Source organism: Pezoporus wallicus, unplaced genomic scaffold (assembly GCF_028554395.1).
Source record: "Pezoporus wallicus isolate ANWC-B61680 ecotype Strahan unplaced genomic scaffold, APGP_CSIRO_Pwel_v1 contig_3876, whole genome shotgun sequence".
Classification (NCBI taxonomy): Eukaryota; Metazoa; Chordata; class Aves; order Psittaciformes; family Psittacidae; genus Pezoporus; species Pezoporus wallicus.
The window spans coordinates 1,523,286-1,811,643 of record NW_026636085.1 but is presented as its reverse complement, the minus strand read 5'-3'; the positions used below and the strand labels follow the sequence as shown (position 1 = coordinate 1,811,643).

The 288,358-nt window shown below is 42.5% G+C and overlaps 2 protein-coding genes across 2 annotated transcripts; one reads left to right on the top strand and one right to left on the bottom strand.

Annotated features, from left to right (window-relative positions):
• Positions 1–60,184: 60,184 nt before the first annotated feature.
• On the bottom strand, positions 60,185–65,872 carry FZD4 (frizzled class receptor 4). Its single transcript, XM_057399029.1, has 2 exons — positions 65,559–65,872; positions 60,185–64,694 (listed from the first exon to the last, which is right to left on the bottom strand). The coding sequence occupies exons 1-2, from the start codon at positions 65,793–65,795 to the stop codon at positions 63,366–63,368; spliced, it is 1,566 nt and encodes a 521-aa protein (XP_057255012.1). The 5' UTR covers positions 65,796–65,872; the 3' UTR covers positions 60,185–63,365.
• Positions 65,873–84,337: 18,465 nt separating this feature from the next.
• Positions 84,338–248,067, top strand: TMEM135 (transmembrane protein 135). The gene is made up of 15 exons (XM_057399031.1): positions 84,338–84,518; positions 96,404–96,531; positions 102,706–102,798; positions 122,353–122,386; positions 156,282–156,347; positions 189,727–189,773; positions 230,944–230,985; positions 232,709–232,855; positions 234,879–234,948; positions 239,664–239,831; positions 241,736–241,799; positions 242,444–242,520; positions 244,117–244,215; positions 245,746–245,813; positions 247,400–248,067. Exons 1-15 carry the CDS (start codon positions 84,378–84,380, stop codon positions 247,530–247,532), a joined length of 1,377 nt encoding a protein of 458 aa, XP_057255014.1. The 5' UTR covers positions 84,338–84,377; the 3' UTR covers positions 247,533–248,067.
• Positions 248,068–288,358: the final 40,291 nt, after the last annotated feature.

The window sequence follows — 288,358 nt, the reverse complement described above, 5'->3', positions numbered from 1 at the left end:
GCATCCCTCTGGAGGTTGTCTGGAGAAGAGATATGCTCTTGAACGTGAGCTGTCTTGATTGACTTGCAGTGAGGAGACCTGTGCCTGGCTGCCTTGCTCATAGAAAAGTGGCACACTTCCCAAGGCTGGGAAGGGTGGTGAAGCAGAGGATAGAAAGCACTTTGGGATGCCTGCAAGCGCTGACTTTAGCTATTCGTGGAGTCCTCATGTGTGGGCTAAGCAGATGATATTCATGTGTGCGCTCAGGGGCTGCTCTATGAGGGAGGACAAGCTGGAATGTGAGGGTGATCCCAGAATGGGCTGTGCAGCCACAGGTGGGCCAAGAGCAGTGATCATCCAGTGTCCATCGGACAAGGCAAGACCCTGGATGGGGCCCATCCAGGCAGCCTGGCCATGAGCAGGAGGAGATGGGCCAGAGGCAGGGCTGGAGACAAGGCTACTTACAGCATGGGTGCAGGGGAGGGTAGGTTGGTCAGGTCTGTTTATTAAGGCCTATAATTGGGTCCTGACACTGCTTAGCAGAAGCTCACTCATTAACAAGGCACTATCACAGTAGGTATCCCTGGCCCTCAGGACAGCTGTGCAACAGGCAACAGGGGCTACCATGTAGATCTCCCCCTGTCCTTCACACCTCCGCTTCTATGACTTCCAGCCCTGTCATCTTGGCCTGCAATCTCAAAAGCCCTCAGCCAGCGTCCTCGAAAGTACTTTGGATTCTTTCCACTGGCTCCAGTTTTGATTGAGCCAGCCAGTTACTGGGACAGGCTCTTCCTGGTGCCCCGGCACTGCTGCGTTTTCCACCCATGAGAAAGGCAGTCGTCAGCAGAGAGGTTCAGGTCGGGTAACAGCCAGGGCAGTTTGCTTGCAAATGGCTGTAGGGAGCTCAATCATTAGAAATTAAAACCACACCATAGAGAGATGAAAACAATTCTCGCTGCGAGTGCAATAGGGTGTGTTAGCCAGAAAAAACTGCTCTGCTTTCGATTAATTCTTGCTCTTTAATTAATCCATTCAAGCTCCTTTCCTTGGAGCTTTTCTGGGATAACAAAAGGACAAATCTAGACGATCAAATATGTTTTTACAGGGCCAAAACTGCATCTGATTGTGTTTTGTTTTCCCTGGCTTAAGGGAGAGCTATAGCAGCCATGCCCTGAGCCATCACACCCTGGGCTCTGTGCCCTGAGGGAAACGTCATGCCCATGGGAATAGCCGATGTTATCCTCTACAGGCTTCCCAAGGGAAGCAGGCTGACCTGTGACTGGACTGGAGCTTCACCCTGTAAGGGAGAGGGCTTGGGTTTCTGCAGCAGCAACTCCCTTTTGCTGCTGGGGCTCACTTTGTGCAGCTCCTTGGCTGAGGAAAGTCCCCTCTCTGTCCTTGAGCTCGATAAGTAGAAGGGACTCCTTTTTCTTTAACAGGAAAAAGCCACTTGGCTCTATTTGTCATTCTTCGTTACCCTTATCTCAGTCCCTCTTTATCCTCCTTTCTCCTGTGTTGCCTGGTCACTGTAGCTCTTAATACTTCCTCTCTTGATAAAAATGTCTTGTTCAAAGTGTATTTTTATCATTAGTTTCAACTGCCTTACTTGGCAATGTGACCCTTTGTGATTGGTGTGGGGGCTGTTTTCTCATTCTTAGTCTGAGGGGCAGGGTTATAAACGTGTCCCATGCGTTCAGTGAGGCCACCCCTTCCCAGGAATCATCTGCAGGCTTTAATCTGTGCCTTTGCAGGTCATCCCTATAGGATCATGCGGTGTGACTGCGCTAAGCAAGGGTGTCTCTTGTCATGGCAGGGGGCTGGAATTCGATGGGCTTTAAGGTCCGTTCCAACCCAAACCATTCTGTGATGCTATGGTATCACCCAGTGGTCTACTGTTGAGCTCTGGCTCTTAAGGAAGCTAAATCCCAGGAGTGGCAGAGCAAAACACTGAGCCCTGACTGACAGTTCCCCCCCAGTCCCTTCATTTCCTTTCATAGTTCAACAATGATGTGGCCATGCTCTGTTGAACGGTCATTCTATAAACTCTCTAATGTCCTTACAGTGACAGCGACACCGAGTGCTCTGGGTGCTGCTGGTGATCAGGACATCACTGCTTAAGCACAGTTGCAGCCTCTACTGGGCTGCAGGCAAGCGCCTGCGTTCCCTGCCCTTTTGGACGTGTAACTCTGAGGACTCGGGGCTGATTTTCCCTCTCTTCCTGTCCTTTGTTATATAGATTAGATATTGCAGGGAGCTTTATGAACATCAGAAACCCTTGATTTCCAGTGTCACCCTGCAGAGATTTAATGGTCCATGTAACAAGGGCCAGTGATCAGGCTTGTGTTACAATTTCCTATGGAAAAAAGGTTGTGAAAATGGATAAATATAATAATAAAAAAGAAATATAATAATTAAAAATAAATAATAAATTAAAAAAAAAAACAAAGAAAGAGAAACAAAACCTGAAGAGTTCTTAAAAATATTTGGATGCTTAGGCTGGTTCTAAGATGTGCCAGGGGAGACTGAAAGGACTGGTAGGACAGTGTGTTTGGTTTCTAAGACTGACTTTCATGGAAACAGCATGATAGAAAGAGATTTTGGTCAGGAATCTCAATACCTTTCACACCAGCATAATGCAAAGTAGACAGCTCAGGCTGTCAGTGCCAGTGCTGACTCCAATATCCCATGGTTGGAGTTCAAACTTCACCCTCAGGTTTCAAGCCTGTTACCTGTAGACACAAGGCACGGTAAAGTAATTCTTGCAGCTTGAGGGTGGGTTGTGTTGTGTGGACAGAGTTAGAAACTCTCCTGGTATTTTGCTTTGAGCTGGGGTGTTCACTCCTCCCTCCTAGGGAAGAGTGTGTTGGGCACAAAGGAGTAACCTCTGTGTGGAGCGGGTGTACCTGAGACACGACTGGTTCATAGCCTGAGACAACTTGACTACAGTTACGCAGATGGTCCACACTTTAACATCTGATTTGGGATTCAGTTACACAATAAACCACATAAATGTGTACATGAGGTCTGTCTATGCTTCCTTTATACTCAATAGAGATCCAGCTAATACAGACCATGGAGCCTTCAGCATTATTGCTGTACCTGAAGGAGTCACTTGATGATCAAGGCATATCATAGAATCATAGACTCATCGAATCATAGGATTATCAAATCATCGAATCATAGAATCATAGAATAGTTAGGGTTGGAAAGGACCTTAAGATCACCCAGTGACTTTACTGGAGGCACCATCCATATTTACTATAATGAGAGCATGGTGGACACCTGCAAGTAGTTGCTTGAATCCCACCCCAGTTTCCTTTGCAGTGCCTGTTAACTTTGGAAATGTAGGAGTCAACACTTCAAGCAATGCCATTATCTTTGATCAAAGCCCCCCAGAGCAGAATTTTCTCTTAGGCACCTGAGTCTGTAAACCTTGACCACTGTTGTGATTCTCAGATTTCACCCTCTAGACTGGTTCTGGATATGGAACAGAAACCTAACACCAAGATATTTGTCCAAGCTTTGCTGGCTTGTTCATGAATTCCACCATGTGTGACTCATGCTCGTTGGCATGGATAAGTACCTAGATTTAAAATATGGGTTTGTGCTTCTTTTGATTTCCAAACAGAGCCTAATGGAAAAATATTATTTCTCCCTGCCCTAGTGCATTAAACAATGCACTGACTTGATCTCAATAAAAGGCTGTTTAATTCCCTATATTAAAAAAACAAAACAAATAACAATGTTTTTACCAAGCATTAGATCTGAGAAATCTGAGCAATATTCTCATTAGTGCAACCTTTTCTGGTTAGCCCTGTCAGGGGAATACTTCTCTGTTGCCCTGGTGTCCTAAAGCTAGGCTTGTGCTACCTGAGACAGTGTTTGGGACGCATCTCAGTGGAGATTAGCAGGAGCTATAAAACTTCTGACCTTTCAAACACTAAGGCAAGGTCTGAAATCTCTGCTTGCAAGTATTCACAACTTCAGATCTCAGGCAGTGTCTTTAACCTTGTCTTTAATTAGACACCCCGGTAATATCACAGCAGAAATAACCCAGTGTGTCAGCACCAACGTAGCCTTCAGCAGGAGACGCAGATGCTATTTGGCAGCCCAGCTTCCTCCAGCACTTGCATTCCTTCTGCGTGCACTCACCTTCCCCACTGGTATCTCACACATTACCCCAGGCTCCGGTGGTGGAGTAAGGAAAACCAGAAAGAAATTAATGAAGAAAAACACAAACTTGGTGGGTTGCAGCGGGCACATTCAGAAAGAGAAGGTGATGAATGCTTTGTCTGCACAATACATTTTACAAACCCAGGTGAGACAACGCTGGGTTGCTCACCCTCCTGATGAGGATGTTTCCTTGTTGCTCTTCACTACTGTGCCCTGCTGTCACCCCAGCTAGTGCCTCTGAGTGACCTTAGGAAAGTCACCTAAACACATTCTTTCTGTCAACAGGATATAATCCTTCCCCTTGCTTTTTGCTCTCTCCCCTTGGTTCCAGCAGCCAGGCAGAGGAACGCAACCTCAGCACCCTGCCAATGTGGTCATGCACCCTTTGGGTCAAAGCTGGCTTATATCTCACCTGCTCTCAGTCCTGGCAAGTGAGTTCACATCTGCCCAAGCTCTCCCAGGCAGATTTATTCAGCATGACCCAATCTGAGCACTGGAAGTCATTAGTGTGGTGCACTGTGCAGGTTCATTTATTCCCCTTCGCTGAAGGCAAATGGGGTGTGAAAAGAAGGCTTATTATCCAGCTGCACTGGTGGGACATTCAGCTATGAAATACTTCAATTTCTTCAACATTAATCTCCTTGCTATTATGGGGATTGCTTGGTACTACAAGGACTTTGCACAATGCTGATCTCAGGGGGATTCTTATCTGAATTGCTCTATATAGGTGCTATTGTAAGAGTGACAATTGGAAAGAATAATAACTTAAATACCCTTCTTTTCCATGTTTAATGGCATTTCCCTCATTCCCTAGTGTTTGGGGAAATTCAGGTTTTTTCCTAGTAGCTGGTTTTAGCTTGTATTTAGGAAGTTCACCTTTCTATAAGTGACATTGTCCCTGAGGAAGGACTAGTTAGATCTGCGTAAATGAGTGTTTTGAGGGAAAATGAAATGCCTTCCTCAGTTGCCTTCAGATGGTGAACATTCATCAAAAGGCAAACACTTTAATCCAGAGGTGACCTTGCAGCTGAGACCGAAACAAATGGTCTCAGTGATGGACCCTGAGTCACATTTGACAGGGATCGGGGCAGGAAGGGTTTACCTAATTTCCTAAAGGACTGAATTTGTCTGATCTTTAATACCCAGAGTCCAGTGAGGAGAATAAAAAACACTTCTTTGTTTCTTCTGAGCTTTATCTTAGCTGTTCATTATTCCTGAGATACCACCACTATCTCAAGAAACCAAAATGGGCTTCAACACCGGTACCAGAAGCTACCTGGGGGCCAGTGGAGACATCTGTGTGCATGGAAACCCAAAGCAAGCTGAGCTGGGCTGGCATACACAGTCAGGTTGAAACGGAATCACAGCAAGTCAAACAGGATATCATGAAGGCCTGGGCTGCTGAGGTGTCATCCAGGAGCAAATGAGGGAATTTCTCAGCTTGCCAGAGGTGAAACAAGGTGCTTTTAGAGAGTGTTTCCCTGTGAGTGTGGAGAAGGACTCCAAGTTCCTTCAAGCATAGGAATATCGGGGAGGTGTGTGCTATGGGGTGATGTGAGGTCAGTGTCAAAGTGAGCCTTTTAAAGCATTTCACTTTTCTGACCAGCATCACTTTAGTCTTGCTTGGGTTCATCTGAGCCACTGCTGTCTGCAAGGTAATGTGCAATGATGCTGAGAGGTGCATCACTTGTTGGCTAAGGCTCTGGACTTAAGTCTCAGACACTGGTGTCACACTGACAGGAAGGAGAGGTACAACCAGTGTGAATTTAGACCAGTTCAGACCTCAGAGCAGCTTCCAGTATCTGAAGGGGGACTACAAGGATGCTGGGGAGGGCCTCTTCATCAGGAACTGTAGTGATAGGACAAGAAGTGATGGGTTCAAACTTAAACAGGGGAAGTTCAGGTTGGTTATAAGGAAGAAGTTCTTTACTGCGAGGGTGCTAAGGCACTGGAATGGGTTGACCAAAGAAGTGGTTAAATGCTCCATCCCTGGTAGGTTTCAAGGCCAGGTTGCACAGATACTAATAGAACCTGAGCCAACCACAGAGTCAGGGCTGAGCCAGAAGTTAATCCTGCGTATCTGGGGAAATTACATGTAGCTGCTATTCCGCTGAACCCAAGGCATCAGCCAAAGCTGGGGAAGCCTTAATGGGAGCAGAATGAAGGTTAGGATCCAGGTTGGATTTTGTTTGTCTGAAAGCACACATACTTGGGGGGGTCTCGTGTGTGGTGGCTATTAATTGCCTATGGAAACATGTAAACATGTCTGGCCCTTGCTTATGCAGCAGAGTGAGTTCCTGTGTATACACAGGGCCTTACCAGCTGACTTGATTGACTAAAATAAACTTGCACTGCTGCTTCTCCCAGTGAGCTCTGCAGGGACAGCACGTTCACAGCGTTAAAGTGGGCTTCTGGTTTACGGATTATAAACACAGTTGTTTATGAATGTTCAAACACAGATTATTGGTGATGGAAAAGTGAGAGAAAGCCAAGCCTGACCTTCAGATCCAGGTTCAGTTTGTAGACTGCAGAAGGAATGTTTGAGGTGAAATCCCGAATCCACTAAGTTATGCTATTGGGTTCAGTGGAGCCACCCTTGGTTTTCTCTCTTGCTTTAAAGACAAACAAGGCACAGATGGTTCTGGCTTCTATTCCTCCCAGTAGCTGTGCACGGTGCAGCTGACTCTTCAGATGGAAATCTGTGACTTATTCAGATTTGAAACAGTTAAAATTCATCAGGAATAAAACCAAGATTCCCATGGTCTCAGCTGGTGAAATGTACGAAGACCGGACTATAACAGGTATGTGGAGAGGGCAGGCAGGAAACCCCTTCTCTTGGGTTTGGGTTTGTTTGTTTGCTTGTTTCTTTCCTTATTTTATAAGGAGCATGTATGTGAATGACCTTCTTCATATCCAGAGGGGCTGTCTGATGCCAATAGCTCCTTCTGTAAAATGGCCCAAGAGGGGTGGTTATTTTCTTCAGCGTGTTGGCATTGATTATCTTTTCTGAAACTTGGCGTTATGATTCCATCTGGAACTAATAAAATTTCCCTTTATTTACAGCGTTTTGGGGCTGTATTTTGACTTTGATTGTGTTAGAAATGACTCTTTGCAAGGACTCATCTCCATGTGACTCCTGGCCCTGCTTCCATCACAGCGTCATGGCTGTCCTGGGATGCTTCTACACAAGCTGCTTTGACTTATCCCCAGTCTGTATGGCTTTAATTCAGCCCAGTTTCACACTGTTTCGCTGCACACATTCAATGTGCCTTGTGTCATGTGTGGCTTCATCAGGAATTTTTCCCTTGTGCCAACACAAAAGGGGACAAAGGAGTGGGAAGGGATAAAGGAGTGTTTACCAAGAGCTGAATGCTTCCTGGCCTCATCCTGGCTTTCCTCACATGCTTTGCTTTTGTTCATATTGATCCTCCAGAAGCATGTTGCTTTTTTGGAAGCTGATTTGCCTGTATACAGCAAAACAGACTCTGGCAGAGGCACTGCGGAGCTGGGAGATATCTCCTTTTGGGGATGTTTCACATTCTTGCACCACATGTAATTTACTGAATGAGGGTCAGGGTATGTAGAGTAAAAGGAACTCCTATAAAAACATGCATTTATTGTCAGAGCCCCACAGAGTTAAATGAAGAATGCTCTAGGCTGGGTTTAATGGCATTTTTCCCAAGTCCTGTTAATAATGACATTGGCCCAATCTTGGTATTTCACTTTGTGCTTTTTTTGTGTTACAGAGGGGATGAAAACTTGCCACGTGAGTGAGTGCACACACTGGGACAAGGAGGGAAGGGCTATAAAGGCAGCAGGGCTGAAGCAATGGTCACTGTGAGGCAGCACAGTCCCTGCTTTCACCACCACAACTTGAGCATCCCTTTAACTGCAATATTGTCTGCAGAGTGGCAGGAAAATAAAGAGGTGTCTTGGATCCCTGTTGTCTCTTTGTGTCCCAGCCTACTGGTGAGCACAGCATGGCTGGCATCAAGGACTTCAATCAACCTTCACGACTGCTAACAGGAAAGCTGGTGTCTTATGTGGGGTGGATGGAGAGGCAGTGCAAATATTTAGATTTCTAATAATACCAGTAGTGCTTCAAAAGACTCGCCTTTCCCCTAGACTACAAGTGACAGAAGACTAAAGGTGACTGGCAAGCAGCATTGAGAGCACACTTGGCATTTTCTTCTTCATTCCTAATGTTTGACTTTCTATCAAGAAAATACTTTAAAAGTGAATACATTGGCTTTACAGAGGGCATTCCTGATGTGATCAAGACAAGCTTTGTAAACCTGTCCTGCTCGTCTCTTGTCACAGAACCGAGGTTACCTGCTGTCATCCCAGATGTTTTCCCCAACCCAAAAGCAAAGGATGAACTCACCAGCAGCTCCTCATTGCAATGGAGCAGTGGTGTGTGGTACTGGATAGCTGGGGCCCAGCTAAGCTGGCTCCAGAACTGGGAGTGCAGAGGGCAGAGGACATTGCACACAAGCTCATCAGCCTTCCTTATGGGTTATCAGTTCAGAAATTGCCTTGATGTGCATGCCGTGCTTTGCCAAAGTAGTGTTCTGTGCTGCTCTGCACACTGTGGGTGTTAAATCATGGCCTTTCCACTGTAATTCATTCTACAAAAGCCTACAGCCTTGGGTAGGACTAAGACAACCTCCACAGTGAGGGAATCACCATTGAAAATGGCCTGTCAGTAGACACCCCTCAGCTATGCTTGACAGAAATGAGAAGAGGAAAAGTTTAAAAGAACATTAGCTTTAATATGAGCAGATTGGTAGCACCCCATTTAAAAGGCTGAGTATATTTACATTTACATCATACAGGCTTCAACCAACACAAACAGCCCAGAAAATCAGGTCTGATAAAGCAAATGCACGTTGAAAGCAGCAGTCCTATGCAGTGAAGAGTCATCTCCTGCGGTAGCCGAAGTGATCTTCCAGGATAACCTAGGCAGGGCATTTCACACTAATCTAATCTGCAGGCAAGGGCTATCAGACACCGACAACCCCCTTTGCCAAGTTCAGACTGACTAATGCTTCCCTGACCTTGGCTTCTGCTCCCGTACAGATCTGCGCCGCACAGGAGAGTTGGCAGCGTGACAGCAGCGCAGGCACTTCATCGTCAAGGCATTTTATTGAGCATTCCTGGGAAAAGTGGGGTATCCACATGCCTGGTTTGCAGAGGGAGGAGAGGTGACAAAGGGCTGTGCCCTGGGCTGGGGGCTGGCTGCTTTTGGGGATGGAATCCAGGCTTAGGAATGTCCTAAGGCGAAACCCTCTCTGCATCTCTCTCTGTTGCCCTGACAGTTCTTGCGGTCACAGAAACAACAGCCTGCTCCTATCCTAATGCTGCAGTGCCTCTTCTTTCTTTCTCATTAGAAAATAATCTCATCAAGGCAGGAATCACCTTCATTTAACGTCTCCTCACAGCCTCTGCTAGCCTTGAGCCAGGAGCTGTGTCAAAGCACATAGCTGGGATTAACTCCTTGTGCTCCCTTATTCGAATATAAAGCAGAATTTGGATGGAGCTCTGCAGCAGGGTGGAGTGCTTTTGCTTCAGGTTCTTGTAGGAAGTGTTCAAGACTTAAAGTCATTCAGAAGATGCACTACAAAGCTCTAAAATGGTGTTTTCAATCTGGGATATTTCCACAATAGCTTGCTGGTGCTGTGATCCTTTTCCTGCTTTCTCCGGCAGAGGGAAATGGGAATTGAACGGCTTTTTTTTTCTAAAGGGATAGCACACCCCGTTCCCCTCTGCTGTAAATAGTGTTATCGTGAATCAAAGCGATCCCAGAGGTAGACTTCATGTTGAAGCAGAGATTTATCCTGTATTTTGGATGGAGGGGTGTCATCACATTCCTGTTTTTCTCTCTGGGATGCAGCAGGAGCAGTGGTTTCTGCAGCCACTTGCAGTGTGTCAGAGGCAGCCTCATCAAAACCCTCTTCCTGAGTGGAAGCAATTGGGTTTGCTTCCAAGGTTTCCTCCCTGGGCCTCCCAGAAACGGAGCTGCCCCTGGCTTAGCTTTCTTTATAACAAGTGGAGCAGTGAGGGAAAAAGAAAAGCCGAGGTGTAAGCAGAGTCCTTCCTTTCACTGTTGTGATCCTGCGAAGCGCTGAGTATGGTGACCCCAACCTAATAAAACCCTTGCTTGATGCAATGCGCAGAGCAATTCCTTAGAGTTCGCTGGGTATTCACCTAAGCTTATGCAGATTTGGGTCAGTACATTGCTGAACTCAGCCCAGCAGCTGCAGGGACCTGCTTGCCGGCCCTGGGGAGCACACAGGCAGCCCTTCTCAGCCTGTTCATAACCAGTCCTGTATCAGCCTGGCTTTGATGCGTTCATGGAACTCCCTCTGGTGGATACCGTGATTTGTTTGCTGCAGAGGAAGAGTCACGCTTGGCAAAGAATTTGGGGTTAAAAAAACAGGATTAAGCAGTTAGATTTCCCCACAAAACACCGAGCCTTTTCAGGTCTGATCCCCATGTCTTTCTGCTAACTTCCCCACGTCTTCTTCCAGCCTTTTGGATGTTCAGCACTGCCCTCACAGGCTGTATGAATATAGAATCATAGAATAGTTAGGGTTGGAAAGGACCTTAAAATCATCTAGTTCTAATTCCCCTGCCATGGGCAGGGACACCTCACACTAAACCATGTCACCCAGGGCTCTGTCCAACCTGGCCTTGAACACTGCCAGGGATGGAGCATTCACAGCTTCCCTGGGCAGCCCACTCCAGTGCCTCACCACCCTAACATCATTTTTGCAGCTTGGGTAAATAATTTTGAACTCTAGTTCTACCCTCAGATTATATATTAGAAGTTAATCAGGCCCATGTTTTTTTGGCTGAATGGGCATCTGACCTGGGAGAATAGTGGCTCCTGGTCTGCTCCCGTTTATGCCTTCTGAAGGTTAATGGCAAATACAGAAGCAAACCCCAGAGAAAGGGAGCAGTGCTCATGACTCCTGTAACCAGGGAAGTACCCTCACCATTAACCTGTTTCTGCTACTTCTTTGGTTAACAAGTATTACATTACTTGTTCCCAGTGGAGGAAAAGATGGGATCTGCAGCCAGAGCTGTATCCTGGTGGCTGTGGGTATGGTGGGAATTGCTGGTGTATCTTTCCCCACGCTGCATTGATGCTGGGCAGGTATGCAGAGGTCCTTACAGGTGTTAGACCTGCTCTGAGGTGCTCATATAGAAGATCTTTGGGAGAGCAAGAAATCCAGGTCTCTCAGGTCCAGCCTATGCAGAGGGACATCCTTGTTCTCAGGTCCAGCCTATGCAGAGGGACATCCTTGTTCTAAGGCAGATCTCTGGCAGAAGTCTTGACTGCGTGTCGAAGCAAACCTGAGCAGAGCAATTCCTTTCTCTAAAAGCAGATACCTAGAATGAAGCAACAAACCCAACCAAGTCAAGAAGAATGAGTTATGCATTTGATGACTTTATTTAGGGCTATTAGTCAGATATGGTCAAGATATGAGGACAGGTTTTAATGAAAACAAAACACAAATACAAAATACAATGCGCAAAATATTGTGTTATCAATACAACTATCAAAATATCAACAACTACCAGCATACGTTAATGCTACCAGCAGTACTCATGGGCTTTCTTTGGACTGTTGAGACTTGCTAGATGGTTTTCACAAAGAGCTATCCGATATGATATGAAAGCCATGGAAACTTGCACAGATAAAACCCCAGAGGTCATTTTACACAAAGAGAGAAGGATTGAGATCCATTTTGTTTTCTTCACCACTATGCACAGCTGTAAAGTAGATTTGTCAAGGTCAGTCCTTCATCTGAGGGAAATCAGCTCTTCAGTTCACTTATTAGTGACACAGGTACACAAAGCTACTGCAATACATGAGATTTAAGGGGCAAAACACAGTATGGCTTGGAAAGCAAACTCATCAGTCTCAAGCACAAATACTGATGATCAATTGCAGGTAAAATCTGAATCAGAATAATGGATTTTATATGCACAGTGGCAGCCAGTTCTGAATGCAGAGCTGCACTGCTTTTGTTGGCCCTTTCCCAGAATAACTGTGGTCCTGGGCCTTGTACTTCATCTTTGCTGTTGCATTAGGAGCACTGGATGCCCAAGGGACACAGATGAGATCCAAAACCCACCTGGCATACAGTGCTGGCAAGCCAGCTCTTCAAGAAAACATGAAATGGCTCAACCCACACGGGCAGATTTGTAAAAATAAGAGTTTCTCTTCCAGTTTTTCCTCATGGGCATTTCAAATATCCCACTTTCCATCTATTTACTGTAAAAACAGAGGCCAGAACTGTTTGGGTTTTGTTTTCAAGGGGAAGAGGAGAGGCTGACATAGAAGCAATGTCTCCTGGAGAGGTACATTTGAAAGAGGGCAAATACAGCTGTAGTTTGCCTCAGTGAATGTGTTGGTGATAACACACATTTCAAAGACTTGATGCGGGTAGGTCTCGAACAGGCCATGTCTGGATGTTTGCCTGTATTTATCTGTACTTCAGGAGCTGCACAGGAAACCCTACAATCAGATCTTCTAAAAAGCTTTTCAATTCTTCCTTGCCCAGCTTAATCCAAAATGATCCAATAGGAGCCTTTTCACTTGCATGGCCAGAATCATATTAGCTGAGAGGTTTATTGAACAGTCAGTGTAGTTGTGGTATAGCCATGTAACCGTGGCAAAAACGAAATGTTCCAACAGCAAAAGAAAAAGCAACACATGGACCTTAAAGATCAGTTCATAATAGAAATGTACTTGTGATAGAGTCGAAGATCAGGTTAAGATCAGAATTACAGATGATCACTAACTAGATCACGTAGTTTGACCTCTGATATAATGCAGTCTAAGTGTGTCATTCAGATTTTGGTATATAGTGAGAAATGGCTTGTCCAATGGAACTCCAAAAGTGTGTCCAGTTTGTTTTCATTGTTTCAAAAGATGACCAATTCAGACATTTCCCAAGGTATCCAGTCCTGGGCTCTTTTTCTCTCTTTCCAAGAGGGAACACTTGGTAGCAATGGCAGGAGTCTGGAACCCAAAATCCATTTCAAATGTGAAAGCAAAGAAGCGCCAAGAAAAATGCAGTAGACCCGGATGTTATCAGAGGGGATGAAAGGCATTGTCAGGAGAGCCAAGCAGTACCAGGAAGTGTGATCTGTACTAGCATTTCTTCAGAAAACATCAGAAGATTCATTTTACCTAGGAAAAATCAAAGATACAGAGAGAACAATATGCCAAATCCCTGGCGTTATGTAGGGGTCTGTTGGTTGTTGTTACTCACTGAGTGCCATGTCTCCTCTATTTCATGGTATTTTTCCTTAGTTACAGGTAGTTTTTATCACAGCTCAGTAAATACCTGATGAGATGAGGTTAGACTTGCTCTGCAGGCCTGCGAGGATCGTTTCTTCTGGCTGGTACTACTTGGGTAGCTTTGCAGCATCCGGAGCAGATGTATTTTAGGAAACACAAGTAAACACTCCCTGATATGATGATGGTGATGATGATAATGACTGTAGCACTAAGAGCTCGTGACACCATATTCTCCAGGATGGAACTGTGTGCTGCTGTGGAGAAGGGAGGCAGCTCTGTGATTGCACCTAGTGATTATAGAGGAGTCACAGATTGGAAACCCAAACAGTTCCTGACTTATCGACATTCCTGTTCCATTCACCCCTACTTTATAGACAAATCTCACATTGGCGGGGTTTGATAAATTATTAATCACTCAAAGATCTTAAAGGTCTTTTCCAACCTAATTGATTCTATGATTCTATGATTCTATGAAGAGAGCTCATGCTTAACGCAGCATGTTTACTCCTCTGCGCATGCAGTAATACATCCCATTTTACACAGAGAGTCATATTCTCTCAGCAGAAGTAGGATGATTTTTCAGGACGTGACAGCTCAGAATCCAGCTTTTAAAGATCAGAAACAAGACATAAACGCTCTTTTTCCTGGTCTTTTTTAACCCTGAGCTTGTTTCCTTCTTTGGCACAGATGAATTTATAGATAGGTAGATAGATAGATGGATAGATTAGATAAATAGATGGATAGATGGATGGATAGATAGATACAGATACACACACACATATATTGCATTTTCCATGTCTATGTCTCTGCTGACTGTGTTAGCAAAAAAAATACTAAACTGTTATATCTTCCATGTGGAATTTCATCCAAGTTCAAAGGACATCACACTGTGTTTTCTGAAGGAGTTATCCTTATGTACATTTCCCAGGGGAATCAATCAAAGTGAGGAAACAGGAGCTTTAAATAGGATTTTCCTTTGAAAGCTGCACTAAAATCACTGTTTTAATCAGGGCCTTCATTTAATAGGGGCCAGATTTTTCCATTCTCCCTCCAGTGAGAAGAGCAGTAATTCTAAGTTCGAGCTGTGCTGTGGCCTTATTGGAGTTTCCCATCTCAGACTTCTTTCTCCAGTGCTCAGGCTACTTTAAATGGGAGGTCTTGAAGTGCAGCCACTACTCCTGCTGTGCTGATATCCCACTGATTTCAAGATCATACTAATTAAAAGCTCACCTCTGTTATGATGCCAGACAAAACACTCCGCAGCAGAGCCAGGCTGTGAGAATGCCAGTCTTGAGTCTTGCTACATTTGGTATGGTTGTAATGAGCTGAAATTATGATCATTTCACTGTTACTTTGTCCTTTTCACCTATTTTGTGTTTCCTTGCCCTTTTATCTTGCCTTATGTATGGGCTGTAAGCTCTATGATACAAGGATTCATTAAATGGGTGGCCAGTGCCCCTGGATGAGGAGGATGGGTCTGTGAATGGGACTACTTGTTCCTGCAATACAAACAAACAAGAGCACCTCATGTTCAACTAACTGGGAAAAGAAAGTCGGTGCAAAAGGTAAAGCTCTGCCAAAGAATTCAGATGGTGACATAAGGGTGAGTGGCATCTGTGAATGCCACCAAGAGGTCTTTGTTTCCCTTTGTTCTGTTTTCAGCTGCTCTGAGCATGAGTTCATTTCTCACCTAACCCATCTCTTTGCTTCTGCATCTTGGAGACTGTAGGAACGTATGCATGGCAACGCCTCCGAAAGAGGGAATGCAGCTGCCCTGGGATCATGTCCCTCGGAGCTGCTGCTGGCACACAAGTCCTCCCTTTCAGTGAATAGATGATATGCTAATAGCATGCTAACCCTCCCTGCACAGATGTGAGCAGGGGCCGGGTCCCTCTGCAAAGGGAGAACACAGAGGGCTCTTCAGGCTTGTTCATTCTCTGCTGTATTGACTTTTCCCATTATGTTACACCGCCTCCAATTGTAACATCAGAGAGGTGGCTGGCTCAGACACTCACAGTGCTGGCCCTGCTGTTCTTTGTCAGCAAACTGACCCACCAAGGAAGGGAAAAGGCAAGTCACACAGTCAGGGATGGGGAGCGAGACTGCAGGAGAGGGAAAGCAGTTGACATCTCTGCACCTCAGGCTTCACTTCACATCAGGCTCCAGCTGCGTGTCCTCACACCCAAAGACCCTCATAGCTCTGCTCTGTCTGGCCAGCTTTTGTCCTCTTCAAGTTGCTTCAATAAAACCACCTTTAGCCTGCATTTGTATAGGTTTAGCATGATCTTATTTGTAGTTTTCACCTCACTCAGCCATAAACTTACAATCTTTCTCTCTTTGGAATTCCTCTTCAAGACCTAATTCTCTCCTCTTTTGTAAGAAGTCAGCCAGCACATCCCGAATGGAGTGGAAAGCAGTTCTGCTTTGCTTACAGAGTTTAAAGTTGAAGATTCCACAAATGTCCTGATTTACCCATCTTTTCCTATAGCTGAATAAAACCAACAAGCACTCACACCTTTGAAAAGCCATGCTGTTCCTGTGAGTTGTGTGTGTCTCGACTGTCTCCTTCTCATGTACTCAAATTATGCTGTTTGCCTTCTCCTGCTGTAAAAGCTTTCAGGACAAAACTGCGTTAATGTATTTGATGTGCTACCCAAGCATAGATAAAACCTTTGGTCATGCAAAGACACGTGTATGAAGGATTGCTGGATTGCTCATGGGATTTTTGCCATTATATTCTTTTATGCAGACCTGGCCCTCCCCATGAGTGTGTGGAGTGATGTGGAAAGAAGCTGAGATCAGCATTTGAAGGCATTTTTACGAGACGTCTCTGTGAGTACTGTACAATGAGTGGGATCAAAATGTCATTCCCAAGTCTGAGTGCAGTGGGGTCTAGCTCAGGTTAAGGCTAAGTGCTTGTCCTCTTAAAAGATGCCTTCTCTGTCAGGACAAAGTTTCTTGAATGACCTGAAAAACTTTGGCACTTGGCTCTTTGCAAAGCAGAAGGGGGTGTGATCACCCAAATAGGCATGTTGGTGGAGCAAAGCGGGGCAGTATGCAAACAGTCTGAGCACCTAAGGGTTTCTCTCTTCTCTAATGGCTTAAAGTACCAGTCAGACCTGATATTTAGTTCTTCAAACCTTCAACCGATTGAAATCCTGCCCCCTCTTGCCTTTGTGAGAGCTGGTGCTGGATCTTGGTGCTGGGACTTGGCTGAAATAACACAGAATTCATAACCCAGCACGAGGGAAGAGTTTCTAGGATGTTGTCTAGAAAACAAAGTAATGGTGAATCACTGCTTAAATTCTAAGTCACTGAATCTAGTAGCATATGGTTTTCCTGGGATATAGGAAATACTGGTGTTCCCCATGAAATAACATTCAGTAATCACAAAAGACAGAGCACATGGTCCAAATCTCATCAGCCCAGCTACTTTTCTTCCCTGTGGGGACCAAACAGTGGGAAGAGGAGGCGGAGTCCACAAAAAACTGTTCAAATTCATCCTGTAGCATCAAATACAGTATCTACCCTACACCATGCCAGCTACTCGTTATTATTAGATGCAGGCATTGTTAAGATGAGAAGGGGTGAGACAAGGAGAAATGGGGCTAGAGACTGAGGCAGCACAAGTCTGGAGAACCCACCAGGCTCATTTTGGGAGTGTACATCTGTCTTTCAGATGAGTATAATTTCACACGTTGACACACCTCAGGAAGAATGGCTATTCGTATATAATTGGATTGGCTGGACATACATACCAAGATACTACTGCACTTGTATAGGTTCTGGTCTACATGTGCAGCCCAGGGTTATATTTCTACCTTTTCTCTGTTTGAGGACAAATATACCACGCAAGTTGAAGGTTTTTGTCTGGAAACCTTTCCATGCACAAAAACTACGCACCAAGACCTATTTCACTTAGAGGCAGAAGCAAAGATGATCGATCTATCAGCTATTGTTCAAATTAAAGACAATGGAACACATTTGTTCAAAAAATCAAGTACTCAGCCCAAAAAAGGTCTGGCTTTCAGCTGCATGTTAAGGTCAGGTTTGTTGCTGCTCCCTTTCTCTCTGCTTTCAGTCTTTTGGAACTGAAGCTCTGCAGAGCAGACCGAAGATACAAATGGTGTTCATGTCAAGGGTTTTCCTTGTGATGATATTGCTATGGTGCTGGCACAGACTGGAGCTCTGGAGTGGGATGAGTACCAAGTAATGTACAGGTAACACAGGTGACCCAGCTGCATACTGTGCTAGATGCAGTGGTCATTCTTTGAGGACTGGGGAATGCCTTTAGACCTGGACCACCACCTTCCTGAGTCTTACCATAAACAGTGTTCGTTTCTCTTCCTAATCAAAGAGATGGGTTTTGCAGCCCTCTGCTTCTCCTCAGTCGGGGAGAGAGAGAAGAAAGGAAGCCCTGGGAGTTGGTAAATCCTTGCAATATCTTGCTGTAGTGCAAGACTGAAGAAGCAGATTTGCATGTTCAAAGGAAAGGGATGTGTGTCAAGTGGAATCTGACAGCCACATTTCACTAGAAACCATATAAATTTTCATTACTAGGATTTTTAAGAACACACAAAGTCCTTTCAAAATTCCTCTGGTGCTAAGCAGAAACACACAGGTTACAGCATGTTGTTTACTCAGATGTGACAATGTGAAGACCAGGAATTATCTCCCTTTGAAAGGACCAAAGGTATATGGTCCTAGAGGGTCCATACTGAGATTGTATGGCATCTTGCAAACAATGCTGTGTGCCTCCTAGCCCTTTTCCCACTCAAGAAGGCCTACAGTTCTCCCGTGTCCTTGCACAAGGTGGATTTGATGCTTAGCTATTTCTGGCCAGTAATCAGACCCTGTAGCTCCTGTCACAGAGCTGTGTGTCAAGAGCATCTCACTAGATCAGGCAATTACCAGTGAAGTCTCCAGCTGTTCTCTAAGGTCTCTGTCTGCAATTTTCCCTGTCCAACTCTGCAATTCACCCTGCAGATTGGCAGAGAAAAACAGCCATCATCTGTTCATCAACTACTGCACAGCAGCATGCAACCACTTCTTGGCCTGTGGAGATGACTGTCCTCAGCCATCGGTGGTTTCACAGTGCCTGTGATGGGTAAGAATGTACAAGAGGAGCAAAATACAGTAACTTCAGGTAGGAGATTGCCCAGAACTTCTTCATCCCATCTGGCCAGCAGAAGGCATCTATCCACCTGTCTCCGTTGGGTACAAGGTGTTCTGAGAACATAGAGACAGGAAAATAAAGGTTTCTGTCCCAGATGTGAATCAGATGGATCTGGGAGAATGACCAGAGCAGGATGGAAATCAGGAGATATCATCAAGTGAGGGTGAAAACAAAGAAGGGGAAGAAAAGTCTGGAGATATTTGAGGAAGAACTGTTTGTGGAACAGAGGTGTAAGCTTAGGCCCCATGTACCATCAGGGGGTGGCACTAAATATAAGTAAATACAAAGGGATTTAGCTGTACTGTGATACAATCAGTGAATTGTATCCGAGCACATTACTGCAGAAGTAGGACATGGGTTCATTACTCTGATTAGCACTGAAATGCAAGTACAGACCCCTCACCTTGACCTGTCTACAAATCTTTTGCCTTTTACTCAAGACAGTAAAATCTAAAGCTTTCATGAACATTAAACATCTTATCCCCATTGCTTATTTCTCTTAGTGCTTGTATTGTGCTAAAAGATCTAAGAAGCATTTTTGTGCTGGAGCCCAATACCATGTTGGTTTGCAGGCGATATTGTATAAGTCTGAAACTCCATAGCTGTTAAACAAATAACAGAAAAAATAGAACCCCCTCCATATATTTAGCCAGAGTGGAATTTAACCATAACTCTGAAAATGTTGCCACAGCTTTATACTCATGAAAAGCGTTATTGTATTGTAATGCCTGATAAGCAAACAGTGAAGACGCCAGGACAAACACTGGGTAGCAACAGCGATTTTCCTCCCCTTTCTCTGCAGCCATCTGTGACACAGGAACTCTTATTCCCATGGAGCCATTCAGAAACCCAGAAATGCAGCTTAATATGTGATTTTTCATGTCTGAACCAAGGAGAATGTGAGAATCTCAGGAATTTTCTGTGCTTTTGAATAAGCCTCTGTAGATTTCCTGCCACGAGTGATGGCCTTCAACAACTGAAGAAAGTAAGCCGACATGTCTTCAATGCAACACTAACTCTCATGAAATATCTCTCTAAACTCCATATTGTTAACTGGAGGAATAAATCTGCCTTCTTTCAGGCCAAAAAAAAAATATCTCTTTCCATAGGAAAACTGGATGAAAAAGAAATAGATTGTCCAAATGTGTTATTTACTTAGGATGTCAGTCTAATAATTCAAAAGAGACTATGGGTTTCTGTAAATGAAATGAGAGTTTGATGTACAAGGTCCCTGGAACAGAGCAGTTGTCTTTGAAGAGTGGGATTTGGCTGGGTTTTCCCTTTTGGCTTTGTCTTCAGGTTTAAGGCCAATTTTTACTTGAAATAGGATTACTTAAATTCAGACAGGCTGCAATTACAGAGTAATCATTCACAGACCTAAATACCAGGTAAATTTGCCAGCTTCAAAAGACCAAACAACTTCAGAAAAGCCTAAGCTCTGCAGGGTCATTCATGGGCCTGTGGATAAACAGAAACCTCCAGACATGGAAAGCCAGGATCAGTTTTCCTGCTTTCATAAACCCATACTTCAACTAACAGTAGTGAAGAGCAACAGAGGAATCTTCATTACTGCCTCCAGCATCAGCTTGCTTCATCCTGGAGTAAGAGAGCAATGGAAGAGCTGCATAGATGAGAAGAAATACTTGATCATCAGATCAGTTTTTGGTAGTCTACTCCTAGTGCAGTTTAAGCAGCAAATACCATTCTTTGAATCCAGTGCAGCCAACTGGATTCAAGCTTTATTAAACACAGGTAATTGCATGTTTGTGAAATCCATGATGTCAGTCCAGAATTTTATGAAGTATTAAAGTAAAAAGTGCATTTAAAGGTTTTTGGGTTTTATTTTTTTGCAGTTTGGGTTTGAGGTTGTTTTTTTTTGGGGGGGGGGCTGCTCTGACTGACAGCACTGGACTGATAGCATTCACCTTTTCTGTCCAGTATGTGGTCATATGAATTGTACATTGACCTGCGGGTCTAAAAGTAATGAACTTAATCATAGAATCATAGAATAGTTAGGGTTGGAAAGCACCTTAAAATCATCCAATTCCAAACCCCCTGCCATGGGCAGGGTCACCTCACACTAAACCATGTCACCCAGGGCTCTTTCCAACCTGCCCTTGAACATCAACAGGGACGGAGCATTCACAACCTCCCTGGGCAACCAATTCCAGTGCCTCACCACCCTAACAGGAAAGAACTTCCTCCTTATATCCAATCTGAACTTCCCCTGTTTAAGTTTGAACCCGTTCCCCCTTGTCCTATCACTACAGTCCTTAATGAAGAGTTGCTCCCCAGCATCCCTATAGGCCCCCTTCAGGTACTGGAAGGCTGCTATGAGGTCTCCACGCAGCCTTCTCTCCTCCAGGCTGAACAGCCCCAGCTTCCTCAGCCTGTCTTCATACGGGAGGTGCTCCAGTCCCTGATCATCCTCGTGGCCTCCTCTAGACTTGTTCCAACAGTTCCATGTCCTTTTTATGTTGAGGACACCAGAACTGCACACAATACTCCAGGTGAGGTCTCACAAGAGCAGAGTAGAGGGGCAGGATCACCTCCTTCAACCTGCTGGTCACGCTCCTTTTGATGCAGCCCAGGATACGGTTGGCTTTCTGGGCTGTGAGCGCACACTGAAGCCGGCTCATGTTCATTTTCTCATCAACCAACATCCCCAAGTCCTTCTCCGCAGGGCTGCTCTGAATCTCTTCTCTGCCCAACCTAATCATCTTTGCATTAAACATATTTGAAATTCCAATTTAATTTTGAAGTATGTCCACACAACAAAATGGCTATTTTTGATGCCATTGAAATAAAGTAGGCCATGAATTCTCTAGTAAGCATATTTGGGTTATAAGTAACCTTTGGATAAAAGCCTTTTTTTCACAGCTTTATTACAAGACTAGTAATGAATCAGCTTGCAGTGAGTGACTGAAGTGATTGAAGGACGTAACAAATGTCCCTGCTACTTAAAGAAGAGAGACACCAAAACCCTTTCAGGTCCTTCTTTTTGCTACTAAGGTTTTATTTTTGTTGTATTTGTAATAATTAATATGCCCTGGACAAAGCCAAAGCGAAAATCTCAGCTGTATTTCTTGGCCACTGTGGCAGTTTGTCCCTATTTCATCCTTTTCTGGAGTCACTGGGAGTCTGCCCGAAAGAGTTTGGGGAACTCTTTAATACTGAGATATATTTCTTAATCTTGGACTGCAGTCTTCTTAGGAACCACATTTACGGACCCTGTGCCAGTGCAGACATCACATCTGCTGCACCCTTCAGCCTGGATCAGGGGGATATTTTGCTGGCTTTTGCCCAGTTTCCCTGCAATTCAGATCTGAGCTGAAACTGTGCTGAAATGAGTGTCCAAGCTGTTTAGCAGGCCACCAACTTAACCTTCCTTTGTTAAATCTCTGTCTTATCTCAGATATTCTTGACTGCAATCGGGGTGCTCTTGAGTGTGAATTTAACACTGACTTACCTTCTCATACTCTGTAAGGACTTTCTTCTCTCTTCCTTTTGCCTATGTTAAGTTAGGATGCAAAGCTAAATCTTGTTTTAGGTGAGGTTTCAAACCTCCCCTAGTGCTTTGGATTTGGGTCAGGTTCGAAATGGCCAGAAGACTATGGTTAATTTATTTGTCCCACAGAGTATAATGTATAGTCCAGTGTTGCCAGATGAGTGCCACTGAGGATTACTGACTTCCCTCTTAACACTTCTTTAATGAGATCTCCACCATGGGGCTGGACTAACTTCCAAAAGGAATTTGTCTCTTTACATTTCCTCATGCTTTAGTTATCCAAGTTTTTAAAGAACACAAATAAGAAGACATATTCTGAAATGATAGCTTTTATCTTGAGGATGTCCCTTGTGATTACTGGTTTTTGGAAGTTCATTGTGCTTATTTTTGCTGATTAAGAAAACGGAATGGAAAGTATTTGATACAAAATTGTTGTAATGGAACTTCTAATGTTCCAAATACGCAATTCCCTTTGATTTATTGTCTCCATTATCATCCCTTCTTGTAGAAGAAGTAGCAATTCTCACTCCTCCAAGTCACTGGCAAAGAATTCACCCTGGATCATGAGGTAATGCAATAGCTGAAGGATTTAGAGTGGTCAGAACATTTACCAGCAGTCAAAATGCCAAGAGCAGCCTTTGTGCCAAGTGCACCAAGACACAGCTCTGCTTGTACTTGGGCAGCTATGGCAAAGTCCCAGGAGAAGCCCGGAAAAGAGGCTCTGGCTCTTGCTCCCTTCATTGCGCAGTTAACAAAATAGGAGGCTTAGCTGATGAGCAAAGCCTTTGGCTCTTAACACAGGTTATAGTCCTGAGCTTTGTACTATCAAAATCCACAGGTCACATTTCCTGGCTGCTTTGCTAAGCAGGTTATAGGGCTGTTATTCTGCATGCTTCTGTTGGCCATTCCCACACCTCATGGTCATTTCCACAGCTTTAGCTGTAAGTTGGTGTAAGGCAGTATGAACTGCCTCTGAAAAAGGCCTTGGAAATGTGAAGTGAGATGAGAAAAAGGTGCCAAAACCAGGAGGCGAGTATAAGGATGTAACAGGTTATCTTTAATAAAAGGTGTCATGATTTCATGGTTCTTTTAAGCATTTACCTGAATGCTACAAGTATGAGGCAGGTGATGTGGTAGCCTTGTCCTGCAGCATGCAGCATGGCCCCTGTACCAGCACATATTCTAACACAGCACTGCAGTCCCACCACGTGAGTGGCAAAACCTGTTTCTTGCTGACTGTGATCCCTATGGAAAGTCTTAAAACTTATTGAAGAAGAAGATGGAGCAGTGGCTTCCATCTCCTGTCATTACAGAGATGTCACCTGCTGGGCAAGATACTTGGGAAGCTGAGGGGGAAAGAAATGCTGTACTCTAGCTGTGGGAGTTTAATGGCTCTGAAAGAGGCACATGGAACAGCCCTGCTATAAGGCACCAAGTGTGCCAGCCACATGCAAAATGAGCTTGCAAAATTATTCCCAAGTCAAATGTAGCCCTTCTGCTTTTCCACCAGTCTCTCCTGCAGAATGACTTTTTCCCTGCATATTATCACCTTATCTGAAAAGGATACTCTATTGTCTGTGTCACTCAATACCAAAATAGAGGGGTTTAAGCACTGATAGACGTTTTCTGCTATTTTTCCATTTTACTTTCAAATGTAAAACCCCTGCAGAGCCTATTCACTCCATTCCAATGAAGACTCTGCTTCTATTTCACATTTAATACAGTTGTGAAGGAAAGAAATGCCATGCCTTGCCAAAGGAAAGGTAATGACCTCATGCTAAAAGACTCAGATGGAGTCTAGGAAGGGGCATAGGTTGATTTGCCCCCTTTAAACACAATATAGACCAACTCCATGTTTGTTTAGAACTGTATGGGTTTATATTACAGCTTTGTTGCAGCACTGTGAGCAGTCCAGGATAATACGCTGTTCAGTGGATGGCAGCTGAGCAACACAAAGACATTAATGAGCTATCAGAGATGTAGAGTAAAGCAGCAATTAATTAAACATTAATGACACAATAATGATTATGTTAAAAAGATATTAAAACTCTGGCCAAGTATAATGTAATCCAATGACAGTAGAAAGTAGCCATGTATGTATTGCATACATAGCATATAGAATCAAAGAATCATGGAATTGTTAGGGTAGGAAAGAACCTTAAGATCATCCAGTTCCAAATCCCCTGCCATGGGCAGGGACACCTCACACTAAACCATGTAGCTCAAGGCTCTGTCCAACCAGGCCTTGAGCACTGCCAGGGATGGAGCATACACAACTTCCCTAGGCAGCCCATTCCAGTGCCTCACCACCCTCATAGGAAAGAATTTCTTCCTTATATCCAATCTAAACTTCCTTTGTTTCAGTTTTAACCCGTTACCTCTTGTCCTATCACTACAGTCCCTAATGAAGAGTCCCTCTCCAGCATCCCTATAGCCCCCCTTCAGATACTGGAAGGCTGCTAGGAGGTCTCCACGCAGCCTTCTCTTCTCCAGGCTTAACAGCCCCAACTTCCTCAGCCTGTCTTCATACAGAGGTGCTCCAGTCCCCTGATCATCCTCGTGGCCCTTCTCTGGACTTGTTCCAACAGTTCCATGTCCTTTTTATGTTGAGGACACCAGAACTGCACACAATGCTCCAGGTGAGGTCTCACAAGAGCAGAGTAGAGGGGCAGGATCACCTCCTTGGACCTGCTGGTCACGCTCCTTTTGATGCAGCCCAGGATACGGTTGGCTTTCTGGGCTGTGAGCGCACACAGAAGCCGGCTCATGTTCATTTTTTCATGGACCAACACCCCCAAGTCCTTCTCTGCAGGGCTGCTCTGAATCTCTTCTCTGATGTGCCTGGGATTGCTCCGACCCAGGTGTAGGACCTTGCATCAGCCCACCTCACAAGCACGTCAAGGTCCCTCTGGATGGCATTCCTTCCCTCCAGCGTATCAACCAAACCACACAACTAGAGGGACCATGGGCCATGAGGTAAGACTATGAGTAATAGGATGAAGTTACGCAAAGGAAACTTTAGGATGAATTACAGGAAAAAATAATTAACTTCACTGAGGTAGTTTTGGCTCTTAGGTTCCCAAAGGAAGCAGGAAAATACCAATGTATTTGTCACCTAAAAACAATGCATTATATATTCTAGCCAGTCGACATTGAAGACCAGGCTCTTTACTGGCCTCTGTGGATTACACTAGACATCTAACAGCAGGTTTTCATCAATTCAGCTTTCCATGAGCCTGTTTGTTTAAAGGCTCAGACAGATCTGCATGCCTAAAGAAACATGGAGCTGCCTAGTGGCATTCTTAAGAGCACCTTATAAGAAACATTGCACATCCTACCTGCCTTCTTAACCTCCTAAATCTCTTTGGAGTGTAATCTCTGCTGCAAAGATGAAGAGTGTGTGTGAGTGTCATTAAACCAGACTTCCAACAAATAAAATCATCTTGGGGCAAACAAATCATGAGGGAAATCACAAACAAGACACTACATCTTGTGAATGCCTGATACCTGGCAATGTTCAAGGCCGGGCTGGGTGGAGAGTGACATGGTTTAGTGTGAGGTGTCCCTGCCAATGGCAGGGGGTTGGAACTTGATGTTCTTAAGGCCCTTTCCAACCCTAACTATTCTATGATTTTATATATGAATTTGGAATTTCTGGTAATGTTTGGTGCGATACATCATTACTATCCTATGCAATAGTAAACAAAGAATTTCAAGTGTTCTGTTCTATTCTAAGTTGAAAAGTCTGTTTTCCAGTTTTGCGTCTCAGGTCTATAAGATGAAGACGTGACCAGTTATTGCTTTGGAGGCATTTCTGGGGATCATCTTCTCAGTGAGTGATGGAACAGATAGCATTTTCCACTGAATAGAATGAAAAAGGCAGCTCTGTGTCATCAATCAGAAAGTTCTTTTTGCAGAATCAACAGAAAAAATACTTTGAATCTAAAATATTCAGAAAAAAAAACCCAGCTCCAGCAACTGCCAGCAGGTTAGAGGAGATTAGTCTTTCATTTGAGACTTCTTCTAAACCAGAAGATTGGACTTTCTTCCATAGGCTCTCTGCAGAAACCACCTCTAAATGACAGCACCTCCCATGAGGGCACTGAAGGAAATGAAGGAACTATTGAGACAGCCCTTCCTTTCCCACTCCAATACCAGGAGAAGTTGCAGGAACATTTCCCAGTCACTTTGCAGCCTTCTCAGTGATACACAGTGCAATCTTTTCTTCTTCCTATAACAACTTATTTCTGCCTCCTGCTTTCCCAGCAGCTGATTTCCAACACCAGGGAGATAGATACAATTTCTTCTTATTCCCATTTGTGGCAATATCTATTTCTGCTGCTATCCCGTCACTTTTGGCATGGCTTAGAGAGCTTTTTCTGCCAGGAGCTCAGATTGCAACAGGCTGATAGCATTTAAGTTTCTGAATGCCCAACTCCAAAATCGTTGCCTTGGAAGTATGTCCATGGAAGTCAATGTATGGCCATGCAAGCTATTGTCTCTCCGGTTGTTTAAGTCACTGCTCAAGTCAGTGGTCAAGTGCTTTCTGGGCTTGGCTCAGATGTGGTAGATCCCTAAACTTCGCCAGCTTCTATCTATTTTAAGTTCTGAGGTACGCAACCACTTCTGACAATAGAATTTGGAAGATGAAGTCACTCAAAGGCTTTGAAAGTTTTGCTTTGTCTCTCTGTATTTCATGGACAGCTTTGAAAGTCTCAAGCGCTTCTGAAGCTACTCTTAAATCATTTGCAAGTCACATGAATTTACAAGACTGCTAAGGTCTGCTAACAGATTTCAAAGGCATTGGATTTGATTTAGATACTTAGAATTATTTTTAGGTTATTTCTAACTATTTAATGGTGTTTGTTTTTTTTCCCCAGACTGGAGAAGGCTATTACCATGCTGATCCTATCAAACCTGCTTCAAGATGTACCTTGGCTTATTTTGACTGGGAGTCATTTAAGCTGTTAATAATTGATTTTAATTCCAAAAGGACTAAGAATAAACCTTACAAATTGAGACTCTCAAGAATAATTCCTCCTCCTATCAGACTTTATGTAGTTACACACTAGATTTCAATCTAGGATATGAGGTTTGTGGTATTTCTTTCTACTAACAATTAAAATAATGGAGTAACTCCTAAAGGAGTGCTAAACAGTGCTTATGTTCTGATCTCACTTCTAGTTAGGAAAACAAATTAAATACAAGGGTAGGTATGATATGCTTAGCTGGTATAAATCAACATAATTGCACTGAGTCCAGTGGAATTACATCATTTTACATCAGCTGAGGATGTGACCCAGGCTTGCAGGACGATTGGTCTTCCTCACATACTCCAAAGTGTATGCAAACAACATTTTTATGCACAACTCCTCCCTTCAGACCTCACTAGAAAGGTTGACAAATAGAGTCACTGGGCTGGACCCCTAACGCTTCCTTTCCCTTACATACATAAACCATCTGGTGCGATACATCATTCTTGTCACCCATATTTACTAAATGCTAAACAAAGATATGCTTTTTCCAATAAACTCTTTTTCTAACTATTTCTTTTCATATGTTTCTTCTAAACTAGTCTTCCTGGGTCCAATTCCAGACAGAAAACTGTATCTTGCCAAACAGGATTAAAGCCATGGCATGTCTAGTATAACCTCAGATGCACCCATATCAAAGAAGGATGAAAAAAGTAAAGCAAAGGGTCCTTTTGCTCCTACATGGGATCAGTGGAAGCAAATGTCTCAACAGCATTATTATCCCATGACCAAATGTTTTGGTGTTCATGTTATGATCATTCTCCACTGGAGTTTGTATGAGCCTGTGAGTCTATCTCATTGTCTTGGTTTTGACTGGGATGGAGCTTGTTTTCCTCCTAGTAGCTGGAACAGTGCTGAGGTTTGGATTTAGGAGTAGTATAATGTTGATAATTCAGGGATGTTTTAGCTATTGCTGAGCAGAGCTTACACAGAGTCAAGCCCTTTTCTGCTTCTCACAGCACCCCACCAGTGAGTGGGCTGGGGGAGCACAAGGAGTTGGGAGGGGACACAGCCAGGATAGCTGATCCCAGCTGACCAAAGGGATATTCCAAACCATATGGCATCATCTCAGTGTATAAACTGGGGACAATCTGGCTGGGAGCCACTGCTTGGGAACTGGCTGGGCATCAGCGAGTGGTGGTGAATAATTGCATTGTACATCACTTGGTTTGTGTATTCTAACTCTTTCATCATTATTATTGTTGGTTTTGTTATTATTATTATTATTAATTTCCCTTCCTTTTCTGCTTTTATCTCAACTCACCATTTTTTTCTGGGGCTTTTTCCAATTCTCCCCACTGTCCCACTGGGGGAGAAGTGGGGAGTGGGCTGTGTGATGTTAGCTGCCTGCCAGGTTAAACCATGACATATAGGGATGGAAGGGCTCATGGAAGGGTTTCTATGGCAGGAGAAGCACTGTAGAATCCACACCATGCAAAATGCTTGAAACAAAGCTCAAATTCATGGATGTAGGATAATCCAAACAGGAGATAAAAGGTCATGGGAAATCAGGCCCCATCACTTCTGCTGCTTGTGGACTACTTGTTTATATCTAGGTTCCGGATGAGGCAGGAAATACTGAAATACCTCAAAATTGGTTCTTCCTTTAGAGTTTTAATGTAGAAGTCAGAAAAGAAGTAGCAGGAATCCTCCATCCTGATTTCACAGATGCTTCAGAGGTATATCCAGCCTTAGATGAACAAGGCAATGAAACAGGGAGACATAGGACCACCACAGAGCACAGAGTAGAGGTTCTGTGGTGACTCTAGTCCCTTAACCTCGCCCACATAACCTGAGACCTGTCTGCATTACCATGCCTTCCGTTTAAGATCTAGATTACAGTCTAGAGGAACAAGTACAAGAGGAATTTGCCTCTTGTACATGATCTTCTTGCATGTCTTGCACACAGGTCAACAAGGGCACTGAAAGTCCTGCACACAGAGAGGAGCAACCCCAGGCACCCATATGTGCTGGGGTCTGACCAGTTGAAAAGAAGCTTGGCAAAAAAAGGCTTGGGGGCCCTACTGGACATCAAGCTGAACCTGAGCCAGCAATGGGCCCTTGCCACAAAGAAGGCTCCTGACACCTGGGCTGCACTAGGAGTGTTGCCAGAAGATCAAGGGAGGTGAATCTTCTCTATGCAGCACTGGTAAGGCCACACTTGGAGTACTGGATCCAGTTCTGAGCTCATCAGTACAAAAGAAAAGAGGTACTGGAGAGAGCTCAACTAAGGGCCGTGAAGATGATGAAGGCACTGGAGCATCTCTCCTATAAAGGCTGAGAGAGCTGGGACTGGTCAGTCTGGAGAAGGAAAGGCTCAGGGAATCTCATCAATGTATATAGATGCATGAAAGGAAGGTGCAAAGAAAGTGGAGCCAGGCTGTTATTGCTGTCCACTGCCAGGACCAGAGGCCATGGGCAAGAAACTTGTTGTGGTTTAAACCCTGAACTCTGAACCCAGGACAAAACTGAAACACAGGAGGTGTCATCTGCAACCAAACTGAAGAAGACTGTACATCTGCAGCTGCATCTGGGTGACTTTTTTACCTCAAAGCCACGAGGAACATAGATAACTCCACATAATTCCCTTCCAGTGATATGTGAAACTTTCAGTCACGTTTTCAAAGTTTATTAAGGTGTCACAGTTTTAGAAAATACTGAATTTACTTCTGAATCTACATTGCCCATCAAGATGAACACCAAACGTATCTCTGTGATGAAATCAAGATATCCTGCTGCAATTCTTTTTCATAGTAAATGGCAGCTTAGAAGGCTCTCTTGAAAAGCAAAGACAAACCAGGGATGGAGCTACCAGCTGAGCAGTGTGGCTGAGCAAGTGCCCAAGTGCTTGAGCCTGGCTCCTGGTCATCTTTCATTTGGCAGTGTTGATGTACCCTAACACTGCACAAACTGCTCATAAGACCTCAGACTTATCACTGAGGATGCTGAGGTACCAAGACTCTCACACGACAGCACTCCCTTCATGGGAACAGTGTTGTGGGTACAAATCACACAATAAAAGTTGTGACAACTGAGATGGGCTACACATGGCAATAGAAGATGGATACACTCTAGGCTCACATATGCAAGATAGAGCTTGGCTTATCACAACTGATTTGCAAGAGTCAGATCAACTAAGAATTGATTCAAGGTGCTATATAAAATACATTGGAACACCAAAATATGGTTAAAATAGGGTTAAAAATAAATGAAAGACCAGTTGCTCCAAGCCCCATCCAACCTGCCTTGGACACTACAGGGCAGCCACAGCTTCTCTGGGCACCTGTTCCGGTGCCTCACCAACCTCATAGGGAAATTTTTTTTCCCAATATCTAATCTAAATAGGCAGATACATATAATAGAGAGCTCCTCACCCTGGCAGCTGTGGTTCCTCTCCTCTCCCTCTCCCTCTCCCTCTCCTCCTCTCTTCCCGCCCCTTTCCCCTGATCCCGGCGGGATGCGGTTCCCCGAGCACTCACCCGCCTGTCCCGGTCCGGGCACCAGCACCAGCACCAGCAGCAGCAGCGGCACCACCAGCAGCCCCACCAGCAGCACTCGCAGCAGCGGCAGCGGCAGCAGTGGTGGCGGCACGGAACCGGCGGGCTCCGCTGTCATCGTCTTAACCCGGTCCGGTGCGGAGGGAGCCCGGTGGGGGCTGAGCCTTCCCCCCCCGCCCCGGGAAGGCGGGAGCAAAGAGTGTCTCCAGGCTCACGAATGGCCTCATCTGAATCCCTGCCACCTTGTACTGAAGAGACGGGGCTATGTGGGTTTTGGGGAGACTTTGTGTTTGCCTCACCTCGATGGGTGCTCCCTACCCGCCGGGACCCCAGCCCCAGCACCCCCACGCCGCGGGCGCTGGCCAGGGTGCTGAACCGCACTGCTCTTCGGGGCCCTAGCGACTCACCTGCCCTCCCCATGTGTTACCGGTTGCTCGCAGGCTGGAATGAGTTCAGCTTTCCTATCATGTCCATAGCCTGTTCTTCCCTCGTTGCTCCTGTGCTTTCTACTTCAAACTTTTCTGTCAGCCCAGAGCATGGCCTGTTCATAGAACAAGGGGGAATGGCCTCAGTCTGAAAGAGGGTAGATTTAGATTGGATAGAAGGAAGATGTTCTTCCCGGTGAGGGTGCTGAGGCACTGGCACAGGTTTCCCAGAAAAGCTGTGGCTGTCCCATCCCTGGCAGTGCTCAAGGCCAGGTTGGACAGGGCTTGGAGCAACCTGCTCTAGTGGAAGGTGTCCCTGCCTGTGGCAGGGGGTTGGTAGTAGATGGTCTTTAAGGCTCCTTTCAACCCAGACCAGTCTGAGATTCTGTATATTATTGAGACGTCTTCTCCATTGGTGAAGGCATAGCTCCAGTGGGGAGGCCATAATGGAATAGTGGGGTGAAGGGAAATCTGAGTGTAGATCCATGTCTTGAGGAAATAGAAAGTTTTCGAGTAGGCAGAATATCTATATTGAGAGAGTCCTGTCCCAGTCCCCTATTGTTCATTTCTGGACAAATAAGCACAGCCTTCAACTCATTTATAGCAGATTTATATCTATGCTTCAACTGAAGCAGCAAAAATCTTCCTATTGGTGTAAAGGACAGAAATGGTTTTACAGGAGTTCTGACAACTTAAAAAATCTCACATAAGTGTCAAATTGTCTTTGTCCTCTGAATAACAGGGTCATTTCAAACGTTTTAGTTTGCCAGGCTGGATGTTCTGTGCAAAACTGTAGACGATCCCAACTTCACCCCACAGTCTGCCACATGCATTGTATTTGAAGCTATTGATTGGTTTCTGCTGAGCACTCAATTGAATTTTCCAGGAGTCTAGAAATAAATTCCCAGGACACAGTTGGAATTCCTGGTGACTTTTTGGTGTTATTGTTGTTTGTTGTACAAATGCACTGGGGGTTTGACTGTGCAGCTTACTCAGCATTCTGGCTCTAGTTTGGGGAAGCATGTAAGTACATGTTTAACCTTAGACTTCAGAGCTTGGCTGGATCAGGACCGCAGAGGGTACTGAAAATCCATCCCAAAGGCATGTGTTCTATGTAGGTAATAAAAAAACCAAGACAGACTTTTCAGTGGTTCTCCTCACCTCCTTTTTCAACTGCACTGTTTAATAAATGAGTAAATAAATAAAACAAGCCATCTTCCTCCATACAGCAAAGGCATGAGAAGCTTTCTCTGTGTGGACTTCATGTAAGTGTGCAGTGTTACATGGAGTGCCTAATCATGGGGTACATAGGCATGAGATAGTCTGTTCCTTGGAATGAGACTCTTGGATTTTCACAGCAGGGTCTTATCCCAAGGGGTAGCACCATGTTATGTGAAGTTAGCAGCTATTTAGTTTTTTCTGATATACTTCAGCAATATATTTGTGTAAGTAAAACCTCTAAGGGATCTTTTCCACACAACTGAATAACTTAGTTCATAGCTTCACTAAAAGACAAGCTTGTAGTGGATTTCCTCCTCCATATACATGTGTGCGTATAAGTTACAACTGTGCTTCTAGCCTGGGCACATAAATACCTCATTTCTTTGTAATGCAGATATGCATTGCTGAGCTGCAAAGAGCAGGAGTATAAATGCTTCCTGAAGGCACACAGCTGCTCTTGCAGCACTTGAACCCAGCAACATTTCCCTGGGAGCCAGTATTCTCAGTGGAATAATGAAGAGACTCCTGTTCATCTTATAATTTACGGCTAAACACCGCTAGATGTCCTCTGCTGCCAATCCTGCTCTTGCACATGCAGCTAAAGGGTTGTTACCACATCCCTGCTTCACAGTTCTACCACTTTCACTGGAAAGCACATTGCTACTGCTAGGTTATTACTGCCTGGAGAAGAGAAGGCTCCAGGAAGACCTTATTGTGGTCTTTCAGTACTTAAAGGGGGCTTATGGGAGAAATGGGGACAGATATTTTAATAGGGCCTGTAATGATAGGACAAGGGGTAGTGGTTTAAAACTGAAAGAGGGGAGATTCACACTAGACATAAGGAAGACATTTTTTGCAATGAGGGTGGTGAAACAGTGGCACAGGTTGCACAGATAGGTGGTGAATGCCTCACCCCTGGTAGCATCCAAGGTCAGGCTCTGAGCAACCTGTTCTAGCTGGAGGTGTTCCTGCTCGTTGCAGAGGGGATTGAACAAGATGGCTTTTAAAAGTCCCTTCTAACCCAAACCATTCCACGATTCTATGATTATTTTTGCTTAGTTGACAAATACTAAATGACAAGTGTTAGAAAAGCTGTGACTACCTTTATGTCCTGAGCACTTGTATCGAGCAATTGGAGGTTTTCAATTTTCCTTTTGTTCTTCTACTTCACCTTCCTACTCACTTTGTTGTCATCACTTTTTTGGGGACATAAGAAATTAGCAGATGAAAGGTCTGAGATTTGGCTCTACACCAGCAAAGGATTGGCCAAGCTCCGATCACTGGAGAGCTCACTCCTCCTGAACATGGTCTTTCCGTACTGATTGTCATGTCTTGTCTTTATACTTCTAAAATTGTTTGGTTTCTTTTGCAAGCAATTCAGGGACAACTTGTGTCTTATACCACTTGCTGTGTCTTACATCAATTGCTGGGGGCATTGATCGAGGCTTTTACTGAAGAATGGAGTTTACGTTTCATGATTGTTTTAATTGCAGCTACTCTGGACCCAGAGCATTGTTAAAGCAGAATTGCTCTGTCATATCACTTGTAAACATGTTATTTAGGGTGGGAGAAGAAAAAGCTTTTGACAAATGGAAACATCTCTTGCTAAATCATTCAGGCATTGAATTACTTTTACATAAACTGATAGAACAAATTTCTTTCTTTAAATGAAGAGTCTATAATACAGCGTTGATTATGAATCACTCATGCTTTTAGTTTGTCAAGAATAGCCTAATTTTGCTTGATGAAGCAAATCATATCTTATTATATAAAATCATTTTCCCACCCACATGTTTATATTATCTTAGTGAAAGCATTTCAAAATGTGAGGTCTTATTGAGGTCTTGAATGCTCATTTATTCTTTACATTATACTTATTATTTATACTGTGCTTATGCCTAAATAATCTTAATGTATTGTGTTAGACATTGCAAAGTACCAAATTAAAAGGTACTGTTTCTGGCCTGAATAATTTGCCTCTTGGCCATGAACTTGGAAGCATTTAGGGAGTGATAGTCAACTTGTCCCAATTCAAGACAGTTTAAAATGTCTTCAATGAGCCAAAATAAAAGCAGCTTTGCCCCAGCATGACAAATTTACCACTTGACAATGGATGGGCCATTTCCTCCTGCTTTGTTGTAGCTCTTTAAGTGCCTCCTGAGCTACCACTACATGATACAGACTAGGTTTATGCCTTAAGCTTCAATGCTGTGTGTAAATATCCATGGATGAGAGACAGCGGGTAATTAAAGCAAACTGGGACACTTGAGTTAACCAAGCAACAGTTATAGGCTAAGAGATCAACCATGGCATTTTATTGTCATTTGCGTTTGCATAAGGTGTAAATGAGCTGCAATAATGCACAGCACTGGGGAATAAAGGCTGGAATTTCTTGATCCTCCTTTCCATTTAATACAAATGCTGGTAGATTCCCATGATACTGTGCTATTTTTCCTCTTATTCCAACATTGACCATAGGGCTCTGATATTGGCAATGACTTCTTTTTTTGCTGATGCCTCACTTTATATCTAACAGTGAAGTCTCACTTTAACTTTTTCAGATCAGCTTTTTCATCTTTGTTTTCAATAATTCATATTATTTCTCTAAAATCAGTGATGTTACATCCTCTCTTATTTATACCACTACAGTCTTCGTCGTCTTCAGTTAAAGGAGGAGTAGCAGGGTCTTCTCACTATGTGCATGTTCTTGCAGACACAGCATGCGTGTACAAACTGCAGTGGCCAGTTATGCATCTGGGTTTGGGACCTGGCTTCAGCCACACCATATTTAGTACTTTCCTCCATGAAGCTGCTTGATCTGGCAGTCCAGTGAAGCTCTCATTGACTAGAAAAGGTGAAACATAACCCCCATCCTTAAAAAAGGTAAAAAGGAAGACCCAGGGAATGACAGACCAGTCAGTCTCACCTCAATGCAAGGTAAGATTGTAGAGCAGAACCTCCTGGAAACTACGCTAGGGCACATTAAAAATAAGAAGGTGATTGCTGGCAGACAGCTTGGCTTCACTAAGGACAAACCATGCCTGACCAACTTGGCAGCCTTCTCTGATGGCTTTCCAACCCAAACCATTCCGTGATTCTACGATTCTGTTAATCTTTCAGACACAATCCAATTTGGAAGCTTCCATGTCCATCAGGAACTATTAAAATCAACAGTACCATCTGACTGATGCCTGCCCATGGCAGGGCGTTGGAACTAGATGATCTTAAGGTCCTTTCCAACCCTAACTATTCTATGATCCTATGATATTGCATAGCTCAAAGAGAGACAGAAAGAAGAGATGTGTACAGTGACATTGAGACTAGGTATATATGAGAAAAGTGCCCTGGAACAGTGTTCTCTGGTATGACCCTCTTGAGAAGTTTATGATAAGAGTGGTTGCCACATGGAGTGTAGGGGTAGAGGTTTCTTACTGGTCTTCATCATATAGACTAGGTCTTGTTTTGTAGATATCTGACTTTAAGAAATACCAATATAATGCTAAGAAATGACAAAGATAATTTCTTACTGATTTTGGCTGAACGTTTTAAGAGGAAAGGAAGCACTGATGGGTCCTTCAGGGACTTGTGTAGATTTGCAATCAGCTACATCACCAATATAATGTCTGATATAGAGCAGAACTTAGATTAAATGTCTCATAAGAAAGCAAAATGTGTCCTGGCAGCACCTCTTGTTTCAGGGTTCCTAAGAGACCAATTTCGGTCATGACCATTCACATTGGTATCATCGATCCTCATATAGCATGCCTTCTGCAGGAAGCTAAATGCAAGACTGCCCTCAGAAAAAAAGTGCAAAGCCTGGTGGTGATCCAAATTCTTATCATAAGAGCCATCAGTGGCAGTGTGAGCAGCCATCACTTGTCATTAAATAAGGGATCACAAATGAAGAAGGCTCACACAGCTTTATGTGCAAACACACTGCACAGAACTGCAGAGCTGGTATGGAGTTTTTAACCCTATCCTTCCCCTCTCAAAAGCTCAACCATACAACATTGTAATCAACTTGCCTCCTGATCTCTGGGTCAGTTGCTTCTTGGTTATCCAACTAACCAAGGCCAGCTCCTCAGTCTAGGTGTCCTTTCCTCAAAGAGCTCAATGTCTTCAGGTATGTTCAGGCACAATTCACCCTAACAAGTCACATCAGCTCATTTATCTCTTTCCCAGTGCTGATGGGGAAGAAGATTTCAGGTAAACACAGTTCATCTGGCACAACTTCTGGCTTCAGAATTTCTCTGTCCTTTATTACCTTATAATTAAAACCATAATGGTATAGAAAGCACTCATAGTCCTGAACAATCTCATATTGAATTCAGTTTTACTCTTTCCACAGATTTTAATGAAGGTCACATCAGGTCCTGACAACAGAAATATTCAACTTTCCAGGCTGTTTCCACCTCTCATGATACTGGGTTATTTTCATTTACCACTTCAAAACCTAATCTGCTCCAGCACATTTGAAACCTGAATGTTGCAAAGTACAAATGAAACCATGAATGTTGGGCTAGTAACTGCTCTGGGGGCACTAGTATGAGTGAGACACAAATTGCAATTATATGCTTTCACCATAAGCTTTTTTGACTTAAAAAACTGAATTAGGAAAAAAGTTTCTTTGTAGTTTGTCTAAGCTGCCACATACATTCCCTTTTCTCTAATCAGTGGTTGCATATTAGATAAAGCTTGTCACAGCGCCAACCCACTTAGAAAGGTCTTGGACAGGAAATACAGCCAGTGAGAGACAGAAGTTCATGAGAAAGAGTTTCCAACATTATTCCAGCTGACAGGAAACGACAGTTACCGCAAAGGAGTTCTTGACGTTTTCACTCCAAAACATGGGTCAATAGTCAGACACTGGGCTCGTGACTCAGGCATGAAAAATGTAAAACATCTGGCTCAAATCTATGCTATGAACATGCTATGGAGACATGAATGACCTTAACATAAAGGCTCACTTTTAAAGACAATGAGTTTGATTTGAAGAACAGCCATGTAGAGACGTTCTGCAGTGTTCTAGTCACTAGGACTGGAGCAGTGAAATGCCTTCCTTAGACCAATAGCAAATAGAGGAATAGTAGAATTATTATAATATTATTATTATTCATTATTCATAACCAGAAAAACAGTCTTTATTTTTACCATTCCATTCCATTAGGGATCATTTTCTTAATTTTATTGAAGTTTTGAGTAATGGCAGCAATAACTGCATAGAAGCTGAAGCCAGTAGGAGGTCTTCCCACTTGCATGGGAGGTGCTTAATTTACTCCCTATCATAGTAATAACAACCCAGTTCAAAACCACATTTCACATGGCAGATGCTTTTTATAAACTCTACTTCAAGTGATGAAATATTTATCTTTATTAGCAGATAGAAGAGTAAATGGAATGTCTGGAAGCAGAAGCAATATTAGGTGTGTTAGGGAATGGACCCAATTCTCTCCAGAGCTAGTCCATCATCTATGTAAGAATAAATTCATACATTCGTGAGCTGAGGATTTATCCCTCAACACAGTCACTCTTGAAACACCTTTTAAGTAGAAGATAGTCTGAAATGCAGAAATGATCACGCAGTCACAGACAAAATAGTGGCAACATCAGAACTAGACTTCAGAAGACAATCACAGAAGTCCATAGAGAGGGTTCCAGATCCTCCCCAGTAAAACCACATCCATCTTGTTGTTATTTGGCTGGCTGAGAACATAGCAAGACAAGCTCACATCTGCCCTTGTGTGTCTGCACAGACATAGCCATAAATTCCACCCTTATGCCTAATTCTCTCACTCACGTTGCTTCATCAGGAGTGATGCAGAAGCAAGTTACTGCTATGGCTCCTCACCATCACTCAGACACCAAGCAGAGGAATGCAATGGAGCGGTTTTGGTTTGCTCCCTATCCTCATGGTTGATTCACATCTACAGAATTGGGATTCTGAGGCATGTAGAGCTTGAAAAAGTGCCTGTAAAACCTGCCTGCTTATGGTCAGTTCATATCATTACTTCCTTCTGTGGCCATGCAGCTGTAGTGGGCACTGGGATCCAGTGGCTGTGTGATTTTTACTACTACTGTATTATTTTATACATAATAAAATATATTTTTAATAACAGATTCTCAATTACTGGAATAAATACTCATGAAATATCTCCATTTTAGGCCATTACCTTAGCCACCCTGTGAGCCTTTCTTTACGTGGCATGGCTTTCTTTTGAATTTCATGGTCTTTAGCATTTCTCTTCAAGCAAATTCATTTCTTTCCCCTCGTTCCAGGTTCCACTAAACCCCTTTTCACAGGAGGGCTTTTCAATGGCTTTCCCAGTCCTGGTGAATAGGACTTTCTTACATTAGTTGCCCTTCATTTCCTTACAAATCAGAGCAGAGCTGAAGTCTTGGGTGGGGGGAGAAGCACTCACGCAGCACCAGGCTCTGCGCTGGTTAGAGGACAGCACTTGATGCAAACATAATCATAAATAGGATGAAGTCAGGAAGTGGTTTGAAACGTGGATATTGCTCGAGATTAAAATATTCCCATGGGAACCAATGCATCAGCTGCTTCCAGCCTGACAGGGAAACATAATTTGGATGGGAACAGGTGGAATTCTTCCCATTGTGTGAGTCATTTTTTCTCTGGCTCTCCTTACAGACTTTGGTACAGATCCTAATGCAACACACACTGTTCTTTTGAGTTCTTTGTTTTGCTCAAAACCCAACCAAACAGGCAGCATGCGGGGTGACTAAGCTGGTGGACAGGAGAGTATTTTTCAAGGTTGTTGATTTTGGCTGGAAATGGATTATCTTGGGTTTGTCTCTCTGCTCCAATAAAGTACAGATGGATAACTTGGGCTGCAGATAACCTTTTTTTCTCCCAGAAAAAAAGAAAAGGATTACTCCATCGCTCTATCCATCACAGGTGCTGTTTCTACAGACTGGGAGAAGGACCAAGGAAATATAAAGTAGAAACAATATTATTCCCAAGTAGCCAAAATTTGATAAAACTTGAAAATTAGATTAGGATCTGAGTTCAGTGCACACCAGGAGTGTCTGCATGTGATTTCTCATTTCAGGTGAATTGCACATCCTGCAGAGGCAAGCGCATCCTGTGTGGAGAAGTGTATTGATAAAGTGAAGTGTATCACACTCCTTCATTGTCTCCAACACTGTTCCCCTAATACTGTTTCTGGAACTAGATGATCTTAAGGTCCTTTCCAACCCTAACTATTCTATGATTCTATGATTCCTACACTGGAGCTGGGAATAGTATAGATGTTATAGCACAGTACAGATGAGAGTTAACGAACCATACCCAACACAGCAAGCCAGCCTGATGGCTAGAGACAGCAGTCTCTCTTCTGCTGGCTTGTTTGAGTTTAGCCCTGTAAGAAGCTGGTTCCTTTATTGATTTTTCATATGTGGATTTTAATCCCAAGCAAGAGAAGCAAGGATCATCATCTACTCAAATGCTTCCAAGATACACAGAAGAAGGAGAGATGCACCATGAAGGTCCTCATAGAAGCGTATGGGTTCTATGCCTTGCTCCTGCTCCCTCCCTCCTGGTACCTGAAACATGATAGAGCAAAAGGCCTGAGTCTTCCCCTGTGATGAATATTCTCCAAGGCGTGAAGGGAAGTGGCACATGAAAGGTGGAAGCTCAGGGTGCTGATAGTATGAAGTTCCTTCATTCTGTTCTGGTGTGGAGGAGCAGGCACCACTGGAAACACGCACAGCTCTTACTGCATTCTCCAAGAGCCAAGCTTTTAAGGAGTCTCCCTTGAGTGATGTCTGTCACAGAAATGCTCTTCCCATGAGGAAGGAGTTCTCATGTGTCTTTTGTGTCATCTGCAGCACAGCGCCTTGGGGCTGCTGTTGCAGTCAAGGCTTCCAAAGGTGTTTGTTTTGCCTGGGAGCGTTTGTGAACCATGAGTTTTTTCACATAGAGAAGGAAAAGCATTTCCTGAACAGACTTAAATATACCCCATGGTTAGAGATGAACTTGACCAGCTCACCTCTAGTCTGCAAACATCAGAATGGAGAAAACAACCCATTTTGTCCTCATTTTACAGTGACACAGGTGCAGATTTGGAAAACCTTGCCTGAGATGATGCATCTATGCAGCATTTCATAGGCTGCTGGGGACTTTTGAAGGCTGCCACAGATTCACATACAGTACAGCCAGGGCAGGCTCCAGCTGTTATGCAGCAGTAGATATCTGTCAGTCGTTCATCCCATATGGGCAGCAGATGGGGAAAGTGATGGTGCATTGTGCTAACAGCTATTCTCATACCTGCCCATGAGGTGCAGCATGGATGCTTCAGTGACAGAATCTGAACCTAAATCTCACTCTAGCATATTCCCATACAAACATCATTCACATGGCTATGGAAAGCATGACTATGTGTACGGGTCAAGTGCTATATTTAAACTTGGGTGGAAGAGATAAGATGTTAATGTAACTGAGTTACTAAAACCATAGTTATAATGGAAGGAAGATACAAACCCTGTCAAAAGCTGTGATTTTTCATCTCTACTTCAGCCAATTGTCTAGGACCACTGCCTGAAATGCCTGGAAAGGAGGTTTCCATCCAGCCTCATCTGGTTGCCACAGAACAATTGAGACCTTTGGGTAATGAAAAGATTACCCACAAGTGTTGGGGTCTGGTACCATATCTCTGTCGTTCCTTGTCTTCTTTCTTAGCCAATTCTATCCTTCACTTCTGAATATCTCATAGGTCTTCTTTCTTGAGAAGCTCTCAAGAAATACACCCATGTCAAGCCTTGAGTTCTCATTCCCTTGGCAAGGCTGGTCCCTACCAGAGCATATTGAGCATATTGCCTTTCTCTCACAAACAGTAGATGTTCAGATACTAATCCTAACTCTCATGCTTACAGGAGGTAAGGTCAATCCACGTTACGTTACACTGTGAGGCAGACTCTTCAGATGTTTACTCCTTTGTGTAAATAGATTGTAGCCAAACATCATACGGTTTCAGCTTTGAAAAGGTGCTCTTAGACTTCAATTTCCAGGCAATTTTGTTTTTCATACATTCTGGGGATGATTTATTTGGACTGCATTTTAGTGTTTCTGCTTTTAAAATTGCAGGTGGATGTCAGTTATGACAATTTGTGCCTGGCATTCTGGTATTCTGGTGTGTTTGCTTTTATGGTAGGTGGATGGGAACTCACTGCATTTTACAGAGCTATTTGTTGTAAGATTGTAGGGTATAAATAAGATTGATGGAAATGGTATGCCAGCCCCTAGTGCTTAAATTGCCACATTGTACATCAATGTCATGGACTGAAACTTTATGCCTTATAATCCCTACTGAATCATGGTCATTGCAATCATAAGTAATCTCTCTCTGATGGATTGGGTTGGTTCTTCAGAGTCACCTTTGAAGCTTGCTTGTATTCTCAAAAGCAGCTTCAGTGTTACTTGTCTAATTCCAATGGTATTTCCATCCAAAGAGATAGATTGAAATCTCTTAGCTGACAAAACACTGGCAAGGATTAGCAGGTGTCTGCTATGGGCATGAAACAGGATTCTGGTTGGCTTGCAGTATGAGTGGGAGCTAAGGAAGCTTGTATTTTGCAGGATGTATCGCCAGCAAATGCATTCTATAGCAAATATTTCAACATTTCAACTCAGTAATAGAGTTCAGAGTCAGCGCCTCAGCTATATTCCCATCTTACAAATACTGATGACCTATAAAGTCCTGTGTTTTCCATCAGGGATGAAATTAACATCTTCTAGAGTTCGTAGTGAAAAACATGAGAGAGACCATCAGAATTACCAATAACCTGGGGACTGTGGCACTGTCCAAAGGCTGGAAGGAGAAACCTAAATTCAAGTTCTTGGTCTGACTTTGGCAGAGATGGAGCTGTCAAGATGCTCTTCATGTCCCGGATCAGTTATATGATCAGCCTGTGGTTTTGGGTCAAAATTTGCTCAGTTTTGGCCAGCAGCCCCATGCTGAAGTTGAGAACAAGTTTGTTGAACATTTGAGAGGCTTCCTGGATTTGATCCCAAACATGCAATAGAAGTTCCTACAAGAGGCTTTTCCCAGTCCTCAGATTAAAAGCCACTGTGTAACCATTGACTTGAGTTCTATCCCTGGGTGCTGTCTATAAAAACCCTTTGTTTTGCTCACTTCACATCCTCAGCTTGGTAAATAGAACCTGATTTCCTAAACCATCTGTTAAAGCAGTTAAACATCAGCAGCAAAACCACAGAGCTAACTTCCAGGAAGAGCAGAGGCTGTTATCTAATCACATTCTTTGTGCTGAACTGGGGTGTTTCTGAGCCTTTAAGCAAGTGGGTTTGCTCGTTCTTACTGGTATGTGGCACTGAATTTGACTGATAAGTTTTTGCAGGCTGTAAAGAGCATAGGGACTTGAGACCAGTAATGCTAAAAATTCATGAGAAGACTGCCTGCACACACCAGAGCACAGTGCCCTGCAGAGAGCTCCAGCATTGTTTGTGCATTGTATTTTCCATTGTGTTTGCTCAGCGTTAGGACCAGCTGCCTTCTAATTTTCATAAGTAATTTCTGAAGCTGTAAGGCTCTGCTCTTTGATTTATATGGTCATAAAATGAAAACAGTCCATTCCTTCCCAAACATATCCTAGAACCACAGACTGGTTTGGGTTGGAAGGGACCTTAAAGCTCACCCAGTTTCACCCCCTGCCACTGGCAGGGACACCTTCCACTAGAACAGGTTGCTCCAAGTCCCTGTGTCCAACCTGGCCTTGAACACTGCCAGGGATGGGGCAGCCACAGCTTCTCTGGGCACCCTGTGCCAGCACCTCAGCACCCTCACAGGGAAGAGCTTCTGCCTAAGAGCTCATCTCAGTCTCCCCTCTGGCAGGTTAAAGCCATTCCCCTTGTCCTGTCCCTACAGGCCCTTGTCCAAAGCCCCTCTCCAGGTTTCCTGCAGCCCCTTTAGGCACTGGAGCTGCTCTAAGGTCTCCCCTTAAGGAGCCTTCTCTTGTCCAGGCTGAACCAGCCCAGCTCTCTCAGCCTGGCTCCACAGCAGAGCTGCTCCAATGCTCTGATCATAGAATCATAGAATCATAGAATCGTTAGGGTTGGAAAGGACCTTAAGATCATCCAGTTCCAACCCCCCTGCCATGGGCAGGGACATCTCACACTAAACCATCTCACCCAAGGCTCTGTCCAACCTGGCCTTGAACACTGCCAGGGACGGAGCATTCACAACTTCCCTGGGCAACCCATTCCAGTGCCTCACCACCCTCACAGGGAAGAATTTCTCCCTTATATCCAACCTAAACTTCCCCTGTTTAAGTTTTAACCCGTTACCCCTTGTCCTGTGACTACAGGGCAATCTTTGTGGCATCCTCTGGACTTGCTCCAACAGATCCATGTCCTTCTTATGTTGGGGTCCCAGATCTGAAGGCCGCACTCCAGGTTCTTACTGAGTTGTTTTGTAGATGGGCATGTTTAGAATCCTCAGTGACCACACTTCTTTTCTTAAAGCTGAATCCCACATAAATAAGTAAAATGGGCTCCTATTATTCATAAAGGAAAAGAAACACAGGTATGCCTATGTAGGTTAAGGTCAACAGACTTCAGCTTTAGCTGTCAAGCAGTCTATATAGTAAGTAACTCTATCCCAGAAAGCTTCCTGTCTTCAAACTTCTGATGATTTATTCCCTGAGTACAGCAACTTCTGTCCTGTCCTCATATCCCTTTGGTGCTGACTTCTGTGCATTTCCCATGTGAATTTATCCAAACAGATTTGCAAACTCTTGATCTCACACAAAGATACTGCCCTGGGATCCTGGCACCTACATGGGACAAACACCCACCGCTGATTCTGAATCAGACGAGCTTGCTATAGTCTCTGTCAGGTCGCTGACGCACTTGGTGGCCTCAACGGAGAGGTTGTCCTAGTGTCCAACTGTCCCACTCTACCAGGCACCATAGAAGCAGAAAGAAACAGACAGATAAAAACGTGGTGAGAAAGAAGTGATGCTCAGAGGTGCAGAGAGAGCAAATGAGTGGTCTGAGGTCAGCCCTTAACAGGAGCATGACTCACACCCAAACCTGTGCTCCGTTCTGTGATAAAGGCACCAGACCTCTGCTCGCTGTCTACACAAACTCTTGACAAAATGCCATCAGTGAAAGCACAGATGGTTGAAGCTGAACGTGGTCTGCGCTTGCATGACAACACGACAGCCTCCCCTCCTCCCATTTTGTTCCATAGCTCCTGTTCTTGTACCCCTGTTGTTGTTCGCCAGGTCATGAGGAACCACAGCCACAAGTCCATTGAGTGGCTCTTGGAGTGAAAATAAAAGTTATGTCTTATTTCCTGAAGCTGTCACCAGAAATGATGTACGCAATTAGAAGAAAGGAAAAGCTGTGAGGGTGCCTGAAGGCTTGTGCCGGGAGGCATCCCACTTGTGCTGACTTCATTTTCCTGAACACATCTGATAACCAAACAGGCTCAGGAATTCCTTCTGGAATGAGAGGAGGATGAGGACGAGTGATACCCAGGCATGACAATGTCATCTGCTATTATTACTACTCCTGTGGTGCCAAGTCTGTTTGATGTTAGGCAACGGAGGCTAAATTCACCCATAACATAACTCTGTCAAAGCCAGTAGGGCTACAACACCGCAGGGATTAGTCCCTCTTAAATGGTTTTCAGAGGGCTGGATGTGCTGCAGCTGATGTGTTAATGGCTCCTGATGTGCTGCAGGACCATCTTGGCAGAGCAGCTCACAGGGACGCTCTCATATAGCTCCATTAGGATCAATCTACATCACTGGGAGGTGCTGTGTGTTTCCAACGTGCCATCTTGAAAAGAAAGCCAAAAAAAGCTTTATTAATGAAGCAGATCACAGTGGGGAGTGGCTGCTGCAGACCAGCCTCACTGCAAGGGTATTCCCAGCTCCAGCAGTGGGAAAGCAAACGGAGGGGCTGGCTGGATGCAGGCATGTGGATGGTGCTAAGAGAGAGCAGGAGACCTGCAGGGTGCTGTACAGCAAGGAAGAGGATGCTTCAGGGATAGAGTAAATGTTTGAGCTGCCTGCTTTCTCACAGACACAATCTGGCTGTATGAGATCTCCAGCATAAACCTGGCTAAACGCATGGGGATAAACACAGAAGAAGGATTAGATAAACCTCACATAGCAATGCTTTTAAGGCCAGTTTCTCTGAAATGCTGGATTGGAAATGCATTTGCCACTTCTCCTTTTGTGGAGAAGCAGAGTGTCGTGGTGTAACCCCAGCCAGCAGCTCAGCCCCACACAGCCACTTGCTCACTGCTCCCTGGTGAGATAGGGGAGAGAATCAGGAGGGTAAAAGTGAGAAAACTCATAGGCTGAGATAGATAAAGGCAGTTTAATAGGCAAAGCAAAAGCTCCATACACAAGCAAAGCTAAACAAGGAATTCATCCACCCCTCCCCAAGTCAGGCAGGTGTTCCATCCATCTCCAGGACAGCAGGGCTCCATATGATGATGATGACATGAGGAGACAAACACCATCACCCCCAGCATCGCCCCCCTTCCTTCTTCTTCCCCCAGCTTTACGTGCTGAGCGTGACACCTTATAGCCTGGAATACCCCTTTGGTCAGTTGGGATCAGCTGCCCCAGCCGTGTCCCCTCCCAACTCCTTTTGCACCCCCACCCTGGGGAATACAGACCCTGTCTCATGAGGTGTTTTGCCTCATGGATACAGCAGTGCAAGCCAACCTGAGACATCAGTCTTGCTCCTCCAATCCCCTGCCCCTGGCACGCTGCACTGGCTACAGACCCTGGCTCTGGTGGCACCCTGGGGAGTCCCCCAGCTCTGTAGCACCCTAAAGAGGAGGGGTAGCGCCAGGCACAGGAGGTTTCACCGGCACCGTGTGGTTTATGGCAGCGGAGAGCAGCCAGGGACCCTCTTGCTGGCTCCAGGGCGCTGGGACAAGGAGGCTTCCGTGGCACAGCCGTGACACCTAGTGGTCACAGCGCGATGTCCCCAGATGCTCCCACGGCCCTTGGGGACCCTCGCAGGTCTTCAGACCCCACCAGGGCTAGGGAAAGGTCATCAGATTCTGTAAGAGCAGCAGTGGGAGCATCGGGACACGTTTTCATAGCATCATAGAGTCACTGCATGGTTTGGGTTGGAAGGGACCTTAAAGCTCATCCAGCTCCAATCCCCTGCCACTGGCAGGGACACCTTCCACTAGAGCAGGGTGCTCCAAGCCCCTGTGTCTAACCTGGCCTTGAACACTGCCAGGGATGGGGCAGCCACAGCTTCTCTGGGCACCCTGTGCCAGTGCCTCAGCACCCTCACAGGGAAGAGCTTCTGCCTAAGAGCTCATCTCAGTCTCCCCTCTGTCAGGTTAAAGCCGTTCCCCTTGTCCTGTCCCTACAGGCCCTTGTCCAAAGCCCCTCTCCAGGTTTCCTGCAGCCCCTTTAGGCACTGGAGCTGCTCTAAGGTCTCCCCTTAAGGAGCCTTCTCTTGTCCAGGCTGAACCAGCCCAGCTCTTTCAGCCTGGCTCCAGAGCAGAGCTGCTCCAGCCCTTGGAACATCTCCGTGGCTTACTCTGGACTTGCTTAGGCAGATCCATTTCCCTCTTGTGTTTCAAAGGATCTCCATCTATTTAAGCAAGATTTTGCTGCGCTCAGGCTCTCCAACAGCCTTTTGAGGAATCCCCTTTCCCAGTGTCACCCTCCTGGTCCACACTGGTGGGTTTTGCTCCTCTCCAATGGCCAGCTCCACTGCAGAGGGCATGTGACAACTACATAGAAACTCATTTGCCCACCTCAAACCAGTTCCTGTTGGCAACCTCATCCAAGCATTCAAACCATGGGAAAAAAGACCAGGGTCTAACCCTCTGCTTTAGGTGCAGGGGTTGTGGGGATCCTGCCTGTGCCCCACTGATGACGGCTGGATGAACAACAGCATGTGGGCCATCTACAAAGACAGGATGGTCTCTCCAGGGCTGGCTGTGTTTCTTACCTCGGGTTTATTTCAGACATTTAGTTATTTAAATTCACTTTCCTTATACACATTTAAAATTTAATCTTTAATTTGAATTTTTAATTTAATTTAATATTTATTAAATTCACTTTAAAGACTATTTGAACACTTAAAGCATGTCCTGACAAAACATGAAGGATGGGAGATAGAGCTGAATGTCCCTAAATTACTGACACTGAACTTTGTATGCAGAATATACCCAGGTACTAATATTCCACACCAGTGATCTACATTCCTCCACCCACATGAGTTACTGCCCACTTTGCACATATATGTACCCCAGTTTATGTCCAGAGCCTTTCTAATGTGACCAGCTGCCTGCTGTACTGAAGATGAGGAGCAAGGGCTGATGTAAGGGAGAGCATGGAGATTTGAATGGTATGCCAGAAAATCCAGGGATCTGAACCAGAGAAGGACTGCCTATGAGCTGTGAATGCCTCAAGGGATGCAGTCAGTGCCCTGCAAGCTCTGGGTAAATCATTTACAGGTAATGTCAGTGTGTTGGAGGTGCTGTGGGGGGGAAGAGAAATTAGAGCATGGGGAATGATTGACTACTGTTAAAGGTCACAAACCTTTGTAAATACATGGTAGAAACTGAGTTAATATGGTGAAAGATTTACAAGGCCTGAGTAGGCATTGGAAGAGGGCTGAGGGTGGCAAATTCTGGACCAGTGTAGAAGTTCAGTGGTGGCAGATGAGTAAGCCTGGATGTTTCTCAGTAGCAAAGAACAAGACCCAAGCCTCCAGTTTCAATAGGGACTGACACCTTTGGAAACCCCAGCTGGGATGACCTATGGAAGTCTGCATGTCACAGTCTTGAATAACCTTTAAAGCATCTCCTTTTGGCTCTCTGTGTAGCATGGTACATTAGAACCTTCTGAGAGGCCCAGAAATGGTGTAAAGTAACTTAAATTAAAGCCATGAGGGCAATAGGAAGGAGGAACGGCCTGTTTGGCTACAAACATTCACTGGGGCCTTGTGAAAACACCAGGAAAGAACTGGCTGAGGCATAATTCACACCCCGGGAGCACAATGAAACGAGTCATATGTGAGCATGGCAGCTGAAGTACTCCCTGTGCAGCTGACATGACAGACCCCTTAGCAAAGCTGCTCTGCCAAAGACAAGGCAGCGGGTGCATTTGTGCTGCTGGAACAGAACAGATAGACAGATATGTGTCACCTCACCAAGCAGTTGGTCCCAGTTAAGTCAATGGAGTGAACATAGGGTTTAAAGTAGGGCACAGTTTTGCCTTTGACTGACCAGTAACCAGATGAGCTTCTGTGTGCCTTAGGCAGGGCATTAGCAGCAGAGATTTACAAAATGCTCACCCTTAGACTTAAAACAGCTCCAAATCTACCCTGAATCAAATGATGCCAGGGACTCTTATTCTTTAAATCCTGTTTTCTTTTAGTTCTGTCAGGAGGAATGAGAATGTCACAAAGTTTGTGATCACTTTAAAGACTTAAAAGTGCCCTTTCCATGAAGAACTCACATCCAGATACTTTTACTTCTAAGCAGTGTAAACTGCCTTTGTCATTTCAAATGTCAAGAGAAAGGACCCAAAGAGTGGCTGGAAGTGAACGCCACTAAGACAGGAATAGAGTAAGCAAGGAGGCAGCCAGGGTGGCATCTCTGAGCAGCCTCTCTCTGCTTGCAGACTCCACTTGCATAGCCTGAAACCAGGTGAAATTCCAGACATTCTTACCTTGTTTTGACAAATTATTTCCTCCTTCCAAGGGGTCAGGCATGTGCCTTGGGATAAGGCTGCTCTTTCACTCCTGAGGTGAAATCTCTTCAGTCGTTTCAACAGAAAAGCTTTCTACACAATCCATCAAACTGAACATTTGCAGCATTTAATACAAGTCTGTGAGTCCTGACACTTGGAGATACGCACCTATTGTTTCCTTATGTAGAAGCAATGGGATAAGGATGCTGTGTGCATGCCTGTAGGACAACACTGCTTTTGAACAGCTAAACTGACAGCATCCATCAATCCTCATTCCTGGGTTAATGTAAGGACAAAAGAACCATGAAGGATGCTAACTGGACCACAGGATTTAACCTGCTTTTAGCCTGCAGATCCCTGTGAATTGTCAAGACATGATGTAGGATGCTGATGACTGCAGACTTGCTTTCCTAGATGTGCTCTTACAGGCTTGGTGGAGGTTACACATGGGAACACACCACCCTATGGCCACTGAACAAAAGGGGCTACTCAGACACTGGGAGCTCCCCTTGAATTTGCAGCCATTGCACTTGATTTGTGCTTGTGCTTCCTGTCAGCAGGGTGCAAGGAAGATTGACTTGGGAATAGGGGAAAAGTCCTGTGTTCATGGCTGGGAAATTCAGCTTCCAGGGTGTAAATAGAAGATTTCTTGCACTGTCAGAGCTGCAGGCTTGGCTTTGGCAGGAGTCACAGACTCACACAATGGTTGAGTTTGGAGGGGACTCTGGAAATCATCTCATCCAACCTCCCTGCTCAAGCAGAGCCATATCGAGCTGGTTGGCCAGGACCATGTCCAGCTGGATTTTGAATATCTACAAGGATGAAGAGCCCACAGCACCTACAGGCAACCTGTGCCAGTGCTTGGTCTCCACTGTGGTAAAAACAAGTGTTTCCTGGTGATCTGGTGGCACCTCCTGTGTTTCAGTCTGCCCATCACCTCTGATCCTGGCACTGGGCAGCACTGAACAGATCCTGGCTCAATTTTCTTTGCACCCTCCTTCAATCATTTATATACATTGATGACAACGCCCTGGAGCCTCCACTTCTCCAGGCTGAAGAGTCCCAGCTCTCTCAGCCTTTCCTTGTGAAAGAGATGCTCTGGTGTCTTCACCATCCAACTGCAGGTGGGACATACTGGAGATAGCCCAGTGTTGGTTGGTGGCATGGGGCTGACCCAGCTCCACTGCTGAGTGCACTCAGAGGGGTTGTTCCCAGAAGAGAAAAATAAAGACTATTTTCCCTCTCACTGCAATGCCTGGATGAATGAGCGATGGTGGGAACCTGGGCAGTGTGGTCTGTCAAACCCACATGCTGGTTTTCACAAGGGACTTTGAGCCTGGTTATGTGGGAAGAGGCACCTGCTAAACCCACCGGGGATGTTTTCCTGTCCATTTGTCAAAGGCAGAGCTTTAATCTATCTCTGTGGAAAAAGGACCCTTGAAATCATTGACCCAACCCCTTGCCAAGGGGCTTAACATGTGGCAAAAGTTACAGGAGCAGTCAGGAACATGCAGTGTTTTATTAATGAGGGTTTGCAGCAGTCCACTGAGGTTGGAGGCATTTTTCACCTCTTACTTGAAGGAAGCAACATCCTGGGTTAGAGAGAGATAAAGGTTACCCTGGCTCTGTGACATGTTTGGCAGGAAGGTCCATCCCACACTAACAGACTGATGCCATTTAGCTGTGTAAGGTACAGAGCCTGCACAACTCGGGCTGGAAAGCTTTTTCTTTGGCTTTTGCTGCCTTGGGACACCCTTCTTCATCCACAGGTAGGTGGCTCAGCAGGCAGGAACCAGAGGTGATGTGCCCGTGCAAGGGCTGTGCCAAGCAGGATAGTGCAGGAGCATGGGCAGAGAACCATGGTGCCTCAGCAGGAATGTCACAGAATCATAGAATCATAGAACAGTTAGGGTTGGAAAGGACCTTCCTCAGCCCCTGGACACCCCCTCAGCACCACACTGGGCTGAGCAGCCCATTCACATCACACTTAGAGCAGGCTGTGGGTTAGACTCTCCTGGGGTGTGATGGGCCGAAGTCCTGCTCCCCAGAGCAGGTCAGAGCCTCCTGCCTAATTCAGTGGCAGAGGAAAGACTATCCTGCTTGTTCTCAACGGAAGCACGGAGAATGGGAAGTGGCTGAGCTCCATGTAGGGTCTCTAGAAGATCCACAGTCACATCCCGAGCCTGGGAAGCACTCAGCTGTCCCTCAGCATCTAAAAATGAGGTTTGGGAGCTCTTTTCTGAAGCAATTAAGAGCCCAGCTCTGAACTTGGTGGGATATCAGTGGGGTTTCAGGACTCAACCAGTCCTTCATGCTGGTGATATGACAACCCCATGGACAGCAGACCTCAGGCAGAGTTGCTCAGCCAAGCAGCAGTTCCCCACAGTACAAAGGCAAGTGGGACTATGACCTTGCAGAGTGATGCTCCATTGGAGCTTTGGTAGGTAAAGGTTTTGCTGAAGCTGGTTTTGACGATGCTATGGCAATTCTACACAAGGTTATAATTAGCAGAACTTTCAAATTAAAAATACAAATATATGTGTATATATGTACCCTGTACTTGCTGCTTACCAGCCTAGTGTGTCTGTCCTCAAAAACAGAGGTTTCCATACCTATTTCTTATGATAGTTTAAGAAGGTCTGACCTACACCATCGTAATCACATTATCACTATGCTGAACAACAAACTATAGGGAAAATGTCGTGGCATAAAACCAGCACATATAAAAGTTGAGGTGTAGGATGCTGGACATTTGGATCATTCTGCTTATTTAAACAGATAAAAATGATATTTCATTGCTTACCTGCTCTAGTGGAAGGTGTCCCTGCCTATGGCAGGAGGTTGGAACTGGATGATCTTAAGGTCCTTTCCAACCCAAACCATTCTATGATTCTATGATTAATCCAGTGCATACTTTCTTCTATCTTTTTATCAACCCCAAAACGTGTTACGGAAGTTTCATGCATATTTGCTAACTCAAACAGCTGTTTGAACAGACAAAGTGCATTTTCCTTCATCCCTGCCAGGCCCATTGACTTGGCCTGGAAATGCCGATGAAGAACCTCTGTTTGCAATAGGAGCCTCAAAAAGACAGCGGTGTGAATCCTGTCCTGCAGTGTTTGCACAAGCACTGGCAGCAGAACTAACACAAACACTCCTGGGAATTGGTTTCTGCAAGGTTAACGTCAGAGATGATTTATTGAAGCCTTCCTGCTGCTCACCAGTCTGGCATCCGTCAAGTGAGTAAACATGATTTCAAAGGGCTCTGAGGCTGGTCGCTGAGCAAACACTCCAGATCAGAGTCAATGTTTTGGGTGTAATCAATCAAGTGCTATTTATTCCCACAATATTTAGGTAGAAGAACTTTAACTCAAAAGTAAAAAACAATGATTTTGAAGATAAATATATTTTTTCCTCTTGATGCATTATCGTTGCTCAGCAAAGTAGGTGAAACAGCTGATACAACCAAATTTATACTCACATTATGTAGAATAATGAACCCCCCTCCAGCTTTTTAGTGTAATGACAAAAATGAGTATGTCTGCCCTAATGTGTCCCTGTTTCAGGGAGAAACAGGGTTTCCATGGTGTTGTCACACACTTGTGCCATGGCAATACCCTCTCCAGTTCTGTCTCCATCACTTCTTGTTCCTCAGAGGTATTTCTTTAAAAGGGCTTCTTTCCTTCTAATCTCCATTTGCTTTATGAAATGCACAATGAAATGAGGTCTTCTTTTTCCATCATGAGTGATAACTATAGAAATCTGGATTCATAGTGCTGAATTGCAGGAAGAGCTCCCAGAACCAAGTCCAGCCCTCAGGGAATTCAATTATATAGCGATCAGATTGTAACCATTCTTGTGGTTATAAGAAGGATGGTACTTTCTTTTTTCTGTTTATTTACCAGACAAATAGCTCTTACCTTCACAGATATAACATGTTCTATTCTACTCACAGCCAAAACCACTTCCCCACACCTTCAGCAGATGTTAGGTGGTTTAAAGTATCAAACAAGAACCTGAGATACTGACTTGAAGCTGGCAAGTACCTCCAGGCTGGTATCAGATTGAGCTGATATGCTTGCTTGGTCCTGTTCAAGTGCCAGTTTAAACTGTTCCTGTTAAGGTGAGGACATGATTAAAGCATATTAACCCATAAATGAAAAAGGGCTGAAGGGTGTTAGGCGCACTGTTGGACTCAATGGTCTTAAGGATCTTTTCCAGCGTCAAGGATGTGCACAGACATGCACTGTGCAAATGACTGCATGTATTGAAAACCTTTCAGCAAGGAGTTTTTGCCTCTGCTAGCAGGTACTGACCCTTCAGCTCTGCCAAGAGCTGCTAATCTGCTTTGTCAGTGGTGCACAGATGAAGTCAAACACCCCACACCTTTGAGGTGTTCCATGCTATCCCTTTGCCATCAGCCCCATGGCAGTGCTGAGCAGCCACAGCTGCTCTGGGGACAGACATCTGCTCATGCTCTGGGGCACCTTGGAGCTCTCCTTCCATGCTGTTTGAGTTTGTATCTATCTCTGGTGTCTTCCTTTAGCCTTCTCCTGCTGTATGGGGCCCAAGTCCAGTTTGTTTTCCAGCCTCTTATTTCTTCTGCATCCAGGGGAATCACGGTGGTAGCACAAGAACATGGTGTGGTTCGGGAGATCCTGGGTTCTCCTTTGCTGTCTTGAAGGCAGATTCTCCAGCCTGGAGAAAAGAAGGCTCAGGGGAGACCTTACCACCGTGTTCCAGTAGTTAAAGGGTGGCTACAGAGAAGATGGAGACTCCCTTTTTACAAGGAGTGACATGGAAGAGACAAGGGGTGATGGGCACAAATTACTCATGGGGAGATTCTGACTGGACACAAGAGGAAAATGTTTCCCAATGAGAACAATCAGCCATTGGAATAATCTCCCAGGGAAGTGGTGGATTCCCCAGTGTTGGGCATTGTTAAGGTTCAGCTGGACAGGGAGCTAAAACATCTAATCTAGGTCATGCTTTGCCTAGAAAGGATGGACCAGACGATCCTTGAGGTTCCTTCTAACCTGGTATTCTGTGATTCCATGATTCTTCCCTTCCACTTCTGGAATGAATCTCTTGTCTTCCTGAAATGAGCAGTGATGAACCAAGAGGTGCAGTAAGGAATAATAGAATGCGGAGTGCCAGGTTTTAGTTTTGCTGTGAATCTATTCCCATAGAGATTCTTCTCCTGCTCTCCCCACTCTGCCTCTCCCCACTCAAACCTCTTGGCCCTTTTTCTGTCTCTAGTAGGTTAGTTGGGCTCTTCTGGGCTTGTAGGGAAAGGCTTCCAGAACCTGTGCCTCTTCTACTTCAATTGCTTTAGCAGGGCTGGGGAAGTGTGGATGTCCTGGGCAGCCCCTGCACACCCATATGCTGCCTTCCTCTGCATGGCCTCATACTGAAGTAGTATCATAGAATTACAGAATCATTTAGGTTGGAAAAGAACTTTACAATACAACCATTAACCCAGCATTGCCAAGTCCACCACTAAACCATGTCCCCAAGCACCATGTCTATGTGTATTTAAAAGGGAAGGATGCCTCAACCACTGCCCTGAGCAGCCTGTTCCAATGCTTGACAACCCTTCCAGTGAAGAAATTGTTCCTAACATCCAATCTAAATGTCCCCAGGCACAACCTGAGGCCATTCTCTCTCATCCTATCATCACTCCTGTCCCAACAGCTATGGCAGCTCCTGGATCCTGCTCTCTCTTAGTCCACCATGGCCAGGCCATCCCCTCTGTGACATGAGACAACAGCTCCATAGCAGATTTGGGAACGGGCTGCAGACTCTTTACGGGAGAACAGACTGTGGGAGGGAGCCATGGGGCTGCAGAGCACAGCTACTGGGAAGGCCACCCATTAAGGAGGACTGGGCTGGTGGCCACGTCCCCCAGACTTCACTTTTCACAGCCAAAACCAGAGTCAGTGCCTGTTATCCTGAGGAGAGGAGAAGGGATGCAGCCCCCTGCAGTGTCCCGGTGCATCCCAATGTTGGCAGATGCTGCTCTTGGGCTTTTTGGAGAAGGAGGGACCTCGTGAGCTCACAGCAGTGAAACCCAGCTCACCCCACAGCAAACCAGGGCTGGCTTCACCTATGCTGTCAGGATGTTACCAGTGTTTCAGGATGAGAACTGCCCCTTTCCCTGCTTCGGTTATACAACCATTCTCCAGGGAAGCAGGGATGGCTCCTCACTTCTTTTGGCTCCACTCAGGCCACAGCTGTAGAAACATGATTGTTTTGTGAGAGGAATGGTATTATTGTTTGTCATAACCCTCATACGCTGGGGCCTCTGCAGCTGATGTTTGCAGCATTATGCATACATTCCCTCCTCCTCTGGGAGCCCCTCTTCCCATTTCCAGGCCTCTCCCTACCTGTCAAAAAGATGCTATGGTTTTATTGTGGTTCTCTTGCAAATGCTTTTGCTTTCTGCCTGTGGCCTGCCAGCTCTTTCCCAAGTGGCAGCAGAAAGAAGAAAGGAGCTATCACCTCCAGCTTGAGGCTTTCCTTTCTGCTGTGCTCTCCCACACCTATTTCTTTTAAACACAAGTAGCATGAGGTCAAGGAAGAGACCGTGTTAAGTGCTTTGAGTGACCTTTTGGAGGATACATGCTGCTGACTTCTGCTCCCAACAGCCTCCCTGGCCACAGCAGGGTCATAGAATCAAAAAATGGCTTGTGTTGGAAGGGACCTTCAAAGCTCATCTAGTCCAACCCCCTTGTAATGAGCAGGGACATGTCCCCTTGGCCCTTTTGCCATGCTACAACACTACTGGGTCTTCTTCAATATCAGCAACCTGCTGTAGCCACACCAGCCCCGAGCCCAGCAATGAGCAAGAAAGAGAGATTAATATCAAACTGAGGGTGAGCCAGTGATTTCCTGAGGTACAAACCCTCATGTATGGCCCAGAGCTGGCAGATGGGCTCCTGGGCAAAGCCTTCACTGCCATCAGCTGAACGACATGCCCTGCTTTTCCCACACCTTCCCATATGCTGGTTTGGAGCCTTCATGGAGATGAGGGATAGATGGTTCTTCTGTCCCTGCACACCACTGCCTCTGAACACACATGTAATGGGCCCGATGTTGGGAGACAGGAAGAAAGCCAGGGTGGTGAAACCCTGGCACAGGTTTCCTAGAGAGGTGGTAGATGCCCCATCCCTGGAGACATTCAGGGTCAGGTTAGATGGGAGACATTCAGGGTCAGGTTAGACTGCTTTGAGCAGTGTGGCCTGGCTGAAGATGCCCCCGCTCACTGCAGTGCAAGATGGACAAGATGACCTTTAAAAGTCCCTTCCAACCCAAACTGTTTTATGATGCTATCTATGAAGGTCTACAGCATCATTGGTGTTACCTAAGAGATACCAACCCTCCCTGGAGCAATAGGGTGCAGGGCTGGGGAGCAGGCAGCGGTGAGGAGCCCCATTCCAGCAGCAGCTCCTCACTTTGCATCCCAGCCCTGTAGTGCCATGTAAAGGAAATCTACCTCCTGGTAACGTCCTGGACACGCTGGGAGCAGGGACGGCGATGGTCTGGGACGAAGGATGCAGCTACCGCTAGATGTCAGCCGCTCCTTGCTGCACAGCGAAAGACCCCAAAATGCACGAAAAATCCCTGAAAAGACTCAATTCCCCGCTTTTCCGCGGCCCTCCGCTTATCATCCCTCACCGCTTAATGGAGTGAGAGCGTCTCCGAGTTGCTTCCGAAGAAAACACTTCATCCATAAAAAGATTTAATGCGAGGCTGTTCCTCTCCATAATAATGTTTTAAGCCTTAATCCTGCAGAAGCAGATTGTCAAACGGTTTGCATCCATTGTGAGGAAGGATGTTTTTCCCTTCCTCAGAGTAGGCTCAGGAAATGAGAGGAGCAGGCAGGAAACAGGCTAAACGCTGATGGAAATACAGAATGAAGATATTTATCTCGCCTGTGTATCAACAAGCCGTGGGTGATTGTTTGAGTTTTAGCTTTGGAACCATTGAGTTAAGCATGGGCAACATGAACGTTAAGTCTGAAGTGGATCTACTCATCAGCACTTTTGTTCCTGGCAAGCAAACACAGCAACAAAATCAGCAGTTACCGATGACAGTAAACTTGGAGATGTGCAATATTTGTGTTTGGAGTTTAACCTGTTTCCACTGCTGTTGTACCCAACATCTGGCCCATGTTGAGGTCCCTGCCCCCAAACCCAGCAAAACAGAACAGTTCCTCAGTGATACCTTAGCATGTGAGTCCTCATCTGCTGCTGCTACCCTCTAAGGCACCTTTGTGTCTTCCAGCCGTGTTTGGTAGGCTGTTTCCCAGAGGGTAAACCAAAACATCTGGTTGTTAACAGCACAAAGCTGTTACAACAGCTGGAGCCTGCCAGGATGTGTGGGACTCCTGGCCAGAAATCGTTTCCCAGCTGCAGGAAACACAAGTGATAGAGGATCTAACACACCAGCTCATCACTGGCTGGGAGCTGCTTGGTCTGCATCCATCCTCTTGTCCCTTCTCCCGGGTGACGTGCAGCAGGAGGATGGCACAATGCAGCTCCAGCCTGGACCATGCTCTGCCTTGTCACTGTCACAGCCAGCGCTGGCTTTGCAAGCATGAAGAGAAGCTCCACTTTGTATTCACACTACACTGATATCTGGGAGTCTGGTTGAACCATCCTAGGTTGAGGCAGAGGCTGCAAACTCCTGGTGTGTGTTATGAGCCAATTAACCCAAGTGTGATGGAAAGGTTGCATTATAGAGCATCAGCTGCTATAGGGCTGTGCAATGGGGCTTTCACTTACAGGTGAGCAGTTCAAAGCTGGACTCGATTGTCCCAGTGGAAGCATCACACCTGGGGAGTCACCAGCAGCTCTACTGAGGGCTTTGCTATTTCAGCCAAGGCTGGGGAAGCTCGAAGCAGCTGGGTAGTTACTGCTTGTCTCTCATCCACCCCCACATCCCTGCAGGTAGACACCGCTCTGGCCTTGTGGAGATGATGGTGCAAGAGGGCTTGTGCAGGATGATGCCTGCAGGAGCCAAGGCAATGTTAGCCAGACCCCTGCTCCCCTTAAAAACAAACCCTCAGCATAAAGCAAAACAAAACCTCTGATGGTTGTTTTAGACCTGGGTACTTTGCTGACCTGCTTTGCAAACAGTTGTACTGGCAAAGTGAAGGAGGAGCTGAAATGAGTCACAATTACGGGAATAAGTACCTGAGGACAGAGGAGGTGTGGTGGAAACTTCGCTGCCAAAGCCGGGGTCTCATGATACCACATTTTCGCATTACTGGAGCTTAGGATGCTCCTGATTTCTGGCAGCAGAACTCCGGTCTCTTTGCTGCAAGCTCCTTAGTTAGCGTTTGCTCTCTTTAAAGACAGCTTAAAAAAAAACCAAGCAAAACCAAGCAAGCAAGCAAAAAAACCCAAGCCTAAATAGCAAAACAGTCACAAATGGTCCTCAGAAAGCCTATGTTTTGGTGAGTTTTGTATACAGAACACACTCCCCTCCTGGGCTGATTTGTCCCCCACTGGAAGCCAATCCAGCAATACACTGTCAGTTCCCGGGTGGTGGTGATGGGATGGCTGATGGGGGGGATATCCCTAAAGGCAAGCAGCCATCAGAAAGACCTAGAGCAGCCAACACCATCTCCAATGCTGTGCCTGAGGTGGTGTGAACAGCCCCAGCAGCTCTTCTTTTATGTTTGTTACATTTGACTGTAGCTACATTAAAGACTCCTAATTACAAGTTTCAGAGACCTCATTAATCACCAGCCTGAGAACATTACAGTGATGAGCTGCCAAAGGCATGAGCAAATCACTCTTATTACCAGTTTTAGATGCTGCTCTTCAGAACTTGATTAGCTACAGATACACAGGTGATAATTCCTAGTGTCTTCTTCACAGCACACCCTCACAATTACTCACTCTAGTCAGATTTAGATTCTTATTAGAATAACATTATGCTAATGAAGTAATCCCACACGCAGAATGCAGTGTGATGGAGATGGTTAAGTGGATTTAGATGATGACTAATGTCACAAACTCTACTATCAGTGTCAGAGAAACTGGTGAGGGGTGTACACAAGAGACACTGTACACACCGTACATGCTAACTGTGGGCAGAAATGACAAAAAGGAATGATAAAATAAGTGGTGCATTAATAAGCTTAATTTCATAGAGTCACAGAATGGTTTGGGTTGGAAGGGATCTTAAAGCTCATCCATGCTCCAAGCCCCATCCAACCTGGCCTTGAACACTGCCAGGGATGGGGCAGCCACAGCTTCTCTGGGCACCCTGTGCCAGTGCCTCAGCACCCTCACAGGGAACAGCTTCTTCCTTATATCCAATCTAAATCTCTCCTTTGACAGTTTAATATCATTAAATAATGATAATAATAATAAAAACATACACTGGAATAAAACATTGACATTCTACTGAATGTGTCCTCTGAAGGGCTGAAACTACCCCTAGGAGCAAACTCATTTCAAGCATGTTACTAAGAGCAAAACTTGCCCCTTTCCAAAAGCCCCATGTAGTTCCCATATACTCAACAGGCAGGTGGTGATGCTGCCCTCCATCCTCCACCAAACAGCCTGGCTGTGACCCGTCAGTGCACCTTTGGTTGCACATGTTCTATAATACGTGAAATACAAAGGAGCCTTACAGGAGGCTCTGCTCTCCCCAGGAGCCACGTTATGGTGGTCCCACAACAGCAGATGTTTATGTTTCCATTCTGCATTCCCACTCAGTTTTGGGGACACACTCAGACAAGCCCAATGCTCCAGTTGCATCCCCAGAACCGGAGACCTGTGCACTGTCTTTGGAAGGGTTTCCGTCCACCCTGCCTGCAAGACCTGAAGCATGGACATACTTTCAGTTATCCCAATGACATCTTGTTCTCAGTTGTTTCTTGCAACCCACATTTATAGAATCATGGAATAGCTTGGGTTGAAAGGGACCTTCAAAGGTCATCCAGTCCAACTACCCTGCAATGAGCAAATTAGATCCAACCCATCCTGGAGGAACCCATTCAGATCATCTTTTCAATGCATTTCAGCCCTTCCTTCAGGGGAAAAAAAGCACTTCCAACAATCATGAAGTCAATTTAAGACACAAACTCACCAAGCACTTGAGGGCTGCTAGGAACACCTTAGTTATCCACAGAGGTTAAAGTTTTATTTTGATATAAAAATTAAATAGCAAAGTTGTTTGGTTTTGGGTTTGTTGTTTTTTTTTTTACAGTGATAAATTAGAAATTTACAGTACATACATTGAAGAAGATATATTTTCTGTACACCCCAAAATAATCAGTGTCTATTTCCTTAAAATTCAGAAAAGGAGCTAATTTGTCTGTTTAACACAAGAGCTAGGCTTGTACCTCTCCAGCAGATGCTTCCATACCTGCAGTGAGAAGACACACGCTGAGGGGGGGAGATGGGAGCAGGACCCATGCACAGAAGATAACTGTAAAGTTTCTACTTGTACAACCACAGCATCCGCACTTCCAACACAGCATCAGTCACACAGTTTTTGGCTTTGTATTCATAACAATGTTGAAACGAGAGAAGACAGGAGTTGCAGATACCCACTCTGCACAACCACTGTGACTTCCCACTCATACAGCCCCAAAACAGAGCAAGGTAAATGCACATGGATGAATACACTTATGGAATGGTTTCATCGCTGCAACAGCTAGATTTGCTTTGGGTTAGCACAGTGTTTCCCATTCTGCTTGGGAAAGATGTTCCTTCAGGAAGAGCAGATAGTGTCTCTCTCCAGCCCAAGGCCTCCCCATAGTATTTGAGACCCTCACACTCTTTAATGGAATAACCCCCCAGCTCCCTCATAGTACTGTCCTCATCCAACTCACTTCCAACGTCTCATCACCAGGGACATCCGTCAGTCCACAGGGTCACAGGCAGAGATGCAGGGATCTGATAACAAGGCACTACTTAACAGTCACTCCTGTGTACATAACATGGTTAAAACACCGTTTATTGAATCAGCCAGGTCAAACATGGGTCGTATCGACCAGGAGAGTAGCCAAACCATTTCAGAGTGAAGGACACGAGTGAACATGATACCTTGGCACAGCCCAATGCCAGGTTACAAGAAAAGGATCGTACTGCATCCTCACCCCTGGAAAGCCAGCATACAGCTGCTGACTTTACACCCCAGGAGAAAGACTGCACGATGGAGAAGCGCGCCCATCTGAAGACCTCCTGCTTGCAGAACTCCTTGTCCACAGAAGAATAACGAGATCCAAACACAACACTAATAGCAAGAGACTTTATGGAGAGGATGAAAAGGCTCGGCTGGTATGTGGGGTTGGCCAAGACAATGCTTGTGTGTCTTGAGCAGAATGTGTCAAGTTGTCACTTGTTGTGCTGGAGAGGGAGCCCAACCACAAAGACTGCAATTAGGGCTTGTTTGGGGTTTGTTTAAAGAGAGAAGAGAAGAAGTGCTGTAGCACATGTTTCAACATTAACATTGAAACAATACACGCTTCTGGGACACATTAGTGCTCATGGCCAGAGCTGGAATGAATTGTGGGAAGCACATGGGGCACCTGTGTGACAAGCGAGGAGGGCAATAAAGCAGTGCCTGTTCTCAGCTGTCCTTGAAGGGTGAGTTGGGGCACTGGGGGGATGCTCCACAGCTGACCACGGTCCACACAGACAAATGAAGCAAAAGTCTAAGGCACACAGATAAAACCAAAGGTCCTTCAAAGGGATATAACATCAGAACAGTGTTCTCTTAAGTGGTTATGGGTGTTTCCATTTGCATCACCTTTCTCATTAGTCAAGCAAGCCCCCAGCACAAGGTTCAAGCTCCCCACGAGCACAGGATGATGTCTCCTTAAATGAAAGGATAAGAAAACTCAACAGTTGCTGTGAAACGACATTATTCACCAAGAAGCTGGATCTCTTCTCTTGGGATCCCTTTGCAAAGACTGGAAATGTCTCTTGTCCTTCCTGAGGACCGAACCCCTGCTTGCATTCTGCATGTAAATATACACTAAACCCCTCCTTCCATAGCTGTCAGGGAGCAATTGGAGCATCGTTGTGAGGCAGTCAGCTGCACTGCGATGTCATGGGCTGAGAATGTTCTTTTAATTGTAACTGACACACATAATTACACAAATGATCTGTGTGAACATGAGGTTGCCAAGGAACTTAACGTTTCCTTTCTCCCCAGACTGGCGTCTGCAGAGATACCATCGCACTGAATGAAATATATTAAGACTTAATTGCTTCATGCAATGGGTCTCCAGAGAGAGACAGATAAGTTTACTTGGAGAAAACTGGCATTGTTTGAAGAGACCCTCAACTCATTTTTCTCTTTCTTGGAGGAATGAGCAGTATAATGTAAGACTTTAGTTAAAGCTATTAAATGCAGCAGAATAAAGTGGCCCACTGGAAAAAGGAGGAGCACCTGATTGCATGGGAATGGAGGCAGACTGATAACAGTAATCAACGCAGAAGACCATAGTTTCCCAGCTCCCACTGACTCCTGTGACAATGACCTTGAGTCAAGCTTTTAAAAAAGAGGAATATTGATAGAACCACAGGCTAATTCAGGTGGGAAGGGGCTTAAGGAGGTCCCAATCCCTGCAAGGCAGAGTCAGCTCTCAATTCAGGACAGGTTACAGATGGTGAAAAGAATGTCAGAACTAGTATCAGACTATAAGGTGACAAGAATCACCCTTACTAATGCCCCTCTAAATCCCACCCATCATAGATAACATCTCACACACCTGGAAAGTGCACTTGGTATTTGCTGGAGGACCTGATCCTTGGCTGACTTGTGGAGCACATGGGAGCAACAGAATTCCACTGCAAAAGGCATAAAGACACAGCTCTGCAAGCACTTCCTTCCCAATGCTGAACTCGGAAAGAAGACATCTAACTGAGGTCCTGGCTGATAACTGGACCCTAAATCAGCCCATAAACTGGCCCCAGGCCACCTTCCCTCCACAAGATGATGAAAAGAGAACAACATCCCACAGCTGTGGGCTATGGTCCCTCAGCTTCTAAACACTTCAGTATATTGCATCCTGCTTAAAAAAGAGAAAGATAACACCTTTGGGTATTTCACAGCTTTTAAAGCCTCCCTGGGCTTTCCTATTTTGGGCAGCATGGTTTATGGCTATTGTATCTGCAGCACGACCTTTTTGCTGTTTATTCCTTAAGGCTTTTTTTCCCTCCCATTCCCCAGAGGCAGGTTGTGTAACCATCTCCCTACTCTACTCCAACCTTTACACGGCAACGCTCGCACGCCATCAGTCCTTCACAGGAGGGCAATCAGACCCTCGTGGTGCCATCCTTGTCTCACACCACGGTCTCATTCCCTTTCCCAGGTTTCACCCAACCATCCGCTCTCTTCTCCCGCTTCACCTTCCCTGAGTTCACCAGTCTGTTCGAGCACTTCTGCCACGTGTGCAGAGTTTTGGCTGACCAGATCCACATACCCGATGTGATACCCACCAGGAGGGACATGAAGATCTTGAGCATCTCCACTGCCATGTTGGAATCATCCGCGGAATAGCGGAACACAGCCCAGTTGGAGATTTCATAGAAGTAACAGGCGATGACGCACGTCGCCGGCACGGTGTACAGCACTGAGAAGACACCGATTTTCACCATCAGCCTTTCCAGTTTGTCAGTTTTAGTTCCATCTTTCTGGAGATTAGACCTGATTTTAAACAAGGCCACGAGTCCCGCTGCAATGAATAAAGTCCCAATGACCAGGTACGTAAAAAGAGGAGCGACGACAAAGCCCGTCAGCGCATCAAGGTTCTGGTTCCCGACGTAGCACAGACCGGTGAGCTCATCTGCATCTACGAGTCTCATAATCAAAATGACAATGGTCTTCACCGCGGGGATAGCCCAGGCTGCAATATGGAAATAAGAGCTGTGCATTTCTATGGCTTCGTGGCCCCACTTGAGTCCTGCAGCCAGAAACCACGTCAATGTGAGAATAACCCACCAGATGGAGCTAGCCATCCCAAAAAAATACATCAGCAAGAAAATTATAGCACATCCTGTGTTCTTAAGACCTTCTTGGATAAGAACAGGTTCTGCTGCCTCTTCAAAATCACAGGATATCCTCTCCCGGCCCACAGTTAGCCTCACAATATAAGCAATGCTATAAATATTGTAGCACATGCTCAGAAATATGATTGGGCGCTCCGGGTAGGAAAATCTGGATGAATCAATCAGGAAGGTCAGGACTGTGAAGGCAGTTGAGATGAAGCAAAGACTGGCCCATACGGCCATCCAGATATCTGTGAATTCCTTAGCCGACCTGCTGTAGAGACCAGCATCGTAGCCGCACTTGAGGACACAGTTCAAGCTTCTCTTCACCCAGATGTACTGATCCGAGTTAGATCCCATGCTGTGGCACTCTTCTCCAGGCTGCAAGGAGGTCTTGCTGTGAAGGGGAACCTCCTCGTCTCCTGGGCCCTCCATGCACATGTGGTTGTGGTCATTCTGGGGTGGGAATTTGCTGCAGTTCAGGCTGTCCGGCCAGGCGAACCCGAATTCCTTCAGAACGGGTTCACACCTTCTTTTGACAGAGAGGCACATGCCTCCACAGGGACCTATGGGGATGTTAATCTTCTCCGTGCACATCGGGACATAGACCGAACAAAGGAAGAACTGGGAGAGAGAAACAGAAAGCACAAGTGCATCAGGGCAAAATTAAACAGGTCGAAATATAACGAGTTTTCTTTTTATTGCCTTTTTAGCAGTAATAGTTGGTCCTTTGCCTTAAAAAACAGGAAGCAGCATAAAACAAATAAACCAAGAACAATAACAACAAAGGGGGGGGGGAGGATGACGACGGACGGGACTACCCTAACAATGTTGTCTTCTTTCAGTCCAAATGTGGTCCGAAGCCAAACATTTTACTCCCCAGATCAGCTCCATGCAAATTGAGCCCATCAGTTTCAATGCAGCGAGTGAGATTCAGCTAGAGCTAAACCTCAAGGGTGTGATTTAGGAAAGCAAAAGAACAAATTAAAGCGGTTTAAACAAATGCATATATTTGTTCTAGCGCTGCCTGGGTATTACAGCAGAAAGAGAAAACAGAAGAAAAGGCACTTATTGAATGATCCGCCGAGAAGAATGTCTTTTTCTTTTCCCATAAGGTCACATACGTACACGGATAATAAAATACTGTTGTTTTCTCGGGGCTTTGAATAACCTCAGTTCTGTGACGCGACAACGTAAGAGGGATCGCGTGCTAAATCGGGAGCTCTGCCCCAAGAAACAAGCTGGGGTTTGTTTGATGAAATCCATGCCCGTCGGGAGGACGGGATCTTGCCTTTCGCCTGGGAAAGCAGCGGCTCCAGCGGTGGGACCCTCGGAAAGCAAAGCTCCAAGAGCCGCGACGGGGCATGGGGATGGAGATAGGGGATAAGGATGGGGGAGATCAGCCAGTCCGTGCACCGCACACATACACATTTCCCCCCTCCGCAACCACACACAAAGACCCCCCCCCTCCCCGGTCCCCCGACCCACCTGGAGCTGGCTGGAGCATCCGTACTGGATGAGCGGGGTGAAGGTGGTGAGCTGCAGCTCGGCGTCCGCCTGCAGCTCGTGTCCCACCAGGTTGGGCATCTTGGTGACATTGTAGCCCAGGTTCTGGCACATGGCGATGCGGATGCCGTCGCAGCGCCGCTCCTCCTCGTCGCCGAAGCCCCGCGCCCCGCCGAGCAGCCCGGCCAGCAGCACGGCCAGCAGCCGGCCCCCCGCCATGGCCGAGCAGCGACCCCCGGCCCCGGCCCCGGCCGCGCCGCACGGGCCGGCTACAACGGGGAGGGGCCGGGGGCGGCTCCGCTGTTAAAGCTCCGAGCGGAGAAACGGCCCAAGGGGAGGGACGAGCCGCAGCCCCCGCCCCGCCGGGCTCACACCGCGCCCCCCGCGCCCCATCGCACCCTCCCGCTGCAGCCCGGTGCTATTCGTGAGGGTCCCCTCCCCATCTTCTCCTCCTGGGGCCGCCCCATCCGCGCCCCGCATCCTTGTCCCTCAGTGTCACCCCCTTGTCCTTGGGGCTGCCCCATCCCTGGCAGTGTTCAAGGCCAGGTTGGACACAGGGGCTTGGACCAACCTGCTCTAGTGGAAGGTGTCCCTGCCCATAGCAGGGGTTGGAGCTGAATGAGCTTTAAGGTCCCTTCCAACCCAAACCACTCTGTAAGTGCATGCTCCTGTCCATGCCCCCCCTCCTCACAACAGGTAGCCCCTTCCCCCCTTTCCACATGCTTGTTCCCCATCATCACTATCCCCAGCATCCCCACCATGCCTCCCCAGCATGGGTGCTGGTCCCAGGGTCCCACCAAATCCAACTCCCCACACACAGCCCTACCCTCACTCCTGCCTGTCTTTCATCAGCCAAAGGCACTCAGCTTCTTCGCTGCTGGGTTAAAACTGTCTGGGGTGGCTTTGTGAGCTGCTGCCTTTTCTTTCTTAAGGAGCTAAATTGCACCACAGGGTTACATCTGGGGTTTAGTGCTGTTTGTTTTTTCACTGGGGCCACGAAAGCCGGAGGGCACTGCTGGGTACCTGCTGGCATCCGTATAAACCTCTGTAAAATAAATAAGCGTGGATGGAGCTTTGGTGAATTTGGGGAGCGAGAGGGCTGGATGATTAAACAGACCTTTAATGAGTCAGTGGGAGGAGGGATTAAGAGCAGAGAAATGAGGCTCGCGCTTAAATTCCCTGGGTATTATTTACACCTGTAATAAAATCTGGTTGAGCTGGTTGTGCCTTCAGCAAAAATATGTCATCTATTAGAGAACTGTTTGTAAAGCACTTGGAAAATGTTTGTAAAGCCCCGGTGAAGTGACCTCTTCCTGTGCGTGTACAGTGTGTGGCATGTGCATGTGCTCCTGAGCATGTCCGTTGGGAGCCCCATGCACCTCGGGGCCTCCGCTTCTCCCTGACATTCCCAGGCTGCATCTGTGGGCTATAACTAAGACTAAGGCTAAGACTAATAGACTAAGGTAGCCCTTACCTATGTCTCCTTTCCAGGCACGGGATTGTAAATCACAGCAAACCCCATGCTATGAAGTGCTCTGTGCTCAGTCATAGGATTGTAGGATCAACTTTTCCAACCGGGTTGGAAAAGACCTTTAAGACCATCAAGTCCAACCCTCACCTTTCCCCTCTGTGTCTCCATCACCAGTATTTGAGGTGTCCCTGCCCATGGCAGGGCAGTTGGAACTAGATGATCTCAAGGTCCTTTCCAACCCTAACTATTCTATGATTTTTCACCCCTGAGATGTATGAGTTGTACCATGGTGCTGTAGGGATCTGTGGGCTTTGAACGTGCTTTTCTCAAGCAGGATGGTGTTTTATTTGAGGTTTCATGAGCACAGCTATTCACACAGCTCTCATCACCGTAACACTCTACAGCTAGCTCCAATAAAGAGTGCCTTTAACCTCGCAAAATCCTTGTGAGGCAGACAAGCAATATTATCTTAACTTTTCAAACACAGACAGTGCTACAGTCCCAAGGTCAGGCAAGGAGTCTATGATGGAGTCAGCAACTCAACCATATCTTGCAAGGCCCTTATTTACTCACAAGCCATAACCAGCCACGCTCAGCTGCTAATCTGGGTGGGTGGTAACGCTGTGAACACACACAGTGCGCTACACATGTTCCCAGCCCCACTGCATTTATCACCTACATCAGGCAAGTGTGGGGAATGGGTGATGGACACCCTCTGTACAGCCAAATACCAAAAGCTGGAGGCAGAGACTCTCATGGGAGAAGTTTTGGTTGGGTTCTTTTTGATTTGTCCTAATTATGCAGGAAGAAGGACGAGAGGGAGGACCATGGTGACCTTAAAAACTATGCATCTTTGTCTTTGTATATGAAAACCCTTTTCATTTGCAGTGCAGTTAGGCACTGAAGCAGAGTTTGCTGCTACCAGAGCAGGGCCTTTGCCTAATTCCCATAGAAAAGTCCATCTACTGCCGCTTCTACAGCAAACCCCTTGGTCCATGGACCAGGTAAAGGGGCAGGGGGACGTTTTAAAGCTACAAAGAACAATTTTAGAACAACACTTACCCCCCAAAGAAACCCTACTTCTATTGTCTTTTCTTTGGCAGCATGGAATAAATATTAGAAAGTTCTAAACTGCTGTGTTTGCTTTGCAAAGTCTTTTAGATAACATGAATTAGTTTTCAAAACAAGGGCGATGGAAGGAAATCATATGAGAGGTTAGAGTTGGGAAAAATGGTAATTACTCTGCTTTGAACCTTATGCATGTATTAACAGTGAGTAAATGTCACCATGATAAGCATGGACATAATAGCTTCTTTAAGAAACCTCCCAGATAGTGGGTTTATAGGTTCTTAGATTACTGGGCAGTGAGAGATGCTGGCCTGAATCGTGCACATCACAAGCCATGTTCCTTCACCAGTTAGTGCCTGATTTACAGTGTGTTTTCCTTTAATAAGTCTGATTTTGCTTCTGAGGTTGTTTTCCTTAGAGCATCAAGCACCCACCCTGATAATTATTATTTACTGTGGCCGCCAATAATTACACGTGGGTTCCAGTCTGAGTTATCTTCAGCTTCCAGCCACTGACTTTTGTTCTCCCTTTGCTGGCCAGGTTGAGAAGTCATTACTGAGATTATCCCTATAGGTAATGTTAGGCTGTGATTAAGCCACCCTTTGACCTTTCTGTAGCAAACAAAACAGACTGAACTTCCTGAGTTCCTTACTGTAAAGTGTCTTTTCCAATTGTGTAATCATATTTTTCATTTTAAGGGGTAAGATCTGACCTTGCTGTTTGAAAACCACCTTCAGCCCAAACCATCCGTCACAGTCTTAATGGGTATGTCTCAATTAGTAGCCTAAGCACCCCTGGTCAGAGGCAGACACTTGCAGAAGGCAACTCACATAATAGGAATTACATGAACATAGAACCCTACTTATATTTTGTTATTGTCTTCTTCTTACTATTTCCCTCTTTTTATGTGGTTTTCTGTATATTTATTAAAGCCATGGGCATATTTTTACATTACAAAATAACAAATGCTTATCAGCATCTCTGAGAGTCTTCCATCTTCTTTCAGGGTATCTGAGAAGGTTCATAACTCTGATCATTTTCAATGCATTAGCGTTTGTATAAGCTGTAGTATTACAGCACAGCTCAGCTTTCCATAGGAGTGATGCTCATGTCAAATGTGCAGGTAGAATACCCTCTGCAGTCCCACACAAGATCACCCTGCTTAGACCTCCAAGGACATGACCTACCCCATAGCATCACACCGAGCCCCAGAACCGATGCCTTGGGGGCAGACTGAAGAAACCTTGAGCACCCTGTTGATGTGTTTTAGAAAGCGGATACCACATTAGGATGTGATTACTTAAACCAAATGTCAGCTTTTGGTCAGATGAATTTAATTCTAAGAACACCCCTACCTCTCCAGGTGAAAACTCACCAAGGGGTGTCTGATACTGGATGAGAGCAGTCCCTGTTTTCCCACCCATAGAGGAGACTGATAATTACAATCCCTGAAAGTTCTTTTACAGGCCTTGGATATAAGTAATCTAAACATGCAGGGCTTTTAAAACGTGTAACTTCTAGAGCTGTTTTGGGACATTGAACTTGTAAGAATGCGTTAATTATTGCTATTAGTTACCTCTGTCATGCAACTCCTATGTATTTTCCAGTATACAACAAAAATGAGGGTTGGTTGCTTCTGTCACCTGTTTTGTTTATCGACAATTCCACAACTTCCATTGAGTAAAAGGGCTGGCACCATTAGTGACTTGCTCTTGGGCTCAGTTTACATAAGACACTATTGTCTTGGACCATTCACTTCTTGTTTTGTTTATTTTATCACATTCTTGTCATTCCTTTTGGATTTACATTCATTCAAATCAATGTCTCCTTTCTGCTGTTTGATATTTGCGCTTTTGTTAAATAGCTTTATCTACTTTAAAATTTTATTGAAGATTTGTTCTTTATTTTTTCCCTCTATAAAGTTACCTGGACTTTTTAATTGAGACAGATCAATTTCTTTATTCAGTGATGGCTTTTCAAGCATCCAGTAATACATTTAAAATGGGTTCCTAGTTACTATTCACGTGCTTCCTATAAATTCCTTCCCCTGCTTACCTCTGCACTTTGAGAGGCTGACCCTTTTAATAGCAGGAAATATATCTATTCCCTGATTTGCAATTATCCTGCTTTATTTGTTGATTATAATCAGCATTTCAATTGTCCAGTAACAGAAAAGAAATGGTTTGTTCTGTCACGACACTTCAGGTGAACATGGCTCTTCTTGACCCCAGGAAAAAGAACAGTGCATTGAGCTGCATATGCATTTATGCATGCATATATACATATACACATATGCAAATACATACACACACATATATGGGGAGTTTATATCTAAAATATTCATATATAAAACCAGTGCATGGGGTGGTTCAGAGTGGCACTCTGATTCAATGATACTGAATCAATCAATGTAGATCTCAGTGGGGCAGAATGCATCCCAGACCTTAAAATCAACCATGCAGTATGTGCAGATTTGCCTGCCATGGGTCGCTGCAGCATCCTTCTGGGTCTGATCCAGTAGGATTTGGCTCCTGAGGCTCTCAGGATACTTTGTTTAGGTTTCGACCTTTGGTGTGTTCATGTGAGCCAGCTCGCTCTGCAAAGGGAGACCCAGAGAGTGCCAGCAATGGAGTGCGGAGGGCAGGTCTCCGGCCATGCTGTTAATCTCTGTTTCCATGCAGATATGACTGTAGCTTACTTTATTGCACCTTGGTGCAGCTAAACTGTGGCACACAGACCCCATATCTGGATTCACATGTGTAATTCCTCACATGCCAACATGGGTCAATAGTTGTTCCATGACCCCTGAAAGTCAATATTTTGGCCTGCACAGAAACCACAGAATTCGGGTTTATAGCTTTGTAAACAGGAAATTTCAGTGCTGCTTAATATGCATCGTTTTAAGAAGCCCTTTGCATTTACACAGCATCGCATTGTTTGACAATGCAAGAGGACTTCTCAGATCATGTGTGTAGCGAGGAATCCAGCAGGCACAGACGTCTCACACACGCTGCTCCACGGGGCACCGAGAGCAAAGCTGGCCATACCTTCCATAAGATAAAAGGTGCCCATGTAAAGATCACTTCATCTATGTGTTAGCATGTTTTTCATAGAGGTATTTCTCTTTCTAGGCTTAAGAATACTTTATTTCTATTTCTATCCATTTTCCCTTCTGATTTGCTTTTCCAAAACCCCTTTTCTCAGATAACTCAGAGACTGATACACCTCTCCAGCCAGATTAGCAGAACAGACAAGCAGTTGAGAAGCAAAGCCGCTCTTAGGATCCACAGACACAAAACCATCCAAACAATGATATTTTCAGTGTAGCTACGTCTATAAAATATCATATTAAAACACATCCAAAGCAACCAGCCCTCATCCCTTGCCTGATTTTACCACATTGCGCAGGAAGGCTCTGCTCCAGGGATCCATTCCCGCCCAACTGCAAGAAGATCAGTTCCTTTGGGGACAATTAGTAGCCTGTTTTGAAAGCCAGACCCATGGTGGAGGCAAAATTCAGCCTCAACATTGGAGTCAGTGCTTCTGCCGCCCAAAACGACTTTCAGCTCAAACTGCTGCTCGTTATTGCTTCTATAATGCTCAGAGATTTGCATTTTGGCTTCAGATTTCCCACACTTGACCTTAGCCCAAGGGATTTTCCTTTTTTTTTTTTTTTTTTCCTGGAAAATGATGAACATTTTTCTTCAGAAAATTGTTCTGAGGCCCATTTATTCTTCATGCTCAGATAACTCCAAAACAGCCTGGTTTTATAACTTCAGATTTGGCATGCATGGAGCGCCGTCGTGAAGGAGGAATGCACTTTCTCTCTCATTTGAAGAAACTTCATTTCGCAACAGCGAATTAGCCCAAAAGTCTTGGAAATAACAGACCGATCACTCACAAGGCGTGATTTAACTGTGGTAGAAAATGACAGGCTGGGCTCTCTTTCTCTGCAAGGTCATGAGTCTTGCTTTATAAATACGGCTTCATTTCCTTTCTGCAGAGTCATCTTTCCCACTAAATCTTTCTGCGTCCTGTTTGGCTTTAACTGTAAGGCAGCATCAGGGGTTATTTCCCATGTGTCTGCTCTCTATAAGCAGCGTTGTACTTGGCTCTCGGTGGCATTTTGCACTTTCTGTGAGGCAGATTTCACCAGACGGGATTGAAGAAGGGCTCTCTCTGCCTCGCACGGCATGCTGAGTTACATTACTGCTTCTCACTCACCCAGATTGCCCCCAGTCCTGGTCCTCACATTCATTTGTCACCCGTATCACACAACCCTGATTATGGACACAGGGGAGAGATCTTTCTGAAAGCATATTACAGTGCTTTCTCCTGAAATGTATTATCCAAGAAGTAAATCATAGAATCAAAGAATGGTTTGGGTTGGAAGGGACCTTTAAGCTCATCCAGTTCCAACCCCTGCCACTGGCAGGGACACCTTCCACTAGAGCAGGTTGCTCCAAGCCCCTGTGTCCAACCTGGCCTTGAACACTGCCAGGGATGGGGCAGCCACAGCTTCTCTGGGCACCCTGTGCCAGTGCCTCAGCACCCTCACAGGGAAGAGCTTCTTTCTTATATCTAATCTCAGTCTCCCCTCTGTCAGGTTAAAGCCATTCCCCTTGTCCTGTCCCTACAGGCCCTTGTCCAAAGCCCCTCTCCAGGCTTCCTGCAGCCCCTTTAGGCACTGGAGCTGCTCTAAGGTCTCCCCTTCAGGAGCCTTCTCTTGTCCAGGCTGACCCAGCCCAGCTCTCTCAGCCTGGCTCCAGGGCAGAGCTGCTCCAGCCCTTGGAGCATCTTTGTGACCTCTTCTGGACTCTCTCCAACAGCTCCGTGTCTCTCTCGTGTTGTTGCCCCTAGAGCTGGGTGCAGGACTGAAGGTGGGGTCTCACCAGAGCACAGCAAAGGGCAAGAATCACCTCCTTTCACCTGCTGCTCATGCTTCTTGTGATTTAGCCCAGCATACGGTTGGCTTTCTGGGCTGCAAGTTTCTAATTCTAATTTATTTATTACTTTTAAACATGAAGACTACCTAAATAAATTAATTCATTTCTAAACCTTGCAACCTAAGTTAGGCTGAGATAAAAACTCCTTAGAATAAGAGCCGAGAAGATGGATTTGCTGATACGCTTCATCTGGTTTGCCCTGCTCCAGCAATACCGCAACAAGCTGGTTGAATCAATCCGTTATTGCAGGCTTGAGGTTGTCCTCTGTCATTGGAGCAGCCCAGAGCTGTCAAGCGTGCTGAAGAATCTGGCCACAGATCTTAAAACGTACTATTTTTCCCCACTAAAAAGCCCATGTGAGCCGATACGCTGTGTTTAATCACATAACAGACAGTATTGACTTGCAGGGCACGGCTGGAAAAAACCCTTCTTTGTATTGTGTTAGGCAGGCGGTGGGTCGTTCTCCTGGGAAAGAAATTCCACATCTGCCAGGAGGTGAAGTGTGCTGCACTCACACGGCTTCAGTAGTGCCTGTGAATACACAAAGGGGTATAGATACAATAGGGAGACCTGTTCCCTTGCTGATAGGGATTGCTGGCATGACTCTCACGAGGAGCTGCTTCACGTGCCATAAAGAGGCTTTAAGTTATGCACACAACTGTTTTTAGGCCCTTATAGAAACACAGAGAAGTTTAAAGAGGCAGCAATACTTGACTCTTCCAGTTCTGGTTGGACAGGCCAGTTTACAGTGGCACTGCTCTTCATTTTGTGGGCCATTTAAAATATAGTCACTGAGTGCTCTTTATAGCCAGTCTCCTCTGCAACTCTTTTTTGTTATTATCATTATTATTAATGGCTGTTTTCATAAAATCACAGAATCACAGAATTATTTGTGTTGGAAGTGGCCTTAAAGCTCATCCAGTTCCAACCCCCTGCCACAGGCAGGGACACCTTCCATTAGAGCAGGTTGCTCCAAGCCCCATCCAACCTGACCTTGAACACTGCCAGGGATGGGGCAGCCACAGCTTCTCTGGGCACCCTGTGTCAGCGCCTCAGCACCCTCACAGGGAAGAGCTTCTGCCTAAGAGCTCATCTCAGTCTCCCCTCTGTCAGTTCAAAGGCATTCCCCTTGTCCTATCTCTACATGCCCTTACAAAAAGCCCCCCTTCAGATTTCTTGTAGGCCCCCTTTAGTTATGGGAAGTTGCTCTAATGTCTCTCCTGAGCTTCATGCTCAGCCCTTTGACCATCTTTGTGGCCTCTTCTGGACTTGCTCAATTAGGTCTACATCCCCCTTGTGTTCTCTTTAAATGACCATAGAATACACTCAGTCTGGGAGGTGGTATGAGTATTTCTATTGAAGGATATGAGATTCCGCTAATGTATTTACACTTACAGCATGGATATAATTGCAAAATATATGTGCTTTATTTTATATATACTTTATATAATTGCAAAATAAATCTGCTTTATCTTACTTCAGTTTACTCCCCTTTCTCACAGAGACAGAGCTGCTCTTCCATAAACCATTTGTATATGACATTCTTAGTTCACATTTTTCTTTACCTTTTCCTATAAACAGTGTTACATTCATATGAAGACAAACACATAAACTTCATACCAGACAGTGAGAAAGACTGGTTTGGCAAGTTTTTGGCAAACAGGTTCCTTAATTTCTATCCAAGCTGGCAAATTAATCATATGGGTTACTGTTACACAGACTAAAGGACCTTCAAAACTAGGCTGAGCATAAATAATGTCATTCATTATTGTCCAGAAGCCCTTGCTGTCATTTACATTTACCTTGTGCTGCTTCCACGCATCCAGGTGATTACTTGGAGTGCAACCCACCTTCTCCTATGTGCATATATGCTCTTCCTTAGACTCCGTGGCAGGCTAAGTCCAGTTACTAATGGTTGGAAAACTAATAAGATAAAATAAATAGTCCTGTGATGATGAGGAGGGGTGGTGTGGCCACGAATGCAAACAGATCAGCTTAGATTGGCTTCAGCTGTCAAGGAACTGCACCCTTGTGCTTTTCTGCAGTGATGGTATTTTAGCACTGTACCAAGGTTTTGTTATCAATGGAACAAATGCAGAGTTTCATTTCTATTATTGCTGGATCAAGCGTTTGAGTATGTACTGATCTTTCACTCTTGAGCAGTGTAATTTATATTTGGAGGCTGGCAATTCATCCAGCTCCCCACAGACATTGAGATGAACTTAGAAAATAAGGAGACTTCATGTGAATTCCATTTTTCTCAGGCATTTTTATTCCTCAGAGAGACTTCCATGGGGCCAAATTACCATGAAAACTGGATTACCATGATATTTCAGCTCCTTATGGTAAAAGCTCATGCCATTCATTACTGTTGACACTATACACACATCCTTGGGGAACTATGGAAAATAGAAAACTCACAACAATGTGCAGAAAAAGCATAAGAAAGCTGCTGTTTAACCCAGATATTCCCTGAGCAAACTAAAGTAAATTATTTATAATCACAGAATGGTTTGGCTTGGAAGGGACACCTTCCAACAAGACCAGGTTGCTCCAAGCCCCTTCCAACCTGGCCTTGAACATTGCAAGGGATGGGGCAGCCACAGCTTCTCTGGGTATCCTGTGTCAGTGCCTCAATAGCCTCACAGGGAAGAATTTCTGCCTAATAATGTTTCTCACATTTCCTAATAATATTAGGAATTGCATATGTCATATATATTATATAGCATTATTCTTAATAATCATTTTGATAGGCTTTGCCATTGCCAGGTTAGTCTGCCATCAAACCTCATGTAGTCAAGGCAGATAGTGACGGTACTCAAGATCTAATGTGGCTGCACAGGAGATCCTCCACTCTCCCTTGACTATCAAAGGAGCTTAGGATGTCTACCTCATTCCTTAGCTGCCCCATGTAGCTGGGTAAAGTTAAGAGGAACTAAGATAGGCTCAAGTGTAATAAGAGGGTGGGGATTAAGGAAGGATTTATGCAAGAACCCGTGGGCAACAATGCGTGACTATAGGATAAATATCCTTCATTCGAGGACCATTTTAACACCTTTAATGTGAGACATGCACATAAACTACAATGCTATTCCACTCCAGCCTCTGAATCATATAAGGATGAACTGGGTCCCAAACCCACAATTTCAGTAAGTAAAAAGCTGGCATTTCTGGAGATCATTTGTTAAGTAGACACATGGGAAAAGAGGATTTTCAAAAGGCCTTCTAGAAAGTGGTGCTAGTAAGAGATGGCCTGGGGGTTATTTTCTTCAGCTAAAACAAACTGAGATGCTGGGTGTTAAATGACACTTGTTTTGAGACAATAAGCTTCTGGTAAACTGTACTGTAAAACCTCTTTTCTCTTCAGACCATCAATAATTATAGCTCCTCCATACAGAGAGGGGTAAAAGCCGTATACTCCATGTAGTTCACGTAAAATTTTGCTTCTCATCTGAAAATATGCTTTTCTGCACTGTTTTTACAGTAAATCTTTCTCCCTAGAGATGGATGCAGTTCAGTGGGGGTGGGAATGCTGGAAGGAGGTGTAGTTTCTTGCATACACTGCAATTTCCTATGTATGTGAAGTTTACTGAAGTTCTTGTATAAGGGAACTTATTTGAAATATATCATTTGGGTTAACGCTGCTTCATGGTGTTGAGCCAGAAATGGCACATCCATGGACACCAGGTCATCAACCATCCTCAGTGCCTTGTTTTCAGGAGCATCACACTACCCCAGCCAGCAATGCATCAGCTCCCCCATGGCTTTTGACCACATAGATCTGTATGCAACATTACCATTACACCTCTTACTAAAAAGAAATCAAGCAAAATTCTTTCATTTTCTATAAATAGGATGTAAAAGGAAGGTGCTTTCCTGATGTGGGAGGGGAATGCAAAAAGATGCCAAGTGTGACCAGTTACCTCACCTCCATGCACAGGCACGGGCACACCGAACTCTTAGCTAATGCAGTAAGCTTTCTGCTCCCTATCTTCAGAATCTACCAATGCTAAAAACCACTATAAAAATACCAAGAGAAGCCTCATGACAGTGACATACATAAGGCTGCAAAATGACCTCTCCCAGGGAGTGGTGAAAGCCCTATCATTTATGTTATAAACAACAGTAATTCTTAACACATGATGTGCACAAAGCTGGGCAAATATTAAATGATCTGCGAAACTTATGACTAGACAAAACATCGGAAACTATTCTCTGGAAGACAATATTGGGAAAGCCAAAGAAATAACCTAGTACTTTATGGAGGGGGTTTCTTTAGAGACACAAAGTTAGGTGTCCAACCTGCACTGAAATCCAACGAGATCCGAATATCCAGCTCCCACTGGGCTCTCTGGAAATACTGACCTCAAGATGTCAGAGTTCTCTCTTGGCCACGCCAGAGTTAGTATGAAGGAACTCTCTGCAGGAGATGTCTGTAAATGAGATCAGAACTCAACCATAAAACGCTAACAAAGTCATCTGGAGCGTGCAGGGCTGCACTCAGTGATGAGCATACCATTGCATTATTTCTGTGTTCATTACGGGCTTTTTTCCATGTGCTGGTTTTGGTTTATCGGCAGTTTTTACTTTGATTTGTATTTTATGATAATTTATTTTCATTTGCTGGTTCTCGGTCTATTTACAGAGAACAAAGGAATGCACGCTGTAGAACAGTAGAATAATAGTGTTTATTTTCACAAGTTTGGACCGATCAAATAACTCACAAGTCCCAAAGTGGAACCATGCCTGAGGTAGGTTAGGTCATCTCCAGCGTGGGGAAACAAACAGAAATATCCCATTCTTCACTATTGTTTATTATATTTACGCCACTTGAGAGTTTTAACAATACCACATATATAAAACATTTGTTCTTGCTTTCTGTGCTATTCAGAGTTTTCTCAAGGCTCTTTGGTGCTTTTTTTTTCCTAGGGACACTGCAGCCTTGCTACGCTTTAGTGACTTTCTCAACTGATTTAGCAGAAATGTAAGAAATGGCCCTGAGGAATGAGCCAGGGGTGCTGAAAAGGAGGTTTTGTTCTCTGAATGCTTCTATGTTTAAGAACGGTTCTTTTGAGAGCTTTAACTAACTTACTTCAACTTCTTCCCTTGATTCTTTTTCATGCACATTCCAAGCTGGGTCCAGCAGAGAGAAACCAAACCCAGAACTTGTTGTTACTATCTTTGAAGTCCCACCAAATCCACAACTGAGTTTTATACCTCCTTGATTTTTGACAGGAGGTCCAAAAGGGGATGCCTAAAGCTACATCTGCCCACCTAAATCCAGTATTTCAACAGCTAAGTGATCATGGGTGTGCTGTGGTTCATTTGCAATTTGAAGCGCTTTCAACCTTGCAGCAAAGTGTGGCTGAGCTGACTACAAAGGCCAAGGGGGCAGCTTGCCTCAAAGAGCCTCCTCCAAGCTATCTATCCTGCTCACAGCTTTGGACATCCACAGTCCTGCTGAAGGACGATGTAGTTTATCAACCCAGCGCTGCACGATAACCTAAAATCACTGCCAGTTTGAAAATACAAACCTGCAAGAGGCGGTGATTCAGCAGCCACCACTTAGGCTGTTGGATTCTACTGCTGTGACGTTCAAGCGCTGGCAGCAGGAGTGATCAGAGTCCTGAGGCTATTTCAACATGAGCATTGGAAAACTGAGTCGCTGAAAAGTATAGGTCATTACTGCTCTGGAAAAAGACCAGGCTCAAATTGAAAAGCTTTTTGAAAGTGCTGAGTTCTTACAAACTATCTTGACTTTTCAAAGGAGCTGTTGGGTGTTTGGTTGCTTTAGAATAACTGTGTTTCTATGTGGGGCCTTAGCAGCCCAACAGTTAGACTGACAGCTTTATTACAGAAACTTCAAGTACGCCAGAAACTTCAAACACATAAAAAATGGCTCCGTGTCTTTTCTCAAGTCCATGAAGCTGTTCATGGCTTTGGAAAAATGCAAGTGTTTGAAGCATAAATGCTGCCATAATGACCTCAAATAAGATGGAAATGGGTGATGAGGAAGGGCAAACAAACATTTTTTTTACTTGAGGATTTCATTGCTCCTTCCTGATTCCTTTTTCTCTCCTATTTTCTGAAAGACCCTTTGCATCAACACTGCTGAAGAACAGCCACCACCAACTGCTGCTCCTGTGGGCAAACAGTAATGACCGGATAGTATCTGCTCAGAGATACTCAGAGCCAGACCTCTCCATAGCATATTGATCTCAGATCTCATTCCAAAGGCCCCAGAAAAGAACCAGGGAGTGAATTAGCAATCAGGCAGCACAGACAATAGGGGTCCAGAGCTCTGCTTCAGTTCTTAGACCTCTTCAGGAGTGGAGACCCATGTAAGGCTGCCTCAGAGCCCCGGGTGTACAGCAACATGCGTGCCCAGCCGGCTCTCATCCTTCCCACCCACAGTCATGGAAAGGTGAACATCATCTGCAGGTTTGAAGGCTGCTGCCCCCACCTGGTAGCCAGAAATGGAGGACGTGGAAGCTATGTGGGATAAGTCTTCTCTGACTGCTGAATTCCATAAACATTGAGACAGGAGGATGGCAGATAAGGACACGAGGTCCAGACACAGCACTGTTGAGTGCAGAGCACAGGCAGACATACCTTCTGATAGCTTACAATTCTTCTACCAGCAAAGATGTTATTCCGCCTGAAGGTGGGTTGCAGTGATTTCAGTAGGTAGGGAACTGGCCTTTATTCTGGGTAAGGGACCTTCAAGCACAGGAATACACTGAGGTAACTGGATGATGCAAGATGTGATCTTGCACTCTTTCCAGAACTACAGAAAGCACTTTTCTGGAGAGCAGGAAAGCAGCAGCAGGATCACAGTTGCTGTTCTGGGATGCTCTGGGGATGATGTTCACATGCACTGACTCTCACTCCTTCTGTAGAGAGCCCAATGTCTTAATTTAGCCTTTAATGACCAATTCTGTCACCTGAATTAGAAAGAAGAAATCACTGTCTCCAGAAACAGAAGCACCACAGGATAAATACAGTTGAGGTACAATCCTACTCATGCCAGTAGCATGAATATGGCTCAGTATGTCATCTCCTGGTTTGGCCTGAGGAATCAGCATGGAGAACATTATGACTGTGCTTTCTTGATGTGATCCTGTGTAAGGAAGACTGTGACATTTATGTTTGGAAAAAATCCAGATGTGTATAAACTGAAGGATATTATCGTTTGTATTAAAATGTTCACAGGGTATTATCCCACAGCCCATCCCATATTTATTTTGGAAATGAGTACATCTGGAAAATGGGAAAACTTCCAGATTCCTTCACCTTGAAATATCAGCAAACACAAGGGAATTTTGAGATGATTCCCCACTAAAACATGAACAAGCGGCACTCATGGCTGCAAGCCAGAGGAGAATCCCTCTTCAAATAATGCAAAATGGGCTAAGTTTAAAGTGCAACTAGCTTTGGAGACAAGGGTGAAAAGTAGTTCCTAAAGGCTCCTTCTTTCCTTGGAGGAAAGTAAACCCAGCACAATTAGTGGCCATTCACTCCCATTCAATGCAGCCATTTCTTTTATTAGTGATACATGTTACAAGCTGTGTCTACCAACCTAATTATATACTGTACCTACGATTTATCCAAGATTTTGAGAACAAATGGAGATTGGAGCAACATCTCCAAGTTCCAGTGCAGTTCACTGAAGGAAGCAGATGCCTATTGAGTACACATTGCCTCCACTGCCTGAGCAGAAGGATGAATTTAATTCCTAGCTTTTGGGGCAGCAGAGTATTTTTCAGTCTGGATTACACAGACTTCATGATGGAAGCATGAGACAATCACAGAGATGGCAGGAGAACAAGCTGGAGGAGAAAAACAATGAAAGTGTAAGAATGGGAAAAGAAGGGAAATAAGGGAGTGTAAAATACCCCATCAGCTGGAATAAGCAGTTCCTATCAGAAAAGAGAAGCTACTTCTGGAAGTGAGGTTCAGGTACCAAAAGTAGCAGGGAAAAGCTGGATCACCTGTCCCAAGGGAGAAAACAAATACATGGAAAAAAAATAGCACACAAGTTGGAAAGCAGCATGAAGGAATGGAGAGGGCAAAGCATTACATTTGTTCCAAGTTAAAATGTTTCCAGATTGTTCTGATGCTTAAAACTGTTTAGCAGGAAGATTTCCCAGATCCCAAAGCTTTGGAAGGCAAAGCCTCCAACTTCCCTGTTTGTCCTTTTTCTTCATTTTCTTTCTTTCTGCCTGAATTTGTTCCAATTAGTTAAACGCTCTGCCTTGACTCCCAGCTAGATCGCCTCGTAACGCAGACACTTGCTCACTGCAAAGGCAAGAGAAGATCTTCACACCTCCAGCTCTGCTCATGGATTGAGAGAAGTGATTTACTTGCAGACACCAGATGTAGCAGATGCTGAAGATCTCAGCAGAGGATGTTCTCAGACTGTGAGACCCACCAAAACCTGGAAAGGCAGGCACTGTGTTTCTTCATTCAGCAATTGCTACCCAAGCTATCTGACTCCCTGACATAACCGGTTAGCATCAGTTTAGGCAAACTGGAGGATCACTGCTGTCCATCAGTTAATGTCTCTTTGCTAAAGAGTGTGTCTGGCCCTGGACTTGTGCTGAGAGCTGTGTTTTGTTAACCCAATACTTCTGAACTGGAGCAGGCAGTCTATATGAGGTGAGATGCTGCCACACTGCCTACACCCTTCTGTGGCATAAGGCATGGAGCCCAGGCTATCGCAGTTGTCCTGGTCTAGCGAGGCTCACAGGTTTATCTGACATTTTTGGCAGCCTAAACTTCTATTCAGAGACTGTGGTGTATCTAATACTGCTGCATGAATAAGGATGAGGGAGCAAGCGGAACACTCTCAGCTCCCTCACCACTCACGCTGCTCAGCGATTAGCTCACTCCTTGGCTTTGTATTTGGGATTACTCTGAGTAACTCCCTTCAAGGCACCTGGATATTACCAGGCGAGCTCTGAACAGCGTGTACCACGTCACCTGGCTTTGTGCCACAGGATTCATCTGTGTGTTTGCTTAAGCAACATTATAGACACTGCCTGCTATTCCCAATATAGAACCTTGTTCATGCAACAAGGAGTGCTCCCAAAACCCCCAGCTACTTACGAGGACTTTACTTACAGTAAAGGTCCTCAATGCTTTGTTAATTCATGGCCTCCATGCTTTCCCAAGATTGTTTTGTTCCAGTTCCAATCAAGGGTAAGTTAAGTTTCTCTCATGACAGAGCAGCCTGGGCTGACATCCAATGCCAACTGGGCTCTATCAGTGGTATTCCCATGCTGCTTTATCCCTAGGGCTTCTTCCCAGAATAGAATAGTGCAACACCATGGAAAAGGGTCTGAAGCAAGGTCAGGGCTGTGCCACCTTCTTTATTAGTGCACCACTGGAGTCTTCCTCAGCAGACCCAACAAGAGAGATGCAAAAGCCTCCAGATCTAGGCAGAGAGCTATGGAAGGTTCCTGCACAAGTGGACAAGGCACCTTGTTGGGTCCTTTTTTACCATTTTCCCTTAGCTAGAGCAGGGAAAATCCTCCAGAATTAGAACTGTCTGCCAAAACATATGTCAGAAGAGAAATGATCAGCTTGTGCAATTATGAGTATTGTACATGCCCGCAAATACAAAGCAGCAAGCAAGCCTTAAGCCCAGAGTAGTATCAAAGCCAAAACACGCAAGCAACGGAGCCAGAATCGATATCTGAGGCAATAAATGCCTTTTCTGCCCACAAGCAGTTCTTAAACAGCAATAGAAAAACAGCAAGCGAGGCACTGAGTCCAAGCCAAAGTCCAGACAACACTACAGCAGGTTACTGTGCCAACACTGCTGCCCTACAAGGGTCAGCACGTAGAGGTATTCACTCCCTTTGTCAGCCACACCGTTGCAGGGGAGCTGTACCTCAGCTCTAAATCATCACTGAATGGTTTGTGTTGGAAGAGACCTTAAAGCTCATCCAGTTCCAACCCCCTGCCATGGGCAGGGCCACCTCACACTAGAGCAGGCTGCTTCAAGCCTCATCCAACCTGGCCTTGAGCACTGCCAGGGATGGAGCATGAATCTAAAGGTGAATTTAAAGTTGTCTCCAGTTATTCCACTAGATTTTAAATACAGACTCATAGACAAGAGATCTACCTAGCAGAGGGTTGGCTGGTCGGTCAGGCACGCTTGACTGAAATAGGATAATTGAAGTATTTAGGCCAAAAATCTCCTAGGGCCGATTTGCTGGGAGGCTGCAGCTAGTTTCTCCATGGCTCCAAGTTCTGTGAACCTCCAATTTATCCATCTATAATGGATAAATTATAATAAATGCTAAATCTGAAATGCAGGTATGCTGTCAATTTTGCAAAATTAACACCAAATTTGCTCTATCTTGTGGAAAGTGGTAAGATTGGTCTCAAGGAGCAAAACTGCACAGATGAATTTGGACGCAGGCTTTAAGGCGGAGGAATTTTCCTGCTGTGGATGTGTTCCAAGCCTGTTTCTGACTGCAGGTTAGTTTGCTGATGCTCCTTCCTACTTGTCTTGAGATGGACCCACCATGTAGGTCTGGAAATAACCTCTCCTGGCTTGACCGCTGTGCAGGAGGCACACGCTGTACTTGCTCCATCAGGACGGACTGTTCACAAACTGTCACTTAACAAAGACCCAAGTGAAAAGCGCAGTTCCCGACCCAGGCAGCCCAATTTGTCTCCAAATGATCAGAATTCCAAGCTGGAACGCGGCGCTCCTTTTGCAACTGTGCCACGGGCCACTGCTCTTATGGGTCTGGATAAATAGAATAGTTAGGGTTGGAAAGGACCTTAAGATCATCCAGTTCCACCCCCCCTGCCATGGGCAGGGACACCTCACACTAAACCATGTCACCCAAGGCTCTGTCCAACCTGGTTTTGAACACTGCCAGGGATGGAGCATTCACAACCTCCCTGGGCAACCCATTCCAGTGCCTCACCACCCTCACAGTAAGGAACTTCCTCCTTATATCCAACCGAAACTTCCCCCGTTTAAGTTTTAACCCGTTACCCCTTGTCCTATCTCCGCAGTTCCCGACGAGGATTCCCTGTATCCACCATTCACTCCCAAAGCAGAACACTGCCCCCCCCCTCCCCTCCACTTCCACTCCCTCCCGCAGGCACCGGGGGAGGGAGGGGGGTCGTGCGGGAACGGGAAGAGCCGGCGGCGTGGTGGGGGGGGGACGACACGACGACAGAATAGCGGGTGGGGGGGGGGGGAACGGACGACGACACGCACGCCGCCTCGCGCCACCCCGGCAGCGCCCCGCGCGACCTCCCCGCGGCTGAGCTGAGGCGGCGGCGGCAAAGATGGCGGCGCTGAGCAAGTCCATCCCCCACAACTGCTACGAGATCGGGCACACCTGGCACCCCCGCTGCGCCGTGGCCGCCGTGCACGTCAGCCGCAGCGCGCTGGCGGAGTCCCTCCGCATCTACGGCACCTTGTACCTGGTGGGTGCGCGGCGAAGCACACGGACAGCGGCCCGGGAGGGGAGGGACTGGCCTGAGGGGGCGCGGGCGTGAGGAGGGTGGTGGAAGGGGTGGCCTGTGGGAGGGCACAAGGAGAGGGGAAGGCCGTGAGGGGAGTTTGGGCACGGAGGGGGGGGGGGGGGGGTCAGAACGGGGGAGCTTGGCCTGGGAGGGAAGGGTGCAGGGGTTATGGGGGAGCATGGTCTGAGGTGAGGGGGAAAGGCCATGAGGGTGTCTGGGGAGGGCGCAAGGGGTGTCAGAGTGGGGGGAGCCTGGCGTGTTGGGGAAGGGTATAGGGGATATGGGGGGAACCTGGCCTGAGGTGAGGGGGAAAGGCATGAAGGGTGTTTGGGGGTGGGCCTGAGGGATATAAGCGTGGTGGGAGTCTGGCCCGTGGGCAAGGGTATGAGGTATATGGGGTGAATCTGGTCTGAGGTGATGTGGAAGAGCATGAGTTTGTTTGGGGAGGGCACAGGGATATACAAGTGGGGGAAGTCTGGAGTAGGGGATGAGGCATATCAACGGAGAGAGGCTGGTCTGGGGTGGGGGAGAAGGGTATGTTGGGAGAGGGAGGGCAAGAGGGATGGCAAGGGGCAGCCTGACCTTGGAGCAAGGGGGCAGAAAAGCAAACAGGGTATTTTTTGGGAAGTCTGGTATTCAGGAGGAGGGAAGAGTGGGGTGGTGGAGAGCTTGGTTTGAGGGCTGGAGGGCATAATAGTTATCTGGGGGGGGAGAGCCTGATGCTTGGAGAGAGGGGTAATGTGTTAAATCTAGGCCTAGGAGGGGAGAAGAAAGGCATAGGGGATGATGGAGGCTGATGACACAACATGCTGTGAGAGGGGTGAAGATGGTGGGGTAGGAGGGCATGGGCACAGCCTGAGCATTGTATTTCTGTCATTTCCCAGTTGCTATGGTACCTAAATAAAGAGGTAGTATTTGGCTGGGAGGCAGTGTTGTAGCTTTGGTAGTAGCAGGTGTAAGGCGCACGTATATTGATGCTGGGGGCACCTTGGTAATCAGTATGATTCCACTGTATAAAGAAGCAAGGCTAAACAAATACATTAAGGCTAAAAGAGTCTAAGTATTAAAAGAGTATCCTACGGGTGAGGTATCTTAGCTTGAACGTGCAATTAGTCTTGGTTATGTCACCTCAGTTGCAGCTTCTAGCAAGTAAGGGTGTAGGTAGAGGAGGCGGGCTCTGTTTGCATCCATCTCTAAACATGTCCTGAAAGCTCATCTGAGCTGGCATTGCGGCAGGTGAGCGCTTCCTTCTGTCCTCCCTGTTTCTCCTGTAGTGGTGCTTAGAGGATTGAGCAGTGAGCTGGCTGCTGAGCTGGCCCCAGGCTAAGTCCTACAGAAAGAAAAACAAGTCATTGAGTCTGTACTTTTGAGCCTGTACTTTCAACTCTGTACCAGTGCTGGAACAACAAATCTATCGAGCTATGCAATAAAGAGAAGGGAAGGAGTGGGATTGCAGCAGTCCTGACATAGTTTAAGCTCCCATTGAAGTGTTCTTTGAGTGAAAATTGTGACATCCAATTGCATGATTAAGAAAGTTAACTGGTAGCAGTGTGAGCCAAAGGAGTTGTCATGTCTGACAGTAAACGTTTTCACTCTAAATTGACACAAACAGAAGGGGCAGCTGTTTGTATGAGCATATGGTGAGCTGGACCAGGAAACTAATACAGAGAAGAAGGTGCCTTCTCTTCCTTCGCCCTCCCCAGTAATTTTTCTTTGTATCTGTCTTCTGATCCAGTTTGCTGTGTGGGAGCATGGATACTTGTACCAGCAGAGAACAGGCCTGAAATGAACCACGAGAGATCTGGTGATCTGTCAGGTCTGACTAAAGATAAAGCAGCGTAAACAGCTCTGTAATTAAGTCAAAGTTCTCCAGCATCCAGGCCTGGTAAAGAAATTCCTGCTCATAGGCATGTTACAGTTAACTCAGTTGTGCAGTCAGGGGTTAGGGGGAAAGCTTCCTCTTTTTATTTCTTGGAGAAGAAAAACAAACCTAAAAGTCCATTATGTTTTCCTGATCTGTCTTATGCTGTGGCCCCATAAACAGTTGCATGTTGTCACAAATCCAGGATGGGGTGGGAACCTTCTCGACCAATGCCATGCTGTACAGCAAAAGGTCTGCATCATTTTTTGCACTGCCTTCTTTGCAGATTGAAAGTTTTCCCATATTTTTGTTGACAGTGTTTAGCTTGTTTTACCAGAGTAATCTAAAGCCAAGATGCTCTAAAAATCTTGCTGCCACATAAAGAGGGGGAAGCACTTGTCTTCCTTTGCTTCCAGACATGTAACTATACTGCCTTCTTTGCATATTGGACCTCATCTCTCCTTGAGCAGGATTGATTCATTCACTAAGCCAGAAGAAATTACTACCCTGCTTTTAGCTGGGGTAATTTTCAGCTGCATTAATGAATGGAATTGATTTATTAAGCAGGGTTTGATGAGCACCAGGGCCAGAGTAAGGTCAAGAGCGAAAGGGTGCAGTGGGGACTGCAAAGGAGGAAGCAGAAGCCTTGCACATTAAGTAGCTTGGCAGGGAAAGAGCAGTCCTGAATTAAGAGAGTCATTGCTAAATTCATTCTTTGCTGGATTTAAAGCTATGCTTGAAAGCCTTGTATTTGTAGAGGAAATATCACAGTTGGACAGCACAAATGTTCAGTCCTTTTCTCTATTGTGAGACTCACACGAGGAGATGAATTTAAATTATATTTATAGTTATATCAGTGTACGTTCAGAATGTTTCTGGTACTACTTAGTCCCAGTCCTTTGTAGGGCTCAGCAACAGAAAATTGCACTTAGTATTTCTATGTCAGTCCTGTAAAATCTCCTCTGCTTGTTTGTTCCTCCTGTTGCCACAAGCTAATAACTAAGGAAAGTAAATGAAAGAGTTTCCTTTCACAGAAGCTTATGTGGAAATGAATGAGAGAAAATAGAGGAGAATAAATTACTAGAGGTCATGTGGGAGAGAACATGGTTAGGGACGGTTACAATCCAGAGTCGAAACTCCCAACAGTTACCCCCCATATCTCTTAAACATTTTGCTACTCTTCAGTAAGTGGGAGACTGATGGAGCCAAATTAAGTGGTGCTAGTGTTTGGCTAGTAAAATACCTGTTTTCAGTAAATGGCGGTAAAAAAAATCTTTGAAGTAGTGCTGTAATGTGGGTTTTTTAATAGCTGTGCGTGATTATTTTTTTAGATAGAAAAAAATATAATCTTCAGATATTATACTGCCACTGTTCTTACTTTTGCTCCAGTACAAACTGATTGCTTTAGCAAAAGTAGGTTTTATATCTAAGTTGAATTGTCCTTCCCCATGCAGAGCAGCCAAAAGGAATGCCTGTTTCATAATTGAGACTGACTGTGTTACACAGACTGAGTGTCCCAATGTGGGAGGCTTTGAGACCCACTTAAAAAAACAAATTGAAACAAATCCCAAAGTTAAAAATTGCTTAACACCTCTACCCCCAGAACAACTTGCAGATCATCTCCCATAAACCTCATAATCCCACTTCTCCCAAACTGCCTGCAGTGCTATCTTAAGGAAACTTTACTGATTTTTCAGAGGACATCAGTTTGTTATACTTTGTTCTATCTCTACTTCTTTAGATCAGCCAAAGCTAAAGAAAATGTGGATGTGTAATCTTGTATTTTGAAAGTTGAATTTAGACTTACAGAAATTCACGGAGGTGGGGGATAAGAATGATTTCATGGGGAAACTGCATGAAGCTGGGGAAAGGGAGAGACTGCTGCTTTGAGTTGTCTTGGCTTCTGTTTCGCAGGATTTGTTAATTTCACACAGTAGATCTGCCATTCATCAGATGTTAGAGCAAGATCTTCTGTTTCCTGAGGGTTTGCAGGTTTTAGGCACTTTTTTGATGTTGGTGCATGTTTTGCAGTAGGTGAATACACTCATTGGTATGAAGTCTTTGTAGTCTATCAGAGGTATTTGGATCTGGTGGTAACATTTCCTCTTAATCTAAGTAAGGTAAAATCATCTGTTTGCAGTGAAGGTAATTCTTCTACCTTTTTGCCCATGGGATGGCAAGAACCATTTGTGTCATTCACCTTTTCTTTCTTCTAGTATGGTCATCTGTTTTTTTCTCCTTTAAAAGCCAGGCTCCCTCCCTGCCTCTCCAACAGAACTTCCGTCCTGCCCTTCTCTCGAGTCCTTTCCCTCTTCACCAACAGCCATAGAAGAGAGTGAGCACTGGCCCCTTCCTGTGTCACACTGACTGTTATTTTACTCCTGGCTCTGCCTCCAGACTCCTCTCTTCCTGACGGATCTGCTGGCATAGAGGAACAACAGGTCTAAGGAAGCATGGATGCCAGGGATGCCAGTGGGTCTGTACCAAGTGTGCTCTGCGCTGGGGCATAGTTCAGCCAATTACTTAGCAGAACAGGTCTAACCTGAGCCTGCTGTTCAACCACATGTTTCTGTGGTCCTCGGGGCTTGCTATATTTTATTGATTCCTTTCACTTAGTTTCTTCTTGTACCCTTTTCATATTCATTTTGGTCTCACTTTGGACACTCTGAATGCTGGGAACTCACTTTTGATGTGGGAAGGCTGTATGGGCCAAATAGTCCAGAAGTGCTGGGTATATGAAAATGTGTTTTTTGTTTGTGCTGCAGACCATTGTGTATTTGGAAGTAGGGTGGAGAGACCAGGAAGGATGTTAGTGTTACCCCTGAATATGCTTCTGTATGCCAGCTTGGATCTCTGGGATAGGGTGTCAAGAAACTCCTTTCTGTCAGGACTTTGTACCTGGAGTTGTGGTGATGGTGGTGTGTGATTACATTGAACTGGGATACGTGATCGTCTTAAGCACTATGTAGTGTCCTCTATCTCTGTGCTGTGTTATGAATGACATGTAGGTCAGTGTGTTCTTGCCTTTAGGTTCTTCTGGAAGCTGGCTTAAATATGACTAAAATTAGCTGAAGTGTTCCTAAAGTAAGAACCAGGCTGTGACATTTTTATTCCAGGCTATGGCCATTCTGCTCTGATAGGTGGCTTTTGGTCCAGACCAGTAAAATTCTTTCATAAATCGAAAGTAAACAAAAATAGTTTTTTTGCTGAGATGCTGAGAATTTTAAAAGGGATAATTAATGAATTGAGATGGACTCAATTCTCAAAGATGCAAGGAGTAAGCTGAAGCCTGCAACACAGTCATGGTAGAAATCAGGGGAGGCCCAAGCCTTGACTGACAGTGCAAAGATCTTGGTACAAAGACACTGCAAATACTGGGAACCAGCACAAATTGTTAAGGTGACTGTTGAGCAGGAAGATGTAAATCTGTTCTGTTGAGTTTATTCTTCTGTTGAGTGCAAGAATTTTGGGGTAGGGGGAAAATCATATAATTATTGAATGGCTTGGGCTGGAAGGGACCTTAAAGCTCATCCAGTTCCAGTCCCCTGCCATGGGCAGGGACAATTTCCACTAGACCAGGTTGCTCCAAGTCCCATCCAGCCTGGCCTTGAACACTGCCAGGGATGGGGCAGGCACAGCTTCTCTGGGCAGCCTGTGCCATTGTTTCACTGCCCTAAAGATACTAAGTAGGCATTTCAAAGGGAATGAAAATTAGCATTCTGCTAATGTAAATACAAGGGAAACAAGTGGTAAAGATAAGTCATCATGGAATGAGAGTACTGCCAGGATTAAAGGTAGTTTAGGTGTCATTCAAAGAGTGCCTGAGTACTGTTCATTTCTGTTTTTTAGTTGGATGCCTGATATGGAAAACTTAAAAAGCCAAACCAAGACAACCCAATTACCTGACAGTGATCTTCATGTAACATCTCACAAGGGATGATGGAAGTCAGAGAGCAGGAGGAGGCAAGGGCTCTTCCTCACAGCATTGCAGGAACTGATTTATGAAACTACAAAATCTGGAAGCCAGATTTCATAATCTGTGAAATAAGGGAAGGACCAACTAATTGAGGAACAACGAATCAGGATGTTTAGGAGGCGGCAGGAGAAACAAATTGGTGACTTGAACAAGTGTCTTTCATAACCCAGGTGTTTCCTGAGGGCATTTTTAGATTCGGTTGCTCCAAAGGGCATGAAAATGGTTTTTATAAAGCAATGGAATAATGTTCTTGTAAAATCCGTGTAAAATTGCAAATGGTTATAAAAGAACATATAAATTATTGAATATAATTATGAAAGAAATCTGACATCAGTCTGTAGTTCTGCCTGCTGCAAAGTCATCTGAGGCATTTTCTTAATTGGTTTAAATACTGGGGATTGCTTCACTTTTAGTATGCAAATGAAACTTAAGTTATCAAAACTGAAGTTATAAAATGTTCCTGGGCTTTTTAATGACTTGCAGAGTATGTACGATATAAACCATCTACACATCATTATTGATTATCTCTAAATATGCATTTTAAAGGTGCCTAAATGTGCCATATAATCACCCTTATAAATGTCACTGAACTCTGCCTTCCTGGAGATCTGGCCAGGTGTCTGAATGCTTCTGTAGCTTTGTTTTACCTTTCCTATTTAGTTATTTATTTTATTTATTTTTTATTTAATAAAAGTTTATTGTGATGGGCTTGGAGTGTTGTGTCCCGCAACATAAGAAGGACATGGACCTGTTGGAGTGAGTCCAGAGAATGCCACAAAGATGTGCTGAGGGCTGAAGCACCTGTGCTCTAGAAACAGACTGAGTGAGCTGGGCTTTTTCAGCCTAGAGAAGAGAAGGCTCTGAGGAGACCTTAGAGCAGCTCCCAGTGCCTAAATGGGCTACAAGAAATCTGGAGAGGGGCTTTGCAGAAAGGCATGTAGTGATAGGACAAGGGGGAATGGTTTTAAACCGAAAAAGGGGAGATTTAGATTAGACAATAGAAATAAATTCTTCTCTGTGAGTGTGGTGAGGTGCTGGCAGAGATTGCCCGGAGAAGCTGTGGCTGCCCCATCCCTGGCAGTGTTCAAGGTCAGGTTGGACAGGGCTTGGAACAGCCTGGTCTGATGGAAGGTGACCCTGCCCATGACAAGGCACTGGAACTGGATGAGCTTTAAAGGTCCCTTCCAACCCAAACCATTCTGTGATTCTGTGATTTTAGTCGGATATTGTGAAGGAATGAGAGAGAGATGATAGTGTTTTGCTTGGTGTTTTTTGTTTTGTTTTGTTTTTCTCCAGTTCCTAGCAATCCGTGCTGTACCTGTTGGCTAATTTCACCGGTTTGATGGAGGGGTCGTGTTCTTAAAGGCATATGCTAAGTGCGAACTTAGGAAATGGTAGTTTGATGGAGGAGGGAGAGGAAAAATGCCATGCACACAATGGAAGTTAGTGAAAGGTTGGTGGTTTTTAGCCAGCCATGTAACCTGTCTGTGCATTTGTCAGGCAATTAGTATGTTCATTAAGTGGAACCATCATTTATGTGCGATGCTGCCTCTGATTCGGGGATGTAGGTGAAGACTGAGTATACTGGAGGTGAAGCTCAGATTGTTGTGGTTGGATGATGGGTATTTGTAGGCATTACATGACACATGATTGAAATAATCATGCCTGAGTAGTGCCTCTGGTCATGGGGAAGCTTGGCTTTGTGTTGTGTTCCTTTTCTGCTGGAACACAGATATAGCCTAGCTCAAGGTCTTGCATTAGGCTATGTAGCTGTGCTTTATGGATGGGTTTGGAAATACGTACATTGATTCCATGGTTAGGGCAGAATAAATTAATTGTGATTTCTTAGTTCTACAGGGCTGAAAATTTGTGTATGAATACTAAATTAAAAAAAGAAAGGACTTCAGTAATGCTCTTCTGCAGCCTGATGGTGTCCTCAGTCTGGTGGGCTGATTTTTCATAGTTACGTTTTCATACTGGGCAGTCTAAATGCAGTTGTGTGAATTCTGTAGGTAATGCTAGAAAATATTTTCTCTTTGTAGTTTTACTGAGTAGGCTTTTTTAAATAGTTCAGGCATAAAATACTGTAGGCCTTAGAGTTCAAATAATGAGCAATATGTATTCTCGGAGTGACTAGTGTGTAACTTCAGGAGTGTTTGCATTTGATTGAAGGGTGATCTCCTTCCAGCTCTTCTCCATATAAAAGTCTGAACCCCAAGTTTCTTCTGCCCTCATTTTTGTTCGTGTGAAACCAGTCTTAGAGATGTAGTAGCCTCTTTCTCATGGCTTTTCCATGGATGATAATTTCATAGCATTTTTTTTTTTAGTTAAATACTTTTCCTTATATATGAGTATTCTGCCTCTATATTTCAAGGTGCCCCATCCCTGGAAGTATTCAAGGACAGGCTGGATGTGGCTTGGAGTGGAAGTTATCCCTGCCCATGGCAGGGGGGTTTGGAACTAGATGGTCTTTGAGGTCCCTTCCATCTGTGATTCTGTGGTAATGTCCAAAGTGTTTTAGGGAAAATTAAATCAGAGCTTGTTTTAAGCTGTCAGGGAAATTGAGTGATTACCACTGGAGAGTAAATCTGTGGTCAGTTTACATTGGGTTGATGAACAGGAGAAGGAGAAATCTTCCAGTCTGGGCTAAGAGCATAAACGATAATGAGTTGTTTAGGAACTGGTGCTTGTATATTACAGGATTTTGGAGGACAGGTTTGTGGTCATGTCTCTTTTGCCAGGCGTCAGTCCTGCTGTTGGTTCCCTTTGTAAGTAACAAGGGGCTGGGATTGTCTTCAGAAGCTGCTAAACCCTAGCAGGCCTCCATGGAGGGCTAATGGAGTTTGGGGTTTCAAGTTTTAAACATTGAGTGCAGAAGTGAGGAAAGGAGGTCTTTGTCTTAAAAATAAGTCAGAGTCTTTCTGTTTGCAGTTTTCCCACAGTGGTAATTGGGCACTGGGCAGTGCTGAATCACTCCTCAGGTGTGGAAAGCAAAGCTTCTTTCCACCATGCATGACTTACTTTATTCAAGAGGTTTTACCTGACCACATTCTTAGAGCCAGATTAATCTTGTTTGGGGTCAGAAATATTTCTCTGGAAGTCAGGCTGGCAGGTGCTTAACACCCCCTTCTTCCAGTGTGTGTGTAGGGCACAGATGTCACCCAAGGACAGTCGGTTATATTTCATATCATCAGTTTCTCACTTGGAGATGTTATTAAGGAGTCATGTATTTGTCTTGTCTGACTGTAGCATATAAAGGTGTGGTTGTCTGAGGACTGCAGTGTTGTGACCTGTCTAATTTCATCCAGATGCACATATAATTAACCCTCATAAGTACAATATCCAGTGATGCTCTCCCTGGTTCAGAGATTTTTTTTTGGGCAGTATTCCCCTTTTCGTGAAGTGTAACATGCAGGACAAGCACTACAGACTCAGAAATAGAGAGGCATCACAGGAAGTGGATCGTGCTTTTCTCTGCCATGAATTCATGGCCTTAAGAGTGGTTTGAGAAGTATGTTGCTCCTGTCCCTGGATTTCAGTTTCATATGGTAGCACTATCTCTCACAGCAGCACTCTGCTTTTGTTGTGTACGTGCTGCGCTATCATAGTAGAGCTGAAAATCTACAGCAGCTGGTAAGCACCAAATAATTTTACTTTATAAGATTGTTGTCACTTCATCTCAAAAAAGAAAAAAAAAGTGAAACTAAGATACAGAGAAAGGTGACAAGAATAATGGGAGGTATGGAGCTGGTTTTGGCCAGTCTTGGATACATCATCGTCAGCTGCTTGGATCAGTGAGCTGCATCAGGATAGCAGTCCTGTCCTTTCCAACCAAACAATTCTATGATTCTCACAGTGAATAACACCCCAAACTATTACAGTTATCCTGATACAGACCACCCTGAGGTGCCTAAGACATGTGCTAGGATTTGCATGTTCCTTTTACCTGAAGAGCTGAGACCTTAATGTCAGTGAGATGTTCCTTTCTGTCTGACTCTACAGGGAGTCTCAAGTAATTTTCAGACCTTCGGCCATCTGTTAGCATCTTTGTAGGGAGCAGTATTTTGCCAAGGAAGTATCTACTAGATGTCCTGATGCCCTCTCTTTCTGTGCTGCTCTCTGCTAGCAACATCTGCTGCCAAACCTTGAGTAGTGCATTTGCTGTTAGAATTTGGCGTTCATCACAGTGTCCTCCTGATTCACTTGAGCGAGGTGTGTCCAAGTTGGTAACATCTAAAACTTGGGGAAGAAGCTGCAGAAGTAAATTTTTGACTTTGATTTGACATTAATGTTTTCCTGTTACACTTGGGATGCTTTGGTCTGAGGAGGAAGGCTTCAGGTGTAAGGTCTGTGTTCTTAAAACAAGATATTTTGTTCCAGATGTTCAGGACCTTTGTGCAATTGGCAGGATATAGCTGTGGAGATAGCAACTGGTGTTCTGGTGTTTAAACTGCGAGAAGAGTCTCCTTCAACAGAAAGCTTCTCTGGATTGCTTTGTTGCCTACTCCATATGGTTTAAGCAGCCTTGACACTTGATTAAGTAATGTGTAAATCTAGTTTGGGAGGTTTGTTCATGCATGTACTCCTCCTTAATAGTTAGCTCAAGCTTCATTTTGGAAACAGGTTTTGGCAGAACTTTCCTGGGGTGGGTTTAGGAGAATCCTCGGCCCATCTCTGAGTGTAAAACATCTCTTGTTATTCTGTCTGAGTGGACGGTGTTTCAGAACAGGTCCCTCTCCCATATTTTTTAATTGAGGAACCAGGACTCTTGAGAGGTGTTGCCAATACCAGTTTGGCAGGATGTCTTTTGCTCTTCTCATCAGCAGCAGTAGCAGGAAGCTTGCTTTGTTTGGGACCTCTCTAATTCTAAGCATTGACAGACAGCTGCTGCCAGTCCCTCCTTGGGACGTCAGTGCAGGTAAATATAATAATGCTTTTAAAAAGAATTAAAAAGCCCAATAAAATTTATTTCATGATGAAACTAAAGTATAATTTTGTCGAGTTACAGGAGCACGCAGGTCAGAGAGAGGCTGGTCCACCAGCCTCCTGCTCACACCTGGATGAGGTAGGTCACTTGTGGCCTTTTCTAGTTGGGTTTTGAGGATCTCCAGTGATGGAGAGTCCACAGTTGCTTTGGGTGACCTGCTCCAATATTCAGCTAACCTCAAGTGAAAATTTTTCTTCTGTAGGTCTAATCTGAGTTTCTCATACTTGAGCTTGTATATTGCCTTCTGTCTTACCCCTGGGTACCTCAAGCAGAGCCTGGTTCTCTATACCTTCCCATTAGATAGTTGCATACAAGAGTCTGAGAACCTTTAGTGTTTGAGTTGTTAACTGCTCTTTGTAGAACATGGGCCATACATTAAACTGACCAAAGAGAACATTTATTTTTTAGACCCAACCCATTTTCTGCTGTAGGCAGTTTTTTAGGGATAACATACCATTTCTACAAAACTTGTCAGGAATGTGTTGTTATTCCAGGGGATGGTGAATCAGTTTTTTGGAGGATTTGCAGTTGGTTAATTGGAATAGAAAACCTTTAGAAATATATCGTCACTTCGTAGATATTGTGTAGGGCCTGTGTTTGGATTACTTTAGTGATACTCTGACCTTATTTATGTGATAGTCCAGTTGTTTGGAGGTCAAAATTCAGTGTCAGTTCATGACATCTTGAAGGTTCTGGTATCTGGTAGACAATGTTCCTGACTATTATGGCCAATGGTAACAAGCTAATAAAATTCCTCCAATATTTCCCCTTTAGAATCACTCGATGTATTTCCTGGTACAAATATCAGAATAGCTGGATCAAGTTCAAAGGAAATCTTTGTGGTATTGTTCATAAACCCAGCAAACTTAAGAGGCTTTGATTTACTACTTCAGTGGGCAATGTGTCCTGGGTTCTTGTTTTCCTTTTGTATTTCTCTTTACAATGTGCAAAAAAAGAGCTGAACTGCATTAAAGTTTGTCCCCCCCTTTTTGTTTTTTTTTTCTTCTTCCCTCCTCCCTCAGATTGCAGCTATTCTCAGGAAACGAAAACTTGACTATTATTTGTACAAACTGCTACCTGAGATCTTGCAATCAACTTCCTTTCTGACAGCAAATGGGACCTTGTATATTGTTTGCTTTTGCATTCTAAGGTTGGTATACTGTCCTAAAAATGTAATAGGAAAGCTATTTTTGATGCAACTTTTAAATTTATGTAATAATTTGTCTTTGCTTATATAATAGGCTTGTTTGTAATGGGTAGGAGTAGGAAAAGCAACAGCTATGCCATCCACTTGATTTCTGGTCTTACCACTTGAACTGAGAAGGCCTAATCTTTCTCTCCTAGAAAGAACTGTTGTAATTTGATGCTTGTTTCTATTTTCCTGATGCAGGTGCTGTGATAACTTTTAATTATCCTAAACTTAATCCATCCACCCAAGTTTGTGGTCATAAGTGAAGAAAATCCCAGCACAGCTTCTGGGGTTCTGCAAGATACAGGCTCGCTCTGAAAAATGAGTATAAATGGCACTTGTATTCTGAGTTCTTTCCAGTATATTTCAAGCAACTATTAAGATAGTTAAAAATTATACTTTCCTATTTATGAATATGATGATGCCTTAGATCTATATACATTTATTGTAGGAGATGTTATACATAGACCTGTAAAATCTACTGTAGGTATCAATTTTTGAAAGTTATTTGTTGGTGCACCCAACAGCCCCTCTAAAAGTTAATGAAAGTCTTTATGCCCGTCTTCTGTATCTGTTTAGGGGTCTCTAACCTTAGTTTCAAATCTGAGGGGGAAGGCTGAAGATCCGTGGAATGTTTTTAAATCAATCACTTGCAAAATTCAGAATGATTCTTTGAGTAACAAGCTCTAAAGAATATGAATTTTTCTAGCAATCTGAGTTGTGTTAATACTGATTTATCTTTACTCCTCTGAGCTATACAGCAGTCTTCCTTATTCTGCCTTGTACTTGCCTTTAAATCTACTGTGCCTTACTTCAGTGCTGTACTTGGATGTTACTCTCTAAATGAAGCTGGTGTGGTGGATGTGAGTTTAATTGCTTTCAGTGGTTCCTCTAACTGAGGTATTGGCCATCTAGGAGATCTGTGAGTATGCCTGTACTAGTAAATGAAGCCAGTAAGGTATTAGTGTCTTGCTTTGAAGCCAGCTAGCATGGCATAGCTTTCACGTCTGTGGAGCATGGCTGTCTAAAGGTGTTCAGACCTCTAAGCCAGCGTGGGAATGCAGGCTGGGTAATGGAAATGGTACCTAGTCCATAGAATGGTCTGGGTTGGAAGATACCTTAAAGCTCATCTGGTTCCAGTCCCCTGCCACAGGCAGGTACTCCTTCCACTAGGCTAGGTTACTCAAAGCCCTATCCAACCATGTGCCCTCCAGGTCCTCCCAAAACACTGTTTGGGTTGACCCAGGCTAAAACCCTGCAAAGGATGATTTTAACTATTTAACATGACAAGGGGTGTAGGTAAATGCTTACCCTGCTGTTCTTACAGCTGTGCAGCAGAGTAACCCCAACATCCTGGGAGATGTACATGCTTTATCTGTTACAATGAGATACCCATGAAGAGTTGTCACCTCCAGCAGAACCTGTGCTGGTGGGATCTTTGCAGACTGCCCACTACCTGCAAGTGCAGGACTTGCAAATAAAACCTGTTAGCCTGTAGTTAGGGTGCTGATTGGAGCTGAGGAACTGAGATTGCTACTAGAGGCAAAAGAAGAAAGTGTTTAGACAGCCTTATGCATTGTATCTATTGAAGTATATGAATGTCCAGTTATAAGGAGTATTTTGCAGCTTTTCTGACCAGAATAAAGTTTGGAGCCTCAGCAGTTATGTAAGTAGGGTATTTGAGAGCTGTTAAATGCCTTTTCAGAAAACAGTGGGTAATGTGATTATCAGAAGTCATACTTTCTAAATTTACTGGTGTTCTTTAAAGGATAAATATATATCTGATGAGGATCCAGTTGGTACATTATACATAATTCACAAATGACTTTGACAGGATTGCTTGCCAGGACTCTTCAAGAAGAAGGATCCTCTGTCTTCCAGGAATTAGTAAATGATTAGCAAGTAGTTAATGTATATGAAACAAAACAAAGGATAAACAATCCATTTTCATAATCAGAAGAGGTTGCCAATGATGTTCTTGTTGTGTCCTTTGTTTTGGATATACCTCAAGAACCTGGAAAGGGGGTGAAGTGTAGTGTGGAGATTGTATGAGATAATTTAGGTTACACAGAAATCTAAACCTGACCCTGTTCCCTTTAAAAAAGATCTGTTGATTCAAAAAAGTCACAAAATTTGAGAGAAGAAAGTGCAGAGTAATGCATTAAGAGGGAAAAAGCAGCCTTGTCCTTACACAGGGATGAGCTTTAAACTGGCTGCTGTTGATCAGGAAGTGTTTGAGAGGTGTCATGGACAGGTTCATTGAACAGGTCAGTTCAGTATTTGAGTATGGTCAAGGAGCTGAGTAAGTGTTATTTGGAGAGAAAAAGATAACAAGCCAGAAAGCTGTATAAATACATGAGATCTTTACAGGTGCTGTATGCCTTTTTTTGTTCTTTTTTAAGAGCTTTGCTTTAGATCATAATGTTGACGAGTCCTTCACTTGGAATGTACTTAATACCAACATTGTCTTGCAGTTTGAGCTGTATGAGTTTGCTTCTATTATCTGCTTTTGTGTCCATCATGGAGGATAGAAATAGGAGATTTCACTCCTCTTTTTAACCAATCTGTGTGGGATTTTTTTAGAGTTATTTATTTAATGCTTTGTTTGAACTTGTATGATTCCTTGAACCTGTTGCTGTGTGATATACACATGCTTCCTTTGGTAGCCCCTGAGAGCAAATATAATTACATGTGATTTTCCAGTCTGGAATGTGATTTGATGTTGTATGTTCTAATCCATCAAAGGAATACCAGTATCTCTATGGTGTTCTGCGTATCTGTGGCCTGGGTATCCCTGAACTTGATTTGCAGCCATGCAAAGAGATTGGCTAAGGCTGTGGAGACTTAGATCCTCTAAGTCTCATTCTAGATAGTGGTAATAGTGAGATTGGATGTGATATATTTGTATAATAGGATACACGCTGCATTTTTTTGCATCTTTTTTTGCTTGGAAGGTACATTATAGAGGGAGCAGCAGTTACTCAGGAGCATCTATGTCCCATGCAGGTTGCTGAACTTATCCTCCTGCAGTTCTACACCAAAGCAACATACTAAAGGCTTTGTAGCTGGACATGTTAACTCACATTTACCTGCACAGTTCCTGATTTGAGAAGGATTGCCTGCTCCCTTCTTCTGTAGCAACAAGCAGGAGATGTATTGGCAGGCATACAGGGTGTCCTGGGTGAAGTGACCTCTTCATCTCTTTGTAACTTTACCAAAGTCCCAGTGAATCTTCAGTCAGTGGATGTACTGAAAATACATCTTAGTCATCCAGTAGCAATTAAAATATCTCAATATGAAATTTGTCATTGAGAAGTCTGGCTTGTGCTAATATGTCATTTTGGTGCTCTTGTAATATTTCAGCTAGAGAAAACCACCAAAATTGAAACTGCTGCAAAGATTTTCAAGGATGTAAAGCTTAAAGCAATAAAGCATGATTGTTTAATATTCTCACCATTTCATATGTGGGCAAAATGTCAAAACCATCTATATCCAGTAGTAGCAGTGACTTAGGCTGTGGATAGATGTTCTCAGCCTAGAAGGGATTACCAAACTCACTTAGAATCATAGACTCATAGAATACTTAGGGTTGTAAAGGACCTTAAGAGCATCCAGTTCAATCCCGCTGCCATGGGCAGGGACACCTCACATTAAACCATGCCATCCACGGCTGTGTCCACCCTGGCCTTGAACACTGCCAGGGATGGAGCATTCACAACTTCCTTAGGCAACCCATTCCAGTGCCTCACCACCCTTACGGTAAAGAACTTCCTCCTTATATCCAGTCTGAACTTCCCCTGTTTAAGTGTGAACCCATTACCCCTTGTCCTATCACTAGAGTCCCTAATGAAGAGTCCCTCCCCAGCATCCTTATAGGCTGACCTCTGGGTTTTACCCCCTCCTCTTTACTTATTGGAGTGAACTGGGGTCTCTACAGACTGCTCTGTTGGCAGAGCACTAGAGTGTTGATCTCTGGTAGGGGTGTGTGATAGGCCAGCTGGAGGTTGTAATCTCTTCAGCTGGTGAGATCCAGAAGACTACATCTGTCTGGGCGTCAGACGGAAGCACGAGGCTCCAGTGCTGACAAGCATTACATTTGTTACATGAGAGGTGGGATTGTTAGGTTTTGGGGTTATTAATTGAAAAACCTCATGAAGACATAGTTCTCTTAGTCTAAACTAGAGTAATTAAGTTTGTCCGTGTACAGCTTTAGATTAGCCTACTTAATTAGATTCAGCCTTATGTATCCACCAGCTTTTGAGTTTTGGATACAGTTATACATTGAGGAATTAGGTGCATAACCTGAAAGAACTCATACTTCTCATTCCAATTTCTAACCATAGACCATGTGAAAATAACCATGTAAATAAGGAAGAAAGCCCCCTTGTTTTCATTTACTTAGCAGAAGTTTAAATCCTTCACTTAGCTGATTGGACGTTTTAATTTCCACTAGGTTTTACTATGCAAAATGTTCCAGTTGTTTTCAAAATCTTATCAAACCATACATGGAAGCATTCTTAGAGAGATTCTAAACCATGCCAAAAGAACAAATTCCTGTTTCTTTCCCACAGAAAAAGGCATTTGTTCTGTTACTTAACAGGTGTGTCTGGGAAGATGTGTTCATACTTATTTCAGATGGCTTCTCTGAAACTTCATACAGTAATTGCTTTCTGAGAGAGTCCTAATAATGAACTTTAGCTCCTGCAGCATTTGGCATTGTCATCCTGAGAAATTCTCCTCCTGCAGCCGTGGGAATGAGCAGTGTGTGTAATTGCCATTACATCACTTGCTGCTGATACACTGGCTCTCTTTTCAGTTATGAACATGAGCTGGCATTGCTCACTGGTAATACTGTTTGTGCAGAAGTATGAAATGAGGCTGATCAGGCCTTTTACAGCAAGGTTAAAAATGGGCTAATCAGATGGTATTGATTATCCTTGTTCTTCTGTTTTGTCAGCATGAAATTTTACCTGAGGACATTTCCTTTTGTACCCTGTATTTATGTCTGTATCTATATGTGTTTGCTATTTTTGTTTGCTGTGTTTTGGGAAGGGTGGAAGACTCCATGTTTTCCTGCATTAGTAATTCTTACCAACCTGGCAGTGTTGGTGTAATTGAAGTATGCTTATTATCATGCTGCCAAATCTCATGACTCCCTGACCATTGTTTGCTTCTGTGATCACCCTGAATGAGTTGGATGGTACAGGTGTCCTGAGCAGACCAAATGTGGTCAGTGACATTCTCTGACATGCATTTTGGTTTTCTTCCTTTAACAGTGACCAATTTAGAGAAATATTTTCTTAGATGTTATTTGTATAACTGTTGTTTTCAACTTATTGTTGGATTGATTTTGCTGGTTGAATTTTGTGGACTCTCTGAATGAAATCCAGATCTTGTTGCAAAAAATGAGAGCTTTCCCACCTTACTAGAACTGGCATGTCACTTCTTGTAATGTACAGATTGATTCCTTGGCTTGCTGTAAATGAGTGGTTTACTGCTTTTAGCATCAGTTGACTATCTCATGAGCATGATGTATATGATACCCATCCCTGGTAGTGTTCAAGGCCGGGTTAGACAGAGCTTTGGGCAGTGTGGTCTAGGGTGAGGCATCCGTACCCATGGCAGGGGTTGGAACTGGATGAAATTTAAGGTGCTTTCCAACCTGAACCATTCTATGATTCTATGATATTAATTTGATTTGATTTCTGGCTCACCTGATTGTATCCCTATATTCCATAAAGCACATCTTCCTGAAAATATACTTGGAATATTAGCAGGGGGAAGAATAACTAAGAGTTCTTACAGGAGATTTTTCAGTGATTAGTATGTGGAGCTTTTCAGAACCATCTCTTGAAAGCACTGTTTGCTTTGGAGCAAAGGAATCCTTCAGATGAAATGGATATATTAATGCAGTGCTTCAGGTGTTTCATGGTTATGAAGCTCTTCCAGAACCCCTCTGAGAACTGTCCAACTCTAAAACCAGCATAATTAGTATTTATTTGTAAGTGGTGATTAATGTAAAGGGACAAAATGAATCTTAAGTGTGTGTAATTTTATAATAAAAGTAAACTATGCTGTTGTATGTGAATATTTCAGTTGCTTTGCATGTAATATGTGTACAAATTACATTTGCAGGAAGATACTTGGAAAATTCTACATCTGGTCTCCTGGCTTTGGTGCTGCATTACCTGCCTCCTACATGGCTATTCTCATTGAAAGGAAAAGCAGGTACAGTTTGTGTTTATGGATTTGCAGTTTCATGTAATGCTGGAAATGGAGTTTATTTGAAATAGTGTCTTTTACAACCTTAGATTTAAACCTAGAAAGCTACTGGGAAGTAAACACAAATATTCAGTTTCTTGGTTGTGGTTTGTTTCCCTTGTTTAATGGGTAATTGGGTTGCTTGATTGTGTAGGATTTCTTAAACTGTTTTTTTTCTGTGTGTTTTTAAAGATAATTTAACGTTTGTGATTAGTCACAGAGTAGGAGCATCCTAATGGAAGTTGCTGATGAGTTAAGGATGTGAAGTTAGTTAAGACACACCAGTAATCGGATTTTGTGGAAAGAAATGACTGGAAGGGCTGAAGTTTCATCCAAAATTGGATAAAATGTAAGGATACAGAAGGCAAAGATTTCACTGAAGAGAAGGTGCTGAAGTTCAGCTGCCAATGGGAAGTTTGTTACTAAAACATGAAGAAGGGGGAAGCAAGATTCTGAGTGATTCAAGGGTAGCCAAAAGCCATGAGAGGTGGTGGGTGAAATCCTCACTTGTAAGGTTGTTATGTTTCGGCGTTCAACTTCTATTGGTAGTTTGTATCAGTAATGAAAGTTATAATGTTTAATACTGTGTGAGATGCCTTAGTCATCTGGTTAGTAAGCTTTATTCGAAGTAGAGAAGGTGACAAAAGGATAATGTAAGAGATTACTCTTTAAAAGATGAGGTGGGGGGGGTTAGTACTAAATATGATGCAAATGTATTTTTGGTTACTGTGAATATCTGAAACTTCCTTAAGCAGTCATTCCAAATAACTGCAGATGTGTTGTCGCGGTTTAAACCCAGTCAGGTAATTCGTTCACTCACTTCTCCCCCCTTTCTTGCCCTCCCCCTGCTCTCGGAGGGATGGAGAGGAGAATTGAAAAGAATGCAACTCCCACGGGTTGAGATAAGAACAGTTTAGTAACTAAGGTATAACACAAATCACTGCTGCTACCACCAATGATAATAGTGATAAAGGAAATAACAAGGGAAGAGAATACAACACCTCAGCGCCAGCTGACCGATAACTCGGCCCCCAAGCCCGACCAAGCTCCGACCGATACCTCCTCCAACCCTGCAGTCTCCCGGCCCTTCTGGCTAACTCCCAGTTACATCCTGGGCATGACGTGCTGTGGTATGGAATACCTCTTTGGTCAGTTTGGGTCAGGTGTCCTGTCTCTGCTTCCTCCTGGCTTCCCCTCCTCCCTGGCAGAGCATAAGGCTCACAAAGTCCTTGGCCAAACCAAAACATCCTTGTTATCAGCTCTCTTCCCGAGCTGAAAGTCAAAACACTGCACTGCACCAGCTACCAAGAAGGAGAAAAAATGACTGCTACTGCTGAACCCAGGACATGTGTATACATCAGGTTGTTGACTGGCTCCATTCCTGAGCAGTCATGGAGTAAGCAAAACCTAAGCCAGGTTTTGGATAAGATACCAAAAGTTCTGCCCTTTTGAAGGAACGCATTATCCATTGGTTTTGAAGATTGAGGATGGGTGAGAACTTCTGGAGAGGTGGGAGCGCATCTAAGTCACTTCATTTAATGTCACTATAGAGAAAAATCATAATAAAATTACTAAATAAGTTAATTATCTTTTTAATGTCCTTCCCAGCTGTTTGATTTTCAGTTACTTCCTAAGAGGGTGGACATATTTTGGTAGAACTTTGTCTAGTTCCTTAGGCTCCAGCACTGCCACAGGCATCAGAGTTTCATTTTGCAGTGAGATCAAATGCATTTTCTCTCTTTGAGCAGCAATGGCTTAACTTTTCCTGCAGACCTGTTAGAGTGTGAGGATTTTGTGTGTCAGTCTTCTATTATTTCTAGATAAGGTTAAAAGGGAAGAGATGAGGCTGGTTGTCCATCTGTGAGCTTCCTGTAGCTTTCAGAATATTTGAGTTGAAACTGCTTGTGCGCCCAAACATGTATGAGGTTTTGTGTAACAGTGAAACAACTTTGAAATTCAAACTTGAAAGCTAAGTGTAGCAAGAACAGTAGGCAAACAAATTTTGTGTCAAATGGATATTTCTGTAAGTCCTAGTGGCAATGTATGAAAAAGCTTTGGTATGTTAACAGGCTCCTATTTAGTACCTGCAATTTGAAATAAATCAAAGTTGAAATAGAGGTGTGTGAAAATGACAAAAAGAGGTTGGTATAGCATGGATGTAATGAATAGTGGTGAAATACTCAGTTCCTGGAAGGTTATTCTCTTTTCTGACAGAGTGCAAAATGTGTGACCAATGGTATTTTGCCTAAAAAGTTCACATTCATAGAATGTTTTGGATTGGAAAGGTCCTGAAGATCATCTAGTTCCAACCCCCTGCCATGGGCAGGGCCACCTCACACTAAACCATGCCACCCAAGGCTCTGTCCAACCTGGCCTTGAACACTGCCAGGGATGGAGTATTCACAGCTTCCCTGGGCAACCCATTCCAGTGCCTCACCACCCTTACAAGTAAAGAACTTCTTCCTTATATTCAATCTAAACTTCCCCTGTTTAAGTTTCAACCCGTTATAGTCCCTAATGAAAAGGGTCCCTCCCCAGCATCCCTATAGTCCCCCTTCAGATATTGGAAGCTGCTGTGAGGTGTCCACGCAGCTTCTGTTCTCCAGGCTGAAGAGCCCCAGCTTTCTTGTATTGCATGAGATAAAATGCAAAAAGGCAGCATTTGTATCGCAGTGTAACACATGCAGCTCAGAACGTGGGGTCATTGTTAGTAGGGGAAAAAGATGTTAAATGGCATCTAAAGGTAATTGAAAGTTTAGGGGCTTTTTTTAAATATCAAGTTGTTTGGTGTGTTACTACATGCTAACAGAGTATATAATGTGTGAAATGCTGCTGCTGCCAGGCTTAGTGACATACGACTTTCTGATTTCACATCTGTTTGCTTGTTAGCTTCTGTTACAGGCAAAATCAAGCTTTCATAGCCTTGTAGTCTCGTAGGAGATGGTCGTTTGGCACAGAGACACAGTGGCATTCTCACTTGTCTTCCTGAGTAGCTTTAACAAATTGTAGTAGAAGAAGCAGGAAGGTGGGAAAAAGTCCTGATTTGAGTTCATAAACATATCTCCAGCCCTTCAAATTGCTACTAGCAGCTGGCAGCAACATTGAGCTTAATCACTTAATCTCTTCCCAAGTGGATACCCTATTTTAAGTACCTCACTGGCATTTGCTTGCACAGCATCTCTGTCAGTCCTGTACTTGGGAACAGCAGGCTTGTAAATCAGATTTGCTTCCAAGTGCTGCTGCTCATGTGTGCCTGCCTTGTATGTTTTATAATCCTTAGGGAAGAACAGGAAAAAGAGATGGATAGCATGTCTAGGAGCATTAGAATCCTGAGGAGGAGCGTGTTTTCTAGTGTGTTACGGAACTCGTGTGATTAGAGTTTGATCTGTGTAATATGTGATTGCAGACTTGCATGGCACTGGTGATGAGAAAGGGAGGTGATGTTGCAGAGGAGCTTGAGAGAGAGTCAGGAAGTGATCTGCATTTTATTGTGCTGCTACAGTTCTATAAAGATATACTTTGCCAGTTAGTATATCCATGTGTATTCTATTTGGTGGTGATAAAACATGGTTATCCTGTCTGTGAAAACTGATTTATTAGGATCTGTGGAAAGGCCCGAGGAATAAATAGACTTGTAAACCTGTTTTGTGTATTTATACATGAATGTTGGGACTAGACGATCGTAAGGTCCTTTCCAACCCTAACCATTCTATAATTCTATGTTCTGTGAGGTTACCAGAGGACAGCTAGTCACGTTATGATTCAGTGATGTTTTGATAAGAATTATTTCTTAGATAATGATTGAATGTAAATAGATAAGCATGGAGATGATGCGTTTCTAATGTTCTCTACCTTTAGTCCCTTACTCTGGTAGGAGTAACTCTGGATTTTTGCATTCTTACTGGCCAATGCAGGATTTATAAATGACAGTCTGACATCTGTTAGCTGCAGAGCTGATGCATGTTTGATGCTCTGAAAAGTGCGAAGAGGACACAGAGTTAAAGTTCAGCTGATTTTGACTGTACGTTATCTCGTACACTAGAGATTTTAATCCTTTTTAATGTTAGCCCTGCCATGTGCCGTGGTTTAAACCCAGTCAGGCAACTTGTCTCTGCTTCCTCACAGCTTCCCCTCCTCCCTGAAAAACTGGATGATCTTAAGGTCCCTTCCAACCCTAACTATTCTATGATCCTGTGATTCTATGAATAGCTGTTACACAGTTATTTCTTTTTTGCTGTATTTATGTCTCTGGCAGAGGTGTTGAAAAGTGAGGTGAAACAATATTGTAGGTGGTACGTGTTTTCACATGCACAGAAAATGTGCTTGCAAATAAGGAAAGTGCTCCCTTTTCCTGGGGAAATCTGCACCATTCATTACTACGTGCATTTTTGTAATTCCTTTTGATTATTTGATGGTGACTTCAACATTTTAATTACTCTTGATGTATGTATTGTCATAACTATGGCTCTATTATAATGAGTAAGCTTCTAACTGGTGCAATTGTACAAGTGTATAGAAGAATATAATTTTCTTTACAGTTTCGCTTTTTATGTCTTCTAGTAAAGAAAAATGATGCAATGCTTTTATGACAGAATTTAGATCTGTAGTGTTAGGCATTAAAAGTTGTATTAATGCCTCTTCAAAGGTGGAAATATGACTCAAGTGCATTAATTTTTTTAAGCTTCCTTGGGAAATCATTTGATTATCCTTTGTATGGAGTTGTTTTACCAGTCCACTCCTTGTTTACTCATAGGTGTGGTTTCAAATTGTTGATGATAAGCAATTTTAGTTGTTTGTAGTTCTGAAAGATGAGTATTTTGGTTTCTGCTTGTAATTCAAAGTAACAGACTCCAGTCATTTTTCAGCATCTGTCGACTGCTAACAACAGGGATTGAGCCTGTAGTAAAGGAGGAGGTGCGTGGCTTAGACTGGAAGACATGGTACTACCTTGTTCTAGAAGCACTGAGACAGTTAGAAGGAAAGGAAGTAACTGAATATACTTGTTAAATGGTTGTGAATGAAGCTGTTGAAATGGGATTTGAGGCTTGGCTGGGGCCTGCATGTTACTGGAAATCTGATTAGATCGGTGGTGCCTTCCTGATTTCTAATACGAGGAAGTCTGATAGCTCAGTGAAGAGCCTGTATTTAAGAGCTCTGTGATTTCTCTCAAGGAAAAGAAGCATAGAATCACAGAATGGTTTGGCTTGGAAGGGGCCTTAAAGCTCATCTGGTTCCAACCCCCCTTCCACTAGGCCAGGTTGCTCCAAGCCCTGTCCAGCCAGGCCTTGAGCGCTGCTAGAAATGGAGCATCTCTAACTTCCCTGGGCAATCTGAATGATATTAAGTGTTTTGGAAATGTGCTGATGTTTTTAAACCATTTGTGTTTTGCTATTAATTAAATGGCAGACTTCAGTTTGTTGGACTCTTGTTCAAAATAGTAATGTATTAGTGAGTTTTGAGAACTAGAAAGCTTTAAGAAGGGACACAGTTATAGTGAAATTAATTGTCTTAGTACCTGGCTAACTTATTTCTTCCTTAGTAAGTAATTAAGCTAAAGAAAGTTTAACTCCAGCCACCTCCAAGTTATGTGGCAGCTCTGAAGGGACCCTTCTGGGATCGCCCCTGACCCCCTTAGGCTGCATTACTGTTTACATACTGGCTGTTAACATTATAGCGGCGCCTGTCTCGTCACTACAGTCAAGACTGTGTCACTGATGGTCTTATAAAACTGGAGATTTAGGGGGTTTGTAATTTGGTTGTAAAATCTCGCTCTGGGCAACGATGGGCAACATGGTTTTAGTTGTAAACGTTGGGTGTTTTCAGCAAGAAAACCAGTGGACTAGATTCTCAAAAACATTTAAAGCATATACATTTAGAAAGTGATCCAGTGCATGTTATAGAGAACATCTGTGTATATACATGTTTTTAGTGTCTTGGAAGCACAAGTATTACTTCATATTGCTTAGAAAAGTGATGGAAACATTTGTGTAAGAGCATGGAATTCTGAGACTGTATGTTTGCTCTCCTGATCAAACAGTTCCTGTCAGTGTTATTTGCTTGCCCTAAATGCCATTAGTCTAAATACATTATAAGGAAGAATATGGCAGCATAGGAATGGTAAAGAGTGTACGCTGTAAATAAATACCGCCTTTTCATAGGCTTGTCCTTTCAAATATGTCTCTGTTGCTATATATTTCTGTATAGTACTATACTATATTTAGACTTGAGGCGACAATGGCCCTTCTCAAAATGCTTTACAGTTACCTGGTTTAATATTGTATTTTAGGGGAACCTATAAATCACCAGTATGGTGGTCAAAACAGACTTCTACCACAGTGAGTGTTTGTGCAAGCTTCAGGCTTACTTGGTACAGGTAAAAGATTGAGTGAGGCAGCTACACTGAGGGATTAGCTTTTGCATCTTTATGTTGTGGAAAAAAACCCTCGAGTTTGGATCACTCACATGGGTGTTCTGTGGTGTAATCTGGTAGAGCAGGAAAACAAGTTTTGGAGTTGTATTCCTCTGAAGTGATTATTACTGTGAAATATGGAGCCAAGCTGTAGAAGTTAATGGAATGCTTTTTGTTTCTAAACCAAACAATATTAAATCCATGGCACTTCAGCAACTGCCTTGGTGAGAGCCATTGTTTGAGAGGTCTGTGTTTTTGTAGTAACAGCATGTAAACATTTGAACATGTTTTGCTGCATGATTTGAGGGCTGCTACTGCTGTAGTTACCGGATCACAGAATCACAGACTGGTTTGGGTTGGAAGGGGACTTAGAGCTCATCCAGTCCCAGCCCCCTGTCAGGGGCATCTTCCACTAGAGCAGGTTGCTCCTACAGTTAGCAGAGGGAGGGAAGTCACTGATCTTTCTAGGCTGCCTGGAAGGGCAGGAGTCAGGCTGGAAGATGCAGTTATTGTGGGAATGTTGTGAGTGGATGGGCAGCTCTTGGGAGTGTTTTTCATTGAGAGGAGCATATCTTGCTGACTTTGGCTGTTTGTGGGAGCTTGTGCCCAGCAAAGGGCTAAAGTGTTTCTAATCAAGGGTTTACAGTAATTTGTCTGAGAAATGGGTTCGCCTGCTTTATGTTATGTTTGTCCTGACACAGTCAGCTTCCAGTCTGGAAAAGAACCCCTATAGCTGGGTGCTCAACACTAGAAAGATTAATGATCTCTGCAGGGTATGTTCCTTTGTTTATATTTTTGGAGAGATTTCTGTGTTTCACTTATTGTTACAGCATTAAATGTTAATTCTAGAGAAAGTTCCAGTTAATATTAATGAAGTCAGTTTTTTAAGAACCACATTTTATAAGTACAGGAGCAGGCAACTCCAGTGTGTCCTAAGTCAAGCAAATGGGGCAGAGACAACAGGAAGGGGTTTTAAGTGCATCAACAGCAAAAGAAGATCTAAAGAAACCACTGGACTCGTATTGTCTTAGTTACAAAGGGAGACTAAATAATTGTCTTAAGCTAGATTTCACCCACTTCAGATGGCAGAAATTTGGCAAGATGAATCCTATAGTTGTGAATGGAGCATGAAGGATCCTTGGGGATCAGTGATCCCAGTCCCATGCATTTATTCCATGGTTATAAAAAGGAATCAGGCTTCTGAAAAACTGCAGCTATGTCTGCAAAAGTGTTCAACAGCCAAGTTTCAGAAGTTTTCAGCTTGCAGCATTTGAGTGTTGGAAACATTTACTTGCTTGAGTGGCCCTTGAGGTCTTGCACAAGGTGGAAGAGCAGGAGAGCAGCTACAGCTTTATAGTCAACAATCCATTTTCTGGGTTAACACAGGCAGACAGAGTAAGTACACTGGCATACCCCATGTAAAATATATACCTGTCATTCTGGAGATGCTGGAGAATGTCTTGCAGACATCTCTCAGTGTTGTTACAGTCAGAACTGAGCTGGATCATGGGGGATGGTTTGGTTGCATTTGCTCAATGGTCTCCAATTCCTGAGCCTGAGGAGGATTTACCAGCTTAGGCACAGCACCAGCCAGGAGGTTAGTGATAAGTCATCCCAGGCAGCACCCATTAAGCTCTGTACTACCTCTGTCAGCTGACATGAGGCCAGCATGGATGGACAAAGGGCAGTGCTAAGGTCAGGCTGCAAGCTCTGACAGATCCCAGGTGACTCTGTAGTTAACTCTTCATGTGCTGCTCCATGAGGAATTGAGACTTGAATATAATTAAAGCTTATTTTCATTTTTCTAAGGACCACTTTTGGCAAATCTTGTACTTTATGGGCTGAAAACTAAGTAAATGTGATTTATTCATCTGAGTGGTGGTGGAATTTTGTATTCTGCTTTTCATCATTAACCCCACAACCACCTCCTTAGAAAACTTACAGTGCTGTTGAAATGCCTACAGCTAAAATGTTAAAATTCAGCCTGCTGCTGAACATTGGACTGTTCTGACTTGGATTCCAGTGGCACAGAGGATTAATTGCTCTGTTCTGTCTGCTCAGTGCTAGCATCCAGGAGACGCTCATTTGGACTTCCTTGGCTTGAGCAAACACTTAATACATCTTCTGTGTCTGAATGCTTGTGTGTAATGTACAGCTCCCAGAGGGGGAATAATAAATACTCTGCTAGGATAGGATAAACTTCAGCTGCTGCCCTGGTGAGCTGGCTGCAGTGCTGGCTGCTGGAGCAATGAGAAGTTTGACATTTACCTGGCGAGGTAACATCTCTGCCCACCTTGGTGCACTGCCTGAAAGAGTTGGAGGGGATTTTTCTGCTATACATTCCTCAGGTCTGCTTGAAGGGTATTGTTTTTAGGCAGTAGAGATGAGAGGCGCTTAAATCCTTGTTTCCACATGAGCCACACTTATAAACCCTCTGTAAATGAATTGACTCTTTCCTGTAGTCTCATTGCTCCCGAGGAATTAAGGTCGTCATTAGCTCCAGCTAACACAGGAAAAAGCGTGGAGGTGGGAACCTAGAATGGGAATGATTTGCTATATTTAACCACAGGAAGGTTTTTTGTGGTGAAGATTAGAGCAGTGTACTGTGGTTAAACATCTTGCTTCCCCTTCTTGCCCTTTCCCCTCGAGATCCCAGGGCAGAAAATGACATGTTTTAATTTCCTTTGGTAAGTCCTATGGTTTTTATAGTGTTTCTTATAATCAGATGACTTCCCCTCCAGTTTGGACCTTTCTGATAAAGTAAGCAGATTCCTCTAAAGATGGTCTGTCTGAAAAGCAGGAACATCAGAGTACATGATGTCAAATGCAAGCCTAGAACAGGTCTCATGAACCTCTCATCATAATCCACTGCTTCAGCTTTAGTGAAAGACTGAAGCAATATGGACTGTCTGATAGTACAGCATCATTTTGTCTACTGGAGGGAATTTGTGTATGCTCAGTCTTGCTTCATTAGTGATAAGTTTTTCCTTTTCAGCTCTTCTTCAGTGTCTCTTATTCCTTGTGATCAATGGACTGAGGAACTAGCAGAAATGTTCTAACATCAGCCATTGGCATTTTGGATCTTAGAGCCTAAAGTTAGAAAATAATAGGTTTAGACTGAACTTGGCAATAGCTTCTTTCTGTCTTTGGTGGGTGAAGTGTCACATCAATGTCTGTCTGTAGTATCTGGCGCAGCTCTTCATCAAATACTGATGTGCAGCCAGAAATTGACTTCTCAGTTCCTAAAAGGGGCCTGAAAAAAAGATAGGGAAAGACTTTAGCAGGGCTTGTGACAGGATGAGGGGTGATGGTTTTAAACTAAAGAGAGAGATTCAGACAGGATGTGAGGAAAAATTCTTTACAGTGAGGGTGGTAAAACACTGGCATGGGTTGCCCAGAGAGGTGATGGATACACCACCCCTTGAGGCATTCAAGGTCAGGCTGGATGTGGTTCTGGGCAGCCTGATCTAGTTGAAGATGTCCCTCCTCATTGCAGGGGGATTTGGCTATATGTCCTTTGAAGCCCTTCCAACCCAAACTATACTGTGATTCTGTGAAAGGCCTCTCAGTCAAAACTTCTGGTATGGCTTTACCTGCATTTCTAGAGAAGGATCCATTGGCTTCTGACACTGCTGTTCCTTGGGACCTCTTGTGTTCGAGGCCTTATAGATAACAATGTTAATCCATCTTCTGCATGCCTAATTCAGAGTTCCAGTTGTATTTGAAGCCTGTATTTAATATGATGTGATAGGCTGTTATTGGGCTCCTAGAGGGGGAAAAATGCAAATGTCTCTGAGGCTGGCAAGTCTGACTCCAAACCCTACTTGTGTGTTGGTATAGCTGCTCGGCTGTTTGTGACTATAAGGACATTTAGAAGTTGGTCACACCCTGTGAAAAACTGAGTTGAATTGATTTGTCACATTAGCTTTTTTACATATTGCTTGAGGTATTTTAGAATGAGTGTAAATCCATAACAGATGTAATCATTAAACCACGATGGGGCTAAAGAGAAAATTAGCTCGAAACATGCAAACAAAACAATAGCTACTAGTTTTGACACGCAAGAAAAAGAACATTTGGCTGCTTAGGTCTTTTGAAATAGATGATTTTTTGAGTAGCTTATCAAAACCCTGTTATTGTGGAATGCATAGTCTCAAACTGGGTGCAGAATATGACTTGGGGAGGGGGAGGCAGCTAATTCAGTGGGCTTCTTGGGAAGCCTCTGGAGCTGCTTCTTATCAAGGTGCTGTGGGCTGGGTTTGGAGCGTACAGGTAAGGTATGGTGAATGGCTGAGGAGGCTGGAGGGTAGAAGAACGGCCTGAGGAGGGCTGGAGGGTAGAAGTAGAGGGGAATGAGTCAAATACTGGATGAATTTCCAGTGGTGTTGGGACAGCCACAAGCTGTCTGCTAGAGTAATAGCGTTCTATGAGATTTCTTTTTTACTCTTTCTTCCTGTCCATCTCACTCCCAAAATACACTGAGTGTATGTCCAAGGCCAGAGAATATTGCATATCATAGAGTGGTTGGGTTGGAAGGGACCTTAAAGCGCATCCAGTTCCAACCCCCTGCCGTGGGCAGGGACCCCTTCCACTAGAGCAGGTTGCTCCAAGCCCCTGTATCCATCCTGGCCTTGAACACTGCCAGGGATGGGGCAGCCACAGCTTCTCTAGGCACCCTGTGCCAGGGGGCCTCACCTCTTTGTAGCTCTGGAATTTCTGTCCGCTGGCCTCCTGTTCTTCCTAGTTTTCATTAACAGTTCCATCCATTATGTCCTCTTTTTGCTATGAAAAAGCTGTGATTGCCAGCAAAATACGTAGAAGTAATGACCTGATGCTGATCCCCAAGACAGTTTTGCTGAAAAAGAGAGTATTTGCTTTTGTGCCTCATGCACTTATCTTCCAGAATGCAGTCAAGAAGCACATGCTGTATCTCACCTGAGAAGGTGCTCAGGCAGCGTTTTCTGTTTGATTGGCTGAGCCAGTTAAACCCAGTTCTGTGTTACTATCAGCACTCCAAAGAAACTGTTACTTGGAGCCTTACCTGGCAAGATCCAGTCCTTCTATACCAAGAATATTAATAAAGAATCACTGGAAATCCTTCATTTCTTTTTCTGAGGTTTGATTAGTTTGTTATTCTTCTGTTATCTACTAGTCAGTCCTTCTATGAAACTAATGAGCTTTTTGGAATCTGATTTTTATCTCTTCATGGAATCTTGGGAGGTTAAATCACACTTTAATGAAGAGGTTTTTTCCCCTCTGTAGGGCAGCCTTTGTTTTGAATCTGGCTTTGTAAGCACCATAGAGAAACTGGGAGAGGAGGAAGAGGGAGGGAATGTTGTAGGAAACTCTATAAAATACAGTGTAAAGCAGTTAAAAAATTAAACTGTAGATGTTATCTTGTGTTGCACGAGCTGAAAACTCTGCAAGAATTATGGGTCCTAAATTGACTGGAATGTATTACTGCAGATATATTTTCTTTTTGGCCTCTCTCTGTTCCCTGTTTTCTCAGACCCTCTCTTTGGCCTGTGTTCAAATCACAGAACATGTTGAGTTTATTTTCTACCCTTTTAAGAAAAACAAATTCTGAGTATTTGCAAGAAACCATGTAGTGTGCTCAAAGCAAATATCCCTGATTTGCAGCTTTGAGCAACTCGGTTCCCCCAACCTGTGCAGTGCCCATTGCCTACTTTAAACAAATCCATGTTTTGAAATAGAAGATTCCTTTAAAAAACAGTGTGTTCCTTAAACTGTGTATTTTTGACATGGAGTCATGTGCCTGAACACTATCTTCGTGTGAAAGACTTGGGACTGGTATTTACCAAGCCCAAAAAATACTCATTTTCTGTTTGGAGACTCACTGCTTCACTCTGTTTTCCTGATTTTCAGCATTATTTGGGAAGCTTATCTGTTCCTGCTGATTTGAAGTGAACTTTTGCACCAGGATTTCGCTGCTGGCCTCCAGCTGTCAGTAGGAAATTGGTGGGTGTGAGAGATTAACGATACCCTAAACATAATCTGCGATACTTGTGTTATTACAGGGATGCAATCGCAACGCCAGATCTATACTTGGTCAGCGTGTGGTGTCAAGCTGCTGTAGAGCAGAGCCCCCCGCTTCATTTTGACCTCTTCTTTTGAGGGGAAACCTGTGATTTGTGTGTGTGATTTAATTCTGCAGGTTATGAAGTGGTGTGTTTTACAGTGTATGGGGGGGAAGCTGGGAGGAGGAATTCTTCCTGTTTTTGCAGACCACAAATCCTGTCTGGGGAGCAATTACAAACTCCTATGTTGGCTTCTTAGTTTGTGTTCAGAAATCCAAGCCAGAGTTAACTCTTTCTTTTAGTTTTCTGAAGGAGAAACATACTCAAATGTTACTATATCAAGTCAGTACAGCATAAGTTATGTGCTCCTTACCTTTCTTTTTTGTATTCTACCCCATATATACTTTTGAATCCACTGATTCCTTTGTAAGTCATTTTATTAGTGATTTCTTAGATTTGTAGAGAATCCACAAAAGGATTATGGGCTAAAATAAGGTGATGTCAGAACCTGCAGCACACACAGTGATCAGTGGTGTTTGTATCAAATCCAAACTTGAATTTATAGGAAACATTATAAAAAATGTATTTTTTCCTAAATTTGCTGTCTTAAAGCCACATGTAGTTCAGATTGTGTCATACTGGTCACAAGGAAAGGTAACTTTGACTTGTTTCATTCTGGTACCTATTCCAAATTCAGGATTGTTGGTTTCACAACACTAAAAGATGTCGGAACAGCAAAGAGAAAAACTAAACCTATTTAGAAAAACCTATAAACTAAACCTATATAGAAAAACTAATCTTACTCTTGTCTTAGCAGTGAGTTGGCTATTTTTTTTTTTGGTGAGGTTTTGCCCCCCAAGTTTTTAAATCCATTATATAAGCAGAGAAGCATAACCCATTGGTGAGGCTGTTCAATCTAAGAAGTGTTGTCTTAAATTGATGCATGAAGATTTTAAACATACAATCATAGGATGTTTTGGGTTGGAAAGGGCCTTAAGATCATCTGTTCCAATCCTGTGCCATAGGCAGGGACTAGGGTCACACTAGACCATGTCACCCAAGGCTTTTTCAACCTGGCCTTGAAGACCACCAGGGATGGGGCGTTCACAGCTTCCTTGGGCAACCCATTGCAGTGCCCCAGCACCCTCACAGTGAAGAACTTCTTTCTTGTATGTAACCTGAACCTCCCCTGTTTCAGTTTGAACCCATTACCCCTTGTCCTATCACTACAGTCCCTAATGAAGAATCCCTCCCCAGCATCCTTGTAGGCCCCCTTCAGACACTGGAAGCTGCTATGGGGTCCCACCACGCAGCCTTCTCTTTTTCAGGCTGAACAGCCCCAACTTTCTCAGCCTGTCTTCATGTCTTCAGCATGCTGCTTTATCCATCTTCAGGTTCCTCACACTAAACCATGCCTTGGGTGACATGGTTTAGTGTGAGGTGTCCCTGCCCATGGCAGGGGGGTTGGAAATGGATAATCTTAAGGCCCTTTCCAACCCTAACTATTCTATGATTCTATGATTTCTACCACTAGCAGCTGCTGTATGCTGGGTTACAAGAGTTGCAGCAGGTATGGGGCCTGGGTGTGTGCCTTGCCCCTGTCTCAGTCCTCCAGCTCACACCTAGAGCTGTTCTCACTGAAGGACGTGCCTGTTGAGTCCGTTTCTGTGGATTTTGTGCGTAGCAGTATTCATCTTGCGGTAGTTATGTCCTGTTATTTCTGACTTGGTCACTTCCCCTTTAGTTTTGAGCAAGAAACAAAATGTGACCGTAAAAGCCACAGGACCGGTTAAAAAAATGCAGTTGGAGTAGTTCAGATATGTTTAATTAATTGCAGTGAACGTTTAGATTTCAGGATGTCTGCTCGGAAAGGTTTGTGGCTTAAGTGAAATAAGGCAATAGGGAAAACAATGCTTTAAACTTTGTAGTGCCAAAAAAAGCACTTGATGAGAAAACCGCAGGGACTGGAGTGCTGCGTGTTTGACATATCAGATGGACAGGGCCAGGCACAATATGGGAAAGGATGAAATATCCCAAAGGAGGAATGAATACTGGGAGAGCGACAGCTTAAAAGTAAGTGCCTACCAATCTTCTGTTGCTGCTGAGAGAAAGAGGAGGTGTTTGCTGCCGGTTGGAAATCTTCTTTGAGCGCTGTTGTGGTTGCAATAATTAACTGGTGGTAAAATTGCCATGATCATAACCATAGAATCATAAAAAGGTTTGAGTTGAAAAGAACCTTAACATCATCCAGTTCCAACCCCTGCCAGGGGCTGGAATGCCTCACCTTAGGCCATGTTGCCCAAGGCTTTGTCCAGCCTGGCCTTGAACACTGCCAGTGATGGAGCACTTACCACTGTGTTCAGAGGATTCATCCCACTGTCAGGCAAGTTAGTTTTTTTTGTTGCTTTCTTTTTTTAGCTTAGCAACAGCTCTGTATTTAAGGAAAGCCATAAATACATTGAAGGAAAACCATAAATAAAGAGAACTGGCAGTGAGTTCCGTAGGAACAAAACATCTTGATTGCATTTTAAAAGTGGATATTTTGTATGATTTGCTATTGTATGGAGCAAAAGCTCATGTTAGTTGTGAAGGTGAGGTTATTCTTTGAATTTTATAATGTGTCAAGCTAAGCAAGAAAACATTCTTTAGGAAACTGTTCTCCAAACAATGTGTTGGCATGCAGGTTTGGGCACTTGTCATTGCTTCTGTTGGCATGAGGAGGATTTCTAACTCATATGTAAGGGGATTTGGGCTTTAGCCTCAGTCAAATTAAAGTTTCCAGAATGTGCAGGACTTGAATGTTGCTCACAGGCAGATGCATGCACAGTCTCACAGTGGCACTTAGTGATTTCTTTGACTTTGAAATCATTGAATGGTTTGTGTTGGAAGGGACCTTAAAGCTCATCCAGTTCCAACCCCTGCCACAGGCAGGGACACCTTCCATTAGAGCAGGTTGCTCCAAGCCCTGTCCAACCTGGCCTCGAGCAATGCCAGGGATGGGGCAGCCACAGCTTCTCTGGGCAAATTTCTGTTGATTAAACAAAGAATATGAACTTTTAAATCTTTTTTTTTTATTTCCGTGTTTTCATTTTAAGAACTTGAAGATGAGTTCTGAAAAACTGGGTCAATTTCGGTAAAGAGTCGTGAGCAATTAAAATCTTAGGGAACACTGTGGAAAAACTGAAGGAGCTCAGTTTTTGTTTGGGAAGTGGTATGTGGGTGACTTGGGACTCTGTAGTGTTGCAGTGGAGGTAAAGATGTAACTGGCTTCAGTGACCAGCCAGATTCTTGTCTAAAGGAGGGTACAAAGTGCAAGGGTAGGCATCCTTAGAATAGCCTATCCATGGTTGTGTGGACTTCACTGGAAATATCTGAAGGCAAATTGGATCTTTCTAATAAAGTGGCTAATTCACTAAAGAAGGTGTTTGTGGTTTGTATTAGTTACAAAGCCAGGTTATTTATCACTTCTGCTGTTATAATGTGTGGAAAAAAATTATATATGATAATTTGAAGTTGCTTTTTTTCACAGAATGATAGAACTGTTCAGATGAGCCTTGGGAAGTCAGATAGTGCAGCTTCCTGTGCTCGGAGCAGAACCAGCACGGTGTTCAGGCCAGCTTCCTTAGGGATTTGTCTGCTCAGCCTTGCAAACCTCTGAGGACAGAGGTCGGATAGCCACTTGGGGTCCCTGTTCCAGTGTTTGAGCGTCTTGATGCAGAAAACACTTTCCTCAGGTCAAATCAAGACCTTCCAGCCATGCTCATGGTACTCCTCACTGGCTGATCAATGCCTGTGTTGTACTGGGGACAAAACAAGGGTGCAGCACTCTGGTATAGTGAGTGCCAAGTAAAGGGGATTAATCATTTCCCTTGACCTCCTACCTACACTTCTAGTACTAAAGCCCAGTGCACTGTTAGGCTTCCTTGCTATTTTTATCCTATAGCTTTTGATATTTTTAGCAGTTATTTTAGACTCTTTCCTCTGGGCTGTACAATCACAAAAATATGTGGTTCTCTATTAAGGTTTCTAGGCCATAGTTGAAGAGCTGTTGCTGTTAGAGTTTGGTCTGAACTTTACCACGTTGTTTGAAAAGCATATTTTATCAAGTGAAACTTTTCTTTGTGGAGGGTATAAATGAAAAAGTGAATTATCTGTTTAACATCTGTTCAGCATCTTTGTTGGTGACAAGGACAGTGGGACTGATGCATCCTTGGAGTTCGCTGATGACACAAATCTGTGTGGTTCAGTTGATATGCTGGAGGGAAGGGATGGGATCCAGAGGGACATGGACATGCTTGAGAGGTGACCAATGCCAACCTCATGAAGTTCAACAAGGCCAAGTGCAAAGCCTTGCTCCTGGGTCCAAGCAATCCCAAACACATGTACAGGCTGGGCAGAGACTGGATTGAGGGCAGACCTGAGGAGAAAGACTTGGCCGTGTTCACTGACGAGAAGCTCAACATGAAAGTGTAAATTGGGGTAACAAAGGAGAAACAAAATGAAAAGTATACTGAACACTAGAGCTCTTCATTACTTGGATTAAAGGGTAATTAAATTGTGATTGCTTTTGTGCAATCCCCCTTTTGAGGTAAAAGATACCAGTCTTAAGACTCCTTCAGACTGTCACTGATGTAGCTGATGTCGGTGCTCCTGATTGATGTTCCACACTGGGTCATAGAGTTTGGGGGTGAAATGTTAGCCATGTATTAGCATCTTTGAACCTCCCCAAAACAGGTGGTCAGACATGGCTGACTAATTATTTTTTATGTTTAATTATTTCCTGCTCTTCTATTACCATTTCCCAATTACATTCTTCTCTTACCAGCTGCAGTGTTAATACAGGCCTTGGGTAGTACCAGCAGCCCTTTGCTTGGCCTGTCTCCATCTTTCTGTCGGGTTTTCCATCAGCTGTCATTGCTGTAAAATAGTGCAAGGTTTTCTGAACTTCCACCCACTTTTAGCAGTTGAGTTCAGGGTTGGGTTAGGCATCACATTGCATTTGCACAGGGCATGGGGCTGTTTGTTTTGAAAACAGTCACAGAATGGACTTGGAGGAAGAAACCTTTCTGCTTGCAGTTAGCCCCTGCCACTTGCAGCAGTTGACGGAGCTGTGCTTGCTGCAGGCACTTGCACATGATGTCATCCATCAACCTGCTGTATTTTCAGCTCAGGAAGTGACTTCGTGCACCAATTCGTTGTCTGCACATTTTTCTTCCTCCTGAGCTCTGACTTCTCGGCATCGCTCTCGCTGCAGCTGCACTGCAGCCGCTGATTTCTTTCCTTCCTCTGCTCTAGTCTCTTTTCCTTTCTTTGTCTTTGGGGTTGGCAGGTTGGATTTTACACTTAGCCAGAAGGGACCACAATAGAAGATAAAAGTTACTTAGATCCAGTTCTTAGTTTTTTAGTACTTAAAATACATTTCAGTGGGAGGCTGGAAGACCCTGTGTGTCCTCCCCTTGCCTGCCTGACAGAGACTGGAGGAGAGAAGCCACTGAGTAAATGATGTGCACAAACAATAGTCATGATGTTTGGTGCACACTGTATATAATACAACTGTGAATGCACAGGCTGTACTCCTAAAGCTGTTTCTGAAATGAGGACAGTCACTCAGTAGCCAGTTGCTTGTCACAGGTCAGTGTGTTACTGCAGAACTTACTGAAGTTCTGATGTTCTCAAGATTACTCAAAGTGTCTTTTATTACCAGGTTAGCTTGCATGGGTAAATTTAATTGTGCTTCCAAACAGGTGAGTGTTTTGGTGTTTAAACTAAACTTTTAATACTATTACAGGGTAAAAAAAACCAAAAAAACCCAACAAAAACCCAGAAGTAATCCAAGAAAGATGAAATATCTGGTGTTTTTTCCCTATGAGACTTTTTCCTGCTACCTGTCACATTGTTTTCCTTGTTCCTTCAACTGAAGTGCTAGCAAGATATGTTCTGTTAACATACTGTTCTCTTAAGCACTCTATGAATACTTGAAAACTTCAATGTCATGAAGTGGAATGTCCAAGCCTGGCTTGACCTTCTGTTACTCATGTGGTAGCAATATAAAAAAGTCCTCAGTGATGTGAGGACAAATGAGTTCAGGTTTATAAACTCAGTTTCATATTGAGAGACTTTAATGATTCAACATGTGGTACCTTTTGTGTTCAAGGTTTGTGTGTAACAGCTGTGGGGACAATGATAGAAATCCCAAATCCCATAAACTCCAGAATAGCACCGGTCCAGTAGGAAATAATGGAACTTGAGTTTTCCAACCTTTGCTGAAGCACCTGGAGTTCCATACATGGTGTGTAATTCAGGGTGCCTTGTCCCTTCATGCTGGCTTCAGGGGTCCTATGCAGTTCTGGTGCCCTCAACATAAAAAGGACATGGAACTGTTGGAACAAATCCAGAGAAGGGCCACAAGGATGATCAGGGGACTGGAGCACCTCCCGTATGAAGACAGGCTGAGGAAGTTGGGGCTGTTCAGCCTGGAGAAGAGAAGGCTGCGTGGAGACCTCATAGCAGCCTTCCAATATCTGAAGGGGGCCTATAGGGACTCTTCATTAGGGACTGTAGTGACAGGACAAGGGGTAACAGTTAAAACTTAAACAGGGGAAGTTTAGATTGGATATAATGGAGGAAATTGTTTCCTGTTAGGGTGGTGAGGCACTGGAATGGGTTGCCCAGGGAGGTTGTGAATGCTCCATCCCTGGCAGTTTTCAAGACCAGGTTGGACAAGCCCTTGGGTGATATGATTTAGCGTAAGGTGTCCCTGCCCATGGCAGGGGGGTTTGGAACTGGATGATCTTAAGGTCCTTTCCAACCCTAACTATTCTATGATTCTATGTATGAGCAGGTTGCTATGTATAACCAGGTTTGTGTAATTCGTCACTTTGGCTACTGTGCTTAGCAAGTTGCTGTTTTTGGTTTCATACTTACTTTTCTATAGGGTGGTAATTATTCATCCTCCATCAATAATCTGCTTTTTAAACTCTCTTCTGTAATAAAACATTCAGAATTCTTAAAGTGTTTTTCTTTAGCGTGCAAACAGTTTAATTCACTCACTAATTCTCTCATTTGTATTTATAGGAGAGGTCTCCTCACAATCTACATGGCCAATCAAGTAAGTAGTCCTTTATTTCAAGAATAATAATATGTAAGATCCATTGAAAAAGTGTGTTGTTTAAAATTGATGCTGAGATCCATTCCATTTATAATCATTTGTCCTCGGTTCAGATTTATTTCTTATTAATCAACTAAAATGATCTTAAGAGCAAATTGTGACTCGGGAGCTTTGGCTATTGTGTGTGCAAATGTTTTTACTACATGGTTGTATCAATTTAAATAGTGTGTCACATTGCTTACAATCTCATTCAAATAAGTATTAGTAGTAAATTTAGCTAAATGCTGCTTTATGCGTTAACTTCTTCTAAGTATGTAATACTTATGTTACTTGATCATACTCCTTTAGGAAGTATTTTACTATGCCAAAAGAGTTATCTGACATTTTTGTATAGTTTGAGATGCATAAAGAGTCACAGAAACTACAGAAAAGAAAACTGAAGAGCTGTGTTCTGGACTACTGGGATGATTTGCTGTGGCCTCAGGAGAACTGGGCAAGAGCAGAAGTCTGAAAAGAATAGCGACTAGAAGAGATGGGACAAAGAAAATGTATCATAGGGTGATAAACATGATACCTTCTCTTCCATCCTTGTACAGTCACTGTTGATGGTGGCTGTAATTCTGAAGATTTAGGGTTGGAACATTTGCTTTTGGCAGGAGGTGACATGTGTTTGCTGGCAAGTAAATACCCTGGAAACTCGCCATATGCATTTGCCTAATGGGTTACACAGTTCTCGCTCAAATTCTGGTGTTCAGTAATTTTTTTGAGCACAAATGGTTTCTTGGGTTATTCTGTATTGACAGATTGCCTTTCATTACAGACTGATTCCTGAGTGGAGCTTACAGACTCCAGAAGGGAAGAAATCAGTTTTTACCACAACGTTTCTATTGTCAAGTACTATTTGAACTTTTATAGCTGCTTGACTTGGATGGCTCTTACCCCATCCTCTAGGATTCCTTTTCTTTATAAAGTTTTTTGACTTAATTTTCAAAAATGACAAATCATTTTCTTGAAATGTAGTAAATGAGATGTTCACACTCCCAGTAACTCATGGGAACAAGGTTTATACTTGCCAGGAAATCTACAGCTTGAAAACCAAAGAATCACAGACTGGTTGGGTTGAAAGGGACCTTAAAGCTCAACCAGTCCCAATCCCCTGCCATGGGCAGGGACACTTTCCATTAGATCAAGTTGCTCCAAGCCCCATCTAACCTGGCCTTGAACACTGCCAGGGATGGGGCAGCCACAGCTTCTCTGGGCACCCTGTGCCAGCACCTCAGCACCCTCACAGGGAAGAATTTCTTTCTAATAAAAGTTTGAAGTTTTCCTTGAATTCAGAAGAGCAGCTGTGTAGAAACTCCTTGTTCAGGAAACAGGTTATAAGGATGGTGATAATCAGTTGGAGATGCCATCATTCATTTCTGATAGACTTCTCAAGAGGAGGGTGAACCTTGGTTTGGATGATCCTTGGAGGTCCCTTCTGTCCTGGCATTCTGTGTTATGATTCTAAGAAGTAAGTGCAGTGAAATAACAGCACAGTATCCCAGTTCTGAGAATGCTGCCATTGCTTTCACAGCCCTTAAGCTATGATGCCACACAGTTCATGGGATGTTGGATGGTGTTATGCTGGACGCAGTTTCATTTGATGGACACCATTCAATGCAGTGGATGTTCTTCTCTTCAGCAGAATGGCTTATTTTAGTCACAAATCTTTGTGGTGAACTCAGGGCTACGAGGGTTTGCTTTGTAATCTGCCCTTGATCATGGGATATTTACCTTGTTAGCAAGCTGTGTAATCATGGTAAATGTTTCCCTATTTGTGTAGCTTGTCTTTGGCATAGAACTTTATATGCTTTGATAAGATTCACATAGAAATTTACTAAGCCTTTAAACCTTGTATTTCTGTCATCATTATATTGTGGCATGCCCCATTCTGAGAGCTGGCAAATTGGAATCATTAGGTTGTGAAATTACACTGCATTTCTTGTATTGTGTAGAACTCGTGTCAGGACCTATTAAGATACTCATCTAGCTAAATGTATTCCTTTGGGTTTGCTTCATGTCTTGCTAAATCTTTTGTGGCCTGAGCAATAATAATTGAGGCTTTTTGTGTGACTCTTCATGTGTGCCTTTGCCCAGTTAGACCGGATGTGATTGTGATTAGGTTTATTGGCTATTACAAGGAATTATCATGATTGCTGCTGCAGTGAATCTTTAGGGCTTTTAAATTAGGAAGTTGTATTTCTCTTGTCCTGTTGGTCCTGTGTGACAATCCATCCTCAGAGCTGAGTTTACTTAGCAGGAAGGGGAAAGGTGTGTTAAAGTCTTTATGCTGCTGTTTTCTCAGCTCTGAGTGAAACAACGAGTCTAAGGACTCATCTTATAAAGGTAGCGTTTTGATTGTTCTTTAATCTGAAGCTATTGGAAACAAGTGAGTAAGTGTCCTGGCCAGTTTTAAATATGTCTGTGATAATAGGTTTATGTGAACCTGAACTCCCCTGTGTTTCTTTACCGCTTACACAATAAAATAACAGGTTAAATATAAGCTGTTTGGGCTGTATATGCTCTATGGAAATGCCGAATAAAAATGCTTTCTTAGACTAACTTTTCTGCTAAATTGAAGCTGTACAACAGTGCGTTCAGGGCTTGGATTTTCATATCTTTTTAAAGATAAGACTAGAAATAAGGGTAGGAGTGAAGGATCTGTAGTTTTGTAGTTTCAATTTTGATATGCAGAGTTTAACATCAACTTCTGAGCTTCTCATTGGAAATCAGTCAAAGTTTTCTGAAGGAAATTAATATACTTGAGCCTTAACCTTGTTGAACGTGTGGGTTTGGGAGTGTTTAACTAGTTACAGTGTGAGACCTGATGCTCCCATAAGAGCCTGTCACAGAAGAGCAGTGTGGTCATTACTGTGGGCCACACAGAAGCATGGAGCCTTTCAAGTTCTATTTTGGATTGCATATGTTAAAGTCAAGAAATTTCTAGCATGGTAAGAGGTGCATTAGTAGTGAACATATAAGATGATCCTTCGTGGATAATGTGAGATCAAAAGGAACCCCAAGATTCCAACTAAAGGTGGAAAATGAAATGTAATCTCTGCAGTTATTTTTATCTGGAAAAGTAGATGGTACCAATTACTGTCCATGAGTAAGACTTAGAGCTCTTACATTTCCAAACAGTTAAGGCATACTTGATTGTGAACAGCTCAACAGTTGAGTTGTTGCTTTTAAGTTGAAGAAAGTGGTTTTGGATTAGGGTGTTTTTTTTTGTGTTAAATATGCAAGATAGGGAGAGACAAATCTACAGTAGGACTCATTTCATATAAAACTTGAGAAGCAAAAGTTCAGAATTGCTGTGTTGGCATTGAAATGCAGCACCAAAGAGGCAGTTATCCTGGCATGTGCTGAATTACAACATGTGTTTTTTGCCTTTATAAGAAAAATATGGAAGTTTCTTTACGTGCTATGTTTGAGATTTAAACTGTGCATCACTATCTCAAAGGCTCTCTTTGTTTTGTGCTATGGCTTACAATGTATGGTATTTATAAAACTGGAAATGCTTAAGCATTAAGATAAGGCAGCTAGATGCGAAAGGCAGAGCGATGCTGTTGAGGACTGGTTCTCGAGTGTGATGGGAGGAAGAGGTATAGGAATAATGCCTAGAGGAAATCTGGAGAGGGACTTTTTACAAGGGTAAAAGGATCTACGGGTAGGACAAAGGGGAATGGTTTGAAACTGAAAGGAGAGATTTAGATTAGACATTAGGAGTGAATTCTTCCCTGTGACGTTGGTGAGGCCCTGGCAGAGATTGCCCAGAGAAGCTGTAGCTGCCTCATCCCTGGCAACGTTCAAGGCCAGGTTGGGTGCAGGGACTTTGAGCAAGCCATGAACTGAAAATGGGATGTTAGAAGTGAATGCAAACTACAGGTTTTGTTTCTTCGGGTACTGCAAAACACTGACTGACTTTCTTCATTTTAGTGCCAGCAGTTTCTTTGATTTCAATAAATCTCAAGTAATCCATCATCTACTTTTGCTCATGATGCTCGCCGACCAGCTGCTATGCCAGCCTTTCTTCTTAACCCAGTGGCAAAATTCCTGTAGCTACACTTTCCTGACACTGCTCCTAACTCCCTTCTGTTTACAGTTCACAGCTCTTCTGGAAAACCTTTGCTGCACGGATTGAAGGTTTTCCACACCCCAGACCTGTGTTTGCGGCTCCCATCCACATGAGAGGATTGTGGTTCACACAAATCAGTTTGATTTTAAGTTGCTGTTCAAACTACGAGCTAACTCCAGTAAAGTTCCAGCAATAATCGTTCTAGCTTGATGCACGTTCTTTGAGTCTTTGTGTGCACAATACACAACCTACATTGCACACAGGCTAGAACTACAGATTTTTGCCCGTTAGTAAGACTTGCTTAACAGATCAGTGAGAGGCCTTACTCCAGAAGTTCTCAAAATAGAAATATCTTCAACCTCTGCTAAATTCAGACCCAGAAGGTCCGGATGGACAAGGCCTTGAGCAACCTTCTCTAGTGGAAGGTGTTCCTGCCTGTGGCAGGGGGTGGGAACTAGAGGAGCTTTGAGGTCCCTTCCAACCCAAACCAGTCTGTGAATCTGGCTAGCCACAGGGGCAGCATCTGGGAGTGGAAAGGTATAGGTATGAAAAATAAGACAGAAAGGATTGAAAGAAGAGGAGGCTGACAATTTGGAGATGAGAAATGAGAATTTATTGTGGCAATAATCATGAAGGGACTGGAGCTGGACTGTTGTAATGGAAATTGGTTTGTGGGAGTGTTCCAGCTATAACAAGCGGAAGAAAGATGAGAAAATGTAGAATCTGTTGTGGTTAAAGTAGTGAGCAGATGATAAAGAAAATTACGGGGTTGTGGGCAAAGGAAAGGATGAATTTTGTTGTCTTTATTATGAAGAGAAATATAGCAAGAGTCCAGACAGGCAGAGAGGGGGGATTATTGAAGTCCTGGGTGGGGGAGTTGGAGAAATGGTGTCAGCAATTGCACCTGGATAACGTTTGTACAGAAATATGGAGGTTGTGTTTAATTTATCATTGTGCTGATATTGTCTGCCATTTATGAAGTATTGTCTGTAAGTACTTCTATGCAGAGGCAAAGATATAATGTATATAATGTAAGGAATACATGGCCATGCTTGTCATCAGTGATGTGAAAGCAAAGTAGGGGAGGAAGGGTACATCTTCCCAGAGATGTGCAACGCATAGATCATATGTTAAAGACCAGTGACAATAAAGAGAAGTGCTGAGAGGATAGTGATGAGTGCAGTATGGAGAGACTGTCAGGTTGTTGTACATCTAGTTTTTGGGAAACCCCTGGGAGCTGCTGTGTTCACTCTAACAGCCTGCTCGTGAAGCTGAGAGCTTGCTCCCCTCATCGCTGTTCATTTCAGAGCTATCAGCTCCTTCCCCTTCCCCTTCCCCTGCTGTTGCAGGAATACTTCTTTCATTTGTATTTCAAGTCTAGTTAAGAAATAAAGCTACTAAGAAATACTGTTCACATTAAACATCTATTGAACTGAACACATTGATAAAGGCATTCCAGTGGGTGATGCTCCACTTCTGTATATGATAGAGAATGTGTAATACAGCTGAGCACAAAGTTTCTTGCAGTTCTAAAGTAGTTGAAGTAGTTTCATGCTTGAATTGTTTTTCAGTTGCATAAGTAGACGAAACCTGTGTTCGTTTTGTCTGTATCTTTGTTTACTCCAACCAGTCAGTGTGAGGGCTGCGTGTAAGTTGTGCTCTTAAAGCTTGATATATTTGGTCTAGGTGCATGCAGAATGCTGCAGCACAGACTTCAAAAGAAATCCCCAAGGATGTGATGGAGAAATGAGTATCCAGAGCTCTTCATTGGCTTTAACTCCAGATATTTATATGGGATTTTTACAGGATGGAAGTTCAAATGATGCAAAATATCACTAAATCTTCATGCTTTGCAGTAGTTTGAAGAAGTGAAAGCCATTAGCCTAATTTAAGATACATGGTACACACAGGCAGTGAAACTTGACAGAGATACAGCGCAATATAAAGCAGCATTCAGATGTTTGAGGCCAAGGGCCCTCCAATGCCACTTTCCACATACTCTAGATTTGTTATGGTTTCATCCTTTGAGGGGGGTGATATGTGGAAGGGCGGAAGAAAGAGGGGTGAGACTTGTGATGGCAAGAGACAAAGCAGCAGCAGAAACCCACTGCTAAGCTGTGCTTTTTGCTGATTCTGTAGTTCTGTGTTTTTGCTAAAGGCAAACTGGTAATGCTGTAAAGGAGCAAGAAGTGCTCTGACTGAGCATTCCTGAGTGATTTTCTCACCAGCTTATCAAATGCTTTCTGTACAATGTGTCTGAGTTGTTACGGATGTTTCAGGGAATACTTTGTGCCAGTTGCAGTTACATGAGGGAGGATTCTATGAATAATACAGGTTGAAGGGGTTGTTTTGTTGTTTGGGTTTTCTTCTTTTGAGTAATGTGCTGTTGAACTATAAACTCATGTTTTTCATTTGTGTAACTTGCAGCTTTGAGTTGCTGGTGCTGTTCAATGCTGGAGAGCATTGCATGCCAGCTCAGAAATAGCCTTTAAAATACAAAAAGCTCATGATTGTCACTTCATCATTGATAATTCTGTGAAATAATTGGTATTTAACATATCCCATGTGTTTTGGCTAACCGTCATCATAGAATCACAGACTGGTTTGGATTGGAAGGGACCTAAAAGCTCATCCAGTTCCAACCCCTGCCACGGGCAGGGACACCTTCCACTAGAGCAGGTTGCTCCAAGCCCCTGTGTCCAGCCTGGCCTTGCACACTGCCAGGGATGGGGCAGCCACAGCTTCTCTGGGCACCCTGTGCCAGCGCCTCAGCACCCTCACAGGGAAGGATTTCTTCCTAATATTTAATCCAAGTCTCTCCTCTTTCAGCTTGAAGCCATTCCGCTTGCCGTTTCACTTCATGTCCTTGTAGTTCTTTCTTGCCGGCCAAAAAAACCCTAAGTACCAGGCAAGCTCTGTTGTTATAATAGTAAATCGTCCTGTCTTCTCAGTTTTGTAAGTTATTGTTAGGACAGCACAAGTACTTTAATACTTGGTTTAGTTTGGATATTAGGAGAAATTTCTTCACCAAAAGGGCTGTCAAGCACTGGAACAAGCTGCCCAGGGAAATGGTGGAGTCACCATCCCTGGAGGTGTAGATGCATCACTTTGGGAAGTGGGTTAGCGGTGGACTTGGCAGGGCTAAGTTAATGGTTGGACTCAATCTTAAAGGCCTTTTCCAACCTAAGTGATTCTGTGTTTCTATGGTATTCAGCTTCTGACCTCCCAGTTAACTTAGAGGGGAAAAAAAAAATCCTGTTTGGAAGCTCACAGGGAACCTCTTGGATTTTCCTCAGTGAAAACCACACTGAGCTGGAACTTGGGATCATAAAGTAATTCCTACCTTGTTGCCCCATGTTGGGATGCGTTGTGATGTATGATCTCCATAGGGAAGCACCTTTCATTTGCTGCTAGGGAAGATCAAAAAGGCCAGAACTTGGTACTGACCAGAAAGAAGTCTCAAGTGCTCACTGAGGGCAGAGTTTCTGCTGCCCCATGGACAAACTGCCTCAGGTGATGACTTGATGCTGGCTGTGGTTGATTATTTCTGAACTTCTGTCACAAGTTAAGCCTTTAATTTTAGTGCTGACAAGAAACAAGTCTTCTCTGCTATAAATTTAGGCATTGATAGCAACTCACCAGTGTTTTCCCTGAGGCTATGGTTCTAATGTAACACATCTCAAGTTGGAAAGTCAGCTGAGAGTCCTGAATCCCCACCTCTAATAGAGGCATTTTTGCCTCTGTTTTGGACCACGTTGTAAGCTGGGTTTTGTGTAGGGTTGGTTCCTTCTGCTTCTGTTGGTTCCTTTGCTTCTATGAGATGTTCCTTGAGTAATCCTGCCTTTTGTTGCAGGATAGTGTTTTTCTGCTATTTGTCATCTGGATTTAGGAGGAGAGCTCTTCTGTAGCTTCTGCTCCTTCGTTGTGTGGGTCTTAGTGGAATAACAGGGTAGAACACAAAGAGCTCACAGCATTGCTGTTTCATAGAAGGCATACTCGACTGGAGCTCATCAGACGTTTGTTCTAAGGCCTTCGCATCATTTACTCTTCCCATGTTTTAATGCCAGGCAGAGTCAGCCCCTTTTTTTCTGACACTTGGTATGGCTGGTGTCACAGCATGGACGATCAGGCATGATAAATGCACTTCTTGGCAGTGACAGAGGACTTGAATATAACCTGGTTTATGAAACTCAGCAAAAAGAACTAAGATTGGTCCTTTAGATTCCTTCAGAATCCCTTAGATTTTAAAGAGCAAATAGGAAAGAAGAAAACTAATGACATTAGGTTACACATGAAGGCAGCGTGCTTGAGTGAGAAATGTGGCTTGTTTTTTTTAATAGAATTTCAACAGACAGTCTTTAATAATCTATAATGAAATGGTAATGAAATAGAGCATTCTTAGGCACTAATAGCACTGAAATTCCATTGCAGAATAAAGCCTCAAAATATAAAGTTGTCCTTCAGAAACATCTCAAAGGAAAAAATCATAATGAAACAAGAGGGATTGAAAGATTTGCTTAACTAGAATGTACTTCTTACTCATTCTGGTCTCTTTCTCCTTTGCTTTGCACTCTTATGGGTCAAATCAGTAATTGAGAACCAGCACTTATTAATGTTAGGCTCTTGTAATGATTCTTATTTGCTGTAATACCTGGGCATGCATAGGCATGTGTGTGCAGAAATAACTAAAACCCTCCCAACTTAAAAATAATTAAAAGTACCTAAACCCAGTTTTGAATGAGAATATGATAAAGAAAACCCATTTTCTCTTCTCAGAAGACTTGTAGGTTTTCTTAACCTTGTTGTGCCTCTGATTTTGTCTCATTCTCTTAGCATCCTCAGGGGACAGAACAGTTTAGGAGATGCTGTTAATACCATGTGCCAGTTGTGTACTGGAGCAGCAAAGGAAAGGAAAGAGTATATGTAGCAGTAGCAAAAAGCCAAGATGTTTTCTATTAAGATCTTAATAAAGTTAATGTAGGCTACTTGAAAAGGAGCAAATTTTTCCGAGTGGTTTGGGGGAATATGGAAGTTAATCCAACTAAATGGGTGCTTTTCAGTGCCTGACAGTAACGTTCAGATCTATTCCACAGGCACCTAAGCAGAAAGAAAGATTTTACCCTTTCATGGACTCACTGGGTTTCTTGTGGTGACTGTGCAGGGCAGTGTATTGTGTGATCTACATTTCCACCCTCCTTGCTTAGAAATGAAATGCAGATGGTTTCAAATAATCAAAGACTTGGATTTGTTTTATTCCAGTCGACGAATGCTCAAGACACTCTCCAAAAATTGTATTTTGGAGTTCAGAAGGAGATGCCATAAATGGGTGAGCTATATACTTTACACATATCATGTTCTGTGGGGAAGGCAGTTTGGCAACTGAAACAGGCAATATTGAAATAAATTGCTACTTTTAAATATAAACATTACATAAAACTCAGATGAAGAGGGAAATAAGCAGGAGTCTTACTTTCTTCTGAATAGAACATAACATAGACTAATTTGATTAACAGAATACTTTTCATAATCAAATTATGGGTAATTCGTGGCATTCTGTGATGATGTTAAAAGGTTGAAACATAAGGTCATTGTCGCTACCCCCACCCTCAATCTAAAAAGGGCAGGTCTTAAAATTAGGAGTCATGTGAACTTAAACACTGCTGATGGCTTCACTTTTAAGTACTACAGTAATAAATTTAGACCCTGGCAGCTGGCGTTCTTGTGGATTGACATGGCTAATTGGCTTTGGCATCTTAGCCTCAGGAAACCTCATCCATCACTTCAGAGCAGGACATTTGGCAAGAGTCAGAGAAAACATTTCATACTTTGTCTCTTGCCTTCTATGCAAAGCTGCTTTGCATTTTTGAACGTTCCAGTGTATCTGTTAGAAGATCGATGTAATAGTTATCTTTGTGCTCCTTTAATACGGTCTTTCATAGTGAGTAACCACCCTAGAATTAGCAAAAGTGTCAATACTGCAAATCAGTTTTGAGACTTCCCTCTCAGCTAAAGCTTATGGCTTATGCAGAATCACATATCAGAAATATACTAAGTGCTAAAGACAGCTAAGTTACTTTTACAGTTAACTCTTTGCTAGTTGTTGAGATGAAAATAATGCTTGACTTCAGGGTCTGGATTGCTCTCAGACACCCATTTCTATTGCATGTGGCATTTCTCATGATGAGAATTGCTGTGGGCAGTGCTCTGATAGATCAGTTGGGTCAGGAGAGAATTCAAGGCTTTTCGGAAGGTGAAATCCCAGTAGTGTTTGAAGAAAATCAAGGGTTTTTGTGGTGGAAGAAAAGGGTGAAACTTCTCAGAGCAAGATTCTCCTGCTGTTCCAACTTCACATCAATCTTAGCAGTCTTCTTTCTTTCTCTTGGATCTTTACATTGTCAGACAGTCATATTTTCCTCCTCAAACCTTCAGGAAATGCAGGTATTGCCCTCCATTCTCTGCAGCAGTCTCTGTTACCTGGCAGTTTCTGCTGCCCACTTGTGCTTCTGAGTTCATGAGGTTTGGGAGTAAAGGGAAATGGCTCTGCTCTGAGAGAAGTAGAGGAAAATGCAGTCCAAGGGCTGAAGAGGTCGATGTGGGACTGCAAGGAAAAGTAATGCTTTCTCTGTCTGTGTGTGATAATACATAGGTGTAGAAATGGGAACTTCTTTGGAAGGGAGGGTATTCTCTTCCATTTCCAGCAATATTTGCCATTTGTATCAGAGCAACATTCAGGGTCCATGTGCTGCTGGCAGGAGGAAAATGCCTCAGGTGCTCAGTGAAGTGGATAAAATGCTGCTGCAGGCTTGTCACTCCTCTCAGTTTCCCTCACCCCCAACCCTGAAGTCTTCCACTGGAGCTTGAAAATGAAAGTAGATGTCCTGCTGTCAGTGGGAATGGTGTGTAACAAGACGGCATTTGAGGCACTGGTCTATTAGTTATAGAATGGTTTGTGTTTGAAAGGACCTTAAATCTCATCCAGTTCCAACCCCCTGCCACGGCAGGGACACCTTCCACTAGAGCAGGTTGCTCCAAGCCCTGTCCAACCTGGCCTTGAACACTGCCAGGGATGGGGCAGCCACAGCTCCTCTGGGCACCCTGTGCCAGCGCCTCAGCACCCTCACAGGGAAGAGCTTCTGCCTAAGAGCTCATCTCAGTCTCCCCTCTGGCAGGTTAAAGCCATTTCCCTTGTCCTGTCCCTACATGCCTTTAACATGTCCCTTTCTAGGTTTTCTATAGCCCCTTTAGGTATTGGAGGACTGCTCTAAGCACAAAGGATACTGACAAAGGTGTGTGTGTGGAGGTTGGTGGATCAGCAAAACTGCTGAGTGCATTGGCTAAAATCTGTAAATACCCACTTCCAACTGTGCTTCTGTACTGCCTTTTTAACAAAACTGGCAAATTCTAATGCACAGGATTTTGGAATCTTGATTTTCTGCACTGTTGGCAGTCCTGCCTAAAATCTTCCAGTTATTGCGTTGACAGTAGTTGTCCCACTGTTTCTTTATGGTTTCTGGCATCAATAAAGTATTATGAAAACTTGTCTTGGAGTTCAGATTTTGTTTTACAGAAGAAGAAAGCTTCAAATCCGTGTTCAAAATTTGCAGTGTGAAAGTATTTGAGATGAATATTTGAGATGGAGCATTGTGTGCAGTTCTGGTGTCCTCAACATAAAAAGGACGTGGAACTGTTGGAACAAGTCCAGAGAAGGGCCACAAGGATGATCAGGGGACTGGAGCACCTCCCATATGAAGACAGGCTGAGAAAGCTGAGGCTGTTCAGCCTGGAGAAAGAAGGCTGCGTGGGGACCTCATAGCAGCCTTCCAGTATCTGAAGAGGGGCTGTAGAGATGCTGGAGAAGGACTCTTCATTAGAGACTGTAGTGACAGGACAAGGGGTAACGGGTTCAAACTTAAACAGGGGAAGTTTAGATTGGATATAAGGAGGAAATTCTTTACTGTGAGAGTGGTGAGGCACTGGAATGGGTTGCCCACGGAGGTTGTGAATGCTCCATCCCTGGCAGTTTTCAAGACCAGGTTGGACAAGGCCTTGGGTGATATGATTTAGTGTGAGGTGTCCCTGCCCATGGCAGGGGGGTTGGAACTAGATGATCTTAAGGTCCTTTCCAACCCTGAGTGTTCTATGATTCTATGACTCTATGAATATAGTTTACAAAGTGTAAGTTCATGCTGCTGACTTACGATTTGATTGGTGTAATGTTACTCTTGCCATAGGACTGGCTGGTGGAATGGTCCTGCTTTGTTCTGATGAATTACATATTACATTTAATTATTATTTTCTGTGCTCCAAATGTTTCAGTTGAAATTAAATCCCTCATGCTTCAAATTACCTTTAGAAAGACTTTAAAGTCTGATACGTTTTCCTGACGTCACTTACAGAATAGTGATAATTAAACAGAGCAGCAGTTGCAGCCCAGAAATCATTTTGCTCCTTTTAAAACTCTCAGCTGTCAAAATGAAAGTTGTGCGTTTGAAATGCTTAAGTACCAGTTCCACAGAGAGTTCTGGAGCAGGAAAAGTGTGGTCTAAAAATTACAAACAGCTTTTTCTATACAGAAGTGAGGGTTTCTCTAAAAAGTACTACAGTTAGCTTCTCCTTTTTCACGGTTCCTGATGCAAACCAAAAGGTTTATTCTCTGCCCATACAGTCTGAAATAAGAATTGTCTTTCTGTTTGCATTTCTACATTTTGAAGTGTTTTCTGTGTTTAAAAAGTGTCTCGTGGCTCTGTGTAAAAATGAATTCAAAAGTCTTGCTGTGAATAAATAATCTTACTTAGATTTATCATCAGCTACAAAGAAGGTGCTGGTGTGTGGCTGTAACCTTGTGTAAAGTGGGAAACATTAACATGCGGCCACTTAAGTTCTTTATGTGATGCTGTTACAGGATATGTGGGTTTTTGAACAGTGCTGAGACTAAGTTTTTAATTGTGTAAACAGTCACTGCTTTGGCATTCAGGGGGAGGTGGTTCATTTAAAATCTTGTCTCGGTGATATGCTCCTTATGCCTCTAATAATGTTAGAAAGGCGGAGGAGGACAACTTCTAGCACAGCTTGTAAATGTCAGTCTGGATGGAAGACAGGTCAGCTTGAAAACAATATTGGTGTTGGAAAAGTGAAAGGAAAAAGAATCCTTTCTTGAAGCTGAGCTCCAGTGAGGAAACATTGTTGAAGAAAATGTGGAATTACCATCATTTTTGGTGAAGCAGAAGGAAGTAATTCTGCAGTATCAAGCTACATCTAGTGAATGTGGGGAAAGCTGAAGACAGAGCAAGATTTATTTTAGCTGCATCTAAAGCTGGCTGGTTTTCCTAAGGCAGTTTTTTATGTTCGTTTTAGCCCTGTTCACATGTGAAACTTTCCAATTAGTGTCCTGTCTTTAAGTCTGTTCTGTGTTCATAAGACAAACTGACTTTAATGGCATGACAGATCTTTCCTAAATCTCTTATCTTTTCTACCCTTTCCACACAATAGAGCAATGATCAAATAGAGCAAATGAGGCTATTAGTCACTATGGGAATTCCAGTAGTGCCTCGGTTGTCTATCTTACTACAATATTCTGTTAAACAGGGTTATTTCAGAGGAGCTGCATCACTTGAGGTTGGTCTCATATGGTCACTTCCATGTGAATCTGGAGTGGTTTTGTAACATGAGTTGTGTGATTCTTTGAGGAGTTTCTTTAGGGTTCAGTGATCTTCCTCTGCTCAGAAGCTTCAATAGCTGCTGCTCTTCTCAAGTCTTTGTTAAAGTAAGTTTGGAAATGGAAATTCCATGTTCAGTGTTTCTAGGGAGAAGAATGACTTGATGTGGGAATCAGGGAGGGGCTGAATGCTGTCTGTTTAAGAACATACTTTTCTTGACTTTAATACCTGGCTTACGGTGGCAGAACATGTTCTCTCAATGAACTGGCACATACGTAACGCTTCTGAATCTTAAGGGTATTCACCATAGCTTAGAAAAATACAAGCATTCAGTCAGTATAATGTGTTAGATTGACTTTCCACACATTTTAAACATCTTCATTAAAAGCATCCTGAATTTGCTTAACCCTCCTCCAAAATCAAGCTGAATAAATTGTCACCTTTGAGTATTTGAAAACATTAATGATTACTATTTTTCAATTGCAAATCTCTTCATCTGGAAAAGTTATGCTTTCATTTACATAAAGTCATTTGTTGTCAGTAACCTGGAGTAGAGTAACCGGTGGCTTCGGTCTCTTCCATTCAAGTTTGCTGGTACAATTCCTGAGGCAAAATTCTATTTGCAACATTTCATTTACATAATTTCATGTTTTGCAGATCCAGTATTGCTTAAAAGGTCTTTAAATATCAGTCATGTTGCAGGAAGTTCCATAGACTGCTTGCACAGTTGCACTGGTAACACGTACTCCGTGTATGTGTAAGCTCATGTCCCCCCAGCTGCTTACAAATCCTTTACAACCAATTGTATTTGCTTCAGATATGTGAAAATTTAAATATTTCAGATGTTTGTATAAGAATTGTTTTTTTAAAGAGCAAGACCCCTTCCCTGCCTCCTGACACACACACATACTGTCTTTGTCTCTGTTTTTCTCCCTTCATTAATGTCTTTATTAACCCGCAAGAGCTTTACAAATGGCGCTCATCCTCCCATACAAAAATAAGCAGTTGTCCTTGGTGACAAGAGTTCTTTTAACACACTGAAATTCTCTGCTGTCCCAGAAATGACATCTTGAATAGCCCTTTTTCTTCCTATTTAAACCCTGATGTTCACCATGTCTCTTACCCATAGCAGCCTAATTAAGGCTGCCAGGAAGTGAACCCGGTTCCTGAGCACGTTAAGCTGTGCAAACTGGCCCCTTGAGTCCTGAGCCATGACTCTGGTGTACAATATCAACCATTTTGTGTTGAAATGGATACACTGAACTTGAATATGGGCATTGTTTGCTAATGCTTGCAAATCACAGTAACTTCGTGGCCTTAGGCAAAGTGAACGGTAATGGGAATGCAGTGGTGTAAGTAACCTTGCTGGAGAGCTTTGCCGTGCTCATAAATAACAAAGCTCTTGGACACCTCCCCCCTCTCCCCAAAAGAAAGTCCGTCTAGGGTTTCTACTGCACTGCCTGACTGCCTGCTTATACTCCATTTATCATAGAATGGTTTGGGTTGGAAGGAACTTTAAAGCTCATCTAGTCCCAACCACCCAACACCTTCCACTAGAGCAGGTTGCTCAAGGCCTTGTCCATCCGGACCTTCTGAGTCTGAATTTAGCAGAGGTTGAAGATATTTCTATTTTGAGAACTTCTGGAGTAAGGCCTCTCACTGATTTGTTAAGCAAGTCTTACTAACGGGCAAAAATCTGTAGTTCTAGCCTGTGTGCAATGTAGGTTGTGTATTGTGCACACAAAGACTCAAAGAACGTGCATCAAGCTAGAAAGATTATTGCTGGAACTTTACTGGAGTTAGCTCGTAGTTTGAACAGCAGCTTAAAGTCAAACTGATTTGTGTGAACCACAATCCTCTCATGTGGATGGGAGCCGCAAACACAGGTCTGGGGTGTGGAAAACCTTCAGTCCGTGCAGCAAAGGTTTTCCAGAAGAGCTGTGAACTGTAAACAGAAGGGTGTTATAGGAGCAGTGTTAGGAAAGTGTAGCTACAGGAATTTTGCCACTGGGTTAAGAAAGGCTGGCATAGCAGCTGGTCGGCGAGCATCATGAGCAAAAGTAGATGATGGATTACTTGAGATTTATTGAAATCAAAGAAACTGTTGGCATTAAAATGAAGACAAGAAAGTCAGTCAGTGTTTTGCAGTACCCTAAGAAACAAAACCTGTAGTTTGCATTCACTTCTAACATCCCGTTTTCAGTTCATGAGGCATCTTGTGTGCAAAATCACCATCAGGCGGTACGTATGGGTCCCACACGATGGGCATACCTAAATGAAGCCATAGCACCGTAGCACCTTTAGGGGCTGTAGTGCAGGCATGGTTCTCTTCATTCTGTTCAACCCACCAAGTCTTCACTGGTTGAACTTTATTTAAGTGCAGTAAATATTTGCTGAAATAGTAATTCTACACTGATCCTTGGTTACTGCTGTTTTGTACTCTGTGGCATATTTATCTTCCAGCAGCGTTCAAAATGTTGCTTTAAATTCTGACTTGTAACTTTCAATGCAGAGAATTCATTAATCTCTTACTTCAGTGCTATTTACCTGTTGGTTAGAAAAATAAGAGCAAGTCTCCCTGATGAGATGCCTGTTTTGTTAAAGAAAACAAGTTTGCAGAGTATATTTGTGTTAAACTTTAATGAACGAGATAAGGTGTTTCTTTATATTTTCAAGGAAAAAGGGTGGGAACAAATGGAGCAAGAGTTTACAGATAGCTTGAACAGGTGATTCGGTGATAAATACCTCACAGGTTTGGTGATAATGCTAATACTGACTTTTGGGAACAAAATAACCCCATAGGGATCTTTTGGAATATTTTAAAGCAATCATTTAATATCTATTAGATTAATAAAATGAATTATGAGAGGAAATGTAGCTCATTAAACCACAACAACATAGGATGATCCTCCATGTCCCCCCTTTTCATCTGAAATAGCAGCATTATTGGGTAAAGCCATCCCCTGACTGCCAGGAAGATGCAGCTTAGTGCAGTTGTAGTCTGAAACAGTGGACACTGCTGGGAGTGGTAAAACCACAAGTCGCGAGGGTGGCACCACTGGAGCAAAGCTGGCAGTTGCCCCCCTTTTGCCCAACCCTTTTGGGTTAGTAAGCAATTAGTAGGTGATAAAGCAGGAAAAATGAGCAGAAAGGGAAGCTTATGAATTTCTCCATGTGTTTTGTGGAGGCTGAGAAAGAAAAGGGAAAGTGAGAATATGGAAAAAGGATGGAGATGTTGTGATTTGTGTGCTTGTCTCGAAAACTTATTTTAATTTAAAACCCAGGATTTAGTAATTTAAAATATGGATAGATTTTCCTTTGTACTCCTTCAGAGTAACCTGAAAAGCTTAAAGACTTATAAGATGTGTCTTCAGAAGAAAACTGGAAAAATAGATTGGTCAGAAAAAAGGCAAATAATTGCTGAAAAAGAGAATACCAAGAATGGTTGATAAGAATAGATCAAATACTCCTATTCTGCAGGTAAAAAATAAATATAGAAAAGTTATATGCACATCTTTATGCTGAATTTAGGAGCGCAGAAACTGTTTTTCTTTATCCTTTGTTCATATTGCTAACTCCATTTTTAGCTCTTCCAGTTCAGCCACAGAATTTTTGGGGTGGCATTGCAAAAATGAGGGTCACACAGGGCAAAATACCAGGCAGTGGGCAAGAGCACTGATAAATGCTCTGGAAGAGAGGAAGGTGAGAAGACAAAGTTGAACTACTTAAGAGTTTTATAATCTAGGGTTGTGAAAAGGAGAGCTGGTTGTGGAGACATGCAGAAGACTCTCGGGATACTGTTCTGTTGACCAAGTGGCAGAGATTCAGTGCATGTGGGGAAAAAAGTCCTTTTTTATATACATGATGTTAGAATGTGAATTACTGCTCAGCGCAACAGGAAGCTGGAATTATGAGGAGAATGTCAGTTCAACACTTTGTAGTTATTAAACTCCTTCCACCCCCCTCAGCCTAGTATTAGGGATGCTTGGGAAATAGAGGATGAAACACAAAAATCATTATCGTGACACTCTATGAATCATGGGTGTGCTGACAGCTTTACTGCTGTCTGCAGTTCTGGTCCTCTTTAAAGTGTAACAGAAGTAGAGAAAGTACCTTGTGGAAAAATAAAGATGCAAAGGTGTTGAAGAACACGTGTAAGTGGAGGAGCTAAAGTAAGTAAACTTAGCCTGGGGGAGGATGGCTGAGGAGGAGTAGCAGACAAGTATGTAAAATGGTGTTTGTACAGAGAGGGAGAACGGTGATGAACTGTTCACTTGTAATACAAGAAATGAAGAGATGCCAGAGTTAGCTGTTCAAAACAAACTGATGTACACGCACAGGCTGTACTGAGGAGCTCACTGATACAGGACACTGGGCGCTGAAAGCTTTCTTGTGGGCGACAAGAGAAATCATGGGGGAAAGAATTCCCTAGGGCAGTGAATGTGAAGCTCCTGCATCATCTTCTCTCAGCTCTGCCCTGTAGTTTGCTGAAGTGTATAGCAGGGAAGGCATTTTTTAGGCCGCTGTCACTGTTTGCTGTTAGAGACCCAAGTACAGAGCAAGGTGGGCCATGGACCTCTTATGCTATGGAATCTCTGGACAGACAGTGCATGTTTGTTGTTAGCATCCAGGTATGAGAGATAGTGCATGCCGACGGGGGGTGTAGCTTACCTCACTGAATCCTTTGTTAGTGTATACAGGTAGTGGAAGGCACTCTATTCAGCTGAAGTTACTTGTCTCTGACAGATACAGAAGTCTCTGTTGTAGTGGATGGAGATGAGGAGCATTTTAGCAATATGAAACTTGCTCTTTAATGTGTCTTTTAGTATATCACTGGATTTCTGGCTGCCTTGGTAGCACGGTATGTCGTTCTCTATGCAGCCAGGAAAGGGTGGGACTGCTGCATTCAGTGTGAAACTTAATTGCTCCTAGTGTACAATACTTAAGCAGAAATCATTAGGAAGGGGAAGGAGTCTTTTCTTTGGCTGTTGCCATACTGCTAATAAAATAGTTAAGTATTAAAAGAGGTGTGAGGTAAATGCATCACTCCTTCCAACAAATCTGATGTGACTGCAGGTTGCCTTGAGAAGCTGTGGCTGCCCCATCCCTGCCAGTGTTCAAGGCCAGGTTGGATGGGGCCTGAAGCAACCTGGTCTGGTGGAAAGAGTCCCTGCCTCTGACGGGGGGGTGGAACTGGATGAGCTTTAGAGGTCATTCCAACCCAGACCATTCTGTGACTCTGATTAATAAGACCTTCTTCCCTTTCCTGCCTCACTAGCTTAAAAGCTCTTGGCCTGATTAGTTGTCATAGGAAATATAGGCAGAAATAATAATTTTTGAAAAAGAAATGCAGAGAAATGCTGAATGATTTCAAAGAACTGTAAATGCCTATAGTAGCTCTGCCTGTTACTCTCGTTATTCTGTTACCTAGTTAGAAACAAGTATTCAGGAGAGGAAGGTTGGAGGGGTGGAAAAGACTATGCCTTTGTGACTGAGGAAAGGAGGAGACTCTGAAAGGGCTTTGTGGTCTCAGCAGTTTCCTCAGTGTACTTTGAGTGGGAAGATAAATGTGTTGTATATGGAATCTGCGATGTAAATACCTGAAAGTGTAGACCATTATTTACTCATAATAATGTGTATTTCCTAAATAATTATAGCAGGAAGTGAAATCATTTGGGCAGTTATGACTGTTCCGTGATTCAAAGGGTTAAATGGTATTTTTTGCTAGAGACTTTTAATTAAAATAGATTACATTAACATTTCCCTGAACTAATAGATATGTCCTCCCGTTACATAGCTAATTCTTTCAGTAATAGTAGTAAAAATGTCCTTTTTTTGGTTAAGAATGGTCAAAATGTTAAGCTTTCTAAACTGCACTCTGTAGAAGTTAGAACTAAGAGGAGTTCTTTTGATTTTGATGGCTTTGAGCGTCTTTTCCATATGGATTCAATTCTCATTGTAATCGGAATGTGGAAGTCATTACTCTGACATCTGAAACTGAGGTAGCAATAAAAAAAATTATCACAAACAAGACAGCAGACACAAATTATTTTGTGTTTATTACTGGGTGGCCCTTCAGAAACTTTCCCAAAGTTAATTGGTTCCAGAGATCGGAGGATTGAAATTGTGTTATGACAGATTTATTTCTGGTCATATTTAACTCGAGTCTCTTCAGCAAGGCTGGCTTAAACAAACAGCAAAGTTGTCAACCCACTCATGTCTGTCTCCAGTTTTTGTTGTAGTAGCTTTAATCCTAGTGATTCGGTTTAATAAAGACCACTGAGAAAACAAACACTGGTAGTGACTGCGCTGCTGTTGTAAATTATTTATCATATCTCTAAGGTTTTACTGTGCTGCTGTGTTAGCTTAAATTGTTCACAAAGATGTCATGTCAGATTAAATATCTGTGCAGTTTATATATGCCTGGGAGCAACCCTCCGTGCTGTCTGGAATGGGATGTGTGTGCTGCAGGCTGTGGACGTGCAGATCTGTCCCTGCTGTCACAGCGAGTGAGTGACCAGTGACAGGTTCTGACACAAACCCAGCACTGCATCCTCTGCCTCCAATCCTGTATGAAGCTGCCTCACACAGGGCAGTGTGCTAAGTGAGAACGTGTGTATAGGTTAGTGATGGGTTATTTATGCTGCTCAGCCTAAGTTGTGTGTGTGGGGGGAGCCTGAAGTCTTTGTGTGAAGGAAGCAGGGGAGTCCAGAGCAGCGTGTGCACAGCACCTGCTGTTGCTCTGACCCATTGGGACCATGTTTTTCTGTACAAAGCATAGCAGATTTTAATATATTTGCAAAATAGGAAAGAGGTATGGCTAAATAGCATACTAAGTGCCTAAGTGCTCCAGGGAGACCTTAGAGCAGATTCCAGTGCTTTAAGTGGCCAGCAAGAAAGCTGGAGAGGGGCTTTTTACAGGACCATGTAGGGACAGACCAAAGGGGAATGGCTTTAAACTGAAAGAGGGGAGATTGAGATGAGCTCTTAGGCAGAAGCTCTTCCCTGTGAGGGTGCTGAGGCGCTGGCACAGGGTGCCCAGAGAAGCTGTGGCTGCCCCATCCCTGGCAGTGTTCAAGGCCAGGTTGGATGCAGGGGCTTGGAGCAACCTGCTCTAGTGGAAGGTGTCTGCCTGTGGCCTTGGGTTGGAACTGGGTGAGCTTTAAGGTCTCTTCCAACACAAACCAGTCCGTGATTCTATGATTACATTCATTGTCATATATGTCTCATATATATGTTCCTATATTGTTGTGTATGCACTAGTATTGCTATATTTATTGAATATTTATTCAAGTATATTCATACGCCACAGTTGTATAACAATAGCTTTATTCTTCCCTTTTAAAACTAAACTTAGGCATAAAAAACATTAGAATACTAGAGTTACCTTAATATTTACTGTACCTCTCTACCAACATGTACCTCAACATTGTTCCTGTAAGAAACAAGCCCTTTTTCAAATTTCCTGAGCTTTTATTGCAGGCGTCAAGTTTTACTCTTTAAAGGCTTTTAACATCGAGAGTTAGAATTAGCTAAAGCTGTTTCTAACATCTAAATTAGGTAATGAAAGTCTTCTAGTGTAAAATCAAACGTGGAAATTGTTCAGAATCAGTTAAGTTTCTCTTAATGAAAGGGTCTAATTTGTAGCTCAGTATGCCAGGTCCTTGGAAGACAGTTCAATACAGATTATGCATTATCAGCTGTGGCACACGGGTAATAAGATACACAAAAATACACATTTATGTGTATAGATGAAGTTTAAAACCACACCTGGTTAAAGGGAAGAGAAAAGCCTTTGTCCATCCCTGTTCTCCAGAATCAGCAGTAAGTAAAAACGTTAAAGGGAATGTTAGATTTGTATAGGCATGGCTTGAATTAATCCGAGTCCATGTTCTCCAAGTGTTGTGTTTGTAAAATTTATGAAAGAGCACTAAACTGCGTGAGGGTAATTTCTGGACCAAATAAATGTCAGTTGCTAAGGTAAACTGCTGTAGGAAACAGTGTAACTAGGATAAAGAAGTGAAGAACTAGAGTAAATAGCAAATGTTGTAAGAACAGTGATGCAGTTGTTTCCTTACATCCACCCAAGCAAGTATAGCTCGTTTACAATATATTTATTAACAGTCTCAGGCTAATAAAACAACACTTACAGAGCCTGTTTGGACACTTTCCAGCTCTCTGTGTTGTGTAGTGACAAGTTAGCCAGTCTTTAATAAGGAAAAAAGGGAATCTGTATTCGTGGCCGCTTTATAAGGTTGTTAAAGTTGCCGTTTGGCGTTTCAGAGCAGCGTTTGGCATTGTGCTCAATTAGTGCAGGCGGAGCAATAGAAGCACCAGGTTCAGAAACAGACCTAATTACTGGAAACCACTGAGGGATCCATTCATCCTGCCTTGCTGGCTCAGAGGGTGCCAGCCACAGAGACTCCAGCAGCTTCTGAAAGCCTAATCCCGATTCACTTCTCCACTTTGCCTTCTGGAAGCTGTAATGGGGTCTGGCTGTTTACACTCTGTGTTGCTGCAACTCCATCTGTAGTATATAGTGGAAGTGAAAGCTTGGTGCCTAGGAAGAAACTGGTAAAGACCCTCTGTGGTAGGAGTCAAGATAATTAAAGATAACACATAAAATGTCCCCTCCTGTTTTTCCGGAGGCAGGAGGGCCTATAGGGCCTTTTCCAGTTATCGGGATGAATTTTTGGATTCGGATTTCCTTGCAGCTTGTACTAACCAGTATAATTTAATGGCCGGTTTGATGACAGACCTCTCCCAGCCTGATGACAAACCTTTCCCGTTAGCCTTTATTTTTGGAGTCTTCTGGTTGATAACTTAGGTTTTAAACACTTACTGGACCTTTAAAAGCCTTACCGCAGATGAGCACCTGCTGCTTCCTTTGATAAGACCCATGTTTGAAACAGCAAAACCACACCTCACTACTCTACTTGAAGCTGTTTTATCCGGAGGCTTTTGTACAAGGGTAATTAATCCTTCCCTCTGTCTACTAAGGGGAGGAGCTGACTGCTAGCAGAGCACATTCCTAGATGGATACTTATGTTAGTGTAAAGCCTGGGACACAGCTGCAGCATCTTACTGCTGGCAGTTCCAGCTAACCGTTTTTCCAGTGTTTTGATTATGAACTCCTTTAAATGCCAACAAAACTGATCAGTTTTAGCACTTTCCTTTTTTTCCCCTGTGCGTTATGTCAATGAAGAAATCTGGAGAGGGACTTTTTACAAAGGCATGTAGTGATAGGACAATGGGAATGGCTTCAAGCTGAAAGAGGGGAGATTTAGATTACATATTAGGAAGAAGTTCTTCCCTGTGAGGGTGCTGAGGCACTGGCACAGGGTGCCCAGAGAAGCTGTGGCTGCCCCATCCCTGGCAGTGTTCAAGGTCAGGTTGGATGGGGCTTGGAGCAAGCTGCTCTAGTGGAAGGTGTCCCTGCCTGTGGCAGGGGTTGGAACTGGATGAGCTTTAAGGTCCCTTCCAACCCAGACCATTCTGGGATCCTGTGAAGAGGTGAGACTTCTAACATCTGACAGACTAGAGGGCAAAGCTTATAACGGAAGACCTAGCCTGGTGCGTGGTAGCTTAACCTGGTGTTAGATGCTCTGAGTGTTTGCAAAATGAGCGCATCCTTTCTTCAGCCAGGTTTTGAAAGCTTTCTGAAGTGCAAGCCCAGACGAGCCATCAGACAGTCTGATGTATGAGCCCAGTTGATGTTTCTGCACTTACCAGGATTAATTTGCTCGTTTGATGGGGAATACAGCATGGTTTAGACTTGGTTGATTGTCTGCCCCAGTCTCTTAAGTTGTTTTCAGTATCACTACATTCCTTATACAGTTCCTTCTTCTGTAAGTGTGATTTATGTACTTTCCTCAAGAGGCATGAGCTATTCTTTGGCTGTGCTAACGTACAGGATGTTCAAACAAACATGCTTATCCATGCAACCCAGTGCAGTTTATGTAACAGACTTACTACATGCATTTTGGTACCCTTAAATCTTGCCAGGAGTAAGTGTGCATTTTGTTTCTGGTCCAAAAATCTCTCTCTTGTTATTTTGTCCTTGGTTGAGGTGTTTGGTGTAGATCTTAAAATCCATAAGTGTTTTTTTTACTTCCTCACATGTTTAACATGAAGAGACTAGGTAAATGTAGGATTAATACAGTGGTCTGGGGAAGGGATTCGGTGGTGTGTGTGCCCCTGGGGTGGGCAGCAAGAACTTGAGCTTACATTGAAATTGAAGTTTAAGCCATCTCCTTATTGCCTTCCCAACTTTCCCAATGTTGTGTTAAAGCCCTACATCACTTGCAGTACCTTAGCACCATACTGCACTTCCTGGGTTTGCTAAATTTAGGAGGTGATTTACTGGTGATGCTGCCTTTGTTACCCTGAGAAATGTGCACGTTCAACTGAGGATTAAAAACCTCGTTTGCCTTTCCTCGGTGTGAATGATGTGCATTGGGACATGGAGATTTCATGTTCTCATAAAGAGTACGTTTTAGTTACACCTACATTTAATGTACCACTACACATTCATCTGCTAATTCTCGTTTAACAATTCAATTAGTTGTTGGCTCATGGGGCAAAAATGAAATGTGGATGGACAGTTTTCCAAAGAAGTGTCTTAAAGGAAAATTGAATGGTGATGTCTTCGTGTACAGGAATTGTGTATTGGGCAGTGTAACAGATTAGATTAATAGTGCAAACTCATCATGAATAAAATACTAATCCCAGAGAAGTACTGTGTTCTAGAATCATTTGGTTAGTATGGTATGTTTGAGATTGGTTTCTGTGATATGGATGAGATTACCCCCATGTTTGGGGCTAATGTATCTGTTTCAGAACGTTGTAAAAATTCTGTGAACTTTAATGTGCAAAAGACCAGGTTCTTACACAGGCTTTGTTGTTGTTTTTTTTTGTAGCAGTGTTTTGCTCTTTTATGGATGTATTGTCTTGTAAGAGGAAACTCAGTCCTTGTTGTCATTGTCACTGAAAAGAAGAAGTAAGTTTAAATGTTGCTTTAATGGCCGTGATCATCCTTGTGGCCTCCTCTAGGCTTGCTGCAGCAGCTCCATGTCCTTCTTATGTTGAGACACTAGAACTGCTTGGTATGAGAAGAACAGAAGCTAGAATGCAGCTCTTTCGTGTGGACTTGTTTTAGCAATGATCTCGTTGTGGTTCTTCCTGCTTTGCTCATGATTTGCCTTCCACATTCAGAGAAAGTGAAGCAGGGGTTTTGCAGACCCAGCATTGATCACTGCGTAGCTTTGTTTTCTTCTTGTACCATTGCCCGTAGCAACCATGCAAACCTTGATGGAAGGCTAATAGCCAATGAGACCACTGGTATGTGATAGTAGAAATCAAGTCTCTTATTTCTTGCGTTAAAGATGGTTAAGCTCTCTTCCCTATATTAAAACCATGCCCAGTTATTGTTAGGGTTGGCATTAATTACCAGGTCATTATACACCAAGCAAGGATTTTTCATAGTGTTGAAATCAATTCATGGCAGTAATTTTGGCTGTTGCAGTATGGTCGAGCAGGCCTGACTGAGAGCCCTTTTGGATCTAACGTGTTTCAGGACATGGAGATCGTAGCCAACTTCATCTCAGGGGGGTGAGTCCGGTGGATACCGTGGTTTTTAGGGGTATTTTATTAGTTCATCTTGCTAGAGGTGTTTTCTTCTGCATTGATGCTTGGTGTTTGTCCTCCAGGCCTGCTGCTGGGCTGGCTGCAGTAATTCATTCATTGGCAGGGTCACTCCAGTTAGCTTCCCCTCATGGAAAACATTCAAGAGCAGGAGGGAGGAGTATCGAGCTCCTGGCACGACAGAGAAACCGAAGTGTTTAAACTTAGTTATTATACATGGATAAATTCTGCATGTTTGGAAATGCAGCGTTCTTTAGCCACTAAATTATGGGTGGTGAGTTCTGATACTTTTTCTCTGAGCTGATTTGACAGACATTACTTCTCCCTGTTGCGTGTTTGTGTAACGTTTCAGTGATTGTGGGTAGGTGATAGATGAAAACCTTGACTATCAAAAAGCAAAGCTGCTGCAGCACAATTGCACTGTGGCTTCTGTCAACAGTTTTAGTGTTCAGAATAGTCATGGCCCTTCTCATAGTGTGTGTAAAGAGAAGTGTGGCTTCCTTCTGAGATTGGCCTTGTGATAAAAGCTTCCTGCCTTTCTTGGAAAGAGAAAGCGAGTGAGCAAGTGTGCTTTGCCATGGGCCCTGCGCTGCTTGGCAGAGGCAGCTCATCTCAGCCCCTGGCAAGGCTGTGCTTATATCAGTTTTGAAGAGAGATGCTTGGGAAGAAGAAATCTTGCTCATTCAGTTGATCTGAAATGGCTCCTTTTGCAAACTGAGCATTATGCAGCCTGTGAATGGAGATTTCTATTAGTTACTCATGGGCAAAATACGAACAGCTTTCTCAAGGGCAGGGAGGGGTTGAGCAGAGCCTCTGCCAGCTCTCCCAGTGTTCTAAGCCCTGAAAGTTTTAGCTCTCCTACAAAAAAAAAGTTGATTTCTAGAAATAATTCAGGCTACTCCACCATGTTGGTGGTTAATTCCCATTCCCCATATATCTTGCGACTTCCTGAAATTTCTTGCTGATCATTTAGTCTTAAGTGGTTTTAATCAATTACAATCAGCATTTGATGTGTCTGTTATGGAGAACCAATGTGATAAATGAAATCACAACAATTCATTTCTTGCTAAGTGCAATATACATACCCCTCATCGAACAAGATTTAGCTGTTATCCAACATCAGTGAAACTTTTCCACACAGAGGAGGGAGGCATTTTTCTAAGCATCAATAGCATTAACCTGTGTGTTCTGTTTCTAATTAGTTCAGAAAGATTACATGACATACACATGTTTAAACAGTAAGGTTGGGAAAGTGAGTTGAGGGCCTCATTCAGAGTAGACTTAGTCTATAATACTTCTAGTTTACAGCATGGGGAGGATAAATCACTAGCTTGGAAGTGTCTTTTAGATGAGGTTTGCATTAGTTTAACTCATAGCTTTGTGGGTAAATTACAATACATGGAAACAAACCAATTGAGACAAAGGAATTTTTGTTCCATTTGCAAATACTGAGAGCTGCTACTTTGAATTGCTACCAGTGGGAAATGTAAAAGATGAGGTAATCCCCTAGAGAAAAAGGACCATGGTTGTGAAACACATTAAACATGAATCTCGTAAAGCTTGTAGGGAATGCACTGACTTGAACCCGCTCACAGTTCACGCTAGCAGGAAAGTCTGGTCAACAAAGGCAGATAAAGGAATTGTAAATGGCTATATTTAAATGAGTCTGGAATTCCAGAACACATGCTTGGATGGTATGAAATGAAGCTGTTTAACTATGCAGCTCATTAATTTAGTGGTTATAGTGAAACTTGAAAATGTCTATGTTACAAGACCCAAGGCTGTTGCAATAGATTGTCATTGAGTGTTTAAATCTCTGCCATTTTCCAGGGGTTAGAGTGGAGAATAGGGATCAGGGTCTGTGGATTTTGCTCTCAGATGTCCTAATAACTCACTAGGGAGCTGTGGGTGGACTCCTTCCAACAAATCTATGATGTGTCTACAGGTTGCCCAGAGAAGCTGTGGCTGCCCCATCCCTGGCAGTGTTCAAGGCCAGGTTGGATGGGGCTTGGAGCAACCTGCTCTAGTAGAAGGTGTCCCTGCCTGTGGCAGGGGGTTGGAACTGGATGAGTTCCAACTCACAGCAAGCTGCTCTATGATTCTATACAGTGTTGGAGGTTGGGACAGTGGTGGGCTGAGGGCAGTGTTCCCTGGCATCCCAACACCTGTGGCGGCACCAAGCCTGGCAGACTTGTTGTTTCTGCTTCTTGTTCCAGGCAGCAGAAACATCTCCTGTGGATCAGTTCCAACTGAAATGGAGGGAGGTGGGAAGTCTTCCCACTGCAGGGATGGTGCCCAGTGGATGGATGGCTGCGTATGCTCCTTCTCACCAGTTTGGAGCTGGGCATTCATAGAGTTCTCTGCCTCTGAGACCTGGGGGAGCACTGGCTACATGTAAGCATGCTCATATCTTCTGGGCTGTCCAGAGTGGTCTTTTGCTCTTATCTTTGATTCAGTCAGTCAGCATTACTAATCAAAACCATTTTTGACAGTGCTGATGTGCTTTCTGCAGCCTGGCTGGCAGCTGTTCTCCATCATGCTGCAGGGCAAGTGGAAGGGAGGAAGGTTTGAGCTGGCTTCAGTGCATCGTTTCTCAGATGCTCAGTGCTGGCAAGGCGAGGCAGCCTTGCGTGGACCTCCTCTGTGTGGTGTTTCTGTCAGGGCAGAGATTAAATGGTCTATTTCTCCAGTTTCCATGCTGGCTGCTGGCCTGGTATTTCAGTTCATGAGCATTATACTGATGGAGTTTTACTTTTTTTTTCCCTGGCTTCCTGATATTTAGCTAATTGCAGCGTTGAGTTTTTCAGTCTTTTGTACAGAGAAAAGTAGAGAAAGGTGAACGCCAGTTATGGGCTGGGATCAGTAATCCTAGTGTAAATACCAAGAGCTTTCTGGGAGTAGGGCGGGAGTAAGGAAAGGGAGAAGAAAAGGCAGAGAAGTCAGGAGAGTAGAATAGAGTAGAATAGAATAGAACATAATGGCTAGGGTTGGAAAGGACCTTAAGATCATTTAGTTCCATTACCCCTGCCATGGACAGGGACACCTCCCACTAAACCATGTCATCCGGGGCTCAGTCCAACCTGGCCTTTAACACTGCCAGGGATGGAGCATTCACAGCCTCTCTGGGCAACCCATTCCATTGCTCACCACCCTCACAGTAAAGAATTTCCTCCTTATATCCAATATAAACTTCCCCTGTTTAAATTCTAACCCGTTACCCCTTGTCCTGTCACTACAGTCTCTAATGAAGAGTCCCTCTCCAGCATCCCTATAGGCCCCCTTCAGATACTGGAGGGCTGCTATGAGGTCTCCACGCAGCCTTCTTTTCTCCAGGCTGAGCAGCCCCAACTTTCTCAGCCTGTCTTCATACGGGAGGTGCTCCAGTCCCCTGATCATCCTCATGGCCTCCTCTGGACTTGTTCCAACAGTTCCATGTCCTTTTTATGTTGAAGGAAAGCACCTATCATCATCTTGGAAAAAACAAACACTGCCAGGGATGGGGCATCCACAACTTCTCTGGGCAGGCTGAGCCAGTGTCTCACCACCCTTGCAGTTGTCCTGATATCTCCTCAGGTCCCATGGATTTGTGCACATTCAGGTTCTTATGATGATCTGGAACCTGACGCTCTCCTGCACTGGGCCTAAGGAATGTCAGGTATTGCTGTACCCATTGTACGAGATGGTGCAGTGATGCATGCAGGGGGGACATTTGGACTTCTCTAAAAATGTAAAAGACAGAGGTCCATGGAATTTACATCTGTAAAATGGGGTGAATGAAGTTATTTATGGGTAAAAAAAATATAATTATGTATCTTTAAAAGCATCAGTTCAGCTTCAGTGTTGTATTTTAATATATTTAAAATATATTCAAAAGGAGTAAAATGTATGTATTGGCAGTAAATTCTTCATCAGTATTGCAGTGATTTATCAAAAGCTGTTACAACAAATAAGCTCCTCAGTTCAGTTTAATTTGTCCTCTAGAGTACAGTTCAGATGGAGAGGCTTAGAATCATAGAATCATGAAATGGTTTTTGCTTAGAAATGACCTTAAGATCATCCAATTCCAACCGCCTGCCATGGGCAGGGATGCCTTGCACTAGAGCCAAGGCTCTGTCCAGCCTGGCCTTGAGCACTGCCAGGGGTGGAGCATTTACCACTTCTTTGGGCACCCTGTTCCAGTGCCTTATACTTGAACTTTTGTGGATAGGCATTAGGATAAAAGGTGGTTTTCAGACACTTGTACATTTTCCTGTTGATGAGTGCTTCTGGATCTCACCAGATGTGTTTGACAGCATCGTGCTTGTTTTCACGAGCCGTGTGCTGGTGAGCTGATGTAACACTAGTTCATTTGCAGTATGTAATCAAGTTGAAAAAAGCTATTGGTGATTTTGGATAGACTCTCAAGAACCTTCTTTTTTAATGTAATTTGCTTTTTGTGAAGAAATACGTATTTTACAGGTCAGAGCTGTCAGCCAGCTTGGGTAGCCAAGATCAGCAAACTTAATAGGAGTGAAGAAAAGCCTTTTATGCTATTCCATACATTTCTATTCTTATAACAGTTTGCACCGTTTTAATTCTAATGAAATCTGGAAATTGCTGCGAGTGACTTCCAGAGGTCTGTGCCTTTCAGCCCACAGCTTTAAATAGGTTTTTAATTGTGATTCTAAATGCATGGTTAGAAGTAGATGCCAAAATCTGTCAGGTGATTAAAAGCCTGTGATTCTGAATCAGTTAATTTGCATTAGCAGTCCCTTCCTCTGCTTGTGTTTGCAGGTTCAGCTCTGGTAAAACACTATTTTGATGAAGTATTATAAGACCAGTTTATTTTTTGTGAATACCTTGAAAATTCAAAACATCTGGAACCTGAAGTACTGTTTTTTTCTGCAATCTCCATCAATAATGTACAGCTTTTTTTCCCTTTAGTTCTGGTTCATACAAGTGGTTTCTCTCTTTCTCTTTCTTTGCTCCTTTTTCCTCCTTTTTCCTCCTCTTCTTTTTCCTCCTCTTCTTTTTCTCTTTTAACCCTAGCAAGGAATTTGAAGAGGAACAACTGCTTTCTGTAAGGGGGAATAATTGGTCATCTCTGGAGATGACATTAGAGCTTCATGATGTTCCAGAGTGGTGAGATACAGGAGGCTGCTGTTTCACCTCACATATAATGTAACATAGTGCGCATTCCTTACAATGAAGCACAGAGTTAGGATTCAGTGACTATCAGCTTGGCAACACATTTATTTCACACTGGGATCACTAAAACCATCTGTTGATAGTTTGCTTTCCTGTGGACCTCTGCCTCCCGTCTCTGAATAGACCTATCCAAAGCCATCCCCTCAGCCTGTAATGAGTCTTATTTAAGGCTTATTCACAGTGAATTGGATGCTAATAAATCTGAAATTTTTACACCTTCTTAACCTGATTATACTGAAACATTTAATGCTAACAGAGGCAGAAGCAGTGATGAATGATCTGAATTCCTGCTTGGTGGTTTCTTAGGGAACACTATGATTATTAAGTGGGCATTTTTGCCTTTTTAATCAGTTATCCTGACATGATAAATGAGTTGTATTTCGTAGTCACACTTACACATCCTAACATAAACCACAAGATTATTTTAATATTTTCAGCATTTAAAAGAATGACATTACTTATGCTGTTACTGAAATTAGAGAGCAATAAGTATAATTCTATATAAAAGCATGGCATTCAGTGAACAAGTGTCTAATGTAAACTAGATGTGTTGGGGGAGAGAGGCATCCTTCTGTCCCAAAACACCCAGTCAGTTGCCAGCACCTATAATGAATGCTCGGAACAATGTAGAGGTATCCCAGCCTCTCCAGCCAATGAGCCAGCTTCAGTTGGAGCTTGGCTCAGATGCCTCTATACAAATGCCTGTAGCATGGGGAACAGACAGGAGGAATTGGAGATGTGTGCAGGTCTATGGGGGTATGATATAATAAGCATCGCAGAAACATGGTGGGATGGCTTTTGGGTACATTTATATTTTAAGTATTTCCACCTCAATGCTTATTCCTCCATATCCAACCTGTACAGCTGGAATGCTAGCTGGACGTTTCATGTGTCAGGACACAGCTAGAAACTACAGAGGGAGTATGGCCTGCATGGCCTTTGCTTGGCTGGCACAAAGCCTTTCTACCACTTACAGAGAATTTGGCTGTACTTCTTTGGGAAGCACAGGGAATTTACAGTCCATCTGTAAATTGCATTGTTTTGTGGACTTATCAATTAAAGCATTGCGTGAAATACTGTAATGGTGAAAACGTGCCTGAACAAGCCCTGGGCGACCTGTTCCAGGGTCCCTGAGTAGGACCTGATGACCTGGTGGTCTCTGCCAAACGATTCTCTGTGTGCCTGCATTTGTGGGACTGAAAGGGAAAAGATGGGAATTGAAGACAGTGCAGGGTAGTGTCCAAACCAGACGTACCACCATTAAATTCAGATTTTAAGACTGATAGCTTTTATTGTTAGGTGTTGTAGTTCTCTGAAGGTGTTAAAGACATTTCTGAGCAGTGTCATCCTCTTATGCCATGTAAGACCGTGCCATATTAGAATCTCAACATGGTTTCTTTGTGCAAAGGATACGAGGATTAGTTTTCTACTAATGGCTCCTTCACCACAAACATCGCACCAGCAGTAAGCTTTGGGCTGATTACTATTTGAAAGATGAACTTCTTTAAGCAAAAATCCTCTTGAATTTTGCATACCTAAAACCCCAGTAGGGCTTTCCTCCAGCCTTGTCATTGTCAGCGAGTGAATTGCTGTAGGTGGCCTTGTCCCCCCATGCTGTTTAAGTGGGAAGCTGTGATTGCAGCTTGATTGATCTTCTTAGTGATGCTCAGCACATCAAGAGTGGCCCACAGGAGGATCTCTGTGGTGCTGGATCCTCTGTGATTCCTTGTTTCTGAATGGTTTTGACATCTGGCTTTAATGGTGTGAGTACAAGTGTATTAAGAGAGATCTTCTACTAGTAGATGTGAAAAGAAAGACACACACCCCAGTGCTTTTCAAAAGAAACAAAAGCAGCTCAGCTGTATTGACAGAATGCTCAATTCAGTTGAATCATCCTTAAAAATGTTAGTGAAAGAAACCAATTTTGGATAACACAAAGGTTGTGTGAGGTTCACTTCACCTCTCAAAGAAGAAGGGTTTGAGAAGAAGAATCACATTTGGGCAGTGCCCTGCATGGTCCTGGGGTTGTAAATGAAGTAATACATTTTGCAGTGCAGTGCTTTGAAGCTCACACATTCATTTACAGATAGGGGGAAGCATAAGGTAATTAAAAGCTCTTTTATCAGATTCTTTTCTGCAGGCAAGTATTTAGATAAGAGTAAACTCCACTTAATCTGCGCCTGGGAAGCCTGAAGAATTCATCTCAAGAGATGTCTTTGAAATGGTACTTGTTGAGATAGAGCTTAAGGTGGTGTAGCATGAGCCCAACAAGTCCTGCAGTCATGCAGGCATTGAGCTGCTTAGCTTCTAAATCACTATTTAGATCAACTACTACAACTGCTTTTATTTAGAAACCTTATAAACTTTTTTTTTTAACAGCCTGTGAGTTAGTTTTGAACATAGATTCTGAAATGTTAGAATAGGGTTTTTAATTTGAACCAGAAAAAGCATGTTTTGTGACACTTGAAACTGGAACTTGCTTCACTACTTGCTATGGAAACAAGCCTTGAAAACAAATCTGTTCTTGTGTACACTGATGTGCTGATCCATGATTTTATGTAACCAGTGGATTTTTTTCATGCTTCTTTGCAGGCAGCTTGTAGAAAGAAATGTGATACAGAACCTACACTTCTTTTTCTATTATAGCCTGCATCAAGAGGCAGTAGTCTATGTTGTCCCACTGGATTAAAGAAAGGATGGGCCAACTAGTACAGAAAAGTATGCAACCTAACTAAAGGTTAACCTAAATCAAGATTATATAACCTAAATCAAAGCTGTGTTCCCTGTCATTTGCATATGATGTTGTGTTTGGTAATAACACTGTTGCTAAGAGCTAAGAGGGGCTCAGGTACTTTTAGGAGCAGAGTTGCATCATACTCTTGTTTTTTTGATACTTATTCGTTAATTTAAGTGCATAATATTAAACAGCAATTTAAAACATGAATTAGCTTCACGAGTTGTAAAATTCCATATAGCTGTTTTCCCCCTTGGTATCCCACTTTTCCTTGGCAGCCTATGGAAGGCCATAAAATGAGGTTGATCATCACTAACCTGAGTGAAGAGCCTTGTGTAATGCCGCAGTGTTGCAGGACGGACCAAAATCCTCCATAGACCTCTTTGCCCTGCAATAAACCTTCACCCAACCTCTGCAGACACTTCTAAATAACTTGCTGAAGTGCTTCAAGTGTAAAATGGGTGCTAAATGCAGCTGACACTTTAAAACAAACCTTCATGATCTGGGTTGTCTGTTCTTTAAATAATGAATCTCTGTGTATGTTTGTTGCTGCAGGCCACAGAAACCTTGTTCCGAATGGCAGTGGCACGAGGGACGATCACGCCGTTAAGACATGGAGAAGTAAGGCTAAATATACCTGTATATCTTTTCTTTTTGCACATGTGGTATAATGTTTTATTGATATAATGCTTTATAAATTCCTGGGAGATGAATTGTCTTCAGGTAAGTGAAGAAGTCAGGGCCATAGATAACTTGCATACCTATGTTGTAGGGATTTTATAAAGGAAAACAAGGATTTAAATCCTGCCCAGTGGGAGATGAGGTATCCTTTAAAATACACTTTGTTTTTCTCTTTGCCTGCATCACAATTTATCTTTATAATAGAAGCGACTCACAAGAATGTCCTTCTAGTGAGGTGATTTTTCACTGCATTTTCTCTATTAGAAATTGCAGAATATAGAGAAATTTACATGAATATAGAGAAATTCATCCTTTGTTCCTTTCAAGAAATAACAATGTAGGTAGTGTATGAAGTATTAATACATCAATTATTCTGAAGAGGATAAATATATTTGAATATTGTGTTGCTCACACATGCTTCTGTTGATGGTGAATGTTTGTTTCCTTCTTTGTGTGGTTTTCTATCAGGTAAACATTGTTCTAAGCATTGCTGATTAAATGCCTCCAGTATTAGGGGGTGTAATTAATGCTTAGGTTGAATTTCATTTAAGAAAATCACATTGCAGTCAATCATGACACTGGAAATGAAAACTGGTCTGGGCATTGCTGCAACTGAGAGTGTGTAAGGTTTTAAATGTAGAAACCTCAGTGGTTTTTCATGATAACCTGATTTTGATCAAATTCTTGGGTAATGGTGAGAATTCATGTAGTAGGCACAGCATTCAGCCTGGAATCTGCATCTGGACTTAGCCGGAATGCCAGCTGTGCTGTAAAACATTCCTTACACTGATGAAGTTGCTTTTATTTCTCTTTTGAAATGAAGTAATACATGTTTGCATCAGTGTCTGAAGATGAGGGTCCAGAGGAGCTGCAGAAATGATCAGGGGGGCTGGAGCACCTCTCCTATGAGGAAAGGCTTGATCCTGTGATTCTCCTTGCCTGTGATTTCTTGTCATGCCGTTGTCCATTGTTTTAGCTTTTCTAAATACATGGATGATTTATACTTTCCATATAATAATCTTTATTTCTTCCTACAGCAGAGTGTAGTGCAATTTCCAGAAGTGTTAGCGATGAGATATGTGCAACCCTTCCAAATTGTTTAGGTTTTTAGCAGTGAAGGGTACTTAATTTTCCATGTTTTAATGACCAGGTTGTCCAAAGAGTTTGTGGGGTCTCCATCCTTGTAGTTACCCAGTGAATGGTGTGAACTGTGGGAAAATCAAATGATATCTTTTCCTAAAGTGTAGTGTATTGCACCCTGCAATACAAAGTACGGGGGTGATTGCAGGCCATAAAGATCTCTGTTACGAAGGGTATTAGGAATTTCTGTGTCTGATTCATCTCATGTTGAGCCAGTTCAGTTCAGTGATGTGGTAGAAGAAGTTTTAATTTCTTCTTCAGATATTCCCTCTGATTTTCTTATCAATTAAATTACCTGAAGGGCTGGAGAGAAGCAGCAAGGTAAGTGCTGAGAGGATGTGGCCATGGTTAGGGTGAAAGTGCATCTCTGTGATGATGGCGGACTTTACGCTGGTGTAGTGTGTCCTGTGGCATTATTTGCAAGGTATTGCTTGGGCTTCAGTAGAAATGCAGTTGATGGTGAGCCAGATAATTTACAGATAAAGCACGGAAGAGTTGTGCAGAGTTGGCTTTTTGTGTAAGAGGGCAGTGGGAACAGTGAAGAGACCTTTTTTCTCTCTTCTATATTTATCATGTATCTGATGCAGAGGAGAAAAACATTTTCACTCAAGGAAGATATTTCCATTAAATTCCATTGTGGAATTATAATTTATTTCCTCTAAAAATAAGGAATGCCATTAATCAAATGAAACTGATTTTTCCAGGAGAAACATGTAATTATCAAGAGTCATATAAAATACTTTTATAGCTCTTCCAAGAAATTTGCTGCATGTTTGCACAGTGCGTAAATAGAAAGGGAGCCAGAAGGAGAATTGAATCTGAACTAAAGTTGACTCTATTCTGTTTGGGAAGTGTGAACTTGGCAGTGAAAATCAAAGCACAGCAACTTGTTTATTGGAAATTGCAAACTAGGGAGGCAGCTGTCCAAATGGGCAAAAGTGCTGTTCAGCTTTCACAGTGGTGCTTAAACGTGTAACACTATTTAAGATAGAAGAGGGGGTAAAACTGCTCAGTATAAAAAGGCAAAAATCATTCTTGTTTCTTTTACATTCATAAATTAAAACCTGACAATTTCCTGTCTGCACTGTTGAACAAATTAATGTGCAAACATTCCTGCTATACAGGCAGAACAGGGTGCGAGAAGGACTATCCATTCTAATCCAGTTGTCATCACCAGGTGGATTTGTAATTTATAATATTGGATGCCGATGGGAAATCCCTTTTCTGCTCCTTCCAACATTTACTCGTTGGGACTCACCAAGCATTTATGCATGTAGAATTCTTAGGTTTTTCCTTTATTAATCGTAAATAAATTGGAAAATGAGGATGGGCTGGTTTTCTGAGTTTTGAATATGGTTTGTAAAATGACTGTAGAGAACTTAGAAAATCGTGCTGCCAAAGGCAGGCATCAAAATTGGGCACATAGTGCTAAATACTACTGAACTCTGGGATATAGATCATAGAGGTCCCTGAGGAATCCTCCTAGCAGTTGCCTTGCTCTTGGTTGGGTTGAAGTTGTGTACCATTCATGGGAGGGCATCAAGCCTAGAATCGTAATTCATTTTCAGGATTCATTTCAGTTATTTCATAATTCATTTTCAGTTATTCCTGTTAATTGCTTTGTTTTGGGGGTGGAGCATGAGGCTGAGCCTTATAGAGATTATTATGATCTGATTCTGGGCCTATAAGGATGCTGGAGAGGGACTCTTTGTTAGATGGTGTAGTGATAGGACAAGGGGTAACGAGTTCAAACAGGAGAAGTTTAGATTGGCTATAAGGAAGAAGTTCTTTATTGTGAGGGTGGTGAGGCACTGGAGTGGGTTGCCCAGGGAGGTTGTGAATGCTCCATTCATGGCAGTGTTCAAGGCCAGGTTGGACAGAGCCTTGGGTGAGACGGTTTAGTGTGAGGTGTCCCTGTCCATGGCAGGGGGTTGGAACTTGATGATCTTAAGGTCCTTCCAACCCTAGCTATTCTATGATTCTATGATTCTGTGATCTGGTAGTTGCTGGGTGTGCTTCTGAGCAACGTGATCTAGTTGAAGATGCCCCTGCTCATTACCGAGGGTTGGACTGGATGACTTTTGAACGTCCCTTTCAACCTAAACTATTCTGTGATGCTATGAGCAGGTGGGATCACACCAGATCTATGGCTTTAATTGTGTTCAGAAGTCTTTGGGTGTGAAATCTTACCTTGTGTTGACTTTAAGACAGAATTTCAACCTAGAAAATGAGGAGACTATGTTAAAGAACACTGCTGCTAGCTCAGTATTCCTGTCTTCTTTCTTCTTCCCTATCCACCATGTCATGGCAGAGTGCTCTGTCAAGTCCTGGAAACTCAGCTCTGGAATTAAGTCATGTAGAGAAGAACTGTTTTTAGTAATAACAATAACTGTAATTACTTTCTTCAGGAGAAGGGGCTTTCTAATTTTACTTGCTGTTAGAGCAATTCGAAAGAGATCTTAGGACACTTCAGCCATTATATTTAGTTATGTACTATAAAGATGATGTGGAACAGAGTATTCATTTAAATGGTGATCTCTTTTTCCACATCAAGGGGGCTGTTCTTGAAATTACCAAATTTTACGCTTGATTTTTAAATGGTGGGGTTTGTCACAGTGATATTTCTGTTTGCATTTTTGGCCTGTTTCATTTATAATACTTGAAACGCAGGAAGGCTTCGTCAGTGGTAACATTTGAGATTCAGAAGAAGTACCATGAATCACTTTGAGATTTTCATTTAAATCAAATGGCTTTGGGCACACTGCTTCATGTGATGTCAGCTGGGGGGCATTCCAGGTCTCATCACGTACAGGCACATCAGAAGCCAAATGGCAGTGGGATAGTGGACATCCAATCCGCTTGCTCTCATGCCTTCCCATCACAAAGATGTCTTTATTATCCGGGGTTCAAAAGTTGTCCTCTCACAGACTATACCCATAGTCTCTGCTTTCCATGCTTTTTGCTTGAATACTTGGTTGCTGTCATGTTAACACGTGAGGAAAGATGGTTTCTCAGATTTACATAAATCTCGAAGCAGTAGAGACGCTGTAGTTAAGGTCCTGAATGCTCTGACTCTTTAAGCCTTCAGCCAAGGACACATTTCAGAGGCAGTGCTGTTGGTTAGATGGGACTTGTTTGTTCTCCTTGAAAGGGTGATGCTTGCTAGCAAACAGTGCTTAACATTACAAAAGAAATCTGGTTTGGTACAATGCAACTTAAATTTTTGTAAGGCCAAGTCATAATATTCTTAGGCTCTTTCTGCCTTCAAAGTAGGATTGTCAGTCTCTTGGATCTTATCCTGAGGTTTTTTTCCCTCCTCGTTAAAGCTTGCTAATACACAGAAAAATGTGTATTTTTTTTTTTAAATTTAGTATGTTGCAGAACAGCATCAATTTAATTGAACCAAACCGTGTTTTCTGAGTATGTGTGGTAAGATACAAAGTGCCAGCAGGTTTTAGTATTGCCTGCAAGAAATCCAGAGAGGGACTTTCTACAAAGGAATGTGGTGATTGGAAAAGGGGAATGGCTTTAAGCTGTAAGAGGGTAGGTTTAGATTAGATTTTAGGCAGAAGCTCTTCCCTATGAGGGTGCTGAGGCACTGGCACAGGGTGCCCAGAGAGGCTGTGGCTGCCCCATCCCCAGCAGTGTTCAAGGCCAGGTTGGATGGGGAAGTAGTATTTAGCCTGTCTTTCAGAACCTTTTGTGAAGGACCAGTAAATGGAGAAAACCTAAGAACAGAACTGTTTTACAGTCTCTCTACTTCAGGTTTGGGTTTGGGGTATATGTGTCAAAAGTATTTAAAAGTGGTATGAATATCCTGGAAATCCTTCTGGTCACAGTGGGGAGCAGCTCAAAGGTAATTTAGTTGCTGAAGGTTGGCATCCCTTATCTATATTGTCTAGAAGTAAGTTAAAGTAAGTAATTGCTCTGATTAAATGCAATGATAGCTAAACCTTGATTGGAGACTGTGAGAGAGAGAATGCCATCGAGCCATGCAGAGGAAGACCACCAGATTACCTTTGAGGTGTTCCAGTGTACAGTGGTCAAGCGATGGTTTTGCCGTGTAATCAGTTGTGTGAAGGTGTCATTTGTGTAGCTTGCCCTAGATCATGCATTTCGTGTGGTTTTTAGGTTTTTCATTCACTTTTAATCATGGAGAGGAAAGCAGATTTGTCTCAAAGCCATAGTTGAGAATGAGGAACTTTTCTGCTCTTCTGACATAGGCTGAGAAAGTTGGGGCTGTTCAGCCTGGAGAAGAGAAGGCTGCGTGGAGACCTCGTAGCAGCCTTCCAGTGTCTGAAGGGGGCCTATAGGGATGCTGGAGAGGGACTCTTCATTAGGGACTGTAGTGATAGGACAAGGGGTAACGGGTTAAAACTTAAACAGGAGAAGTTTAGATTAGGTATAAGGAGGAAGTTCTTTACTGTGAGGGTGGTGAGGCACTGGAATGGGTTGCCCAGGGAAGTTGTGAATGCTCTGTTCCTGAGAGTGTTCAAGGCCAGGTTGGACAGAGCCTAGGGTGAGATCGTTTAGTGTCAGGTGTCCCTGCCCATGGCAGGGGGTTGGAACTGGATGATCTTAAGGTCCTTTCCAACCGTAACTATTCTGTGATTCTATGACATGGAATTTGCTTGATTATATTCTGTTCCTTAATAAATTACCATGAGCCTTGAAAAAATTGACCTGCTGCAGTAATTTTAAAGCAAAGTGATGGGAATGGGAAAAATGAATACACTTCATGTAGGAATCATGTCTGGTGTAAATTTAAGGTGTAAATACATGAAAATAGGATAGTGGCTACATGTTCCAGCAGATAGAGAGTTACTTCTGAGGAAAGGAAATACATAGGTTTGGAAATCAGAGATCTTATGATTTCCTTTCTGTTTTGAAAGTTATCTTGGTAATTCATGCTTTGTATTTTTCTTTTAAATGTAAGGGAAATGCAGTCTGTTTTTCAGAGTGAAACAATGGGATTTAGTACTTTAGCATTTGACATACCATGTTATGCATTTTTATTACGAAGTAGTTGTTTCTTAAGCAGGCTGATATATTTATCTTATGATAATCGTAACTACCCCTTTGTGAAGTGAAGGACATTGAAGCAAATTGAGTTATGCTCAGAAGTGTTTGCCAGGTATCTTCCACCAAAAAGTTTTTGGCAAGGAGTGAAGTCAGGAAAAAATTACCTATTTTAAAGACTTATTTTTCTTTCTTAATACCTTGCCTGTATATTTCTTACTCTTTTTCATGACCAATACAGTGAGCACATGGCAAATGCAAACATTATAGAATTATGGCAAGCAGACTACATATAAGGAGATGTATTTACTTCCCAATCTAGTTTTCGGTTTAACATGACTTGTGGGGGTCAAGAAGTACGGTACTGGGAAGCATATGAGGTTGTTTTCTTAAGATACTGTTGTTCTGAATTTCTTTCTCATTAAAGAATGTACTTGGTGATTGTAATTTCGAATATAGACATTTCTGTAACCTGACAGCATTTGTTTAATAACTATTCAAATTGTGGTCTTAAGTGTCATAGTCTTGGAATGAAGCTGTTATCTTGCTTTATACTTAAAACCTGTCCCCAAAGACAGGCTCTGGCAACTGCATTGTTCTACCAGAGCAGAGATAATCTGGAGGGAGAAGTTTATCTCTATACATAAGGAAAGTCAGAGTAGGTATTTGTTACAGCAGGTCGGTACTTGAGTAATGCTTCTAACTCACTTCAGTGGTGGTGATTCGAATGTTATGTTAACATATTCATCTAATTGAAGAAATAGGCAACTCTAAAAAGCTATTTAAACTGATAAGGAGAATAATTTGCTCACATTCCTGTATGTGTTTAAGAATGCTAAACACATGCTAAAGATGTACTTAAAGCATGCATTCAACTTATCTTCAGTTTCCCTGCAAGTTGTTTGACTCAAGCTGTTGGAATAGTCATCTTGCCAACATAGGAAAGCATTGTCATTTTCTGTAACACTTTACAATAAGAATATGTGCATGTCTGCTAACTCACTGCTTATGCTGTATGTACAATCACTTTGAAGAAGGAATGTCTTAAGATTACTGCAAATGTTAGCTACAGTCGATGATTTCCAGTGAATGAAATCTAATGTTCCTTTAGGCAAGCAATGTTCTCATTGATTCTGCAGCCCCAATTCAAGTTATTTTATGCTACTTACCCATATGTTAGACTTCTTAAAATACATTGATCACACAGAAACAAAAAAAGTCATCTTTAATCCATTTTAATTGCCCTGTATTTTATATAGAAATCAAAATGCAATTTGAAATGTCTTTTTTTTTTTGCTGTGTGTTTTCTGAAAAGAGGAGAAATATACTACACTCAGCGAGAAAGCTCTCTCTCTTTTTTGTTCCATGTTCAACCTCTGGTGAAAGTCATACAAATACTACTTTCTGTTTCCTTATTAATGACTAAGTTTAGCTTGTACCTGGTGAACTGATAAAAAGGGAGAGTGGTCAAAAGTAAGAAAGGGAGAGATGTGAACAGAATGAATTCAGTAACTAGTAAAAACAAATATTTCTCTTCTGTTGCTGTGTACCGTAAGATCCTCCAAGACCAGCAGTTGAGGTATGGGCCAGATGAACAGTGAAGTAGGTTGAAAACTGGTAGGTTGAAAACTGACTGGGCCCAGAAGGTGGTGATCGGTGGCACAAAGTGTAGTTGGAAGCCAGTAACTGGCATTGTACCCCAGCGGTCAGTATTGGGTCCGATCCTGTTCAGATCTGGGTGATGGGGCAGAGTGTACCCTCTGCAAGTGTGCTGGTGACACCACATGGGAGTGGCTGATGCACCAGCCAGTCATGCTGTCATCCAGAAGGACCTTGAGAGGCTGGAGAAATGGGCTTATAGGAACCTCATGAGGATCAACAAAGAGAAGTGCAAAGTCCTGCACCTGGGGAGGAACAGCCTCAGGCACCAGTATATACTGGGGGCCACCTGTAGAGAAGGACCCACATGTCCTGGTAGACACCAAGTTGAACATGAGCCAACAATGGATCCTTGCTGCAAACATGGCTAATGGTATCCTGGGCTGCATTAGACAAAGCATTGCCAGTAGGTTGAGGGAGGTGATCCTTCCCCTCTATTCAGCACTGGTGAGGCCCCATCTGGAGTCCTGTGTCCAGTTCTGGGCTCCTCAGTGTAAGAGAGACATGGACATCCTGGAGGGAGCCCAACAGAGGGCCACAAAGGTAGTGAAGGCAGTGGAGCATCTCTTCTATGGAGAGGGACTGGGAGAGCTGGGACTGTTCAGCCTGGAGAAGAGAAGGTTCAGGAACATCATTTCTATATATATAAATACCTTTAAGGAAGGGTACAAAGAGGAGCTCTGGCTCAGAGCTCAGAGCCAGGCTGTGTTCAGTGGTGCCCAGTGCCAGGACCAGAGGCCATGGGCAGAGACTAAAACACAGGAGGTGGTGCCTGAACATCAGGAAACACATATTTCTTGTGAGGGTGACCAAGTACTAGCGTATGTTGCCCAGGAAGGTTGTGTGGTCTCCATCCTTGGAGACATTCAGAAGCCATCTGGACATGGTCCTGGGCATCTGGTTTGAGATGGCCCTACTGGAGCTCAGGAGTCGGATAAGATGACCTCCGCAGGTCCCTTCCAACCTCAGCCGTTCTGTTGTGATTCTTTCTACTTCTGTTTGGGTTTAAAGAGCTAAATTTTGGAACTTTGCAGTGTATTTTTCTGTATGTGTAAAACTAAGACAATGACACTTTTATTGAGCATATATTTGGTTGATATAACGTTAAAAATTAAAACCTTACCTAGAATTCTCTTTAAGTTGTAGAAAAATCAAAGGACAGTACCTAACATAGGCAGTTCCAGCTTATAAAGACTAGAGCTGGGATATGATACTCAAAACACGGGGTAGTATTTCTGGTGTAATACTGTTTGGTGGCAGGAGGGAAGAGAATGGAGCATCCCCATCCTGTGAGAGATTGTAATCATCGCTGAGTGAGCACAGCTGGCTTTTATGGACACCGTAAGTCTGGTGCTACACTCCAGTGATCTGAAATCATTTCATACTTAAAAACCTTTGTCTTCTTCCTTCTTGTAAAGAGCTCCTGTGAGTTTGCTCTGGGAGGCCAACCCTGTACCTACATAACAGCATGTTCTGGGGAACAGTCTGCCCGTAGACTTTTAAGTACCTCTACAAATGTAAAACAAGTCTCTGGTATGGAAAAGATCTAATGAGGGTGACTTGAGGATCAGTAATAATGGGCATTAGTTGAACTTTGTATTGTTAAAGTTCTGTAGTAACTGTCTGCATTGGTTTATTATAATAATTTATTGTCATATTTTTACAATATTAAATAACTTCTCAGAATTCCACTGTTTTTCTTGACCAGTCCCTTAATGTGGGATGGTTGCGATAGGTGAAGATGTGGTCTGCCAGCAGCAGGAATATTAGTGTGCGTGTTCCAACAGTTCTCCCTCTCTGAGCCATGAAACCAGTCTGTTCCTGTCTGTTACAATTTTATGGAAACTAATTCTTTGTTGATGGAATCAGGTGAAAAGTATGTGGTTCTGATTAGCAAACAGTATGCAGAGTTTCTTAAGGTCATGGAGAACATTCCTCAGACATGTGCATGTGTTCAGTGTGTTTGACTGTGCATATATATGTTATATATACATCTTCCTATATTAAGATGATGGACAGTAGCTTTCTTTTCATATATATTTCATTATATTTCACATAATAATATTAATTATTACTATTTAGATGTTTAAGTAGAACAAATACTCAGTTTTGTTGTTTCTGAGTTTTAGAAACATGCATTTTTAAACTCATCAACCCTCAGGATGATATTAGTATAACTTTGTAGCATAAATCCTGAGCCTTTTTGAAGTAGCAGTGTTTTCTGTAGTATTTCTGTACATATTATACAAGTGACTGCCTCGATAAAATAATGACCTTTCATTTTGCAGTATCCTGCAGAGCTGCAAAAACTAAGCTGGTATCTGCAGCCTGCCTAATGGACTGCTCACCACATCACCACATGCAATTAAGCATTAGTGATTTTTCTGCTCAAGACAGGCTCAAGACTGATTTAGCAATGAAGCTTAATTACTTGTAGCCCTTGGAGAAAATGTCCCAGCAAGGTTGAGGTTGTTGGCAGGGCGATGTGGGAAAGCAATTGCTGAGCTGCCTTCCCCAGTTCTGATTTTCTGTAGCCGGAGTTAGCACTGGTAACCTGCGGTTAAGCAAATAATCCTGCAAAACTTGTGCGTTGTTATGGCTTTCTTTGTTAGAGGCTAAAGAGGAAGATAAACTTTGCAGCTTCCTAAAAGCAAGTGTTCTGACCAAATACAGCTCTTTCACTGTATGGGTGAAGCTATTCAGTGCTAATGGAAGTGAAAAGATACGTAAGTGTAAGGTCATCGTTCTGGCCAGAGCAAGCTGAGGCTAACAGCACAGCAAAGTGCATTTGTACTTCTTTAATATGTTATAGGTAAGTTGTTTCTTTATTTTGTACTCAGGTTATAGGCAAAATGGTGAAGGAATGGAATATTACAGAATAAATTAATCATATTAACACACTATACTCAAAATATCTTCATTTGAGTTTTGAGGAATGTGTTATTTAAAGGAAACAGGAACTCCAAGGAATACATCTGGAATAACAATTCAGAGGGACATATGGCATCAATTGCCTTATATTTTCCTATATGGGAGTTCTGATTGCAGTAAAAGGGAAAACTGTTCATTAATTACACAGAATTAGAAATACAAATACAGGGTTGTTGATGGCTGTATCAGGCTGAAGTACAGGGATTCTGGAAAAAAATGTGGAAGTTAGGCAGAGAAACTGGACTTTTCCTGTTTGTCAGCTGTGACAATAATTTACATCTGTACTATATTTTTTCCTCTTAAAGGTTTTGACTCCCTTATTCTATATCTTCCTGTAGAGAAATCTCTCATGCACCTCTATGGGATTTTCATTTACAAGGAGAAGTAATATCACAATTGTAATTTGTTTGGTATTTGCTTTTGCCTTCTCAGTAGTGCTCAAAGTCTCGCTCCTGCTAACAACTCTGGACATGTTTATCAATGGACATATTCATGGTAACAAAAGTACCCATGTGCCTAAATATTTGCAGGAGTGTGCAGCTTGAGACGCTAATTCCCAAAGGCACATTTAGCACATGCTCTAGTGCTTTACTTGATGGGGAGTGAATTTAAGTATGTGTATAGGTTCCCTTGACTTCAGCAGTGTTTAACCAGATGAGTGACTTAAACTTTTTGCTAGACAGGAAATAATCATTTAAGCATGTACTTCAGTTAAGTTTTATTTTAAAGCAGAGCATTGGAAGACTCATTTTAACAAGTATTGTCTTAGCCTTATGTGTACAGTCCCTGGCATATTTACCAACCTGGCTTATATTTACCATCTTTGTTGTATCTGAGGTATTTCTCATTGTAGTGGAGTAGGTTTTTTTGGGTAATAACCAGTGATTTTTAAAAATTATGCTAAGATGTCTCTTAAATGAAGAAATACAGCTTTCAGTCATCTATTTTGCAGATGTAGCACCATCAGTCAGCAGAACTTACCAGTCTGACCCTCTCTATCCCAGTTTTCAATGGCATATGTCTTTACCTTGAACTGCTCAGGCTGAAATACACTAAAGCAAATGAGGATGGTGCCCCTTAGGAGTGTCCCTTGCTATGCAGTTCATCTCCTTTCATGCAGGAGGCCGAGGGATTTTGCAAAACCCACTATGTGATGGAGTAATGAAAGGCACATGCACTCAGAGACCTGAATTACAGTTGCACCAGCAACATAGGGTCATAGAGCCACAGACTGGTTTGGGCTGGAAAGAGCCTTAAAGCTCATCCAGTTCTAACCCCCTGCCATGGGCTGGAGCATCTCACACTAGACCATGTTGCCCAGGGCTCTGTCCAACCTGGCCTTGAACACTGCCAGGAATGGAGCATTTACCCCCTCTTTGGGCAACCTTTTCTAGCACCTCACCACCCTCATAGTAAAGAATTTCTTCCTTATATCTAACCTGAACTTCCCCTGTTTAAGTTTGAACTCATCACCCCTTGTCCTATCAATACAGTCCCTCATGAAAAGTCTCTCTCCAGCATCCTTGTAGGCCCCCTTCAGATGCTGGATGGTGGCTATGAGGTCTCCACGCGTGTGTCAAGAACCACCTGAACTTAGTACATAATTATTTCTGCTCTGAACAGTTACCTGCCAAAATAATCTTGGGAAATGGCTGGAAAAAACTGTAGCATTAACATCTCCACGTGAGGCTTGAATAGATAAGTGTCTAACTTGGAGTCATACAAGTAAAAGTGAGAAGTGAACTTACCTCATCATGTATAAGGACAATATTCCACCAGCCATGCAATAACTGCATTATTTCCTATCCTCACTAATTACCAAGGTTACCTGCAGTGGAAGAGCATGGGTCTTGGTAACCCAAGTGGTCTTCTGCAGTTTTAGGTTGCAGTGGAGCTGGTCCCAATGTTTTAGCAATCTCTGTTCTTTGCAGGCATCAGCGATAAGGTACCCTGTCAACTTTGTGCTACCAATTTAATGACTAATAATACTGTTGGGATGCAAGATGGATCATGCTGCTCTGCCTACTTGAATTTCACTGAAGTTTGGAAGCTTGGAAGGAAAAGCTGGTGCTTTATTGCAATAACATTAACAGCATTGCTGCCTCCTTTTGTGTATTACTGAAATCTTTGTAATACAGGTAGAGATGAACAGTGTTCTTCCCAAAGCTCCTTCTGACACGTGCTTTGACTCCCATGCGTATGTTGGATTGAAGACCTTGGTTAGCTTGTTTATAAGGAGAGTTCAGCAGTCATTTTGCATTTACTTCTCTGGATTTTCTTTGTTCTGAGTTGTGTCATTTTAGAGTCTGTGCAGAATGGAACTGCTGGAAGACGTGGAAGTGTTTCTTTTTGGTAACCGTGATGTATGCAGTGCTCTCCTCTCCTGTGCCATTCCTTATACAGCTCCTTGGACTTTGTGTAAAGTCAGGAGAAAAATGTGGACAAATAAATTCCTGTGTGTCATCTGCATGCCCTTGAACTCAGTTTCACTTTGCAGTAACTGTGTGCAGCAGATCAGGAGTGTGTAGAATTTTCCAGTCATGAGAAAAGTGCTTGGATTTACAGACATTTGGAAGCGTGCACATGTATTTAATAAAAAGTATTTTTTTTAAATGAAAAAACTATTTAAGTTGTTGAAACTCAGAACTTTATGTAAGCAAATCTGCTCCTGGGAACTGTTTATCACACTTAAAGTAAGTGTCCTTCACTTTTTATTTGGATGGTGGCGATGATGTGTGAAGGAAAGGTTGATGGGTATCTCTTCCCATGTTCTTGGTAGCCACACAACATCTTACAGTTCATTCTCTAGTTGCATTTTGGGTACAAAAGAGCCATTTAAAAGCAGCAGATGATGAACAATACATCCTGGTAGAGGTGACCAAGAAGCAATTTCAGTGTGAAACAGCAGTAACTGTCTATTTGAGAAAGCATTTCCTTCCATAAGTTAACTGCACTTGTGGAACTGCCTTAATATTTTTTTCATCACTTAATCTCCCAGTATAAATTCTTTCAGTTCAAGTCCATGCAATCTCTATGTCGAGCATTTAGCATTGAGGTTCACAAAATTATTATTATTTCAATATGGGAAATACTGTTCTGATTGATGGAACTGTAACACAAAAACCAGAAATATGGCATTATAGTAAATTGTATTCGTCAGCCTGGTGGAACTATATTAAATGCAGTTTCGTATGAGATTAACTGCATGATACTTTAAAATACCACTTGCTAACATTGCACAGATGGTTTATATGGCAATTCGTCAGTTAATGCAGGAAAAAAAAGGTCATTTATTCTAAAATACGCTGTAGAGAGATTTATTTTCATTGACTCTAATAAATGCTTTGGGATAAGTTTTGCCCTAGCATATATTAAGGTGTCAGTACAAGATTTCATTACAACAGTTATTAGAAGGGGTGCTCAACAGTGGATGTGGTGCCAAATAACTGGCTTGAGAAAAGGTTCCTTCACATCATTTACCCTGAGGTGTTTTCGTGCAAACAGATGATCACCAAAGCTGATGCTCTGGGTTTGGAATGGACATTGATCCACACTGCTGCCTGCAGCCAGCCCTGTGCATGCTACCTAATACTGTGTGTAATCCCTGCTTTGGTATAGGTTTAACACGTCTTAGTACCTTCTTAGCTCAAGGTCTCTCTCTGCTTACACTGTACCAGCCCTTGTCACTGCAGAGATGCCACGTTACTGCCCTTACATTATGGGCCACAGAAGTGCCATAAAATAGGACAGTTCTAAGTTTTGCCTTGGCATGTATTTTGTCCTTCCAAGTGGTTGTGCAACAACATGTGCTCATACCCCTTGGTGGGAAGAAGTCCTGCCTCGTCTCCTTGAAGTGGCCAAGCAGAGAACTGTAGCCAAAGCAATCCCTGTCCCACACGCTCAATGCACGTTGCCCCAGGCACTTGGGTGCCCTTGCTGCTTCTCCCATCCATGCTTTTTTCAGTATTTGAGCAGTTGTTTTTTAAGATGCCATCTAGACAAAGTCTTCTCTTAAAAGCGCTAGGAACAGCCCTCCAGATCTGTGCTTCTGTAGCTTTATCCCCAAAGTGAGAGCTACGTGCAGAGAGATGCGGTTAGAGGGTGAAAGCCTTGCTGGAGTGGTATTGGGAAGACCAGGCCAGCCTGTTGAAGGGGACTCTTGGGACTAATGAAACCATCCGATCAGGAGAAGATTCGGGGAAGGGTTGTCTGTAAATTACAGCATAATTTCCGTGCTGCCTGCTATTACGATGTTTCTGGTCCCACAGCGCTGAGTATGAGAGTTTCCCTAAAGAGGGAGTTTAGGAGAGGTAAAATTAGACATATTGCTGGAATAGCTAATTCAGTCGTTTTCCCAGGATAGATGAGAGTTCATATTTGCCTCCGTTAATTCCCCCAGAGTATCTTAAGGAATTTTATTCAAGATTATTAAAAAAGGCATTTCTGTTGCTGACGTTCTTATCTGGCATTATATTAAGCATATGAAAATAAGGTATTAAACATTTGAAGATACATTAATGAACCAGGGTTGCTCAGATTTTTTCTCTGACCTGTTCCTGTGTTGTAGGCAGATTGTGGTATCAAAATACTGTCGTAAATCACTTCATAATTAAATTCTTTGTTGATATCTCAGGGGTTTGAAATTCCTTTGGGTTTTCCCACTACCACCTTTGAAGATAAGACCTGATTTGTCATGTTTTGCATGATTCTAGAGTAGTTTCTGCTCAGGTGACCTAAGAAGCAGATAGAAATGGTGCAGTATTTGGGGGAGAGGAAATACTTCAGGGTTTTATTTTACGTATCCATTTATTCTTTTTTCTATAGAATTGGCAAAGTTGCAGCCTGTCAGAGTATCCATGGATTTATATCCAGTTGTGTCGGGCTGTCTTTTTGTTGATCAAAACTTTTTCAGTGCAAGTATTTAATTAGAAGGAAAAAGTCTTTACTAGAGATTCAATACTTGCTATAGGTAAGACCTGGGAAAGCTCCTGATTTTGCTATTGAAGCTTTCCAATAGAAGATTCATTTTCAAAACAAACAAGAAGATAACGGATTTAAGTTCTAAAGTGTTTCATCTGTATTTTTAAGTTGCTTAATCTTGACCGTTTCGTGCCTTGGATTTATCTCTGCTTAAAAGCATCAGGACCTCAGGTCAGATTCACGTAGGCTTCCTGTATTAAATCTGCCAGTATTAAGCCCTCATTCTGTTCTAATGTGGCATGTCTGTGTTGTGAGTTTGATTTTAGCTTTAAGAAGCCAAGTTGTAAGAACAGGCTGTGATTTTCCTCAAAACAATATTTTTCTATGTGCTTCTCCCTTGGCCCTATGCCACAATATTGGTCGGTGTTTGGAGAAGCATTTCATTGCCCCAGCAGTGAAGTAGGTGTTCCTCACATAGTATGAAATGCTGCCAGAAGTTCTGGAAGCAATCTGAGAGTCACTTTGATGTTACAATATTTGTACATGGATACCAAGTTAAGGACCTTGTGCAGGGCTCACTTCAGTTTTGTATTCTTGCAATTTAAACTAAAGCTCTTGAACACAAAGGAAGCAACAGAAAACCTCTAACACATGTTATTTTTTCTTCACAAAAGCAAGGCAGCTTGTAATTAGGGTTGAAAAGGGCTTTTAATGGCGTACTAATTTATTCCCCTTCCTTGTCCTGACAGGTTTAATTAGTCCTAAATATCAGTGAGTAGACTGATGACTAGCCCGACATTGCCGAGCTCCACTGATGATGGGACAGTTGTAAAGCTGCTCTTGCCATTTTGTTTCATTTTCTCAGAGTTCTACTAGTGAATTATTCTTCCTCAGGTAACCTGTGTTTTACTTCGTAGTAAATAACCCATTCAGACAGGGTGGTTTTGACTAATGGGTCTTTTTTCAATTCCCCTGTGATCATCCTGGCTGCAATTTAGAGGGTTTAAATCAGTTTTACTGGGTGCAGTATTGCCCCTTCAAGTTGTTCTCTATCTTTCTAAAACATTTAAAAAATTGAACTAAATTTGCCTCTTTCTTGTAATATTTCTGCTTTCCTGCACTCCTGGCATTTTTTCTTCACTTAAAATAACTCAACAACCCTACTTGAACTCTTCCATATCATCCCTATCAGTTGTCTTCGTCATTACTTCCTTTTTCCCTTTTGCTTCAGGAAATGCATCTTTCATGTCACTCTCAGGGTCGGGAGTAGCCAGATTGCACAGTGACCAAACCCCACCAAACCCTCCCTGTTTTATAATCCCCAGAAGAGCTGAACTCCTTTCCTGCTTCTCTGTCAACCTTTTGCTGTTGCCTCCGTCAGGGTTTTATATATTATGTATTATGAGGGTTGTTACTGGCCTACTTCTGTGTGATCCATCTCAGCTGATAAACAGCTTGTGGTTGTGTGCTGCTCTGTTCAGTTGTTTTGAAAGGAATGTAGATTATCAGTTTCACTTTTTCCAAGGGTTCAGTAGCATAATTGTGCAATCACGTTTGATTCATGGCAGGTAATAAGGAGTTAGGGCATAGAAATTGGGGAGGTGATATTCCTGTCTAAAAAGAAAAGGGCTGGGTGAGTAGATGTGGAAAAAAACCTTTGTATTATAGGAGAACAGAATGGACTGGCCATGGCAGAGGGTTGGAACTAGATTATGCTTAAGGTGACTTCCAACCCAAACCATTCTATGATTACTCCAAATCAGAATAGTTGATATATTTTACTGAGTCTCTATGAACTCTCAACACAACAAGTTGTGTTGTCCCTGTAACAGAAGCAACTGAGTTACAAAGGAAGTGAGTGCAGTAAAGGCGGTAAGTATGTAAGTACAAAGGGACGACCTTAAGTGTGTTCTGCACTCACCTGGAGCTCTGGACACTGTGGAACAGGCTGTCCCCTACTTGAAAGCATTGTAGTTAACTACAGTTGAAATGGAAAATTACAGTGGTTGTTCTGAAGATAACAGTTTGCTCAAAGAAGTGGCGTTCTGATGTTCAGAAAAAAAACAGCAGCCCAATGTAGCATGTGAGTGCATGTCAGGGATGAGGGAGCACCTCAAAGACTCAACTTATGAACTGAGATAAGAGCATGTTGTTTTCCCCTTGGTTTAGATTTGAAGCATCTTTGTAACATGTTTTTCTTTGAAGTATTAAAGCTCTGGTCAGTGCAGAAGTTGGATGCACTCATCAGTTGAGTGCTTCCCACTGCTGAGAAGGGAGTAGTTTTCTAAACCCCCACTGAAAGCTTATGGCTGATGTTTTACTTTTCCTGATGCCTCCTTTTGGCATGAATCCCTTCATGTATCCACTGACAGTATCTTTTCACCAAAGAGAATATATCCAAGCCGTATGTGCTCCTCTTAACAGTGTTTTGAGTTTCTTTCACTGTTCCTTTGGTTCTCAAAGGGGACTGTAGGTGATGCCAAGCAAGTAAGTTGAAGTGTTAAAAATGTTAATGCCACTAATGCAAATCATTTTATCTGTTACTACACGATAGGATCATTTGATAGTATAAACAAAGTATCTTTTTAGTAAACATCGTTGCAAGATGTTTGTTAAAAAGAGATTTATGCAAGAACAATAGTTCACTTCTGTTCCCCAGAACTGTTAGATTTATTTTCAAACTTCCAGCCAAATATCTGTAACATGACTAATGTATCAGAGCATTGTCCAGGTTGTGTAGAACGGCATTGTATTTCTACAAGGGGTTTTCTGCTGTAATTTGATAGCTGAAACTATCAGTCTGTGTTTTACACTGGTGTATACTGTAACCAAATCTGTCCGTCTTGTTCTCGCTGCACTGGGGCATGTGCTGCCTGCTCTGCTCTGCTGGGCTCTGCTTTTGTCTCCCTTGTTTTCACTTTTGGAATGATTCCCTGCGGTCCAGGAGCACCGAGGTCCACGTGAGGTCAACCATACCTTGCAGATAGTGACACTGGTGCAAATCATGACAAATACAGGGGGGTCACACGGTGTTTCCTGTTTCCTGTGTTTAATTTAGAGGCCGGTGATTTGTGAGCAGCGTACAAGGATGCTGCGCATAGTTTGGTTTGGGTTTAGGTTCAAATTTGAATCCTGCTTCCAACCTCTTTTTGTTTCAATAATTCCTGGAAAAGGAGCGTGTTTGGGGATCTTCTGTCTCAGATTTTCTCTTTTTCATGTTTGGCACATAGTTTGTTTCACTGCTTTTAATGGGTGTGGGTTAAAAAGCTGTTTCTGTTTAACCACCGCCTGAACTTGGGTGGTGTGAAAAAGATGTTGGTCCAGCTATGGAACGGTTTTGGCCATTAGTGACTGAAAGCCTATGGAGGGAATACCACATATTTTCTTCTGGGTTCCAGAAAGAAGAGGTGACTCTAGTCTGGAAATACCTTTTGGAAGGTAGGAAGTGATGTATAGATAAAGGCGATTGTAAGCTCAAAGGATTTCTGTCTCCATCAGTAGATGCCAAGAATCATATAGAGTCACGGAATGACTTGGGTTGGAGGGGACCTTAAAGTTCATCTGGTTCCAAGCCCTGGCCACGGACAGGGATACTTTCCACTAGAGCAGGTTGCTGAGGTAATTTAATAAGGACTTTTTTATAAGGAGTAATCTAATAATACTTGTAACAGTGGTAGAAGGCTGTGAGGCAGGCAATATATTCTGAGAAGAAAATGAAAAACAACTGCAACAACAAAAATTTCTGTTTCTAGGCTTTTTAAGAAGCCTGTTCTAAATTGTAAGCTTGTAGACTCCTGCTCATACTCTGATGAACAGCTCTTGTTGGCTGGTGGAAAATCAGCGGCTCTTGGGCTCGCTGTGCAAATGTGAGTGCAAGCGGTTGTGGTGCTGGGCAGTGGTGGGTTGTTGCGGTTGCTATTAAGGAAACAAAGTAAAGATAAAATCCTTTTGTTACTTCCTTGGATTTCAGAGAAATGACTTAAAATCCCTGGAAATGGTGATATAACAGGTTACTGGAAGATTTCAGGAGTATTTGTGAAAACATTCCCTTATTTATGGACTACTGAAATTCAGTGGGAACCTGAAATGTCATCTTCGCAGGTGCCTTTGTTATTAAGTTAGCAGCAAGAAGTTAATGTTCCAGGATACTTTCACTAAGATTTGCTGGTTAATTTTTTAGCTGATTGATTTATTCTTACATCTCCTATTAGGAAAGAAAAAAAGTCACATCTTCTTCATGTGATGGATCCCATGGTATTATTCATTGTCATTCTCCAGAGCAGGATGTGCAGTTAAGCTGTTTGACAGGAAAGTCTGCTGAGGCTGGTGAGGAAACAGGACAGAAATACAATTGTGCCCAAACTGCTGACTTTTTACAAAGAGTTTTTACTGATAACAGCATTTAAACTAAAAGCAGTTTTGATTTCAGCTACATTGCTGCAATTTGCAGGAAAGACATTGCAATTTCAGTTTAGCTTTTTCTTAGTTCCTTAGTTCTCTTAGCCCATTATATATATATATAATTAGCCATTACATATAGCCATTATATATTAGCCATTATCTATATAATTAGCCTTTATATAGTGTATATAGCCCATTATATATAGCCTATATATATAAAATAGCCCGTTTTTTTATATATATATATAAAAATATATATATATATAAAAATAGAATGGTGAGCTGTGGTATCTTGTGCACCTTTTGGTTTCAGTGTTAATGGTCTAAAAGTGCTAAATTAGCGGTAGAAAGAGAGGATTCTAGTGTTACTGCATTGCAGTTAGATGTTCTCATAGCTCACTTATGCTGTTGAGTACAACTAACATCCAGATAACATACTTTGGTGGAGTAGGGGACTGGCCCCCCAGTTTGCTCCTAGTAGTGTTTTTGTAGAATCTGTCTAGGATTAGCTGAGAGATGAAAAGGTGTTTTTAACTGATCATCACTGTACACGAGGATGTTTGGTTGGTTTAATTTGTATTGCAATCATCCATCATCTTTGAAGTTTAAGTAGTATTTTCTCAGGATAATCCCATTTTGAATGGCATTTTACTTCCTTAGTTGGCAGTTCATCTGTTCACACACCTCGCTGTGGGAAATTCAGTTTCTCAGTGGCTATTTGAGGGGAAAACTGGAGTCAGTTTAATGGAACAAATATTTCACGACCAGCTATGGGTGCATTTCATCTTTAGCTCTTCAAGGTGCCTGTCCTGCAATCAAAAACACTTGTAACTGCCGGGACATAGCTGAATCATTTGGTCTTCTGCACTGTTTGTGGGCTGTAGATGAAGGAGATACAGAATTGTATTTCCTGAAAGAGTGATGTGTGAAGCCCTGTAATCTTCACTCAGTGTATCTGTGCTTCAGAGCATCACTTAATGAGATGCTTCAAAAGGACAGGAGATGTGTTCTGGAAAGCATAAAGAAATGGGTTGCGCTCTTTGGTGGTGTATTTGAAGATGTTCTTGTTAAGTCATTTTACACAATTCAGTGTATTGAACGATTCCTTGATGTGCTTTCCTTCAGTTTTTCTCCTTATCAGGAAAAGTCATTGTAGAGTTACTACACTTGACTAGAGATTGTTCATCCTTTGCTGGTAACCAAATCAAACGTGTCTTTCAAATGCGAGTACTTGTATTGTGGCTCACCAGGCAAGTTAAGGACTTCAGTGACATTTAGGACTAATTCAGTGCTGAGAATTATGTTAGTGTTAAGGGGGAAGAAAATACAACCTGAAAGTGTGAAGGTTTTTGAAGAGTCAAATCTATAGCATTAATCTTAAAGGGAACAATATAACCATTGATGTCTTTTAGAGGCGTAATCAACTGTATTAAATACAGCTGTTTCATTAATGAAGGTGCTTAAATAATCCCTATTTTTATCCTCTGGTTAAAAATCATACCTCAGTTAAGCCTTTGTCTGATGTTGTAGGCCTGGTACTTCAATTTTAGCTTTGGTTCTGCAGCAAAATTAAGTGTGAAATAAGGATCAAACCTTCATTAGTAGCAACAGTCTGAGATATTGTTAAAACATCTTGTTTGTGGTGTAGTTTCCTTAATACTAAATCCGATCATGAGTTTAATGTATTTATGAACATCTGAGAAAGTAGTGATGCCGTACTCGATGGCTGTGTGGTTTAGCCTGGAAAAGATGTGAGAGGAAGAGGTGCTACAGCAAGATTCTCATCTACATAATCTTATATTAACCTTATTTTATGTTACTGTTGTTGTTTTGGTATCTTTTTTTCTGTGTTAACGTAACAGTAGCAGAAGGACTGAAAACTAATCTGGCCTCTCTGCTAGCGCCAAAGCTTTTCTCTGAACTGGTAACATCTGTGTTAAGAAGTAGGTGACACACCATCTAACATCTACATGATTGTTGGTAAAACAAACCAGACAATTTTAAAACCCTAGGAAGAAAGAGAATAGAATATAGAATCATAGAATAGTTAGGGTTGGAAAGGACCTTAAGATCATACAGTTCCCACCCCCCTGTCATGGGCAGGGACACCTCACACTAAACCATGTCTCCCAAGGCTCTGTCCAGCCTGTCCTTGAACACTGCCAGGGATGGAGCATTCACAACCTCCCTGGGCAACCCATTCCAGTGCCTCACCACCCTTACAGTAAAGAACTTCTTCCTTATATCCAATCTAAACTTCCCCTGTTTAAGTTTGAACCTGTTACCCCTTGTCCTGTCACTACAATCCCTAATGAAGAGTCCCTCCCCAGCATCCTTATAGGCCCCCTACATATATATATATATATATATATATATATATATATATACACATATATAAACAGTTTACCCTAATCAAGATGTAATAGAGTTCTGAAATGGAAGAAAAAGGAGTGTTTCCTGATGTGTGAGCCTTTGCTGTGTAGTATTTTAAAAAGAAATATGTTAATAATTATTTCAGTAAAAGGACATTATTTTATCACTGATTTTGGTTTCAGTTTTAAGCTTTTCTTTATTATGTCCAAAAATCTTCCAGGGGGTTGGAACCAGATGATCTTTAAGATCCCTTCCAAACCCAATCTAACCCAAGCCATTATGTGATCCTATGATTCTCTTAGCTTCTGCTTAGCATCTTGCCTCTCCACTCACCACATAGGAAGTGGTTAAAGGACCAACCAAGGGGCTATTAGAAGCAAAGTGAGTTACACTGTGTTGAACAGCCATGGCCAGCAGTGTGATTCGCTTTCCTGGCTCACTGCAGTGGAGCTCATGATGAGCGCTCATATAAGCTGCTTTGGTGCTGCAAGGCAAAGCTGAAGCAAAGGTCAGCTCTGGCGTTGGGATGGAGTAGACAGCTGTAGTGAGAACTTTCCAGTGTGCTACATCCTTCATTCCCTGCGACACAGAAGCATCTGTGCCTTCTCAGGAAGCTTCACTGGAGAGCAGTTCCATTGCAGCATGAATGAACTTCTTCATTCAACAGATGATGTCATCTCAGCTTTCACCCCCTTCTTAACAACTGTTATTATATCAATGTCTTACATCTTAATTGTTCAGAGCCCTCGTTACCCTGAGGAGTTAACTACCTTACGATGACAGCTAGCATCAGCTCTCCGTTGTGGAGGCTCCTGCATTTCAGCTTACCTTGTGATTTCCCCCTCCTCACATTCTCAGGGAAGGGGGCTTTTACTTGCAGATGTTAGTTCACAGCATTGTTGAAAACCGATGAAGTAGTGGAGACACACAGAAATAGATGACATCATATGCAAGGTGCCAGGATTTGTGCATAAATACACAGAATTATAATCAATTTTAAATGTTTTTCTAGATGTTTATATAAATGTATATTTTTACATACACTATGTATAATTCTACTGTTTAGAATTTCCATCTGTCTGAAGGACTACTGGATAAGGTGGCTTTCATGATACTGCCTTGCAGAGAATATTATGCTTGGACTATTTTGTAATACATATGTGTTGCAGCAATGAAATTATTTCAACACCTGTAAACTTTTAAAGACTAATATCTCTTGCAGTTCCTTTTTGGATACTGAGGTAATATCAAACCTTGTAATTCTTCAGTGATTATGAGCTCTGGAAGACAGAGACGAGCAGAAATCCTCATGGTGGAGATGAAATCTTGGACGATATCCGTAACATGAGCTAAGGAGTTATGTTCAGAAGCCTAATGTGAGACATCTGCACAGACTACTAAGAAAATCTATTGTTAGTTTAGTATTTACTACATTTGTAATGCTCTTGTAGGATAAGTAACCAGATTTAAATTTCAGCTTACATATGGCTTTAATATTTAGAGATATTAGCGTTCTTGTACCTTCCATTTGCAAGGTTCTATTTCAAGTCTATTCCTAATTCTGCATTTTCAAAGTATCCCTGTATGAACCATTCATAACTACTTCATACTTATTCATCAGAGTTATAAAACTGGGAGGTTCAGACCGTGCTGGTGGAATTGGCTGTCTTGTCGGGGGGTTGCATTGTAGGATGGGCTGGGATTTGGTCTCACTGAGGCTTAAGCTGATTTAGGCAGGCGCGAACGCCAGGTGCCTGCTCTTGCCCCTGTTCAGTCCTTGGGAGGCTAAAATAGTTACTTACAGATGGATCAGGTCTGTGGTCTGCTTTTGTGTGCCAGCAGAAGACACATGGCAGTGATCAGCAAGAAAAGGTGCTGGGGAGGAGGAGCGGTGACTGTGTAAAGTGATGTTGTCTGAAAGTAATTCATGGAGCTTCAGCCTGAACCGAGAAGCACGACCCAGCTGTGAGCAGACCTGCACAGCGAGATGTGTAGCTGTCAAGTGGAACACTACTACAGCTTACAGTAGTATTGCACTGAGCCAGTTTTAGACAATCTTAGACTGTAAACCTGTCCCTGGGTCTTCTGCAGACTAAACCACCCCAGTTATCTCAGCCTCTCCTCCAGGCTCTTCATCCCTTGTGGTCCTTTGCAGGACTTTCTCTGGCATGTCCTTATATATATATGTATGAATTTTAGGTCTGACAGAACCTATTCTTCTCAAGGGTTTTGCCTGTTGAGATATTTAACTGTATTAATTCTCTTTGTTCACAGTATTTTTGATGAGGTATTGATCAAGAACATCACTCTGGTAATTGTTGCTTCACTCTCTAGTTTCAGAACAGCCTTTGCTGGGAAGGGGAAGGAGTTTTGTTTTGTTTTGTTTTGCTAGGAGATCTCTGAAGAATTTAATGAAATGCCAGAGGTTCCTGCACTGGTCTTTACCACAGTTAGCCTTGCACACATTGGGGACTGTTTATGTCTGGAAGGCAGAGGAACTTGAACTATTCCAGTTCCTGAGTGTCTGAGCACTGTGAAGAATTCCAAGCGATGCTGTGCCTACACTTTGTGTTTAATTGTCCTCACAGAGAGGAGATGGGGAGGTATTGAGTTGTTCTGGTGTCTTGCCTTATCCTTACTACTTCCTCTTACTCTTGGTTCTTAGAGACAACCTGACTGTCTGTGTACTGGGCAGTTGAGTCCATAGTGTTACCTGACCAGATAAGCCGGGAGGAAAATAAATTTGCTTAATTTAAGTGTACCTTACAGGGTGGAAAAATCAAAGACTTGATTTTTGAAAGTCAGTATCTCTAGAATATGATACTATGATTTCGGTTTTGGTACAGGAAGGTAGTTTCTCATTTGAATGATATGTTGCTTTGAGTCTCCTCTTGCTCTTTTCTTCCTCTTGTAATTATTACTAAGCCAGATAATTTTGTGTTTCTTAAATACAGGAAAGAACATTCATGACAAATAATTTGGTGTCTCTGTAGCCATAAGGTACTGTACTTGTTTTCCATGTGTATATGTGTGTGTGTGTGTGTGTGCGCACTATTTTTCCCTAGTTAGAAACTACTGGAAATGACAAGGCAGCAGAGTGATGTTTTTACAAGAGATAATTGAGGGTTTATGTTTTATAGCATGGGGTATGACTTGGAGACCTGGGAGTACCAGGACATGTGTCCCCACTGCTAAGCATTAGAGCTGCTTTCAAGTTGTGTGTCAAAGGACAGATTATTCTTAGAAATGAGCATGGACCAGATCTTCCATGATATACTGTAAAATAGAATCATAGAATAGTTAGGGTTGGAAAGGACCTTAAGATCACCTAGTTCCAGCCCCCCTGCCATGGGCAGGGACACCTCACACTAAACCATGTCACCCAAGGCTCTGTCCAAACTGGCCTTGAACACCGCCAGGGGTGGAGCATTCACAACTTCCTTGGGAAACCCATTCCAGTGCCTCACCACCCTAACAGGAAAGAACTTCTTCCTTTTATCCAATCTAAACTTCCCCTGTCTAAGTTTGAACCCGTTCCCCCTTGTCCTATCACTACAGTCCTTAATGAAGAGTCCCTCCCCAGCATCCCTATAGGCCCCCTTCAGACCCTGGAAGGCTGCTATGAGGTCTCCCTGCAGCCTTCTGTTCTCCAGGCTGAACAGCCCCAACTTCCTCAGCCTGTCTTCATACAGAGGTGCTCCAGTCCCCTGATCATCCTCGTGGCCTCCACTGGACTTGTTCCAACAGTTCCACGTCCTTTTTATGTTGAGGACACCAGAACTGCACACAATGCTCCAGGTGAAGTCTCACAAGAGCAGAGTAGAGGGGCAGGATCACCTCTTTCGACCTGCTGGTCACGCTCCTTTTGATGCTGCCCAGGATACGGTTGGCTTTCTGGGCTGTGAGCACATGCTGAAGCCGGCTCATGTTCATTTTCTCATCAACCAACACCCCCAAGTCCTTCTCTGCAGGACTGCTCTGAATCTCTTCTCTGCCCAGTCTGTAGCTCTTTTCCTTTTCAGTGAGGTGCAGTAGTGAGGAAATGCTGTTTCATTTGACAATTACTGTTTTGTACTTAAGTCTCTCGGCCTTCTTGAAAGCAGTGCACCCTCATCCAGAGCTTTAAGAGGCTGTTCCGTGGCAGTTTGAGGCTCTGTTACAAACCTGTGTTTGCTGTGGCTAAGAGAACACACGGGAATGCACTTGGCAAGTGTTTTCTGAGGAAACAAATGAAGGGTGCTGCAATGCTCAACTGTACATCTCTGTGTGGAATTTGTGAACTAGAAAACCGAGGGTTTAATCTTCTCTTTTATTCTTTCATGCTCTTCTGAGACTGGCAGGTGCTCCCCCGTCTTGGCTCAGTTACCCTCTACATTTGCCAGTTGTAATCGTGATCAAACAACAGTGCTTTAAGATGAATCTATATAAGCTCTTGTTTAATAACACGTACTAGTGTTTCTTTTGATCTTATCTGGAGATTGCTTGTGGCTTGCTGGCAATAAAAAATCAGGAGCCTCTAAGCTGAAGTGGTGTCGGTGCAGCTGAATTGGCCCAGCGCCCGATAAGGATCAGACAAATTGTTTTCTACATTTTCATAAAGCCCATCAGTTATAAAGCAGCAGCAGTACTGCAGTGCATCAAAACTTCCTTATCTCAACTAGGGAAAGAATCATTATGTGGATGACCGAGGTTGTGGCAAGAGTTTTCTCCAGTACTTAGGGACTGTAGTGATAGGACAAGGGGTAACGGGTTCAAACTTAAACAGGGGAAGTTTAGATTGGATATAAGGAGGAAGTTCTTTCCTGTGAGGGTGGTGAGGCACTGGAATAGGTTGCCCAGGGAGGTTGTGAATGCTCCATCCCTGGCAGTGTTCAAGACCAGGTTGGATGAGGCCTTGGGTGACATGGTTTAGTGTGAGGTGTCCCTGCCCATGGCAGGGGGGTTGGAACTAGGTGATCTTAAGGTCCTTTCAAACCTTAACTATTCTTTGATTCTATGATTCTACTTTTGATAGCTCATGAATTTTTCTCTGAATACGGTGGGTTTCAAGTAGAGGAAGACATCGAGTGTTATAAAGGTTTTGATTTGACAGAGTTTACTTTGGAAGGAAGGTAAAACATTGTATACCCTGAAATGTCCAGAGAGAGGTAATTATGTTTAGGATTTTCAATTGGCATGTCTCATGGGATCAGTAGAAATTTGAGCTTGGTCAAGGACAACCACGATTTTTCATATGGTGTTACACTTTTGCATAGAAACAAATTACCTGAAGCAAGTAGATTTAGATGAGCTCTTAGGCAGAAGCTCTTCCCTGTGAGGGTGCTGAGGCACTGGCACAGGGTGCCCAGAGAAGCTGTGGCTGCCCCATCCCTGGCAGTGTTCAAGGCCAGGTTGGACACAGGGGCTTGGAGCAACCTGCTCTAGCAGAAGGCGTCCCTGCCTGTGGCAGGGGGTTGGAACTAAATGGTTTTTCAGGTATCTTTTATATGACTTCTGTTATCTTTCTGTAATTACTCAGATTCTATGATTTCCATCACCTTTAACTACTAGAAGATCATAGAAAATGTGACACTTTTTAACCAGCTGTTTTGTTATTTGAATAGAATAGCATATACACTTTATAAAGACAGCTCATTGATTAGGATGCTGCAGGTTACATTTTGTAATGTGCAGGTAGAAAAGAGATACTCTATTCACAGCTATTTCCTTGACTGTTAATCTGCATGTCTAGTTCCTATATTTACTTTCTATTTTGTTAGAAGTGAGCTTGCTTAAGGAATAATCTTAATGATAAGTGCTGGAGAAAGCATTTTTATTGGAGCAATAACATGTCTTCAAATAACATTTAGTAACTACACTCAACAGTAGACAAATTTCTATGATTGCACCAATATTTAACTCTGGATTTATGGTTAAAGCTAGGGTTACTTTTATTAGACCCAACAGAATGGGTTTGGGCTACAAAACCCCTTTCCTCATGCCTGAAGAACGGGCTGTGTGCTCTGGAGCATCTTCCTTCATCTCTGGTGATGTTAACGGGTATAATAAAAGATACTACAATTACTGTACTACTATTCAACGAGGGGTATAAAGGTAAAAGCATGCTTATAACTTCTGTCAGCAGAGGCAGCAGTAAGCTCTTCTGTGGATAAATGGCTTGTTTTAAGGATTTTAAAATACATAAAATAGTTTCTTTTTTCTGGATCATGTATTTTAAGAGTAAAAGTCTGTTACTGAACACTATACAAAGGTCCCATGTGTATGTTTGTAAAGCACAAAATGCTTGTAAAAGTGAAAAATCTCTATTAAAAAGCAGTCATTTGAGAAAGCAAGCATATTAATATGAAACCTTTATTACTGTGGCCATACTTCTAGAAATACTAATCAGTGATTGACTAAAAATGTACAATAGTAAATCTTACTTTCTCTTACTTGTAACTTTGGGAAAACACGGGCTCAAATAATAATTATTGGCCTGTTTTTTATGGGGTTGTTAATTTTCCATGGTTTTTACCAATAGGAGTTTCCTCAAGCTGACCTTAGCTGAGAATTCTCATTTCTGTAGCACACAGCCTTCAGCAACTGGGAGTAGGAACTTGACTTTTTTCACCCTCAAGTGTAGATACAGCTCTCGCATACATTGCAAAGTGGCTGATCAGCAAAGTGATGGTTTTCAGGCTTCATGGATGTGCTGGAAGTTGAGTGTTGATGTGCCAGTGGCTGAAACAGGTCTCCTGCAAGCTGTGTTTAACACTATTCAAGGTTGAGCTGTGGCTCTGACACACTTGTGCCAGCTGATAATCACTGATCACTTTTCCCCCCTCCTGCTTTCATTTACATAGGTTATGTGTATCTTCAGGGCCTTTCAATCACAAGGTGTGTGGTACCTTATGACAAACTTCAGTCCTACTCTCTATTCTGGCTGAATGGGAGAAGCAGCAGCCTCTAGTCAGAGGCTTTTCTTTTACCCCAGGAAATCTGGCTGTAGTGAAACTACTTGAGGAAAGTACACATAACCTTAGCATTAGGTAATATGCACAACAGTCTGAATACACGAGACTCGGGGGTGGGTTTAGGAGTTTTGTCTGTTATTTTTCCTTTCTCTGGTCCAAGAGTTCTGTCTGGCTGTGAGGGCAAGTCATTGGTGAGCTGGGGCTGCTGGTGTTACTGGGGCTGCTGTTAACTGCTTTCAGCCAAAGCGTTTTGGTTTGTGCTCAGCGCTGCTGAATGTTGCTTTGTGATGCTGTTTATATGAGGGCTGAGCTTTCTTGAAAGGAATAACCTTTGTCAGCCAGCAGAGCTCTAGAAAAAAAAAGAACCTCTTCAGTTTTGTCAGCAACTGTCCTCTTTTTTTATTAAGGTTTAATAGAGACCAATAAAGTACAATATAATCAATTAAATTACAGCGCTTATGTTACACACCAAATATGCTGACTCGCCCTGGAGCATAGTGATTTTTTTCAGTGTAACCTATGTGCATCCCTTTAAAGCATCCAAATATTTAGGGTGTAGCATTCTCATTTGAAAGATGTACGTTGTCTGCTTGTTGTCTCTGGTTCTGCAGCTGGAATGTTTCAAGGTCTCTGTGTTGCCAAGCACTAATTGTTGACCTTCTATCGTAAATCAAATAGTGATGGACTCTGCAAGAGAAAACCCAAACAAGGCTTCCTGCTTCCTGGATAATGAGGCTTAAATTCACTCAGTATTTAGAGTTATATTTCTGTGGGCCTTAGTATTATTTTACCTTTTTTTAGTAAGGTTGGTTTTAAGTCTAGAAGAGGCATTGTATATTGTACTGAGGGTGCTGCAAAAAATTCTGTAGGTGACCATTTGCCTTCTGTATCCTTGGAATCATTCAAGTCCAGGTTGGATAGGGCTTAGAACAACCTGGGCTAGTGGAAGGTGTCCCTGCCCATGGCAGGGGGTTGGGAACTGGATGAGCTTTCCAACCCAAATCATTCTGTGGTTCTTGGTGCTATGACAAGAAGATAGTCACTGGGCTTTCCACGTTGGGCTGTGCATTTCATGTAAAAGAGTCAGGTTTAGCTGCACATCTTGCTGTCCTTCAGTTGTGCCAGTGTTGGGAGAGACAGTATCAAACATGCCCAGCACTTTTCTAAGAGATACTTGCCTCTATCGATCTTGAACACCTCTGGTAAAGGAGATTTCACAATCTCACAGGCAGCTGGTTCTGGTGTATCACTACCCATAGTCATTATGTGACCTGCCTTGTCTTTGCTGTAGATTTAGCTCTGTCTTCCTCCTTCTGTACTCGACGAGACAGATTTGTCAGTATAAGGTAATTATATAAAAATAGAATCATAGAATAATTAGGGTTGGAAAGGACCTTAAGATCATCCAGTTCCAACCCCCCCTGCCATGGGCAGGGACACCTCACACTAAACCATGTCACCCAAGGCTCTGTCCGACCTGGCCTTGAACACTGCCAGGGATGGAGCATTCACAGCCTCTCTGGGCAACCCATTCCAGTGCCTCACCACCCTCACAGTAAAGAACTTCTTCCTTATATCCAGTCTAAACTTCCCCTGTTTAAGTTTGAACTGTTTTGTCCTGTCACTACAGTTTCTAATGAAGAGTCCCTCCCCAGCATCCCTATAGGCTCCCTTCAGATACTGGAAGGCTGCTATGAGGTCTCCACACAGCTTCTCTTCTCCAGGCTGAACAGCCCCAACTTTCTCAGCCTGTCTTCATACGGGAAGTGCTCCAGTCCCCTCATCATCCTCATGGCCTCCTCTGGACTTGTTCCAACAGTTCCATGTCCTTTTTATGTGAGGACACCAGAGCTGTGCATACACAATAGTTGTCATGTTTGTCACTTGCTACCTCTTTTTTAGTTTAATCCATGTCCCAACACTCGTCCAGTACCTGCCCGCTATTTTCACTGTTCTCTTCTGGACTGTCTTGCTTTATCTATGCTTTTCTTTAACTACAGCACTGTAGTTAGGGGTGTTGCTTCCACCAGGTCATTAAAAAGACTGTGTAGTATTTTACAGCACTTTCCACAACGTTGTATTGCTGGTGCCTATTTATTTCTGATCTGTGGAACTTGTCATGCTCTTGTGCTGCCTACACAGTTGTTTCTTGTCCTGGTTTTTATGGATGTGATTTCTCCTGCCAACTACTTCGTGTTTGTTTTTATTGAATTTCATCTTGTTGACTTTGGGCAATTCAATTACTTTGTGTGAAATCCTGGTTTCTGAAGGATTTTGTGAATTTATGACATAATCTCTGTTGCATCATTCAGATTCTTACTGAAGAGGGAAGCAAAACCTCTGTGGTGACCGCAGTTAAAATGCCTTTTAGTTTGACAGTGGTCTTCTCTATATTATTTCTCCTGCAGTGTTCTCGAGCAGCTCTGTGCCCACTGACACTTATGTCAATATTCACTGTGCACTAATGATTTCACGTAAAATTATTTCAGATGCTCACATTTTTGATGCAGAATAATACAGTATGATAGTTACTGGGGAAGGAAAAGGGAAAAATAAAGGCCAACAGGGTAGTTTACACAGTAATCGTGACAATGTCTTGTGTGACCTAATTGTAAGTCACATGCCAGAGAACATGGAAAAGGGAAGTGGTCTCATTGTAAGATTTTTTTCTCTGAAATTCAATGTAAACTTTTCCTGTTCAATTTGTTATCACACTTTCTGTATCAACACACAGCAGCCTCCTGTTGTGTGTCTTTATGAGGTTTAGACATGCTCTGCTGCTGGCATTTCCATTTCTTCTCACTGAAGCTGTCTGCATCCTATCATGATCAAAACTGGTTGGCAGTGAGTGAGAGCAGGTGATTTTTCTCCAAGGTTTTTGCCTCCTGAATGAAGGTGTGAATATGGGCCAGTGTATCTAGAACTAAACAGCGTTTTCTCACTCTTGAGCTGTATCTAGCAAAGATGGTGTGGATTAAGGCAGGTTGTGGGTTTAAAGCATGGCGTAGTTGTTCCTGAAGCAGCTGTATGTGCAGCTGGTTCTCATACTCAGGGCACAGCACCTTCTTGGTATTTCAAGGAGGATGGCTTTACCCTTTCTGCCCTTCTCTGCTCCTGGCACAGAAGTCCTCTCCATCGCTTTTGCCTGGGCCTGCGCTGGTGCTTTTACACACTTCCAGCAATCTCCTTATCTCACCCAACTGGAGAAAGCTCTCCAAAGTTTGGAGCTGCTTTCTGTACCTCCTTGAGTTCATTTTCATCAGTGTTTGTGAGTCACTGTGCAGGTGGAGAGGAGAAGATGGGAGCACGTAGCCCCAGCAGAGAGGAAGACGTAGGATATTCCCCTCTCAGTGCTGGGGTGCTGCTAAATTGGCTCAATGAGTCCTGTATGATTACACTGATAATCTAGAGGAGGATGGGATTATTCCATGTGAGATTAACAGTGAGGTAAACTGGGAAGGATACTCTCATTTGGGAGTGGAATGAAGCAAAAGCAGCTTCCTGTACATGCATCTTAACTGTCCCACCTTTTGAACTGAAGCTAGCAATATGATATCTGAATAAATCACAGAAGCAAAGTTAGACAACATATCATGTTTAAATTGCTGTTCTATTGTGTTATTATTTTCATTATATTGTTGTATTTTGTTATTTATTATTTTATTCCAGACTATTTTAAATGGGATCATTTGTCCCACTACACTGCTTTGGATTTCGTAGGGTTTTTAACCTTCTACAGGAGCAGCTCGAAGTCCACTAGGAACAAGAGAATCCCTTTGGTGGTTTCAGACAGGCTTTCATCCTGGTCTGTCAAGTGCATAAATAATGTGTAACTTTTATAGCAGTTGTAAAAACTTCATGATCCAGAACACACAGCAGTAGTGTGATGTTTTATGTAATAACACTCTTTCTCCTTCTTGTAGGTCCTTTTGTTCTGCATCACAGCTGCTCTGTTCATGTTCTTTTTCAGGTACGTTGCTAGTTTATGTATATATGTTTGTAAGGATTATTTTAAGCAGCATTTCTAAAAGCTCACTTGATTTTGGGTATTCATCTGAAAACTTGTATATTCTTGACTCATGCTTTCTGAATTGATGCTGCCATGGCATTAAATCCCCAATTGGGCTAAAAGGGGAAATGCTGAGTTAAATGTTTTAAATCTTCTGGAGGCTATACTGATTACTTAAGAAGCCTCCTCTCAGCTCGTAATTAAGACTCTGGAGATCTGGCATTGCATAGTATGAAATAGCTGAAATAATGCTGTTCATGTATTTTCTTAAGTGGCTTGTGGTAGGGGAGGTGATATTTTTTCTTCTGGTGAAAATGGAGAAGAACAAGAAAATGAGATTGTACACTTGTTGATAATACCCGATCTCTCACATGGGTGCAGGTGCCTTCTGTTAATTGTAGAGTACATTCGTTTCACATACTTTTTCACAAGGTATCGATTGTATTCCTTCTTTAAAAACATACAGTATTGGAATCAGATGAGACACTAATCTTTTTCTCCCTTGGCTTGCAAGGTATATGTGATTTACCTTCTCATTGCTTCCTTTTTAAATACCAGGCCTCAAATTTTCCTTATTCTCTCTCAAGCTGGAAAGTTGCTTGTTAAAATAACCTTTGACTACAGCCCTCTGACTTACAACTTCTGTGGCATGCAGCCATCTACGGTTCTGCAAGCCCTGTGATCCCCTGGTAATTGCAAAACTCTGGAAGCTGCAGCTTTCTCTTTTCATAATTCCATTACTTACAGGTTATTTATGGGTGTTGGGCAAGAACAGTCTGTGGATAGGGGAAAGCTGTCAGTTTATTTGAAGAAGAATTCCCCCTCTCATCTACCACCCATTAAGGCCCTTGCACTGGTAGTCTTCTCCTTGCTTTATTTTCTTCTGCTTCCCAGAGTCATGGCATAGCAGCTTTGGAGGATTTGAGTTACAGGACTGAAGTTTGACACTTGTCTGTATGAATACTGATTAAACCATCTCAAACCACCAAAATGCTGGTCAAAGCTATAAATGTTGCATGATTTTGGAGGAAGTTAGTTGTCTCCCATCTGTGTCTTTGGTAATAAACCGGTGTTTTAGGGACAACCCGGATGTTAAATGAGAACTGACCAGAGCGCAGCGAGGTGTTTGGTGAGTTCCTCCTGACCTGACACAGCAACACTGGCAGTTTGATGGGCTCCAGACCACTTTCTCTTCTAAAATTGCAATCACAGAATCACGGAATGGTCTGGGTTGGAAGGGACCTTAAAGCTCATCCAGTCCCAACCCCCTGCCATGGGCAGGGACACCTTCCACTAGAGCAGCTTGCTCCAAGCCCCTTCCAACCCGGCCTTGAACACTGCCAGGGATGGGGTAGCCACAGCTTCTCTGGGCACCCTGTGCTGGTGCCTCAGCACCCTCACAGGGAAGAACTTCTCTTTGTATCCTTTCTTATTGTTATGTGCTAAGAACAGGGAAGAGTCAGAGAAACCTCAGGGAGCGATTTGGAGTTTGGAAAACTTGGCTTGTTTAAAAAGATGGATTGTGTTTGCTTAATTTAAAAATAAAAAGTCACTCCATGGGATGGGATGACTGTCTTCAGGTACAAGAGTGCTGAAAAGAGCAAGAGAATCAATAGTCCGTTCTTGCTGACTGTGATGGAAAGGATGAGACATGACAGAGCAAGACAATTTCTTCTTACAATAAATTGCAGCAGGGATGAATTCACTTAGATATTGAGGAAGGAAATAGAAGGAAGCAATTGAAAATTTCCCTGCTGAGGCTGCAGGTTGTACTCTCAGATCCATAGGAACAGATTTTGGGTTAACATGGGAGTTACTGCTCTAAGGAGTGAGTTTCTTCCACTTTTTGATGCACATCGATGGCTGTCATAACATTAAATGTTTAATGTAATATGTCGAAGACAATGGTCAGTAAAGTCTTTGGAGGGAGGAAAGCTTTGTTGTGCTTCATTGTATGCAGTTGAAAGCTGTTACCTGGAAAAATCCCCAAATTCCAGTTGTGTGCTGTTGAAAGCAACGTCTTGTAGAATGTATGGAGTAGGGACAGGAGGTTGAAGGTATGAACAGGTTAGTGGTCCAGGCAGGCAGGGGCATCACTGAAAATCAGTAGAGGAAACAATGGGACTCTTCTACTACACCAAATGAGAGTGGTTTTCTGCAATTTCTAGTCATAGAAGTACAATAGGAGAACACCAACTGCTTAGGGAGCAGAGGCACAAAAAGGGAGGTTACTGAAATGGTAGAAGAGAAACCAGGAATAATTACTGCAGAATACATGACATGAGAAGGGAGTCAGAATGAAAGGTAAATTCAAAAGAGCAATATGGCAAGGGAGACAGTAGGGAGAGGGAAGGAGAGTGTGACTGAAGAGGAAAAGAATAAGATCATGTCAGCAGGCAGGACAAAAAATAGAAGACTGTACTAGGAAGAAGGCAGCTGAAATGCAGATGATAGGTTTGCAGACAACAAAGCTGTATTTAGAGACAGAGGAATCATATTTTAGTGTAGTATTTTTTTCTTTCTTGTCCTTTTCTGGTACTTTTCTCCTAAATTAAACCTCTACTTTTTCTCCAAATGCTTCTGCTCAGCCCTACTGGGAGTGATGAAATGATACATCACTCATTTGTGGATAGCTGTACTGTAGTGTGAGGATAGTGTACTGTAATGTGTGTAGTGCTGTCACTCATATGTGTAATGCACGGGTCATCACAGTTGAAACAGGATTCTTTCCTCTTCTGCCCATTTTCTCCTAAAAACTCACATACAGAAGTGTATGTAGGGAGAGAAACGTTCCCATACCTTAAGGAATGAGTTTTCAGGTGACATTGAACTCAACCAGGACTTAATACTCACCACTTAAAGAATCGTTCTTGATGTTATATGATGTCATGTAAGATTTGTTTTAAAAAGCAACATTTTTAAAGTGTCTTGTAACAAAAGCACAATTTAATACTTCTATTTAAGAAAATAATAAATTACAGTTTGCATGGAGTTATGGGTGGAAAGGTTTGATTATACCATGTTTTCATGTCATCTTGTTTCAGTTTGAATAATGCATGGTGCTAGCTGACCAGAATAGCAGTCTAGAATAACTGAATAGAATAAACCAAGCAGGAGGAATATTATAATGTGTAAAATAAATACTTGTAAAATACAATCGAGTTGATGTTGTTATAGTAACAATTTGATTTTGAATATTACACTGGGGTTTTGCAGAAGAGTGATGCAATGGCTCTGCTTTTATACACAATTGAAGAAATCCACGTAATAGAACACTTGCAGTCGCTGCACAATAAATGAACACCTCCATATAAATCCTATCCACATAAACTTAGAAAATCCAGCCATTTGGGTGAGTATGTGTAGGCAGACTGAAGCACTGGTTGCTATAGTAATTAATCCTCAGACTCTACACCACTCGTATATAATAGGCATATGTTAACTCTTCTCTGAACCCTCGAAAGGAAAGCATTTACAGGCCGAAACCAGCTATTATGGGAAGTTGGATGGTTCTGTTGATTGATGGACCATAAGTTGCCTTCTATAGTGATAGATGTTAAAATGTTACTTTCTGAAGCAATAATTTCAGCCAGTGAGAAGTTACTGCTGGGATTTCACAAAGCAGAATGTGGTGGTTTTCATAACTCGGGGTTTGTGTCACTCACAACAGAAAGCTCTTGGTCTCTTAATGTCATTTATGTATTATCTATTGATTGAAAATGGCTAATGAGAAATACAGTGAAAAGAACAGTGAAATGGGGATGCGCTGTCATATACTGCCATTAAGGTGGAGTAATGAAACTTGTGTAAAGTCACTGAAAACCTTTAAGAAAGGTCCTTTTGTTCGCAGAGCCCTTTATTCTATCTCATTAATGAAATTCTACCCTCCCAAATTACAGCTATTTACTTTTCTTTCCCCGTGAAACACATATCCTGTATTTTATTCTGTATTTTGACATGATATTTCAAAGTGCCTTTAGTTTCTTTATTTTATCTTTCTTTCTGTGGTACCAGTCCCATGTTTAATCACCTCAGCTCCCTTTTGTACAGAAGCAACTACTGAAACATATATTTGCCTTTTAATTCTACTCTCTTTTGTACTGTAGAGTGGGCAAGCTTAATGGTTGGAGTCGCTATTTTATGGATTTAATACAAAATAATTTCCCCTTTCTTATTAAAACTATTTTGAAGTCTTTTACATTCGCTGTAGAATTAAAGGAGTACATTAAAAGTCATTTGCTATTAAATTATTAGCTAATAATTCAGAAGAAAAAACAACAGATGAGAATTTTTTCCATGTTTATATATATATTTTTACTATCCTTATATAAACATCTCAGAGTTAGTGGTTTGAAGCATTGTTTTGGTAACTGTCATGAAACATGATTTCTGAGGTATTTTGGGTCACCTGGTGAGCAGATGAAAACATTCAGTCTCCTAAGAAATGCTATAAATATCAGCTCGTTTTATTTAGTGTGAGCAAAAGTAAAACATGGCATCACAGGAGGGGGTTGCAGATAAAGAGATAACCTTATAGGTTAACTATGACTTTTCTCTGGCAGAGCCTTGCTTTAGGGTTATGTAGCCTTAGTTCAACTGCAAATACGGGTAGAAAGGTAAGATAATCTGAGTGCTGTTTATCTACCCCTAGAATAAAAGGTGAGAAAGTATTTTTACTTTTCTATTTTCAGGAAGCACCTTTTGTTTTCTTCTCTTTCATACTCCTTTATCAGATTTCTGCTGAATTTCAAGGTGTTTTCTTTGTCCTTTTCAACTTGCAGTACCATGTAGTATTGTTTCAGTTCTGGTTTGAAGGGAGGTTGCTGTGGAGTTTTGCAGAGTTTGGGTGTTAGCTCTCCGCTGTGCTCACTGGAGAGGGAAGATGCTCTCCCCAGGCTAATGTTATGAACCAACCTCTATGTTAAAAATGATATAGTAGAGTTAAAGGTACGTCTGAAGCGTATTTCACTGCAAGAATTTGAGATTTTTCTGCTTTTCCTAAGAGAAGAAATAATTCTTAAGGAGAGGTTAAATTAGTATGAAAAAAATCCCTTCCTCCTTCTATGATTATTTGATTTTCATACAGGTGAGAAGACTATCTAGACTTAACAGATGCACAATGCTCCATCCGTGGCAGTTTTCAAGGACAGGTTGGATGGCACTTGGAGCACCCTGCTCTAGTGGAAGGTGTCCCTGCCCATGGCAGGGGTCTGGAATTGGATGAGCTTTCAGGTCCCTTCAACCCAAACCATTCCGTGATTCTATGAAAATTGCAGTGCCCAGTGGGATTGTGGTGGGCATCTTAAGCAGCTTCTGGCGATACTCTTGCACCTTCAGCTGTCTGCAGTGACTGCTGTAGGATGTCCATGAGCAAATCCCATTTCTTCTGTTTCTGTCTTCTTGAAGTACAAATCACTGTTTCTCACCTGTTCATTTGGGTAGTGTGGGAGGAATGGGACAATAATGGTATCCATAAAATTACAAGAAACCAAATCTGATCTCTAATGTAGCATTAAAGAGAACCTTACATCTGTTGGATCTGTGTATCTGTGGGGCCTTTGTGCAAGACTCTTATTTCTGTTTTAGGTACTTATCTGAGATATTAAAGTTAGGAAATAAAGGGAAAAGACAGGCAAATCAGTGTTGTGGAGCTGCCTCTCATTGCCTGATCATAATGAGACTTGGCATGATATCCATGCCAAGTGTGTGGTCCTACACCTGGGTCGGAGCAATCCCAGGCACAGCTACAGATTGGGCAGAGAAGAGATTCAGAGCAGCCGTGCAGAGAAGGACTTGGGGGTGTTGGTTGATGAGAAAATGAACATGAGCCGGCTTCAGTGGGCGCTCACAGCCCAGAAAGCCAACCGTATCCTGGGCTGCATCAAAAGGAGCGTGACCAGCAGGTCGAAGGAGGTGATCCTGCCCCTCTACTCTGCTCTTGTGAGACCTCACCTGGAGTATTGTGTGCAGTTCTGGTGTCCTCAACATAAAAAGGACATGGAACTGTTGGAACAAGTCTAGAGGAGGCCACGAGGATGATCAGGGGACTGGAGCATCTCCTGTATGAAGACAGGCTGAGGAAGTTGGGGCTGTTCAGCCTGGAGAAGAGAAGGCTGCGTGGAGCCTTCCAGTATCTGAAGGGGGCCTATAGGGATGCTGGGGAGGGACTCTTCATTAGGGACTGTAGTGACAGGACAAGGGGTAACGGGTTCAAACTTAAACAGGGGAAGTTCAGATTGGATGTAAGGAGGAAATTCTTTCCTGTTAGGGTGGTGAGGCACTGGAATGGGTTTCCCAAGGAAGTTGTGAATGCTCCATCCCTGGCAGCGTTCAAGGCCAGGTTGGACAGAGCCTTGGGTGACATGGTTTAGCAGAAGGTGTTCCTGCCCATAGCAGGGGTTGGAACTGGATGATCTTTAGGTCCTTTCCAACCCAAACTATTCTGTGATTCTATGATACGGGTGATTGTGCACCAAAACTTACTTGCATGGTTCTAGGGGAACAAATCTGGGCTAATGTATTCCCTTAAAACCTAGAAACCCTGTTAAAAATATTCTAAAATGGCCTTTATAATTATTTAGAGATATATATTTATCATTAATGTAATGCTGAGATACTGTGAAACTTTTTTCTAGCTTCCTCTGCATGCACCACCTGTGTTAACCTTCTATTTCATGAATCCATTTTTTGCTTTAATATAAAAAGAAAATCAGCTCATCTTCAGCTAATAAGAGCAAAAAAGGAAGAGTTTTTTTGGAAAGAGGAAAAGGAAGAGAAAGGAAAATATATTTTAATATATATTTCCATATTGATTATTCTGGGTTAATGCCAAAGTCTTTAAATGGAAGTTACAGCAAAAAGACATCATAGACAAAACACTTTCCTGCTTGGAAAAAATACGTGAAATAATTGAAAACCTTCTGAATTCTAACTAAAGTTGTTTAAATTTGTACAGCAATATAAATTTGTGCAGCAGTATAAAGTACAAACTACAGGAATCTGCATGGTCTCTATAGATCCTTGTCAGGAGTAGAAGGAGAATGCATCTATACCTCTGATGCTTCCTAGATATGCATCTTATGAACTGGGAAGCAGTTGAAATTTGCTGTTGTTTTTTTCTGTCCTTCAAAGTATACATGTCCATGTTATCATTGACTTGTTCCTGAATCTCACCTGCATATTTAGTAATAATCACCTGATGTCTGGCTTACATTTTGCTCAATTGGTAATAGCACTTAAAGCATTCCTTTAAATTAGGCATCTGTCAAATCATGTTCAGTTTACTGAGAGCTTTTTCCCAGTGCCTTGTAAATGTTCTTGAGATAGTATGTGATAACAGTGCAGGAAGTTTAGGGATTAGAGTGTAACATTTAATATTCGTATTTACCTCCCAAAGATGTGTGTATGTGATACTGAAACCTTACTAGAACAGACTTTGGTCTTAAGGCACCAGGAGTTGTTGGGACTACATTCCTGAAAATATCCCCAGAGAAGAGTTTGGACATCTTGATGGTGATTGTTAATCCCTTGATGCCTGTGGTATTTACAGTTTCTTCCTAGGAACTGCATGCCACATCGCCCTTATTCCTTGTGCTCATTATTTTACTGTCAGCCATGGTATGGCTCTCACGCCAAGCCAAGCAATGGCAAGAAGTCCATGGCTGTCTTCCAACAGAGGTTACAGAGTGCACGTCTGTGTGCATCAGAGGGAGCAAAACCAAAGCTGAGAGTCCGTATTGTAAAATCTAGGTGTTCAGAGGGGTAAGCATAAATATCATAGAATCATAGAGTGGTTGGGTTGGAAGGGACCAAAAAGCTCATCCAGTTCCAGCCTCCTGCCACGGGCAGGGACACCTTCCACTAGCCCAGGTTGCTCCAAGCCCCATCCAGCCTGGCCTTGAGCACTGCCAGGGATGGGGCAGCCACAGCTTCTGTGGGCACCCTGTGCCAGCCCCTCAGCACCCTCACAGGGAAGAATTTGTCTAATACCTAATCTAAGTGTCCCTCTGTCAGTTTAAAGCCATTCCTCCTTCTCCTGTCCCTACACACCCTTGCAAAGTGTCCCTCTCCAGATTTCTTGTGAGCCCCTTTAGGTACTGAAAGAATATTATAAAGTCTCCCCTGAGCTTTCTCTTTTCCAGGCTGAGCAAGCCCAAGTCTCTCAGCCTGAATATCTTTACAGTACCTCAAACACTCCTTTTGATAGTAAGTTTTAAGAGGAGAGAATCAGAGCAGCTGTTACCTGGTGCCGTGATGGTGCCCATGCCAGTCTCTGCCTCCCGCATCCCAGCCGGCAGCTCCGCAATCTCTCCTGAAAAGCGGATGAGAGTCTAGGAAGGGTGAGGTAGAGCCTATAGCAGCAGCAGTGTTGTTAGCAGCGGGGACAGACGATTTGTGTCACTGCCCCACGTCATGGTCAGTTGTTGGCAGTGGTGGTGGGAGCCGACGGGAGGGAAGGGGCTGGGGGAGGCTCTGGCTGGGAGCTGCCTGTGTTATGCTCCTCTCGAGTGCCTCTTTCTAAGTGTTTTCTTCTTTGAATCCCTCTCACTCCTTTGGCTCTGTATACACTTGGGGATGACTGATGGGCTGTGCTGAGTGCCAAAGCTGGCTGCTGCCACTTTACCTGCTCTCGCTATCTGATGCACTGCTTGACCAGGGAAGAAAAGAGAAACATGAGGAGGGGAGACAGGGCAGTATCTGCAGTGAAGGAGTAAGAGGCCAAGCAGAATAAGGCTTCCACCAGCAAGGATCCAGCTGTAACTAAAGGAGTGGGAGAACATGGGCTATTGCATTAGTAGGGCTTTAAGTGCAGCTTTGTGCAGTTTTCCTAAAGCTCTTCAGAGAGAGTACTTACTTAAAAGCACATTGAATCATCCAAGTACCTAATTTACAAGTCACCAGGTCATCCCTTTTCCTTTTTTTTTAGTGCCTCTTGATCTAATAGAGAAATGTTATATGCTCTTGCACTACTCTGTGTCTTCAGCTCTTTTATATACCTGAGCATTACCTAAACCTTTACTATGCTCAAATGGTACCTCACAATAAAGGTGATCATTGTCCTTTTGGCTTGGAATCCCTTTGAACCACCTTTCTTGTCATAGTACGTTTTCCATTCCCAGTTCCCTCTATTTTTCACTTTGTCTTTCAAGCTGAAAAGGTGACAATGGATTGAAATGAGTAGGCAGGTATTTTATTGTGTTATACTCTTGCCTTCAAGCTAGCTCCGTTCTTGAAGGTGTAAGCTATGGTTAGATTAGGTATAAATGAAGAATATTAACTGTATGGGCTGAAGTCAGGCTGGATTTTGATTTTCCCATGGGTAGATCGTGCTGCTCCTGATTCTCCAGTATGCAGAAATGCTTTGTCAGCTGTCAGTGAGTGAAGAAAATGTGGTGCAGTCGACTTCCCATCTCTCCTAACATTTTTTGTGGTTGCAACTTTTCATACTGAGATAGGCTGATACATCTGTTCCTTAGTAATACACATGTCCAAAGTCAAGAAGATACTCTTAAAGTGGATGACTTCTTTTTAGTTGGGCTTCACTGCCTTTAAACAGAAACAAACCCACTTTTACACTAAACTCTGATGGCTTACTTCGTGTTTCCTGTGGATTAAATAGTGCCATGGATTTTATAGCTATGTGGGAAGAAAAGAATACATTTACATAGAAGTTTGTTTTCCATTGCCACCTTGCATGGTACACATGCCAGTTTGCATGCTCTAAAACAACTGAAATAGGGATTTTAGTACCATGTCTACACTATTAAAAATGTAACTAAATAGTCTATAGAAATAATTAGGGGCTTTAGGGGTTATTGCAAATATTTCATTGTCTTTGCTAAATCAATGTTTACTCTTTTATAGAAAATACCAGCTTTTACATATAATGTAAAGATATTAATCTTCCATGTATGGTCACTTTGAGACATATGGTACATAGGCTGCTGGGACTTATTTAAACCTCTTCTTTCCAACAGTAAATCTTGTCCTCGTTTGAACAGATTGCTTTACATGTAGTTGGATCCAGTTGCACAGCCTCCTCAGGAGAGGAAACACATTGCCTGCAGACAAGCGATACAAGAATTATGCCTGTACAATAGGGAGTATTTTTCCACCATTATCACTTTTCAGTGGAGATTCTTTTTCAGATACGTAACAGTGACTCAATGAACCAGGAAGGTGTTTACCTGCAAGGTGATCTGCTAGTAAAGGGAGAAGCTTTTGAGGGCTAAAGTTTCAGGCGTCTCTGTGCAGCCCCATCCCCAAAGGAAGAGAAAGAGGGTCTCCTCCCCTTCTTTGGGTTTCGTCTGTCAATCACAAAGGGCTTTTGTCCTGCTAATATATCGATGTGTCTGGGCTTTGGCTGTTTATCATCTTCCTGTCATCCTTAAATACGAAATAGAAGAGAGGAAATAGCTTCTGGTTCTCAGGCTCCGAGAATAAACTGCTTGTAGCTGCCTTGGAATGCCTTTTGCAGGGATGCGGTCGCTGGCGATGCCAAGCATCACCCGTAAGGCTCCAGCTCCCAGCTCTCAAGGCACTGGTCAGAACAAGGCTGATGTTAGAAGTCAGATGATGAGAAAGCAATTGAGCTTCACAGATTCAATTTCTGTCTTTGATGCTGGCATTAAAGTGTCAAGGTCTGTGAGTGGAAGTGGAGTGCAGATGACATTTCCGGCTGCTTTAATCCTGGAGCTGAAAAGACCCATTCACAGGGTGTAGGGATTGAATTGTAGTTTTGCAGGATTTCGGAACTGTTAAGATGTATTTTGCCTATGATTATCACCAAATGTTACAGAAAGTTAGTATTTCCTTCCTTATTTAAAGTTACTTTTCTGGAGTTTATGCTGTGTACACTCTATAGTAAAGATTTAGCACTTAGTTGACTCACATACATTTGAGACACTTTACATTTTACAGATGGAGTACTAAGGGAGAAGATTTAAGTAGCCTGCAGAAAGTCAGATACAGAATTTGTGAGCCTTTGAGCCATAGGGTTCCAGTCCAGTTCTTAAATCACGAGGCTATCTCTCCTGCATTCCTGTTCCAGGACATAACTTAACTTTATAAAGTGGGGCATGGTACAGAATTGCTGTCAGATAAATAAAGTAGGAAGCAGGATATAAGCAGCTGTATAATAAGACAAAGTTTGAAGCCAAATAAGCACTAACTCAATAGATGTATTCTTCATTTTCTTTTTCAGCAGAATTGGATACTTTTATTATATTTTGGCTTTCTGAGCGAGTGGGAACATGAACTTCAGCTTCCTAATACTCTCTTTAACCAGTTTTCCAAAGAGAATGGAAAAAGAAGCTGAACAACAAAAAGACTCTACAATTGTTAAAGTTTCTTTGTTAGTTTTTGTTGTTACCTTATGCAGTGTTTTCCTAGGGAGCTTTACATGTCAGTTAGGATATGAGAAACATACCTCTGTGCTGCGGTGGAAGTGATTTAATGCTTTTAGAATAATAATTCCCCCCTTGTCCTGTCCCTACTTGCCCTTATAAAAAAGTCCTTCTCCGGATTTCTTACAGGGCCCCTTCAGGCACTGGAAGCTGCTCTAATGTCTTCCTGGAGTCTTCTCCAGGCAAACCAGCCTGTTTCCATAGGAGAGGTGCTCCAGAGTTTGGACTTGTTCTAACAGTTCCCCATCCTTCTTACGTTGTTGCCCCAGAGCTGGATGCAGGGCTGCAAGTGGGATCTCACGCTGCTGGTGATGCAGCCCAGGACATAGTTGTTTTCTGGGCTGCAAGTGCACACATGGCTCATGTTGAGCTTCTCTGCAGCCAACAGCCCCAGGTCCTTCCCCTCAGGGCTGCTCTCAGTCTATTCTCTACCTGCATTTGTGTGCAGGACCTCGAACTTCACTCTGTTGTTGTCATTGGCCACCTCTCAAGTGTGTCAAGGTCACTCTGGATCCCATCCCTTCCTTCCAGCATGTTGACCACACCACACAGCTTGGTGGTGTTGGCAGACTTGCTGAGGGTGCACTGGATCCCACTGTCCATGTTGATGACAAAGATGTTAAACACTGCAAACCAGATATCTCCTTTCAGGGCTTTAGGTTTCCTAACCTGATCCGTGGCTGCTCAGACAATTTATCTGTGTTCCTCCCAGGCTGCCTGTTCTTGCTCCCACCTTCTGTAGGCTTCGTGTGTTGGAGTTTGTCCCGGAGCTCCTTGTTCATCCGTGCAGGCCACCTAGTATTTTTGCCTGACTTCCTTTTTGTTGGGATACGTTGCTCCTGATCTCCAAGGAGGAGGTGATCCTTGAATATTAACCAGCTTTCCTGGGCCCCTCTTCCTTCCAGGGATTTACTGTATGGTGCTCTATCAAATATCTGCTCTTCAGATCCCTGAAGAGGCCAGCGTCTGATCTCCTAAATCCAGGGTAGTGAGTTTGCTGTGCATGCTCTTCACTGCTGTAAGGATCTGGAGCTCTGAAATTTCATGGTCACTGCAGCCAAGGCTGCCCTTGAGCTTAACATTCCTCTCCTTGGTGAGAACAAGGTCCAGCATAGCCCCTCTCCTTGTTGGCTCCTCTATCACTTGGAGATGTGTTTTGCACTCTTATTTGTCTTGTTCTCTTTACTCTTTCAGCTCCTTGGCTTAATTTCTTTTTGCCAGTTGTTTCCTGTCAGTTCTTCCTGATTTTACTGCTGCTCTATTAGAAATAGTTACCTAGTTTTGCTGAGCTGAGAGGTACGTCTGTGTAGTTGCTTGTTTAATTCAGAAAACCAAAATCCTCCTGACATTAAAGAAAGAAGAGATCCCTTTGAGCAGCAATTCTGGAACTTGTAAGAACAATCTGTTTATTTGCAAAATGCATCGAGGAAAGGAATGGACACACAAGAAATAAATCACAGTTCTTAGAGGGTAGGTTAGACTGCAGAAATCTCTGCTTGTCATTTGAATGATACCTGTGTTGGTTTGACTGCTGCAGCCCTTTGTGGAGACATTGATCTGTAGTTCTTGCAGACACCACTGTGGTCATGAAATGTAAGTCCTAAACTGGTAACTCACACTCATCACATGTTTCTGATTTGATAACAGGCAGGGCAGAAAATCTCCATTGCATGCAAAGCCGAAGGCAATTACATTAGACACTGTGTTTTGGTATCATAGGTATTTATAAAATACATAGTCTTTATATGTGTTGCACACAAATATTTAGTTACTGCACAACTTGTATATATATCTGTAGTCTAAAAACTGAAGTCCCAAATAAAGCTTTTAACACATGCCATTTATATTTCATTTTAGAAGCAGGCATATTTTTAACTACAGGTATTGGAAATACTTGGGATTCTGTTTCTGTGAGCTAATTGCTGACTAGAATAGGAAAATAAGAGCTACTTTGTGGTTAGATGCTTGTGGTCGGTCTTTTGGCTTTTGGCCCTAAGATAAAATGTCAGGGAAAACACTAAGGGATAATGGTATCAATCAGTGTATCCTGGGCATAATTTGAAGCCTGTCAAATGTCTGCTACTTTATAAACATTGAATTACATCATTTTTCTTCATTCTACCTTCTGCTTGTACATCCTTTGGTTAGAAGAGTATAAATTATGTCATAGATGATTTTCACAGACATGCTTCAGTTCATAAAGTCTCAATTTCACAGTAAAAGAAACTGCTGTGAAAACCCAGCTTCTTCTGTGAAACTGAGACTTTATGGGCCATTTCAGATATCATGAGGAATGAGACATTCTTTATTCTCTTTCTTGTGTTTGACATATTGACTGGAAACCATACTGAGGAACGGTTTCTAGTCTGATATTTTTAGCCTAAATAATCCTTGCCCCAAACTAACCAGATCTGATTAATGTAATAGCAAACTGTAATTCAGACTCTCGATCTGCTCTTACTAACATTTACATCGAACCATGGGTTTACTCATCAGGTGGAACTGTGATTCAAAAATTCAATGGCAGGTTTTCAGTGGATTTTTAAGAAGCTTGAATTTCACTTCTGGTATGAGTGAGAGAATTCTGTAAGTAAACAGTGAGTGAGGGAAAACCTGAAAACGCATCGAGTTAAATCAGTCATATTCATAGTTGAGATTTTGCTCCAAAATGTAAGAATTAATGCATTTTAGGTTAAAATTTGTGTTTTTTAAAGTAGGAAGAATACCTTAGGTATTTTAAATAGCAGTTTTCTGCTAAGTCAAGATACTGAGAGACTTTTTTCTGTATATACTTGAATGAAAGCATTTATTATTTTTTTCAATGAAACATTAAAGTAATGTTTAGCCTAGGATCATGCAAATGCCAAAAATGTGGGATCAGTCCTTAAATACATTCTTTGAAGACACTTGGGAGAGAGAAAGAGTTGAATAACAGTGTGCAAAGTTATTGGTCAAGAATGAATTGTGTCAAGTCAATCTGGCTTCCTTCTGTGAAGATAAGAGGCTTCGTTGATTCAGAAGTAATAGAGGATATCATATCTCTTCAGTAAGTCTTTAGACAGACTCTCATGTGACATTCTCATAAGCAAGGCCTCAAAGTATGCAGTAGAAACAGCTCCTAGTTAAACTCCTACTTAACTGGAGTAGTGAGTTTACTGTCACAGTGGAAGTATTGTCCAGAGATAATTGGTTCCGTCTATAATCTATTATCAACCCTAAATCATCATCCTGGTAATATATAAACTTGTACTCAGACTGATCAGTGTTTTGAGATGCCTGGTTTTATCCACAGATTTAATGAGTACCTCATTCAAAACAGTTTGCCAAATTAGACAGATATTCCCCAAATGGGGAATGCAATTAGATGGAAGGTTCTGCACTTTGGGAGAAAGATTTAACTGTACAGGTGGAGAATTTGGAACCTCTTTGCAGGTGACAGCTCTTCATAGCAGGGCCAGTGAGTTACATCAGGGACTGCAGCAACAGGACAAGAGGGAATGGCTTTAAACAGGGGAAGGGGGAAGTTCAGGTTAGGTATAAGGAAGAAGTTCTTTACTGTGAGGGTGGTGAGGCGCTGACACAGGGCGCGCAGAAGTGGTAAATGCTCCATCCCTGGCAATGCTCAAGGCCAGGTTGGACAGAGCTTTGGGTGGTGTGGTCTAGTGTGAGGCATCCCTGCCCATGGCATGTGGGGGGGTTGGAACTGGATGATCTTAAGGTCTTTTCCAAGCCAAACAATTCTATGAATGTAGTCAAAAGTATCAGGATGTGAAAAAAACAATTGTAATTGGGTATATAAATAAGAGTACAGCATGCAAAGCACATCAAGTTACCACTGACCTCTCTTTAGTGTCGATAGCATCAGCTGGAGTAACAGAATTCAGTCGATACATGGACAAATTGTTCAGAACCCAGAGCAGAATGAAAATGGTCATTTGAATGATCATGAGAATTTATAGACCATATTCTGTGAGGAACTTGAAGTTGCTCGCAGTGTTTTATTCAATCTGGAGAAAGTCTAGGCAGATAATAGCCTTCTCAAGTATGCAGGACTTCTCTGATGAGGAAAATAATGAATTCTCTTGGGTGAAAAAAAATAATAGACTAAAATTGAAGCAAATTGAAGCAGGTTGGAAATAATTATATTGGGGAAACTTTCTAATATTAAAGCTTCACTATCAATGGGATAGATACTCCATCATTCCATCATGGAGGACCAGGTTAGACACAAATGGACACAGCTGCAGTCCTTGTTTTCATGGGAGAATGGACTATATGGAATTTTTACTGTTCTACCTTCTGTAATTTTATGTGATAATTCTGTGTAACTTGTGGTCCAGGTGGAAGTGTAATTCTGGCTCTCTCGGGGGTGCATGTTGACTATTCTAATGGCAAGTATTTGTAAGTGAGGCTAAATGGGTGGCATCAAATTGACATAAGTTTTAGTATTTGTACTAGATGTTTTTAAAAACAATCAAATTTCTGTTGCCTGCAGGAGTTGTTCCTTCATAAAGGTTATGAAGGATTCTCCTTAAAGAAAATCCATTAGGAATGTTAAGTTTTGTGTGTCACCTAAGTGCCAGTAGTAGAATCATAGAATAGTTAGGGTTGGAAAGGACCTTAAGGTCACTAGAATTAGTGGTAGACTTTATGAGCCTGGACTGCTGGCAGTATAAGTAATATGCCACTGAAGCAACAAAGATTGGTTATGAGAGGGATATGACATGCTAAGGGGTAACTGAAACACCTCTGTGATTTAATGCAACATAAACCCGCATGGCAGTCATGTACTGGGTCTCTAGTACGTGCTTGTATGCATTTGTTCTAGGAGTGCAAGGTCTGCTGTAGACAGAAAGAAAGAAATGTGATTGTAGCCCACACCTTCATTTAACAGGTGCTGTAAAAGGTTGTTTGAAATCTCGTCAATCTTGGAATCTCTTCAGTTGTACAATGGAAATGCCGCATAGCTGTTACAATTACTCATTTCCTGGTTTAGGATTTCTTTTCTCTGTTGCTCCCAAAAGAGCTAAATAAATAGATAACTGCCTATAGCACTTGAGGAGAAACTAAATTACTAAAGTGTTTGAAACCAGAATGCAGAAATAAATGGAAGAGCTTCACTCTGGAATTCTGTTTTAAGTTTGTTCTTCTAATTTTGTAAAGAATAGTTGATAAAAGAAGGCAAAACACTCCCCAGTGATCTGATTTGTCCAGGTAAAGGAGCCACTGTTGGGTTTTCCGCTCGTGTCACCTTCCAAAGCTGACTTAATGAAGCTGGAATTTAACTCATCCTCTGTTGTCACTCTGGAGTACAGACTGACAGGTTACTGATAATTTCTTGCTGATACACCTCTTCTCACGGGTGCAAACAGAGGGTAAGCCTTATGTTGAAAGCTAAATTCTCAGCTCTGTTAAGGTGTTTGGAACGTTATTTGTGGCTTCTGGTAGGAGTGTGAAAGTTTCCACTATACTCCATGTGCTGTGAGTTGGTGACAAGGCAGTGTCAGTATCACTTAAATCACTACCCCCCCCCCCCCCCAAGCTGTACTAGTTTAATATAAATTTTATAGTCTTAACATCCCACTTTGTATCCATTGTCTTCTCTAGACCATTATCAAGATTGTTTAGCATGTTAGCAAGTGCTCAAGTTTGTTTTAATAACTGATGAGTATATAGAGAAAGTGCAGGAATACATTATTTTGGGTTTTTACCCAAATCCTTGCTTTTCTCTTTGGCTGCATAAGAAACTTTTGCTTACATTACATGACTGACAAGCTGAAGTTGCAGGTGTGACCATTTACAGTGGGTTTGCTATCTGTGTATATGTTACAGGTTGTCTTTGGGAAGCATATAGTGGGTTACCCAGAAGTTGTAACCGCGAGTCAATTTTCTGTTGCGTTCTCAGGCTCTCAGCACATCCTTATTTCAGGCACATTTGATTCACAGACAGCTGATACTGATTTTGAAATATAAATCACTAATTTCTAAAACCACCTTGAAATCATATCCCTCACACATTTCCCTCTTCTTAAAGCGCCCTCGCAATCAAATCACATAGCAGTGACTGTTAAAAGTATGCTGAACACGCCACTGGGTACTCAGAGTTACAGATAACACCGTGACTGATATGCACATTCACACGCACATGCACCCGTTGAAAAGCAGTTATCTAGGTATTAATGAAAGGCATTACAGAAAAATGCAGCATTTCTCAGGAAGGAAGAAATGAATATAACATTAAATTCCTTTTGAGCATTCTTATTTGCAGTCTTGCTAAATAACATACTCAAACTCAAAAACAGCTGACCTCTGAGATCCCTTTTGACAAAGTCATCTGTCATTAGATCATAGAATCACAGAATTGTTTGGGTTGGAAAGGACCGTAAAGCTCATCCAGTTCCAACATGCATGTTAAGGATTTAACTTACACTACTGTATTAATTCAATATAAAATACACAAGACTTTGGAAAACGACCAGAGCTGTGATTGTATGTTTTGAGTTCCTGGAACAATTTGATTGTCAATTTTCCCCTTAATTATATTAGCAGTGTGCGTTTCTGTTATTTGCCCTGAACTGGTACTTCTGTTTTCCTCCTCCTGAACAACTATTGCTCAAATTCAAAGAATAGTTCGAGCTAAAATATTTTGTATATAAATACCATATGTTGTGTCTATATGTGTATATATATACAGAGGCCCTCTATTACTTGAAAGAACTTAAGATTCTGCATTAGAAAACAGCTGACCTCAGATCTCTTTTGACAAAGTCATCTGTCATTAGATCATAGAATCATAGAATTGTTTGGGTTGGAAGGGACCTTAAAGCTCATCCAAATCCACCCTCCTGCCATGAGCAGGGACACCTTCCACTAGCCCAGGTTGCTCCAAGCCCCATCCAACCTGGCCTTGAACACTGCTAAGGATATATACATGGAAAAATGTGTTTGCATTGTGTAAAATATATCAGCCTTGCAGCACCGGTCGGCAAAGACGAGGTCAGGCCACCGAGCAGTGGCCACCGAGGGGTGGCCAGAGCCCAGACCTCCGGGTGCTCAGAAGCTTTTGCAGGTTACAGCTTCAGAAAAATCATCTGTAAAGCTCATTAAGGAGGTGATCCGCTGGTCCTGCTCCTGCAGAATGCTGATGGTCCCTGCTGTACATGAAGGGTGCGGGATGGGTTTTTTTTCTTGTGCAGAATAACAGGAAATTTCTTTAGCTCGTGTTGATTTTCTGTTACTTTTTCCTTTGTTTTAAAAAGTGATGCCAGCGAGCTCCTGGCTCTGCAGTGCTGGGAGGTTACTCGAGCTCTCCGAGCCTTGACACTTGGACTTATTTCCATTTGGATACGAGTTCTCTTCCTGTTTGCATCTGACCTGCATGAGTTTAGTTGAGGCAGAAAGACCGCTCCAGGGCTGGCTGTCTCTCTTGCTACATTTATTTTATCCAGCAATTCAGTGAAGCTTTCCTTTGGTTAAGGATTTTGAAGAGCAACATTATCTGCTACAATTAATATATGGATATATATATAATATACAGGTAATCTCTCAAAAAGTTTAAATGAAGACCTAAATTAAGATTTAGGAGGTGATTATTTTTCTTCCCCCAGATTAATTTTGTGTTAAACAAATGCAGTACCAATATAAGTGCACAACATGAATAAAATTCAGCATTTAAAGCACTGTGCAAACTAAGTGCGTGTTCACATTCTATATGGATTCTTCCAAGGTTATGAACATACATAGGAATTACTGTACTGGAACAGATCAATGATTCATCTAGTCCTGCTGAGAAGAGCTGGTGGAGCGTGCCAAAGCATAAATCAGGGACTTGATCGGGATTGCAAGTCTGTCACGCAATGCTTAACCCAGCTGGAGCACTGGCAATGGAGTGTAGCTCATGGGTGGCTAACCTCACCCCATCTCCATCTGCCTTCACGGCTTGATCCGTGCTTGCAGAATGGGATTTTGTAGCCAGAGATGCCCATCAGAGCCAGGTCTGCACCACAGGTCTTCTCTGCCTGACCTGTGGTCCCCAGGAGCAGAGGAGCTAGCTCCTCATTCTCGTATCTGTGGGGAGTCCTGGAAGAGCAGGAACCTAATAATGTAAGATGGAAAAAATGATAGACTGTATAGCTGGGGGGAGGTGGTGAGCATGTGTCAAACTACTATTTCATTAAATAAGGTCCGTGTGTATTTTAGATCTTCTAATTAACATGCAATTGCCCTGTTCCTTGGAGGAGGATGCTCTAGTGATCTCAGAACAGCAGAGTACTGACTGCCCTTGCAGCGTGTAGCATGTCTTGTGAAGGGCAAGCTAAAACCTATAGATCTGTTGTAGCCACAAGAAATAGGAACGGTCTTCAGATGTGTGGCCAAGTCTTCCTGCAGTGAGGCCCCATAATATGTAGAGAAGTCTAAGTCTGGTTGGATGTGTGGTTGGTCATGAATTTAGGACATGTATAAGTGACCCTCTCTTCCTGAAAAACCATCGGGGACCTTCAGTTTGATGTAGCACCTATTAAAATGTGACAGCTTTTTGCTGAGTAGTTCATGGTGTGTGGGGCGTGAATCTGATGTTGGGGGATTGAAGAGAAGGAATTTCCTCCCTTAGGCTTGATTAGAGTCCTACTTGCAGTAGTGCATTTCCTGATGTGGTCTTGGGAAATGTGTGTGTTGGTGGGCATCTAGTGGGCTTGTTGCTGGATATATATTGTTAGAGATCTCATGTATTAGCAAGTGATGTTCTGGTCCTTTAAACTGAAGTTGTTTTGATTTCAAAGCTGCTTGAAAACTTGGGTGAGATAACCTCTTAATGAATGTTTGGTGGTGGAAAGCTGCGGCACAAATAACACGCATAATTATGCCAGACTTGCAGAAGAAATCAGGTTTTAGATTCATTCTCTCCCCAATTTCTTACTTTAAACCAAGTGACTGATAGTGTTTCTTTAAATACAGTGTTTGGCCAGTGTGTGTTGGGTGGCATGATGTTATAATGGTTTAATATGGATGCCTACTACAGAGTTAAAACTGATACACTCTGGGTTTTAGACAGAACTGATATACTCTGGGGTTTATACTCAAAATTAATCATTTAGCACATTTACTGTTGAAGTATCCCATATTCACATCAGGAATACAGGATAAAAAGTACTGTCTTAGTAGTTACTAGTACTTCATTGTTTTCATGTAAAAATCAGATAAAATTGGGAGCCAGGAAACGCAGAATAAACCTAGGGGTGCTATGAAGATGTTTGAAGCACTGTACAGATGTTTGTATTATTGTCAATCTGCTTTTGTCAAAGAAAACATCTTACAGAAGGCAGTTGTTTGATGCAGTGATTTCTTCAGCAGTTTATGGCAGGGCTTAGTTTTACAGCTCTTTTCTGTGTTGTCAGATTTCTCCTGGTTTCAGCAGAGCTCTGGCTAAAAAAATACCTTCTAGGCATCTCCCATAGCTCAATTTTACAGAGGGAGAATTGATTTGTTTTTTTTTTTCCTTAGGGCATGATTAAAATCAGGGTTTTGATCTGTTTATAAAGTTATATAAAAGCAGAACCTTCCCACCTTTCATGCACTTATTCAGCTGTGGTAAGAGCTTTACTGAAGTGGTCCCACTACTTTGAATTGAAGAGACATGTGGATATCAGTGATACACATACAGCAGGATATGGAAAGGAATGGTGTTGTCAGACACTACCCTGTAATTGTGCTGCAAAAGTAGATGTGATTTATTAGTTGAGGAAAAGAAATTGGAAGAATATTATCTTGATGGTGAGCCAATTCATGTATTCCTGGACATTGCACAGACCACCCAGATCTGAAGTAATGTTTTACATCTCTTAAACCTAAATAGATTCAACTGAGTCTTGAAGTGCCTGAATGCACCATGCTTAGAAAAGGAAAATCCACCTTTTCCCTTTCTTTCTGTATCCTCCTTAGTGAAAGGCTTCACAGTGAGTAAGCCTGATGAATTCCTGGAATAAGGGCACAGCAGAAGATTTGCGTATCAGAAATGTATGTTCCTTGCTGAGAATTAAATTTACTTACTCTTGGGATAATTACACTTAATCACTCAAGAAGGAGAATGGGCATGATCTGCAATACAGTCTCTTTCCAGCCTGCTCTCTGTGTTGCCACAGGATGGGCATGGCAGCTAACAGAAATTTTAACCCTGCTGGAGGAGAAGCCAGAGAACTATGTGTGTATGTGTGTGTGTGTGTTTGTTATCATGGATGGCTGTGATTCCTAAAGGAATTTGGCAAAGTTCAGTGAAACCTTGCACCTTTCCTGCATGCCATGTCAGGTGGTAGAATGGACCACCACATATTCTTCATTTTAGAAGACATCAACAGGAAAACAAAGTATGATTCTCTCATTTTGGGAACCTCATTTAAAGATGAGGAAAATCTAGGCAGCCCAAATCTTAATGCTTTCCCATTTCACCTAGATTCCCATTTTATTCTGCATTTATCTGCAAATGGAAATATTCTTTATAATATTTGCTTTCATGTTGTGACTGGGTGAGTTATGCTGAAGTAATTAAGAGGCTCTTTCCCAGTGATGTAACCTTGAGAAAAAGCATTTCCAAACATTACAAAGAAGAAGCAGCATCAAACGGCAAATTTTCCCTTCTGTCGTAGTTTCTGAAGTTTCATTGGGACCCCTCTTGGAGAAATAAGTACATTTTTCATAGAATCATAGAATGGTTTGGGCTGGAAAGGACCTTAAGATCATCCAGTTCCAACCCCCCTGCCATGGGCAGGGACACCTCACACTAAACCATCTCACCCAAGGCTTTTTTGCCAGTAACATTCTGCTTACATGCAAATATATATGAATTTATACATAGACATCGATGTGCAAGCTGGTGTAATGTTTTCAACACTGGGAACTGAGAATGGTAAGGACTGAGTCTTAATTCATAACATAGATTATTTTATAAGGTAGTTTATATACGCGTCCACTGTTAGAGTTTTGCACAGATGTGTTTATGGAGCATGGGGTTTTTGGTGAGGTACTCACAGCTCAAGTTATCATATACATTAAAGCAGTGATTTAGACAAACAAACTATGGCTCTGGATCATTTTCCATTCGTTTCCTTGAATGTTTTGCACCTTGTTACGACACTGTAGTCATGGTGTATCTGTGTAGAAAAATGTCTCACTTAAGTTTTAAAACTACTCATTTCATGAGTTTTTAAGACATAAATAATGTGATTTTCAAATTCACCGTGGGTTCAAAATTGAGCTGCCTTGTGCCTATGGGATGAGGCAGTCTGAGGAAAAAAAGGGGGTAAAAAAAATGATTTATGAGAGTCTCTATTTCCATATAGAATGGATTGAATTTGATACGCAACTTCTGAAAATCATCTTGTGAACACATGTCAATAGAAGCTTCCCACAAAAACAGATGACGAGATGTGAAAAAGATAAGATTCAGGGCGAGTTTGTTTTTCTTAACTGTATCTTTTTCACATTAGCCTTTTAGCAGACATAATTTCTGTCAGGGGAGATAACTGCAAAACCCTCATGTGTCTTTGTCAAGTGAAATCCTGACCTTGCAGCCACGTTTTGCCTCGTTTCCAAAGGAGGAGGGATGTTTGCAACAGCACTGTCTTGTGTCTCTGCCAGTCTCCTTCCTGGGAACCTTTGAACCCCAGAGCCACTTTTGGTCATGGTTTCGGAGCATAAAGGTCCCAAAGATAGAGAGAATTCTGCTGTTTTCATCACAATAAGCAGCTTTGTAGACAAGACAAATGTACTAGTGATCACAAGCTCCAGGGTGAACCCATCCTTTGTAGATCCCAGAGAACACATAAGGGTGTTGCACTTGTGGAAGATGCTTTGTTTGCTCCTGTAGTCATAGACTGGTTATGGTTGGAAAGGACCTTAAGATCATCCAGTTCCAACTCCGTGCCATGAACAGGGACGACTCACACTAGATCATGTCGCCCAAGCTCTGTCCAACCCTGTTGGTTTAACTACTGATGAAAAAAAACCCAAAATGTGTTTAACCTAGCTGTTCTTAAACACTTTGCTGCTTTCCTGTTCTTTACCCATAGCTAGAGAATTTGAATGTGGATGATCAAAATGCCTTAAAACCTCTATGGGCAATAATGTATTTAAAAGTCCTGTTATTCTTCCTGTTTCTAAAAAGGTATAACTGTTTATATGCACCCTTCTCAATATAGCTTACTTAAAACCCCAAAAAGCTATTAATAGATAAAGAAGATAAATTTCTTTATATAACAAAAGGTAACTTGAAGGGAGAAGTGATGTGCTATGATGTGCTGACAAATGAGGTAAATGGCAGCAAAATGCTATCTATATCCAGATACTCAAGGTCTAAGCTGTACAGGACATGAAAAGATACAGCTGACTGTCGTGGTTTAAACCCAGTCAGGTAACTTGTTCACTCACTCCCAGTGAGTGGTGCCGAGCTGACAACAATCGGGGTCCGTGTCCCCCCCCCACCGGGGCTCTCCGCTTCCCCGCTCCCGGAGGAACGGGGAGGAGGATCAAAAGAGTGCAACTCCTACAGGTTGAGACAAGAACAGTCCAGCAACCAATGTACACAAATCACCACCACTACTATCAACTACAACAATGATAAGGGAAAATAACAAGGGAAGAGAATACGATACCACCGGCCAAGAAACGAGTTCCACCCGGAAGCCCCTGTCCTTCCGGGTAACTCCCAGTTATCCCCCACCCCGGGCATGACGTGCTGTGGTATGGAATACCTACCTGGCTAACCCGAGTCAGGCGCCCCATCTCTGCTTCCTCACAGCTTCCCCTCCTCCCTGGCAGAGCATGAGCCTCACAAAGTCCTTGGTCAGGGTAAACATCACTTAGCAACAACCGAAAACATCGGCTTCACCAACACTGTTCTCAGGCTGGAAGTCAAAACGCAGCACTGCACCAGCTAACACAAAGGAAAAAACATGACTGCTACTGCTGAACCCAGGACACTGACTTAGGATGCCAAATTCATTCAAGAATCGACTCAACCTTCTCATAAAAATAATTCAACTCAATTAAAAACATACAGAAAATATTATATTTTATTTCATTGATGAGTAGAAGAATTCTTTCTCTGGTTGAATTTCTCTGATTGAAATTCAACCCAATGTTGAGAGCACACCTAAGGTCCTTTTTCACCTCTTAAAACCCTGCTTCTAGTCAGGGGGACATAAAAGACAGAGCTTACAGAAGCAGAATACACTCTCCCCTGTGTTGATCCAGGGGAGAGAAAACAGGGAGCAGTCTTCTGTGATGGAGTGTGATTTTCTTTAAAAGAATATAATTCACCTGTATTTAAACGTAAGGTAAAATTCCCTTAGATGTATTTAATGGTGGGAGGTATCGTTTACTGAACTCACAAAATGCTTAGTTCAGATTTTGATCATTGAATGAATAAATAATTGTATTTTGCATGGAAATATCTGGTTTCAAAACTTTGAAGTGTCAGAGGAACAAGTTAATGAATATTGTTAATTCTTAAATTAATTTGGAACATCATTGCAATATCAGTTTTAAAGTTAAGTTACTGTTTGCAACCAAGCAAATTCCACATTGATGGGACAAGAGGAATACCTTGTGTACAAACCTCAACAGACAGGCCAGCCAACGTTTATGTCCAGTTAGAGAATCTGTATCCTCCAGCAGTGCAACATGAATCTGAGAAGAAAGAAGATGCCTTTTCTCTGTGGTCTGTCTCTACAGCTTCATTGTACAAAGCACCAGCAACTCCAGTGTGTGTACTTGCACTTCTCCTCATGGTTTCTGACAAGTGGAAACCTGTCCTGGCAAGCCAGTAGGTTTAATGCAGAGGTGCAGGGTTGCTCAGTCGTCTTAGTTGATGCCAACAACAAGCCTCTTATGTCTTAATGTGCCTTCATGTGAGGAAAGGTGTTCTGCAACATGTGCGTTACCCATTTGCAAGGTGTAGGAAGGCCTGAGGTGCATTGTACGTAATATAAAAGGATAGAGATTGATCAAAAGAGAGCTAAAATGACCCCCCAAAAATGGAGAGGAGGGTTCTGTGGAGCCTCTGTGACTTGACCACACAAATACTCCAAAGCTTAAGGCATGTGCTTCTTTGTCAAGGTTGTACCTACAGGGTTCTTGACCCTCCTAGCCATTAGCACTGCTTGAAGAAGTCTCCTGATTCTGGAATACTTGCACTGAAAATAGCAATACACAACATTTTTTTGAGGATTGCCTTCCAGAGAAGACCTTTTAAATAGTGTAACTGTGTCCACATTATATGAACACACACAAAAAGCCCCACTGGGAACATATTCTCCAACAGCTCAGAAAGCACTGGAGCTATTCATGATTCATATTGCTTGTAATGAACTTTCCTCTGCTCCTTATACGTTAAACTTTCTTGCACATATTTACTGCTGGCCCATAGGGATAAAGCATGCATCTGAAAATGAGGAAAGAATTAATGAACTACTCTGGTAGGGTTTGGCATGAGTAGGATAGACATTGGCTATTTTGTCCTTTCAGACTGTGAGTCTACATCTGGCTGTGCTGCAAGACATGGCCCTTGACGAGGACGTGTCTCTAGGGCAGGTTAGACCTCGCCATTAGTACTAGAATTAGAAATACAGCTAAAATGTGCTCCCTAATGTCCAGAACTCTGATATTCCAGACTGGATGTGAGACTTTTTTCCACCCCCAGACTCACTTGACTGCATCTCATGAGCCAATTTCTTGCAAGTACATCATGAAACACATTCATCACTGATTGCCATAGAACGTTGTTTTGCAAGATAAAAATGCACATATTTTAATGTGTTTTGAAATGGATTTATAAAAGGAATAAAGACTCAAAATACTGAACAAACAAATGAATACAAAAAAATAAAACATCCCAAGTCCCCAGACTCCACCCTTGCTCCATCACAGATAAATCAACAATGTAAAATGGTTGTTTTTCTCTAAAACAAAAGTTTCACAGCTGCATTTAAAAGTATGTTGATGAAAAGTGATTCATAAGGTGAAGTAATCACTTTTATACAGTGCACTTGGCAGATTTCAGCCAAATTACACCATAAAAGAAATATTATATTTGACAGCAAACTGTTAGTGATGTGGAATTTGAGAATGAAAACTGACTACCCAAAGACTTACTTATGACTGTGCTGCTCTGGGATGGTGCCCTGGCTTTCATGCCCAGTATGTGTTTTTCCCATTTTTGTTGTAGATTTAAACTTCAGATGAATTTCTAATGTCCGTTCATTGTGAAATAATTCATGTTTGTTTGGTTTAAGCATCATTGGAAGCTATTGTATCTCATTTGTCTACTATAATTTGTCTACCACACAGAGTTCTTAGGAGATAAATATGAAAGTAATTAAACTTACAAAGTTTGGGCTATCTTAAAGGTTTTTAAATTGCAACCATTTTGTCTATTGTATTTCCATTTGAAAAGGGCATGTGTGATGCACCAAATTACTGTGTGTATAGTGCTAGATGACTTAAAACCGTAACAAATAATTACAAGGATTTAATAGAATGGGATAAACCTCTTTATCCCCCTTTGCATGAGTGACTTGGGAGCAAAAGGTTGTGACCTACAGGGTCAAGAACACTGTGTGGAGTGTTTGAGGGTAGTAGATTTATCAGACAATCCTGTTGAGTCTCTCCCTTCCCATTGTAGCTGTCCTGATGCTCTGCAATTAGTAGACACCAGTTACCAGGGATGTTAATGTTCCTTCTGGGGTTTGTTTGTTTTGTTGGTTGTATAGAGTACTGATTAGAGCTTTTCAGTGTGGAATTCACTTGCAAGTGATTTATTTTGTATCTCCAGGATGGGTTCCAGCTGTTTGAGGATTATTTTTCCTTTCCCTGGGAAATCTTGGTTTCAGATAGCAGCCAGAGTGGCAGACTTTGAGGAGTTACAACCAGTTCCTGATAAGTTTCTCTGTAGAATGAGAGTATTTCATTTTCTACCTATCATGAACTTTATTTCTTTTATTCTCCTCAAAATTAATTCCAATATTTTCCTCTTTTAAGCACTAAATGAAATGTTCACCACAGATTTGTAAGAACTTACTGAGTAAAATCAGAACTGAGGATGTTACCAAGTCTGTGTCTTCTAGGAAACCCGTGGGATGTTTTACAAAGGAATGTGCCCTTGCTTAAGCTTCTCATTCAGAAATTAAACCCCTATTGATAGGTGGAAACAGACTCCTATTCATATGTTCTATATGATTTGTAGCATCCTAATCCTTTCCATGAATCCTTTCCTTATTCTCAGTATTGTAGACTGAAACACATCATTTCAAGACATGGCTTCCTCACATTTTTTTGGACAGTGTCGGCTCTTGATTCCTTACATTTCTTATTGTCCCTTTCACAAGTGCCCTGGGTTTCCTAAATCCTGTTGGAGAGCAGTTTATTTAAAGACATGTCTTCTGTGTGTATATATTTAAAGTTTACCATGAGTCTGCACATTCATACAGTAGCCTGATTTCATACAACATTAACTTCTTCTCTTTTTACCAATTTTATCTTCAACTATTAGTATATTTGGGGTGCAACCACATAATACTACTGTTCTTAAGCAATGTTGTATGCCACTAGCTAGTGGAAAATAATGAATGCAATTGAACTTCAGTAAGTAATTGGTGTGTTGAATGACCATGCTGTCGACTGCTGTCTACTGCCTGGTTCACATACTTCACAATAACTCCCGACTGAAGCGGAACGTTGTTGACTTGTGGTTGCTGTACTAATGTAAAGCTATTGCTGTAGTTACTTGCTGGATCACAAGTGAAATTTGGAAACCATAATATTTTTTTTTCTGCACTTGGCTTTTGTATGAATTACATTGTGTAACTTTATTATAAATGCTTGAAATGGTACAGGTCCAAGAATTACCATCTGCTATATGAAGTTTGTAAAACTGTTTACATAACATTGATGAGTGTATTAAAGTGGTAACAGAACACCAAGAATATGCCACTAGAACTTGGATTCGTCTCCATCTAATTACTGCAAATTAGAAATTAAGCAGCCTTGTCTAATCTGCTTTCGTGGCTTTACAGCATCCAGAGCAGTCTGTGAGTGAGTCAGCATCAGGTGCACTTAGAAAACAGACATGTTCTGGCTTGAGGAGAGATAGATGGAGAGATGTAATCCCCTGACAAAAACAGTCCAAACATTCTGGATATTACTGTAAACTGGATGTTTTCACTGGAAAGTTGTTAGAGCTTAAGGAATGGTGCAAATCCTTTGTTCACTGATTTTCCTCCTTTCCTGTTAAAATGCATAGTATTAGCGGGACTAAAAGTTTCCTTCACATCTTAAAATCTTCCTTTAGTTGGCTATGCCTTGGTGCTTCTGATGGAGTTAAAGGTACATGTCACTGGAGAATCCTTGGGGTTTTATTTATTCTTACTAAAGCCTTGCTCAGAAGCAAGATTGAGACAAAATATCTCCTGGAGCACTCCATGCAGGAAAACTTGCACGAAAAGGAGAGAAAGAGTGGCCTGCCTAACCTGGATGGCTCCATGCAGAGCCCACGTGTGCACGCTCAGAGTCCTTGGTCTGTCAGTCACAGTTGACGTAGTTTCATATGAAATGTTGACTTTGGAAAAAGGGCCTGGCACAAGCAATAGAACAGTTAATTCCTATTGGCTGCACCCTTGTATCAGGCACACAAGCAGTGGCAGATGTGCTTTCTGGCCCTTCTACGCGTGGCCCCCAGTTGCGTTTCACAACTGAGGCAGTTGTGTCACTTCTCCATGCGTGTATGATGGCCACATGGATTTATTTACCTGGTTGTGCCTCTTCTGTTGGCTCGTAACGGAGAGGCACTGGGCAACACCTCTACTTTTTCCTCATGTAGTTAAGCTCCAAAACTGATCTTTACTTTTGCATAATAAACACAATCCAACACCTTGTGTTTCTTGACCTGCTGGGATTGCAGCCACACGACGGTTTGTTTGCCACACCATTTTTATTTGACTTCACATTTTCAGGGACAATGAATTACATTGAGCTTGTTGTCTGTATTTAAGATGAAGACAACATGAATTTTATACTAGGAGGCTAAATGATTACATTTGTCACTTCAGCATTACAAAAAAGAAAGAAAATTCTAATAAGAAACAGGTGGTTTTGAAGTAAAAAATCCTAATTTTTTCTCCTTATTTCATATTCTTTTGAGGCTTTTCTCAGCTGAAGGAACCAGGGGTTAACCTGCCTAGAAGAGTGCTTTCAGAGAAAGAGTCCCTTCTGGGTCCTCATTCACTGCACTGATACTTCTCTGTTATTAGGAGAAAGAAACCAAAGAACAGCTCTTGAGGTTCTCCACTTTCCCCCTTTATAGGGTTTTGTAATTGGTTTCAGCTTTGGATAGAGTCGTAGAATGATTTGGGTTGGAAGGGACCTTAAAGCTCATCCAGTTCCAACCCCAGCCACGGGCAGGGACCCCTTCCACTAGAGCAGGTTGCTTCAAACTCCTGTGTCCAACCTGGCCTTGAACACTGCCAGGGATGGGGCAGCCACAGCTTCTCTGGGCACCCTTTGCCAGCGCCTCAGCACCCTCACAAGGAAGAATTTTTTTCCCTTCCAACCCAAGCCGTTCAGTGATTCTATGATTCTATAAATATTTCTTACTGCTCTATTCTGGTTTCCCTTAGTATAAGTCTACCTTGAAGTGTGATGCATAAGACAGTGTATTTCAGCTGATAAAACTGATAAGGCAAGAGAATTAATTTAGTGTTTTCTACACTGTAGCCTTTCTTCTACATCCCAGAGCAGCTTTTGCTTTTTGACCCTCCACAGTTCTTGCCCTCTATTTGCATAGTTGGTTGTTTCTCTCTATATAAAATACACATGCAATAGCATCCTGTTTTTTTCTGAACCAATCTCTTGTATCCCTTTTCTGCTTGGTATTATCTGCAAATGTAGCAGGCATACACTTTTTCCTCTGTCACCTCAGTACTGAAATTATGGAGTGGCAGACATGCAGGAGAGGTCCTTGTGGAGTACCACTTAGTATGTCCTTCCAGTTTGTCAGAAGCTGCTGATAGCTGCTCTTTCGCTACTCATGTCTAACCGTGTGCTCTGTGCTCATTCTAGATATCTTTCATTAGGTTATGTTTCCTGGATTGTTTTTAAAAGAAAATGTCACGTGCTTCGGGGCCCAAAGTCTAAATCATGTCAATAGTGCATGACACATCCTGCTTTTCATCGCTAGCTGCAAAATGCTACCCAGTGTTAAAAAGGGGTCGGGGTTTTGTTGGTAAGATGATTGTTAGATGTGCCTTCATGATTGACTTTCAGGTGATTGCAGTGTTTGTTTATGTATGCTGGTTCTCACAGGAGGTGCCTTCCTCCTTAGGAAGCCAGTTGAATTGCAGTTTTGTGTTAATTCCTCCTTTCCCAGACAGTACAGTATTTATTGTTTAACTTTGTCTTTACTAGAAATAACTTGTCTAAAGCGTCCAAAAGTCACGTTTGCTTTTTCACTGCTGCAGTCACTTTGGTGGCTCATAATAAAGTCTGTAACTCTCCTTCTCTAGAACTGAGATGACTTGCTGCCAGGAAGATGCAGATTGTGCTACATATTTAGTAGTTGATGGAAGCAGATGTGAACGCATCACAAGTGTGTTATTAGTTATGCTGGTTACCCATGGTTATCCTGAATTTAAGGCTGAATAGGATCTTTTTTCCCCCAAAAATAGCAATGGTTAGGCTTTATCTGTTACAAAAGACCAACTTTCTCTGATTTTCTGAAGACATGTTAATTTTGTATGAGGGAGATCTTTGATGGAGACACACAAGTTCATAGCCATTGACTTGTTAGGTTTTCATGGCACAGCAGTGCCATGCATTGCTAGCTGGTTTCCAGTATCAGTGTAATCATTGCCTTTTTGGTAAGACCAACTCACCCAGGTGAAATATGACAGTGACATGGACAGGAGTGCTTCAGCATGTGTTCCAAGCTAACTTGGTAGATAGCTCCACATGAGAGTGCTTTGATCATGTGAATGTACCACTGTGCATTCAGGAGTGGTTCAGGGGGACTGAAGTCAGGATGTGTTCAGTATCAAGACACCCCAGTGTCATAGTCGTAGGGCATCTGACAGCCTTCCTTGATAACAGTAAAGAGAAGATCCTGTCCTTGCCAGTAATAACTTCCCCTAGAAATGGACCCTATACTTGGTACATTGCAAGAAAACAAGAAAAAGTATGGAAAGAAAAGGTTCTTATATTTGTGCTTTTTATTATATGTATTACTTGGGAACTTGAATGTATTTCTTGTTGTCTGTTTCTGGAACAGTGGCAACCACAAAGATGCAGAGTTTGATGATGGCTGTGCTTTATCAAGTGTAGAAGCTGTTTATTGACTAAAAATGAGTCAAGTCATCAAGGATTTTCTGATATTATTACTCTGTGACTTTGGTGATATATTTGCACATGCAAATGGTTTGGATTCAAACTTTGATTTGTGGAACTAAAACAACCTTTGGCTCTACCTCAGGGCTTCTGGCATGTCTCCATTTAGATGATGTTCACCAGTATTTATGGATGGCTTGTTTCTATTTTGTCAGTGTCTTATTTACCTTGCCATATAATTTAACATTTTGAACATGCAAATTCTGGCTTCCAAGTGTAGTGTCATGTGTTTTCTATCTCAGCTATCTATCTCCAACCTCAAAACCTCACCACAATGCCCCCCCCCCCCCCGAAGTTCCTTATGTATTCACAGAATCACTAGGGTTGCCAACATGTATGCATTGGACTTTTCTGATTTCCTTGATTCAATACACGTGTTCATGCTTTGCATTTTGGACATGCTAAAAATTATGCTGTGAAAATTAGATAAATTTGATAATTTGGTTAAACCCAGTCAACCCAGGAGCTTGGACACTGTGAGGGAGGCACACGATGGCGCGCTCACTACAGCAGTTAAGAGTTGGTTGGGCTTTGACACTATCTACGTAACAATTGTGAATGTCCAGGTATATTTGCAGAGTGAAATAGTTGTGGGAGGTTTTATTGGTCTCATAAACAGTGATATCAGCCATGGTTAACTCCCCAGCAATCATTTTTGGAAGTTTTTTTTTCATAAATACCATGTTCTTTCACTGGGTTAAATTAATAAATTGCAGAAACTATTCCATGTTACTGTTCTGGTGTTACATATTTCTTTCTTCTTCATATTTTTGGGGAGATTTTCTGTTTTCTCTGAGTGATTGCACATGTTCAGGGTATGGAGTATGCCATTTTTGGTTTAAGTTGTATAAAAAAATCAATATTGGGAGCATTATAGATGTTCAGAGGCCACATTTATGTGATTATTAGAATAAGAAAGGAGCAGAAGTCCATTGCAGAGGTGACTCTTCCCCCCTTCAACCTATAGGCTTGGGCTTTGTGTTGTGTCACTTCAAGTTTCATGACCAGTCTCTGAACTCCTTTTCAGTGTTGCAGCTTTCTATTTCAAATACTACACCTGGATGTGAAGCACTAAAAATATGGTCTGTTTTAACAGCACTTAAAGTAGCAATTTAAAATAAAACTCTGTCAGAGTACAGTTTGGTCCCTTGCTACAGTGTGAGCCAGCAAGGGAATTGGTCTGGAATGAATTTCTGTGGTAGCACAGGAATTTAGTTCTCAAAATAGTGTTTTCAGAGGCTGTGTAGAAATACTTTATTCACTCTGTGGTTCTTAAGCACAGCTTTGAGATTTGAATGTCTTTTCAAGATCTCCTATGATACTTATGAACCTCACTGGCATGTCTACACACCGCAGCATCATAGAATCATAGAATAGTTGGGGTTGGAAAGGACCTTAAGATCATCCAGTTCCACCCCCCTGCCATGGGCAGGGACACCTCACACTAAACCATGTCACCCAAGGCTCTGTCCAACCTGGGCTTGAACACCGCCAGGGATGGAGCATTCACAACTTCCTTGGGCAACCCATTCCGGTGCCTCACCGTGCTGGAGATCCATGTGTAAACACCAGGTAAGCAGGTAAATCTGCACAGGGCAGTCATCATAAAGAAATGTTATACAGCCAAAAGTGAAAGTTCAGGTTTCAACAAACATTGCAACATGGTCGTTTAGCTTGAGTGTAGCAACCAGCTGGTGCTGTCCTAATGCTTATGGCTCAATGCGTGGTTGCAGGAGTCTCCGTGATTTCAGCAATGTTCTGTGCTATAGGCAATTAAGAATATTTTTAGTAACATAGTGAAGATGCCCTCAAGTCAGTGAATTACACTGATATAAATGGCACATATCATCTCCGGTCTTTAACCTAACACAGCAAAGGCCTGGGCATATTCAAAATGATTGCTGATGTCTTTAAAGTCTTTTTATAGCTTTCCATTTCATTACAAGTTTATTCTAATTATAGATGTCATTTTATTAAATGTCAGAGGTACAAGTAATATAATACAAAAATATAAATGATTTATCTCCTCATAATCATATTTTCCTCAGATTGAAGCAAAGCAAACAGCCAAACATTTCCCTCAAACCCAATTATGGGAAAGCAAATGCTGTACCCATTTCTCTTGCATGTTTTAATCAATCAGTCAATCTCTATGAGAGAGGTTTAGCTCACTGAAATTTTGAAGCACCTGCAAATAGCATGGGGTATGTTTACAGAAACAGTTCCAGCAACCTCAGCCTCCTTTTTTTCCCCTTTTTTTTCCTCATTTTATTTCCTTTGTTTTGTTTCCCCAATTGCAGAGAGCCAGTAGAACAAGCCAGAGGAGGATTTGGCATAGGTCTCTAAGACAGAACTGCTGCAGAAGCCACCATTGATAAAACTCATGTGAAAAAAAGGTTAAAATTGGGTAGTGGAAAAATGACATCACTTTCCAAACTTCAGTAAACCAGTTGAACTAAGCAGATAGATCCTTAACTCCATTGTTCAGTCAGCTCTTTTAATTGATGTTGGCTTTTTCTATTAGCTGTGTAAGGCAGGAGCTTTGATGAAGGGTTTTGAGAAGGGAATGTGGCCATCTGAATGACTCAGTTGCTGCTCCTGCCCCCGCAGCATTGCCTTGTTGCTACACAAAGACCTGGAAGGGCTGCATCCAGCTAAAACGTGAAGAAATAATTATTTCTCCATTTTTAAGATCTGTTAAGAGAACTCGCATTTAGAAATGCACATTTCAGGAAGCACTTCTCTCTGAAGAAACGATGGTGTTGTAAGTAGCAGGATAACTAACATCAGTAGAAATCTGATTTCATATTTGGCAATAACACACAAAACTTGATTGCCATTCAGATGCTGATTGAGAGCAGCTTTGGTTTCCAGCTCTGAATCCAGTATTGTGATTTAACCTCAATGCAAACAGCTTTCTTTGCAATTGCAGTGTCACATTCTTGCCAGAATTGCAGGATTTTTCTTCAAAATTGTAATTCCCTGGATGTACATGAAAGCTCCTCAATGGGACCGTAGTTTACTGTTGCCTACACTGTTTGTCATCTCCATTCACCCTTTCTTTCCAAGTGTTGTAAATGATGTATTCAGTATAGGTCTAGAAACAAATAATGCACATCCTCTACTGTGCTTCTTTCACCCTTCTCCTTGAATGCGGTCCCTACTTGCTCTTTCTTTGTCCATTTGCTGTTTCTTAAAATACAGATTCATATTTCCTGTGCGCACTAGTTCCAAAAAAAGGTTCCTTTTCGAAAGATCATTTTATACTTCAAACACCATTAAAAGAAATGTCATGGATGCTTCTTCCACTTCTTATTTAAAGACACAAAATCTAAACTATCAGTCTGATTTGGAACCGCAAGCAAGGAGACTTCTCATTGCATTTTGATCCCAGCTGCATTGCACGTTTAATAGTTTGAAGTATGTTTTTTGTAAGAGTTTCCACTGCAACTCTTCTGACTTCAGTTATTTTCAGTCTGATTTCTGACATGTCTTCTAAACACTACATGTTGTCTGTAGGGTACAAGATGACGTTCTGTTCTTAGAATTGCTCCCTGTATTTTTTCCATAGTCCTGGGCAGAATAGGTAAGACCTATGAGTAAAGATAGAAATAAATGCTTAATCCAAAAAAAGGGAAATTCAGAGGAGAGAGAATCTGGCTATAAATCCTGTTTTCTCTTAAATTTGGCTCTGGATTTCCTCTGAACAAGTCTCAAATTGTGCCTCATGATCCTATTGAGTCTTGGAGGAAGTGGCTGCTGTGTGGTGGTGGCAGTTCTCTACCTGTAGCTGTTGCTGGTTCTCCTGGGTTTTTGTGGTTCGACATGGTGGGGCCTCCTTCCTGGTGCTTGGTGAGGAGAGGGCAAGAAAAGGTTTTCCATCAGTTTTTCCATTCCAGTCCTGGCAAAGTGGAAGAATGAGGAAAGCAGGTGTTTATTCGAACTGGGAAAAGTTGGGATATGGAGACATCACGAAGGAAGGGCTTAAGTTTGGTGTTGGGGGAAATGTTGAAGTTAATTGCAGCTGGTGCATGGACGTTTTCTTTCTGCTCTGTGCATTTCCAGGTGTCTTGATATAATGATTGGTTGGTGTCTCTTAAGAGCTACATTTCCATGTGGATGGGTGGACAAAAACGTTTGCGTGTCTGTACAGGATACCATAACTTAGTTTGAAATTTCCTTTTGGGTTGAGTTATCTTTGTGAGATATGCAAGTTTTAATGTATTTAATAAGACACCAAAAAAAGGCAAGTAGTTGACGTGGCTTTAATTAAAGTGTCTTTGCCTCAACCCATGAATCTTACCATTTTTTCCTGTTTAGACAGTTGAAAACAACTTAGAACTGAGCTTGAACAAATTCTTCCTTTTCTGTGATTCAGAATGAGTGTGTGCCCCTGAGTCTTGAAGTTCTTTATAATCCTGGTTTTCAGTGGTGATTAATCTGTACTTTAAATCTTGTAGTCATAACCTGCTTGAATGGAACTGGATGATCTCAAGGTCCTTTCCTACCCTCACTATTCTGTGATTAACACGGTGGAACGTGTCAGACCATGAGGAGGTTTGGGAAACGCATTTATTATTACAAAAAGAAATGAGCTTTTGAGGATAACATTTAGAGGACAGGTGGAGAGGGAATACAAAATAGGAGTTCATTGTGCAGGAAGAAGGAGCGAAAAGAGGAGCTGTGGAAAACAAGAGAGATGAATACAGAAGACAGCTTAGAAAAAGGATAGTTGCTGATGACTTCTAAGACTGGGGAGAAGAACCTGGTGTCTGAAGACAGACTGGTGTTCCTGCCCATGGCAAGGGGCTGGAACTAGATGATCTTTAAGGTCCCTTCCCACCCAAACCGTTCCATGACTCTTAAGGAATAAAGGACAGAAAAAACAGGAGGAGGAAGGTACAGTAACCTCCCTGGGTAGCTTAAAACAGAAGAGTGGATTATCCTCTGGAGTTCAGCACAGCTCACAGAAGAGCTTAGATAGCCCTTAATTCCTAATAACAAGGGATTTAATAGCGAGGGATGTAGCTGGCGTGTTCAGACACAGTCACATTTCATCACCCTTCCCCATTAAACAAGACACCATGACTCGGAAACGTGGTCCCCCCCGGCCAGTCTTTATGGGCAGATGTGTTGCAGTAATATGCCAACACATGCCCTGTGCTTGCAGTGTTTCCTTCCCACGTGGCCATAATGAGAGCTCTGCATATAGGAGTTTCTAATTTACTCTTACCCTGAAGGATAACATAAGCAATATGGGATGTTGTTAAACATGGCACATGTTGTTGCTGGGAGCTTTCTCCTTACCCGTTCCATGCATGAAAACTGATCTGTTTCTTCAAAAGGCTTCTTGTGAAGGGTATAGGAGTGAGTCACGGAGAAAATCTTGACAGGAGTTATGGCAATAACATTCTAATAAGAAAGCCCAAAACGTAATTGCTGGCATCCAGCCTTACAGTTCAGTGTGGGAACTTCACCTTCCCACAGGATGGAGGGAGAGCGTAAACTCATGTACAGCACCTCTTTACATACACAAACAAAAATAATTAGAGTTCATGCGTGTCTTGTAGTATAGCTAGCATCAAGCTTTGGCTTTATTCCACCTTTGCTGTTTTCTGTATGAAAAAATAAATGTGTGTGGCCCTGAGTTATAAATATGTGCAATTAAAATCTACCCTATTTGCTCATGAGCCAAAATTGTCCCAGGAGGGGAATTTGGAGAACCCAAATTTATTGTTATGGCTCCTGGATTCTTCTGCTTCTCCGGCTCCAGCCATGGCTCTGGCCAAAACCGAGCTGGAGCAGAGCATTTCTGTTGTGGCATCAGGTACATGGTGTCTAGTGGGGACAACTGACAGAGTCACTGGTGCCATTGGCTTTGTACCAGGAACAGATTCCTCTGTGATGGGAAAATGGAGCCAGATTATGTGCCATTCAAATTACTGCTCTCTGGGCAAATAAACCAAACTCCAAGCTGCCCTCTTGCAGCTTGGGATTTGGTCCCTGGGCTGTTCGGGGTGGTGGGAATGGTGGCAAAGGTGAGCTACGGTGAGCACCCCTAACGACATACAGCTCACCCTTTATCTCAGACCTTCTGGGTTAAATAATCCCCTAAATAACCCTAAAAACAAGCTTATAACACAGTGTTGAAACTTCTCTGTCTCAGGGGTATCTGCGGCGCTGGGCACATGTAATGCATTTTACTGTGCTCATTTGCAGCTTGAATAGCTCGCGGGGGTCAGCAGCAGAGCGCAGACTTTTTCACCCCTTGAGCAATGAAGCATTGAGTAAAAGTTATTATTACCAATTAGTGGTGGCATTATTATTACCAATTAGTGGCTGTATGAAGCAAATCATTAGTCTTAGTTCAGTTATTAGCAGCCAGGTGTTCATGAAACGTGCCATGTGCAGCTTGCACTGTGCCTCAGCGCTCACTGTCGGGGCCAGTCACTGAGTATGTGGCTGGTGACTCTGTGCTGTCCCTGTGTGGGGTTCTGTTGTGTCCCCCCCAAAAGAAGTGTGTTTGGAGTCAGTGTGGAGGGGGTTTTTGTGTATCCACTGAGTGAATAAATAAGGCAATTTCAATCTCTAGAGAAGTATTTTGAAACCCTTAAGTGTACTGTCTTGATGATGTAAAGCCAAACCTTCAGTTTCTAGTTCTGTTCTTGGTTTGCTGCTTCATTTGTAAGAGCAAAACTGCCAAGTCAGAGAAAGGAAAGTTACAGTGCAAATTGCTCTTGATCCAAAGTATTGTTTCTCAAGGATTCCTATTTTTGAAACCTCTAATACTCACTATTTCCACATACCCATTAGTTTTGCAAAATAGCTTTGCACAAGTCATTGTAGACAGCAAGCAGCATGAATTGAGCTCTATTGAAGAACTTAAATTGCCCTTTCATGCTGTGTTATAATTAAAAAAATTAGGAAGTTAATGGGAAAAAAACAATGGTGAATTTGGCCTTATTTACATATTGAACTTGTGTGTTTAACCTCAGTGCATTTTGCAGGAGATTCATAGCTGTAGCTCTATAACTGTATAGAATAGTAAATAAAATAAGAACAACTGATTCAATACACTCAGTCGTTACTGCGTAGAATTGACTTCAATCATGTAATTAAAAGAGGCATTAGAAATCTTTTTTATGGTTTTGGGAGTAAAGAGCAGGAGGTTGGAGTGCTGTTTGCTCTCTTGGCCATTCAGATGTCTTCTTATTTTCAATATTAGTGAAGAAAAGCTTTGAATGAGGATTTGAGGACAGTTTATAGCAAAGGAATTGTAGGAGAGCATCAGGCAGGTCAGGTCAGTTCCAGCACTAGTTGGGTAGGGACATCTGGTGGTGTGATAAAGGAATAATTGAATACTTGCAACTAGAAGTGCAGTTGCATTGGAATGATTAAGGCAAAACCATCATTAAGCTCATACTGTAACTACTTTTCTGTTTCAGTATTGTTCTAGAAACACTCCTGTGTGCGTTTACATTTCAGTTTGTGTATGGTTTTAATTTACTGGAAAGAAAAGGGCCTATTGAGCTGTCACCTTGCAGACATAATATGTTGAACTCCCTTAACTCAAAGGGCATTAACTTACAGTCAGTTGTGAGTTTAAAATCAAACTGCTGATACTGGACCATGGTTCTGTGGATAGAGGGGGTATATGTGCCAGTGATTCGCTGTGATCTATGGGCAAAGCTGATTTCATTTGTTCTGGTCCATCACTCACCGATTGTTTCAATCCATCTTCCAGTCCATCTTCCTGTAAAAATATTAGGATAATTTTCAGCTTGTGAATTCCATAGGGAAAGAATCATAAAAAGTAAAATGTTTGCGTACCCGTGGTTCCAAACTTCTATGTTAATTAAAGATACAGCGAGCAATTTTCTGTGCATGTGTTTGCCCTGAACACCATGTACATCATATATATGAGCAATATTTGAGGTACAGTCATTTTAAAAGAGAAACTCTTTAAGATGAATTATCTAGTGCTGTGTGAAACTATCTGTTACTCATTTAGCACTGTGCACATGGTGATAAAACCAAGTCCTTGGGCAAACACACATGTGGAAGGCCATACCCTTGGGAAGACCTTCCCAGAAGCTTTTAAAGCTTTCGCATCTTACCAGAGCTTGCCTGCCAGGAGAAATCACGACTTCTTGGCCTATACACATCTTTAATCTCATAGTGCTCTTTCTGCTGTTTGTGTGTATAGTCAGCCATTGTTAGCACATGCTGACCACACATGGTGCCTTGTGGGACACAACGTCATGGGCTCTCAGGAGGGTATGGGCACAGGCTTTCCAGGGACCGCTTGGTTTCAGCAGGCAGAAGACAGAGGGTTACGTTCATCCACTCCCACTTAAGAAGCCTTTGCAACCTCTGTCCTGTCTTGTCTTAGAAAGATGTGTTCATGAGAACACGTAAGTTGGTAAGTTACTAGTTTGTGCTTTATGGAAGTCATCAGTCTTTATGTATTTATGCACTCTTTATGTGCTTTATGGATTCTTATCAGGAATTCGTTTTTACCATGATGTATTTGCCAAGTCTATAAAAAAAAAAGGGGTAAACCCCCAAGCATCTGCTCTTTGCTTTGCTACATGACACTGAGAAGTCTGCCAGGAAGAATCAAGCTTCAGCTCCTTTCAGTGTACTCAGGGCACAAAAAAGTCAATAACTTAAATCTTTCACAGCCAGTTTTGGACTCTTTACCATGGTCATCATTCACACAAGGAACCCTGGAGTCTATAAGGAAGGATATATATAGTCATGCTCAGAATCAGCATAACCACTGTATAATTGAAAAACTGGACATTGAGAGTCTTCTTAAAGTAATGAGCTGTAAAAATCAGCACTGTGCAAAGTAGAACAAGTTATCTCAAAGTCAGAATAACTGTTGCTTGCAGCTCTCCGTCAAGGTCCAATGCTCTTTTCTTTCCTTGCATTAACATTTCTGTTTTGTAAAACTCATCCTGACTTCTTTTGCATAAAGCAGTGATTCTTTGTCCGATGAAATCTTCCACTGTCACCCCAGTGGTTCTGTCGCCATCCTTTAAAAATGTCTCCATGCTTGGTTTGGCTAAAAGAGAGAAGCACTGACATTTGTATGCTGTGCCCTTTGTTTCCGAGATGTCCCAAGGCTGTGGTGACAACTGTGGAGTCAGCGATAGCCACAGAGTTGTTCCAGGCGTGGTGTTTTCTGTTAATAAGAGCTAGTGTTCATCCACAGCCCTTCTATGCAATGTTTAATCTAGAACACTTTATATTGCAAGCACCCTGTTACAGAAAAACCTGTTCCTTTTATCTTTCAGATGCAAAGACGGCTTGAAAGGATTTACATACTCTGCACTAAAGTAAGTATAGATTCTGTGAGTACACGGTTGACAGTGAAGATTTGGAGGAATCCTGCATGGAGGCAGCTGTGTGAGAGAAATATTCCTAAGAAATAGGAAAGAGAGGAATCTTTCCCAGAGGATTTCTCTCTGGCAAGAGAAGAATATATTTGGGACCATCATTAAAGGAACTGCAGACAATGCAGTTGCTTGTTTTTGAAGGAGCGTTAATATTTCTCTTTCTAAGTATCAGGGGTTCTTGATAATCTCCTGGAAGTAAATGGCTCCCTGTTTTGACCTGGACTTTATTTGCTGCATTTACAAGATGTTTAATGAATACAAAGGTAGTTCTGTAGTCAGCATCCAAATAAAGCATGGGTTCCTACCATAGTTGTTTGAGATATCCTCAATATGTGACTAAACTTTGTGTCTGTTGTGGTCCAGGCTCTCCTAGAATTTACATTGTGATGTGATCCTCTGGTGTTACTCTGTTGTAGTTGTACGACGTTCTCCCATCTTTGTGTCTTCAGTGAAAAGTACAAAGACACGTTATTCTTCCCTTTCCCTTACATACTCTGCCACCTGTCTGCCACTCAGATCACAGGATGGTTTAGGCTGGAAAGGACCCTAAAGCTCATGCAGTTCATGTGCCATGCAGGGACGCCTTCCACTAGAGCAGGTTGCTCCAAGCCCCTGTGTCCAACCTGGCCTTGAACACTGCCAAGGATGGGGCAGCCACACCTTCTCTGGGCACCCTGTGCCAGCACCTCAGCACCCTCACAGGGAAGAATTTAATCCTTGTATCTAATCTCAGTCTCTCTTTTGGCAGTTTAAAGCCATCTCTCTTGTCCTGTCCCTACAAGCCCTTGTAAAAAGTCCCTCTCCAGCTTTCTTGTCAACCCTCTTTAGGTACTGGAAGAAAAGAGCTGAAGTCAAGCAAGATAGATTTGCTGTTGTTGGTAGTGGGAAATATAACATTTACAGCTATGAAACAGCCACATTTGATAGAAGGTGCCAATGGTTAAATAATACAGTCTGTAGTCCAGAAATGAAAACAGCCCTATATCAACATGCAGAAACCTGCTTTCGGAAATTACCAGTTCAGTCACATACTGAATGACAAAGCTTTTATACCTTCATCACCCTCAGCAAGACTAACACAGTGTAACTTGCATTATAGTGCAAAGTGTTTGGAAACATCTTGCTCTCGTGTCCTCCACTGCCCTTGATACGCAGTAATTCTACACCTAAGGTGAACCAGTGTATTGAGAATATCAACTTCTGGGTGAAGAAGGAGGGCTGAAGATGAAGCCAAGCAAAACAAAGCTGATGCTCTTGGTGGGAGCAAAAACATTTTGAAGATTTTGCAAAAGCAGATATTTTATAAAAATACTACAGTAATTATCAGGCTTTATGTAACCCCATTTTGCTGCAGAGAATGGGGACATTTCATGTGCCCTTCTAATTTTCTTAGTGTTCGTCCTTTGTATGTGAGATGTATTTCCCCAGTAATATTTTTGTTCCTAGCTTTAAAACATTCCTGACACCAATTGTGACCATTATTTGAAGTTTAAATATGTGTCCGTGGAGTGATCTTTGCAAAGAGATACAAAGTTTGGCAGCTGTATAGGGTGCAGCCCTGTGGGTAACTTCAAGCTTGTCTTAAACACTTAGAGGCTTAACTGGCCTTTACGTATTTCTTTGAGTGATTTATATAATGGTTGTTTTGTTTTTTTTCTCTCAGGTTCATTGTAGGGAAAGAAGAAATCCCCACTCATTCGTTTTCACCTGAAACAGCATTTTCAAAAACAGATAGAAAGATAAAGCCCTGTGAAAAAGTATCGCAGCGGATGAACATACTGACTCTGACAAAAAAGCTCATGGACAAAGTGTGAGTCAAAGAAAACAGCAAACAAACGGAACAGAATGAATCATTCTTTACTTAGGGCACTTTAATGCTTTGTTACATTCTATTTGGCAATGCTGCATAATGCTTTTGCTTTTCATTTAAGTGGTTTGCATTGCATTGTTACTGGGTAGTTGGCAGTGGCAAATGATGAACTCTAATAAAAGCAAAATTTAAGACATTTATGTCATAGCGGTGACTTGCAACATGCACTTGTCTAAGGAGGGAAGGTAAATTCAGTCAATTCTGAGTTGCAGAGCGGTGCTTGCTTTTTCTAAAGTTTTCAGCAAAACAAGTTCATGGGGTGGTTCTGCTGGTGCTTGTAGTGATATTAAGGAGGGGAAATGGCACAGCAGCAGACTTTAGGTCACCATAAGTCACTGTAACGTCATCTTTTTGGGGAGCTACATTCCTGTATTGCATAGCAGGAGCTGCCTGAGAACACGGTTGATAGTATGTGGCCTGCCTCCACTGTCAGCAATTGTAAGGCAAGAGTGAATCTGAAACTGTTTTGCACAAGTTCAGAGCTAGACAGCTGAAGTCAGGTTAGTTAGGCTCACTCCTGGTCTACAGGGTACAGGTTATTACTCTTTAACATGAGCTTGAAGAAATTACATCAGATAGATTTTCGGTTCAGGTGATGTACTTCTCTGTGCTTGATTTGTCAGCTTCAGGTATGTTGGGTACCACAAAGCGACATTCATCTAGAGGAAAGATGAAAAAAATATATAGGATCTTTTCATACCACAACTATCAATCTTCACTGCCATTGACCTCTCCATGAGCAGTTTTATGACCAGATCTTCACCTGCCGGCATGCAGGAGAGAAACAGCTCTTCCAAGTGCATTGTGTTCTCAAAGTCAGCAGTGGCTTTTCAAGGACAACTGTTTCAGATAACAAAAGACCTCCAAGGAGAAGGCAGCTCCAGCCTCATGCAGATCCTTTTAGCTGAGTTGCTTATACCCATTTTGTCTTAAATAACCTCGCGTTCAATTTGCTAGAGATAGTTCATAGCTCCTCCACTGTTCAATAAATACAAGGATCTGTGGGTGAACAAGAGCATTTTTGCTTTGTTTTTCAATTCCCAACTCAGACATTGAGAAAACTTTCAGATTTCAGTCCTACTGCTCTCCCAGGTTTCTCCTCCATATGGTTCTTTTCAGTATAATTGAGTCTAAATGCCTGTAACCTGATCACATTCTCATTACAATTTTTGCTGCATAAACTGACCTCACAGATGATTTATGGCCATTACACTTTATAGTACACGACTCAGAACTTCCAGCATATTTGACACAGTATATAAATTGTGTCATTTATTTTGCATTAAAACTTAAATACTTGGCTATAGGAAAATATAATGTTCAGACCCAGTATGACATTACTTCTTGTAATTCTGCATAATGCAGGGTTAGCAACTGTACAATACGTGTGTCCCACCATCCCAAGCCAGGCTCTTTTAAATACTCAAGGTCAAATTCTCAGTCTGGAGTCAGGGCTACATAAAAATCTACATAGTAGGAGCAGTAGCATAGAAGTGGAAGGCTTGTAATTGAGAGAAGTCTCACAGGGCATCTCTACATTTGTATGTTCTGCATTGCCCTCCAGTGAACCTTACAATGGTATGAAAGATAAAAGGATGCAGATATCAAGTATCCTTCCAGAACCACAGAACAGACAGGCTGAGAAGGTTCACATCACTTCTCCATGTTCACCATAGCAGAAAATTTGTTCTTTAGTTCTGCATTTAATGTGTAGCATGGCAAGAGGTTGCCTCCAAGGAAGTGTGCAGACACTTCTTGCTGTACAACTCAAGTATTGTTAGTTTTTATTATCCTTTTATAGCATCATAAAAGTTCACAGTGCCCTTCGGTGGGTAATGGGGAGAATGAGTGGTGGGAAAATAGCACTTTATGTATTTTTAGGCAAGAAAAAATTATGAAGTCTCTTGTTGATGATGCTGAAAACAGCTACGGGTTAATACGTGTTTCATTGTGCTCTTTGCAGGTGCAAACATGGCCCGAGGCACAGATGCTGTAAACACTACGGAGATAATTGCATCTCATATTGTATTAAAGTAAGTGCAGAAAAAAGTTAAAATGACAAACACTGGCAAAGTCTTTAGTTGGAAAAAGCATATACTTATAGTGAGAAAGGAGCCTGTTACTCATTCTCCTTCTGTTGAAAATGCGACAAGCCTGAAAACAGGTTTTCTCAATTTAGGACCGGGTGGTGGTGGGGTTAAAGTTCCTGGTCTCTCAGATTAGCTGTAGTGAATGAATAACATACAAATGTGTGGGAAAACATGGGCTAGCAAGCAAGGAACTTGTTTAACTATGAGATGCACTTGAGGGCTGAGCCCACTTGTGGCTCCACCCGAAATCAGTCGCTGGGAATGTGCTGCTCTGGCACGCTGCTGCCCAGCCCCATGCCCACTGCTCCATTATGTTATTTTAAGGGCTGAGGGTAATGAGAGATTGGTCACAGTTGCTGCTCCCAGGATGAACTATTCATGTTCAGTGGCATAATTCACCCTCTATCATTAATGTGATCAGCGCATGTTGCTGGATGGTAACATGACTACTGGATGACTACAGTAGCATGAATACTGGATAGAGATTTAGTTTGGCCGGCATTAGGTTGGCACAGGTGGTACCAACTGCTAATGCCTCTTTTAGGAGTTGGTAAGACTCCAGAAGATCTCCCATCACTTGAACATTCACCCATTTTTATATATGGAGCAGCAAAAAATGGATTTGAGGATCTTGAGATGCTTTTGATATCAATTACTTTCAAAAATAACTTCTTTAAATTAAAATTCTCCATACAATTAGTGTTATCTCAGAAGCAGTATGCTTAAATTTACCATCAGAAGAGAATTAGCACAACATTAGTTCATGTATGTTTATTAAAAACATCATTTTGTGTTGTATTAACTCTCCTTTTACACTTCAGTATATTAGCATACCACTGTGTAACATGGATATAAGATGTGCTGGAGTTGGTAGGATCTGAGATGGTGCTTAAGTGTTCTGCTGAATTACAATGAGAATATGCCGTGGAGCATTCATGAATAGTTTGGGGTAGTTACGTCACTTTCCTGTTGTAGCTATGACATATTTAACAGAGCCCAGATTAAGGTTATAGTTTTACAACCTCTCACCACCATCTCAATCCACTTAATGTCTCATTCCTGAGCTCTTTCATTCAAGGCGTAATGTCTCTGGGGACACAGACATTCCCTTTGCTTTGTGCTTGTGCAGTGCCTTGCCCAGTAAGTTTGCTGTTCAGTGCCTCCTGGCCTGCTTTGTCTCTCATTCCCTGAATGTTTATGTTTGGTCAGGATCCTCTGGGGAGCAAACATTCCCTGTGCCTTCATTTGCAGAGTACTCTATGTTTTTCCCATAGACATCAGTGTCTGGCCTTCATGATCAGTGTGCAAGACTGCAGTGGATATTATATTCAAAACAAAGAAGTGATTTCATGGGTTGGCATGCTGCGTTTCCAGATCTCTGCTGATAGTATCTCCTAGCACGCATCTTTTTCCATGGGTGCCTTGCTGTAACTTAAGTCTCTTGCACTTTTATGTAAAGTGCTGTCTTTCATTACTTAGTCATATTTTACTGTAATTAGTTCTTAACTACTGTTAGTCCAGGTTGCTTTCTGAGATTCTTACTACACTCACACAAAATCCTTATGCATTGTGCTGCATGCTCAGCAGTCAAATCTCTGTAACTCTCAAATCTCTTGTCACACTGTATTATTTTACAAGTGCAGTTAGAATAAACAAGTAAGATTTTTTGTTCAGCTACTAATGGAACTGATGCTCCTTCTCCATGGAAAACTGTCATGATCTGCTGGGGGAATAGTTTTGCATATGAGTAAAGAGATAGGTGATCTGACCAGTATGGAATATCATGAATTTGAAAGGCATATAAAACAGAAGGGTGACTGAGAAATAGGAACTAGTCTTGTTAAATTACTCTAGTTGAGAGACACAAATCTGATTTCAGGTTGTGAGTTCTTCAGTTACAGTAGACCAGCCCCACACTACTCTGTCCTTTCTTAACTGAGTGGGGAGATGTGTCAGTGATGAAAAGGAGAAAAAAAAAGGGGGGGATATTCAGGAGTCCTTGTCTTCTTTGGTTGTATATTCAGCATCATTTTTACGTTTCTCATACCCTTGGAAGGGGATAGGGGGAAAAGAAAATCCAAAAGATGACAGAGTGAACTAAGTCTAAAGAAGGACATTTTTATAAGGCTGTTCTCTCTTTAGATAAACTATAGTTCATTCTTGGCCCAGTCTTGTATAGCATTTGAGTATAAATTATTCCTGACTGCAATAACATAATCAGAGAAATATCACTGAAGTGGCAGCCAGATCTTTGAATTTCCTGACTTTCTGGGGACTTGTTTTTAAATTATAAGAGAAAAAATTTTCTTCTGATGTATTTGGATTCTTAAAGATCCAAAATCCTTAAAGCATTTTCAGTTCTCTCTATGGCCGTTCCTGGAGTCGATCAGTAGTAACTGTCAGCTGTCACGAATCAAGCATGTTTTGTAATTCCATATCTGTAAGGGAACTTTCCAATCTAATAATGATCTGATGAGCTGCTCACTGCCAAAATTTCCCCTCCATGCTGTATTTTTCTGTACCGTTGAGCATCTCATCTTCTCATTATCACATCTGAGCTTTAATTGCCATTTCTTGCCTTTTTCCTTCTGCTTCACATTTAAATGCACATTAGGTAGTTGCCAGAATTCGTTACAGGTATTAAGTAACATTTAGTGATGTTACCACCTGATTTTATAGACTTTCTTTCACATTCTAAATACCTAAAGTGCTTCAGGTTTGTAAATGTCTGAAAAGAGCCACCAGAAGCAGTCAGAAGATAATTTTTCCTCTTTTGGATTCCACTTGATTATAATAAGGAGGCATTAGCCAACAGTAGTAGCCCAGTTGTCCATTTGTTCTGCTGATGCTGCAGATGACACCATATAACCCTCAGACCTTACCTAATGACCAAAGTGATAAAAAATAAATGAGATTATTTCCTGATTATTGTAGTCTCTGTCTTCTGTCTCTTGGAGAAACATGAGCTACTGTACAGCCTGAACACATTTTAGGTATCTTAACTAATTCCTAACACATTACAGCAGGTTTGGTACATTACTGAGCTCTGTTCATGTGCACACATGTGCTTTTCTGAATTCGAGTTATTGCCAGTATCTTGACTGTCTCAAAAAAAACAGAAGGCTTGTTTAATGGGTTTTGCAGATGTGGTTTCACCAGGCTGCTGCTTCTGGCTGAGCTGAGTCCCAACTCAAAAGTCTTTGTGGTGAAAGAGCTCTTAGCAGAGTTCTCTTCCCTCACTTATGTTTATTAGTGCCCTGTGTATCCTCTACTGTTTTCTACCTCCGTTATTACTTGAAATCTTTTTATGGAAGATAAAAGTTACTATATTTGATGTTAATTATAAGATGTAATACTTTTTGTTCCTCTGAAACAAACACCTGTGATAAGGATTCACCTGTTTGATGTAACGAGCTGCGGAGAAAGATGTTGTGCGCTATTTCTTGCTGTTTGGTGCACGTCAAAACTAAACCTCAGTCCTTCAGTTCAGCTCTTATAAGAAGTGGAACTTCTTTATTCATAGCTACTGGGTTATTGGATGATGCAATATATTTTCTTTCGTTTGATTCTCATAAACCATTTCTTGACTAACAGGGAGAGTAACTGCTTCAGGAAGATGTTATTACTGGATGTTTAACAACAATAGAATTTTATGAACTCCATGGCGCATTATAAAGTTCTGTAGGAGGCAAAAATACTTTTGAGTTTGAAAGGTTGCTCGATCAAACCCTTTGCCAGCTGTATCTGGAATTGTTTCAGTGTCCCTGAGTATCTTCAGAAAATCATGAGCTTGGGGTGCCTGCTTTACTTGCTAATGGAGAGTGTACATAGTTTTCACATAAGACATCCTCCAAAGAACAGATTTAATTCAGAATGATTTGAGGAGTTCAGCCACGGGGTAAGAATAATGATAGGAAGCTTTGGAGGAAGTTGCAAGAAACTGGGGAGAAGAATTTGGAAAGAAAAAGTCAGTGTGTTTTTGTGACACGATATAGAAAAGCAGATCTGTATCCAAGGTGCAGCAGTAAGAAAAATTCATTTTAACCACGTTATTCTTTCTCAGTAGCTCTGCACGTAATCTTCCTCTCAGTTTCACCCTTTCTCTTGCTACAGGCATCACTCAGCCTCCAGCTTGGTTGAGGGAAAGTCCATGAGCACGTGCCAAGCCACCAGGGTCACTTTCTAATTCTCACACTTTCTGAAAGTTATTTTTGCGGACTTTTCCCTCCTTTGGTGCTTTCTGCAGGCATCTGAGTGTAGAAGTGCTCTTTTTTTCCACCGCATTACTTTCCTATGTGTACCCGTTGTGGTTAAAAGCTGGTCAGTAGTCTGGAAATGAAGTCATCAGGATTGTTTCAAAGGACAGAATTTTAGAGGCAGAAGAGAAATAAGAGATTGTCCCTTGAGGCCTTTCAGATATTCACAGAAATTAAAGGAGAGTCAATTGACTGTAATTTTATTACCTTTGCTATTTTACAGGGGAATCGGGGAAAAAAGCCCTAATGAGTTTGAAGATGGGGCTGCATTTTACACTGTGTCTGCAGAGTTGGGTTTTAAACTGCTTGAAGTCAAAAATAAGTACTTCTGTAGATGTTTCTGCTTTTCCTTTTCCTGTATTTGTGGTTTCTTACTACAAAATCTTTCTTTCTTTTCTCTAGGGCTTCATTAGGATGTTTAGCATCGGTTACCTGATCCAGTGTTGCCTTCGGATTCCATCCACCTTCCGGCATCTGTTTACACAACCATCCAGGCTACTTTCACTCTTCTACAACAAGGAAAACTTCCAGCTCGGAGCTTTTCTGGGATCTTTCGTCAGTATATACAAAGTAAGCTTAAAACATACAGAAATGACAAATGCCGTGGGTTTTATTTCACTTTTCAGAATGTCACAGAGATCTAAGTGTAGCCGCTGAATATTACTGGTAGTGTTTGCTCTACAGCAACAAATTCTATAGTATTGCAGTAATCATAGAATCATAGAAAAGTTAGGGTTGGAAAGGAATTTAAGATCATCAAGTTCCAACCCCCCTGCCTGGGCAGGGACACCTCACACTAAACCATATCACCCAAGGCCTCATCCAGCCTGGTCTTGAACACTGCCAGGGATCGTAAATAGAAAACTAGTCTTCTATTCTGTGTGCTGTTGCTATCATTTCTAAATAAACCAGATAGATTGTGCAGCATGGTATCAAGATCAGGAGTTAGGGTGTACTTCAGAGAAAGTGAATTGAGCAGTAGCAGCAGTGTTGCCTCAGAGAAGCCATTTGCAGATTGTTTTTGGCTCAAATATCTGGAATTCTAGCTTGACGCTAAATAGCAGGAGACTGCAGAACATATATCACATGCAGCTGAGGAGACACTTGGAAATGTACCCTTCTACACCATTATAAAATGACAGATTGCAAACTGATGGGCATTCACACAGCATTGTTGGGATTAATTAGATGATGTTTATTTATGCCAAAAGAGAATGTGGCAAAGCACACACCCTGAGGGAGAATATATTAAATAGTGCAGTGCTGAAGTGGCTTTTGCACTTTTATAGCCTTAATCACACATGTTGTTTTTCAACTGCCACTTCACTGGCTCTGTAGAGTTAAGATAATTCTGTATTATTGTGGAAGCTGAAATAATTTTGACGTCTTTTAAAAGCTTCACTTGCAAAGTGTAGTTTAGTTCTATAGATACTCATTTTACAAGGGTGGTGTGCTCTGACCTTTACTTACAGTAAGTAAAGGAGAGTATAGGAGCTGAAATGCAGGAGATTGCAAAGGAATACAAGAAAACACATTTTCATGTGAAGGTGGCCAAATACTGGAACAGGTTGCCCAGTGAGGCTGTGTAGTCTCTATACTCGGAGGTGCTCAGAACTCAACTGGAGAGGTTCCTGAGATACCTGCTCTAATTAGATCTGCTTCAGGCTGGAGCAGATGATCTCCAGAGGTCCCTTCCAACATAAATCATTCTTTGATTCCATGAAGAGCACACATTAGATGGATTAAAAGGCTGACACAAAGTATCAAGGTATCTCAAAGTAGACACCATTACTATAGTATTATATACTTTCTCAAAGTAGACATCATTGGACTGTCATATTGAACTTTATAATGTTCTGTCGGTGCCATCAGCCCTGGATTGAGCTTTACTAAGCGGATCTTGAACCATTAACAGAAATTTACCAGGGGTAAAATTTGGAGACAAAGTATGGCTTTCCAAAACAGTTGAACAAAACAATGCAGAGGATAAGGCAGATATGGAACGGTCCAGATCATTTGGTAACCTGCAGTCATCCAAATGAAATACATTTTAATATAGCCTCAGCCACAGTTACGCCTATTCTGGCCTGAACAATTGTGTATTGTTGTCTGTGTCAACTGTATCATGGTGTCTTTTAGCCATATGCAGGTTTAACTTTTTAGGTTAATATGTTTTCCTCGTTCCAGAATATATTAGATGTATGGAAAAACCTTGAGATGTTTGGTGTATAGTTGAAAACAGACTTTATCGTGGGAAAGTCTAGGCAAATACAGCAAATAAAGATGATGTGAATGCAAGATTAGCGTTGGAATTAGATTGGTATTCAAATTGGATTGATCTGCTGTCTGATTTTGAACATTCTCACATTACACAATTCATACTGTGGGTTATATTACTAGCCTATAGAGGAGTGTCTCTATACCTTATGAAAGAGAAATAACTAGGACTAATCCTGCTCTCTGTTCACCTACAGGGTACTAGTTGCTTCCTGCGTTGGGTACGAAACCTAGATGATGAGCTTCATGCACTTGTAGCTGGTGAGTCCATGAAAAGAAGTGTATATTGCCTCTGTTGGCACTTTGCCTCTTGTCTGTTCTCTCATTCCCTGTTCTGACTCCTGTGATGAAAATAGGACTCTGTATGTCAAGATTATGTCATGTTTCAGATAGCTTCAAATAAAGTTTCAATTAAAATTGTAAGGCAAATTCAGTCAAATGGTGTGGGTTTTATGGTCAGCTTCAAGGACTTTATACAAATGTAAACTTGTCCTTTATTTTCCAACTGTAGAGGTGTGAGTTTCAAATACTGACTCTTCCATATGCGACAGAAGACCCATTTGAAAGGATGGGCTCCACCGGATACAAAGAAGGAGCCTTTGCCATGAGATCTGTGTGTGGTGCAGGCCCTTCCTTGCTGTTTTTTGCATCTATCACATACTGGAACCTCAAGGGTCTCTCTTTGTGGGATGAGAGAGGAAATTTAATCCCTGAGCTACAGCTTTGTTTCAGGGTTTCAAAACTTCTCTTTTTAATAACAAAATCCATATTTTGGTGGACAGAACAGGTTGATCACTGAACTTTGTTGTAGCGACAGAAAACAATCTTGTGCAGTGTCTCCTGAGCTGACATACTGCAGTGTAAATCACAGTCTTAACAATCCTTTTGTTTTCTAATTGTTCCAGGGTGTCTAGCAGGAATTTCCATGATGTTTTACAAAAGTACTACTATCTCTATGTATCTGGCGTCCAAATTAGTAGAGGTAAGATACTACCTTTGTAACAGAGCTCTTTATTTCATCTATCCTTTCAAGGCAGAAAACCAAAATAACCTGCGCAGGCTTTGTTGGATGATTCCAGTATAATACAAAGCTGTGTGGCAGTGGTGTGTTTCAGTACATGTGTGCCAAGAGCAGTGCCTTTCTGTGGTCTCATTTCTTTCTTACTTTCTTTTCTGTGACTCATTTTAAAAGTCCTTTACCCACTGGTCTATGTATGTTCTCCATGAATTTTTTTAATCTCCTGATAGGCCTTTGCTTTGTAGCTTTTGCAGACTTTTTAAATCTGGAAGTTCCAAGAATTCTGCCAGAAACATAAATCAGACCTAGTCCTTAATTGCAGATTTATTGCCAAAAGCTACAGCTTCACTTCCTGCCTTTGTTCCCTAATTTTGGCATTCAACAGTCTGAGATAACTCAAAATAGCTTAGGTTTTAGTCTATAGCTGGAGCTGTTTGTCGGTTTACTTCAACTGATTGAATTCCCAGCTTTGCAATGAGCTTCGTTCTAATTACTGTTTTTCAGGCTTGAATTATGACTATGAACTTGTTCAAATGAGAAGCCCAGGGAAGAATAGAGTTTGTAGAGTGTGGATTCATTGATGAAACTTTGCTGACCAGTTTCTGATGTCTTACTGTGTTTTTTCCACAAAATCAGGACTTAGTCATGGTTATTTCCCCAACAGCACCACTGGAATAAGTTGGGAACTTTCTCCTATTATACATCATCCCTGAATCACAAAGCAGACCTCAAGGGCCTCGTGTCCTAGTGTTATTTATCCACCTCCACTACCAGAGCAGAATTCATTTCAAAGAATACAAAAAGAAGGAACCTTTATTGTTGTGAAGCATAAAATTAAACATAAAAAGGGAAGATATCCTCTGTTTATTCTTGCTTCTTGTAATCCTAGGCCAAGCTCTGAAGGTAGTTCGCATGTTCTGTAAAAGCAAATCTGAGTTATCCATATTGATTTAGAACACCAGTTGTAAAAAAAACCCAATATTATCTTATAATGCTGATGGTTTTCTCTGGACTTTGAGACATTGTGGCTGCAGTGAAATAAGAAAAGTGCTGTATGTTCTTTCTTTCTTTTATCATCTTACGCAAGCCAAGGGTAACTGACCGAAGAGGCGTGTGCTGCTTTGGAAGGTCAAGCTGTGCTCAGGAAAATAAACTTTACATGTTTTCTCAGAAAGTAAAGTATGTGATTTCAAGCTGTTTAAGAACAGTGAATATTCACTTTGTTGGGATAGTTATTGCATTGTTCTTTTGCTTGTTTAAAATGAAGAATTCCACACAGCAAACGTTCCCTTTTTTTATCTCTGAGGTCTGTACTAGCCTTTTTTAACACCCAAAGCTGTTGCTAGGTCCTGTTCTGTGCATTAATAGCCTCTCACTTTATTGACCTTGGGTAACATCTGTTATCCATCTCCATCAATGTCACATTTCCGGACATACACAAAAATACAGGGGTGTAAGTTAGTAATGTTGACATGGTTTTTTGAAAAGGTAAAATAAGAGTTAAAAAGCTACTTTAACTTTATTTCGCTTCATTCAGTATTTTTTTGTTTATTTTTATAGACTATATACTTCAAAGGCATTGAAGCAGGGAAGGTTCCCTATTTTCCTCATGCAGATAGCATCATCTATGCCATTTCCACGTCGATATGCTTTCAGGCAGTAAGTATGATGTTCTTTATGTCAAATGCTGAATGAAATGAGGAGCACAGGGTTACAGTGATTCCAGCAAGTTGCAGTGAATCAGGGCTCTTGCTTTTGAGTGTCATTGTGGGGAGATAATTTCTAGGACTCACATTTCTAATATGCTTGTAGCTGAATACATTATAGAAAGCACTGAATTCTTTGGAAAGGTTCTTCAAATGCATTGACCTAGAGGATGAATGTAAATGCATGGACTTTCATAAGCATATGAAAGGACAGTTTGTCAAGGAGACAAAGAGTATATTGTAGTATTTTAATACCCCTAAACGTTTTAATACCCATAAAAGTTTTTAATCAACTGGAAGTTTTCACTTGAAGCTAACTTGAAGTTGCCGAATTGAAAAAATCTGCCAAAGTTAATAAGGAAGTCTGAAGGTTTATGTTCAGACAAGCTGTAGTTATCATCGTTTGCACTTCCCAAGTCAGTTGCATACCTTCAGCTTCAGTTCACTTATCAGCTGCGTCAGCTGGAAGGTTCCTTTTCAGTGGCACCCAGATTACTCTTCTATTCTACTACATCTCTCCATTTCTAGACCTGCTGCTGAAACATCCCACTTCATGTTTACTGGACCTCCATAACGATGTGTATTTTTTGTACCCCTCAATATAGTATAAAATGACCCTAAAACAGTCTTCTGTGCTTAACAGCATAGTGCCACTCCTCCTCATTGCTCCCAAAGGGAATATCTCTCATTCTAGTATCAAAGAGAATTGATATTTTAATGCTTGGGATGTGCCTAAAGATCTGCAGCACTGAGATCTCCAAAATAACGATTGGCAAGGACTGTCATATCAGGCTAACAGAAATAATGTTCGTATGAGAAAAGAGGAAAGGATTTTTCATTACTTAATAACTGATTGGAAAAAGACTCTAAGAATAGAAGTAAATTGGTAGGAGGGAGGAAGGAAGGAAGGGTAAATTAGCAAAGGGATCTGTGCTGAGACATTTGTTACTCACTATATTCATAAGTGACCTGGAAAAGTAATGAAATATAAGACAAGGGTTTTGTTTATATATCATTATTTAAGATACGTAACATGATATATAAAGGAATGGAAGATCACAAAATGCAGTGTGGCATAAATTAGTAGGTAAATTTGACATCCACAAGTGCAAAATTGTGTGTGTAGGAATAATAAGGATTATTGCTGCTTTCTCTGCAATGAGATCTAAGTTATCTGCCACCACTTTTGAAAGGCAGTCTTGTGGGAATATTGGTATGCTGGTGGTGGGCATAGAGAGCGTTGCATTCAGCTGTGGACTGCTTGTCTGGTGGTAACTCTGGCCATTGGCAGGTGATCACAGCTGCTTTCAGACCATGAATTAGGAGATGATGTTTTAAAAATTAAATACATATTTGTATTCCATGTAATACATATCCATATATATATCCATAACTATCCTTTCACTGGGTTTGGCAACGTTCTGTAGCAGCTGAATCTTTTCCCTGGCACTCAGCAGGCTCTGACACAGTTCTCTCCTTGCAGGCTGTCATGGAAGTTCAGAACCTGAGACCTTCATACTGGAAGTTTCTTCTACGACTAACAAAGGGCAGGTATGTAGTCAGGGGTATGTTATGGCTTGTCCAAGCACATCACTGATCACACTTAGCTTTCCATGTCATTCGCTGTCAACAGCAGAGCGGTAGTAGTACATATGGGCTAATTTCCTGGGTACTTACTTTGCTTTTCAACTGGTTTCCAGTCTGCTGGAAGTTCTTTGCTGCTAAAGTGACGTTGCTGGGTTTAGTCTCATGACAGGAGCAAAGACCTAAATCTAGTTAAGACTATTTAGCAGACAAGGGTTTTACTTGAAGCCTTTTTTATCTTTTAGTTCACTTGGAGGGTGGAATGCTTTCAGATTTCAGTGGAAAATGAAGAATTCAGTAACTATACAGGCTAAAGAAATCACGTAGTATGTGCAGTGGTTGCCAACATGGTATTAGTAGTAATGTTTAAAAGCATTACTAGAAATGTCAGAGTATTTCCTAAGAATACTTTGAAGATTCATTAGGGCTTTTTTATAGGCCATTTATTTAAATTCAGAAAGGCATCTTTTTTCCTTCCAAAACTAATGAAAAATTTCCACCTACTATAACCATAAATTTACCCTTTAATATCTTACTGGATATTTTTCCTCTTATTTGCTGCAGGGATCTAAAATGCTGACTCTTTAAAATAGGTTTTGCTGGAACTGATTTCTAAAAATACAGTTTAGTGAAGTGTACACTGTTACTCTGATGTGTAAGGAATCAGTGCAAACATCAGGAGCAAGGCATCCAAATCTCAGTGTAGATCAGGTTAGGAATGGGATTATACAAGGTAACATCTGTCATGACAGTGGGCTCTCCAGACTATAAAAGCAGAAGTGAAATCAGAACCCAGTCCCTGGAACATGTTGAAGCTACGCTCCCCGTGGCACAGCACACTCTTAGCTGGACAGATGGTGACTGGGTACACTGCTAGACATCGTAGGCACCTTTTGGGATGCTTGGAGGCACCCTGCAGGCAACCTCTGAGGCCATACAGACACGGTACAGGGGTGACATCAGTGCAGATGTCCAATTTTGGCTGCATTTTTCCCTGTTTTCCTAATCTTAAAATTGCTTTAATTGAAACAGAGGAGGGGAAAGAAATTCTTTTCTGCTTATTCTTTTATCTGAAGCAAGTTTCTGTAATAGTAATTTTGACACTCCATAGAGGTGATTTCTTTTGACATTCCGTAGGTCTTTCACTCTACAGTTTTGAATGTGAAATGAAATGGAAATAAGTTGTAACACCTGTAAAATTGTTACCCTGACATGGACAAGCACGGACAGAGTTTGCTCTGCTGGCACAAGAAAGAAAAGTAGTGTTTTGTTTGACTTTTCTTTGTGGAGTCAAAAGTAGAATAAGACTCTCCCCTTTGTCACAAGTGTGTTCTATAAAGTACATCTACACAAAGCACTACTAAACAGATATGTCGGATGTGGTTCCTTTTTAATCTTTATTGCCTGAGAGGAAAACTTGCAATCTCTAAACAGTGCAGGCCTGTTTAATAAGATTTGGGTGGTGTTCCATGACATGAAATCATTTCAACAATACTTCCACTCTTTTTCATAATTAAATGATTAATCCATTCCTGCCTTCATGTCTCTTCCAGGTTTGCTGTCATGAACAGGAAAGCTTTAGATGTATTTGGTACCGAAGCATCTAAGTACTTCAAGGATTTCACACCTAAGCTTGACCCAAGATACACTGTTGTACCACCAGAGCTACCGCTGGAGTTGTCTTGAACACGACAGTGTATCTTGTCATTGAATGTGATCAGCTTTTTGTCCTGAGAAGTTAATTAACTTAACAGTCATATATATGGAGGAGGGCTTGGGCTCCACTTCAGTATTATTTCAATGAGAAATGCTTTTTACCAATCAAAAGTACTGAAGCTTTGCAGGAAAGTGTGGCTTAATGATTAAGCCCCTTCCATAGACAGAAACTATTTTTGGATGACTGTAGTTGGTTGGCAGTCTGGTAGATTCCTGGATGAATTAAACAAATGAGTAATATATTTAGAGAAGTAAAATGTAAAGTATCCATAACAACTTCCAGAAAAATCTGTAATTCACAGTAGTAAAACTAAAAGTAATTCTTAATTTAGAAAGGAAGACAAGTGGCATAGTTTAGGTCCAGAATTTTGGCTGATCTTATAGCTGTTGCAGTCAGGTAGAAATGCCTCCTTGGATTTCTAAATTGTGTCACTGCCTACTGGTTATTTAAAACAGCAGTACTTTTACACAGCTGTAGCTGCAAAATAAGGGATTCCTCTGGAAATCTGTGAATCCCACTGGCAATGCGGATAACAGAGAAGGCAAGTGGGAAGGCAATACCAGCTGCTGCTGCGTGGCAAGGAGCAGGGGGTGTGGTGGTTAGGATCTGCCAAGTGGAAAAGGACAGAAGCAGTGGAGGAAGGAATGAAACGTTCTGGGCTCCGAGATGGTGCTGGGAACAGCCGGCAGTTCCAGACCTAAAAAAAGCAAAGAACAAAACAAAACTCCCCCAAAATACATCGAAATGAAATGTTTGTTTTTAAAGGGCTTGACACTGTCGCTTTCGATGGCGCATGGGGTTGTTTGTCAAGCTGCAGCGCCAGCCAGCATTTCAAGTGTTTCTTTTAAAGAGAGCTGACCCCCTGAGGTGAGACTCAGAGAATGGTTTTGATGGTCGTTTTAATAGGGTTTTTATCTTGTACTTGGTGGAAAGTGGTTTTCCATCAAGCCATCAGACATCCACGACTGAGACAGTTACATTCAGTTTAATGGGGTACTCAGTGCAAATAACTACCTGCACAAATTCCATCTCAATTTTACCCTGAGTATTCCTACAGATAAGAGCTTGTGTTCTAAAGCAAGACCTTGACTTGCTAATTGCTGCTTATTTTTGCTTTTTGGGGCTCTTTTTATATTAGAATCCATTCAGGTGATGCTGAATGGTGTTCGTTACCTAGAGCTTAATGAAAAGATGAACTATATTCACATTCAACTGAAGAGAGACCAGGTAAGCCAGGGAGTGGAAATTGCAGTAGGTTGCATGTGTTTTAAAAAGAAAAAAGAACAAGAAATCAGTATTTTATTGGGAGTCTTTGTCAGATGATATGAATTGGATTAATGAATAGAATCTCTGTCTTGTAATACAGCTCTAAGCATATTTCAATTCCCACTAGTTTTCTTCTTACTGAATATACAGTAATTTTCATCAGATTTGTAGGAATGTGGTGAAAATCATACCAGTCTGTGCACAAAACCTGCTTCTTCATCAGCTACTGCAGCAGTGATGCTTTATCGCTGGTACTAAAGGTGCTTCATCCTTTCAAACAGCAGTTGTCCAAGTTAGTGTGAATAAAGTTCTGCAAGCTAGTTTGTATGCAGTATCTTATTGCTTGAAATCTTACCTTAAAATTCCTCAAAAGGAAATAAAGAGTTAATTCAACAAGAACTTTTAAAGGATCGTAATAGGTTTGTAGTGTTTTTCCACTGGAATATGGTCTGAAATATTTGATCTTGTAAAGTCTGAGAAGTTATATATTTTAGGTAATATGTTAGAACTCACACACTATATTATGAATACTTTGTAGTGTAACTATGTACCATTCCCAAATGTAAAGATATTTTATAGATGGATTCATTTTCTTCACTGGAATGACACTTGTGATTGTTTCTCTATTTGAAGTAAGAAAAATCCAAGTACTACATCTCAGCAGCTAAACAACAGTTCTGTCTGCGTTCTCCTGCTTCCAAAATCCACAGTCCTCATAGCGAGTTATTTTTGTGTAATATAAAAAGTTATAAATTATTTTTATTCAGATCAAGTATATGTAAGAGGAAAAAAAATAAAGTCCTAATGTTTTTCCCAATAATAAACAGTTGCTGCTTGAAAAAGTGACTTTTTGTCTAGGTTGTTGCTAATAAGCCATCTGGAGTCATAAGTGAAGGCATATTGATAGTGAAGGAACACCAGGAAGGTGGTTGAGCATGCAAATCGTGTGGATGCATTACAGAATATAGTCCTAGCACAGTTTAAGCGAAGAGGTAGTGCCAAAAGGGACAGCTTCAGCTCCATGCTTCCACAGGTAATCATGCACTGTGGGTGGAGGTTATGTCATGTTTCCTTGTTGAGCAGAGGAGCCCCAAGCTGATGATGAAGGCCATGGAAGGCTGCATGGCTCTGGCTCTCCCCATGACTGAAATAGCAGTGATTCCTCCCACTGGATGTGGCACAGCTCTCTGGGGACTTGATCATATGATGGGTGTCTGTTCAAAAACATCAACTTTCTTACAAGTAGAAGGTGATTTTGTAAAGAGGAATACAGAGGGACACTTGGGAAATGGTGGGGCAACCTGGAGAAGTTCAGTTTAGGTTGCCTGTAAGGAAGAAATTCTTCACTGTCATGGTGGTGAGGCACTGGCACAGGGTGCCCAGAGAAGCTGTGGCTGCCCCATCCCTGGCAGTGTTCAAGGTCAGGTTGGACAGGCCTTGGAGCAACCTGCTCTAGTGGAAGGTGTCCCTGCCCGTGGCAGGGGTTGGAACTGGATGGAACTGGTGTTCAGTTCCTTTCCAAGCCAAACCATTCTATGATTCTAAATGCTGGTCTGGAGGCTTCCTTTTCCAGATTCGTGTTTATAAGCAGTAAGCCCTTCACCAAGGAGACTGTCATTTCCTTCACTCCAGCCTTTGCTCTGCACCTGGATGAATCCAGCACTGGGAGTACTTACAAGTGACTGTTTGGGGGTCTCACTTTCACAAGTCAATTCCAGTTGCAAAACAGACATGTTTTCTCTCACTCCTTTGAGGATACAGTGGCATAATTTGATACTTTCTATTGAGCCACTTACAATTTAGTTTCGTGTGCTTACAGTTTAGTAGAAGATCCTGAATGTTCTGTTTATCCTATAGGTACTTTTACAGGAAGATCTGAGGAAAGGATGTATTTTGTAAGGAGCCTAAAATTGCCGTTACGGATGTTCTGACAAAGTCATGCCTCGTTCTCCCTTGCCATTATCCCTGTTGAAATGGATTGCTTCACTCGGGACAGAGAACTCACCTTTTGCAGGTGATGGATTACATCCTTCCATCCCCTTCAAACACGATGCTCGTTTTACCAACAGGCTCCTTTGAACAAGGAAACAGAAACGTGAATTAGAGCCCGCTTTGATCTTAAGGACTTCTTTTTCCTGGCACAGCCCCGCAAGTTTTCCACTTGCTAATTAAGACAGAGAGTGGTCAGAGGAATTCCAGCTATTAATGCCAAGGCTTTACCCAGGCTTGGAAATCCAGGAGGACGATTAATCTCACACTGGAGGAATCCAGTCGATGCTTTTTCCCCTCAGCTGCTACAGCGGAGACACAAAGAACTGCCATGGCTGTTGGGAGTAGGAGCCGAAGGGACTGGTCTCAAGGCTGCTTGAAGGTGACAGAAGACCCGATCACACAGGGTCAGGGACAAAACAAAAGCTTTTCTTCTGTGTTTCCCTGTTATTTTAAAGAGTGAAGTCCTGCTTTCCCACTGCAGGCAGTAACAGCTTGTGAGAAGGGGCAGACAGGGCTGGGGTGAACAGACATTAAGCTGCTGCTGCTTGCACCCTTTTGATATGGACTTCAACAGAGTTCTGACCAGCCCGGAGATGTTTTGCTCATTGTCTATTGGCTGTGAATAATAAATAAACAGATAATCAGGTATTTCCAGCCCAGGTCACTCGTGATTATATTCCCAACCTAATTTAATAGAATCATAGAATCAGCTGGGCTGGAAAAGACCTTTAAGATCATCAAGTCCAACTGTTGCCTAGCACTGCCAAGGCCACCACTAACCCATGGCACTGAGGGCCACATCTATGCGGTGTGTGAACACTTCCAGGGACCATGACTCCAGCACTGCCCTGGGCAGCCTGTTCCAATGCCTGAGCCATGCTGTCAGTGAAGAAATTGTTCCTAATACCCAGTCTAAACTCCCTGGTGCAGCTTGAGGCCATTTCCTCTTGTCCTGTCACTTGTTACTTGGGAGAAGAGACCAACCACTGGTCTGATTGTCTCAAATCACTGATGTCTCAAACCGTCTTGCACCAAAATGCTTGGATACAAACAGTATCATAAACAGTTTGAAACCAGGGCAGAAACTGACCCTCTGGTTCACCCATGACATTTTCTGTGTGATGCCCATAGCCTTGTTGGAGGGGACAGCTCTGCTGGCCATGCTGCCTGCACAGGGGTGAGCTCCTCTTGGTCTTGTCTACATCTCTGAAGGCACATGGCCTTGATTCCTCAGCCGGCATACCAGGGGTGATGGAGAAGGGGCCTTGAGCAACCTGGTCTGTAATGTAGGGGCATTGGAACTGGATGAGCTTAAGGTCCTTTCTGACCTGAACTGTTCTGTGGTCAGGTGCCACTGTCCCTCAGACACAGCCTTTAGAGCAACCAAGCTCTGTCCTCACTTGGTCCCAAAAGCAAAGCAGTGTTGCTCATGCAGGGGCTATCAGGGAAGTGAAATGTGACTTGATGACTGCTTTGTGTCTGCAGGCTTAAAAGGAGCAGAAGTCATCAACATTCATTCATGTTTTTCTGGATGGCACCGTCTTCATCTGCCCACTTACAGCTTGCTGAAATCAGTGCAGGAAACCTGTGGCCTGCAAGCACAACCTCCACATCATCAAGCCCAAGGCCATTTTCCACCACAGGCTTCCTCTGACGTCTTGCAGTCTGTTCATCAAGGAGTCAACCTGGCTGCTTAGATCACTCCTGGTGCACTGGACTGAGCCAGACTGGCTGCTGTGGTCAGAAACGTGCCCAATGGCCTCCTGCAACTTGCAGCATGCAGAACAAAGCTGCACTGATGGAAAGCCTCCTTTGATATCTTTGATATCCCTTTGATAGTGCTTTTCATGTGTTGGCCTGCCTGGAAGTGTGGCTCCATGGAGTCTCTGGTGATCGGTTGCTTTGTGAGCACAACCTTGGGCTTCGTGTTCACTGTTCTGTAGCTCCAGATAGGTTCAAACTGAAACAGGGGAAGTTTAGATCGGATATAAAGAAGAAGTTCTTTAATGGTGCTGAGGCACTGGCACAGGGTGCCCAAGAACCTGTGGCTGCCCCATTCCCGGCAGTGCTCAAGGCCAGGTTGGACACAGCCTTGGGTGGCATGGTTTAGTGTGAGGTGTCCCTGCCCATGGCAGGGGGTTGGAACTTGATGATCTTAAGGTCCTTTCCAACCCAAACCATTCTGTGATTCTACGACTCAATAGAAGGAGCCTGAAAAACAGCCTTTGCAGTGCTCCTGTGGGAAGCTCTATGCCGAAGGCTTGCTCACCTCTCCGTCCCCCTTCACCCCTGTGGTTCAAACCCACAGTAACCTACAGCCACGGAAGACTATCTGCATCCCTGCTCCAGGCCATGTCAATCCAAAGATGACCCAATGGGTCAAGTGCAGCCGAGAACAGCAGCAGTGGGGCTGACTTCCTCAGCCAAGGATGTGTTTGACCATCACGCTGGCCTTGATCTGTGCACAGACAGGGATGCCGGGCAGGAATTGCTGCTTTCTCCAGCAATCATAACACCACTCAGCATGGGATGGATTTCTGATTCCATGAACTACTTCTGAATTACTTTGCTGTAATAAGTTGGGGTGGGAGGAGACTCTTCTCCCCGAGATGAGTCCAAATAAAACAACGCGTGTAGCAACACAGAGTAATCTTCCTGGCAGCCTGGGAAAGCTTGTCCCACATTATCAATCCTTAGCTCAGGTCCTTAGACCAAATCTGTCTTGGAGCTCTTGATCTTCAGTATTCTGTGCTATAATGCAACAGTGACCTTTTCTTGCTGTGTTGGGAAGTGTTAGAATCATAGAATGGTTTGGGTTAGAACCTCAAGATCATCCAGTTCCAGCCCCCTGCCATAGGCAGGGACACCTCGCACTAAACCATGTCACCCAAAGCTCTGTCCAAGACTTGATAATTTAAGCACTTTATGCCATCATAGGATCTCCCTTCGCTCCAGTCCCTGTCTCCTCTCATGGGTGGGAACTTAGGCCAGACTCCCACCTTTATGAGTCTCATTCTCCATTTTTGGAGCATCAGCCTCAAAACTTGCTCTTGTGCTGTTTTCAGGTGTGAAGATCCCTGAGCACCTTCTGTGCTGCCGCTTCTCCTGCAGGGATAGCGCTAAGCAGCCTCCTGCCTCCCACATGCCCAAGGGGATGTGTGGGTCCCTTTGCCAAGGCCAGGTCCCTGAAGCACCCCAAAAGCTGTCCTGAGGGAACAAGGTTTGTCCCATGCAAACCCCTGGCCATGTCCCAGGACCTGCTGGCTGTGCACTGTTTGGTCCTGGCCAGCAAAAGCCAAGGAGCTTGCCAATGACTTAGCACTTAGAGCCTACTCATTCCTGGCCCAGCAGCATCCCCACAACACTTCAGCTTATGGGTATGGATGCAGCATTGATGTATGGGTAAGGACAGTAGCTCCTGCACCGCCAGTACTGCTGTGGGGCTGCTTCTGTGCTCATTGCAGAGCTGAAAGCAGTGACAGGGGCTCAGCACGGAGGCAGTGATCTGCAGAGATTTTGTTGTGATTTAGGAGTTCAAATCCTGGTGCCTTGTCAAGGCAAGGCTTTGTCCCTTTGTTTGCACAGGAAGCTTCTGATTCCCAGACACTGCTCGTTGCTATTGCAGGGGAGGAAAGTGAGTCATGGAGCTTCCTATTGGCCTGAGGAGATATGCAGAGATATTGCTTGTGAGGGACTCTGCCCGGACGGGAGCTCCTGGCAATGAGGGAGAAGTTGGACGAAGAGCTCTTGGATTCGTTAGCATGGCTGAAAACCAACTGCCTCAACCAGCAATGGACATAAACACGCTCATCTTGTGGGCAGTCATTCTAGGGGGGTGCAGTGCTGCTTTGTCAAGGAGCAGGATTAGGCAGGGTGATGTGTGTTTTATAGCTTTAACCATAACTCAGTACATGGACAAAGCCGGGGAGGAAACCGGATGTGTGCAGAGGGAAGATGGATGTTCCTGTTTCCCCTTGGTCTACCCTGGAAATCACTGCTGATTCCCAGGAAGTTTACAGGCTTCTGTTTGTTTTGTTGTCAGAACCGTACTAACCACGCTGCAGGGAACAGTGAGTACCAGGCAGGGCCAGGCATGGGTGTCCTGGGGCAGTAGATGCATCTCTGCCCTCCCTCCTCAGGCAGAGACCTTCCTAGAGGTGATAACGTGGCAGAGAAGGAGCGTTTTTGTTCTCCAGAGGGGTATCTTCAGCCTCCTGAGAGGATGTACTGCAATGGCCAGATGTGGGTCTGGTGGCATTTTGACTTCCAAGCAGCTTCTCTGCTCCCATCAGCATCCTTTTACTGCTTTTCTTTAAACAAAAATGGCTTTTTTGACTTCAAGCTCAAGAAATGAAGGAGGAAAACGAGTCACTACCATGTAAAGGAAACAGCCCCTCCTGGTATATATACAATCTGATGATGGGCTGGATGGGCTCATGTTAACCTCCACATGGAAGACAGTACGTTTTGTGCTAAGAAAACCAAGAGGAAGTTAAAACTGTGCCACCTCCTTGGAGACAGGGACTTGAGAGGAAGGGCTCTGAGTACAAGTTGTTTGTAGGCATTTGCCATTTCTAACATCTCTTGTGAGCTTCCACTGGGGAACAAAACAAGCAAAATGCAAGACCTCCCTCCCTGAACCTCTGGAAGGATCCTTTATGGATTCCTACAAAATCCAGGGATGACCTTCTAGAAAACTGATGGAGCAACGGAGCCAGACCCAATTCCTCCCACCCTGGAGATCAGGCTCCCTGAGGTGGTCTCAAGGCAAGCAGCTGACCAGTGAAACACCCTGACCCAATATACACGACTGGAAATGCTTGCAAGATCCTCTGTAATACCATAAAGGAGGAAGGAAAAGAAGAAAGAAATGGAAATAGCAGACAGAAATGAAATAACAATAGAGCAAGCCATTGCTGTCTGTGCAGGGCAAGACCGGGCAGGCCAGAAGCGAGCAAGCTTGCTGGTGACAGGAAGAGGAGAAACAGGAGAAGTGAATCGTGTTTATGTAGGTGCCAATCAACTTGGACAGATGTTCAGCTGAGGCAAATCAAACCCCGAGGAGGAACTTAATCACTGAATGGGCAGATTAAGAGCCAATATGGTGTGGCAATAATTGGAAAGATATGATTTCCTGATTCCCGTGGGAATGTGAGCTGGGAGACTCCGTGGCAGTTGCTGTCAGCAGCATCTATTCTGAGTTGACCCCAAGTGCCAGGTTACAGCAGCCCAGGCTGGGAGTACATGGGCTCCAGGAGCAGCTGAGCCCACTTGTCCAAATTAGCCCATTACAGGCATCCTGCTCTCTTCCTTAGAGGCACCTCCTGTATGAAGACAGGCTGAGGAAGTTCGGGCTGTTCAGCCTGGAGAAGAGAAGGCTGCGTGGAGACCTCATAGCAGCCTTCCAGTATCTGAAGGGGGCCTGTAGGGATGCTGGGGAGGGACTCTTCATTAGAGACTGCAGTGACAGGACAAGGGGTATCGGGTTAAAACTTAAACAGGGGAAGTTTAGATTGGATATAAGGAGGAAGTTGTTTACTGTTAGGGTGGTGAGGCACTGGAAGGGGTTGTCCAGAGAAGTTGTGGATGCTCCATCCCTGGCAGTGTTCAAGGCCAGGTTGGACACAGCTTTGGGTGACATGGTTTAGTGTGAGGTGTCCCTGCCCATGGCAGGGGGGTTGGAACTGGATGATCTTAAGGTCCTTTCCAACCCAAACCATTCTATGATTCTAAGGCAAGTTCCTGAACAGAACTCTTTAAACAAGCAAAGTCTGAGTCCCTTTCTCCCCTTACAGCTCTGTGAGCAGTTGGGTGGCTTCTCCCAGTCAATTTCTGCAGCACATGGCCAAGTCTTGAGCCACAATTAGTCATGATGACAGAGCTCTTGTTCCAGGGGAGATGGGGAATTTGAGGGGATTTAGGGCACATGTCTGGAATTCAGCATTAGGGAATAATTGTTGCACGCAGAAGGTTCCTTCTGGAAACCTTCCCTCCTCAGCAGTCAGGTTCCTTAATCTGCCTTGATTTAGTTGACTCAAAACTCCCACTTCCTGCTTTATTCTGCCTTGTGCATGGTGTTCTATTTCTCTTTCTGCTTTCAGCCTCTTCTATGACATTGGGCAAAGCTGTTCAATGTCTTGCTTTTGTTTCCTCTTTCATTCAGTGTCCATCACATCCTGTCTGGCACTGTTCATTCAGATGGACGCTTCTTTTTAACCGTAAGCATGTGGGGTTTGGATCAGACAATGAGAGTTGGTTTTGATTAAAGATGTCCTTTCATTATGCAGTTGAAGGAGGTTCTGCTGCCAGGGAATCACAGAGTAATGTAGTTTGGAAAGGACCATGGGAGGTCATCTGGCCCAGCACCCTGCCCAGATCCAGTCATTCAATGGCCATGAGATTTTGCCAATTGTAATAAATATTCCACTTTGTTTATGGTTAGACTTTTCCAGGCTTTATTCTCCTTTGTGCAGCTGATAGCTGCAGGTAGGAATAGATAATCCTGTCTCTGAGGGTGGGACGAAAGTCGTCGTACAAGTAATGGTGTAACCAAAACCAAGCGCAGTTAATAAGAGTTGTCCTGGTTTTAATATGGGCTATGCAGAACTCATCCACTTCTCACTGCCTGGCCTGTGACAGATGGGTTCTGTTCTCTGTTCTTTGCCAGCCCACTGGTGACTGGTGCACTGAAACTGCAGCATCCAGGATGTCCAAGAAGACCAAGATGTGCCCAAAATGGAAATTTCTTCTGTTGTTGGTAGAGGATTACCAGAAACAGCTCAAAGGTTAGAACTGCATAATTGCACCCTTAGGGGAAATGGCAGTACTTTACCAGACAGGAAAAAGCCAAAAGATGTCACATTGCCCAGTTCCATCCCCACCCACCACCATTCCAATCCCGTAACAGTGAATTTACAACTAAAACAACCAGCAATGAAACAGCCCAATGGACCTGAGGTCCCGTTTGTCATCCAGGACTTTAGTGCCTCCAGACCCAGTTCTTAGCAGCTACTAGCTGTGAGGGCTCTGTCTGCCTAGTTGTGCTAGTTCATGCCAGCTGAGGACTTGTGCTGAACTCTCGGCGTCTGAGCACAGGAGACAACTTGATGCTGGTTATCTTCATGGAAAGGCTTAGAAAGCTGCAGCCTGATTTCCCTCCAGGTTTCTATAAGTCAGGGCTACTGAAATCAGCCAGATTGACCCCTCTGTTTCATCTATTCCATCCAGTGAAATAGATGCTAACTATTTCACTGGGTCTGTACCTGGTGCGAGAGCATGATCCAGTGCAGTGAAGCCACACAGCTGGACTATAGAGGCTGCGGCAGAGAACAGCCCATTCTGAAGAGAAGAAAATCCCAATCTGTATGAATCAAGAAATCCTCAGAAAAAAAAAAGCTGGTTTGAGACTTGACACTCCCTTATCCTTGGCACTACCGTATGTGTCTTTTAAACCATGAACATTTAGACTTAAACCACAAAGTTGAAGTAGATGTATAGCAAACAGTGTAACTGAACACAGATCATTCGGCTGATAAATGAGGAAGTATTTACAGGCTTGTGTTCACAACTGTGCATACATTTTGAGAACAGAATACTTGTATTTGCATTACTTCATCACGAGGGAACTGGAAAAATTTGTTCAGCTTCACAAAGCTGCAATATTTTCATATAAACACCCCATTCAGTTCAGCAAGCTACTTAAACTTCTGCTTCAATCCTATTTGCTTGCAGCTTTGATTTTCATTAGTTCTCCTTCAAGTTAAGCATAGGCTTAACAGCTTTTCTAGACCACTGCCCAGGAGAGCAGGTGGCAATTCCAGCCATCAATGAGACTTAAGCGAAAGAACACTACTCCTTTCATCTTCTTGTTACCTCTAAACCTGTTTTGCCCAGCTCCAGGTGTGCATTTCTTTAACAGACCATTGGTGAGTTGTTGATGCCTTGGGGGCAACAAGTGTCCCTTCTCCTACCTGTTGACACCACATCCCATGTTGCCATTCTCAAGGCCTCATCCTGTCAGCCTTATTTTCCTGTACAATGTATCATTATCCTGGGGTCATTATAATTTCATTTAGTACAGAATAAGACTTTTCTATATAAAAGTTGTGGGTTTGCCTCATTATTATTGCAGGGAAAACAAATTGGGCAGCCGCTACCATCCTCACTACAAAAACTGCTGTTACAGATGAACAGGCTACAGCAAAACTTTAGGCAAGCCAAGGCACGTTTGAACAAAGCCTGACAAGTCCTGAGGCCTTGCAGAGATGGAATAAAACCTGTGGCCTTTTATTAGCAATGACAATCCTGAATTTAGTGGGATACAGAGCAACAGCAAAATGACAGCATTAAGTAGGCTTAATGCCCACATAGTCTATTGAGAAGCAGCACTAATACTCTCTTTTCAGCCTGAAAATTCCTCTTTCTGGACATCCTGTTTTAGGACAGAAATTACTATATCAACCTTTTGCTTAAAAAAAGACTGTTACTGTGCGTTATATTTATGTAAGAAGTCCATTATCTCCTAAAAGATGTCCAATTCATTTAACGCTCTGTACCTTAGATAAGACACAGTTCTAGCTCTTGGTCTTAATTATCCTTTCCTTCCAAGTCTGTTCCAAGTTCCTAAATACAAAGACCAAAACCACGAGCTGGTTGGCAGCAAGATCTTTTATTCCCTCTTTCAAAATACAACGCTTGCATTGCAGGGAAGGTTATGAAGAGTAGTGGAGAGAATCAGAAGAGAGAAAGAGGCACTTTGGGGCTGTGATTCGTCTGTCCTGTCTTATATATCTGATTTGGGGTGAGATGTCAGTCCCTGGTCCCTAGAAGTGCCTGTTCTTCTCCATTGACTGCAAGTGTTCGAGATACAGGGGTGCCACGCAAATCATGTTTCTTGGTGTGTGACATCAGAATAGCTGCAGACTAAGATCAAAGAGTGAAATGCCTTTTACACATTCACAGACACATTCCTACATGCACTCTAACAAACAGCAGGGACATTGGAGATGGTGAATGAACTCAACATTCTTACTGCTGGGTTTCAGTAGCTCAAAAGCATTTTGGTGACTGCGTTATCTTAGAAAATACTGGGTGATGTTTGGTTTAAAAGAGATTGATCAATGTGACACTAGGTGGCATTGTGTAAATACGTATCAAACCCTGTGCTTTTATCTTCCTGTTTCAAAGGAATCATCAGGTACGAAAATCTCATTGCAATGTGTGGGGTTTTTCCACTGATTTTTCTTCTCTGTTCATTGTAATCTGGGATTTAGCATCCCTGAAACGTGTGGAGTGGGGCAGCAATAGGCTACATTTCATGGCTCACCTACTGCTGAGAATCTGCAACTCACAGACGTTCTTCTATTTGAGTATGATGTTTACTCTGGAACAACAATGTTTTCTAGACTATAAATGAGAACAGATTCGAATCTCATGGCTTCTTACCTTTTGTCAGCAATTTAGAGTCTGGTTCAGACCCAAGGTAGCCAATGAGTTTCTGTAAATCACCACACTGAGCATTCCTCTGCTGAAATCAATGCTATCTCAGTGTATTTTTTAAGGTTTCTCTCACCTAGTACCACTCCTGTCCCCAGGTGAGCAAGAAGCTTGATCTGAGGAACTACAGGCTGGTCAGCTTCACCTTGAGAAGGCAACAAAGACAATAGTCCTGAAAACCATATCCATACATACTAAGTTATAGTAGTAGCAGTCAACATGGGTTGAAGAAGGGGGTGTTATGCCAAAACAACCTAAGAGCATTCTGCAATGAAATGATGAGCTTGGTGGGTGAGGGGAGACTGGTGGATGTTGTTTATCTGGACCTTAATATGGTTTTTGACACCATCTCCTGTAGCATCCTCATAGGCAAACTGATGAAGTATTGAGTAGGTAAATGAACAGGGAGGTGGACTGAAAACTGTGTGAAAAGGTTGTGAGTACCAGCATGAAGACCATGGAGATATTAAAAACCCAGCTGTACATGGCCCTTAGCAACCTCCTCTTGCTGACCCTGCTTTAAGCAGGGGATTGAACCAGGACTGAGGGACTGATCCCCTCTGACCTCAAATATTCTGTGCTTTTGTGAACAGCAGCTTCTCTGCTGGCATCGCTTAGGGTTGAGCCCATAGCTCAAGCCTCCAGCTTCATAAGCATCTCAGGAAGGGCAGAGTGATCCCTGTCCTGCAGGACTGTGTCCAAACCAGTGTCCTATTCATCGGGGCAGAAGTGGCAGATATGTGCAGTCCTATTTTTGAGAAAAGGCTGGTTCTGACCATTAGCTGTGTTCATGGCTGTAAACTAGCACATAAATACTGGTCATGCTGGAAAGTGTAAGGGGCTAAACTGGCTTTAGGTGTTTAATGCACTTTTGATAGTTAGGCTGAAACTTCTTATGCTGGGGTGATTTAACACAAGAACCACTTTAAGGTTTGATGTCTAACCAAGCAGTATGTCTGATAATGGAACTGCTGTGCCATGTTAATAGTGCTGCTGGTAAACATGGGATGTTCATGTGTGTATAGAGACTTGATGCAGCAGGCTGTTTGGGACTCATCCTAATGCACTGTAGGGCCATGCAACCTAAACAAAGAGGCATGTGGATTGTGGCTAGAATCTTGTGCATGTGTGTGAGGGGAAAGCCAGCCTTGATTATCCTGAGGGACCTATAGAGGTAAACCAAGCTACTTCAATGGCATTGCTCAGGTGGGAGGAGGTTTGTATGGGCAATGCAAAATAGATTGTGATTTACTTTACGTTTTTCACAAGATGAAAATAAACCTATATATATATGTATGTATTATAAAATTCTAGTTGATCTGAACCCTGTAAAACACAGTCTACCCTTTTTTCTTATTGCTTTAATAGCCTAATTTAAGCTTGAGCTCTCTGGAGGAGAACTGAATGTGCAAGGATTAACAGACTTTAGCAATTCAACTGGCCAAGGAAAAGTTTCCTGTGTTTGCCTGCCCTCTCCTAATGCACTTTGAGCCAATGCAGTCTGTTTTAATGTGTTAGTGGATTCTTGTTCCTATTTCATAGGAGATGGTGGGGATATGAAAGAGTGCTGAGATCATGGGGCAATAGAAGTCAGTATGTTAGCACAAAGACCAGTTATTTCTAACTTTAATAGCCAGAGGGACTGGTGCACCATCTGTTCTTTGTGACTGTGGAAGGTATTTGGTCAAACTGCACGTTACTGATGACTGCATTCTACCGACAAGAATGAGCATCGCACCACTTCAGACACATGGAAGGTCCCTGTTGGGGCGGATTTCAATCTGCGTTGCAGAGCTGAGCCAAAAAATCACTGTAAATCAGTTACATGACAAATCTGGATTCCTTTCTGTGGGATATTCTATCTTTTTGAGGGCCTTACACTGCTTCTCCTGATTGCAATAACAGAAATGAGGGGTCCTGGGCTCTACTGTGGCCATGCCTTTGGGATTCACATCTATGCATCACCTGCACATCAGGCAAAATAATAACTCCTGGATGTCCATGGATAGATTTTCCTTTTCCTCATTTTGTTTTGTGATAGGGCCATCAAACGATAACCAGCTTGGTGCTTTTCTTATTGTCATATATAATAGCTGACTTTGCCTGTCAGTAATGTTTTAGGAGGTTGCTCTTTCTCCTGCAATTGTCACATTGCTGCATGGGCATAGAAACAGTTTATCTGGCCTTTGATATGACTGAAGAGCAGAGAGGGGAAGGTGCAGGGCAAAAACCTCCTAAACCACATCTGTTACTTGAGGAACAGGGAACAAGCCTGCAGACTTCCCGTCCTTCTCCCCCTTCTTCCTCCCATCAGTCACTTATTCCATCTGTGCTCCCCACAAAGCATTTTACCCCTATAGCTGCGCCAAATGCTGAAGCTGTGATTGCTCCAAGGGGTAGAAACCCTGGCAAGAGAAGCGAAGAGTGCGTGTTCTTAAACTAGTTAATTCAGATTAATTGCCTTTGGTACCTGGGAGATGAATTTAGCAGCCTTGTCTTCAGGATTGATGCTGGAATACTTTTCACCATTTCTAAAGAGGGAATCTGTGCCTTTCGAGCAGCCCAGTTCTTTCAATGCCATGTTTCTCCCTGGCCTTAAAATGCAGACAGTGCCACTTCCCACAAACAGATCACAAACCACTTTCTGACAAGATCATTATAGAAATACTGTAAGTCTGACTTAGGCTTGTGCTGGTTTTGGCTGGGATAGAGTTAATTTTCTTCACAGTAGCTTTCACGGGGCTGAGTTTTGGAGTTGTGCTGGAAACAGCTCACTGACTCCTGAATGCTTCTGCAGCTTGGCTTCATGCATGCGGCACTGAAATCTGCTTTCTGTGAATATCAGTTAAGAAAGCAGAAGTGTGTGGATTTTCAGACAGGATGGCACAAGATGAGGAATGGGATTTGCCCATGGCAGAGCACTGGTGTTACATCTGGCCATCTCTACTGGGCATCATGAAGCACCCATAGCTGCATCTTTAACCTTTTCTGCAGCAAGTTTCTAGGTCATCAGATAAAGCCAAAGTTGCTGATGACCTGGGTGATGCTTTCATTTTAACATCTGGATTGAATCACTGATTGTCATCAGGGCCAACATTTGTGTCTGTGTGTGGTTAAATACAGTGGTAATATATTAGTCGCTAACGGTACCATTATTCAAACCAAATAGCAAGCCCTCCTTCAGATGCATTGCAAGATGTAATGGAGAACGTGTTTGACACTCCTGCCGTGCAAAACGGATTTTGCAGGATCCTCTGTGGGTTGTATGATATTCCAGCGCTTATGGAAATCTGTGTGTGGTGCTGAGCACACAGAGTGAGCAGCAGCGTTGGTGAGGTGGTGCATTGCAGCAGGTCCACGTTCTGTTTGTGCTCTTGCCAGCGTGTTTGTCCTGATTTCTGTGTGATACTGGTCCTTACAGCGGGCTTGTAGGATCAGCATGGTAGATCTCAAAAAGTCATTTCTGATGTTCTATGCTTTAGTTAGTTTTGTTTCTGGACTGGTTTTTCAAGTGCAATACAAGAGAGTGCCTGAATTCCATTCAACTGTAGCTCAAGTTCTGCCCCATCCTGTATAGCAGCAGCAGCTTCAACAGTACTGTTACCCTGTCCTGACTTCATCTGTGTTTCTAAGGCAGATATCCCATTGCTTGTAGGTCCACTGAAAAACCGCAAAACTCTTTTGATGGAAGAAATGGAAGCAGAAGACTATTGACATTCTGGTGCTGTCAAATACAGCACTAATGAAACCATATGAGTCCCTGGTTGGACAGAATTTGGCCCAAATCTTGAAATAGAAGCTGGTGTCACCTCCCTTCGCTGATGTTGTAAGGTCCATTGAGCTGATCTGGCTGTGGCTGAGCTGGTGTAAAAGGGCTTAGACCACTCTTCCTCACCTCTTCCTGAGTTCTGCTGATGTAGTTTTTCCCAGCCTCAGCCTCCCAAAAGATCTTTAAAGATCTGAGCAAAAGGCACTAAAAAGTTACAGCTCAACCTGGATACGAACACAGTTTTACTAGTGGTCATGGAAAGGTATAATTTGCCAGATATATAGTAGGAGGGAAAGGTGGGGGCAAGTGGTCAGGGACAGGCTGAGGGCTGTAATCTCTTAACCCAAGGCAGCACAGTGTGTCTGGCCATGCCATTGCATCATGTGAGTGATAGGACCCAGAAGTCGAGGACCTCAGGGAGCAGGATCCAGACTTTGTTTGAAGGTGGATGCCCGCTGCAGCTGACCTGCCTATCTTGTCTCTATTAGCAAGCTGGTGTTTGATTGATTCAGTGCTGGTTTATGCCTTTATGCAATTAATTCCATTTTTTCTTGGCATTTGAATGACCTTTTATTCCAGCCTCTCAGTTAATATTCATCTTCTCACAGACACATTAGTAGCATGTTCTAATAACAGACAAGTGGTGTGGTAAGAACCCTCAGGTCGCGCTACTATTGGAGAACTTACCGTTTAAGAAACATGGTCCCAAATGTGCTGGCGAATGAAAATAATTAGTCATAGCCCATTATGAACAACTGCCCTCTCTGTGCAGTTAACAACATGCGTATGAGATGTACTAACCACTACTGGGGGTCTTCTTCCACCCAGGCAGGATCTAATTTGTAGTGGTCTTTCACCAAGCCCTTTCCTTGTACTTGATGCTCTCGATGTAGCTGGTGTAGAGACATCTCCCATCCTGGTGAAACAGGCTGATCCCTTAACTCATGTGATAACACACTATGGTATGGTGTGAAAACTAAGGAGGAACCATTGCGTTTGCTGGGAGATGCTTCCCTTCAGTCTTCCCATACGGCCCTTGAAATCTGAGTGCTGTCATGGCACAAGGATGCTGTTTGATTGTCTTGGCAAGGTGTTTGCTGCTTGCATGGAAACTGGATTAATTAATAGAAGAAGAAATCCAATCAAATTATTTTCAAGGTTTGATCTCCTTTCTGACATCAGGATCATCTTTTTCTTCCTTTAATCTTGGAGGCTTGGAATTGTGTTGTTCGCAACTCTCGTCCACCCATAAAAACACTACTTTTCCTGTTCAGATAAAACTTTTCCTCACACTGTGATTTCTCCTGTTTCTCTTTGGTCCTTGCTCTTCCCTGGTCATTACACAGAGCACTTCGGCATGGCTTTAACCCATGTACTTACCCTCTGGAATGTCTCACCTCATGTACAGCCATCTCTGCTCTGTTTGCTTAGTGATCCTTCTTCTCACTGTAGTGGCCCTCACATTGCTTTACTGGTGGGGAGCTGTTCCTGCCAGGAGCCAACTTTCCTTCGTGTTCATAAGCCCTGATGTCTGGTGGGATTTTCTCCTGTAGGAGACTGCAGACAACACTATGGATGGAACATGACCTAGAGGAGGAAGTAAAGTATCTTTGCGTTGGTACCACAGACCTATTGCACTGACCTTTGAGGTTATCCGAATCTTGTGCATGTTTTGGGACAAAAACATATATGGGAACATCTTACCTTTCCCATCAAATACTTTTATGGGGAGGCTATAAACACGAATGTAATTTCCACAGCTATTGCTGCCCTGCAAGATTACAATCATTCCCTCAGCCAGTTCTCTCAGTCATTATTAATTCCTTGAGCATTTAATCAACGCTGTGCAAAGAGGCCTTTGAATGCTCCACAGCTCTGCATCTGTTGAATTTATGGTGTGGCAACCTGGGTTATTAAATAGCTGTGGCTATATGGAAAGCAAATCAAATCACGGCTCTGCAAGTCTCTTTATTACAGTGAGCAGAAGGGACTTCTCCCTTCTGCCTGTTTGTTTTTTTCAGCAGTAATCTTCTCCCTGTCTCATTGCTAACAAATGACCAAGATGCTTAGGGCTCACTTGCAATGTCCTTCCCCAGTTTCTTCCTTTGGACAACTCCTTTGGTCCTGCACTGTGGAGGCTAATTTACAGCTATCTCTTGCAAAGCAATAAAAGTGCTGGCCTTAGGGCTGGGTTGTACCAGCTCTAAGAAGGTGTTCTCTGGCATAGGTCTGTAGATATTCCTGGTAAATACTGGTTTCTCTCCTTTATGCTGGTACATTTCTCAGATGACCTGGGATCAAGGCATATCAAGGCCTAAGATCCCATGTGAAGTGAGCAGGAAGATCCTTGCTTTGGAAATCATTGTGAGATGTGGTGATTTCCATCTGGCCTTTTGGTTGCTCCCCTTTGAGTAGAAGCTATTTTGTCCACCTTGCGTGTCACTCAAATAGATGGATGAATGGGTGCAGGGCTAATGCAGTGCTGAAGTCCCCATCTCAAAACTCAGTTCTGTGAGTAGACGGTTATGTTATTCAGCTTGAACGCATTGTAGGTGCTTGGTTTTTAGGTCAGCTTGCTGGATAGCTTGCTGTTTTGCTCTTCTTGCTATCTTGCTATTTTTGGCTAAAAAAAGCCCTATCCCCCTGTGCCCTCATTTTCTCTATTTATGATTAGTTTGAAGGGATGTAACAAATACTTTGACAGAACTTGCTCATTGTTTATAATGCCATAACAGTCAGAGGATATAGCACAATATTCTTTAAGACTTAAGGGATAAAAAGACTTGCGTATAGGATTAACTTGAGATTAAAAAAAAAGGCTTAGTGTTTTCCAAACAGTGATGCCAAGATTGGCTTAAAAAAAAACCTCATTTATTGTTTGTGAATAGTTTTGTATACTTAAAAAGATTTAAAAGTACTGAAAGTTTTGTGGATTTGTGCCTGAACTTTTAATCCAAACGGTCACGTCAGAAAGTGGTTCAGATCTTTGTCTTCTTCAGCTTCTGGTGTTTCAGTTATCACTCATGGAATAGAGATAATACTTTATGATTTTGTAGTTACTGGCACACAAAAGAGAATGAATAATCTCGTTGGCCATTTAGAAAGAGGCCTGGCTTTTACTGTACAAGTGTTCAAACAAGATGCTGGCAAAAGGCTTCCAAAGTGGTGATTTTTGTGAGCAAAAATAAGTATGAATTGGTAGAAAAAAACAGAGAGGCCACTTTTGTCATGGATATAACTCTACAGCTAATTTGACCTGTTCTATTTATAAAACAGATACAGCTGTGGGAAAGCTTTGTGAGGAAGCCCATAAACATACAGCTTTCATTCACTTTTAACCCTGAACAGGGGTTACGTTCTTCTTCCTATTGCCAAACCTGAGTGTAATATATATTTTCGTGTGGCAACCACGTAAAGCTGAGTGGTGGCTTCATCCAGTTGTAACTCAAAACCAGGAGAGTTTTGTGGTTTGGGCTGGGATTTCTGCCATAATTTGGTTATAATACAAGTAAAAACAATGTTCTTGGAGGGGAGATGGGGATCCGAATTGCCTTCTGCTTTAAAAACTACATGTTTTGCAAAGCTGGAGTAGTTTGGCTGTCGGTGGGTGACCTTAGCCTCCACCTGCAAATCCATGTGCGACTTGCCCTTGCCTTCAGCAGATGCAAAACCCTCCCTCCCCTCAGTGTATCATCATTGAGTAAGTATTTAGACTGTTTTCATTTCCATTCCCTTGAGCTGGACCAGTTTCATAATTGTTTTAATGCTGTTCTCCCTGTTCAGAGAATGGAAGCCAAGTGGTTTGTCACCTTTTTTTCCAGTCAGATTTGCTTTCAGATGGCTGTGCTTTTGGGTTAAAAACACTGAAGAAAGATGTTTCTTCAAAATGTTTCTCAGGGAGATTTAATTGCAAGAATGCATTTAACTTATGTTATTATTACCTTTGGCAGAAACACTGTTCCCTTTTAATAAATAAAACCTAAAATGACAGACCGAGTTGGATGAACTGACCAAACTATTTGTCTGTTTCTGTCAGGCTGCTGTGTGTGAAGGGAGATTTCACAGATAAGAATTCCTATAGTGATCTGCCACAGTGTCTGCTAAGATATAGTTTAAAAGGAGCTTTTTTGTAACAGAGGGCAATCTATTACTGTAACTCACTCCCCTGTGGCTCCAGGCAGTTGACTGTTACTTGACAATCTTGTCTCAAGCAGTCAAAATCCAAATGACATGCTGGTTTTGTATATATAGAAATATATAAGCTTATTTATATGTATATATATAAATATATATATATATACCCCAAAGTAGAATATCTTTTTAGCCTCCCTAGTAGTTTGATTTATTTAATAGACCCACCAAAGGAAGTTGTTCCAGCATCATGCTACTGGAAACATCAACAGGGATTGTCACGGCTTCCTTTCCCTGCCCTTGCAGCTTGGGCAGTGTTTGCCTTTCAGAGCCAAGTTATTGCAGGGATGAGTGAAGGAGCCTTTTGATATTCTGTGCCCACACAACAACAATTGATGCAAACAGGTATGGGCTCCTCGCTGCTGATGTTCTTCCCTATCTGTCTGCAATCAGGGCAGAGCCAAGGAAGACCTTAATTCTTTGGGAACTTGGCAGGTGTTATAAACAAGATGAAAAATGATATTTGAAGGGAGCTGGAATTTTGGTGCTCCTGGCCTGAGCAGAATGGGTGGTTCCTGAGCACATTTTCTATCTTCTGAGGAGATTTAGAAGAAACCAGCTGGATTTTAGGAGTAGCAGCAGCGTCAGTTAAGCAAATCGCTTGTTTCTTGTTCTGCCCTTTATGATAATTTAAGGTATTTAAGCCTAAAACTTATGCAAAACTGGCCTTATCTGGTAAAGTTATGCATCCAATGCACTAAACGTGCACATGTATGTGTTAGAAGATGGGATCTTGGAGACATAAACACCAGAATTCTCCAAGATCTTGTAGATACTTCCTTTTGTTTCAGTCCAACTGTTTTCACTTACCTTCTTAGAGCGGAGCCAGAGCGAGCTTTAGCCTTATAAATATAATGTATGTAAGTTTTCTCAGGAGAAATTAGTAACTGCTCTGACAAAGTAAGGTCTATGCACTCTTAATTCAATTTAAACTGGGAATATTAAGACCATTTCCATGTTGGCTGCCCCTCAGTATGCATTTAATCAGCTTGAATTCTGATTACAGACACTGCTAAAACCCGGCTTGTGACCTGCACTTAGCAAGTTTCATTAGGAGAGATTTGGACATCACTCAGATGAAAGTAGATGCACATCCAGCTAAAAATAGGGGAGAAATGGAAAATTTAAAAAGCCCCTCCCAGACAAATGTAATTGCTGTGTTTTAAGCTCATGTCCTTTTTTGCTCACCAAATTATTCCAGACAGGGCAATGAATGTCCAATAAATTCTTAAATTAGCTCTGACTGGGCAGGGTTGCATTGTTTGGGAACTCTTGCAGTGTCCACATGAGGCATAGGGTATTTATCCTCAAAGTCATCAACATTTGTCTTTGTTTCTCTGTCAGCTTTGCTGTGCGTCATGCTGGGGGCAGCCAGAGGACACACAGAGACCAGAGCAGTAGGTTCTCTGAAGGCTCGATTTATGCCAAGTGTTGAGCAACAGACAGTTCCTGTATTAGACTCTATGAATATTGGTGTTATCAATGGTGCATTATTCCCCAGGCACCTACGTCTCATCTCATGGAGTGCTTGGCTACCTCTCGTTGTCACTGCAGATTCTGAGAATGTCCTTACAGGAGTTGTTAATCCTGACATCTTTTCCATTTTATCATAGAATCCCAGACTGGTTTGGGTCGGAAGGGACCTTAAAGCTCATGCAGCTCCAACCCCTGCCACGGGCAGGGACACCTTCCACTAGAGCAGGTTGCTCCAAGCCCCTGTGTCCAACCTGGCCTCGAACACTGCCAGGGATGGGGCAGCCACAGCTCCTGTGGGCACCCTGTCCCAGCGCCTCAGCACTCTCACAGGGAAGAGCTTCTGCCTAATCCTAGTCTCCCCTCTGTCAGTTTGAAGCCATTCCCTCTTGTTTGCCACTACATAACCTTGTAAGAAAAGCTGAACAGAAACTGTCCTCATTTGTCAAAACCCTGTTCTCCTTCACCCAAAGTGTCCTAGAACCCAAAATACCTGTAGATGATGCATGGCACTGCTGAAAGAGCAAGTGCTTTCTTCCTTCTCCAGCCTAGTCCACCATGCCATGGTAGTCTACTTCAGGATCTTATTCAAACCTCTTTATATGCTGTGAACTTTCCAGACAGAGCAGCATCTGAAGTTTGATGTGGCTCCTTGTCACTGCTGCTATGATAGATGTGCTGCTTCTACTTCCTTGCCTGCTTGATGTCCATCTGTGTATTGATGACCAGGGAACTGAAACATACATCTTTAGCAGGGGCAGTGATTCTGGCAATTGCAACTGTTTTATTTATACCTACACAGTCTATAATTCAGTGCCAGTTTTTGCTCAGGAAGCTCAGCGTATGAATGCCTCACTCAGCTTAAGAGCTAAGAAACAAAAGTAAGTTCCAGGTGAATCTCTTTAATGGCACTTGTTCCTCCCTCTCAGTGTGTAGCTGCTTTTCCAACCTTCTGCTGAGAGCATTTAACATAATCCAAATGAATTATGTCCTTGGCTCTATTACTTAGTTCCTCCCTCTCCACACAAAACATTATGTCAAAAAGACTCCTCCTAAGGCTTTCTGTTTTCCCTTGTGGCTTCCTGCAGATCTCTGGGATATAATTTATGTGATGCAGTGCTTGTCAGCCTTCCTTAGTTTGCAATGTCCAGCTGTGCGCTATGGGACAACACTTTCAGTGTTTACCTTACCCCATCTCCACCCACCTCCACAGGAAATCTCACCAGAGCATTTGCGACGTGAGTGTCAGTCCTGTGCTGGGCTGAGAAAAGCCAGAAAACACTTTGTTTGGTTTGGTTTTTAAAGTCAGGTCTTCAGTAACGTGAAGCTCTTCCATCATGCACTGATTTCACTCCCTTCTTACTTGGTGATTTGTTTCTTGGGCATAGATTTACCTTGGTTTTATTCATTGTGGTGTGTGTTTTCTGTCTTTTTCTCTCTCTATTTCTTTCTCTCTCCTTTTCTTTTCTTTTCTTTTCTTTTCTTTTCTTTTCTTTTCTTTTCTTTTCTTTTCTTTTCTTTTCTTTTCTTTTCTTTTCTTTTCTTTTCTTTTCTTTTCTTTTCTTTTCTTTTCTTTTCTTTTCTTTTCTTTTCTTTTCTTTTCTTTTCTTTTCTTTTCTTTTCTTTTCTTTTCTTTTCCTTTTCTTTTCTCTTTCTTTTCTTTTTCTTTTCTTTTTTTCTTTTCTTTTCTTTCTTCTCTTCTCTCTCTTCTCTTCTCTTCTCTTCTCTTCTCTTCTCTTCTCTTCTCTTCTCTTCTCTTCTCTCTCTCTTCTCTTCTCTTCTCTTCTCTTCTCTTCTCTTCTCTTCTCTCTCTTCTCTTCTCTCTTCTCTTCTCTCTCTTCTCTTCTCTTCTCTTCTCTTCTCTTCTCTTCTCTTCTCTTCTCTTCTCTTCTCTTCTCTTTTTGCCTTGCCTTGCCTTGCCTTGCCTCCCCTTTCCTCTCCTTTCCCCTCCCTTCCTCTTGTCCTTCCCCTCTTCGTTCCCCTCTTCCTTCACCTCTTCCTTCCTCTCTTCCTTTCTTTCTTTCTCTCTTTTTTCTCTTTCTCTCTTTCTTTTCTTTCTTTCCTTTCTTTCTCTTTCCCTTTTCTCCCTATTATATTTTTTCCCTGGAGATACTTCTATATTCTTAGAACTTTCAAAGATTTCAAAGATTTACTGTTTAAAAGCATGTACATATAACTGCAAAAAACCAAGTTAATGTGGCCCCACGGCTTACTGCTGAGGAACTGAGTTACTTAACTTCCCTGTAATAAATTAACTCATTTTATTTTATACTTGCAACATGCTAGAAATATATAAGTGACTGCCTAACAGTGATTGCCTCCAAGTTATCCAGCAGTAAAGTTGTAACAGTTCAGACTCTGGCATCTGTTTATTCATACCTTAAACCAGCTTTCTCAATATGCTTTCTTGATTTCTTTAATAGAGTATGGATGGGTCTTACATAGCTAAATTACCCACAGAGCAAACCATTCATGGCTTGCTGGTAGCTCTGCACAAGTACAGTTAATAAGTAGCTGTACCACAGTTTGTAATTTAAAGTTGAATATGCATATAATTTTGTTGCTGGATCCAAGTCAACTCTGGGGAAGACTTTGCTCTAATTTTAAAGCCTGTTCCTTCTACCAGGGGTGCACACATCATGTAGGGAGTGGGTAATTGATTTTCCAGGGCATACTGCTCTCAGTGGGGTGGAGTGGCTAATGGGTAAGCGCAGCAATTCAGACAAATGGGATTGCTTCCAAAGCAGGACAGCATACTTTTCTGTTTAATAATCAAGGGCCAACGGTTGCTTCTGCACGTCTGGGGTGGTGTGTGCCAGAATTATGCATTTTCCTCCATGTCAAGAACAAATGCATCTTCAGACAGGCTATTTTTTAATTCCCGAAGCACATGGTGAATGGCATGATGCATTAGGGTGGCTTCTGAATAACTTATTATTAATGAGATTGTCCTTTGAGTTTAAGCACTCTGTTCAGAGATAACCTAGTGCGACACAGAGAAGTACACTCTGCAGTGTGGCTGGGCTATTACAGAGCCAGCTGAGCAGAAAATTCAGTGTCTATGTGCTGGCCTCAGGGCTAAGGGTTAAAAGCATTGCTGGGATAGCTGAGCAGTGAGGTTGCCATCTCAGTGCTGCAGCAGAAGGAACTGAGTAAAGTCTTTGTCTCTACTTATTAAATAAATGAGCTATCCAGGGATCAGCTTTGTTACTCGATGTATGCTACATGCTCCTAACAGATGCCAGATACTGAAATTCCCCATGCACAGTGATTTGTAAGCTGTAGGAAAATGTTGTAATGCTTTGCTTTGTAAATGGTGGTGGAGAAAATGCTTTTTAAAATTTCCTTTCCAAGTCCATTTTAGAGGCCTTAAATGGAACAAATTATATGTAAGTACACACAGAAATCTTTTGGGCAGCTTCCATACACACCAATTCATTGTTTGCCCATTAATGTCAGAGGTTTGTGTTGTTATTACGCAATGTTTACCTCCTCACAAATCTGAAGCACCAGAATTATGGTGATTCTCACCCCTCGATTAATATAAGCACATGGACGTCTCCGCTCTTGGTTGTTGTTTTTTGTATTTTAAAGATTCAAAAATTTAGAACAAAAATTGAAAGAAACAAAAGGAAAACCACACAAGCTCTTTTAATAAGGTGCAATCATTGTAAGCTGATTCGGTACTGGACTCTGGGGCACTGCTTGTGTGTTGTTTTAGCAGAAGGGGTAGGAATTTAGCTGTAGCATGTAATGGAGCAAAGCAGGGATGTGGGAGTGAGCAGAGCAGGGCTGCCTCTTGTGCCAACTGTGTTTCTGCTGTCTTGTTTTGGGCAAAGCTTTGCCCCAGCTTCACAGCCTGCAGAATAGGTTCAGCCACCCTGTTGACGGGATAAATCACAGAATCATAGAATAGTTTGGTTTGGAAAGGACCTTAAGATCATCCAGTTCCTAACCCCTGCCACAGATAGCATTAAGAGTAAGAGAACAGCATTTTCCATGGAATTCATACAGTGTTATTTCAATAGCAGAATGATGCTGACACCAGGTTGGATAAATAATGCTGCTGCTGCTCACACGCTGCTGTGCTGACAGCAGGAGGAACGGAGCCTGTGCCTGGCCCAGAGTGGCCAGGATGTGGCATTAGCCCCTGCCCCGCACTCACCAGCAAACTGCTGAGATCTCATTAGAGAGGAAGGACCTGAAACCTGTCTGCAGTGGCTGTGTCTGAGGTTCCTGTGGCTGTCAAATTGACAGGGAAAACAAAAGCCATCCCTGCCCTTGAGATGCAGACTTGCTTGTATCTCCCATGCCCACCTTGAATCCACTTTTCAGTTTCAGAGGCCACCAGATTTTAGGCTTAACTAATAAGCAAGGCAGCTAAAGACAGGAAGCAAAATAAAGCACCGTTCAGCTCTTACCACCTGCAAAAGTCTCTAATTCAGCTTCAATTTCTTTTCCTGCATCATTTCCATTGTAATGAAATTTGATAGAAAATCACAGGTGTATTGAAGAGGATAAGATTTACTCTAGGTCTGTATAAGGGTATCTCAGGTTACTCATGAGATCTCTGATAATTCTGAAAGACATGACTTCAGTGGCAAATAGTACAAAAGACAAAGAGGGATTGTCCTGATACCTGGAGAAGTTCAGATAACATGGTGGTACCAAAATACGGGAGCAGAGGATCCAACTCTGGTTGATAGACATCAGAAGGTTGACATTTGGTTAATGGGCAGTGTGACTAAGCCATGTATCAGAAATAGGTGCAATCTGAGGAGGAGCCATTTCTCTTCCTGGGATTTGAGCATTTTCACTCGATCTGGAAAAACTTGGAAGCATGCCTGAAGCCCAGCCAAAACCCAGAGGCCTTGTCCAAGCTCAGCCCAAGGATTTTGATCCCTATTCACCTCAAACCAAGCTGTCATCCTCTTCACTGTTAATTCTGGTCCTACTCAGAAGCATGGCATAGGCCAAAAGGATTCTTCTGACCAGACTGGTGTGACTGAAAGGTGGGTCTGATGCATGAGCCCAACTTCTTGTCTGTCCTTATGCGATCTACCTTCCTTAATAGGTAATATTAGCAAAATATTTCATACTATATTATGTGTAAAGTCTATTTAGACATCTAGCCTTTAATTGTGGGTTAGTCCTTAGGAGCAACAGTTGTTTGGGTAACTCAGAAAGTTACCTGGATATTCAGATTAAAATCTTCACTCTTGCACTCGTCAGGGCTAGTACAACATGTCAGTGATACGTCATACAAGCAGACCTAAGGAGGAGGGTGAAATTAAGTATTTTTGGCTTTTCTTAAAAGGGGTAGTAAAGGTTCAGCATTTGCTGTGGTGTTTTAAGGGACAGTCAGAAAGCATCTGACACACTCACATGGTGAAATAAAGACCCGTGCCTCCCTGTGCTTAGTTAGCACATCTTTGAGCACCGCATCTCAGTGTTCCCAATCCAGGTACTGCAAAGCAAAATATACTTGTTTCAGCCATGTCCTGCTTCATGCAGCCCTCCTATTGGAAAGCATGACTCTGAACTACCTATAATTTGGTCTTTTGGCTTGGTGATTCCTTTTTACCGCACACCATGCTGTTGGCTTCATCATCTTCCCTGATCACCACCAGGTTCCCTTCAGCAATCTTGTACTTTGGTTTGTCCAGCTCCCATCTCTGCCTCACTGGAATGCTGTGAATTTAAACAAGTGCAGGACAGAATATGCAATTGAGACATAATGCAACAAGCAGCATTATGCTGTGTTGGCTTCAGTGTCATGTCTGCTTCCTCTGTGCAGTTCAGAATACCAAGGGCCAAATTTGGCTCCAGGAGACACGTGGAGAGTTCCCCTTGTTGAGAGAAGGGGAGAGAAAAAGCTTGTATTCCCAGAAGAACTGGCTCCTGTGCCAACACTGTACCTCTGACAAGGTGTGAAAATAAAATCTAGCAACATGGACATGAGACCTGTTTGCAGTCTTTCACCCCTGGCCTTCACTTAGAGTTCTCATCTAACCTGTGCCAGAGTGGCTATTGCAAGGTTAAAGTGTGGTTAACAGCATATTTTCCCTTTTCTACTCCTTCACTTTATGCACAAGGGGTTCTGTTAGATTAGTCCATGCTGCTAAGAAGGCACCTCATTCTATCACTCAGTTTTTAAACAGAATTGGCAGAATGTGTACGGTGCTGCTTGTCTTTCATAGGAAACCCTGCTGTAAGTGCAAATCCATGTGAAATGCTTAGCAGCCACGTTACCAGATCATTAATCTTTATGTCCTCACATTAAAGACTGTGACTAGAAATGTTCATCTTGAGGGCATCCTTGTATGTTTCTGAATGAAATCTGTGTTTTCTGAGGCTTTGTTTGCTACAGGGAACCATCTGTCCTGACCTGGGGACTGGCAAAACTGAATTTGGAAATGAAAAGTAGACTTCTAATAGTGTAATTATTTAATGGAGTATTAATAATCTAGTGGCATTGAATACAAATTGCTTCAAATCAGTTATGTTTGTATTATATTTTCCTTGGGGTTACTGCCTCTGGAAAGTGCTAATTCCTTCCTTATCACGTGTTTATAGAGCTTGTCATCCATTCTTCTCAGCAGCAGAGGGAGAAGCTCACCTGCTTTTTACTTCATGGCATTTTTCTGGGGGGATGATGAAGATACATGAAAAAGATGGAGTAATGTGGAATGTGAGCCACAGAACAAAGACCTTTGTATGTTCAAGACCATAAGACACAGTGGGTACCTCCAAGGACTGTGCACAAATGCAAGAGGCAAGTACCAAAGAAGGTACCTACAGACTGTGGTCACTGAACATCACCTTCAAAGATGGATGGGACCTGGGTAGAGATACTAACAGAAGAAAAGATGTGGTGTGGGTACCTGGTGCTTCAACACAGCTCTGCAGCTGCAGGTAGCTGCCCTCTCAAGACTACAATGCCCACAAACCATACTGGAGCAAAGAACAGCAAAACTGGGTGAAACAGAAGCAATTCATCAATTTTAATCTCAAATCCTACATTCTAGTTCCTTCATCGTTCTTAACAGAATTCTAGCTCTGCATCAAAATGAATTCACCACCTTTAATTGTCCCTAAGTTTTATTGTACACACTCTATTTTGTGTTGGAAAGTTTTGCTGTTGGTTGAAAGTTAAAATACATAGAACCATAGAATCATAGAACAGTTAGGGTTGGAAAGGACCTGAAGATCATCTAATTCCAAGTCACATTTTACTGTTATTTATGAGACTTGTCTCACACTTTGGTGTGAGGTCTGTGGCTTCTAGTCTAGACCATCCAAGTGTGAAAGCTCTGTTTATTTATTTGTCTCCTAGGTGATAATGGCTAGCTTGGATGAATGCATAAATCATACAGTGGTTTGTCATATTTCTTTCTTTTATTTAAAAAGCAGACGCTTATACAACTATAGTGAACTGAAAAATGTTGTGCTAATCCTGCTCCTTTGGATCTTAATGCTATTGTATTATGATGCCTTAGGGTGGGATAGTCTGAATGGGTAAACATTAAGAGTTCTTCACTGGGCCAGTTTTCTGGAAACAAAAGTAGCAACAATGAAGACTAACCATGCGTGGGCTGCAGCAACAAGAGTGGAGCCAGCAGACCCAGGGAGCTGGTCTTCCTCCTTGCCCAAAACTTGTGAGGTTCATCTGGAGGTCTGCGTCCACTTCTGGGTCCCTCGTGCAAGAAAGGCATCGATCAACTGGAGCAAGTTAAGCGGAGAGCCCGCAAGATGATCAATGCTGGTGTGCTTGCCATCTGAGGAGAGGTTTCAGGATTAGGAATAGCTCAATCTGGAGAAGAGAAGGGGACAGGGACTTCACTGCTGTCTACAGCTGCCTAGTGGGAGGTGATGGAGAAAATACAACTGAACGCAGCAGTGCACAGGGCAAGGACAGCAACAACAGGGAGATACCAGAGCAGGGAAAAATCCATGTGGACACAGGAAAACAAATGTTCACCATAAGGGTGAAGCTTTGCAACAGGGCCCCAGTATGCTGTGAGGACCTTCTTAGGCACTTTCAAAGCTAGACTGCAGCAGCATAACCCCACTTTGATGATGCACTTGCTTTGTGTGTTGGAGGCACAGAGCAGACCTCTGTGGATCACTTCCAACCCAAAAACTTTTACCATTCCAACCACTGGCTCTAATGCTAAACTCCCTTTTGTCTTACAGAGTTGTTTTTTCCTCCCTTTTCTGAACATCAGAAATCTGCTGTTTGTGTTTTATCCATCAACGTCATAACCAGTGCAGAGGCAATATCATTTTGTCATTTTGCCTCTGAAAATAGAAATATACATATCCAATGCTTATGCATGTGCCCTTCACAATGCCCTCAGGCTTGGCTGACAGAGTATTCCAGGAGTTTTATCAAGTTGTTTTTCACCAGTCAAGGCAGACAATACGTGGCTGTTCTCTTTTACACAAGGAAAATCCCTGGCTTTTCATTGTATGGTTATGTGTTTAAGTGCTGTAATTACCACATGATGTGCTGATGATACTGGCTTCTTTATGCTCTATCAGAATAATGCAAACTAAACCAACCTCCCATAACTGACCGTGCTCTCAAGAGGAGCATGAGGGGTTGTTGCTCTGTAGAACCATTCAATGTTACGGGAGAACACAAAAAAAGGCCATGCGAATTAATTATCTTTGATATTATTTGAGAGTCATTCAAAACCTGATTAGACACAACCCTTCTCTAGGTGATCCAGCTTTTAGCTAGGGGTTTGGACCGAATGATCTCCAGAGTTGCCTTCCCACCTCAGATGGTCTGTGATTATGTGAAATGACATGAAAGGTGAGGGGAGTACCACAAGGTGAGTGAATTACACAGCTTAACCTGTTTGAAAAGAAAAGCTGAAGGATGGCTTCATTACAGTGGGCAAGTGCCTTCATGGGAAAGATGCAACAGGCATTTAAAGGGCTCTTCAGACAGAAAAGGAGAATATAAGGACTAGAAGTGGAAGTAAGATAATTCGAGTGATGAAGAAACAGAGGGAGAAAACTTGTCCCAGTGTTGGAAGTTTAACAAGCACTTGATATATCTTCCAGTGTCTTCCTAGGAAGCCTGGTTTAGCCAAATACAAATAAGTTTTTTTATTAAATGCAAGTTATTCATCCCAAGACACAACCAGGTAAACTAAATAGACCAGGGATTTACAAGAGGGTTGTCTAACACACTGTTGTCTAACACACCTAAATATTGAAGGACCGATGTTTGATAGGTGAGCAGAATAAGATGAAATATAGGGAATAGGTTTGTTCAGGCTGTTCCATATTTGTGCAGTTTTGCTAAAGCTTCAACAACAAGCTTTGTTCCTCTTGGGTGTCCATACTGGTTGCCACAACTGCCTGTTGACATTATGTCACTTTTCACCAAGGGCTGACTTACACGCAAACCAAAGGGAATTGGAAGAAATGAAAATAAGAGTGTTTCAGCACCTGCTCATGGGTCGATACTGGAATGTAACTGTATGATGCAAAAGAGAGTGCACAGTGCCTGGGAATAGCATCTGTGCTTTGCAAGAGCCATCGCTGACAGGGTCTTTCGTTTTATAGTAAAAGGTGCCTTGTACCTGATAAGAGAGAAAGAAGTCAAATACACTGACAAAATAAGATACAAAAGAAAGTTTAAAATTTATTGTAGAGGCACAATTTGCAGCTTGGAATTACCTCTGGAGCTTTTACTTTTACAAGTCAAGTCTTGTACTTGACTTCAGTACAAGAGAGGGAATTTACCCATGAGAATGCTATACACTATTCCCAAGTGCGTCTTATCTGCCAGAAGAAAGATGCTTTGTGGAGTGACTTTATCTGCCAGCATAAGTATCCATGTGGTGTTGCTTGGCTTCACATGAGCACTGCTTTTTGAGCACTACTGAAATCTTGAAAACAACAGACCACAGTGGAACCAATGAATGTCAATGAGGGTGAAGCCTGCACGAAACAATGCTGACTCCATATGTAAAGAGTGTTTTGGGGACTGAATAAATCAGACCACCTTAAAGACAGACTGTGTGTCCTTTCCTGGAGCAGTAAGAATACAAATAGACGTTTTTTTGAGTAGAGCTCCTTGGGCTTTCACTTGAATGCTGAGACAGAAAAGAGGGAAATAAGAAGGTTCCTATACACTGTTTTCTCTCTGAGGTAGGAGGTTGCTCGTGACAAGAGAAGTGTGAACAACCATCTTCCTTGCACCCATAGCACACAGAGAAGCAGTCATCACTACTCCAGAGGTTGTGACTGTTTTCTTGAACCCCGGGGTCATGGTGAGGCTTTCCTTCCCATACACACAGTATTGGACCCTTTACAACTACTGAATTCCTTAACTCATCGTGCTGCATTCAGCACTGAACCACAGAGTTGGAGGCATTCTCCAGAACATACTTCAGCCAACTCTGAATGTCTTTTCTGTGTAGAGAAATGAAAGCATGGAGGGAAGCCTCCCTGCTGTTAGGATATAAGTGACTGCCAGTTGTTAGCTATTTCAGAAGGTGGCTGAATGAAACTATTGCTTTTCCCTAGAAATAATTGCCTGGCTCTGTAATTACTCCTTATAGCCAAGTGTAGTAGCCAAGAGTCCCTGTTTGCTCGACTAGTCCCAAACCAGCAGGAGTCATTCCCTTCCTCTATATATTTTTCCCATCTCTATCATTTCAGCCTTTTGGAAGGTTAGTGCCTTTGGTTCCTCTATCTTTGTGTCTATATTAGTACAAAGCTATTTCAGGGCTGAGAAAGTGACAATGTAGAACATGAAAACTGGACCGAATACAACTTCAAAATCTTTCTAATGTCTTTCATTCACTAGTTTTGGGTTTTGTATTAGAGAAAACACTAAATTCTGTGCCTTTTTAGTGTAACTGAAGTTTTTAGAGTTAAATTTTATAGGCTAGAAAAATAACAGCACATACCTTTTCCAGCTGCACTGTAAGAAGCTTCTCTTTAGTTAAAATGAAATTACCTCTGGGCCTAAACCATCTAACTTAATTTTGGTAAAGTAATATATTTGAAACCTTAGGGCTTTACTTTCTGCAGAACTGTTATGTGTATCTTTATGGGAGTAAGAAGACATGGCTTGATCTAAGCTAAATGAACCTTACAAGGAGACCACAGAGTGCATATTGAGGACACTGAGCTGGTTGTGGGACTATTGCTCCAAAGAGTGGAGCATCTACCACCTGTCACTCCCATGAAGTCCAGCAATGTGCACTTCCCAAGCTTGTTTTAAACAGCCAGTTCATAAACGTCTGTGCTAATTCAGATGAATATTATCAAGTTGTGAACACTGGGAGGAATAACCGACCTCGTAAAAAAGAAAACAAAGAAAAGGTCTAAGACCCTGGAAGACAGCAGAAATTAAAAGGAAATCGAGCCTGGGTGAAAGGCAGTGTGTTACAGGGAAAGGATAATTTTTCCATTGTAGGATGAGAGCACGCTGCAGGGACCAAATGCATTTTAAATTTGGCAGGTATCATCTTGCAATAATTCAATACCCACATCTGTTGATCAGGAGAGCCCTGCTCACAGAACCACTGCGCAACTGTCAGCAGCGTCTATTTCGTAAAATGAAAATGGGAAAAGAGACTGTACCAAGGGATTCAGGTTTCCCATCAATGTGCTGGTGCACTGTGTTCAATTCTCTGCTCTTGCCTTCATTGCCCTTAGCTCTTCTTGCCCTTAGATCTTCTTCCCCTTAGCTCTTCTTACCCTTAGTATGTGGCATGCAGCCACATGCTCCATGCTGTGAGCTGCAGGGGCACAGCCTGCCTTACCATGGGCTGCAGCATGGGCTGCGGGGGAATCTCTGCTCCTCACTCTTTGGCTGCTGTTGCTTCTAACAGAAGCTGCCCCTTGTTGTCTCCTGTTCCACTCCAAACCTTGCCATGCTAACCCAGTGCAATAACACAATATAATAGTATCTAGTTAAACGAAATAACTTTTTCAGTTTACTATACCGTCAAGAAGATCATGCCCTTAGATCAAGGACATCCAGTATGAAACGGAGAGTTAGTATAAGTTTAAGAAGACATTGTTAATATTTAGGTTGAACATTAACTAACAAAAAAAGGCTAATTTCACAGCCTACTAATGTTTAAAGTCCCTGGTAACGTGCTAATATCACAGACAAAATTCAGTTGAGTATAAAATTGTATACTGAAGTGATGTCATGAAAGTCATGAAGACAAATCAAGAAATGTAGTTGTTAAAATGTGTCTATTACTGAGATTTTATTATAGTACCTGCAATGGAAACAGAATTAAATCTTTTGCTCAGAAAAAAACACCCAACCATTTACAATACTTTGACATTCACTTTTAAAAGTCCTTATTGGGTTAACTTCGAAAAAACCCTACACAGGAACTCCCCACTTGGTTTTCTTTATGTCTTCTAATTCTCCTTGGAATATATTTGTTGAGCCTGCATTCTCATCTTAATAGATATGAGAGGACAAAGGCTACTGCTAAACAATTTATTAAATTGCTCTTCATATTTCAGATGACAACTGACACTACGCTTCTTGCATTAAACATCTTCCACCTTGCATCAAACATCTTCCTCCTTCACATTTCTTGTGAAAGCTCTGCTCTTTCAGTATGCCCACAAAGGTCTTTTGCATAGATTGAATAAAATTTGACCTTCCTCACAGTACCTTAAAACCAGTGAGACTGTTTGAAGAAAGAGATACTTGTCTGTTTGAATAAGAATAAGAGAATCTCTTGGAGAATATTAAAGAGAGTAAAGAAAAAAGTATTATTTGTATTGCATATGTAGATATTTATATATTTCCTTTGCTGTGTTCTTTCACAGATTAAATGCAATCTGGTGCTTAGCTACAGTAACTGAAATATTCATAAAACAAATATATTCTTTGTTATTTTAAATGTAACTTAATCTAATTGTTGTTGGAGAGGAAACTAGAGGTGGTTATGATGCCATAGAGAGACTGAGTAAATGAATGTAATGCAAAAGAGGAAAATCAACTAAAGTCCAGGTCCACAACACATTGTTTATTATGGCACAAGTATATGATTACACCACTGCACAGTCTTTGAACAGTTTTCGATTCGGTGTTGTGTGACTCTTTTCTGGCACCATGAAAACCCTGTTCGCTTGTTTGCCTTGAAGACTGAGCTTTGTCTCCGATCCATCGTATTTCTTTGCAGGCATTTTCATGTTGAAGCTTTCAAGCTTATTTAGGAAAATTTCTGTTGGGCCTGTGGTGACTGGGTCTCAATCTACCTGGAAGGAGGCTGTAGCGAGCTGAGGGTCAATCTCTTTTCCCAAGTAACAAGAGATAAGACAAGAGGAAATGGCCTCAAGTTGCTCTAGGGGAGGTTTAGACTGGATATTAGAAAAGATTTCTTCACTGAAAGGGTTGTCAAGCATTGGAACAGGCTGCCCAAGGCAGTGTTGGAGTCACCAGTCCCTGGTGGTATTTAAAAGGCATGTAGATGTGGTGCCTGGGGACATGGTTTAGTGGCAGACTTGGAAGTGTGAGGATAACAGCTGGACTAGATGACCTTAAAGGTCTTTTTCAACATAGACAACTCTATGACTCTATGATTCTATTTGATGAACTTATTTAATCCGGCTTTCATTGTATTGCAAAGTCATACAAGCATACAACCACTTCAAGTGATTGATTTCAGATTATTTCAAAGTCAGCAGGAAGATTATATAAATTATATAAAATCCTTGCTTCTTTTCACTATTCATTATTCCTTCATTAATGAGAATGAAAGGTTTCTTCTTTGTGTTCCCGTGCAAAAAGCTAATAAGTCTTAGTGGACAAGCATCCACTTTGAAAACACAGCTGTTAGCTTTGCCTTCAAGTTACATCAGTGCTTAGAAGAAAAGTTTCCTTCATTCTGACTCTTAGAAAATCAAAGGTATTTGGTGTTTTCTGCTTCAAACTCTATTTTTCAGGAGCTGACTGAAATAGCCTGATTTTCAAAAGCGTTGAGCTCTCTCAAAGTACAGAGTGTGAGAGCTACGGGTCGTTACCAACAATGAAAGCTCAAACCACACCTGTTGAAGAGACTAAATATGAATTTTGAAACCTCACTGTAGGCAGGAAAACTTTGACATTTCAAACTAATAATACTAGGCAGATCTTTAATGCATTATTGATCCCTGTGAAAGTGAAGTCTTACCCTTTGGAACAGGGAATGGGATCTCTGGGATCCCATTGTGTATAGGCACAATTAGTTAGACTGCATATTGCCACTTAATTCTCCAGGGTTTTTTTCACCCTGTAGCAGTGAGACTGGCTGTTACAGAGCTGCCCAAAAATGTGCTATTGACCCCTCTGAGCCCCCAAAACAGAGGCTGCACATGAACTGCCTGCTATGACTGTCCCTAGCCCATGCTAACTCTCATTTTCTCCCAGAGAGTGTTTTCCAGGGTGCCAAAGACATCTGACATGGTCCACACTGCACTGGGATAATTTAATAGTGCAGAGTTACAGTGCAGACAATTCGTTTGCACTGCCTGGGAGTTTTCCTTGTATCTGTTTAACCTACAAGTATAGACATATCTGTAATGTCCAGACATGCCATCAGTGACTTTATTGATTCAATTTGTGCCATAATTGCATGTAAACCTCTGAAAAAGGCTGTCCACCTACGTGGTGAGACAGACAGTCCACACCACAGGGTGCTTTACAGCTGAGGAACTGAGATACAGGGGGAATAAATCACAGACTCTCCCACACTGCTCCTTTGAGCATTAACTGAGGAAGCAATTTTCATAAATTGCCTAAATGTTAGATATGGCTATAGAAGAAGCCAGTATGCATATTGGGAGAGGTTATATATGCAGAGATAGAGATGTCTGTGGAGGGAGGCTAAATCCTCCCAAGCTGTGGTTGTGTTGCACCATGAATTTCTCCATTTTGATGAGAAGGGACATAAATTCCATCATAGCCACTGAAGGTGGGTCACTGCTTCTGGGAGACTGCACCTAGGCTGAAATAACTTGTAAAAAGTTACGTGCTAAGTCAGGGTCAAGACTGGAACTGAATGGTTTTTTTTCCTGCCCTAGGCAAGAGGTAACACTAGTCACAGCGTTGTTGCACAAATGATGCTGTGACAGACTTAAATGTTTAAAGCTTTATTCATGGAGTCTGTAGCTGATGCCACACATCTGCTCTAAAATTACCTTTTGGAAAAATACTGGAGAGAAAGAGAGAGAAAAGAGAAAAGAGAAAAAAAAAACTATCACCCATGGATGGTCACAAAGAGGTGAACCAGTCTCCAATGCAAACATCTCTTTGGGATCCTCTCCAGGTGATGTTAATGATGACGATAACTTTCCACCATGTTTTTCTATGGGAATGACACCACTTTCATCTCAACCTGCTCTACCTCCCTTCTGATTACTCCTGCTTAAAACATTATTTCCTCTGAATGGAGCACAAGTGTTTCACACTGTGGTCGGATAAATAATACTGGATAATTCTAATTGGAGATTTAAATCACAGTTATCCACTATGTTATTGACTACCTTCTGTTTTTCCTCTGGTGTAAATTAAAAAGTACAAAAGAAGGCATGGGCAGGTGGAAGGATGGAGTCATTCTTACTGTGGTGGCAATTACTTCCCATAAGGAATCAGGCATAAGAATAACATGAAGGTTTGCAGGTGCAACACTGTGAGAATAACAGCATGTGAAAAACAGCGTGAGAACAGAAGAACATTAAGGCAATAGCTTTGGTGAAAGGTAACAGACCTGTAAGTGGAGGGCAGAATATGGAGCTGCAAAGGACCTTAGCACTACTCAGATGAAGGCACTCTGCAACAGCTTTGGGTCTGCCCTTGTCTCTCCACTCTAGCTGTGTTCTTACCTCCTCCAATACCTCTGCAAAAAGCAGGTAAGAACTACTAAAGTGTCTCTGAGTGATGACCCTAACCATAGATACAACAGTGCCATGTGCTGGGGATATGCATCAGCAAAGAATAATTGCCTTTGCTAGTGAAAAATTCTCTGAGACTGTTTTATTAGTTTTCATTCATCTGCTTTCCTCTAAATTTACGAGATGTTATGTATTTCTTGTGTTCACAATCACATGGATTCACTGAGTCCATTTTTGTAAGAGAAGACTTATTCTCAGGCCAATTGCCTAAGTTGTCTGTTGCTGGATAAGTCTGTGATTTCCCCTACATTCACTTATTTTACACCACCTGAGAACAGAGTCCTCTGGCTACAAGCACTAGCTAGCTGCAGTTCCAAGTCATAAAATTCATTACAATATTAACTTGGCATGTGTTTTGTACAGTAACAATTTTCCAGGACAGTAAACTATTCCAGGATAGTAAACTCACAATATTTCCCTGGTTGCAGTTATATATTTCAGTCTACTGCCAGATGCTTCAGATTTTCCTGAGTCTGGCAAAGTTCCATGTGATTTAACAGAACTGCTTTTGGTGTGTATCAGTTCTTTACTTTGAATCCATTCTGAGATTTTTATTACTCTAGATCAAATATACCAAGCTCAGTGGAAGGAAAGTTGCAAACAGAGCCATGAGGATGTCCCTTTGAGACTCCAGCTGGTTCTGTGGCCCCTTTATGAGGCTTAGTCTGGTCCTAGATGAAAGAGACTATGAAGAGAGCAAAGCAGCAGTGGGATGGCACCAGTCACTCAGACTAGCACAAGCATCTTAATCATAGCTGAGTTTGGATGCTCTCAGCCCGTGCAGTGGGGTTTTGGTGTTTTGAGGAGCTTCTCTTATAGATGGCAATGTGGGAGATGGTAGAAAAGCATTTGCTTGCAAAACTGGCCAGTGATGGCTGAAAGCTGACACCTTCGGCAGAGTGAGATTAGTTGTTTGCATTTTGTTTGAGATGTTATTCCTTGAAAACACAGGTAATGAGGTAGCCTGGGACAGGTTCAGCAAATCTGTGAGTGACAACTAGTGAAAGAAGCTGTCAACTAATGTGGTAAAGCTATGCTGGGGTGGGGACCGACAAACAACTCTGGATACATCAAATGCTGAGAAGCTGATTGCAGCTGAAGGAAGCCTGTAATTCACCTGAACTAAGCTGGACTTGTTCATAACTACAAACGCACTAGCTAGGCCCAGTAGCAAGAATGTACTTGTTAGGCACCTGGTCTGTATGGCACTTGCTGAAAGGGGAAAATACATATGTAGATACACACATGTGCATCCATCTATGTATGTGCCCATGTCATCATCATCATCATCATCATCATGGCTTGACTTCGCTAACAAAGATTTGGGAAGGGCTTTACCCACGGTTACTACAAGTGCGCTGATGACTAAAAAGGCCAATGTGAGACAGGCAAATCCAGCTGCAAAAAGCACAGCGAAAGGTCTCCTTGGGTGGTATAGACAAGTTTCTATGTTGTCTTTTCTCCTCGAGACTAGTTCTATGTGAGTTCTCAAAGGAGTCAACAGCATTGTGTATAGTGTGTCTCCAAGTCTCCCAATTGGAGACCAAGGTGGACCACTGATGGTAGTCAATATGGCCAAGGCTAAGGTATTGTTTCAGGGAGTCCTTATATCTCTCCTTCGGGGCACTTCTCTCACGGCTACCAGTGGCAAGTTCACCGTAAAACGTGATCTTAGGGAGGCTGTGATCCTTCATCCTAGAGATGTGCCATGCCCAGCTCAGCTGCAATTTCATCAATACTGGTGACCCCTGCCTGTTCGAGGACAGTAACATTTGACACATAGTCAGTCCAATGGATGTTTAGAATTGTACAGAGGCAGCACTGATGAAAGCGTTCGAGGAGTTGCAGGTGATAGCGGTAGATGACCCATGATTCAGACCCATATGAAAGAGTAGACAGTACAATGGCTCTATAGACACTGATCTTTGTACTTTTCTTCAGGTGTTTATTGCACCAGACTCTTTTATGGAGTTTTCCGAAGGCTATGTGCCTTTGCTGTTCTGTTGTCTATCTCTTTGTCGATCGTGGCATCCGAGGAAATAATGCTTCCCAGATGGCTGAACTGCTGAACTGACTTAAGCTTTGACTTAATGTCAAAATGTGGGGATGATGGTAATCTTCTTGTGGTGCAGGTTGGTAGAGAACTACTGTCTTCTTCAAGCTGACTTCCAGCCCCAAAAGCTCAGCCGCCTCCTCAAAGCAAGATGTTAAATGCTGCAGAGCTGCTTCTGTGTGGGCAACAAGGGCGGCATCATCAGCAAAAAGCAGTTCATGGACAAGATGATTTAGGGTCTTAGTGTGGGCCTTCAATTGCTTTAGATTGAATAGGCTATTATCAGTACGATATCGAATATAAATGCCGTTTTGTTCGTCGAGGTCTACTGTAGCCCTTTGGAGCATCATGCTGAAGAAGACTGTGAATAAAGTTGGTGCGAGAACACACCCTTGTTTCACACCATTGGTTATTGGGAAGGGCTCAGAGAGTGCATCACCATATCTGACTTGGCCTTGCTGATCCTCATGTAACAGAATAATCATTTTGAGGAACTTGGGGAGACAACCTAATCGTTCCAAGATCAGCCACAGGCCTTTTCTGTTCACAGTGTCAAAAGCTCCGGTGAGGTCAACAAAAGTTACATAGAGCCCCTTATTCTGTTTTCTACACTTTTCTTG

Excerpts from the sequence above, each read along its gene's own strand:
- FZD4 (XM_057399029.1), bottom strand. The coding sequence starts at position 65,795 with ATGGCGGGGGGCCGGCTGCTGGCCGTGCTGCTGGCCGGGCTGCTCGGC. Across the intron at positions 64,695-65,558 it reads GATGCTCCAGCCAGCTCCAG|TTCTTCCTTTGTTCGGTCTA; the intron begins GTGGGTCGGGGG and ends TCTCTCTCCCAG.
- TMEM135 (XM_057399031.1), top strand. The coding sequence starts at position 84,378 with ATGGCGGCGCTGAGCAAGTCCATCCCCCACAACTGCTACGAGATCGGG. Across the intron at positions 102,799-122,352 it reads CTCATTGAAAGGAAAAGCAG|GAGAGGTCTCCTCACAATCT; the intron begins GTACAGTTTGTG and ends TTGTATTTATAG. Across the intron at positions 241,800-242,443 it reads GCTTCATGCACTTGTAGCTG|GGTGTCTAGCAGGAATTTCC; the intron begins GTGAGTCCATGA and ends TAATTGTTCCAG.